Source organism: Bubalus bubalis, chromosome 4 (assembly GCF_019923935.1).
Source record: "Bubalus bubalis isolate 160015118507 breed Murrah chromosome 4, NDDB_SH_1, whole genome shotgun sequence".
NCBI lineage: Eukaryota > Metazoa > Chordata > Mammalia > Artiodactyla > Bovidae > Bubalus > Bubalus bubalis.
Genome location: NC_059160.1, coordinates 145,906,259 through 146,189,889, shown reverse-complemented (window position 1 = coordinate 146,189,889; position 283,631 = coordinate 145,906,259). Strand labels below are relative to the sequence as shown.

Sequence of the window (283,631 nt, the reverse complement as noted above, 5' to 3'; positions counted from 1 at the left end):
ACTACCAGTTTGTCACCATTGAGAATTATGCTGGCTGTACGTTGGTTATAAGTGCCTGCTTATATTATGTTGAGATATGTTCCCTCCGTACCTGCCTTGGGCAGAGTTTTTACGGTGAATGTATGTTGGATTTTATTAAATGCTTTTCTGCATCAATGAAGTGATTTATGTGTTGGTTTTCTTCCTTTTCCGTCTTGGTGTTCTGGGTTGTTGATTTGTTGTTGTTCAGCCATCCTTAAAAGCCTGGGGTGAATCCAACTTTAACTTGGTATTTCATCTTTCTTATGTGTTGTTGCTTTCTTTTTGCTAATATTCTGTTGAGAATTATTCCACAGGGATATTTGCCTTTAATTTCTTTTTGCTAGTGTTTTTGTGTTTTTTATATTGGAGTAATTTTCCCTTCACCAAATGACTTCTCTGTGTTCATCCTCTTGAGTTTTTTAAGAGTTTCAGAAGGATCCATGTAAGTTCTTTGCATGTTTCTTGTAATTTCCCAGTCAAGCCATCTTAGATTGGTTTTTTGTTTGTGGTATATTTTCTAAAAATTATCATTTGTTTGTCCGTTCTTGTGATTGGTCTGTTTTCACTATATATTTCTTTCTGATTGAATTATGGTGGAATGTTCTTTTCTACAAACTTCCTCATTCTTTCTAGGTAGTGCAGTTCTGGGGGATTTGGGATATGTGCAGTTCACAGGATTGTGGGGTTTTTTTAGTATTTTTCCAATATCAGTTGTTATATCTCCTCTTTCATATCTTAATTTTTTAATTTAGGTCTCCTGTTTATTCTTTAGTGTCCTGCCCAGAGGTTTGTTGATTTTGTTTATTACTCTCTGAGAAAAACAGCTCTTGGTTGTTTTGAAATCTTTAATTGTTGTTTCATCTTGTTTTATTTTCTCTCTAATATTTATTGTTTCTTTCATTACCTTTACCTGTTTTTCTTCTAATTATCTTAGGTAGTAGGTTAGGTTGTTTATTTGAGATTTTTCTCATTTTTTAGGAAGACTTGTATTTATTTTATTTTAGGAAGACTTGTATTTTAGGAAAACTGTACTTCCCTCTTAGGACTGCTTTTGCATCATCCAGAGATTTGGCATGGTTGACTTTTTTTTTTTTTTGGCTCTGCCACATCTTCACTGCTGCATGGGCTTTTCTCTAGTTGCAGCGAGTGGGAAGAACTCTGCAAATGCAGTGCACATGCTTCTCACTGCAGTAGCTTCTCTTGTTGCAGAGCATAGACTTTAGGATGTGCAGGCTTCACCAGTTGCTGTGTGTGGGCTTCAGTTCAGTTCAGTCGCTCAGTCGTGTCCGACTCTGCACGACGCCATGAATTGCAGCAGGCCTCCCTGTCCATCACCAACTCCCAGAGTTCACTCAGACTCACGTCCATCGAGTCGGTGATGCCATCCAGCCATCTCATCCTCTGTCGTTCCCGTCTCCTCTTGCCCCCAATCCCTCCCAGCATCAGGGTCTTTTCCAGTGAGTCAACTCTTCACATGAGGTGGCCAAAGTATTGGAGTTTCAGCCTCAGCATCAGTCCTTCCAATGAACACCCAGGACTGGTCTCCTTTAGGATGGACTGGTTGGACCTCCTTGCAGTCCAAGGACTCTCAAGAGTCTTCTCCAACACCACAGTTGAAAAACATCAATTCTCACTGCTCAGCTTTCTTCACAGTTCAACTCTCACATCCATACATGACCACTGGAAAAACCATAGCCTTGATTAGACAGACCTTTGTTGGCAGAGTAATGTCTCTGCTTTTGAATATGCTGTCTAGGTTGGTCATAACTTTCCTTCCAAGGAGTAAGTGTCTTGGCTGCAATCACCATCCACAGTGATTTTGGAGCCCCCAAAAAATAAAGTCTGACACTGTTTCCACTGTTTCCCCATCTATTTCCCATGAAGTGATGGGACCAGATGCCATGATCTTAGTTTTCTGAATGCTGAGCTTTAAGCCAACTTTTTCACTCTCCTCTTTCACTTTCATCAAGAGGCTTTTTAGTTCCTCTTCACTTTCTGCCATAAGGGTGGTGTCATCTGCATATCTGAGGTTATTGATATTTCCCTCGGCAATCTTGATTCCAGCTTGTGCTTCTTCCAGCCCAGCGTTTCTCACGATGTACTCTGCATATAAGTTAAATAAGCAGGGTGACAATATACAGCCTTTACATACTCCTTTTCCTGTTTGGAACCAGTCTGTTGTTCCATGTCCAGTTCTAACTGTTGCTTCCTGACCTGCATATAGGTTTCTCAAGAGGCAGGTCAGGTGGTGTGGTATTCCCATCTCTTTCAGAATTTTCCACAGTTTATTGTGATCCACACAGTCAAAGGCTTTGGCATAGTCAATCAAGCAGAAATAGATGTTTTTCTGGAACTCTCTTGCTTTTTCCATGATCCAGTGGATGTTGGCAATTTGATCTCTGGTTCCTCTGCCTTTTCTAAAACCAGCTTGAACATCTGGAAGTTCACGGTTCACGTATTGCTGAAGCCTGGCTTGGAGAATTTTGAGCATTACTTTACTAGCGTGTGAGACGAGTGCAATTGTGCGGTAGTTTGAACATTTGGCATTGCCTTTCTTTGGGATTAGAATGAAAACTGACCTTTTCCAGTCCTGTGGCCACTGCTAAGTTTTCCAAATTTGCTGGCATATTGAGTGCAGCACTTTCACAGCATCATCTTTCAGGATTTGAAATAGCTCAACTGGAATTCCATCACCTCCACTAGCTTTGTTCGTAGTGATGCTTTCTAAGGCCCACTTGACTTCACATTCCAGATGTCTGGCTCTAGGTCAGTGATCACACCATCGTGATTATCTTGGTCATGACAATCTTTTTTGTACAGTTCTGTGTATTCTTGCCACCTCTTCTTAATATTTTCTGCTTCTGTTAGGTCCATACCATTTCTGTCCTTTATTGAGCCCATCCTTGCATGAAATGTTCCCTTGGTATCTCTAATTTTCTTGAAGAGATCTCTAGTCTTTCCCATTCTGTTGTTTTCCTCTATTTCTTTGCACTGATTGCTGAGGAAGGCTTTCCTATCTCTCCTTGCTATTCTTTGGAACTCTGCATTCAAATGGGAATATCTTTCCTTTTCTCCTTGCTTTTCACTTCTCTTCTTTCCACAGCTATTTGTAAGGCCTCCCCAGACAGCCATTTTGCTTTTTTGCATTTCTTTTCCATGGGGATGGTCTTGATCTCTGTCTCCTCTACCATGTCACAAACCTCTATCCATAGTTCATCAGGCACTCTATCTATCAGATCTAGTCCCTTAAATCTATTTCTCACTTCCACTGTATAATCATAAGGGATTTGATTTAGGTCATACCTGAATGGTCTAGTGGTGTTCCCTACTTTCTTCAATTTCAGTCTGAATTTGGCAATAAGGAGCTCATGATCTGAGCCACAGTCAGCTCCCAGTCTTGTTTTTGCTGACTGTATAAAGCTTCTCCATCTTTGGCTGCAAAGAATATATCAATCTGATTTTGGTGTTGACTATCTGGTGATGTCCATGTGTAGAGTCTTCTCTTGTGTTGCTGGAAGAGGGTGTTTGCTATGACCAGTGCGTTTTCTTGACAAAACTCTATTATCCTTTGCCCTGCTTCATTCTGTACTCCAAGGCCAAATTTGCCTGTTACTCCAGGTGTTTCTTGACTTCCTACTTTTGCATTCCAGTCCCCTATAATGAAAAGGACATCTTTTTTGGGTGTTAGTTCTAAAAGATCTTGTAGGTCTTCATAGAACCATTCAACTTCAGCTTCTTCAGCATTATTGGTTGGGGCATAGGCTTGGATCATTGTGATATTGAATGGTTTGCCTTGGAAATGAACAGAGATCATTCTGTCATTTTTGAGATTGCATCCAAGTACTGCATTTCGGACTCTTTTGTTGACCATGATCGCTTCTCCATTTCTTCTAAGGGATTCCTGCCCACAGTAGTAGATATAATGGTCATCTGAGTTAAATTCACCCTTTCCAGACCATTTTAGTTTGCTGATTCCTAGAATGTCAACGTTCACTCTTGGCATCTCCTGTTTGACCATTTCCAATTTGCCCTGATTCATGGACCTAACATTCCAGGTTCCTATGCAATATTGCTCTTCACAGCATTGGACCTTGCTTCTGTCACCAGTCACATCCACAACTGGGTATTGTTTTTGCTTTGGTTCCATCCCTTTATTCTTTCTGGAATTATTTCTCCACTGATCTCCTGTAGCATGTTGGCCACCTAATGACCTGGGGAGTTCCCCTTTCAGTACCCTATCATTTTGCCTTTTCATACTGTTCATGGGGTTCTCAAGGCAAGAATACTGAAGTGGTTTGCCATTCCCTTCTCCAGTGGACCACATTCTGTCAGACCTCTCCACCATGACCCATCCGTCTTGGGTGGCCCCACACAGTATGGCTTAGTTTCATTGAGTTAGACAAGGCTGTGGTCCGTGTGATCAGATTGGCTAGTTTTCTGTGATTATGGTTTCATTGTGTCTGCCCTCTAATGCCCTCTCGCAACACCTACCGTCTTACTTGGGTTTCTCTTACCTTGGGCGTGGGCTTAGTAGTTGCCATTCCTGGGCTCTGGAGCACAGGCTCAATAGTTGTGGTGCACAGGATGAGTTGCTCTGCAGCCTGTGGGATCTTCCCAGCCGGAGATTAAACCTGTGTCTCCGGCATCCGCAGGTGGATTCTTTACCACTGAGCCACCAGGGAAGCCCATGTTGATTTTTCTTTGTTGTCTGTCTCACAATTTTTAAAAATTTGCTCTTTGAGGTCATCATTCACCCATTGGTTTCTTAGCAGCATGTTGTATAGTCTCCATGTAAGCCTTTTTTCCTCCTCTGTGTCTCTGTAGTTGAGTTCTGGTTTCATGCCACTGTGGTCAGAAAATATTCTTCAAATAATTTCTATCCTTTTTAATTCATTGAGGCTTTTGTGATCTAAGAAGCCCCTATCTTAGACAATGCTCTATGTACAGTTGAATAGAGTATGTATTCAATTTTTTTCCATGTAATATCCTAAAAATATCAATTTAACTGTTCTATTGTGTCATTTATGATCTCTTTTGCCTTACTGATTTTTGGTGTAGAAGACTGTCCATTAATGTCAGTGGGGTGTACAAATCTCTTACTATTACTATATTCTTATCAGTTTCTCCCTTTATGTCTGTTAGTATTTGTTTTACGTAGTTAAGTCCTCTTATAATAGGTGCAATATGTTAATGAATATAGTATCCACTTCTTATATTGATCCCTTTATCATTATATTGTGTGATATAATGATATAATTATCATTATATTTCTTTACGGCCTTGGTTTTTAAGTCTGTGTTGTTTGATATGAGTGTTGATCCCCCCTCCCACCTTATTGTCATTTCCATTTGCAAGAAATATTGTTTTCCATCCCCTCAATTTCAGCCCATGTGTCCTTTGCTCTAGAGTGGGTCTAAGGTAGCCAGCATACTCTTGGCTCTTGTTTTATTATCCAGTCTGCCAGTCTCTGTCTTTTGATAACATTTTAGTCCACTGACATTTAAAGTAATTACTGAAAGACATCTTGTCATTTTAAACCTTATTTTCCCATTGATTTTCATTTCTTCTTTGTTCCTTTTCTTAAAATTAATTTATCTATTTTTGCTTGTGTGGGTCTTTGTTGCTGCATGTGAGCTTTCTCTAGTTGCAGCAAGTGGGGGCTACTCTTCGTTGCGGTGCAGGGGCTTCACACTGTGCTGGCTTCTCTTGTTACAGAGCACAGGCTCTAGGCACATAGGCTTCAGTGGTTGTAGCATGTGGGCTCACTAATTGCAGCTTGCAGACTCTATAGAGCATGTGTTTAGTAGCTGAGGTTCCCAGGCTCTAGAGTGTGGGCTCGATAGTTGTGACACATGAGCTTCACGACCCAGATAATTACGATGGTGTGATCACTGACCTAGAGCCAGACATCCTGGAATGTGAAGTCAAGTGGGCCTTAGAAAGCATCACTAAGAACAAAGCTAGTGGAGGTGATGGAATTCCAGTTGAGCTATTCCAAATCCTGAAAGATGATGCTGTGAAAGTGCTACACTCAATATGCCAGCAAATTTGGAAAAGTCAGCAGTGGCCACAGGACTGGAAAAGGTCAGTTTTCATTCCAATCCCAAAGAAAGGCAATGCCAAAGAATGCTCAAACTACCGCACAGTTGCACTCATCTCACATGGTAGTAAAGTAATACTCAAAATTCTCCAAGCCAGGCTTCAGCAATATGTGAACCGTGAGCTTCCAGATGTTCAAGCTGGTTTTAGAAAAGGCAGAGGAACCAGAGATCAAATTGCCAACATCCACTGGATCATGGAAAAAGCAAGAGAGTTCCAGAAAAACATCTATTTCTGCTTGATTGACTATGCCAAAGCCTTTGACTGTGTGGATCACAATAAACTGTGGAAAATTCTGAAAGAGATGGGAATACCACACCACCTGACCTGCCTCTTGAGAAACCTATATGCAGGTCAGGCAGCAACAGTTAGAACTGGACATGGAACAACAGACTGGTTCCAAATAGAAAAAGGAGTACGTCAAGGCTGTATACTGTCACCCTGTTTGTTTAACTTCTATGCAGAGTACATCATGAGAAACGCTGGACTGGAAGAAACACAAGCTGGAATCAAGATTGCCAGGAGAAATATCAATAACCTCAGATATGCAGATGACACCACCCTTATGGCAGAAAGTGAAGAGAAATTAAAAAGCCTCTTGATGAAAGTGAAAGTGGAGACTGAAAAAGTTGGCTTAAAGCTCAACATTCAGAAAACAAAGATCATAGCATCTGGTCCCATCACTTCATGGGAAATAGATGGGGAAACAGTGGAAACAGTGTCAGACTTTATTTTTCTGGGCTCCAAAATCACTGCAGATGGTGACTGCAGCCATGAAATTAGAAGACGCTTACTCCTTGGAAGGAAAGTTATGGCCAACCTAGACAGCATATTCAAAAGCAGAGACATTACTTTGCCAACAAAGGTTTGTCTAGTCAAGGCTATGGTTTTTCCTGTGGTCATGTATGGATGTGAGAGTTGGACTGTGAAGAAGGCTGAGCACCGAAGAATTGATGCTTTTGAACTGTGGTGTTGGAGAAGACTCTTGAGAGTCCCTTGGACTGCAAGGAGATCCAACCAGTCCATTCTGAAGGAGATCAGCCCTGGGATTTCTTTGGAAGGAATGATGCTGAAGCTGAAACTCCAGTACTTTGGCCACCTCATGCAAAGAGTTGACTCATTGGAAAAGACTCTGATGCTGGGAGGGATTGGGGGCAAGAGGAGAAGGGGACAACAGAGGATGAGGTGGCTGGATGGCATCACCGACTAGATGGATGTCTCAGTGAACTCCAGGAGTTGGTGATGAACAGGGAGGCCTGGCATGCTGCGACTCAGGGGGTCGCAAAGTGTTGGACACGACTGAGCGACTGATCTGATCTAATCTGATCTGAGCTTTAGTTGATCCCTGACCAGGGATCAAACCTGTTGTCCCTGCATTGGCAGATGGATTCTTATCTACTTACCACCAGGGAAGCCCCTTTTTTCTTGTAATTTGATGGTTCTTTTTTGTATTATGCTCTTGTTCTTGTGTGTGTGTGTGTGTGTGTGTGTGTGTGTGTGTGTGTGTACATATTCTGTGTTTTTGTTTGGTGGCTACCCTGTTTTTAAGTATGTTAACTATCATTATATCTACTTGCTTTTAACTGTTAGCCATACAGGCACAAGCCTTTTCTGAAAAATAAGCTACATTGTCTGTCTTCCTCCACATTTTAAGATTTTGATGTCCTCTTTTATCCTTTTCATGTTCATTGTAGTTACCATGACATACAGAAAAACTGTTTTGATTATTTTTTTAATTTCTGTTCTGGTTTATTTAAGTGATTTACTTTCCAATTGTGTTTTCTCTTTCCTATAGATTCTACTTTAGTGAATATCTTTCAATAGTTCTTTTAGTGTAAGTTTTGGTTTTACTGTATTCTTTTATTATTCTTCTCTCAGACATTCTCTCTCCTTCCATTCTAAATGATAATCTTGCTGGTTAGAATATCCCAGGTTTCAGGTTTTTCCTGCCACTCGCCTCTGGTCTGCAGTGTTTCTGTTTTGAACTCAGCTGTAGCCTTATGGCGGATGCCTAGTAATTAACTCTCTCTCTTGCTGACTTTAGAATGGTCTCTTTAACTTTTGCCGTTTAAATTACGTCTTAGTGTAGGTCTCTTCATCTTATTTTGGACCATCCGTTTCCTCTACCTGGATATCTGTTTCTTTAAGATTGGGAAGTTTTCAGCCAGAATTTCTTCAGATACATTTTTAAATTTCCCCTTTGCCTTTACCCTTCTACTGGGATTCCTATTGTGCATAGATTGACATGCTTTATGCTATCCCATAGGTCTCATATATTCTTTAAAAAATTTTTGTGGTTCTGATTGGGTGATTTGTATTATTCTACCTTCCAGATCACTTATTCATTCTTATGGATTATTTAGTTTGCTATTTGTTGCCTTTAGCTTGACTTTCATCTTGGAAAATGAGTTTTATAATTGGCTCCTCTTTATGGTTTCTAGGTCCTTTTACACTGATTTGTATTTTGATCAATAGCCTTTCTTAATTCCTTCAGGCTTTTTTATTACCTCCTTCTTGAACTCAGGGTCTAGTGGACCAGAGAGTTCTGTTTTATTGTTCTTTCAGGGGATTTTCCTGTTATTTTAACACATTATTGACCAGAGATGTATTAATGTCTTTTGGTGCCTGATCATTATCGACTGGAGATGTTTCAGTGTTCACTTACATAACACACACCTGGCCAAAGGTATTTGTTTCTGCAAAAATCCCCCAATCATTATTGGGAGCAGTTCCTCTGCTTTTTCATTTCCCTTAAATTTCTCCGACTCTGATTTGAGGTAGGTGGGAGTAGTGCAGATTCTCCAGAGTCAGTTATGGGCACTGTGGTCGTCACACACCTGGACCCGCCATAGGATGTGTGCAGGACAGAGTGTAGGTCGGTCACAGAAGCCCCACTATTAATGTGCACACCAAGGGAGAGGTGGGGTCCTGCCATAGCAGCCACATTCTGTAAAGTGCTTACAGTGGGCATGGCACACCTCTACGAGTGTGCAGGTGCTGGTGGGTTGCCCACATGCAGAGGCAGGGCTGAAATCTCAGCCTGGAGCTATTAATGCTGGACCCGCATTAACAGTAGGAGCACTAGATACCTGCTCAGGGGTCCCACAGGCAGTGAGGTTACAAAGCCACCTGCAAGCAGCATAAATCTGCTTAAGTCACATAGCTGAGATTTCAGCCCTGCCTCCGCATGTGGGCAACCCACCAGCACCTGCACACTTGTAGAGGTGTGCCATGCCCACTGTTAGCACCTCACAGAAGGTGGCCAGGACCAAGTATGCTGGTCTCTCTCTCTCTTCTGCCTACTGCAAGCCAACTGCTGCACACTCCTCTGAGTTCTGAAGCTCCCTGTCCTGGCTCATCACCCAGCTGATGAAGGGGCTGCCCAGGGTGAGGGAACCTTTCCTCTTTCACAGCTCCCTCCAAAGGGTGAAGGTTCTATTAGGTAGTTAGAATAGGAAACAGGAGTCCAGAATGGCGGTGGCTAAAAGACAAGGGGAAAGCCTGTGAAAATAGGACAAAGGAAGGTCCGAGGACTGGAGTGAGGACCTCAGGTGGGACAAACAGCACTCCTGACTAGCCCAGTTTACACAGGGCAGGCCCGGGGGGAAGGAAAAAACATAAAAAGAGGAGCCAAAGGGCTGGGAGTCTCTCTCCCCTCATCTTTTGGCTCGGCATGCCCTCACGCCTCTAGGATGTATTTTATTTTCTAAATAAAACTGAGGGAGCTATAACAGTGTCCGAGAGCTGTGATGCACGAGGGCTTTAATGTCCGTCGCTTCAAATTGTTGTTGAGACAAGACAGAACCGAGGAGATTACACTCTCCCGACAGTTCCATCCTGGTTCTTATTTTATTTCCTGTTTCATCCTACCCAGTTACATGGTGATCTTTCCTGCAACTTTGTTTGTATGAGATTTTCTACCAGCATTCAGTAGGTAATCTGTGAGAATTATGCCACATGTAGATGTATTTTTGATGTATTTATGGGAGGTGAGCTCCATACATATCATTCTATTTGCCATCTTGATCTTTCTGTTTGATGCCTATTTTTTATTGGAATATAATTTATTTATAATGTTGTGTTAGTTTCTGCTGTATAGCAAAGTGAATCAGCTATATGTATGCATGTAACTCCTCCCTCTTGAGCCTCTCTTCCACCTCCCCAACCCCATCTAACCCATCTGGGTCATCACAGAGCACCAAGCTGAACTCCCTGGCTAATACCACAGGTTCCCACTCTCTGTTTTATACATCAGTTCAGTTCAGTTGCTCAGTGGTGTCCAACTCTTTGTGACCCCATGGACTCCACATGCCAGGTTTCCCTGTCCGTCACCAACTCCCGGAGCTTGCTCAAACTCATGTCCATCAAGTCGGTGATGCCATCCAACCATCTCATCCTCTGTTGTCCCCTTCTCCTCCTGCCTTCAATCTTTCCCACTATCAGGGTCTTTTCAAATGAGTCAGTTCTTCACATCAGGTGGCCAAAGTATTGGAGCTTCAGCATTAGTCCTTCCAATGTATATTCAGGACTGAGTTCCTTTAGGATTGACTGGTTTGATCGCCTTGCACTCCAAGGGACTCTCTCAAGAGTCTTCTCCAACACCACAGTTCAAGCATCAATTCTTCAGTGCTCAGCTTTCTTTATAGTCCAACTCTCACATCTATACACAACTACTGGAAAAACCATAGCTTTGACTAGACAGACCTTTGCCAGCAAAGTATTGTCTCTCTTTTTTTAATATGCTATGTAGATTTGTCATAACTTTCCTTCCAAGGAGCAAGTGTCTTTTAATTTCATGGCTGCAGTCACCATCTGCAGTGATTTTGGAGCCCAAGAAAATAGTCTGTCACTGTTTCTATTGTTTCCCCATCTGTCTGCCTTGAAGTAATGGGACCAGATGCCATGATCTTCGTTTTTTGAATGCTGAGTTTTAAGCCAGCTTTTTCATTCTCCTCTTTCACTTTCATCAAGAGGCTCTTTAGTTCTTCTTTGCTTTCTGCCATAAGGGTGATATCATCTGCATATCTGAGGTTACTGATATTTCTCCCAGCAATCTTGACTCCAGCTTGTGCTTCATCAGCCTGGCACTTCACATAATGTACACTGCATGTAAGTTTTATACATGGTAGTGTATTTATGTCAAACTTAGTCTCCCAATTCATCCCACCCTCTCCCTTTCCTCTCGTGTCTACACATCTTTTCTCTCCATCTGCATCTCTGTCCCTGCCCTGAAACTAGGTTCATCTGTACCATTTTTTTAGATTCCACATACATGCATTAATATATATTTGTTTTTCTCTGACTTTATTCTGTATGACAGACTCTAGGTCCATTCACATCTCTACAAATGATCCAATTTTTTTTTCCTTTTATGGCTGAATAATATTCCATTGTATATATGTACCATATCTTTTTTATCCATTCATGGATATTTAGGTTGCTTCCATGTCCTAGCTGTAGTAGATAGTGATGCAGTGAACACTGGGGTTCAGTTCAGTTCAGTCGCTCAGTCGTGTCCGACTCTTTGCGACCCCATGAATCGCAGCACGCCAGGCCTCCCTGTCCATCACCAACTCCCGGAGTTCACTCAGACTCATGTCCATTGAGTCAGTGATGGCATCTAGCCATCTTATCCTCTGTCGTCCCCTTCTCCTCCTGCCCCCAATCCCTCCCAGCAACAGAGGCTTTTCCAATGAGTCAACTCTTTGCATGAGGTGGCCAAAGTACTGGAGTTTCAGCTCTAGCATCATTCCTTCCAAAGAAATCCCAGGGCTGATCCCCCTTCAGAATGGACTGGTTGGATCTCCTTGCAGTCCAAGGGACTCTCAAGAGTCTTCTCCAACACCACAGTTCAAAGCATCAATTCTTCGGTGCTCAGATTTCTTCACAGTCCAACTCTCACATCCATACATGACCACTGGAAAAACCACAGCCTTGACTAGATGGACCTTTGTTGGCAAAGAACATTGGGGTACATGTGTCTTTTTACATTATGGTTTTCTCACGGTATATACCCTCTAATGGGATTGCTGGATCATACAGTACCTCTATTTTTAATTTTCTAAGGAACCTACATATTAATTCTCCATAGTGGCTGTATCAATTTACATTCCCACCAACAGTGCAAGAGGGTTCCCTTTTCTCCACACCCTTACCAGCATTTACTCCTTGTGTATTTTTTTTTTTTTATCATGGCCATTCTGATTGCCATGATATGGTACCTCATTATAATTTTGATTTGTATTTCTCTTAATTAGTGATGTGTTGAGCATCTTTTCATGTGCCTCTTGGCCATCTGTATGTTTTCTTTGGAGAAATGTCTGTTTAGGTCTTTACCCATTTCTTTTAATTGGGTTGTTTTTCTGATACTGAGCTGCATGAGCTGTTTGTGTATTTTGGAGATTAATCCTTTACTGCTTCACTTGCAAATATGTTCTTCTGTTCTGAAGGCTGTCTTTTTGTCTTGCTGTGCAAAAACTTTGGAGTTTAATTAGGTCCCATTTGTTTTTGTTTTTCTTTACTCTTGGAGGTGGATCCAAAAAGGTGATTTATATCAGAGTATTTTTCCTGTATTTTCCTGTAAGAGCTTTATAGTGTCTGGTCTTACAGTTAGGTCTTCAGTCCATTTTGAGTTTATTTTTGTGTATGGTGTTAGGTAGTGTTCTATTTTCATTGTTTTACATATAGCTGTCCAGTTTTCACAGTACCACTTATGGAAAAGATTGTCTTTTCTCTGTTGTATGTTCTTTGCTCCTTTGTCTTGGATTAGATGACCATGATGCATGGGTTTATCTGTCCTGTACCACTGATCTCTATTTCATATTGATCTGTATGGTATTTGTGCCAATACCATACTGTCTTGATTCCTGTAGCTTTGTAGTAGTCTGAAGTCAGGGAGCCTGATTCCTCCAGCTCTTTTTCTTTCTCAAGATACTTTGGCTATTTGGGATATTTTGTGTTTCCATACAAACTGTAAAATTTTTTGTTCCCATTCTGTGAAAAATGCTGTTGGTAATTTGATAGGGTTGTAGTGTATGTGTACACTGCTTTGGGTAGTATAGGCATTTTCACAATATTGAGTCTTCCCATCCAAGAACACGGTTGTATCTCTCCATCTGTTTGTGTCATCTTTCTTTCATCCGTTTTTTAGTTTTCTGAGCACAGGTTTTTTGCCTCCTTGGATAGGTTTATTCCTAGGTATTTCATTCTTTTTGTTGTGATGGCAGATGGGAGTGTTTCCATAATTTTTTTCTGATCTTGTTTGTTGTTAGTGTATAGGAATGCAGGAGATTTCAGTGCATTAATTTTGTATCCTGCAGCTTTACCAAATTCATTGATGAGCTCTTGTAGTTTTCTGGTGGCATCTTTAGGATTTTGTATATAAATAGTATTATGTCATCTGCAAACAGTGACAGCTTTACTTCTTTTCCAACTTCTCTTTTTCCCCTGATTACCATGGCTAGGACTTCAAAAATTAGGTTGAATAATAGTGGTCACAGCGGACATCTTTGTCTTGTTCCTGACCTTAGAGGAAATGCTTTCAGTTTTTCACCATTGAGAATGATGTTTGCTGTGGGTGTGTCATATATGGCCTTTATTATATTGAGATAGGTTCTCTCTATGCCCTTTTCTGGAGTTTATTTTTTTTAATCATAAATGGGTATTGAATTTTGTCAAAAGCTTTTTTTGTATCTATTGAGGTGACTGTGTGGTTTTTACTCTTATATTTGTTAGTACAGTGTATCACATTGATTTTGTATATATTGAAGAATCCTTTCATCCCTGGGATAAATCCCACTTGATCATGGTGTATGATCATTTTAATGTATTGTTGGATTCTGTTTGCTACTATTTTGAGGAGTTTTGCATCTGTGTTCACCAGTGAAAATGGTCTGTAATTTTCTTTCTTGTGTGTGATACATTTGGTTTTGGTATCTGTGGTGGTGGCCTCATAGTGTGTTTGGGAGTGTTCCCCTCTCTGCAATTTTTTGGAAGAGTTTGAGGAGGATAGGTTTTACCACTTCTCTGAATGTTTGATAGAATTCGCCTGTGAAGCCATCTGTCTGGTCCTGGACTTTTGTTTGCTGGAAGATTTTTCAGCAGATTCAATTTCAATTGCTGCAGATTCAATTTCATTACTTGTGATTGGTTTCTTTATATTTTCTAATTCTTCCTGGTTGAGTCTTGGAAAGTTGTGCCTTTCCAAGAATTTGTCCATTTCTTCCAGGTTGTCCATTTTATTGTCATATAGTTGCTTACAGTAGTAGTCCCTTACGATCCTCTGTACTTCTGTGGTGTTGTAATTTATTTCTAATTTTACTGAGTCCTCTCCCTTTTTAATTTTTTAAAGAAAATTTTAACTGGATAAAAATTGCTTTACAATGTTGTATTGGTTTCTGCCGTACAACAGTGTGTTGCTGCTAAGTCGCCTTAGTTGTGTCCAACTCTGTGCGACCCCACAGACGGCAGCCCACCAGGCTCCCCTGTCCCTGGGATTCTCCAGGCAAGAACACTGGAGTGGGTTGCCATTTCCTTCTCCAATGCATGAAAGTGATAAGTGAAAGTGAAGTCACTCAGTCGTGTCCGACTCTTCTCAACCCCATGGACTGTAGCCTACCAGGCTCCTCCGTCCATGGGATTTTCCAGGCATGAGTACCAGAGTGGGTTGCCATTTCCTGCTCCACAACAATGTGAGTCAGCCATAATATACACATATCCCCTTCCTCTTGAGCCTCTCTCCCCTCATCCCATCCATCTAGGTCATCACAGAGCACCAGGCTGAGCTGTGTTATATAGCAACTTCTCACCAGTTATCTGTTTTACACATGATAGTATATATATGTTGATGCTACTTTCTCAAATTCAGCCTACCCTCTTCTTCCCCACTGTGTCCACATGTCCATTTTCTTCATGTACATCTCCATTCCTTCCTGCAAACAGGTTCAACAAAACCATTTTTGTAGATTCCATATATGTGCATTAATATAAGACATTTTTCTCTTTCTTACTTCACTCTCTATAAACAGGATCTGGGTTCATCCACCTCAATAGAACTGACTCAAATCTGTTCTTTTTTGTGGCTAATATTCCATTGTATGTATGTACCACATCTTCCTTATCCATTCATCTGCAGATGGACGTCTACATTGCTTCCATGTCCTGGCTATTGTAAGTAGTGCTGCAGTGAACATTAGGGTGCATGTGTCTTAGAATTGTGGCTTTCTCAGGATATATGCCCAGCAGTGGAAGTGCTGGGTCATGTGGTAGATTTATTCCTAGTTAAGGAATCTCCATAATGGCTCTATCAGTTTCCATTCCCACCAACAATGTCAGAGGGTTCTCTTTTCTCCATGTCCTCTCCAGCAATTTATGGCTTGTAGATTTTTGGATGATGGCCATTCTGACTGGTGTGAGGTGATACCTCATTGTAGTTTTGATTTCTCTATTAAGTGATGTTGCGCAACTTTTCATGTGTTTATTTGCCATCCCTTTTTTCCTTGATTCTGGCTAAAGGTTTATCAATTTTGTTTACCTTCTCAAAGAACCAACTTTTAGTTTTACTGAGCTTTGCAACTGTTTCCTTTGTATCTACTTCATTTATTTCTGCTCTGATCTTTATGATTCCTTCTAACTCTGTTGTTGCAGTTGTCTGGTTGCTTTAGGTATAAGGTCAGATTGTTTGAGATTTTTCTTGTTTCTTGAGATGAGACTGAATTGTTATAAGCTTCCCTCTTAGAACTGCTTTTGCGGTGTCCCACAGGCTTTGGGTCATCATGTTTTCATTGTCACTTGTTTCTATTTTTTCTTTCCTCTTTCATTTGTTCAGTGACCTCTTGGTTATTCAGCAGAGTGCTCTATCAAACCAATGAAGTGCAGACAGTGGTCCTACATCCGCTTCACTTCTGACTTGAACTCTTCTAAACGTGCTTTTACCTGATGACTACGGATCAGAGCACGCGTCAGTAGTCATGGAGGTATGGTCTGTGTTATGTCACCTTCTTGTCTCTGCTTACTCTCATGCATCAAAGGCTGAAAAACACACCAGCCTGGAGGCACTACAGTTATATGAAGCACTTCTATGTGGTACAAAGACATAAACAACACTTTTTAGAAATAAATATGTTTATTCTAAAATTAATGCAAATAATTAAAATTATAGAAGAGGATGTTAAGGAGAGATTATGAAAAAAAAGCAAGCACAAGATAAAGTAAGGCTATTACAATAGACAACTCACAAGGCTCTCAAACAGCTGATTTTTTACAGGCTGTAGCTGGTGGCTACCGAGTCAGGCCTCTGTCATTACTTCTGTCACTACTGGATCTAGGTAAAAGCAGGTTGTTGCTAATAAGACCCAAAGAGAACGCAAAGGAGCTCACAGCTGTATGGAGCAGGCAGAAGCATCAAACCACCACCTCTTGGGTGTGCCATGCCTCCCTCTAATCATCCTGGGCCTTCTTTCTCTAGAGTTTACCCCTAGCAAGTAGATCCTCAAGGAACCAAGTCATTTGGCAGAAAACTATATAGCAAAGGTGGCATTCCTTGGCTTGATTCTGGCAAAGTACAAGTGGGCTGAGAGCCAGAATGCAAAGCTAGGGTACCCGATGGACAGAACTAATCCAAATAATCCTTGAGAAAGACTTCTCACTTCCTGTTCATAATGGAACAAGAGGCCCAGTGGTTACCTCTGCAGATATCTGAAGGGTTCTGTCAGCTCCCAAACCAAATGCAGGGTTTGAAGTCAGTGTCCTTTCATAAGATGGAACCACACTGCCCAGCTAGCTAGGGACCACCCAAGACAGTCCAGTCCATCATTAAGATGTGTGCAGATACGGATGATGACAACTGAAAACATAAGGCAGGACACTGGCTCTGAGGAACTCGAGATGTGAGTTCCCGACTTCCCTTTAAACAGGTGTGACCACCACTCCTGGTGGAGCTACCAAGGGTAGTGCTTGGAACTGAGCAGAGCTGCCACTCATCTATGGCTGTGACCTGGTTCTAGTATCAGTGGGCACACACAACCACCTCACCACAAAGGAGCACTTTCTCACCAGCAGCCAGGCCAGTTTGCAGCAACCACCACCCCAGCAGGTTATCTCCCCTGTATGCCTAAATAAACAAATGAATGCAGTGATCTGCCACAATGATTAAGATTTGGGACATTTTATTACTTAGTTGCTTCTTAAGAGATTATTGCTACAATTAGGAAGGGAGCCTTGAGATGGAAAGGGAGAGGTTAAAGACAGAAAAGATTTAAAAGAGGCAAGTACCATTTTCCAAGTATAAAACTGGTCATATTAAAAGTGACACGGCAGTATATTCATGCAACTACTTAAACTCTAACCCAGAAACAAGAGTACAGTTTTTGCAGAAGCCAATGAGACATCTGCAAGCAACATGATATCATGAAGACATTCCACCTACCTCTGCAGACTAGATGCTACTTACGCACACAGGTACATAAAAAACAGAAAGCCCACAAGTGTTAAGTCTAACACTCATGATCGTAAAGTGGTGACAGCAGGTCCCTTTGAAAACACCATAGCCCACAGAGGAAGGTCCTGGGGAGACACGGGAAGCAACAGGACACTCTGCAGGTATGTGCTTGTTCGTTTTTAGCAGCTGACAAACCACAGAGGTGCCTGCCTAGTGGTTCTGGGTCCCTGGAATTCCTCCAACACGATGAACGCACTGGAGATCCAGGGATGGTTCACACACAGTGCCCATCAGTTTATCAACCAGGGGGTGAATGTGACTCCCCTACCCAAAGGATCTCTGCTTCTAACACAAACATACCCACATTCCTGGAGCCCACAAGGACAGAATGAAACACAACACACCAGCCCTGCAATGATGCAGCCAGCCAGTCAGTTATTGTGGAGGAAGTACAGTGCTAAAGAACACTTAGATGAATGTGCCAGGGAGTCTGGGGGAAGTCCGGGCCAGCACTCCCAGTGAAGAAGGCTAGAGGACACCAGCCGGAGGCGGCTGGGTATTCAGGAGTCCCTGAGAAGGGTGGTGGAACAGAGGAAAGTGTCTCCTGACTTACCCTACCCAGGTAAAAACCTCAAAGACTGATCCAGTTCCCTCCGGGCCTGGGTCAGGAGTAGCCCATCACTGCTCACTGCTGAGAAAGAAGGCACATCGTGTGTTGGCATGCGGGTAGGACAGGGCCCTGTGCCGGGGGCAGAGGGCAGGAAGTGGGCGCAGGGTTGGGTCCTGTTCCTGCGCCACCCTGAGCAACTGGTCTTAACGAAGGAATCCCAGGCCCTAGGCCTCAAGTGACACTTGATGTCTTCCTATTCCAGAGTCTCTCTCATCCTAGCCAGGGCCGAGGAGCATCCAGTACCTGAGGCTTGACTGCCGTCGTACCTTTGGGAGTTGAATGAAGGGGGAAGAGGCAGAAAGAACACACTAACAGAGATTTTCCTTGCCTTGGGGGCTCTCTCACGCCCTCCCTGGGGAAGTCAAGGCAACTTGTGAAGGTGCTTTGAGCTGTTCCTTCAGGCAAACAAAAAACAAACGTGCATGACGGCTAGAGCAGCAGGGCGGGGAGGACTGCTGCTAACTCTGGGTGCTCGTCCTGCGCTGATACTCAGGGAAGTCTAGAAAAAGGCCTGGTTCCCGTCTTCAGGGGCCCAGCAGAGGGCTCAGGTGTACTCCAAGAGGCAGCACCAGGGCCAGAAGGTCCTAGCTTCTCTGGAACCCACACCATTCTCATCCTAATCCATGCAAAGAGGAACAAACCACTGGGAATGGAAGGTGATGGCAACCAAGTACCACATGGGGACCGCAAGCACAGATGGGGAGCAGCAACCACTCCAGACCCTGCCTTGGTGGACTGAGCAGCTGTGCCTGACCCTGCTGGCCCCGCATAGCAGAATGATGGCTGGCCAACCTGTGTCCTTGAAAGCATAAGCTGTGAAAGAAGGGACTCTGAGAGAGAACACTAGGGCTGGGAAAGCCTCCTGCTTGAGCAGACCTCACCCCCACCTAGGGGAACACCAGATACAGAACAGAATTCCTGTCTGACTAGCCCAGCTGCCTGAGGTAACAAAGTGCACCTTTTCCTAGCGTAAACTGGAGCCCAGCTTCCCTAAGGAGTCAGGACAGGTCAGAGCTGCCACACCGTGATTAATGAAGTTGACAGCAAGAGAGGTTAGAGAGGGAAATGGTTAAAACAATTCCCAGGGGAACATTTAGAACAAGGACAAAATAATTACGTCATGGGATCCTTTGAGGTCTTCACATTAAAAACCACCAAAGGATGAGAATCCTGAGGATCAAGCTGTCTCGTGGTCTGCGTTGTGCTCTATGGAGCAAGACCAGATGTTGAAACCACGTGGCCTGTCCCACACCCCGAGAACCTTCTGAAGGCCAGATGGCCTTCGGGGTTACAGACGGTCTCAGCTCAGCGGGGTTTCGGAGAGCCATTCATCTGGCTGCCCTGAGTTATAGTGTCTGTACTGAAAAGGCTGTCCAAGAAGACAGAGGACAACTCCGCCACCAGGTTCCTGTCGACGGTAGCCTGGGCCATGCCATAGATCGCACCCTGGAAATCCAGTCAAAGAATGTCATTAGTGATGAGGGGTTTGAAGGAAATAGAAAGCTGTGGTCATGCGCTCCTCCTCCCCCCATCTCCCCACTCCCATCCCAGGCGCAGTTCCACCAGAAAGATAGCTGGCATAAGATGTTTGTCATAGGCATTTGCCAGTCGCCCTTCTGCCTAAAGAACTAGCCTGTGGGATCTGGTGTAGAAAATTTCAGAGGAAACTGGCTTAGTGCCTTTCCTGTGTAAAGATTTTCTTTTTAAAGGAACACTACCACTGCCTGCCTTCATGTTAACACTATTATTATATCTATAGATACCTTATTTGAGACCAAAAATCCCTGGGAATGGGTAAGCAGAGACCATCAGTTCTGATTAATAAAGAAGTTTGTGGATAAGGGGCAGAGGCAGGAACAGACTGGAGGTCATCTGATTCTTTCAAACCCACCACCAACACCTAAGCTTCCATAGGAAAAAAAAAAACCCCAAATGTCCCTACCATTCCTGTGGTCTTCGCTTTCGGATTCTTCATGATTTGAGTGACGGATTCCCGGATATCCTTAAGGAACTGTATGGCTACCCGCTTGCGGGTGTGTACCAATGTGATGCAGAAATGAAGGCTACGGAAGAAGAAAGACAAAGTGAGATGAATCTGGGACAAAGAGGGAAAAACATTCTGAAATCAAGGAGCTCCAAATGCAGGAATTTATTGGTTGCTTATTCATGTTATTATTCATGACAAGCATAGTCAAGTTGCTCCCAGTCCTAGGCATCAGGGCTCTCAAATACCCAGACTGTTGACTGTAGGCTGGCATGATGGCATCATGCCCTGAGCGTGATCAAGAACCACCATGGTAAGTCGAATACAGCTGGCTGTTCTGTGCCACCCCTCCCCTCAAACTGTCCACTGCTGTTCCTTCAACTATAGGACACTTTTATCTTAGGTGGTAAACCTCACAGTGATAGGGCCACATGGCTGGGGTCTTGAAGGACTTCAGGGCAAAGAAACTCTGACTCCCTTTGGAGGGAGACTGGGTACAAAAAGATTGTGAAGAGGAGAACAGGGAGTCCGGATGGGACTGGCAGTGGCACCAACACGTGAAAGAATCAGGGCTGCATGGAGGACACCTTAACCCCTACTCTTGGAGCGGAATGCATATTTACAGGCATCATAGAAGACTAGAAATGCATATGCAAGGTGACAGTATCAGGTCCAAATGATTTAGAGGCCCTCTGGAAGGTTCTAAGCTCACTATTCCTCTGATTACCTGAGTAAGAGAGAGAACAGAGCCCAGAGCAAGGGTGCGGGTAACAATCTCACTGTCTCAAGAGGCTGCCACCTCATTTGCCACAGTTTAAAGCTAACAGTCTTATTCTTGAAACTGAGTAACTCCTAACGGCAAGACAGACGATCTACAGATACTACAGCTGCCATGAAAGTGCTGCCAGCAGTCCCTCTCTATCCTTGAGGTCACCTTGCTGCCGAAGTTCTTCAGCAGCCATAGACCAAAGGAAGCGTCTTCAAGCTCACCTGGGTGGGAACTGCAACTGATTCAAGTTCCAGCCCTTGGCACTCATCAGGTTGAAAAGTCGGTAGATATCAAAATCACGAGAGCCCAGAGCGATGACTGACAACTGAGGATTCCCAAAGACAAAGATGCCTTTGATATTTTCTAGTCTTAAACAAAGGGAACAGAAAGGAAATTCAGTCACATTCTTCTGGCCATCATCTCATGTCACCCTTATAACAATCTAAGCTTTGGGGACTTGAGTTTCCTAATCAGGTGGCTAGACTGAGATCAGTATTTCCTAAATATTACAAACACTTAAAGGCCCAAACCCCACTAGATCCAATACTTTTGGCTCCTAACCTGTCTGCCCAACTCCTAAACTATGTATCCCACCCCCCCACCCCAGGAGTATCTGAGGAATAAACAATGCACTTTTTTTTTAATCCTAGAAAAACGATCCCTCCATCTCTCCTTAAAAACTCATCCATGTAATCCCTGAAGCAGGAGATGGTACAGCAGTTCTCAGCAGATGGGTGTATCAGGACAATATACAGGCCTTGGTCAAACGAGCCAGGCCTAGTGGCCGCTTTCGTTCAACCTCGGTAACACACAGAACCAAGCAGGTAACACATGAAGAAGAGACCTTAGACAAAGCATGCAGCATGGTTTTGCCTTAACAACCCAGATTTCAGCACCCCTTCCTCCCCTACCCCTTCCAATTCTTTTCTTCTTCTAGTGATTCCACAAGTGTGATTCTTAGACCTGCAGCATTGGTGTCTACTGGGCATTTCCAGAAATGCAAATCCTCACATTCCTGTTCCAGACCTACTGCGTCAGAATACTAGAAGTGGGGCCTGGTGATCTGCCTTTTAACAAGCCCTCCAGGTGATTAGGATTCAGCCTCAAGTTTGAAAACTACTGTCTTAACCATGAAGCACTTGGTAAGAGCTGCCAGTTAGTAACACATCTTTGGAGACAAGATGGCCTACAGATGAAGCCTGGCTGTGACCCCAAGTCACAACACAGCAAGAGAGCTTATTCTCCTCGGCCAGCACCACACTCCTAAGCTTCAGGGGCCTACAGGTGCTGGAGCTGTGGTGCTTGGCCTGGCAGATGCCTTGAGCCTATGTGCATACAACGCAAGAGACAAGGCAGAATGCCAGTCTTGCACACGTACTCTGACTTGAGGAAGCGAGTGGTTTTGATGATCTGTTTGGTAGCTTCAACGTAGCCGCTCTCACCGAAGTACATCAAAGAGGCCCAGCAGGCTGCACTAATGCCACCAGGCCGTGAGCCCGCAATGGTTGGGGAAGCGTAGATGCCGCCCTGCCAGTCTGTGGCAACGAAGAACTGATAGCGCCTGTACTTCTTGTCAGAGTACAAGACCACGGAAGAGCCCTTGGGGGCGTAGCCGTACTGCAGGGAGAAGCAGACAGGTGAGTGAGTGGTTCGAGTGCAGACCCACCCAAGGACTCCAGGCATTTCCCCTTCACCTGTCAGGGTCTCTTGACAGTTTCATCTCACATTAAGATTTCCAACTCAGAACTTACTAAAGAATAGAGGAAACCAAAGGGGTGGGGTTTTAAATTCTCTATTTTAGGACTGAGGAATCTGAGGCCTAGGAAAAACAATGTCTTATCTAGTTAATGGGTTTGCCTCCTCTCATCCAGCATGTAGTTTTCCTTATTTAAAACAGGACCTCAGGAAGGTATGTCAGGATTGAAACTTCCTGGAAGGTAAATTTCCACTGGAAGCCAGGAAAGCAAGGAATTCAGGTCACTTGGAGCAACTAAAATCATGGTTTGACTCACTTTCCATCTTTTTTGCTTAGTATACTTTCCTCTTCAGAATACCATGGTGCTCAAAATCTAGAAGCTACTTAATCCAGCTTTAAAATAAACTATGTACTTGACTAACGTGCCCTCCTAATTAAGTCTCACTGAAGCTAAGATGGAACTCATTTCACTCCCTGAGCCACACAACAGATGGTAAGAAAAAGGGCATGGGGCTATCTGATGTAGACTTTGCCTTCGGGGATAGCAGGCACGGACATTTCAAACTTCACAAGGCGAACATTCCTGAGCTCATAAGGGTTCATCCCTTTTCCCAGAAGCCTCTTCTGTTGATAAACTCCAGTCACTCAGGTGCAGGAGCCCCAGGAGCATGGGGGCTGAAACATTAACATACCTCCTCTTAGGAATTCTGGTATCAACCTCACCTCTTCCCCAACCCCAAAACTGTTAAGGGTCCAGGATCCTTTGTGTAAGAGCCACCACACTAGTATGTCCTGGCTACATATAGTCACTGGATACAGAAATTCTCTTAGCCATATGACACAACGATAATAGGTTCCTTTCCACTACTGCTCATCACCTCCAGCTCTATATCCTGTCATATCACTTTACCTTGTGACAACCATCAGCTGCCCTGGCAAGAGCAAAGAGCCAGATCTAATTTTACACTTATGGGGGAAACTGAGGCTTTGACTGATTTCTTTTGTTGATAATAGTCAAAATAATCAACTGTCAACTTTGATTAGCATGTGGTCTCTCTCCTCACTCACCTTATGAGTATCAGCTGAAATGCTGGTCACGCCTTTCACCCGGAAATCAAACGGCTGCTCCAGCGGGTATCCCGCTTTCTCCATGAAGACAATGAGGAAGCCCCCCAGACAAGCGTCCACATGAAGAGGTATTTTGTATTTGACAGCCAGCTAGTTCCAAAGACCATAAAGAATATCAGTTATAGCCCTATAACAAAAGCTTTGCGAGACATGGATGGAAAGCTGGGATATAACCACAGAGCATTATGTACTATGTTTTAAAATCCTGGCTATTTTTGACATTCTTAATAAAGCTCATCTTTCAAGTATAGTTAGCCTTTAAAATAATTCACCTGAAATGTGATTTCTATTTTAAATATGCAGGGCCTCCAACTCACTGCAAAATCATACAAGAAATAAGCAGAACTGTGATTTAGGCTTGAAGGTGTGTGGTGTCCTGCTCTAGTAACTGCAGGGTGGGGAAGGAGGGAGGGGTGCTCTGGGGTAGCACAGTGGGTGAAGACCACCCTCTGGTAGGCATGCCCCTAAATGCAGATTATTTCCTGATCTGAATCATAATGTCAGTACTACTGCAGAATGTACAGTTTAAATGTGTGTTATCCCTCCCCCACAGCCCAAGCTTGTCACCTTCAGAGGCTTCCAGAAAGCTGTGCAGCTTACCTCAGGGTAGATGACCGGTATTCACCACCACTGGGCTACAATCTAAACTCAGAATCACTTTCTTCTTTCCTATAAGGCACCATTAGACTCTACTCTAAAATCTCTATCTGCCTGCCTAGTAGTCCTTTCTCCCACATACCTTGGCCACTTCAGGGATAGGGTCTATCACACCATGAGGGAACTGTGGGGCAGAACAGACGAGCATGGCCGTATTCCTAGAGATGGCTCTGCGCATTGCCTGAGGGGATAAAGTTGAAAAGAAAATGAGAAGTCACATCACAGTTACTCTGCTCTCATGCTGCCAAGAGCAGCCTAGGCTACCAACCTAAAGGTTCAGCTCCACCAGCACACCCCCTTCAACTCTCCAGCCCAGAGGAGGACCACTGCCCCACCATGGTGGCCAAATACAAACACCTGGGGAAAACAGTCTGCGAGCTTAATATGAAACAGCAAAATCACTGTGATGGTAAAGAAGAATAGTGGGCTAAGAGGCAAGAGAGCCAAACGTGAGTCCTGGCCCCACGTTTGCAGTGAAAGCTTGAGGAAACTACTTAACTTCAGTCAAGTATGTTTCCTCATCTATGAGATGCAATAACACTAACTGCTTCTATGCTCTCCCCAGGTTATCATGAGGCTCAAATGCGGCTCTGAAACTAGAAAGTTCCTCTACATAAATGCAAGGCACAAAAATAATTACTAAAGGCTTATTATTCTGGCTTAAAAAAGAAAGCCTACCATTTGAGACCATGTAGAATAACTTGGAGGTCACAATGCTAAGTTAAATAAATGAAGTGAAGTCCCTCAGTCATGTCTAACTCTTTGCAACCCCGTGGACTGTAGCCTACCAGGCTTCTCCGTCCATGGGATTTTCCAGGCAAGAATACTGGAGTGGGTTGCCATTTCCTTCTCCACGGGATCTTGCCGACCCAGAGACTGCACGGAGATCTCCCACATTGCGGGCAGACGCTATACCCTCTGAGCCACCAGGGAAGCCCTAAGTTAAATAAGCCAGACATAAAAGGACAAATACTGCATGATTTCAATTATATGGGGAACTGAAAACAGTCAAACTGTTTTCAAAGAATAGAATGGTGGTTGCTAGGAGCTGGAGAATGAGGGAAATGGGGAGATGTTGGTCAAGGGGTGCCAAGTTCCAGTTATTAAGATGAGTAAGTTCTGGAGATCTAATGTAGAGTCATGTGACTACACGAACAACGCTGCACTGTATACCTGAAATCTGCTTAGAGATCTAGAGGGTAGTTTTAAATATGCTTACCGTGAAAAAAGAAAAAACTACGTGAGGTGATGGAGATGTTAAGTAGCTTAATTGTGATGGTTATTTCACAATGTATCCACATAGCAAAACACCAAATTGCATACCTTAAATATACACAATTTTTTTTGTCAATTAACGCCTCAATTAAGGTGCGGGGATAACGCTAGTGGTAATAAATTGGACTGCTGCCAAGTCGCTTCAGTCGTGTCCAACTCTGTGCGACCCCATGGACTGCAGCCCACCAGGCTTCTCCGTCCATGGGATTCTCCAGGCAAGAACACTGGAGTGGGTTGCCATTTCCTTCTCCAATGCATGAAAGTGGAAAGTGAAAGTGAAGTCACTCAGTCGTGTCTGACTCTTAGCGACCCCATGGACTGCAGCCCACCAGGCTCCTCCATCCATGGGATTTTCTGGGCAACAGTACTGGAGTGGGGTGCCATTGCCTTCTCCCATAAATTGGACAGTTTACTTCTAAAAAATACTTACCATTATAAGGGCAATGGGACTAATTCAGGCCAACTGAAAACAACAATGAGTGTCTTGGGGCAAGTTAGTCCAGGCTCATTTTACAAAGAGAAGAGAAAGTGATGGTGCTGAAGCAAAACTCAGGTCTTTAAGGTACCAAGTTAGTCTCAGCTTCCTATTAAGAGTTCACGTACATATGATAGGACTGATGCTGCAATGACTCACCACTGCCAGTGGCAGACTCTGCAAGTCCTAATGCTATAATCAAAGGCACTTTGAGCCTATCCATGTGTGACCCTGAAACAAGCTAGTAGTGATCAGGTGCACTTCCTGCTTCTCCCAGCCCCAGACAACAGCCCTTCAAAGGAACTCACCCGAACATCCACCTCCATCATTTTGTTCAGGGGAACCCGTATAATCTTCATCCCAAAGTAACTGGCGGCTTTATCAAATGCAGCATGGGCACTCTGGGGGGCTATGCTAAAGGAAAACAGTGAAATTCAATCAAACCAGGTTCAAGAGATACCATGGCTAGCAGCTAATGGCAATCACCAGGAATAAACTTCTGGTTATTTTTCCTCAAATTTTTTAAAGTGTTTATGTTGTTTTACTTTTTGTTTTAAACACAAACAAAAAGAGGTCAAATGATTTTCTAGAGAAACCTCCCTGCTATTTAGGAAATCACTTTGGTAGCAGGAAGAAATTGGAAGTAATGCCACAGGGAGGAATCCCAAGCTTACATCAGGGCAGACAGGTAAAAGGGGACAGAGAATTTGGATCAGATCAATGTGAGGGTGTGCTTTCTGGTGGTTGTCTATCCAAAGAAGGGCACCCCAATGAGGAGCAAGCTCAGGCAGAAAACATAAGACTGCTTGGCAGGGACGTTAAAGCAGCAGTCAAGCATCACATCGATGGTCTTCTCATCTCTGGAAGACCACGATCCTGTGAAAAACTAAAATTTCCGTTTGTCCTACACAGTTGGGAACACATTCAGATGGTATTGAAAAAGGAAACCAAGTCATTTGCTTTCAGACTTCCCTCAATTACTCCACTCTTAAAATTAATCTGTTCCCTTTGAAGGAAAAAAATTGCCATCACTGACTAAGTACCAAGTATTGAAGATGTATGTGTGAAGAAAGATGGTAGCCTGACTTCCTCTCTCATGCTTGGCGTGAATTATAGCATGAGATCACTGCAACAAAACCCGCAGTCACTGACACTTGTGGGAAACCGTTAACCCAAAAGCTGTGGTATGCGCTACTGTACAAGGGAGGGGACCAAGAGAAAAAATCAAAGCAACCAAATAAAATTATGGTCATCTCTGGATTTTTAGAATTTTCCTTCCCAGAACACAGCTGGCAGGCTGAAATTTTCTTAGGGAACACCCTGAAGCAGTCTTAAGTAATTTTTATTGAACTACGATGTTAGAGAATTTTCCTTAGGTTCCAGATAAACTTACAGTAAGTATCACAGAACTCAAAGATATAGTCCTAACTGTTACTTTTAGAAAAAGAATCTTGTTCTTGCAGTATATACCATGTATAAGTTTTGGGGTGGGGGTAGGAAAGGGAGTATGAACTAGCAGATGCACTCAGGATTTTGCCGAATGTGAAAGGCAATGGTCATGGGCACAGGATAGGACGGAAGAGGACTGGAATTGCCAGAAGAAGCGGAAAATAGATGGTCAGGCTGTTTCACACAGAGAAACCTAAATGGGGGGAAAAGTCAGCTACACAAAACACAAAATATTAGGGGGGCAAAAGTTCCAAAAAGCAAAACCTGAATTTGCTGCACACCAGTAACTGTTTACATAGCATTTACATGTTAAGTATTGTAAGTAATCCAGAGATAGAGATGATTTAAGACTACAGGGAGGATGTGTGAAGATCATGTGCGAATACTACACCACTTTACATAAGGGGCCTGAGCATGGAGGATTTGGTATCCACTGTGGTCCTGAAACCAATGCTCCATGGATACTAAGGAACAACTGTACCTACATTTCTGGAGTTTTGATCCCATTCTCGAAGGCTAATTCCCGATAAGCTTTGCAGGCCATCAAAATACTTTCTGTCCCCCCAGAGGTCACCTGTAATAAAAAAGAGAGTTGGGGTAGCTATCAGCATGCACTTTCTGCCTTGATCTTGAGGGTTTCTGACGCAGAGACGGATAAGCTCTGGGATGCACACTTTAGAGCACATGCTGCTGTCTTTCAGAAGGAAAATTTGACTTTATTGGCTAAGCCCAATCTTGGCTCAGGAGAAGAATAAAACTACTGAATGATCAGAAGCTCCACACTGTATGTGTGAACACATAAATGCGTATCTGCCCAGACCACCCGTGCACAATACACTTACATTTCTGTTGTTCATCCAATTGCAGACAGGACAGGGCATATTATCCCCTTCCAGAAGCATCAGGGTTACTGACTGATTTAAATTTTTAATGCCCACTAAAGAATGTGAAACTGGGAAGTTATAGCTCTAGTCAAATATGTGATACATTAGAAGACCAAGAAGAGACACTCAGACATTCCAGAGTAAACTTGTGATTTTGACAAGTTTGAAAGACAGAAAAGCAAGGAGCCTCTGCTTACAAGTTTATTAACTTACTTATCTGAAATCAAAACAAAAATCTTAATGTTTTTAAAGAAAAATGTCTTCCTGAAGCTAGGCCTACCTAGCCCCTCTGACACAGGCAAATTTTACCTGAGTTCATACAAAAATACTCGAGGTCATTTCCTTCATCCTGTTTGCCTCACTGGACTACAACCTCATGAAGGTGGCGACCAGTCTGTTCATGACAATATTCCTGATACCCAGCTAGTAAAGCTGACACCCATCAGACCATCAGTTAACATTTCCTAATGCCTGATTTGACTCTCAGTAAACCACAACCAACACAGGTACGTCATACCCATCTGGCTATCCTTTGGTAGCTTCTAAGAATGAAATCATTTCAAAACACACACAACACACACAAGAGCCATAGCACTGAGCTAGGTGAATATTTCCTTAGATTTGTCATCTCCAAAGATTCATACAATCTTAGAAAACTTTTCCATTTTATAGGTAAGAAAACTGAGCCCTGAGAGACTGATTCACCCAAAGTCATCCATCTTTTGATAAAAAGTAAACCTTTCTATATTTTCGTATTTAGTGTAACCTGATGAGATGAAATGAGAGATGATGGCTGAAATTTCCTAAAGTAATATCCACATATAAGACAAAAATACCATAGGCTACAAAATCCAAGTGGTCAGGAGTTACGTGGCAGATTAAAAAGTCACTCATTTTGTAACTGAGGAAGCCGTCAGGAAACACATGACCGCCATCCACAGGCAGGCACTGACGGGCGCAGGACCCTTGCTTGAAGGCTCCCGCATTTCTACTTGCAGCTGAGGTCAGTGCTGCAGATCGCAGTGTGTCCTGGGGTCCAGCATAAAACCTCAAAACACCACATGAGGAACCAAGACAGCTGTGAAGGAAGTCAGGAAAGCACCAAGTTCTCAGTGCACTGTTCTCTCACTAAGGTTCAGCAATGACCTAAGCAGAAATATTTCCAAATCCCTAGTCACTCACTTTACATGTCCTATTTTCAGTCCAGTAACAAATCTAATCAGTATCATTATCTGTTAGGCAAACAATGGTGTACTTTGGACTGTAAAAGCAGGAACACCTAAATTCTGCTTCTGATTTTAATTTCTGACCCCAAATTCTGTGTTCAAATTTTGCTATTTCCTCTATCCCCTGTCCCCTGTCCCACCCCTCCAAAATGGAAATCTAATTCTCAAGTAAGAAGACAGAAGCCTCAGTAACTACTTGACACGTTAGTCAACGTCTTTCAACACTTTCAAAAACTCTCACCCTGTATATGCTATGTCAGAAAACAAGAGTAGAACAGGACCTACTGGGAAATTTTTCTTCTAGATACTCTTTGGACCTGATGGCATTTGTACAAACCAAGACTTTACTGCAGCAACCAAATTTCTTTCAGTATATAAAGTCACCTCTCACTCATTCTAACTGAGGCAAATGAAGCTACAAAAAGGAAAGACAGTGTCAGGTGAAGAATACAGAATGAGAAGAGCTTAAGACCTTAGTTAGGAACAGGCTCCAGACTGCCCAGGCAGTTGGCTTTCTCTTTTGTTTCCTGCCTCTGAACTTTCCTCACCAAAAGGAGATCATCCAGAGAGAGACAGAGACAGACACGCAGAAAGGCAGAGACTTAGGAGAGAACCAGAGAAACTCACATAATCCCAGAGGTAATTAGTTCTCTTATAAAAGTCTAAGTATCTGAACAGGCTGGGGATCTGAGATTCTATCTGTCCTTCTGACCCCTGACACAGCCCTAGAAAAAGGTCCTAATTGGAGAGGCACGGTTTAATTGTAGCAATGCAAGAAAACAAGAGTTGGACTTTGGTATTAAGATGGAAGACTGAAACTACTTCACAATTTTCCCTCCCTTGGTACATGAAAGAATGAAGGAAAAAAGTAGTAAAACCCTGCAATAACAACAACCAAACAAGGAGATAATCTAACACAATAAACTTCAAATACTGGTGATGAGAAAACAAGCTTCTGAATCATGGCAAAGAGTCAAACACAGTTCCTAATCCCTCCTCCAAGATATGGAAATTGTCCAGATAAAACAGCAAAATGCTGAGATTTGTCATTAATATTCCCCAAGTCTTCAGAGAAGCAAGTGGAGGGGGTTTCCTTATTGTCAGATGAGTGGGTAAGAGAGATGGAGGCTAAGGAGAAACAAGCTGCCCAGGGAGAGGGAACACCAGGACTTGCTCTTTAAAGTGAAGACTCCAGGGATATAGGATGAGCTAAAGAAATAATCAAAGCCCAAAGAGTATTATTCTCTTCCAGTTAGGCAGAGTGAACTCTGGTAGGTGACTTTGAATGAAATCGCAGAAGAGGCCGAGATATTCTAACATAGGTAGAACAAAGCTTTACCCAAGCCTTCCCTCTCAGACAAGACCAGACCTGCCATGCATCAGAACAAACAGAATGTCTAGAGACAGTCACCGAAACACAAGCCAAGATGAAAGAAGATGACATGGTAACTATGCAAACACAGAAAAAGAAAAGAAGGTAGCCTGCAAAATAAAGGCCAACTCAGAAGGTAACAACCTAAGGAACAGAAGGAAATTCCTCCTGTTTCTCACTGTAGGACAATATAATAAGAACAGGAATTCAAGAAAACAAGAGCTCAAAGAGTGGACACTGAAATAACAGAATGAGGCTGCAGACCTAAAAAAACACAAAGTATCAAAAAGCATGACTGCAGAATTACTACATACATTAGGAACAGCAAGGAACATATTAAACACTGCTGAGAAGCCTAGAGCCACTATACTGAGGACAGGAAAGGTTTGAGGTCAATTTAGTGAATCCAGAGAAGGCAGAGACTGAAAACTCAGTGCTCTGGAGAAATGTGTCCATGTGCTAGTCATACATAGCCAAAAAGCACTGAGAGGAAGGCTGGGCACAGGTAGAAATCTGTGAGATCATATTCTCTTAGAAAACTGAGTATCCTAGGAAAACCATGGTGAAGAGAGGATTTGGGGGAAAGAGGCTTTCAAGAGGCTTACAAAGGTCTCCCATGTAGAAAAAAATAATCATGGAACTTCTGTGTCCAGCAATATACATTATACATCTTGGGCCACCCTCCTATATGAAACAGCTAAAAGAGCCTGCTAAAACATTAACAAGTATTTTTACATCCATCCATGACTGAGCTAACATAAAGGAACACACTGAATCAAGAATTATATGATCAAGAATCATATAAGCTAAGTGTCAAAGCTGGTTTTAACTCAGAAGGTTACTGCCAACTCCTAGATCAGACTTCAAACTTTCACTTTGACAAATAAACAGGAAACAAGCTTGGGGCCTGTTCAAGGTGAGGCATCTAAGAGGGCAAGGCTGAAAACACTGACTTCACCCACACTCTTGGCAGTGAGAGAAATAAACCCTGCTGGTACAGAAGAGGATAGCAAGAAAAATTGCTATTACCCAGATACTCAGGGCAACGAAAAATAAGGATCTCTCAAGAATGTACACTGAAACTGCTTTTATTTGAGTGTGTGGTCTGAGTTCAGACTACTTCCACAGAACAAAACTATGGGCCGGAAACCGGACTTATGCTGGCTCCGATGTGGCAGTACTTCCCAGCCATTCCCCAGTAACTGGCAGAAGTAAATACAAATCTCTGAAAGAACTTAACTTCAACCATCAAAGTTAAGTTTCCAGGAAAATCCTAACTCATAGGAAAAAAAAAAAAAATCAAAGAGATAAGGATACAAGACAACATAAGTAAAACCAGAACAGAAACAAAACAAAACAAGTAAGGCTCATGGAATTATCAGACATAGAATATAAAATAATTATGTGCTATATATTTAAATAAACAAAACATATGCCAAGGAAAGGGACTACAAAGAACCAAATTAAAAAAAAAAAAAAAAAAACAACCCAGAATTCTCAAGAGTGAAAAACACAGTAAATGAAATTAGAAACCCAATGGAAGAACTAACGAGTAGAATACACCCAGTAAAAGAGGGAATTAGTAACACACCTGCGTGTATCACCCAGCTCCAACGTTTCTTAACTCACAGCCCATCTTTCTTCTACCAGCAACTGCCCCAGCCATTGCTGCTATCGAAAATATCAGTTGTTCTAATAGTTACACCTTTACAGGCTATCTATTTTGGGGGACTGCTTTTAAATATGAACTAGAGGTATGTTAGCCTTTCTCACTCTTTCTTTCATATCTCTTAACTTTCTATTTGTCTCTCTGGGTTTTATTCTGGTTAACTTGTCTTTGTTCCATAAATTTTACTCTTAGGAACCATGAAAATATTTTACATGGTTATAAATGAACTAGGGCTGGTTCTGGATCTGAAGCAGGAAATGTAGAAGATATTTTCACCAAATAAAAATCTTTTGTCCAAAAAAAGGGGGGGGGGGGTGCAGAGAAAGGAAGCTTTCAAAAACTACTTTGAGTCATGCAAAAAGACAGAGGAGTCAAAATTAAGAAGCTCTCACTGGCAAAACTGGAGTAATCTGAGCATCAATCTGAGTGACAGCTATGGCAGATTGAAGCATACACAGTCTCCTGCAATTTATCAACCCCACCACTGACAGATATTTGAATTATTTCCAGTATTTAACTATCATGAACAATGTTGCTATGAATATAACATCTATCCTGATATATACATGTACTAGCTTTCCTAGAATATATCCCAAGAAGTGGAATTTTAGGGTCATAAAATATGGATATTTTCCACCCTACTAGATAAACTGCAAATTGGTTTTGTGGTTGTTTAACCTGTACTCTCTTAAAAGTTCATAAAGAGTCTAATGGCACAGAATACCCAGGTACTGTAAGAATACTGGCATCTGTGTTACCCATTCATCTAAATGCCATAAGGGAACCCACTTATGATTCAGTTTTTAACAGTTTTAGAATTTTTTTTTTTTTAAATGAGTGTCTGGAATACCAGATTGATTTTTCATGGTGCCAACTGAAAAGTAAAACCCAATGCTGCTTACTGGGGGAGAAAAAAGTAACTATAAAATGTTCTTGTCTTGGGACGGGCCCTTCAGTAATTTAATTTGCAGACTTTATGATGATTAGAGAAGTATGACAGGATCAGCACCTAGAGGTTACCATTATAGTACCCTGGGTTAACTCTATCATGCATAAGCTGAAATTTAGTTTTTTCTAGAGAAGGCAATACCAGTCTGTAGTAACAAATCTCAATAGAAGTTCATCAATCACAGTTTAGGAAAACTAACAAACATCTACTAGAAAGAACAGTTGAGAGAAGGAATCCTCATGTGTATCTTTAAATACAATGACTCTTTCTTTAATCCTAAACCAACTAAGATTTGATTTATGGCAAAACAATATCCAGCTCAAGCAAAACAAGTATATCAAAAAAAGGTGAGATGCTTTGACAAAATTATACAGCAAGGAGATCCAACCAATCAATCTTAAAGGAAATCAACCCTGAATATTCACTGGAAGGACTGATGCTGAAGCTCCAATACTTTGGCCACCTGATGCGAAGAGCTGACTCATTGGAAAAGACCCTGATGCTGGGAAAAATTGAGGGCAAGAGGAGAAAGGGACAATAGGGGATGAGATGGTTGGATGGCATCACCGACTCAACGGACATGAGTTTGAGCAAGCTCTGGGAGTTGGTGAAGGACAGGGAAGCCTGGCGTGCTGCAGTCCATGGGGTCACAAAGAGTCAGACACGACTGAGCGTCTGAACAACAACAAAGTGGTTAGATACGTGGGTGAAAGAAAGAAAGGGAGGGAGAGAAAAAGAGAAGAGACAGGAGAACTATCCTGACAATATAAGTTTAAAGATTTTCAAAATAAAAGACTGAAGAGAAAAAAAATCTAGACGATATTTACTAAAATGCTGATAAGACACTAATTACAAAATTGCAAGTAATCTTTAAAAATTTCTGTTCAACTGGATCTTCCAGCAATAATCATGTATTACTTGTGTAATAATGTTTTTAATAACCTTCTACTTTATGCTAAAAAAAAACACAAGTCATATTATAGAATGTCATTTGCGTATACTTACACATCCACAGGAATCTGGTCCCCCATTGAATAGGGAACAAGCCATCCTCACAATCTCTGCCTCTATCTTCCGGAGTCCGGGGAAGATATCTGGATGCAGTGGATTACTCCATGCGAAATCTCCATAAGCCTACGGAGAAACGCAAGCACATGTGGAGACTCTTACGTCATACAGGAGAAAGAATCAGGCAAACCACGTTAGATACAACAGGAACTGGGAAAACGGTAGGATACATCCTCCGGTCTAAAGAAGATCGAAGTGTTGTAGTGGGGGAGACAGGCATAAAAATTATAGGAAGTATAAATGTGGTTAAAAGCACTGACTAAAATACCCAACAGACCGAGTTTGAAATCTTAGCTTTATCTGTCACTTCTAGCTGTGTAATCTTAGGTAAATAACCTCACTGAGGCTGTTTCCCCATATGTTAAAGAGGATAATCCCAGTACACAGCTGATGGAGTTCTAGCCGTAAGTAAGATAAGACACACGTGAAGCAAACACACGCGAAGCACTTAGTAGAATGTGTGGCACAACTATTTTCGGTGTGATAGCAGATCTGTGTATGTACATGAAGGTAAGGGGCCTCAAAGAGGGAGTAGCGAACATTCTGAGTGGTCTGGTGGTGTCTGTTGAGTGGAACCTTGAGCCGTGAATAGGAATTCATCATTAAGAACAGGTAGCAAGAACGAGGGAAAGGAAAACAACAAAGGAGCAAGGTACTCAGTAAACAGAAAAGGCAGGGGTTAGTGTTCATGTGGGAAAATCTGGTTCACGAAGGGACTGGCATTTTTGGTTGCATAAGCAGCTTAGGATTTGTCCTGTAGACAATGGGACTCACTGAAAGATTGTTAAGCACAGAAGTAAGGTCAGGGTATTATGTCAAAATACAGCTGAGCAAAACATGTAGTGTGTAGTAAGCTGTGCACAGTTTCATAGTTCTAATAATCAAACACAAAGACCTTAGAAAGCAACAGTCCAATGCCAATTTTGTATGACAAAGTGAGATTTAAAAAATAAATCTGATTAGAAATGGAAGAAGCTAAAGCAATTCTAAAGTCAACCAAAAAATATGAGAATTATGAATTATAACTGAGACCACTGCTCATTCTCAGATTCTGTGATTTGAGACTCAGGAAATCATGACCAAGTTTCCATCCCTTATCTCTTCTGATCCAACAAAATATACCTTATCATTAATAATCGCAAATGATGGACTACCTTCCCTAGCAATCTGCTTTCTACACAAGGTGTCTATTAAGCCTGGAGACATAAATAACATCTTACTTTTTTACAGACTGAAAATGTCTTGGACAATGTTATGCATTTTTGTCTGTTGGGTAAGAGACACTGAACCTCTTTAGTTTTAACAACACACTTTCCTTAAGTATTTTTTTTTTTAAATTACAAGAATAAAGAGAAAAAGATGTGACCATCTAAACCAGCAGAGCCGCACACTCCTTTCAAGGACTGGGCACTTGCTCACCTTCACGAGGAGGTCGGTGAGTTCCTTCTCCCCACTATACACTGCTCCAGAGGCTTTCCCCTCTTGCCACAGGACATCTGCAGAGAAAGGGCAGACCACTGGGTCAGTAAGCAGGAGCCTCTGGGGAGACAGATTCTAAAGAAGAAACAGGGAGAAACTCCTCTGCGTACAAGAGTTGGAGCAGAACCTCCAAGGCGTCCTTACATTAAATCAAGAAAAAGAGCTTCAGTAAAGAGTGTCACAGCAAAATAAAGATGAAAGGCCAACCACTACCATCAACAACAGTGTGAAAAAGGCAGCAACAGCACCCAGGTGCAATAGAGCGTCCACCAGTGACGTCGTCATCCCCAGCTGGCCTCTAACAGCAGAACCACTTCTTCTATCTACACTCATTTTCAGTTCTCTGTATGGCTCCACTTGACCTTTTTCTGCAGTGGCTTCCACCTTCTCTCCCTTTCTAGCCAGTCAAAGGAAGTGTGGAAACTGCTATGGGCACAGTTAGCAGAAAGAGTAAGGCAAAGTGCAAAATTTCAGCACAGTATCCCCAGAGCTGGAGTCAGAGAACTGAATCTCTGACTGGACAAACCATGGTGAGATGTGAGCCATCAGCATCGTCCTCAGACAAGCCTGGAAACCCATACAGAGTTAGCCACCTGCTTCCAGCAACATGTGCCGCAGCACTCAGCGTCAGCAGCACAGCCAACACCAGGAGAAGGACCAGAGGAAAGGTTCCTGACCGGGATGTGAGGTCCGACCTTCCACTTTTCTCTGAGGTGCTCCCCCAGAGACACTCCACAATACCAACAAAGGCGTTCACGTGGGGGTCTCGGGTCCTTTAAGACAACATGCCTGTGCCCTACTGAAAGTGAGTAGTGAGAATTATAGAAGCACTCAAACTGAAAACTGCTGCCATGGTTCTGACAAAGCCGAGGTCTGCAGCTCCAGTGAGAGCAGAGACTGAGCAGTGACTATCCAGACAAACCCTCGTTCTCACGTGACCGGCAGCTCTGGCTTGTGGTCAAGCTGACTTTGTCCTCAGAGGGACTGGGTAGTGACAGGCACGTCTTCAGACCAGAGGTCACCTGCATTTCAAAAGTAGGGTGTGTGCTTTCATTTCCTGTTCTTTTACTGGAGCTGCAGAGTAATGGCAATGGACAGCAACTTAGAAATGGAAGGGAGGGAGACAGGAGGCAGCCAACCCAGCACTCATAATTGTAGACATCTTTAATCTACAGGTCTCAGAATGCTAATCCCTGTTTTATATCCTGTATAATTCCTGGACTGTATCTAGTTTTGTATCATCTGATCAAAAATATCATCAAAAATTCAACACATGTCAATTAAAACTTTTAAAATACAATATGGTACCCTGTATCCTAGAACAGGAGAAAGGACATTATAGAAACCCTGGTGAAACAGGAATTGAATCTGTGGCTTAGGTAACAGCACTGTACCAATGTTAATTTTTTTTTTAGTTTTGACAAATGTACCAAGCTTATTTTAGATGTTAACATCAGGAGAAGCTGAGTGAGAGGTTTGTGGGAAATCTCTGTATTAGCTTTGCAGACTTTCTATAAATCTAAAATTATGCCAAATGAAAATGCCTATGTTTAATTTATTTGTAATATAATCCTAAGTTTGTAACAAACATGTTTGCATTAATAATAGTTAACATTTATCGAAATTTATTGAGTACCTATTATAAGCCAGGTATTACATGCTTATATGTATGATTGCATGTAATCTCTACAATTATCCTTTCAGATAAGTACTACAATTACTATCCTCATTGTAGAGAGACAGATACAGAGGCATGGAGAAGTGAAGTAACTCACCTGAGGCCATCTTGTTAAGTGGCCAAACCAGATGTGAGTCAAGCCTGAGTCCATGGGCTGTACTCTTAACACTAGGCTGCTAAGTGCATTTATCCTTCCTACATGCATACATGTACATGTGTGGGCTTATTACACAAAACACCATTAACATTTTGAGAGAGAGAGAGAGAGAGAGAGAGAGATATCATCTGTGTTTGTCTTTTGAGGATGAAATTATACTGACTTCTTATTTCTTCTGTGCCTCTATACAGATTCCATAATTTCTAAAATGAATCTCTATTTCAGTCTTATCACATATTTTGTCTTTCCAAAAAACAAATCTATTTTATTCAGGCTTAGAAAAGAAAATGGAACTAAGTTCCATCTTCTCTGAGATCTGCTTGCTTTATAGGTGAAGAATGAATCTAAATACAATTTTTAAAAGATGAAATTCAGCCTTTGAGACAGGAGGTGGGCCCTCCTGAACACAGAAGCACCAGGGATGAACTCTACTTAACCTCTATAAACATCCAATGATGAGTGAGTGACCAGCCACAGTAAGGAAGTAGGGAGCATGCATCTGCTGAGAAGCGTACCCTTAGAGCTGTATTCTTTGAGCTTCTCTAGAACTGCAGCCGGGCTCAGACCTTGAGAGGGCAGGGCTTTCACGTAATCTTGGTCCACTTTCAGGAATGACATGTTCTTGCTAATATCTTCCTTGGTCTTGTTCAACTTATCTTGGATCTCCAAAGGTAAGGAAGATAAAGTTAACAGGGAGACAGGAGAATACAGTACTGAAAGTGAAGAATCAGTTACATCACCAACCAACCACTTGATGCTGGGCACTGCACAAGTGCTCAAGAACAAGGACGGTACTTTTTCTTAAAGAGGTACGTTGACATTTTGACCCCTTCATTGTTATCTCACCTGGGCAACAGTCTCTTAAAGTCTGAAAAATCAACTTTCTCTCTAAAGGTCAAAGGTAACCTCGGTTCCCCACCCCACCCCGTCCCTTTCCTTTGTCACGTTGCTATCACCAATGCTTTGCTTGGTTTGCTATTTGCTGAAGTCAGCACTTCTCTGTGGGCAAGAGTCAGACCTTGTTCGTGCCTTGACAGCAGCTACAATATGTGCACCGAAGAAACCAAGGAAGAACCATGAACAGTAGCCAGAGAGCAGGCCAAGCAGCAGTAAAACAGATTCCGATGCTCAAGCAAGTGATGGGCTCCTTCACCAGGCACGCCCAGAACCACCAGAAACTGGAGGCCTGACAAGAATCCCCACACAGAAGAGTAAGACAGACGTGCCGGGAAGAGCCAGGGAGGCTGCCACCCGTCTCCTCAGGTTGGCAGCTCGCACTGCCCCACTCTCCAGTGCCAGGAGAGTGGTCCTTCTGCCACATAATTTATCAACTATGGTTATTTCGTTTCCATCCTCATCAGACATGTTCTTTCATTCCTTCACTTGGTAAACATTTGTTGAACTACACAGCAGTGATATACAGTGAACAAAACAAACTCAGGCAGTACACAGCTTAGGTGGGGCAGGGCTAAGTCCTGTCCTGAAGCTTATCTGTAAGCATCACAGTCAGAAAATCAAGGTAATGAAGAGTGCTAGGGTAAGAGGGGAGGGGAGGAACAGAGCAGATAGGAAGAACACAGCAGAGGCTGCCAGTGGTAATGAGAGACTCTTGGTTTGCAGATTTAGGGAAGAGTGGCTACACATATTACGACTTGTGTGTGTTACAGTGACATGGTTTCAGCCCTATGTCTGCTAAAGTTTGATGTCTCATCCCAAGCATTTAGGTTGTCTCATCTCTAGCAGTGGATGATTAGAATCCAAGACGGTCTTAGATGTGGCCCTCAATAAAACCACAGGGAAAGCCCCTCCTTTAGAACATGTCTGTAACAGTCTATCAGGCAGGCACTGGCAGGAAGACCAGGGCACACTCCTGGACAATGCCAGGGCAGCATGTGATGGACATGAAGATATTTTTTAGATTTAAATAAAGAACTGTGCTGCATAAATGTAACCAGAACTATGAAAGCTGGGCTTCCATACACAGATGATGCTACTGTAATAAAACAGACAAAAATGACCATGAGAGGCGTATGAGAAAGCACAGCAAGCACTTCCTCAAATCACCTCATCAATTCTTGCCTCAGAAGCTCCACTGCATTTTAATTTCTTCACAGCATTTATCTTAAAGGGAAATTCGTATGTATTTGCTTCCTTATTCATTTTCTGTCTTTCCTTAGTACTGAAATGTAGATTCCATGTGGGAAGGGCATGGCCTCCCAAGTGGTCCTACACTATGTCCCCAGCACCCAGAATGGTACCTACACTGAGCAGATGCTCAATGAATGAGGAGGGACACACACACTCGCTCAAAACAAGTAACTTTTGTCTCTGCACCTCAAAATCTGCATCTGAAAGTTGAAAGGTGATTATACATTTTCTAAGTACCTTCCAATGCTGTTGTATTTACTGAGTAACACAATTAAATAGTATCTTCCAATGCTGTTATCATATAAATTTAATGGGTTCTGAAACCCCAGCATTCATTTGTATCAAAATTAGAAATGGAAGGAGCAAAGTGTAAGGAATAAGGGCAGGGGAAAAATACAGGAAATGATAAGGGGAAACACTCTTCTCCCTTGTAATCAGCCTGTCCTCTGTATCCTTCTTCTCCCCTGCTCTTTGTTCTCTAAGGACTATAGCAGATTGATTTTAGGGCTTAATATGATTAAGGGTCAAATAAAAGCCCTCATTTCTCTCCTTCTCCAGCCGTTATTACTTCCACTTCCCCACAGGAAATGAACCTAAAAATACAAAGTTCTGGGAGAGTTCACACAGTGGTCTGAATGAACATCAGTCAAAGGCTGGAAGTAACTGCCGTCTTTTCTGATTTGGCCAGGAAAGGGGGAAAGGAACTGAAAGCCAAAAAAGAAAGAAAGCTTGCAGGAAAGCTGAGGGGGAAGGTGGGAGGCAGGGGAGATGAAGCCATCGAGGGTCGTGTGCCTTCGTTAGAGCTCGCAGAGGGGCCTGCCCTGTTTGTCTTCATCTGTGATAAAGAACCCGTGGGAAGGCAGAGGCGACTGTCTCATCCTGAGCATGGGTGAGGTCAGAGAGGAGCCAGTGAAGGGAATAGACTAGACTACAGATATGAACAAACAGCAAGAGAACAGCTCTGCTCTCTAAGTTTCTGAACCTGGGATCAGCAAACTACAGGCCTAATCAAACTACAGGCCGAGTGTGGACTGTGGCTATGAAGAGATTCTTGCTGCAACACAGGCCCACTCCTCCACCCATTGTTCTACTGCTGCTTTCCCTCCACAGGGACAGAGCTGAAAAGCTGACAGATGTGGCGTGGCCTGCCACGCCTAAAACGCTTCATATCCAGCCTGTTACAGAGAAAGCCTGCCAACCCTGAACCATGTAAGCACTCAATCCCTGCTAAGTATCTAAATTCAGCTCAGCCAAATATTGCTCCGCTTCCCTCGTAGCTTAGTTGGTAAAGAATCTGCCTGCAATGCAAGAGACCGGGGTTGGATTCCTGGGTCGGGAAGATCCCCTGGAGAAGGAACTGGCAACCCACTCCGGCATTCTTGCCTAGAGAATCCCCATGGACAGAGGAGCCTGGCAGGCTACAGTCCATGGGGTCGCAAGAGCTGGACACGACTCAGCGCCTAAACCACCACCACCAAATATTGTTCCAAAGCTTCCTGTCACTTCTGTCAGGTTGTCTAATTTCAAAGTTTTCCTGAACAGACATCTCCTTTCTCCTCTGGTCAAATATGGTGGAGAAAGAGTGTCGTCACGCTTCTCACTTGCGGCACTTTTGGCGTTGTGAGTCTGATGGGTCTCCGCTGCGTGGCCTGCCCTGCGCACTGGAGGATGTTTAGCAGCATCCCTCGCCCCCATCTGCTCAATGCCCAGAGCACCCACATCCTCTTCTGATATCCAAAAATGTCTCCAGATGTGGTCAAATGTTTCTTGGAGATGGGGGACAAAACGCACCCAATTCCCCTTGAACTCCTAGTTTTAGTAAATAGAAAGAGGTGTGATGATCATGGGGGAGGGAAGCAGTAGGGAAAAGTGAAATGACTGTGCTTACCTGACGACCAATGATAGGCATCTTCCGGATAAGCTTAAAACATCTCTTCTTAAACCTTGACCATAAACCTAAAAGAAACAAATGGTTCTATTGAAATTCCCATGGATTATGACCTGATAGTCATAATGTATGAACTATTGAATATTCAGCATGTCCTCTGTAATCACACTTGCCTTCAGATTACAAAGGTAAGTTTCTTAAAACAAAAAAACTTTTAATTTTTGAACAAGTAATATAACATGGTTCAAAAAAATACACACACTCTCATCTATCCCCCAGACCTTCATCCTACCCCCAGGTTAGTATGACTACTACTAGTTTCTAGATACCCTTCCAGAGTTTCTGTATGCATATACAAGCAAGAGTGAAGACTTGTTCTTGTCTTGTCTCTTTTACACAAAGGGTAGCATACTCCAGTGCTGCACGAGACCTGTTCTACTCAGCAGCAGTCTTTTAAAGACCAGTGCTCCCTGATGCAATCTTACAACTGTAGAGTATTCCATTAGATGGACGTACCTTAGTTTATTTAACCTGCCCTTTCCTGATGGAAACTTAGGTTGTTTCTGATGTCTGCTGTTACAAACCACGCTGAAATGGCTTAGCCTTGTAACACATGCTGTACTGCATGAGAGCATATCTGCAGGATAAGTTCCCAGAAACACAACTGCTGGGCCAAGCATACCGCAGAGTTCCTTACTTTCCCAAGTTGCCAGGCACCCAACACTTCTCTCCCCTGCCTCAAAATAAATGACCAACCCATGCATCTTCTCAGAATCTGTGCTCTAGTCTCTCATTCAACACATATCCCAACAACATTTTCTGGACCTAGAAAGGCTTTCAGATATCATGGATACCAATCAGACTTCATTCTGTTGGGCATAGGACAAATCTGAAATCCTGATCCTGTAAATTACAATTATTATAAATACATGGCATCTAAACACACAGTCATGCCTTTTAATGAATTCACGTTCAGTGTATCTCAACTGACTCCAACAGCAAGATTTTGAGGCTGGCATAGAAGGCACTGCCTACTGTCCAAGGGCAGCTGAGGATCAAAGCATTAATAACTTGCTCAAGGCCGAGGATCATATCAGTGATGGGGCAAGGATTTAAATGAAGTCTCTGTGTTTCTAGTCCTAGACTCCTAGGACTCTATACTGCTTCACATGCACAACAGAATTTTCAGTTATCTCAAATGAGTTTCAAAGGAATCTAGACCTATGCTTTCTGCAAGGATACAAGGCATGAACTGAATGAACTTTGCTGCTTTCCTAGGAGATCTGGGCATTCCAATTTCCTTGCCCAAAAGTAGCTTTCAACAACCAAAAAAGGTGTCTGCACCACCTACGGGTATTTATTAAATGATGCTATGCATCTTTACTAGCAGTGTTTGCCTAGGGTGCATCCCTAAGTGCCTAGCACTGAGGTTGACACTCTATAAATGTCTGGGTCAAAAGCAGATATCTAAGACACAGGCTGACTAAGACAAAGGGCTGAAACCAGTTACTTTTTGCTTAAATTTTAGAGTATTTCGTTTCAGTCCTGAAATCTTACGGTACACAGAATATTGTATTCTCTTCTCATTTACAGCATTTCTACATTATTAAAAATTCTTCCAAAGTGTATTTTTAAATGTCACCACAACAATCCATCAAACGAGCAGCATTTAGTGTTAGATGGTTCAGCTGCTTGTTATTTGATTATTTCTAACAGTGTTAAAGCTGTAAAGATTCAGAACTACCCCCTATTTTAATGGATGAAGCAATTAATTAATGAGGTAGAAAGAAGTCTAAAAATCAGCAAGCTGAATCAGGTGTCTGAAAGTACATTCATGTGACTGGGAGGAGGAGAACACATAATTTTGTGAAATCTGTGAGATAACATGGTACAGAGTAAAAAGAACAGAATACAGATCAGACACAGAGAAATTAAGAATGAAAAGACCATGTGGTCAAGACCTAAAAAGAGTATCTCCAAAGTAAAAGCCAAGAATTGGGAGAGTGGGACTAACAGAAGGTACACCACTGTGCACAGAATAGGTAACTAGTGAGACCGACTGTGCAGCTCAGGGAGCTCCAGCACGGTGCTCTGTGTGACCCAAATGGAGAGGAAATCAGACAGACATGCATACGGACAGCTGATTCACTCTGCTGCACAGCAGCAAGTAACACAACAGTGCAAAGCAACTACACTGCAATAAGAGTTAATTCTTTAGAACAGTAAAAACCCCCAGAGGTCCAGAAAGAAAAGTAGCGAGCATGTTTTAAGGTAATAAAACAGGAAATGCCAGTGTAAGAACAACGCTTGGCTCCTTTCACACCAGTGATGCCACTCAAGCCTCACAACAGCACTCTCTGACTGGGTAAAGCAGTATGAGTATGCCCATTTCACTGCGAGGAAACAGGCTAATAGGCTTAAGGGCACTGCCCAAGGTGCCATGGCTAGAAACCTCCTCCAACCACAGAACTCTGATGTCTATTGATAAACTACAGACAATCCCACAGGTAAAACCAACATCAATGAGGAAGGATGTGAGCTGATAACCACAGAGAAGTAAAAAGGAGATCACGCCTTAGAAGACTGCCAACCCTGCCCTACCCTCCTGCCGCGTCTAGTTCTTATCTACCTGTGTCCATGCTGTGTTCCACAATTACCCTCTCTCCCTCAGAAGGGTACCCAGAATTTGAAGATCAGCAAAATTTATCACTAGTCAGACTTTAGACTCCTCTAGGGCAATACACCAAAAGGAACTTGATGCTCACTAATACACAGAACACGTCTACGTGAGCAAGGTGCTAAAAAAATTAGCAATTCTATCAAAATTTCCTGATCTCTGGAGGGAAGACATTTCTATCCGTGTCTAAAGTTCAAGTTGGAAGTTATAAAATAAAAAGTGTGTTGTGTATTCAAGCAATATGAAATTGCCAATATTCAGCCATTTTCAACCTACAAAATTAATTTTGTATAATTCAGATACAGAAAGAGATGGGTGCATGCATGATCAGTTGCTCAGTCATGTCCAACTATTTGCAACCCCATGGACTGTAGCCTGCAGGCTTTTCTGTCTGTGGAATTTTCTAGGCAAGAATACTGGAGTAGGTTGCCATTTCCTACTCCAGAAGATCTTCCCAACCCAGGGATGGAACCTGCATCTCCTGTGTCTTCTGTATTGGCAGGCAGATTCTTTACCACTGAGCCACCTGGGAAGCCATAGACAGACATACAGATACATAAACAGTGGCTATCTCTAGGTAACAAGATGTCAATTTTATTCTTATGGTATATCATATTGCCTGATTTTATACAATGAAAATGTACTGCTTTTATAGTAAGAAAAAATGTTACTAAAAACCATGCAATGGCTTGGAGTTCACGAAGATTTAGATGGCACACACCATTAACACACTGCTAGTATTAGTTTTCTCATGGCGTGCTCAGAGCTGACACATTCGTTTCTGAACACTAAAGGCAGGTAGGTAAGTACCAGGACCTCAGAGCTGCTACTATGGGTTAAACAAACTGGACACGGGCACTGTGGGCTGCACAATGGAAAATACAAGTAAATACCTAAAGCTAATACCCAGCATATTGAAGAAATATAAACCTCAAGGTCTCTGACCTTGACTCCGGTCTGACCAAGGTCTCTGACCAAGACCAAGTAAATAGATAGTTTCTCTAACAGGAAGACATGCTTATGATAGTGAGTAAGTAAATCTGTAGTTCAGATTTACAAATGCACCACTTTAAAAGGAAAAGCACACAGAACGGTGAATGCCAGGAGCTGAGGAGAGAAAGTAGTGGAAGTTCAAGTTTCAAGGGCACAGAGCCTAAAATTATGAGAAAGGTGGTGGTGATGGCTCCCTAACAATGTAAGTGTTCTTAGTGTCACAACTTTCCACTTAAAAATGGGTAAAATGATACATTTTATGTTCTATATATTTCATCACAATAAAAAAAGCAAGAACTGCTACTCCTTAGAACTCTCTGGAATCAGACAGAATGGTGGGCGGCACTGAATCAAATGCTTCCCAGGAAAGGAATAAGCCTGAGCAGAAGGACAAGGGTTGCGTCTGTTTCCAAACCATGGAGCAGATGAAGCAAATCCGTCATGAATTTATGAGAAAGTCTTGCAAGCACTAGGAGCAGAGACTGAGGACATTTCACCTCTACTTTAATTAAGTGCAATGCTAACTCTGCTATAACTTGGCAGTGTGGCACAGTGTTACGGGATGGCTGGCTAGTCATCATGGTAAAGGGATAAAACAGAATCTGGCCTCTAAGCTGACTTTCCTAGGGGAAGAAGAAAAAAAGCAGAAAAAAATATCAGTTGAAGAGCCTCTTCAAATAGATGTTATCAGGGAAGCAAACAGTTAATGGAAATTTTAAACAGATGGGAAATGATAAGGAAGTCTCATCAATGTTTCTAACTCAGATACCCTACTGTGGGTGAGGAAGGGGTGCAGGGGCGAGTACAGAACGCCCATCACCTCTCCTACCGCTGACTTACCCAACCCAGCCCACAGGGGAAGAATTCGTAAGGAGCTAACACACAACCAGGTGGTAGGGGGTGGGGTGGGGGTGCAGGGAACATGAGCGGGGTCTTAGGAAGATGAAGATGGACAAACTGATCACTACAAACTTCTCAGTTTCCACACTCCCTGAGGAGTGGCCTTCTCTTCCCATCAGTCTGGCTGCCGGAGTCCCTGCACAGGAAGCTCAAAGGGTACTGTCTCCTGACAGCAGAGGTTCAATTCCAAGAGGACAGGGACCCTGTATTACTTGTACTGTAGAGATAGCTCTCGGAGAAGGCAATGGCACCCCACTCCAGTACTCTTGCCTGGAAAATCCCATGGATGGAGGAGCCTGGTAGGCTGCAGTCCATGGGGTCGCTAGAGTCAGACACGACTGAGCGACTTCCCTTTCACTTTTCACTTTCATGCATTGGAGAAGGAAATGGCAACCCACGCCAGTGTTCTTGCCTGGAGAATCCCAGGGACGGGGGAGCCTGGTGGGCTGTCGCCTATGGGCTCACACAGAGTCGGACACGACTGAAGTGACTTAGCAGCAGCAGAGGTATCTCTAGAGCATGGCAGTGCCTGACACACAGCAGACATTCCCATGGTCGCTGCATGGGTGCTGTTCTAATTTCACATAATCTTTATTGAAAAAAAAGCCTACAATGAAAGCAATAAATCCATGCTTGGAGAACTCTGGGTGACACAATTATGTTCTAGGCAAGAAAGTAAAAGTGAAGAGGGTTTGAGCCACACTCTGGATCCTTATGATGACTAATGTCTCAGGGGTTTTAATGTAAATTGCAAATCCAGAAAAATCAACATGAACAGTTACAGTCACACAAGAGTCCTATTAAAACGTTACCAGTCAGAAGGCAATGCCCTTTCTATCTAAATAGATTTAAAAAATCAGAACCAAACCAACCAGGCAACAGGTTAGCCCAATCCATTAGCCCCGAGTTCCAAAGCTGGTGTTCACTCCACTGTACCTTTACAGAGGGAGGCAGTATACTTACTCTCTGGCTGGAAGACAAACTCATACACCCAGACTATCAGCAGAGTCCACACGACACTCCACACAATCAGCTGCCAGGGCTCGTACTTGGTACAGTGCCCATTCACGTAGTTCTTGGCCTTTGTGGAATATACTTCCAAAATCTCAAAGTAGGGCTCAAAGGCCTTCTAGAAATACAAAAGAAAAAAAAAATTACTTTCAGAGAGAGAAAGGAAGTCTGTTCTTAGTTTGTTTTTCAACCTTATGTTTTCAAGGGCAAGGCCATTCATGATGTCGCCCTACCCCAGCAGTAATCTTATCGTCCTCTAAAGTCCACAAAGCTTCTGCTCCAGGAACTGCAGCGGACACTGCCCCTTAACAGACACGTGGACTTTGACAAAGTTTTTGATCCTCTGTCTGTAAAATAAAAGGTTAAGCTGGGTCATCATTTCAGTCTAAAACTTCTAGAAGACTGCAGGATTTACTGTCCTACTGTCTTCTTTGTTGGCTGCACTGGGTCGCTGCAGGGGCACAGGCTTTCTCCAGTTGTGGCACGTGGTCTTAACTGCCCCACGGCACGTGGTATCTTAGTTCCCTGACCAGGGATCAAACCCATATTCCCTGCATAGGAAGTGGATTCTTAACCACTGGACCACCAGGGAAGTACCTATCCCATTATCTTAACTCAAACTAATCCTCTCAATATGTCTTTCTCTTCTTCTCTTCTTTATTTGAATCTTTCCCATTCTTTAACCCAAAAGGCAAACAGACAATTCACTGGAAAAATCCCCAATGCTGGGAAAGATTGAGGGCAGAAGAAGAGGACATCAGAGGATGAGATGGCCGGATGGCTTCACCAATGAACATGAACCTGGGCAAACTCCAGGAGATGGTGAAGGACAGGACGGCCTGACATGCTGCAGTCCATAGGGTCGCAAGGAGTCAGACACGACTGGGCAACTGAGCAACAACAACACAACCCAAAAGGCAGGAGACTGTTTCTGTAAAAGGCCACAGGCTAAATATTTTAGGTACTACAGGCCAAACAGTCTGTGTCACAACTACTCAGCTCTGCGGCCACAGCAAACGCAGCCACAAAACAGAGGGTGAAGACTTGAAGGGAGCCGTGTTCCAACAAAATTTAATTCCAGATGCTAAAACTTGAATTTCATGTAATTTCACAATCACAAAATACTTTTTTTATAAAAACAGTTGCAAAATTAAAGTATCATTCTTAGCTCACAGGCTATACAAAAACAGGCAGCAGGCAAGGTTTGGCCCATAGGCCATAGTCCACCCATCTCTGCTCTAAGGCCCCATTTGACAAAAACTCTTAAGGCAAGGAACTGTATCTTATGACATGAATCATTCACAACAGCTAGCACTAGCAAGAAAAAAAAAAAAAAAAACCCTCTCCTCTGAAAAGTCACCAGAATACCCAACTCATGAGAGTAAATTCACTCGTGCCTCAACACAGAGCTTATGACAATGTGCCGTGCAGTCGACTCATGATCTTCATCTCCCTGCACGGTTGGGGACCTGAAGACTGACCAGATCCCAGCCATATTCACAAGCCCCCCGAGTGCCCCAGACAAAATAAGTTCATCTTTAGTTTGCCATTCATTCCCTTCCTCAACATTTATGAAGCTTCTCCAGTGTTTAAGACATTAAGCTGGGGGAACATCAAGGTCAACAGTGCAGGTTCTTGCCCTTACTAAGCTTAGAATCTAATGAGAGAGGCCCATACATACACACGCAGACACACATGGGCACACGCATAAATAAATGAGTAATCAGAACTATTCAGGATAAACACTATAAAAAGGATGCTAAGAGAGAGATCACTAAGGAAGCCCTACCTCTCTCTACCTGTGGGAAGATGGGGAAGACAAGACAAGAGGATAAAATCTATAGAATGACCAAATAAAAGTCTCTAGGCAGAAAAAACAAATACTCATACCCAGAAGAGAGAATAATAGCGGCAAGTGCATCAGGGAGCCTGGGAATGGCAAAAAGCCCTGTGCAGTAAGAGCACACACAAGATGAGGGCAGAGACTGGACTCTGTCTTCTCCAGAATTCATCCTCAGCACCCAGCATGGCGCCTGGCAGACAGGCTGTACCGAACAAAGGCTGGGACAGTGGCTGACAGAGACCAGGTAAATGAGGGAACACATCAAGTTACAAGCGAACTGAGGCTAGGAAGAGAACACTAGGTCCGGATTTAAAATGATCTTTTAAAAAAAAAAAAAAAACACAGATTGGAAGCATAAATTGACAGGTACTTTTGTAAGTGATTTGTCAGTATCTATTAACATTTTACGGAGAATGCAATGGCAACCCACTCCAGTACTCTTGCCTGGAAAATCCCATGGGAGGAGCCTGATAGGCAACAGTCCATGGGGTCGCTTAGAGTCGGACACGACTGAGCAGCTTCACTTTCACTTTTCACTTTCATGCATTGGAGAAGGAAATGGCAACCCACTCCAGTGTTCTTGCCTGGAGAATCCCAGGGACGGGGGATCCTGGTGGGCTGCCATCCTTGGGGTTGCACAGAGTCGGACACGACTGAAGTGACTTAGCAGCAGCAGCAGCAGCAGCATTAACATTTTAAATGTACATTCATTTTGACTCAGTAATTCCAATTTTTGGTATCTACCTGTTTGTATCTATGTGCATGTTCAAGGACATACACTTTGTGACAGCAAAAGAAAAAAAATATAAACAAACATAAACATCTACTGATAGAGAAACAGTTAAATAAACTATAACATATACATTTTATATACCCATACTTAGCAGCATTAAAAAGACAGATTTAAATCAGCCACAATGAAAATTTTCCAGAACACGGTGTAGAGTTTAAGAAAAAAGCAAACTGAAGAACAATTAAAAACAAAACAAAATGCATGGGTTATTAATCAAGAGAGCAATTTTTTTCTAAGATAACTTCATGGGAAAGGAATAGAAACAGGACAGAGATTATAGAGACAAAAAATTTTAGTTAAGAGGATTGTTGAAATAGTCCAAAACAGAAATAAACTGGGTTTGACAAGAGCTATATATCAGGGCCAAAAAACAGCACAATTTGAAAAACAATTTTAGAAGTAGAACAAACAGGGTTTAGTAACTTATCAGACATAGGAAGTATGGAGTGGGACGCATACAGATAATTCCAGATTCTCAAATTCTCGTTTGAGAGACTGGGTAAGCAGTGACAGCATTAACTGCGGTAGACAAGAAGAGGGGAGGGAGGGAACTGAAGAAGGTGGAGGAGATTGTGAAAAAAAGACCATGCTGCTGCTTTTCATTCCTGCTGGCAATCTACATGCCATGTTCTAGCAGTAGCGTGAAAGCTTAGGAGGAGGATGGATGGCTCAACTAATGTTTGCTGAAAACATTTGTGCCCTTACCAATTAGGCTGTGGCATACAGTAATTAGCACTGGGCAAGTCCTGGGTCCCCAGAGGGCTATCCATAGAAACACAGCTTATTTGCAACCCCCTCCCCACAGTTCTTGGTGGCCATTCCCTAGAGCCCACTGTTGCTATCAACAATCAATGCTGCACAGCAGGGGCAGTGCTGGCTGAGACCTGAGAAAGAGCAGAGGAGTCTACCATCATCGAAGGTATGTCATAATTTCAATTATTACAGAGCATCTTCTAGTGTTAAAGCTGTGATAAAACCAAATGGTTACAAGTGTGCATGAACGGGACAATGGGAGAACCATCATTCCAGCTTTGCAGATCAGTTTTCCCTCTGGTGATTCTAATTCCTAGTTCACCCATAAAATAAGAGGTTACCAAATGTCAGAAGATAACTGGATGTTATCATAGCACTGACTGAACAAAAAAAGTAACATACTAGTATTAAGCAAAGGGCAAAGGATCAGCAAATGCTGACTATTAATAATTCCATCGTTAAAAGCCTATTAAAATACAAAGGCATTCCTTGCTAACGTTTACAAAATTATATTCAGCAGAAGTATACTTTCTTTGTAATTGCTCTGAGAAGATAATGGGAATCCGTGAATTTGAAGTCTTTGACTACATCTCCTTAAGCACAAAGAAACACTTTTTAAGGAGATGTATTTCTATATTCTCTTATTCCAATGATAGAATGCTACTGTACTTGGACGGGTCCTAGCAAGTTTTCTGAATAGGTAACTAGTTGGTCACAGAAATTACACGTCCTGGCCTCACTCCAGGGTCCTTTTAGGTCACCACAAACAGCCTAGGCTCAGTCCTCAAGGAAGGAGCACCTCACAACACTGGCAGCTCTCGGCATGACAGGGCTGTGGGGTAATGTTTGCTTTCTCCCTGGATAGCAAACGGGAGGCCGCAATTCCTCAGGGCCTTGCAAACACCACCAACCCTAGGCTGGATTCTGACGCAATAAACCAGCCCTGGGGAAGCATGCAATCTAAATGCTGAAGAGAGCTTTAGAGACCAAACCCACGTTTTCATTTTATAGAGGCCCTGATGTGGAACAGGGTGCCTAAGCTCATCCGGATGGGCTTGCGTTAAAGCAGAGACTAGGAACCCAAGCCTCCCGACAGTACCCAGTACTCTTTCCAGCCCTCATTCTCAGTGGCACAGGCAGAGGAGTACTAAACACATTACAATCCAGCGCCATTCCCAGAATTTTCTTTCTATACTCTATGCTCTGGGTAGAATATACCTTGGATATATGGTAACACACAACTACAGAGGCTTCTATTTATTCCAACTTAATCTCTACACTGTGTCTCTGGAAATAGAAGAGCTATGGTCATCTATGAAGGCCACTAGCTTATTGTACAACTCCAGGCAAATTACTTCACCTGTCTGTGCCTCTATTTCTGTATCTAGAAGGGACACAGAATATTCACTAAATAGTGTCTGTGTGTATGTGTCTGTGGGGTGGGTGTGGGTGTGATCTATTAAGCAAGAATCTTCTTGGTATTGGTGAAACTTCCACCAAAAAAGCATTCTCTTCTTCATACTTTGTTAGAAAACTGAAAATGTACTCTTGTAGAGGAAAAAAACAAAACACTTTGCCCAATGAATGTATATAAAATAGTAAAGAATACCATAAATCTTTTAAAAGTATAATATTAAAGGAAAAAAGATCAACTTTAGTGTGAAGATTCAAACATTAAGCACTTTAAGAAGCTATCAAATAATGATAAAAGTAACCAGACTTCCTCTTTCTCTTTATCCCATTTCCAATCTAAAGGTTTATTCAATAATCCTAAGCATTATTAAACAAAAGGCAACTGCTGGAGTGTCTGGGAGCTTGGTAGCATTCTAATACTGAGCTTTTTCACCCCCCGTGTCATTTCAAGGGTGCAAGACACTTTCGTGACCACGACAATAGCAGTCTGCAAAGATAGTAAATTTAGGGCCTGTTGCTTTTTAGACTGAGTTTCAAACTTTCCCAATGCAGTTCCACAGAAATGTATTTTACAACACAAACTCGCATATATAGCAACAGAAGATATAAAAACAAAACAAAAATTTCCAAAATACTTTATACTTTATTACTAGTGACAGACTTACATTTCTTTTCTATTTCTTCCTTCTTTTTAAAGGTTTGGCCCACTGAATTGATTCTACATCCCTCTAAATGGATCATGACCTTCAGGTTTAAAACCAGTGTCTTAGAGTGATTTCCCTCCTGGCTTCCTTAAATTCAGAACGTGATTGTGTAACAGCACAGGAATTAACACGAAGGTTCCACTCAACACAATCTCAGTGCTTTTTATACTTAGGGTTTATTTTCTTAACATTTTCACGAGGCCAGGACTATGATGTGACAGAGTCCATCTCAGTCCAGGAAACTCAGAATTCTTGCATCACAAATTACTTTCCTATCAGCACGGACCTACAGATCTCCCCAGTGATATTAACCATTTTCAGTCCCTGAATCCCTTCAAGAGAACATGACTCTGTAAGCAAACTTTGCATAATGGCACCGTCCACATCTTCTTTCCCCCTGTCCCCTCCAAAAAACTTCTTTGAGAAACAGTACTGCACCTAATCAACTTCCTAATTATGCAGTGATATTTTTTCCCCATTAAATTTCTTAATTAACAACTTACACCAGAAGAAGCATTCTAAAAATTACTATCACTCAAAGAAGGTATTTCCAGACCCACAAGGGATGGTGCTTCTTTCCTTAATAATAACCATCCTTTCCATTACAGGGAAAGGATGGTTATTATTACTTCTAACCAGTAGAAGGCACCAAAATCACCCAAGGAGCTTTTCTCAGAACAATCCACCCTGCAGGACTGTACGGACAGAGTGGAGCCCAGAAATACATATTTTGGAAAATGTCCCCCAGTGACAGTGACATCCTCACTTGGTTAGGAACCCTTTCTCTATACCATAACATGGCCCCTTCTCTCCTCATCCCCTACTTTGATAAAAGAAATACTCAGCAATTGAGTTAATATATTACTGTGCTTAGTCGCTCAGTTGTGTCCGACTATTGGCAACCCCATGGACTGTAGCCCAAAATCCTCTAGTAAAAGCGCACAACTCAACACTAAATAGTCTTTCCACAAGAGCCCGAAGTCAGAGCTTTAAAGCAGGAATGGGCTGTTGAGGAAAAGAAAAACCTGTTTTACCCAGTCCACCCACTGTCTTAATGTCTTAAAAGCAAATCATACTCTAATGACTGAGACTGCAATAAGGGCGTGAAATTAAAATAGAGAAGAAAGCCAAAGAGTTAAGAGCTTATTCTTACTTTACTTCTACTCTAAAAATAGGAGGAAAAAAATTAACTGAATCTGATTCTCCTTCAGATTACATTCTGCAAAACTTCAAAGTATAAAGTAAACAGGTAAGAAAACACTATTGTCTTTAGAGCCTCAAAAGGCATTAAAGTTTATCAGCAAAAATAGATCACAAGCCCAAAGGGAAAACTCCCTTGAGTCATTAAAGAAATTGAGCAATAAACCAAACAGCTATTCCAACCAACCAAGGGTAACTGTGTGATACAGAAACGTTTGAAGGGAATGAGTCATCATTTCTTAGGAGGTAAAAAGCAAACCATATACTTCCCCCAAAATTCCGCTATGTAAGTCAAACGATCCAGTATCTGAGAAGTTCGTCTCAAAACGCTTAACTGTCCACACTTTCCCTTCCAGTCAGGCCTCAACAGTCAGATATACATTCTCAGTACTAGTTCACAGGCCTGACAAGACTGACTGCTCTACACTTAACACTAGATTATTTGGGCAAAGCACCTCAACCATCACTGGAACACAATCTTGGCCTCTGAGAGGAGACAGCCATGCAATGTAACACAGCTGTTAAGAGTGCATTCACAGAAAATTCAAGTTCCTAAAAGCTGGCAGCCCCAAAGACTACCAAATGGTCGTTGAAAACTTTTTATTAATTTAGGTCAGGAGCAGGCATCCAGTGAAGACAGATGCTGATTCTGTCAACTGTTAACTCTGAGCACCGCTCTTCTAAAATACATCAAAAAAGACATTATGGGGAGCTTCAACCTAGCAGAGAATACTGAAATACACAAAACTAAGTTCAACAAGCAAAAGGTACAGACTGAGGGATACACTGCGTGCTCAGTCCCTCAGTCGTGTCCAACTCTTTTCAATCCCACGGACTGTAGTCCTTCACTCTCCTCTGTCCATGGGATTTTCCAGGCAAGAACACTGGAGCAGGTTGCCATTTCCTTCTCCAGAGGATCTTCCTGACCCAGGGATCGAATTGGCATCTCCCATGTCTTTTGTATTGGCAAGCAGATTCTTTACCACTGAGCCAGCGTTTTCTTGGTAAATATGACCTCAGGCTGAGGGAAGTAGGGCAGATGTCGAGGGAAAGCACTCCGCAAATTTGAGCACATAATCTTGCCAAATCTGCAATGAACTCCCAGAGTCTCTTACAGTCAGTAGCTAAATGACTTACTCTGCACATGTACACAAAGTTACCTGTCAAAATGCAAAAGAAGCTCATCATCCTCTTAAGACCAGAAAGGACCCCTCGGATAATAAGCAAGGTCTAGTAGGAACAGGAGAAGGGGACGACAGAGGATGAGATGGCTGGATGGCATCACCGACTCAATGGACATGGGTTTTGGTGGACTCCGGGAGTTGGTGATGGACAGGGAGGCCTGGCGTGCTGCAGTTCATGGGGTCGCAAAGAGTCGGACACGACTGAGCGACTGAACTGAACTGAGTGGGAATAATCCCACATTCTTCACACAAAAAGGAGAATTCTTGACTTCCCTGAGCAGCTGGGGAAGAAGTCAGTCATCTAGGTTTCTCCCTTCCCGTACTTCTTTTACTAATAGGATTATCTACCTACCTTTGTCAAGAGTTAAGACAGCTATACTTTCCAAATTATAACTAGTTACAGAAATCCCCTCCCTTCAATAACAGTCACGCAGCTATTAGAGATGAGAAATACTGAACACATGCCCAAAAGTGTGACCTAAGTAAACCGCAAGGGCTAGTTCTCTGGAACTTTCTAACAAGTAACACTGTTCAAAAAAATTACTAGAGATTTATCCCTGGGTCTCTGACTGATCCTCAACTGATACAAACACTTTTAGAATGTCTGCTTTCAAAATCTAGTCATGAAGGAGCTACTTTTTAAAACTGAAGACTTTAAATTTAAAATGAATACTTGGAAGACTTTCAGACTTTCTGGATAATCTGTTCAAAGTGTAGGAGAAAATGTGTGCTTCCAATGAAAAAGTATATACTGTCAAGGACACCCTCTGAATTATTGGGTTCTGATTATATGTAAGTTGTTTTACAGGTTTGGGCTTTGCAGGTGGCTCACTGGTAAAGAGACACAGGTTTGATCCCTGGGTCGGGAAGATCCCTTGGAGGAGGGCATGGCAACCCACTCCAGTATCCTTGCCTGGAGAATCCCAAGGACAGAGGAGCCTGGTGGGCTACAGTCCATACAGTTACAAAGAGTCAGACGTGTACAAGCTGTAGATAAGACAGTAATGCAGACTCCTCTATATCTGCATATATACATGACCAGCAAAGGTTCAATGACCTCCCTTCTCCACTATGGAAGAAACTGTTTTGACTCTATTTGCATATTCATTTTAATACTCCTGAACTACAATTGTATTGGTTCGTTGGACTTCTCTTTTGAACACTGTAAGTAAGATAAAAGTGTGTATTCATTTCATACCTGTATGAGTGTCGCAACTTTACCTTCTGGGGGAAATTATCTTTTAACAAAAGCTAAATGTTCTCAGTCTCCTATGCTCCCCCATCAAAAATGCTTAGGAATATAAAATCTCACAAATAATTACAAAGGATTCAGGGCATCCTAAAGGCCAATCCCTGGGGTCATATTCCTCAGGTTAATAACTCCTCTAATAACGACAAACTATCCTATTGTATAAAGCAAACCCAAGATGCCTATGTTTCCTACAGGTGAGAACAAAAGAGAAACACTGAATATATCCATTACTTAAAATTCTTCAGGAAAAGCCTCACACCTATAAATAAAAAGGAATGACATTCTGATCCAAGCTACAACATGGATGAATCTTGAAAACATCATGCTAAGTGAAAAAAGCCAATTATAAAACACCACATAGTATATAATTCTATTTATAAGAAACATTCTGAACAAGAAAATTTATCAACAAAAAGTAGTCTGGTATTTGTTCAAAACTAGGAGACTAGGCGGAAGTTACTACTAAAGAGTAAGGGGTTTCTTTTGAAAATGTTCGAAAATTGTGGTGATGGTTTCACAAACTCTGTGAATACACTAAAAACCACTGGATTGTATACTTTAAAAAAAAAAAAAAACATTATGACTCAGCAATTCCATTTACGTTCACCAAATGTTCTCTCAGCTAAGACCAACCACCTAAATTGTTTGTATTCACAGACTTAAAAAAAAAAGTCTTTCTGAAAAAAAGTTTCCATATGACCAAAGATAGCAGAAGCTTTGCAATTCCAAAAACAGAGATTAAAGCTTTGGGCTCCAAATGAAAGGATCCGTTAAGTGTCTAAAAACAATGAAGAAATCTGTAGAGTAATTATGTATAAACTAGACAAAAAGGGTCACTACTGTTTAAAGGCATCATTTTGAGAGTTCATAAACAGAAATACTAACTGCTAAAATGATGAAACTTTAAAAACATCTTTTGTGTTTTTTTATGAACACATACTCCAGCCACTATCCAGGATATCTGAAAAGGACACCCACCTCTGAGTACTGTCCTGAACTTAAACCTCATCACGACTCCTGTGGACTCTGAGAGTTGTGTTAATAGTGTTTCATAGGCCACTGTTGTATCCTAGAAAGTCTGGATAGTGTTCAAAGGCTTCTACTCTAATTTTAGCTCTAACTTAGAAGCTGTGTGACTTTTGGTAGTTACTGAACCTCTATGCAACTGGATTTTCCTCATCTGCAAAAACAGATGCCATTGTTATAATTCAACAAAAAAATTCACAAGAAAAATAATAATTCAAGGGTTGCTGTGAATCTTAAATGCTGTAAGGTAATGAGCAAACAGCTTCAGATAATACACACTTAACTAAGTATCTGATGAGTGAATTCTCTGGTGATAAACATTTTCCTTTCCTTTTCATAAGCAGCAGGGAAAAGTGACCTTTGCAAGGTTCCAAGCAAAGCCATAGAGGCAGAGCTTTAAGAGGCTTTACATAGTTTGATTCCCATGCCTATGCTGTATTTTCTTACAGATGATGTTAAATGCAGGTAAATAGTAAGCTGCTCCTTGGTTTTGTAAGACAGATGTTAAGTCATCTTATTGCCTTCATCAATTGAATTCAATCAGAAGGTTGCCAAGTGTCCCCTTCGATTCCAAGAAAACCAGATTAAACCAGTTACCTATTAATAATTATGTGTGCAGATCATAAACCTGATTTCAGTCCTCCAGATAGACTGCTGTTGACTGCTGCAGTCATGATTTGTGGGACAACGTCTGAAACCTTATCAAAAAAAAAGGGCTGGGTAATGTAATCCTTGGCTTTCTTTCATCGTGGCTGTGATACAACTCAACCATGAACAGGGCCACAGAGGCATTCTCATATTTGTCCTCAATTCCGTCCCATTAAAATTTGAAACAAATATCGATTTGCCTCAGCTTTCTCAAAGACTCAGCACCATTAAGACGAGAACTTAAGATAGGATCAATGCATTCCTTTTTAGACTCATCAGCCAAAATGCAATTCAAAGGACTGAATTCAAATGCCTCTCGGTAAAAGTCTCCAAAGAGACAGGTCTTCTCACTACCGAGCATGAAGTATAAATATTCCACAACTCCTACTTAGGTTTCAAAGAGTTCCAAAGGACTGTGATTTCAGCCTTGGAATTAACTGCTACAAATGGTGTTTTACAAATCTAAACTTTTAATATTCAAAAAAGACCAAGTTTGCTTGTTTTTCCCATCAAATGTTTATTAATATTTATAGACTAGATAAGACTGCAGAGAAAAGAAAGGGTGTAATTACATTTTCAAAGTACCTGCATAACTTCAGGAAAGTTCTCAAAGCTCTCTCCACTGTCTAGTATGCAGGTAACAAAAAGTGAAGACTTTTTGCCCAAAGCTAAATCCAATAGTTACATATTAAGAAAACATAGGAGTAGCAACTGGTACCACCACTTTAGAAACCTGTTTGGCAGTATACCTCATGACCCAACAACTGTATTTATGGTTACTAAAGGATACGTTCAAAAATGCTGCAATGTCACTGATAACAGCCAAAAAATGGAGACATAAATGTTCGTCAATTATAGGATGAATAAATTATAGTATTTCATACACTGTAAAACTGAACAGCAATAATTTTTAAAAATCTTCCTACATAGGACCATGGATGAAATTCACAGATACAATCAACATTGGAGGGAAAAAGACATTCATGAAAGATAATGTATGTTTCCATTTACACAAAGTTGAAAAATCTTCAAAACCACTTATCGTGAGAAGAGTGACCACCTTTGGCAGGCATCAAGTGGGAGGGAAACAAGGAGCTTGCTGGGAGGCTGGACACTTCTCACATCTTGATCTGGGCAGTGAGGACATGTATCCATATGCCCATAAAATTAAGACTGGAGCCCTTTACTGTATACAAGTTGTACCTCTCAAAAAGAAAACTCTATTGCCTTTTTAAGTGCTTTGTTCACTTCATAGGATAACAGGACACATAAATAACTGTGCCAGGAGAACAGACTTGGCGGAGTGCTCTGAAGTTTCTGCCTCTACAAGGTAAGTCATTCATTCACCAAAAATTTATAGTTTGCCTACTTCGTAACAAAAAGCTCATGTAGCTATGTTATATTAAGTCAAAAAGCATTGTTAGATAAAAATCGTAGCTTACTAGGTAAGATGTAACAATTTTAAATCTATATGTACCTAGTAAGAAAACATCAAATTATGTACAACAAAATCTAACAGAACTACAAGAGGAAACAGATAAATAACAAGGTATAAGATTCAAAGAGGTATCCACAAAACAGGAAATCCAAATAGTCAATAAACATTTAAAGGACACAACATCATTAGTAATCAGGGAAATGCGCAAGGAAAGCAATTAGATTTCAACCCTACTGGACTGGTAAATAAATTTAAAACTTTTAAATATCAAGTTTGTCAAGCTCTGTAGAAACAAGAACTTGCATATAATGTTGCTAGGAGTTATAAACTGTATCAACCTCTTTGGAAAAGTTTGGCATTATCTAGGGAAGTTAAGGCTATATACTCTAGAATCCACCAATTCCACTACTAGGAATAAATCCCAGAAAAACTCTTTTAACACTTGTGATCATCTGTCAGATACAAGAATGTGTGTAACAGTAATTTTCAAAAAGGAAATTCCAAATATCTATCTTCAGTGGTATGGCAAATAAATTGTGATAATCATGCACTGAATTATGCCATAATGAAATGCTATACAACAATGAAAACGAATGAACTAAACTATGAACTACATGCAACAACATGGATGAATCTCACAAGTACTAATATAGGAAAACCATCAAAAACACATATAAATTGTTCAATGCAATCCCTTATCAAATTATCAGTGGTATTTTTCACAGAACTAGGACAAAAAAATTTTAGCTTGTGTGGAAACATAAAAGACCCCCAACAGCCAAAACATTCTTGAGAAAGAAGAACTGGGAGAATCACACTCCCTGACTTCAGACTATACTACAAAGCCACAGTAATCAAAACAGTACGGTGCTGGCACAAAGAGAGAAATATAGATCAATGGAACACAATAAAAAGCCCAGAGATAAACCCACACACTTATGGCCAATTAATCTACGACAAAGGAGACAAGAATACACAAGGAAGAAAAGACAGTCTCTTCAATAAGTGGTGGTGGGAAAACAGGACAGCAACATGTAAAAGAATGAAATTAGAAAACTCCCTAACACCATACATGAAAATAAACACTAAATGGATTAAAAACCTAAATGTAAGACCAGATACTATAAAACTCTTAGAGGAAAACATAGGCAGAACACTTTTTGACATAAATTGCAGCATTATTTTTCTGGACCTGTCCCCTAGATAAACAGATAGAAAAACAAACAAATGGGACCTAATTAAACTTAAAAGCTTTTGCACAGCAAAAGAAACCATAAAACAAAAAGATAACCTATGGACTGGAAGAAAATATTTGTAAATGACGCTACTCAATGAGGGATTAGTTTCCAAAATACACAAACAGCTCATGCAGCTTAAATATAAAAAAAAAACCAAACCACTCAATCAAAAAATGGGCAGAAGATCTAAATAGACATTTTTCCAAAAAACACATATATAAGAATGTTCGTAACAGTAATCTTCAAAAAAGTCCCAGATTGGAAACAGTCCAAATATCTATCTTCAGTGGTATGATAAATAAATTGTGGTAATCATATATTGATTATGCTATAATGAAATACTATACAACAATAAAAATGAATCAACCATAAACAGATGGCCAACAGGCACACAAAAAGATGTTCAATATGTCTAATTATTAGAAAAACGCAAATCAAAATTACAATGAGGTATATAACAGTCAGAATGGTTAACATTAAAAAGTCTACAAATAATAAATGCTGGAGAGAGCGTAGAGAAAAGGGAACCCTCGTACACTGTTGGTGGGAATGTAAATTGGTGCATCCACTATGGAGAATACTAGGGAGGTGTCTTAGAAAACTAAAAATATAGTTATGTGATCCTGCAATCACACTCCTGGACATATATCTGGAGAAAATTCTAATTCAAAAAGATACATTCACCTCCGTGTTCATCACAGCGCTATTTACAACAGCCAAAGCATGGAAGCAACCTAAACATCCACGAACAGATGACTAAAGAAAACGTGGTGCATACGCATAATGGAACACTGCTCAGCCGTAAGAAAGAACGCAGCACTGCCAGGGGCAGCACCATGGAGGGGCCTAGAGATCTCTGTATCAAATGAAGTAAGGCCAAGACAAATACCGTACAATATCACTTATAAGTGGAGTCTAAAAAATGATTCAAATGAGCTTATCTACAGGACAGAAATAAGACGCACAGACATAGAAAACAAACTAATGGGTACCAAAGGGGATAGTGGGGACAGGAAGGATAAATGAGAAGTTTGGGATTAACATATACACACTACTGTATATAAATAAACAACCAAGACCTACTGTGTAGCACAAGGAAATATATTCAGTATCTTGTAATAGCCGATAATTGACAAGAATCTGAAATATAAATGGATATGCATATCTCTCTCTATATATGCTGCTGCTGCTAAGTCGCTTCAGTCGTGCCTGACTCTGTGCGACCCCATAGATGGCAGCCCACCAGGCTCCCCCGTCCCTGGGATTCTCCAGGCAAGAACGCTGGAGTGGGTTGCCATTTCCTTCTCCAATCTCTCTATATATAAAAATGTATATATATGTAACTGAATCACTTTGCTGTACACCAGAAACAAACACAACACTGTACATTAACAAAACTTCCATTTTTTTAATGGTTAAAAAAATACATATAAATCCATTTGTAGCAAGTTGAAAAATAAAACTAAAATTAGGGATGCACAAATAGGTGGTAACACAATTTTTTTTCTTAAACAGCAAGGGAATAACTATTGTGCAAAATCAGGATAGTAGAGTAGCATCCCTAGAGGAAAGGGAAGGAGATGTTACCAGGGTGGGGAACATGGGGTTGAGGGTAGATATTCTATTTCCTAACCCAGGTGGTAGATACATGATTGTTTCCTTTATTATTATTCTTTAAAATGAGGATAAATGCTTTATTGGGGCTTCCCTGGTGGCTCAGACGGTAAAGAATCTGCCTGCAATGCAGGAGGATCCAGGTTTGATTCCTAGATCAGGAAGATTCCCCTGGAGGTAGAGATGGCAACCCACACCAGTGTTCTTGCCAGGAGAATCCCATGGAAAGAGGAGCCTAGAGAGCCACAGTCCACGGGGTCACAAAGAGTCGAACACGACTGAGCGACTAATACTTTCACATGCTTTATACAGGTTTGCTTGTATAATAAATTAAGAATGCAGGCAAGCTCTTCTCCTTCCCCTTCCTCTTTCTGCCAAATGAAACGCAACCCTGACAGCTCAAGCTCCAAGCAGCTGTCTGACCCCGAAGGGATGCACTCTGAGCAGTGGAACTTCCTCCAAGAATTAGGAATGATGGTTATCAGTCATCAACTGTCTACTCTGGATTTCTCTTACTTTAGAAAAATTTACTTCTATCTTAAAAATCTCTGATACTTTAGATTTTTCTCTTATATTCAGCCAAACCTAATCCTGATACATTCTGTGATTTGGACAAATAAAAAGCTTTCTAACAATTAAAGCTGTCCGACAATGGAAAGGACTTCCCAAGAAGGTCTTCTGCACCCACTCCTGGCCAGGCATCCTAGGAGGGCTTCCCACACAGCAAGGTAAGTGGCAGTGAAGGACTTCTAAAGGCCCTCTGGCAATTAAGATTCTAAGGCTACTATGGAAACAAACTAGCTCTGAAGTTGTGGCAACTATGCTTCTGAATCTATGCTTCTGTTATAAATGAGAACATTTCTTTTGTATAATGTTCCCTGACCTGCGTTCTTCAAGACTCTGCTCAAACACTGTCTTCTCACCATATCTTTCAAAACTAACCTGAGGGTTTCCCTGGCGGCTCAGTGATAAAGAATCCACTTGCCAATGCAGGAGACACGGGTTTGATCCCAGATCTGGGAGGACCCCACATGCCAAGAGCAACTAAGCCTGCACACCACATGCCCTAGAGTCCCTGTTCCATGACAAGAGAAGCCACTGCAATGAGAAGCTCGAGCATCACAACCAGAGAGTTAGCCCCTGGTTGCCGCATCTAGAGCAACGAAGACCCCGCACAGCCAAAAATAAATTAAGGGAAAAAAACCCCAAACTAACTTGACCTTGATTTCAGCATACTGGGTATCCTGATCCTCTACCCAACCTTCCCCAACTCCATTACGTGCCTCATGGGGCTGTCCTCTCAATTCAATCACCCAGGTCCCCATGTCCTCTGGCTACCAGTTGGGTTTGACAATGAAAACCTCCAGCAGAACATCTGAGGTGTTTATTTCCCTGGATCCCCTCCTGCTAGGCCACTGTTCGGAAGTGGCTCCATTCCCACAGCTTACCCTCTCTTTCAAGTCCCTCTCTTGCCCTTTCAGGCCTAAGAGAGCTAATCGCTCTTAACACCAACCCTGCTGGTGTTCCCTAACTCTGGGCACTCAAACTGTTGGAGTGCGCCAGGAGATAACTGACAGACCCAACAAATTATTTTCAGCCTGCACTGTTCCATCTTCCCCGGTGAATGGCTCCTTTCTCTCCCCTTACCCCTTAACATGGCTTTTCTCTCAGTAATTGCATTCTGTGTGTTTCCACATGTGGACCAATTCACTGCAGATCAGTTCCCTATGGAAAAGTCTCAATACCAAGCTGATTCCCATTTCTGCCACCAATGTGAACAAACTGCATGTAATACTGGATTGTGCAAAACCTAATTAGGAAGGTATCTGTTACTAAAAATTCCTTACACACAGACTGCAGAGTCAAGCCAAAGACTAGGATTTGGGGATTATCTATTTATAACTTCCCTTTCCTTCACACCAAAAACTGGAGAAATTATTATACTTGTTAATATATTTTGCTTTATTTACAGAATTAGAACAACGTCAAAACCAGTGCTCATCCTACAACGGCCACTCAAACTGTCAACAAAATTTCAAATGTCCTGCCTGTCCTCCCTCTCTTCTAGACAAGCCTACAAATAAGACATCAGATTCAAATAACAGAAATGAGCTTTTAGTCCATCTTTCAGTTTATTGCTTAACTCCATTAGAGAGTCATTAAGAAAGCATCCCTGAAAAGGAGGCAAGGGTCAAAGATAAAGCTCTAAGATCTGGAAAGATTTGATTTTTGAACCTGAAAAACAAAACTGAGACAGGTTTACTGCTTCCAAATCAAGAAAACTGTGCTGCAGAAATGTAGTAAAAGACAGCATTTCTTAGGAATTTTACCATGCTTCAAAAAATTATGCTTTCCAATGTATATTCCAAAGTAGTAGAGCTTGATCCACAGGCAAAATAACCCAACTATCACTGTGCTTATGCTCACTCACCTTAGTCGTGTCCGACTCTTTGCAACCCTATGGACTGTAGCCCTCCAGGCCCCTCTGCCCATGGGATTCTCTAGGCAAGAATACTGAACAGGTTGCCATTTCCTACTCCAGGACATATTCCTGACCCAAGGATCAAACCTGCAACTCCTGCATTGCAGGTGGATTCTTAACCACTGAGCCACCAGGGAAGCCCTTAAAAATGTCTCTGCTGCTGCTGCTGCTGCGTCACTTCAGTCCTGTCCGACTCTGTGCGACCCCATAGACAGCAGCCCACCAGGCTCCCCCGTCCTTGGGATTCTCCAGGCAAGAACACTGGAGTGGGTTGCCATTTCCTTCTCCAATGCATGAAGGTGAAAAGTGAAAGTGAAGTCACTCAGTCATGTCCGACTCTCAGCAACCCCATGCACCGCAGCCCACCAGGCTCCTCCGTCCATGGGACTCTCCAGGCAAGAGTACTGGAGTGGGGTGCCATTGCCTTCTCCGAAAAAAAATGTCTCTAGACATTGCCAAATGTCCTGGGGCTGTGGCAGGGAGGGGAGCAAAAATTGCTCCTGGTTGAGAACCTCAACCCTAGATAAACAACTATCACTCAAACCCCACCCAGCGCTACCACAGTCCATACAGTAACACTGCACCCTCCCTTTAGACAAGTCTAAAACCTAGACTTAGCGTTACAAAGTATCTTTTCCTTAAAATCTAGGAGTATTTTGCAACTCTCAAAGTGATCTAGCCCCTGAGCACTAGGAAGGAGGAGAATATGGATAAAAAGAATGGTTGCTAAAGTGGAGAAAGATTGCTAAAAGATTTCCAGACTTGAATTCCCTCTGAAAGCATTGCAATTCTCAGATGAATGAATCCACTCACTCATTTTATTCTCTCTGAGACATAAGTGGAAAGTATTACAGTCCATGGCATAAATGAGCAAATGGAAAAAAGGCAGGCATACCACCTTAATCAAATGTGGACAAAATCAAGGGCAGGAAAGCACTGAGGGCTGACAGCCCAGGAGTCCTCCTTGGGAACCCTAGGCTTGTTACACATGGACTCCAGTTCACCTTCGAGTTTTTCTGCCCTCCACACAGTGGTATTCAACCCTATCAGACCCAATGCCCTTTTCTATAACTAATACTTCATAATGCCCTTCATTATGAAATGAAATTCAAAGAATATAACATTAAACCTATAGACGTAACTTTTAAAAATTTCAATATAATGCCCCAACTGCAACGGAAGAGAAAACAAACATGAAGATCTGTATAATAAAACATGTATGTTCAGACAAGGCTAGATCAGAAGCCAAAAGCACCCTCCCCCACTCTTCCAAAGTGCCCCCTTGGAGGGCAGAACTATTTCACTCCTGCTCCACACAAACCTGCTCTCAACAGCCACAAAGTTCAGTAACTTCTTTACCTTTCGTGAAGACAACTTAGAGGTGGCTTCACAAAGTAGACAAGAAAGAGGGTTTTAAAGACAGACTAACTGTGGTTAAAATAAAGCTCCACCACCTCATTGCTATGATATGCTAAGTCTGGTTTTTCATCTATAAAAAAAGAATGCCAGCATATTTTTCAAGGAATTTTAGGAAAATTAAATGAGTATGTAGAGTATCTATTTCTGCACCTAATGCATAATATGTGCTTAATAAATGTTAGCTATCAGACTTACATTATTACTCCTGAATCCATCTCTTATTGTATCTTAGCTAATGCCTATCTGATTCCCCCAGGAGAAAAGATGGATGACTTGATATTCATTTAGCAGAGATACTCTAAAAAGGATGCATGTACAATAAAAGTAAGAAATTGCATCATATAACTTGAAAGATTGTTTCTAATTCTGTAATTCTACCATATGCTGCCCTATGCTGAGGTTATCTTCTATTAACTAGAGTCCCTTCTTTCCAGTTAGAGGGCCAAGAACATGTGTAATGCATCACACGATACAAAGCAAGTACAGAGAAACACTCTTGAACTCAAATCTTGACCAAATGTTTATAGCATCCTCATTAAAAACCCAGCCCTGGTCACTGGTTCTTTACCATTTAGCACAGTACAGTCAAAGAAAGAAGGACAATTTTTCCCTCAAGGGCACCTCAAGCAACATGTACAGTGTCTTCAGAGAGGGATGATTCTCACAGGCCAGCTGTTATTTATATGATTTAATTCTTTACACCAATGAGCAAAGCAACACCCATAAAGAGCTAGATTTTCAAATAAGGAAGTGAAAAGCAGTAGCGATAGCTAGAGAAATACTTCAAAACAAAACTGATTCCAAAGTTAATATTGTAAATGAAAGCACTCACTGCTCAGACTGCTAAAGGGAGCCCACAGGCCCAGGAAGTAATACACACATCTCTGGGTATGGAGTTATATCTTACTAACATATAGGAATTTAATTTACATATACATACTGATTTATAAAAGAGAAAGAAATTGCCAATTATTGCAGATCATTCTGCAAGCTGCTAATAGTGGCTATTTCTGAATAGCAGAATTATTGGGGGCTGCTTCCTTTTATTAATAGCTTCCAATTCTTCTAACATAACTGCTCTTGTAATAAGAATTTAATATTACAGAACACAATTTATTATCTACTGCTGCTGCTGCTAAGTCGCTTCAGTCGTGTCTGACTCTGTGCAACCCCATAGACGGCAGCCCACCAGGCTCCTCTGTCACTGGGATTCTCCAGGCAAGAATACTGGAGTGGGTTGCCATTTCCTTCTCCATATTATCTACTGACAATGTATGAAATTTGAGGCAAAAAAAAAAATACTAATTTAGGTGAACCCTTCATCTGAATCTTGGATAAATCAAGTACCTGTCTACGTCTCCAAAGTCATCCTTGCTCCCCACCGCAAACCAGAACTAGTCACAACTTGGTTGATCTCTCAACTTCTCCTGCAGACCTTAGAGATTCTGACACTACAGGACATCAGCCGTGGATATTAAAAAAAAAACAAAAAAAAACTCACTACTAGTTTTTGCCAACTTCCCAGTGACAGCTATCAACTCTCTGGGATAGTGACATCGAGAGAAGGAAAGGAAATGTTTTCAAATCAATGTCTCTTTGTACAAAGAGACATCAGATTCAAAGACGTAACTTATTAAAAACTAAACACATTGCTATTTGAAAATCATGGGTTCCTCACAATTCTCTCACTAAGACCCTTTATGAAAAAAATAAAAATCAATAAAGAACTTCTATGGAACCTACAAATGTCGCAAGAATAAAACGTCATTTTGTTAAACGCTCATTTGGCAATTCTATTTTCCCTGCTCACTGGAAAAAAAAAAAAAAACAGCACAGAAAGATCTCAAGAGAAGAGGGGGGAAAAAAAGCCTCTACCAAAACAGGCCAACTCCTCACCACAACAGAAGAAAGTAAATTCAAACTAGCTCAACTCAGCAATTAGCAACTTATTATATACAGAGCACCATGACAGGTGTTTATCACCTCTAAACAAATAAGACAAGATATCTGCCTTCCAGGGAATAACTCTAGTCTGGGAAACTAACACTTATAAACTAATATATGGCAGATCCAGACAAAATTTCATTGACGTTTTAAAACGGTTCTGGTAGTATACGAAAGGAGAGAAAATCAACTGCAGGAATTTTGCAAAAATTCTTCATAATCATTAAATAAATATATATATTCATACACTTATTTCAGTCACTACCCATCTAATCATTAAATCCAAAATAAAAGGAGGCAGAAACTCTCAGCTATCAAAGGCAAGCATCAGAGATGAAATCTACACACTCATTCTTTGGACTAAAAATAAAACATACTGGACAAGTGCCTTACAACAAGAAAGATACTTGGAAAAGGACTCACCAACGACATTAGGTCTGCACTGAGCATTTTCCTCTCCCAGACGTCCTTTCAGTGTCTCCCCTCTGCAAAAGGGAACCAGGTTTGTTTACTTCTAACGCTACAAACTGTCCCGTTGGCCCGCCTATATTCGCCAGAGCTGTACAGAAATGGTTCTGTTCCCTCCTTGGAGAGCTCAGCTTTCACTCTTCGCTTTCACACTAAAGCCCAGCACCCCGACCCAGCGAATTAAGAATCCTGCTGGCACTCTGCTTCCCTCCCACCGCTGACCAAACGCCACCAGAGCCATACCCCCTACAAAAGCAATTCCCTTCCAGGTAGATACTAGGGAAACGCCCAGCCGGCAGCCGACCGAGGCCTCGAGGCCCGGAGCCCCGCCCACTTCAAACTAACCCGGCGGACCAGCGGCCGCTCCAGGCAGCCCAGCCCCAGGGTCCAGCCTCCACTGGCAGCTCTTCAGAAACAAGCTGGCCTCGTTCTAGACTTCATCCCTCCCTCCACACAACCCTTTCCTCGCCGGGGAAGGATCGGCAAACCTGCCCACCGCGAGATCACTCCTACCGCGCCCGCGAGTGGAGTTTCATATCCCGCTCCGTCTCGGCCCTGGCGCGAACCTGGCATTCAACTCAAGACCTCGGGTGGCCTGCGCCCCTACCCTCAGCCCGAACCCGAGCCCGCCCCGAGGTGCTGGCCCCTCGGTCCGGCCCGGCCCTTCCAGCAGTCCTCACCCTCTCCGCATCAGGACCCCCCGCCGTCCCGACACTCCTCCTCCGCCCCGGCCAGGACCCGCCTCCCATTCAGTCCCGACTCTCCAAACTCAAACCAAAGCCCTCCTCCCCAGCGCGGACCCGTCTTCTTCTTCAGGGTCTGCGGCGGCCCAGTAAACCTTCTCAGCCGGGAGCCAGCTCCCGCGCTCCTTCCCTCCCAACACTCTGTAGCCAGCCTTGCCTCTCTTCACAGCGAAACCGAGTCACCGGCTGCCGCCGAGATTAAAGATCCGGCCGCCGGCGGCCCCGCCCCTCCCCGCCCCGCCCGGAAATGGCCCTCACGTTGCCCCCCGCCCCGTTCCTCAGCTCTGGCGTGCGCGGCCCCGCCGCCGATCACGCGCACGCGGGGACTCGGGCGCCGGGCCCGCGTCCCCTCCAAGCCCCAGGGGGCGCGCGCGCCTCCTACTGGCCTGGCGGGGGCGGCACCAAAGCCCTCCTGGGAAGGTGGAACCAGCCCTCCCCATAAGGTCCCCAGGTTCGTCAGTCTCCTTTTTAAAACCAACTTACTGGTAACTTTTGGTGACTTGAAGCCCCTGAGAGAGTCAGCCTGCAGAGCACTGTACAAACTGATCCAGAACGTCGATTCAAGATGTGTCTCTAGAGAGGCTTCTGGGATTTCAGTGAGTGACTCAGAGAGATGCTCCTTGTCTCTTTCCTAAGACTTCTATTGAGGTCAACGATGCGTGAAGAAAAGCGACAGGAAAAGGCTCCCTTATTGGAAATGTCATCCCCATCCTTCCCTCTGCCCACAAAAAGGGAGAACAGGGACTGTAAGTGCAAAAATTCTACCAGTACTACTTTATTTTCATGAGCAATGTTGGTGAAAGTACTCACCGAGATAGCCGAGGTCACCCGTCATTTCTAAAAGCACTAACTCTGAAGTCAGTTTCATGACTTGTCTGTGTTGTCACGACACTAATTCGGCAGAAGCAGAAGACAGGGTAGTCACTTGTAACTGATCAGTGATCTGCATACAGTATTTTTTCAACAAATTATTTAAATGACACTTACCTGGAATCTTGACATCTTAATAAAAAATGACACTTAAGGAGGATACCGAATTCCATCCTCTTGCAAAATGCTGGCATCACTACTGTCATTTCCCTCATCTAGTGTTTTTAGGATGGAATTCCTTGTTATCACGCCTGCCCTTCTCTGCACAGCCCCTTTTGCACTTCCCAGTTTCCCCGCTAGAATGGTCAAAATTCTGAAAGAGTCAAATAAGTTCTCTCTGGGCTTCCCCGGCTTCGCCTCCACCCATCAGAAGTCCCGGACACCTCTGCTTCTCAGAGCTCTTGAATCAGACACTAATAATGCCATACCCTTAGCCCCTTAACTGCTGTTCCCCAGTAGACATTCACTCTCTACTGTGTTGAAGGGTCAGAACATGTTCTGGGACTTCCTGCCAATGCCTATTCATCAAGAGTAATTTGGGGGACTGGTGGTCCAGTGGCTGGGAATCCACCTGCCAATACAAGGGATACGGGTTCAGTCCCTGGTCCCGGGAGACCTCACATGGCATGGAGCAACTAAGCCTACACACCAGAACTACTGAGGCCCACGCACACCTAGAGCTCGTGTCCCACCACAAGAGACGCCATCGCGATGAGAAGCCTGTGCACAGCAACTGGAGAGTAGACTCTGCTTGCCACAACTAGAGAAAGCCGTGCGACAATGAAGACCCAGAGCAGCCAAAAATAAACAAATAAAATACCTTTAAAAACAGAGTAACTTTAGGGCTTCCCTGATAGCTCAGTTGGTAAAGTATGTGCCTGCAATGCAGGAGACCCTAGTTCGATTCCTGGGTCAGGAAGATCTCCTGGAGAAGGGATGAGCTACCCACTCCAGTATTCTTGGGCTTCCCTGGTAGCTCAGCTAGTAAAGAATCTGCCTGCAATGCGGGAGACCTGAGTTCAATCCCTGGGTTGGGAAGATCCCCTGGAGAAGGGAAAGGATACCCACTCCAGTATTCTGGCCTGGAGAATTAAGTTATGACCAACCTAGACAGCATATTAAAAAGCAGAGACATTACTTTGTCAGCAAAGGTCCATCTAGTCAAGGCTATGGTTTTACCAGTAGTCATGTATGGATGTGAGAGTTGGACTATAAAGAAAGCTGAGCGCAGAAGAATTGATGCTTTTGAACTGTGGTGTTGGAGAAGACTCTTGAGAGTCTCTTGGACTGCAAGGAGATCCAACCAGTCCATCCTAAAGGAGATCAGTCCTAGGTGTTCATTGGAAGGACTGATGTTGAAGCAGAAACTCCAATACTTTGGCCACCTGATGTGAAGAGCTGACTTATTTGAGAAGACCCTGATGCTGGGAAATATTGACGACAGGGGGAGAAGGGGACGACAGAGGATGAGATGGTTGGATGGCATCACCGACTCAATGGACATGGGTTTGGGTAGACTCCAGCAGTTGGTGATGGACAGGGAGGCCTGGCGTACTGCAGTTCATGGGGTCGCAAAGAGTCAGACATGACTGAGCAACTAAACTGAACTGAACTGATACAGTCCATGGGGTCACAAAGAGTCGGACACGACTGAGCAACTTTCATTTTAACTTTGGGGATTCCAGGTTATGTCTTCCCTAGCCCTCAGCCCCCACCTTTCTGCTTTATTTCTTCTTCAGATCCTAGGATCTGCTTTCCCTAGCCTGCTTCTTAGCTGTCACCTCTCATCCTTTAATCTAGAATGTCTGTGCCAGCTGACTGATGAGCAAGGTCCATGTCTGATTCCTCCCTACACCAGTGTGGTACAGCTTCACTGGTCACACGCACAGCAGGCAGCCTGTTCGTTCTTCCCAAGTGAATCAGTTCAACTATATTGTCTAGTCTTTATTGTTATGGACTAAAAGATCTCCCCCGAAATTCATATGTTAACCTCTAATGGCAGGGCCTCTGGGAAACAGCTTTAGGTGAGGTAGTGAGGATGGAGCCCCAAAATAGGATTCAAGTCTTTACAAGAAGACAACAACAAGACCAGACAGAGCACACACCCCCTGTCCGTCTCCCTTTCTCTCTCTCCCTATCTCTCTGCACAAAGTAGTCATGCAAGCACATGGTGAAATGGTAGGCATTTGCAAGCCAGGAAGAGGATCTTGCCAAAAACTGAATTTGCCTGCCCCTTGACCTTGGACTTCCCAGCCTGTAAAACTGTGATAAATCAATGTCTCTTGTTTAAGTCGTTCAGTCTGTGGTACTCTGCTATAGCAGCCTAAGCTGACTGAGATAGAACTGTACTAGGCACCTTTACATCCAAAGCTCTATGTATGTCCTAACGTGCCCAGACAAGCCGACGCTCATCTCTCAAGGATGTATATAAATAAGGACATGCGTGTGTGCTTAGCTGCTTCGGTTGTATCAGACTCTTTTCAACCCTATGGACTGTAGCCTGCCAGGTTTTTCTGTCCATGGAATTCTCCAGGCAAGAATACTAGAGTCAGTTGCCATGCCCTCCTCCAGGAGATCGTCCAGACCCAGGGATCAAACCCGTGTCTACTGTATCTCCTGCACTGCAGGCAGATTCTTTACCCACTGAGCCACCTGGGAAGCCTATAAACAAGGACACTAAAGCCCAAAGAAGGTAAGTGATCATCCCAAAGACACACAGGAGAATGGAGTAGAGTTCAGATGGGAAGGAAAGACTTCAGATTTTGTAGGAAGGACCTAAAAAATGTTAATGAATTTGAATCAAAGAATGTGAGAGCTAGAGGGGCCTTCAACTATTTGCAGTTCAACCCCATAATACATGCATGAAGAAACCAAGGCCAAGAAAGGACTATGCCTCCTGGCAGAGCCCAGGGGCCCTGTTGTGGGGGACAGACAGGGGGTGAGGTTTCAGGTCCCACTGCTCCTGTTTCCCACACTCCCTCTGATGCAGCATATCATCAGGGATTACAAGAGAAGTATCAAATAGAAAATGACCAGAGATAAAAGATGTGTAAGAATTAAGAAAGAAAACTTCAGCCTTTACAGGAGAATCACAATGAACCAAAACAGAACAACGTCCCCACTGACTATCAGATTCACATGTCCTAGCTATATTGGTGGGCCCTGGGGAGAAAGGAAGAGAGCAGAGAGCAAAGGGGACATAAATAAAGGAGAGAATTACAGTTCAGAGAGAGGAAGGATTTGCAAAAGTAAGAGTGATGGTTAAGGAAGGGACCACATGCCCTCTCCTCCCTCCCCCACCGCCTAGACACTCCCATGCTAGAGACTTCAGAAGTTCTACAAATAAGGGGCTCATCTGGCTGGTGGAGGGGCAGAGGTGGGGTGCTGGGGCTCCCATACTGGCAATGAGGTCTCCCAGCGAACAGCCCTGGCATCCCAAGGGAGCTGATTAGAAATGCAGGTTCCTGGAACCCAGCTCCAGACCTACCAAATTGCAATCTACATTTTATCAAGATCCCCAGACATAATATGCACAGTAAAACTTGAGAAGCACTTCCCTCAACACCTTGCTTGCAGAGAAAGCTTGGTGTTTTTCAGTTAAGATTGTGCATTTGTTTGGGATGGTTTAAATACTCATCTCACATGCTAGTAAAGTAATGCTCAAAATTCTCCAAGCCAGGCTTCAGCAATACGTGAACTGTGAACTTCCTGATGTTCAAGCTGGTTTTAGAAAAGGCAGAGGAACCAGAGATCAAATTGCCAACATCTGCTGGCTCATGGAAAAAGCAAGAGAATTCCAGAAAAACATCCATTGCTGCTTTATTGACTATGCCAAAGCCTTTGACTGTGTGGATCACAATAAACTGTGGAAAATTCTGAAAGAGATGGGAATACCAGACCACCTGACCTGCCTCTTGAGAAATCTGTGTGCAGGTCAGGAAGCAACAGTTAGAACTGGACATGGAACAACAGACTGGTTCCAAATAGGAAAAGGAGTACGTCAAGGCTGTATATTGTCACCCTGCTTATTTAACTTATATGCAGAGTACATCCTGAGAAACGCTGGACTGGAAGAAACACAAGCTGGAATCAAGATTGCTGGGAGAAATATCAATAACCTCAGATAGGCAGATGACACCACCCTTATGGCAGAAAGTGAAGAGGAACTAAAAAGCCTTTTGATGAAAGTGAAAGAGGAGAGTGAAAAAGTTGGCTTAAAGCTCAACATTCAGAAAATTAAGATCATGGCATCCGGTCCCATCACGTCTTGGAAAATAGATGGGGAAACAGTGGAAACAGTGTCAGACTTTATTTTGGGGGGCTCCAAAATCACTGCCAATGGTGACTGCAGCCATGAAATTAAGAGACGCTTACTCCTTGGAAAGAAAGTTATGAACAACCTAGATAGCATATTCAAAAGCAGAGACATTACTTTGCCAACAAAGGTTCGTCTAGTCAAGGCTATGGTTTTTCCTGTGGTCATGTATGGATGTGAGAGTTGGACTGTGAAGAAAGCTGGGCGCCAAAGAATTTGGGTGCCGAAGAATTGATGGTTTTGAACTGTGGTGTTGGAGAAGACTCTTGAGATTCCCCTGGACTGCAAGGAGATCCAGCCAGTCCATTCTGAAGGAGATCAGCCCTGGGATTTCTTTGGAAGGAATGATGCTAGAGCTGAAACTCCAGTACTTTGGCCACCTCATGCAAAGAGTTGACTCATTGGAAAAGACTGATGCTGGGAGGGATTGGGGGCAAGAGGAGAAGGGGACGACAGAGGATGAGATGGCTGGATGGCATCACTGACTCGATGGACATGAGTCTGAGGAACTCCGGGAGTTGGTGATGGACAGGGAGGCCTGGCGTGCTGTGATTCATGGGGTCACAAAGAGTCGGACATGACTGAACAACTGAACTGAACTGAACTGAAGGAGACTGATCAAAAAAAAAAAAAAAAAAAAAAGGATGGGGGTAAAGAGGAGAACTAATGCTCCCCAAGTTGGCCTTTGGTGCCATTGTGGAGCTTTTCAGGATAACAGAAGACTGGGAGGGATTAGAAAGGCCAGGAGTGGTAGGGGGAGAGGGAGGGGGAAGGGGGAGAGGCTGGGTGGCTGGGGGTGGGGGGCAATCAGGGAGGGACTGAAATAACTGCTGATGACAGAGGGCTGGGGATGGCAGGGAGGAGAGTGTGGAGGAAGATGGTCTGGGATTTCCACCACCCCACGTGGATTCTTTTAAAATAATTCATACCAGCAAATCTGTTTCTGCTTAAAATGGCAGCTGGCCATGGCCAAGTTGGTGACACCCCTCCCTTCGCATATGAGCACACACGCTCCACTCTGAAAAGCAGGAACACGCTATCATGCCTCCACTCCTGTCCCTGACACCCCTCCCCCAGCCCCAGCCATCCCAACCGGGGACTTTCTGTGGGAGCTCTGGTTAGGACAGAACTGCCTGCAAATCTCAAGGAGGTTGCAGCTTCTGAACTCTTGGGAAGGAACAGCCCACAGGAAAGCCTCCCACCGCAGGACATCCGCTCATGGAGTCTAAAACGCCCTGCCCAAGGAGGGGCTGTAGACCACTCAATGGCATCAGGCTGTGAAACAACCATGACCGGACCTGCCACTGGGAAAAAGGGTGCTGAGAGCCAACCCGACATGGGAGCACCTGGGCAGGAAGAATGTGTCCAGAGGTTGCCAAATGGGATGAAGACTAAGGAGCAGTGGATCACTAAGCTACATGTCCCAGGCGCCAATTCAGCCAAAAGTCAGAGTGGCCAAGTCTGATCTTGAGAGACAAGCGATTTCCCAAGAAAGCCCACCTTTCCTGAGGAAGCCCCCTGTTGCTATCCAGGCTGCACAATCACTCCTAGCAAAGCATCAAAACCAGAGAGCGACTGCTTATCAAAAACCAAATAAATACCAACTTCCTTGGGCAAAAGGAAACCACCTGGGCCTGCAATGACGGAACAGCTTTGAAGGCAGGCTAGCCTCTACCCAGAGATCACTGTGTGGCCTCAGGAAAGTGGGTTTAACTGAGCCTGGGCTTCCTCAGTTGAAAAACAAAGGTTGATAGCATCTATCCTGGGACTGTGGTGGCAGGTGGATATGTGTACCCAGTGTAGGGCCAAACCCACAGAAGGCATTCAAGAGCTATTAGTCTAACCTCCCCCACATGCATGATAGAGTTCAGATAACCTGCAAGTCTGGGCTCTGGCACTGGCTAAACCAAACCTTGCCCTCTCACCTCATTGCTCTTGGTCTGGCTCGGTCCCCATCAGGACCTGATCCTGACAGTTGATTAGTCTTTCCAACCACTGTGCCACTTGCCCCATTAAGTGCACCCTAGACCATTTGCCTAGGCCTTTTCCAGGCTTTCCCAAGAGCTACAGTATTCCTGCGGGTTTTGTTGTCTGTTGTCTCTAAATCAGTAAGTCCCAAACCAACAAGCCCCAACACCCTATTTATGGGGGTTAAAAAATATATGTCATATACAGGGATGTGTACCCACCTATATAGCAATATAGTGTCCTAACTTTAAAAGTGAAAGACATCATTTAAAAAATTGTCCTTGAAGTTAGCAGATGCGTGAACTTACAATGAATAAGTACTGATTGAAGAGAAGGCGATATTTAATTGAATATTGTTGTCACTTTTTCCTTTACATTTGCTGTTTTGAAATAAGGGCTAAATGAGGTTCTTTATATTAGCACATACAGCTTTTGAGAACAGGAAAGCTACAAATGCAGGACAGAGGTCTTGTCTTTGGGACTCTATTACCCTGTGAACAGCAATGCCATGGGTGATGTGATTTTCCAAAATGACAGATTAAAAGTTGATAAAGTTCCAAGCAAAATGAAGGATAACCTACATGCAACATTCCACATGGTAGATGTGTACCAGGAAGAGTGTATAATAAAACCATGTTTTTAAAGAAATCCACTTTGTTTTTTTGTATGAAAGTGAAATTGAGCTCTTGGTTCATGTGACTGTGAACCACAGCTTTTCCCCTATATGCTTGTTCTGGCTGTGTGTTATGTTAAAAAAACAAAATGTGTAGGGGTCAGGACACCTCTTCGTTGTGAGGGGCTACCTTTGCAATGTCCACATTTCAAGACACCTAACATTCATCACCGTCACCGAATGCCAGAGAAACTGCCCCAATCATTGTGACAACCAGAAATTTTTAAAATTTTGGGATGCCTTCTAGGGAGCCAAATTGTCCCACTGAGGACTGATGACAGGAATGAATGCTAAGACAAGCCTCATCTTCATATCTACAGCTGAATGTCTGTCAAGTTAAAGGGACTCAAGGATCATCCAGTCCAATCTTGCCATCTAGCATTACACATCAGAACCGCCAAGGAACTTTTCCGAATCCCTATGTTAGGACTTCCCTATATTCCCTGGTGAATGAGGGATAGGGTCCAAATATCTGTATTTTGAACACCCTTCCCTGGTGGCTCAGTAGATAAAGAATCTACCTCCAATGCAGGAGACTTGGGTATGATCCCTGGGTCAGGAAGACCCCCTGGAGAAGGAAAAGGCAACACACTCCAGTATTCTTGCCTGGAAAATCCTGTGGGCAAAGGAGCCTGGTGGGCTACAGTCCATGGGGTTGCGAGAGTCAGACACAATTTAGCAACTAAACCAGCACCAGATAAAAGTTGCTAGATTCTATTCATTCTCATCAGTGTCTACACCTTGGTCCCATAGCTAGTGGAAACCGAACCTAGAATTCCTGACCTTCCAGCTCCAGGAGCCCACGCCCACAAAATGTAATGAAACTTACAGGTTCTCATGATGCCTTTGAGACTCACACACAGTGTGGCTTTGGATGCACCGTTTACCCTCTCTGGGTCTCAATGTCCTGACCTCAAATTTGTATAGATAGGGGACACTGCTCTCCAACTCTGTCAGTCTAGAATTCTCTCTGCCCCACTTGGGTTACACTTTCCAGATGCCACTCCACCTCTCTGTGCTCCAGTTCCCAGGAGGGACCCTTGATTACATAGTTATTTGGAGGCAGAGGGTATCTGCCCTGGTCCTGTGCTGCGGATGCATGGTGTGGCCTGGATGCAGCAACCCTCCCCCTCTCCTCCCTCTCAGTATTGACACAGATGGGATATGATGAAGAGTAATGCAAGTCCTGTGCAAACACAGGACTAGGTGGGTAATTAGTGACCCATGGTTACTCCTTGCCTGGCCCTGTAGAACCGGTTTCCAGGGCTGACTCACTCAGAGGAGCCGGCTTGGGACAGCTGGGCAATACCTGCATCCAGGGCTCAGGGTCTTACAAGGTCAAAGAAATTTCCCCATGTTGCTATTAGTTTGCTTGTTTTTAAACTAAGGGCAGTTGTTCTCCATGTTCTGTGCCTGGGGGAATGGACGCAGGCAGAGGGATCAAGGATAGCATGAGCTGAGAGGGCAGAATGAGCAGGAGTTAACCAGGCAGAGTGATGCAAGAAGAGTGTTCTGGCTGAGGGAACTGTGCGTTCCAAGGCCCAGTGGCCAGTGTAGGAGGGCCAGCGAGTGTGGCCAGAGTAAGGGGGAGGGGAGGGAGAGGCTGTACAGGTCAGTAGGGGCAGATGTGTAGGGCAGGGGTACAAATACACATGCCTTCAGGGTCCCAAGCATGTAAATGGGAGAGTGACTACTTTGGGGAGCAGACCTCAGGCTCATTCATTCATCCATTCAACTATTTAAATGTTATGTTGCAATATCCCGAGTCGGGGATGAATCACTGAACAAAACAAAGATCTGTGCCAACATGCAGCTTGCATTCTTGTGGAAGGAGACAAAGAGAATAACTGACTCTATGGCGAGTTAGAAGGTGCCAAGGGCTATGGAAAAAAGAAGTAAAGCCAAGTATGGGAAACAGAAAGTGTAGGGGATGAGCAGGTGGTCATGGATGCCGCCGTTTTAAGTAGAATATGAGGTGAATGCAACTTGCGAAGACTCTTTTGCCTTAGTTAGGAATAGAAAACAGCAAGCCAGCATAATTTCTCAAGAGAAAGCACAAAAATATTGTAGGAGCACATTGTGTTCCTGTTGTCATTTGCAAAATCTATCTTGTGACCATGATGTCACTTGCTGAATCACCCGTCTTTGTTAATTCCATCTTTCTCTCCCAAGATACAGAAGAGAAATTTGTAGTTGCAGAGTGATCATCAAGTCTTCACTTGGCTGGAAGAAGAATCGAATGGCAGACTAGGCACCAGGCTTTTGCATTTATCTCAGTAAAGAGTAAAGACAGTTGGTTCTAGAATTTGAACAAGGGCACGAGGCTAGGACTCTTGTAAAGTGAGATAAACAGACTAAAAAGAGCTCCCCAGAACTACAGTCCACGCTGTGCCCTGACCAGCATCCTGCCATGTGTGACCTCAGGCCAACAGCCCCAGGGGACAAGTCATGTTCATAGCTCAAGACAAACTAACCCATGTCTAGAGGGCTATACCTTTAACCTGTCAGACCAGGATGGGTACCTCCCCCTTAACCACAGGATTCTTTCTGATCTGATCATTTCCCACAAAACAGAGTGGGTTTCAGCAGTAACCAATAGAGTAGCTACATTCATGCTGCAGCTGTTTCTATCTACCCTCGTGTGGTATGCTGAATTCTGCCCCCCAATAATTCATACGTTGAAGTCCTCACTGTCAGCACCACAGAATGGAACATTCTTTGGAAAAGGGGTCACCGCACATGTAGTTAGTTAAGATGAGGTCAAACTAGAGGAGGATGAGACCTTCATCCAATGTAACTGGTGGACTAATAAAAAGGGGAAGTGTGGACACAGACATGCAAACAGAGAGAACACCACACAGAGACAAAGGTAGAGATGGGGACAATGCTTTTACAAGTTAAAGAACACGAAGGACTGCCAGAAAACTGCCCGCCTAGGGCAGAGGCTTGGGGCCCATTCTTTGTTACTACTGCCCTCGGAAGAAACCAGTCCTGCCAACACCTGGAGCTCAGGTTTCTAGTCTTCAGAACAGTAAGACAACAAATGTCTGCTGTTCAGGCTACCCTGTTTATAGTCCTTTGTTACAGCAGTCCTAGCAAATTCATACACCTAGATTCCCATGCTTCAGTAGGTTGGAAAAGGACACATGGGAAGGGCAGGATGACACAGCCATTCCTACTTGCCTTACGTCCCCTCTGAGCGTCCCAGTGTCAGAGCAGTGACTAGGGTTCCGAAGTCTCCAGAAACCCTGGGGTCCACTGCTGACTCGCCTCCTGGTGGGCAAAGCAGCCTGAAGCTAGTCCTTGTGGATCTGCTTGAGGGGACTGAGACACTCAGTTTTGAGGGGCAAACCATCATCTGCCACCTAGGGACAGATGTTGCAAGGGTCACTGCAAAGGAAACCACTCACTCAGACATATCTCAAATACCTACTCTGACTATCCGCTTCTCACGTAAGTCAAGCATTCCAAATGTATAAACCATTCCACTGACTGCCCAAACAGCTAATGAAACAATCCCTCATTATTGCATCATCTTAGACCCGATTAAAAACTCGTTTCCTTCAAATATTCTTATAAGTCCCTATCATATACAAATCATTTCAGTCCTTTAAAGCAAGTTGTTTATAGCTATAGGCCTGCTTCTGACACTCGCTACATCCCTCCAGGGAAGTCTTACAAAGTCTCTAGTTGAGAGCAAAAAGTCCAGAGGGGATTGCCCAGTGCCGTCTCTGGACACAACCTCACAACCACAACAAGTCAAAACCAAGGCTAAGTGTCAGAGAATCCATTACAGAAAATACATCAGCAAGGGTCAGCAGAGATTGCCTGGGCCACCCCCCGAGACTATTTGGAAAGTGCTTACCTGATAAGTCGCCCATAAGTGGTAATCCATAGGGGGCTTCCCTGGTGGGTCAGTGGTTAAGACTTTGCCTTCCAATGCAGTTTCGATCCCTGGTTGGGGAACTACAATCCCACATGCCACGTGGCCAAAAAACCAAGAAACATAAAACAGAAGCAATTTTATAACAAATTCAATAAAGACTTTAAAAGCAGTCCACATCAAAAAAATTCATGAAAAACATGGTAATCCACAGCAATAAACATCTATCAGTAGATGTACTGATCTGTCTGTGAATCAAATTATATACCTGGAGAGGATGACCTCTGAGGGAAGGTACCATACAAGGCCCAGTTAACTGAATGTTCTTCTTGAACTTGGCCCACAAGGCCCCTGGGGATCAGCCCCTGCCCTCTCTCTACCTTCAGCTCCCACATCTCTACCTCACTCTCAGACTTTATACCCCTGGCATAGTTAGAGTAATCATGTAATTAATCATCCAATCTGGGACACTTCTGAGGCTGAGGACATATTAGTAAGTTTTCTGAGAGAGCAGAAAAAAATTGGACTGTCTTGTGCCATCTGGGATTTCTGGTTTCCCTAGCCATGTGGAATTATTTAGAGTTCCTATAACACGCCATGGGCTCCTATATCTCCAGACTTTGGCATATACTCTCACTTCTTGGAACATCTGCTTCTCCCATGTCTACTGAGACCACCTTCTATAGCCCACTCCTCTGTGGAGCCTTCCCCAAAACTCACAGATGAACTCGGAGTCTCCACTGTCCTTATTACATTTGATCTTCATTTTTATTGATGCCCCACAAGACCAGTAACCTCTTGAAGGTACTTATTATTTCTTTCCATCTTTGTGTTCTCTAGTGTATTCCATGGAGAAGGCACTGGCAACACACTCCAGTACTCCTGCCTGGAAACTCCCATGGATGGAGGAGCCTGGTGGGCTGCAGTCCATGGGGTCGCTGAGAGTCAGACACGACTGAGCGACTTCACTTTGAGTTTTCACTTTCATGCATTGGAGAAGGAAATGGCAACCCACTCCAGTGTTCTTGCCTGGAGAATCCCGGGGACGGGGGAGCCTGGTGGGCTGCCGTCTGTGGGGTCGTAAAGAGTCGAACACGACTGAAGTGACTTAGCAGCAGCAGTGTATTCCCTGTTGCAGGTACTCAACAAATATGTGTCTAATCAGTGATTTTGTGACTAGCCTGGAGAAGAAGAGGTGGGTATGAGAACTAATGTCAAATGTGTACAGGGTTGTCATCACACAGAGGACCTAGACTTGATTTATTCTTAAGAATAAATCAAGACTATTGACTGGAAGCTTCAAGAAGATATATTTAAGTGCAATATTGAGAAGAGCTTTCTAGCCAACAGGATCACACAGAAAACGAACAGGCAACTTTGGGCAGCAGAGAGCCCCCTGTCACTAGAGCTGTCTTGTTGACAAATATGAGCATAGAGTGGGTAGGAATTCTGAGGTGAGGATTCAGATATGGAACGGGTGACTGGCCAGAATAACTACCTTAGACTCTGATTCATCTATTCATGAATTCAGTGAATATTTACTGGGCATGAGGCATTGTACCAGGCATTTGATGAATTAGTACAACACAAGCAGACCCACATAACTAACCATCATGCAGAGCAAGGCAATATGCTTGATGATGAACAAGATAGAGGTATCCTCTAACCTTTTGGAACTGACAGGCTTAGAGTAAAGAGATGTGAAATTATAAGAATTCTTGGGTATTCAAAGAGAGTTTGAGGGGAGAACTTGGGGTAGAAGCAGAGAATGACATTTAAGTTGAAAAGAGATAGGAAACTTGTTGGATTCCATGAACTTAGATCTTTCTGGAGAGCTCAGACTTATTCTCTCTTCTCTGATGTCTGCTCTTCTAAGTCAAACTTCCTGAATGCTGACTTAGACCAGTCTGTAGCTGCCAGCTCCAGAGCCGTGAGTCCTGCTCAGATGACAGGTTACCAGGCAACTGACAATCATAGGGGAGACAGGTGGGGTGGCTGAGCCATGTGGGGTCATTAGTCATGCCTCTTTCTTTCCTCCTTTCTTCTCTAAAATATCATCAAACAGCTAGTCACATGGACTTTGGGACAATAGAAGCACAGGTAATGCCATGGTAGGTAAACCCAAGAGCCTGGTAGAGACTCAATTTTCAGAGCAGTTAAGTCTCATCAAAGCACCCAGTGATACTGGCCACAGTCCGGAATCCCATGTATGAAGCAGAAAAGACACAACAGGTGAGATAAAGGGCACGTCATCACAGGATTTTCTCCTGTACACTGATGGGAAATAGCACTGGGATAATACAGTAGCCATTCGCAAAATGTTTGCTTGATTTTGCAAATAGTAAGAAAAAAAATACCATGCATTAAGCCTTCATGATGGGCAAGGCACTGTGCTGGGTGATTATATGCATTATCTCATTTATGCATCAAACAGCCCTATAAGGTTGGCAGAATTATTATCTTTATTTTACAGATGAGGAAATTGAGGCCTAGAGGTGTCAAAACTTATCTAAGACCGCACAGCTAGAGAATGGCAGGTCTGAGTATCTCCAGAGCCTCTGTTCTGAGGACTTTTCATGGGGAGGAATGAAAGCCCAACAAAGCGGAGGGGATTTCTGAATTCCAAAAGCAGGTGAGTAAGCCCTCAGCAGAATACCAATTTAGGAGGAGAGGAATCTAAATTCACAGCATAGACAGAGTCAACAGAAGATCAATGAACTAGGGAAAAAGTTTTTTAATTACTCATATTAAAAATAAATAATCTAACATATATCCATGTAAGGACTAAAAAACCAACAGAAAACTGGACAAAGGATGTGAACTGAGATCCCAGGAAATGTATACAAATAGCACTCAAGCATATGAAAGGACACTCAACTCCGTTGATTAAAGAACTGCAAATTAAAACTAAACTTTTTGGCTCAGATGGTAAGGAATCTGCCTGCAATGTAGAAGACCCAGGTTCGATCCCTGGGTCATGAAGATCCCCTGGAGAAGGGAATGGCTACCCACTCCAGGATTCTTGCCTGGGAAATTCCATGGACAGAGGAGTCAGGCAGGCCCCAGGGCATTGGGTCACAAAGAGTCGGACACAACAGAGCAACTAACACTTTCACTTTGCAAGGTAATGTCATCTCCTGTAAACCTGAAAATTTTGTGGAATGCAGCTATTGTGACCTTAAATGTACAATATATTTGAAAAGAAGGAAATTGAAAGCAAATGACTTAAGCATCCTTGTTAAGAGATTACAAAAATACAAACTAAACTCAAAGAAAATGGAAGAAAGAAAATAAGAGAACCCCAAAACCTAAAATTTTTGGTAGGGGGTGGGGAGACTTCTAAACATAATAACCCTGGCAGGACTGATCAAGGAATGAGAGAGAGAAAATGAGCAATTTCAGTGCAATATCCAAAATGAAAAAGATATCACTATATCACTGTAGTTCCTAGAGACAATACAAAGACACGTGAAAGTTAAAAAAGTAAAAGCGTTAGTCACTTCTGACTTTTTGCAACCCCATGGACTTGTAGCCCACCAGGCTTCTCTGTTCGTGGAATTCTCCAGGCAAGAATACTGGAGTGGTAGCCATTCCCTTCTACAGGGGACCCTCCTGATCCAGGGATCAAACCTGGGTTTCCTGCATTGCAGGCAAATTCTTTATTGTCTGAGTAACCAAGGAAGCACTGAGAAGTTCCTAGAGGTAATACAAAGATACAGCCAATGCTATAAACTTGAAAAGGTAGATCCTTTGGAAAAATTCCTTGAGAAATGCAATAGATGCCAACAGCAAAATTACAAAGGTATTAGAGTTAGAATTATTTGACGTATAAATATGAAGATTTTATAGCAGATGGGCTTTTTAAAATGTTTCAATGAGCAATAAAGAATACACTTGAAATAAGTGGGGGAAAAAATAGAAAGCCTTAGCAAAGAAATAGGAGACATAAAGAACTAAAAGAAAATTGTAGAACTGAAAAATACAATAATTGAACTAAAATCTCAGTGGATGGGCTCAAAATCATAATAGAAGTGAAAGAAGAAAGAATCAGTGAACTGGAAGATAGAGCAATAGAAATTACCCAGTCTGGAAAACAAAAACTAGACCCCCCCCCAAAAAAGTGAAAGTGAACAGAGCTGTTGGGACCCGTGGGACTATAACAAAAGCTCTAATATTTGTTCTATCAAAGTCCCAGAACAAGAGAAAGAAAGAGTTCAGAGCTGAAAAAGAACTCAAAAGAAACAATGGCTGAAAACATTCAAAACTGGGCAAGGGGCAAACCTAGAGATTCAGGAAGCTGAACAAGTCAAATAGAATAAAGCCAAAGAAATCCACATGCAGACACATTATTATTAACCTTCTGAAAACTAAAGACAAAAAAAAAAAAAAAAAGGCAGCCAGAGGAAAACAACACCTCATCTATAAAAGAAAAGAAATAAATAGAATGACAACAGATTTCTCCTCACAAATCATGAAGATCAGGGTGTAGCGGTACAGTATTTTTCAGATGATATAAAAAAGAAATGAAAACCCAGAATCCTATATCTAAGCAAAAATATCCTATAGGAATGAAGGGGGAAATCAAGACATTCTCCAGATGAGGAAAACTAAGATGATTTGCACCAGCAGTCATGCCCTAAAAGAATAAAGAAAGTTCTCAAAACAGAAAGGAAACAATAAGAGAAGAAACCTTGGAACATCAGGAAGGAAGGAAGAAAACAGTAAGTTAAAAATATGTGTAAATAGGCTTCCTTTCTCGTGAGTTTTCTAAATAAATGTTTGACAGTTGAAGCAAAAATTATATATATATAATTTTTATAATTTTATAATTATATATATTACTGCTTGATATGATTCTAAATGTACATAGAGGAAATTATTTAAGACAGTGGTATTATAAAAGAGGAGAGTAAATTACATAAAAGGAAGTAAGATGTCTATACTTAAAACCTTCACTTGAACTGGTAAAACAATGATACCAGCAGACTGTGGTAAGTTTTATATGTATAATGCAATACCTAGAGCAACCACTGAAAAGTTATACAAAGAGATATACTGAAAAACACCACAGGTAAATCAAAATGGAATTCTTTGCAGGCCAATTCTTTACCATCTGAGCCACTTAGGAAGCCCCGGCTGAAACCTCCATAAAAACCCAAAAGGATGAAGAGCTTCTGGGGGTTTGAAGAGCTTCTGGGTTGAGATGTCCACATGTTGGGAGTGGCATCCGCAGTTCCACACGGACAGATGCTCCTGCACACAGAACCTTGTCCTATGTACCTCTTCATATGGCTATTCACCTGTATCCTTTATGATACCCTTTACTATGACTTCCCTGGTGGCTCAGATGGTAAAGCGTCTGCCTACAATGTGGGAGACCCGGGTTCAATCCCATTTCCTTCTCCAGGGAAGATCTCCTGGAGAAGGAAATGGCAACCCACTCCAGTATTCTTGCCTGGAAAATCCCACGGACGGAGGAGCCTGGTGGTCCAAGGGGTTGCAAAGAGTCGGACACGACTGAGTGACTTCACTTTCATTTACTATACACTGGTAAACATGGGTAAATATTTACCTGAGCTTTGCCAGCCATTCCAGCAACCTTTCAAACCCAAGGAGGGGATCATGGGAACCCCAACTTAACTCTGGCCAGGCAGAAATACAGATAACAACCTGGACCTGTGCCTGATGTTGTTACGAGCAAGGACTCATGTGTCTGAGGTCACAGAAAGCCAAATTCTGACAGTGGGTGTTTGCAGCAAAGTAAGGGTTTATGGCCACACACCCAGCAAGGAAATGGGAGACAAGTCTCAAGTTCTCTCCATTTGGTGTCTGAGTGAGGGGTGTTTTGAAGGGAAGAACAAAGAGGCTGGGATTAATCTGTCATCACAGATGACACAGAAGGTGTCATCTGTGATGACTCAGAAGTGTCAGTTTTGGGATTCAGGAGGTCTCTAGTTTAGGATTCTTTGTCCAGGTTGTCCATGGCTCGAGGCCTGTTAGCTCACTTTGCCCTGGAGAAACAGCGTGACTTAGACCTTAATGATGATATCTATGGTAGCAACCTTAGGACATCAGTGTTATCAACAACAGCAATTTTAATCATCTGACTCTGGTTGGTGAGTGTTCAGTTAGCACAGGACTGAGGTCAGAGGGGACAAGAAAGGGAATTCAGTTTTGGATAGAGAGATTAATCATCAACTTGGTAAGGGAACTGGGTTTTAGTGGGACTCAGTTTCAGGGTCTGAAGAGGCGGCAGCCTTGAAGCACTGAGCTCTTAACTTGTGGGGTCCAATGCTATCCCCAGGCAGATAGTGTCAGAATTAAGTTAAACCTGTAGGACACCCAGTTGGTGCCTGCTGAAATGGAGAAATGTATGGTGTGGAAAAACCCCTATACATCCAGTTTCAGAAATACTGAGAGTGGAGGAGAAAAATAGAGTTTTCCTTGATGGAGTTTTATTAAGAGAGTGTCCCTGGTGGCTCAGATGGTAAAGAATCCACCTGCAATGCAGGAGACCTGGGTTCGATCCCTGGATTGGGAAGATCCGCTGCAGGAGGGCATGGCAACCCACTCCAGTATTCTTTCCTGGAGAATCCCCATGGACAGAGAAGTCTGGCAGGCCACAGTCCATGGGGTTGCAAAGAGTCAGACACGACTGAGCAACTAAATACACAGTATTGGTGGAATGGTAGACTTAGGGCATTTGAAAGGAAGAATCCAGATATAGACCCACACATATTTGGACAATAGAATTTTGACAAAGATGATACCATAGAGAAGCAAGTCAAGGATAGTGTTTTTTAAACCAGTGCTGATCAGGGACTTCCCCTGGGTGTCCAGTGGTTAGGGCACCATGCTTCTTTGCTGGTCAAGGAACTAAGATCCTGCAAGCTTCAGTGTGGCCAAATAATAGGGGGGGAAATGGTGCTGGTCAAAGAGATGTTTGTAGGGGAAACAATATGGCTCTTGACCTCTAACTTACACCATACACAAAAACCAATTCCAGATTGAACATAGATCTAAATGTGAATGGTACAATAGGAAACTTTCCAAAAATAATATGGAAAAAAAATACCTTCATAACTTTGGAGAGGCAAAGATCTCTTAAACAGGATGAAAACACCATTCATCACTAAGGACAAAATTAGCCAATCTGGCTAAATTAAATATAGGAACGTCTTTCCATCAAAAGACTGTATTTGGAGACAGAAGAGTAAGCCATGAGGGGAGAATATACTTTTCTTATATGTAAGAAAGGATTTCTCTGACCATCAGCTTCCTCATCTGTAGAGTTAGATAGTATGCTTACAAGGATTAGCTCAATGCCTGTCACATAAGAGGTATTCCATTAAATTTTATATTGCTTCTCTTATAACTGAGGCATCTCAGCAGGATGATTGCACTTCAAACCATTTCCAGGCAGACAAGGATCTCCCTCCTCTTTTTAATGCTCAATAAAGAGGTGGCTCCGTAGTAAAGAATCCACCTGCCAATGCAGGAGACACAGGCTCGATCCCTGGATCAGGAAGATCCCCTGGAGAAGGAAATGGCAACCCACTCCAGTATTCTTGCCTGGAAAATCCCATGGACAGATGATCCTGGTGAGCTACAATCCATGGGGTCGCAAAGAGTCAGGGCATGACTGAGTGACTAAAGCAGCCAAAAGGATTTACCCTGAATTCCCTCATAAATCTTACAAAAGAGTGTTGAGGGCATCTATAAGATACCCCCTTCAGTCCCAAAGCTGCAATCTGCTCGGAGACCCGGTGTCCAGTTGTAACAACACAGCGGTAGGGCTAAGAAGTGCAACGGGAGGAAGAGTGGGTTTTATTCTTGACTGAGTCAGGCCACGTTGTGGGAAATCCCCCAGGTGAGCTGAAAGCAGTGTGGAGGGGCCAGCAGGAGGGAAGAAGCCCTCTCTTCTTTCAAATACAGTCTCATTTATCATTGTAGCCACCAGGATTCCCAGAAGCATGCAAGAGGGGGCTTTCAGAATGGTTTCAAAGGGATCACCTCATTCCTACAGGGACAAGCCCAGGAGAAGCCAGAGTCTAAAAGCACTAGAGGCAAGGTGAAGTTCAGAAGCCACCCCAAAATGGGTCACTGCAGTGGCTTGAGTCACCACCCCCCAGAGGGGACGGGCAGAACTTTTGAAGGACTTGTGTTTGCCTCTGGCTATCCTCCTTCCTGCTCTTCTCCCCAGCAGAGGACACAGAGTTGAGAAGCCTCAGGCCACTGATAAGAAGCCAGGGAGGCTGAGAAGAAAGATCCTCCAATAGGCCCACACCCATCTGTCTTGAGGGCCAGCAGCCTCACTCCTTGGACAGGACCAAGCGCCGTCTGCAGACTCTTCCGTTTACAGAGCCTGTTTACACCCCTGGCAGCCTCTGATCTCACCTCAGTCCTGTGGACAAAGGATTATCCTGAGCCCCTTTTTCAGCTGAGTCTCAAAGAAACAAAGTAAACTGCCCACAGTGGTTCTCAGGCTCAGGACCCATCCCATCCCCCTCCATCAAGAGACAAGTGACAGATTAACCACAATTGAAAAAAAAAAGATACCAATAACAGTACTGATTAGTATTATTACCATTTGTGAGCATCTCTTGTGCACCAGGCATCTGACAGGTGCTTCGCTTCTATCGGCTCATTTGTCCTTCAGAACAACCTGAGAATTAGGTGAGGACACCCCCTTTTACAGGCTCCGAGAGGGTAATAATGTAGAAGACATATCTGGCACCAGGGACTATTCTAAAAACTTCCATGTGCATTACATTCAGTTCAGTTCAGTTGCTCAGTTGTGTCCCAATCTGCGACCCCATTGACTGCAGCACGCCAGGCTTCCCTGTCCCTCACCAACTCCCAGAGCTTACTCAAACTCCATATCCATTGAGTGGGTGATACCATTCAACCATCTCATTCTCTGTCGTCTCCTTCTCCTCCCGCCTTCAATCTTTCCCAGCATCAAGGTCTTTTCAAATGGGTTGGTTCTTTGCATCAGGTGACCAAAGTATTGGAGTTTCATCTTCAGCATCAGTCCTTCCAATGAATATTCAGGACTGATTTCCCTTAGGTTGGACTGGTTGGATCTCCTTGCTGTCCAAGGGACTCTCAAGAGTCTTCTCCAACACCACAGTTCAAAAGCATCAATTCTTTGGTGCTCAGCTTTCTTTATAGTCCAACTCTCACATCCATACATGACTACTGGAAAAATCATAGCTTGGACTAGATGGACCTTTGTTGGCAAAGTAATGTCTCTACTTTTTAATATGCTGTCTAGGTTGGTCATAGCTTTTCTTCCAAGGAGCAAGTGTCTTTTAATTTCATGGCTGCAGTCACCATCTGCAGTGATTTTGGAGCCCAAAGAAATAAAGTCTGTCCTGTTTCCATTGTTTCCCCATCTATTTGACATGAAGTGATGGGACCGGATGCCATGATCTTCGTTTTGTGAATGCTGAGTTTTAAGCCAGCTTTTTCACTCTCCTCTTTCATGTTCATCAAGAGGCTCTTTAGTTATTCTTTGCTTTCTGCCATAAGGGTGGTGTCATCTGCATATCTGAGGCTATTGATATTTCTTCTGGCAATCTGGATTCCAGCTTGTGCTTCATCCAGTCCAGCATTTCTCATGATGTACTTGGCATATAAGTTAAATAAGCAGGGTGACAATATACAGCCTTGACGTACTCCTTTCCCAATTTGGGACCAGTCTGTTGTTCCATGTCCAGTTCTAACTGTTGCTTCTTGACCTTCACACAGATTTCTCACAAGGCAGGTCAGGTGGTCCGGTATTTCCATCTCTTTAAGAATTTTCCAGTTTGTTGGGATCCACACAAAGGCTTTACATTAGGCAATCTCAAAAACCCCATGAGAGTGAGCGCGAGGATCATCTCCCATTTCAGAGACATGAGAACTGAGGCTCAGAGACATCAGGAAAATTGTCTGAGGCTGCACAGCTAGGAAGTAGAGCTGGAATTGGAACCAAGTATTCTTGCCACTGTCCCACATCTCTGGCAGCACAGATGACACCCCTAGGGCAGCACACCTAGGGCAGGTCAGAATCCCATTGAGACCCCTGCCACCGACAGCCCAGGGCCCTTCCACCCAGCTCTCCTGCCTGGAGTAGGGCCGCAGGAAGGCTTTGGATCCTGTTGGCGGCTGCCTCCTCTCCATCCAAGAGACAGCTCTCTGAGAATCAACCCCCAGAAATAGGGCGCACGGGGACAGACTCCTCCACAGTGGCAGACAGCCCAGTCATGCCAACAGAGCTGGCACCCAGCCCAACCAAACCTTTTTGCCAGTTTTTCTCTCTCTGCCTGCTGCACGCTGGCTGAAACCAGCCCCTGATTCTCATTTTCTCCCTTGAGCCCCATTGAAAGTGCTGAATGGGAGAGAGAGGAAGAGCCTGGAGGGCAGGCAAGCAGGGGGTGCTTGGTGAGCCCTTCTGCCCCTCCAGGAAGGGTAAAACGAGCTGGCTAGGGGTGAGGAGACGGGTGCTGGGGAGTGGTTCTGGAGTTGTAGGGCAGGGGTAACCTAGCAACCACTGGCTGATGCAGTCACAAAGCGACAGGCTTACCCACAGAACTGACATCCTTCGGCTCCTTCCTGCCCGGGCAGCAAGGGCTACTCACCCACATACTATAGTGGCCACTTTCCTTGGTGAGTGTAGGGGTGAGCCGGGGGGAGGGCACAGAGGGGGAAAGGGAAGTTCTGTTTCTGCATTGGTATCAGCCTTCAGGGCTCTTGTGCCTGGCCAACTGGGAACCCAGGGGGAGAGGGAAGGAAGGTCAAGGGCAGATGCAGTGGGGCCCAGCCTGGCCCGCTCTGGCAAAGGCAGGCAAGGCCTGCTAGAGGCCCTGTTGACCTCTTCCCAGCAGCTGTGTGATAATGACCCACAGTGGCTTATAAAATCAATGAAATAGTTTGATAAGGACAAAATGAAGACAAAAAGTAGGATGAAACTATCAGTATGTGTCATATACAACAAGGACAAGAACTGCTTCAGTTTCACGTACACACACAAGTAAATGCACACGTGTGTGTGTGAATTGGGTTACGATATAAAAATGAGTTTCTTACGATGGTCACAGTCAAAAGTATTTTTAAAAGTCTCTATTGTGTTGATTTCTTTTACTGTAGGCAGGTGGGTATGGGCTTGTAAATGCCCTGTTCTCAGCCCTGCAGCATCGAAGTGCTCCAGAGCAAGGGTCCTCCATCTCTGGGATCTCATTCCTGACGATGTGAGGTGGAGCTGATGTAATAAAACAGAAATAAAGTGCACAATAAATGTGATGCGCTTGACACATCCTGAACCCATTCCCCCTGACTCCCTGATCTGTGGAAAAATTGTGTTCCACGAAACCAGTCCCTGCTAACAAAAAGGTTGGGAACCACTGCTCCAGAGCCTAGCCTCTTCATCAAGGATGTCCAGACTCCCTTCAAAGGATGCCCTACCAGCTAGTTCTGTCTTTAGGGAAAGATTAGGAGACTGAGTCAGGATGCCTGGCTCCTTGATCTCAAAGTCCCTTCCCTTCCCCAATCTCAGGCAGTGCTGTCTGCTCCCCTCCACCCTAACCTGATGGAAGCCTGGCCCTGGGGGAACCTCTGGGGTCCCCTGCAGAGTCTATGACTCAGAGGGTTAATTCTCAGAATGTACTGATTGCTCAACCCATCCTCGGCACCTGCAACCCCAGCGCTACACTTACAGATTCATAATCACCTTGAAGTGTCAATTTGGCTTTGACATTTATCTTTCATTCATGTCATCTAGCTTATTTAGTAATATGATGAATGCCAATAAAAGCACCTCTCAAACCAAGAACTAGAATACCACCACCAAGACATCCCATGTGCTGCTCTCCTCCCCCCGCTCTTTATCTGCCCTCAGAAATAGCCACTACATGAATTTTGCAGCATTTCATTGCTTTTGTTTTATTACCTTTATGATAATTCGGCTTGCTTTTGAATTTTATTTTTAAAAAGGATCTCACGCTATATGGTCTTCTGCAATTTGCTTTCCCTGACTATTCATTACATTTGTAATATTCACCTATGTTGCTGCATGTAGCTGTGGTTCATTCATTTTCACTGCAATATAATGTTCAATTGTCTGAATGGGCCACAGCATATTTATCCACTCTTCTGCCATTGGACATGTGAACTATCACCAGGTTTTTGCTGATTTGAACAATGTTGGTTTGAATATTCTTACACATCTGCAAGAGTTCCTCTGGGGTATATTTCTGGGATAGTAATTGTTGGGTTATGCTGGGCTATGGCATGCAAACATTCAAGTTTAGGGCTTCCCAGGTGGCACTAGTGGTAAAGAACCTGTCTCCCAATGCAGGAGACATGAGAGATGTGAGTTCAATCCCTGGGTTGGGCAGATCCCCTGGAAGAGGGCATGGCAACCCACTCCACTATTCTTGCCTGGAGAATGCCATGGACAGTAGAGCCTGGCAGCCTACAGTCCATGGGTCACAAAGAGTCAGACACAAATGAAGTGACTTAGCAAGCACACACATGTAATTGCTGGGTTACACTGGGATATGGCATGCAAATGTTCAATTTTATAAGATATTGCCAATTTTCCCCCTAAAGTGTCTGTTCCTGTTATGCATCGTCAACACTCGTATTAAGAGCACCAGTCTTTACTCTGTTAGAGGCACCCCAATGGCTACAGAAGTGAGGGCCCAATTGGCAGAGCATTCACTGCCGAGGTAAGGTCCCCAGTGCCTTCCCTGCTGACTGAGGAGGTGGAGGGAGCTGGGGAGGGTAGAATACAAAGGAACTCAACAGATTGAGGGTCCAAGTGGAGGTCACCTTCCCTCTGGTATCAGTCAGGCGCCCAGTGGGTTCTCAGGCCTGAGTTAACACAGGTCACAGGCAGGGCCCCTCCTGGGTTGGGAGAGGGTGTGGTGGCTCGGGGCAGGAGCATAAACATTCCAGGGGTTTCAGGGGGTGACTTCTACCATTAGTTGGGGGCAGGGGAGGTCAGCTAACAGTGATGTTCAGGGAAGGTTTACTTTATTTCTTTAAGTCCCAGATCCCCTAGAAGCGAATCGAGGATGGAACAGGAAACTCAGGGATCTGGTCATCGAAAGCATCAGAGGGCCCCGGGGCAAAATGCCTTGCTTAGCATATCCAGAGTCCATCTACACACCTCCAGAGGGCCTCCCTTCAGCCAGGGCCACAAGAAGGGGAAGCAGACAGCGAGCAGGCAGGTGGTCCCACCAGGCCCCTGGAGGAGAGCAGCCCACCCCTGGATCCTTGCTGGACCAACTCCACCTATTCCTCTGGGGGAAGGCACAGCATCCTCAGGAGAGGGAAGGGGTGCGGGTGGAGGACAGAGAACCTGAGACGCTTTTCTCCAGTGAAGTGAAGCGAAGCGAAGCAAGAGCTTGAAGCTTCCCCACAGCGACGCAGCCCAGATAGCCAGACCAACAGTTCTGCAGCTCCCAGGGGGGCCCTCACGGGAAGAGGACTGGCTGGCCTAGTCTAGCTTTGGCATCAGCTCCTGGATGCTGAGTCTGGGCCAAAACTGCTCCTGAGGGCAAGGGGGGGTTGGGTGACAGCCTAAAAAGCTGGCTTCTCCTGGACCGCCAACTGTTTGGCTTGGGGAGAGGCCCATGCTAGGGTCAGCCCCCTGGCCCTGGAGGCGCACATAATGTGCCTTTGCTCCAACACAGGTGTCTGGGCGAGGAGGTAGGTCTATGGCTTTTCCTTCTGGCTTCGGAAATGGTCTCTGAGAGAAAACCGGGGTCCTAAGAGATTCCATCTGAGTTCTCTCAGATGGATCCTGGCTCCCTACTCAGGCATCGTAGAAAGACCGAAGGTTCCCCAGGGCCGGATGGCATGGCTGAGAAAGGACCTTGGGAGAGGCCTGGCTCTAGTGCCATGGGGGTGGTGGTGGAATCTGTTAAGCAGCTTTCAGAGTATCTCAGGAATGGACTCCCATAAGCTCAGGTGGGCACTGCTGCCCAAGACTCCGTTTGCTTTTCCCTGGCCCTCTCCTTTAGTCCAAAAGGTGAACCGAATCTGGAAAAGAAGTCGGGGTGCCAGCCAAGGAGGCATGGGGACAGCGGGCCACAGAAAGAACCGATGATCCCAGGGATCGTGGATTTCAAGCTGATCCAAGAGGCAGTGAGGACATCCAAGCCCCAAACCCCCAGTGCCTACCGCTTTGGTCGCCTCAGCCACCACTCCTTCTTCTCCAGGCACCACCCCCAGCCCCAGCACGTGACCCACATCCAAGGTAGGGCTGGGTAGGCCAGGGCCTGACGGTGGGGGTTGGGGGGCCGCTGCAAAGGGAGGACCCAGCCACTCTTGGCCAAGCCAAGACCTACCTGGAGCAGGGTGGGGATTCCAAGGGCAGACTGCAGAGCCCTACAGGATTTACGTCCCTGCCGATTCTCCCACCTTACAAATCAGAGAAAGGGATGAATATTCTGCTCCAGAGCTCTGCTCTCATCTCTGACTCAGGCCATTTCATCCATTCAGCTGTTTGTTCATCAAACATCTAACGAGTGTGAACTATGAGTGGGGCACATTTTCAGGTCCTGGCGTTATGACCAAGCCAGACAGATGGTCCCTGGTCTCACAGAGCTGACTTTTAGTGGGGAAGAATAGGAAACAGATAAGGTGTCAGAAGGTTGGAAGTGCCAAGGCTATATACAGAGCCAAGGCCTGACCAACAGCATGATATTCAAGCAAAGACTAAAGGAAGACAGGACATGACCATGTGGATCTCAGGGGGAAGGTGTCCCAAGCAGACGGAAGAGCGGGGACAAAGGCCCCCAGGCAAGAGCCTCCTGTTGGAGAATAGTAAGGACGTGGGTGTGGCTGAAACAGAATAAGGAGGAGGAGAAGTGAGACACAGAGGCAGTGGGGCCCATGTCCTGTGGGCCTTGGAGCTCACCGTGGTCATCCTTAAGCCATCTCACTGAGTCAGATGGCAGCCATCAGAGGGTTGAGAGCAAAGAAGTAACAGAGGGCTCTGCTGGCTTCTGAATGGACAGTGGCTTGGACCAGAGAGATAGCAGTGGAGGAGTTAGTGGCCCTGCTCTAGAGAGATAGAGAAGGCGAGGCCAACGGACTTGGCTGATGGATTAAAAATGGAGTATGAGATGGAGAGAAGAGTCAGGCTGACTCCCAGGTGTTTGGTCTGAGAAACTGGAAAATTGGGTTTGGGCTAAGATAGAGGAGCCTGTAGACGGGGCCAGTGGAAGATGGGAAGGGTCGGGGTTTGGTCTGAGATGCTGGGAGATGCAGCATGTGAGATGCCTCTTAGAAGTCCCAGGGGGGTGGGTGGGGAAGCCCGAGGGAAGGCGCCAAGTAGGCAGTCGCGTCAGTTTCAGGCAGAGATGCAAATGTGAGAGCCACTCAAATGGGAGTGGTGTTTGAAGAGGTGTGCTGGATGGGGATCATCACAGGACCCTGTAGAGGCTAGGGAGGAGAACCTGGCATGAATCTGGGGACCCCAAGGTTACGGGGTCGAGGAGATGAAGGGGAAGTGGCAGAGCAGTGACTGGTGAGCTAGGAGGACCCGGGAGTGAGAGGGGTCCTGGCGCCAGAGGAAAGTGTTCCGGGAGGAGACAGTGAGAAACTGCGGTTAAGTCCTAACCACGCTGCTCCCCAAAGCTTAACCATCTAACGATGCCATTGCATACATGCTAAGTCACTTCAGTCACTTTGCGACCCCATGGACTGTAGCCGACCAGGCTCCTCTGTCCAGGGGATTCTCCGGGCAAGAATACTGGAGTGCCATGCTCTCCTCCAGGGGATCTCCCTGACCTAGGGATCAAACCCACGTCTCTTTCGTGTCCTGCATCGGCAGGCGGATTCTTTACTATTAACGCCACCTGGGAAGCCAATGATGCTATAATCCTACACAGACCTTAGCCTGGAGGTTCCTCACGTGTAAGCTGCCTCTCACCACCCCCAGGGTGCCATGCACTCTGACCTGCAAGGCTGACAGATGGCATGAAGTTTTATCCAGAGGGTCTCGCACCCTGTGGTTTGAGTCCAGGCCCTTCTCGCCACAAACTGTGGCTTAACGCCCTGCTCCCACTCCTCTTCTTGAAGCTGCCTGCCTCTGTGTGCTCCACACACTCTGTGCGCTCACACCTGCACTTCCTTACCCCGTCACAGAAAACCAAAGGGACCCCCAGCTGAGGGTCCCAGGCAGCCCGGGTTCTCCTCTCCCCTCGGCCAGTCTCACTATGCGACCCTGAGCCCATCCTTTCGCTGCCATGCTAAGTGTCCCCTGGAGTAAGGTCAGAGCGGTTGAGAGGCCCTCCCAGCCCTAGCCATCTCTGGGGTTGTGTTTACTGGAAGAAGCGGGGCTGAGTGCTTCCCTGCCCACCAGCCTCCTCCCATTTTCCTGGAGTTCTTGGGGTCCACTCAGGTCCCCTTTCCCACTGCCTCCAACCCTTAACAGATCTCACCGGGAAGCCTGTCTGCGTCGTCAGGGATGAGCTCTCTCTGGCCACCTCTCCTCAAGCCACACTCTTATCCCGCTACCTGATCAGGATGCCCACCATCTCGGTGCCTGTTGGAGACCCGCAGTCCAATCGGGACCCCCGGCTTTATTCTGGTGGGTACTAGGGCCCTATACCTTGGGGCTATACCTGGCCCCAAGGGCTGCCTGGCTTGGACAGGTGACTGAGAAGGAAAAGGCCATGGCTCTTAGGTGGGTAGGGATCCGAGGTCCTCAGAAATGCACCCCTGCTTGGCTCTGAGGTATCTGAAGAGTCAGAAAAAGCAGAGGAAAAACAGATCTGGGCAACAGACATGTGACTTCTAGCTCCAGCCAGGAACAGTACTGGAAATACTGAATTTTGTAACCTGTGTGCTCAGGCACCGGCCAGTCAGAACAGTTAGCCATAGGGAGTGCTGGGGCAGCATTTCAGAGGCCTCCACTTGGGCCAAGCCTCTCTCTTTCCCCAAAGAGCAGGGAGGATCCTGGAGAAGGGGCGGAGGGGCCCAGAAGGCTTCCTGCAGGGCTCTTTACCAACCTGGCCAGGAGTCGCTCAGTCTTGTAGCAACTGGCACAGCCTATCAACCGAATCTCCGCCCTGGCTTCATTTTCCTGAAAGAGGCAAAGCGAGTCTAAATCACAAACATCTCGGTACACGTAGCCAAACATTCTCCAGCATTTCCCAACTAAGATACAGGCTGGGACACAAATGTCAGCAGCAAGCACTCCCACCCACCAACCAATAGTGTGATTCCAGCTCCTTCCCTCGAGGGCACCACCTGCCCCCTGAAAACACCCTTCCCTTTAAGATGCTGGGTGGGAGGGCAGGGAGGAGAGGAGGCTCTTCCACCTATCCCCCTTCCACACTCGGCCCAAAGGGAGGGTGCACAGGGAGACCCCAGGGTTCAGTTGGCCAGATCTTGCCCCCTCCTCCCAGAGGCCTGGAAGAAGGAGCTGAAGGACCTGGCTTCCCGGGTGGCCATCTTCACCAAGGAGAGTGAGCTGAAGAGCAAGGAGGTGGGTGTAGAACAAAGCAGCTGTCCAAGAAGAAATGAAATGGACCCACTCCTTTGTAACTAAACCGCTCCCACGTGGTTCCAACCACACCAGCACAGAGTAAACCTTCTCAGGAAGGCGGGAGGCACAGCTGTTGGCAGAGGGGAGGGGTCCCTGAATACAACCCAAGGGACAGGGTCACAGTGAGGGTTCAGAGAACACAGTGTACCTGGTGGAGAAATCCAGGAAGGGTTCATAGTTTAGAAGAGGACGGAGGGAGGTGTTCCTAGTGGAGGCACATGGCACAGATGATCATTTGCAAGCTAGAAAATACAGGACAGCGTTTTAGAAAACGGAGGGTTTAAAAGCACAAGAGATAAGCGGGCAGCAGTGAGAGAGGAGTCGGAGGGGGGCCGACTTTGGATGTGGGCAAGATCAGCTTGCTTCTCTTTTCTGAACTTAGTTTCATGTTTCACCTGACAAAGGGGTGGAGAATCACTGAAGGATTTCAGAGAGATTGGCAGTAGCCTGAGTGCTATTTGCTGATAAACCAGTAAAGACAAGTAGGGGGCAGCTTGAAGGCAGTTGGAACTGGTCCTAGGACAGGCCTGGCCCCTGTTGGCTGAGATTGGTCCTACCCTTGTCTTGGGCAGCAGAGTTCTCGTTCTCATTCCACAGCTAACTTGCTGTAACACTCAGGGTAACTCAGCTAAGCTCTCTGGGCCTCAGTTTTCTTATCTTTAAAATGGGTGGTCCCGTGGTTAAAAATTCACCTGCCAATGCAGGGGACACAGGTTCGATCCCTGGTCCAGGAAGATCCCAGTTAAAGAGTTCACAAGCCACAACTAAAAGATCGCCCATGCCAGAACTGAGACTGAGCCCAGCCAAATAAATAAATATTAAAAATAAATAAAATGGGGAGAAGGATACTACCAGTCTTAACTGGAGTTCCAGGGGCAGGAGGTCCCAGGCCTCGTGCCCACCTGGCCCGGGAAGGTTTTCCAGGGCAAAGAAAGGATGCTAAGCTGTGGGGGACAGGTTTAGGGGCAGCGGAGCTAAGAATTAAGGAAGGCAGTGGGGGTCTTGGTACAGGATACTATTTTCAAATCTCTGATGGGCTGAGGGGAGGGACCTGAAGGACGGCCTACCCAGGCAAGACCGAGGACCATGGGGGTGGGGGCAGCCGACCTTCAGTAAAATTCCAGGAGGAAGAGCAATGGCTATAAAGGAATGGCTGCCCCCACTGGTGAGTGGGGTCTAAGACAGGTTGAGGCTGGCCTGGTTGACATCCTGGGTCCCTGGCCTCCTCCTCTTCTTTTCACCTTTCCCCTGTGCTTTCTCTTCTTTCTCTCTGCTTGGAGTCTCTGGCCACATTTTTCCCCAGCAGAAGGAGGAGCCTCAGCGGGAACAGGGGGCAAAGTACTCAGCAGAGACTGGCAGGCTCATCCCTGCTTCTACCCAAGCCATGGCCCGCCGCCACTCCCACCAGGGCCGAAACCAGCCTGCAAGCAGAGATGGAGGAGACCAGACCTTTGTCCTACAGGATCAGGAGCTGCTGGTGAGGTGCTGGGAAGGCTGGGGGCTGTGGACCCTATGGAGGCCCTCATCTGAGGGCAGAGAACTTGGTGGAACCTGCTCCCAGGCTCATGAGGATCCAACTAGGACCCTTGCATAGTGCTTTCAAGTATGGCTTCTTCCAGGGAGAAGGTCTTGTCCCTGAGACCCTAAGACTCAAAAACCTCAGCTCTGGGAGTCAGGAGCCTGGATTCCAATCCCCAGCTGCCTCTAGGTTTCTGTGTGAGCCTTTCCATCTTTAAGTCCTTTCCCTTTTAGGGACCTTAGTTCTATCATTTAGTCAAACTGGAAGAACAGATGTTTTATCACAAGGTCTGGCCCCGCGGTGGTACTTGATAAGTTAAGGAAGGGAGCCGCAGTAGTGGAATGAGAAGCATGGAGGTGGAGGTCTGTCTGGAGGTAGAGGCCTTGCCTGGCGCATCCTCACCACACCCAGTTGCCCCCGCAGCCTGCAAGGCTGGTCCCAGCCAGGTCCCCACACTCTGGAGGGGTCTGGTCTGTGCTGGAACAAAGCATAAAGACCCCTCCTCTGTGTTTGAGTTTCCCATTAGGGCCTGGGAGACACGCAGGACTCATGCCAGTGGGCAAGGCAGTGCAAGTCCCTGTTCAGAGGTGCATGTGCTCTCCAGGAGAGGCCAGACTGTGGCGGCATCTTGACACCTGCCCCGTGACCAGTGCTTTAAAGCACGAGGTCCCCTTGCAGCCTTACGACAGCTCAGGGAACAGACACAGCGGATAGGGCAGGGATCCCCACTCCACAGATGAGGAGGCTGAGGCCCTGCCGGGTGATGGCCTGTGGCCCAGGTCCCCAGAGAAGGAGCGGCCTAGCAGGGGCTCAAACACAGTGCTTTCTCCACCATAGGGCGGCCTCACCCTGCCTGGAAGTAGGTTCTCAGGTCCTGTGGGGAGGGGGCACAGGGCAGGTAAGTTGGATGCGGAGAATGGAGGAGGGTCCCAGGCCGATGAGGGGTGGGGGTCACCTCAGCAAGCGGGTTCCCTGGGGGAGAGGGTGGGCAGCCTAGCAAGCGGAGGCCTGGGGCGAGGCCTGGGGGCGAGAACTGGCCCAATTTCCACTCTGCCAGGGACGTGGCAGACCTGGGGAGACTGGCCACCAAACACTAAAGGGACCCCACTTTCCTAGGACTCCAGGAGCTCCACCACCCACTGCAGGCCCCGGCTCTACACGGCCGCCACCGCCATCAGCAGCCCCGCCTAGGGAGCCCCCGTAGCCCTCCTCAGACAGGCCTGGATCTCCTGCCGCTGACGCTTTACTGGAGGACGCAGTGGGGAAAGGGTCCTGAAGTAGCAAAGATGTGGGAGGTTGAGTGGGCTGAGAAGGACCCTGGGAGCAAAGACAGCCCAGCCCTGAGCGGGAAGGGGCTGCCAACTAAGTGGTGCACAGAACCAGCTGGCTCCAACCCTCAAGCTGTCCACAGGGATCAGCCCACCTCTTTGCTAACATCACCAGACTCTGAGCTTAGGCACTTCAGGGAGGGGAGGCCCACGAGGTCCCTGAAATTCCCACACCAAGGAGCCAGGCATTCGGGACTCGGTGCGTCTCTAAGGAGCTGATGGCCAGCTCTGACCTCGCCTCCCCAGTGAGGGACCTTGGGGTACAACCACACAGGGCTCAGGGATGGGGGGGGGGTCCAAGAAACTGACTCAGAGGCTTCGTTCTGCCACAGCATCTCTGCCAGGTGTCCTCCTCAGATCCCTCATCTGTCCAGAAAGGGGGTGAAAAACCTTCCTCCAGGGCTGTTGGCAGAGAAAGCTTTCTATAAAGTGTAAAGTCCATGCAGAGGGTAGGCAGAGACCATCATGGGGGCCAGTCTAGCCAGGGATGTGGGGAGAGAACACTTTATGGGGAGGGGCTGTGCTGCCAGCTAGAACGTGCTGTCCAGCCACGCTGACCCAGGCCTGTCCTCCCGCCCACAGATCCTGGAACTGCTTTCGCAAATTCTGCAGACAGACTCCTTGAATGCTATCCAGTTCTGGCTACTCTACGCGCCCGCCAAGGGTGAGGACATCGTCCTGGGCCCAGGTTCTCATCTGAGTGGAGGCTGCTGAGGGCTGTGTCCTCTGGTTCTCCAAGACTCAGATTCACTCGGCTCCCATCCCATGGCCTTACATGGGGGCTGCTCCTCCTTTTTGGAGTCACAAACTAACCTTTTCCAGCTAGACAACATCACTGCCTTCTCCTCCGCATTCCTCCGCAGGGTTTCCATGACACTGCTTCTTAGAGCAAACCCTCCTGCATGCTGACCCCTGGGATTTGGCCCCTGGGAAGGAGACAGACAGTCCTTAATCCACCTCTGTGGGAAACGCACATGCACAAAGATGCAAATACACACACGTAAGAGCACACACGTATGTGTACACATGAATGGACATATACATTCATGCTAATATATGTACGTAAGAGCATACACATATGTGTACACATAAATGGATATACACATTCAGGCAAACACACACATAGGAGCACACACATACGTACACGTGAACAGACGTACACATACACACTGGGATGGTGAGTGGAGAGTGTATCTAAGTAGAGGGGTGAGGAACAATCAGAGAACTGATTGGACCAGAGAGTGGAGGAGGAAGGGGAGGAGGACGGGGAGGAAGGTGGGTCCCCAGCAGGCTTCCCAGAGGGCCAGGGGGTGTGATGGCAGGTAAACCAAGAATAAGATACACACGAGCAGGTGTGTAAAGGTGTGGAAGGCTGAGGCATGCTTAGGGGCCAGAGAGATGCACAGCCCTCCCCGTGGACTCCTGTGGGGCAGAAGGGCTGGAGGCCCTGCTCCTGCCCGTCCCATCCAGCAGCAGGACGGGGGCCGAGGTCTTGCCCCTGAGCATCCTCCCCCCAACCTCGGCTGTGCTTACAGAGAAAGACATGGCACTAGGGCTCCTGCAGACCGCGGTGGCTCAGCTCCTTCCCCAGCCCCTAGTGCCCATCCCAGCCGAAAAACTCCTGAACCAGCTCCTGGAAGTTCAAGACTCACTTCAAGAGAGGCACCAGCTACCCTACAGGTGGGGGTCACACTCCTCACCTGCCCCTCTGTTCCCGGAACTGCTCCCTCATATTCAGCCACCTGCCCGCCCAGGTGTGGCCCGAGGAGGCCCGGGGAAGGAGGCCAGAGCCTGGGCTGCCTGTGCCTGCGCTGGATGAAGAGGCCCCACTCTCCCCAGGACCCCTGGTGCCACCTGACGGCTCAGAGGCTTTCTCTGCCAGACCAGACTCCAGAGGCCTGCTGTGGAGGATATGGCGGGGAGGAGCAGGGGAGGCGGTGACCTGCATCACTTGTAGCAAAACAGAGCTGGATAAGCCACACACATCAAGCTCTCCAGGAGCTCCTGGGCCTTGGGAAGACACAAGCAGAGAAGGAAGGGTAACATAAGGCAGGCAGAAGTAACTTCGTGCTGGTACTAAGTCCTCCAGATGGCTGAAAGAAGGATTAATGACAAGCTGGGGAAGGGGAAGATGAGGGAAGGCTGCACACAGCAGCGCAGCAGGGCCTGAGTGTCAGCCATGGGACCAGCAATCCTGAGTGTCCACTGTGTGTACCTGACACGGCTGGGTGTTGAACACATTTCTAGTCCATGCAGCCACCCATGGAGGCAGTATGGCTTCCCATTTTACAGATGAAAAGACTGAGGCTCAGGACAGTTGAATGACAGCCCAAAGTCACCCGGGTGGGCAGCAGAAAAGCTGGGACTCATATTCAGGCTTGGGCTTCTCAGGTGGTGCTAGTGGTAAAGAACCCACCAGCCAATGCAGGAGACATAAGAGACAAGGATTCGATCCCTGGGTTGGGAAGATCCCCTGGAGAAGGAAATGGCAACCCATTCCAGTATTCTTGCCTGGAGAATCCCATGGACAGAGGAGCATGTCAGGCCATAGTCCATGGGATCACAAAGAGTCAGGCAAGACTGACACGTCTTAGCATGCATGCAGACTCAGGCTTATCCAACTTCCCAGCCCAGCAGTACTCAGAGTCACCGAGGAGCTGGTTGGAAAGGCAGATGCCCAGGGATTGCCACATAGTTGAGTTGGGGTGAACATGGAGATGTGTATCTTGAACAAGCAAATGCAAGAGTGGGGCAAGTCAGGAGTGAGGAGGGCTGGGAAAGCCAGGAATTCGAAGCGATAGGGAATGTAAAATTTGGGAGTGGCTGGATACTGGGCAGACTGAGAAGAAGGAGGCGGGATGCAGTGCTGGCTTGCATGTGTTAAAGGTATAGGTGCCTGCTCTGGCCCCAAACTTGGTTTTCTTGTTTAGCTTGAGACCAGTGGAGACACGGTGGTAAGGCAACTTCATAGTGATCTTGGGCAAGCCACCTTTCAAAAGCTCCCTCTCCTAAAGTCATAGAGAAGAGACATTACATCGGGTGCATCAAAAGGCTTGCTGAAGTGCAGAGCCTATACAAGACAGGAGCGTTATCCATGCTTGTCAGTAATTCACTAGGGCTCACTAGGGTTCCCATCTGCAGGAAAGCAGCAGGCCAAGGGAGGGCCAGGGCAGTGGCCTCTCTTACAGCCCCCTAGAGAAGGGCCTTGGTTCCTTGTGGCCACAGTGAGCGATAGTGCGCAGTTGTTGGGGTCCTACTCAGGGTGGGGCCATCCCTGGATAGATACCTGCTGGCTCTTCTGCCTTTCCCAGGGGCACCTTCCCTACCTCCCTGCCCGCCCTGTCACTCAGCTGGCTGTCTGGCTCCAGCCTGACCTTCCTAGCTGTCCTTGTGTTGGTTTTAGCCAATCCCCGAAGAAGATGAAGACACCACCTCTACCAAAAAGCGAAAAACCAGGTAAGAGTCCCCACAGCAGGGCACTGGGGGGCTCACTGAAGCCCACCAAGGCTAGATCCCTTGGGGGATTCAAGGACTCCTCTAGAGATGGGCCCCTGCCCAAAGAAGCTGCTCATTTTATCCATCCATCCATCCACTCAGAAGATTCTTAGTTAGTACCCAGGTGCTAGCCTCTGGGGATCACTGGGGGAGAATTCAGAGATGGGTTCTGCTGCCTCGGAGCTTACATCCTAGCGAGAGACATGCAGACCACAAAGACACCTGAGAGAGACGGTGCCATATGGGAAATAACAGGGCAATAGGAGAGTCAGAAGGATTGAGTGGGGGATGGCAGGGGCATGGAGAAGGGTCCCTTGAGCCGAGAGGCAGAAAGGATCCAACCCTCTGTGGGTCAAGGGAAAGCCTGCAACAAGGCTTCCATGGCCAGGTGTGTGGGTGAAAGAGCAGGCAGGCAAGCCAGGGTGGCTGGACACTTGTGGGTTGGGAACAGTGGTAAGAAGTGAGACAGGTGGGCAGAGCCAGCCCACAGGCTGTGACCTTTCCCACAGGGAAGGTCAGGTGTGTGGTCTCATGCAGGCTGTATGGGGTTCACTGGAGGGTTATCATGGCATGGGGGGACCCTTGGGTGGCCGTGTAGAGAATGGACTATGGAGGTCCAGAGGGGATGAGGGAGACAAGGGAGAAAAAGGGGTGCCTTATACCAGGGCAGGAGGGTAAAGGGAGGAAGGTTTCAGGGAGAGAAGACAGGTATTCTTGACGTACACCGCTCTCCCCCACAGATCATAAGGGGTCCTGTGTGCCAGGGCGAGTGTCTGACACAGAGTAGGTACTGTGCAGACATCTGTGATCTGGATATAGCAATGACACCCAGATGTAGTAGAGGCTGGAGGTGAGGCTGGGGGAAGGGAGTCAGTCCCTCCCAAGTGACCGGGGAGCCTGAGCAGAAGCCTGGGCTGACCTGGGCACCGGGGCCTGGAGTGGGGAGCAGGGGTCTCCCCATATCTCCTGGGCAGCTCCCTCACACTCTCCTGCCTGCTGTGTTCCCCCTCCCCATCCCAGAGAACATTGGAAAAGCTCAAGTTCTTCGAGTGCACTCCAGCCAGAACCCAGAAGAGAAGGCGGCAAAGGCAGAGGGCTGAGGAGTCTGCGCCTCGCACAGGAAAAGCCCCTGAGTTCGAAGACTCTGTCCCTAAGTCCTCAGCAGCAGTACTGGTTTTCCTATCATGTGGAGCCCATTAAACTACTGTCTTCCCCTTAAGAGGACAGCGCCACTCTCCCATCAGCAGGAGGTCTCTGTGCTTATGGAGTTTGCTCCGGGAAGGGGGATGAGCTGAACCAAACCATCCCGACTCCCTTGGAGAAAGCCTCCCTGTGTGGGGCTTCCCTGCTTCTGTTTGCTTCCAGAGAATCAAAGGGCAAGGGGTAGACAGGTCTGTGCTCATCCCTGAGCCAGGACTCACAGGGCTCTGGGTAGATTAGCGCAGAGGTGGGGAACTCAAAGGCCGCTTTAGAAGACTCACCCATAGCAACGATTGAATTCCTACCAGACATTGGGGCAGGACTAAGGTACTAGCTACTGATGAACACTCTGAATTGTTGTATGTACTTTATATGTGGTACCGTATCTGATGCTCACCCAAAACCATAGGAGGTAGAGAATCACTGTCATTTTCTAGACGAATAAACTGAGTGACTGTCAGGTGAATCAGCTTGCCCAAGGCCACATAATAAAGTGAGAACCCAGGATCCAAACACAACACGTCTGCTTCTAGAATCCCTGCTTCTATCTGCTGGACTCTGCTGCCTTGTAAACAGTTTAGTTCAGTCACTCAGTCGTGTCCGACTCTTTGCAACCCCACGAACTGCAGCACGCCAGGCCTCCCTGTCCATCACCAACTCCCGGAGTTCACTCAGACTCACGTCCATCGAGTCGGTGATGCCATCCAGCCATCTCATCCTCTGTGAACAGTAACCCTCACCAAAAGTTGGGCTTACATTCAGGACGAGCATAGAGTTAGCACAATGGTGGTTGACAACATCGAAAAGGAAAGGGATATTACATAAATATGACCCAGATGCAGCTGAGGTATCTCTAGCCTTTAAGATATAGAGAAGATGGCCCTGACTCTCTGGGAATCCAATGTCTTCCTTGAGATTTCTGCAGATTTCTTGGTTGGGGCTGGGGGGTTGGCATCGAGCATTTACAATGTCGCAGTCACTATGGCTCTGAGCGCCTACTTCCACTGACTTGGCTCCGTCCACAGGCTGTGGCTCCATTCTACACTCCCAGCACGGCTGCCATTCTCCCCGTGCCAATTCAGGGAGCCCCTTTCACACAAAACTTGTGCTCAGCAGGCTTCAATCAAGAAGAGGAACTGGGTGGGGATTTGCTGTGAATCCAGCAAAAAAACTTCATGGTCGGTGTAAAACTGTCCTGTTTTTAAAAGGTCCTTGGCCACTAGGGATGTTTCCCTGGTGGCAGCATCATATGAAACAACTAATTCCCTGGGACTTCCCTGGCAATCCAGTGGTTAGAACTCCACGTTTCCACTGCAGAGGGCACAGGTTCGATCCCTGGTCGGGGAACTAAGATCCCATATGCCAAGTGGCACAGCCAAAAACAAAACATCCAGACGAAACCAGAAGCTATGCCGTCTCGCTGGCCTTCTCCTGCTCTGTCCTCAACCCTGCCACCAGTTCGCCCCCAGAAAGCCCACAAAAATGTTCCAATTTTTTTTCTTATAAAATAGACATAACAAAAAATGAACCATTTAAACCACTTCGAAGTGTACAGTTCAGTGTGTTTAACTATATTCACACCACGTGCAACTCTCACCATCAGCCATCGCCAGAGCTGTTCACATCTTGCAAAGCTGAAACTCTGAAACCCGTTAACAACTCCCCATTTCCCCCTTTTCCCAAGACCCGGCACTCTGCTTTCCGCCTCTGAGTCTGACTACTCTAGATACACCGTATTAGTATTAGTAGAATCATAATCTGCCCCTGCAGAGTATCATAATTTTCTTATTCTCTGGAGGGTACCTCCCCTTTTAAGTTTCTTAGGGGATTACCCAGGTGGGTCCAGTAGCTAAGACTCCTCACTCCCAATGTGGGGGTCCTGGGTCCAATCCCTGGTCAGGGAACTGGATCCCGCAGGCTGCAGCTAAGCGTTCACATGCCACAAGAAAGATCAAAGACCCCTCGTGCCACAGCTAAGACCTGGTGCAGCCAAATTAAAACATATATATAACTGAAAATACATATGTCATTTTTAAATATACAACTCTATAATGGAGACACTTGCTACTTAAAAAAATAAGGTATAGCCTCTAAAGAAAAAATTAAGTTTCTTAGCCCATCCTTCAAATCTATTTACTTTGCTTTCTCCATCTTGTGTTTGCTTTCACAACTCCCTGCAGAATGCTTGTGTCACTGCCTGGCTTTGCACCCACTGCCACTGTACTTAAAGAGAAGACATTCTGGGTCTGGCTTCTTACCTGGGTATTTTGAGGGTAGACTATGAACAGACAAGATCTTTCTCAGCAGCTCTGCAATCTGTTAGGAGAAAGATAAGGGAACCGAACTGAACCAAGTGCGCATAGAAACACTGTGGAAATAAACACACGACATGCAAATGGGAAACGGCTCTGTTGCAAAAACACAGATGGCTAACCTCGGGTTGGCTGGGATGATCTGATCTCATTCAGGGCTCACAGCCACCCGTAGGTAGGTTTCACAGGTAGAAAAATCCAAGGCTCAGAGCAACGGTAACATCAAAATTCACACAGCCAATAAGTAGTGGATTCAAACCCAGGGCTGTGGGCTTCTCAGTCAGTGCCCCTTACTTCCTGCCAGCTGCCACCTCTCAGGCTCACCCCAAGGCCCACTGGTCTCCAAAGAGAGAAGTGGACCCTTCCCTCACTTCCAGTCACTTCACCCCCTCTTCCTCCTGGCCCCTCTTCCTCCATCTCTGGAATATGGAGCTCAGAAGGGTTTGCTGACTCCCTGGCCCTCTTTAAAGTCCTCCAACAAGCTTGCCTACTTTCTCCGTGTTTTAGGGAGTCGCTGCTGACTGCCCAAGGGGCAGCCAGCTGGGGGAATTGGAAGGCTCCAGACATCTCACAAAGCACAGTTGCCACTGGCCTTCCTGGAAACACAAGCGGCATCAGGCCTGCCTGCACTGGCCCTTGCACAGAGCGCCCTCTTGACCTAAGGTCCTGGGCAGGCTGGGGGCCGGGCTGGTTACTGGGCTGTGGTGTGTAAGCGCGACTCGGCTTTGCAGAGCTTCCGTGCTCTGCTTAGCAGTGCTCTCTGTCTGAGCCCCTGTTTGGCCATCAAGGGGACTTCTGCTGGGTGTCAGTACCCCATGGCCACTTATGAGTCACTTCTAAATTTTCCTTGGCTCACGCCGCCCTGCAATTTCTCCTCTCCCTACCCTCTGCTACTCTGACTGAAGCAAGAACACAGATTTTCCCTTCCAATCTTCTCTGCTATTAGGTCCTCCTTGGGATCCAGTCTCCTTACCCACTGTGGAAGCCCCTGTTGGGGTGCCCAGATGTCCCCTGCCCTCCTTCCAGGTGGGCCTGAAACTTAGCTCCATCCAACCGGAGTATCGCATCCCTGGGCACAGGGACTGGTTCAAGGATTGGATGAGCATATGACCCAAACTGGAATAAACACCGTCTGCTCTTGGGATTTTTTTGTTGAGTGGGAAGGAATGTTGGCTTTTCAGATGACACCATCATTGGTCATCATTGTTCCAAGAGACAAAGCCATGGATTCAGTCACACTTGATGATTCTGATCCTCCCCCATTCTTCCCCATTACTTGAGAATAAAATTACTTCTTAATAGAATTGATTGTTAAGTACTTTTAATATAAACTTACCATTTTAACCATTTATAAGATACAGTTCAGTAAGATCACTCATGCTCAGTGACTCAGTGTCCGACTCTTTGCAACCCTGTGGACTGCAGCCCACCAGGCTTCTCTGTCCACGGGATTTTCCAGGCAAGAGTACTGAAGCGAGCTCCCGTTTCCTTCTCCAGGGATCAAACTTGCAACTCCTGTGTCTCCTGCATTGGCAGGTTTCTTTACCACTGAGCCATCTGGGAAGTGATATTAAAGACATGCATATTGTTGGGTCACCATCAGCACCAACCATCCACAGAACCCTTTTCATCTTGCAAGACTGAAACTCTATACCCATTAAACCATAAGTCCCCATTCCCTCCTCCCCGAGCCCCTGGCAACCTCCCTTCTCCTTTTGGTCTCTATGTATCTGACTGTTCTTGGTACCTCATATAAGTAGAATCATGCAGTATTTGTCATCTTGTGACTAGCTTACTTCACTTATCATGGTGTCCTCAAGATTCATCCATGTTGTAGCAAGTCCCAGAATTTCCTTCCCTTTTTAGGTTGAATAATATTTCATTGTATGTAATACTCCATTGTGTTTATCGATCCATCCAATGATGAACATTTGGGTCCTTTTGCCTTTTGGCTGTTGTGGACAATGCTGCTAAGAACATGAGTGTGCAGTGGGTACAGTGTTCCTGGGAGGTATGTCAGCTTCAGCGGCACAGCCAGGACTCAGGTCCCAAGTACGACCTACGGCAGGCTCTTATTCACTAAGACCATCACACTCACTCACTGATTCATTCATACATACATACATTTATTCAAAACACACTGTCTTAGTTCTCCCCTACACCAGGTACTTCCTGTGGCCATCTGTTCTCAAGGGCTTCTCTGCTCTTCCCCCCTGACCAGGTGGATACACTCTATGCAGACAAAGCTGGCAGCCCCCAGACTCTGGATCCGGCCAGCCTCCGTCAGATGCAGCTCTAGTCTGAGACAGCACTGGACAAGGGGCAGGAGTGGTCAGCGACCCACATGGCCCCCTGCCTGCCTGCCGCCCAGGAGATGCTCTGCCGCCCTTGGCAGAGCTGGGAGCCACAGAAGAAGGTAACCTCACACAAGACTCTGCCCTCTCACGAGAGTCCTCAGATATAAATGAAGGAGCTGGGCCAGGTGATTTTGAAGTCCTCTGAGAGCTCCTGTTCTCAAAAGTTCTAGGCTCTACTGAGCTAAAAGTTCTAGGCTGCTTCACCTCTCTGGGAAGGTTGGTTTCTTTTTCCTAAGATTCTACAAGTGCCAGACTTTTATATTTTGGCAACTGATTTAAAAATCTTATGCTTCAATATTTTTGTATATCAGGGGGAAAAAGGACTGCCCCTAACAAGAGGACATCATTAGCCTCCACTCAAGTTATAAGAGTGCACTGCCTCTGGTGATGAGAGGCAGAGTGCTATCTTTACATGTTGTTATTTTTCATTTTAAAAATAACCCACTCTCATTGCAAATATTTGGAAAACAGAGAAAACTGGGAAAAGTAAAAATAGAGTCAAAACACTAAAGAAAACTACTAGTATATTTTTAATGTCTTTTTTCATTCTCCAAGTCATAATGGTAAATAAAAGAGCATCGTGCATTAAAACATGTTTAAAAATCTTACACTCCAGTTATTTCCAGAATCCCAATACCAAGTATTTCTGGGATTCTATGATTCAAACCCCCTAAGATTTCACGATCTTAAGATTCCCTGGCTTCGGGGAGACCAGAGTCCTCTTTTCATTGCTTTGTGAGCTTCCACTTGGGCAGAAGGGGTAGAGAAAGGGTCATCCCATCCTCACAGCTCCCAGGGACTTGGTCAGGTTGTCTAAGCATCTCATCCATGCCCACACCATCCCTCTGAGGGCCCCCGCCTCCTCTGCACCCTTCCCCGCAACTCACTGAGGGTGGGGCTCTGGCGTTTGCCTCTCATAAAGTGCTGGGGGTGCTGGCTGCTCTGGTGCCTCGGCCACCATGGCCTTGGCAGAGCCTGACCCGTGAAGTGCTGGCTCAGGAGGACCACACTGCTTCCTTCACTCACCCGTGGGAGCTAGACACCTCCAGGTGGGTGCTGCACACCAGAACCAAAGGTCTAGATTAGGCTGGTGAGGCAGGGGCTCTGGGCAGACCGAGAGGACTCACCCAGGAGCTCAGCAATTGGGCTTTCCCGAGGTGGGGGTCAGAGGACTGGTGGTGGAGGAGGGGCCTCTGCAGGCTGTGACCCACCTCCCCATGAAAGAATGTGATCCTCTGCTAACAGTTAGGGTGGTAGAGCTGGGGCTGGGGACTATGGGTGCCTTCTCTCTGCCGTTCTCCGTCCAGGCAACACCCGGAGCTTGTCTCCTTATAAGTGGCCAGCTCAGTAAGGCACCTCCAGGCAGAGCATGCAGGAAGCCCTGGCAGCGACTGGGCAGCTCTCCCCTACCGCCACCACCAGCCAGGCACGAAAGGCCCAGCCACCTTCCCACCCCTGGTGCATCTCTCCTGTCCCTGCCACTCCAGCCTCTTCCTCACTCTGGGTTAGGAGCCACCCAGCTCTGCCACTGGACGACAACTGAGAATGTACATACTTCCTCCCTGGGCCCATCACCCCATCTGCAAAGTTGACGGTCCAGACAATTTTCAGGCTCCCTCCAAGTACACAAATGCTTGCCCTGGCTCCATGGGACAGGAGTGGGGTCTGCCTGCAGGGAGGCCCTACTCCAACTATCCCAGCACAAATACTTGCCTTGTCAACAAAGCTGCTAAAGCAGAGGTGACTTCTCTACTGCAACTCAGATGTCAGTGTGTGGTTCCCGCTCCTTGAGCTCCTCACCTCCTAGAATCTCTGCGCAGTTTGGTGCACTCCTCAGAATTTCTGTGACTTCCTGGAGTATGTGCCGGGTGGGGGGCAGCCTCCTCAGCACCTCATTCTCTGCCCTGCCCTACTCCTGCTTTCTAGGGCTATGCTCACTATTTTATCTTCAACTGTGCATCGTTTCATTTTTTTCGATTTCTACCAAAATAAACACAAATCCTGACTCCTGCAAAGTCCTTAATGTGTGGGGTGGACACTCCCCAAGGATTGAGGGGACAATGCCAAAAAATAAACTATTAGACCCATTAAGCAAACTGTATCCCCCAAAGTCCCCACCCAGCCACTCCTCTCTGTCCCCACTGCCATCTCGGTCTTGTGATTCCCCTACCCCTTCTCTACAACTGTTTTTTCTCCCCATTAAGGGTGCTCCCCATGGTTACAAAGGGCCCCTTCTCCAACCTCACTTTCCCCAGTGCCCCCAGCAGCACAGACCTGCTTACTCTGTGATATAAATTCTGCTGCTCCCTTAGAAGGCAAAAGTGGTTGCAGTCATTTGCTTTCAGTGACATTGTTCTCTTCTTTTGGTCAGTGGTGATCGCTTTATCAAAGCCTCTCAAGATTTCCTTAGTGAGCTCCCCAGCTACATTTAGAACAGCATGAGATTTTCATACATTTGGATTCCGAAGAGTGTTTTCTTTCTTGCAGCACCACACTGAGATAAAGTGCAATCCTGCAATTCGGGCCTCAGGGAAGAGTGAGATTTATTAACCTGCAACCTGATGGAAGCCTCATGCCAGCCTGGCAGTGCCCAGCATGGGTGGGAAGGTCGAGTGGCCACAGGACGAATAATCTACCCCAGGACAGTGAGTTGAGACCAGTGCACCCTGAAGCCCCAGCCCTCCCAAACTTGGGTGTGAGGCTGCCTCCAGCAGCCCTCTTCTCCCTGCCCCAGTTCCAGCATGCCCCCTCCCACCCCAGCAGAGGCTGCCAGGTGGCTCCTCTGTTCAGGAGCCTGCGGAACTGGAGGGGCCCCCTCTCCTCACTTGCTTACTCAGCATATGCCCCTCACCTGTCTCGGCCTGACCCAGGAGACTTGGCCACGTCCCTTCACTCACTGGCCTCCTGGGGGTAGGGTCCAGATGCTCCAGGGCAGAATCCCCCCCTGGGCTCACATTCCAGCTCTGGATGCCTTCCTTGGGCAGGTCTCTTGACTCAGTGCATCTGTGTCTACGTCTGTAAAGCAGAAGCAAAGAAAGAGGTTACTTAGAGAAAGCATCTTATAAACTGGCCCTCTGCCAGTGTCCAGACTCAAGCACAGTATCAGCAAAGGATATCATCCCAGCTCCTGGTTCAGGTCTCCAGCTCAGTATTTAGTCCCCTGGGACTCTGGGACCCTCTCTTCCCCTGCCCATGGCTTCTAGGTGAGAAATCCTTGAACTGTCCCTGTTCCCATTGTCTAAAGATTTCTGGGGCTCCTGGAGACATAGAGACTTGGGGGGCTTGCTGCCGCTGACCTCAGCTCTGCCGCTCATATCAACCCAGAGGCAGAATTTGGCTCCTGCACAAATCACCAGGAGGAATCCAGTCATAATGAGCATTGGGGATTTCTGGAGATTTTGCAGTTTTGTGGGTCCTAGGGAAGAGCTCTGCTGTTAGCCCCTGGCATTCTACCACTAGGCGCCCCCCTCATCTCTCTTCTCCCATTGCCAGAAGCCCCCAGATAATACCCTCGCTTACAAACCATCATTCCCAGCCTTCGGCAGTCTTCCTGCTAGGGGACCCTTGTCTTGAATCAGCATCCTCCCGATGGATGTTACCAAGGGCTCTCCCTGAAAGGCACCTCCCTCCACCTAACTGCCCAGAAATAGACGAACCACTCCCCCAGTTCCCTATGCCCAGGAGGGGACCCCAACCAGCATCCGTGTGTGGCTGAAAGCCTCTTTCACCTGTGCCCTCCTTCCACCTTCTCAGCCCCCACAGTGTGGCCTGGCCCGTGCACACCCCCACCCCTTCTTAAGCTACCTCTGCTCAGAGTCACCCTGGCCACACAGGAAGTTCCTGGATGTCAGCAGCCCGCAGCAGGACAGCCTGCTGGAGATGGAGGTTCCTGTGCCCCTGGCCATACCCAGCCCCCCTGAATCTGCTGCATGGGACCCTCACCACCACTCTCCCCTCAGGAGGCTGGGGCAGGGGGGAGTGAGGCTGGAAATGGTAGCTAAGACTCACACAGCACTTAGCATGTGCAAACGCTGTCCTAAGGGCTTTGCATGGACCACAACTATGTATGCAACGCAGGCAAAAATAAGCCATTCAATCCTCACTCTAACCCTGTGAAACATGTATTATTATCCCCACTTTATAGATAAGAAACTGAGGCTCAGAAAGCTTAAATAACTCGCCAAAGGTCACACAATGAGTGGCGGAGTCAGAACTAGAACCCAGGGACCTTTCCGGTGGTCCAGTGGTTAAGACTCATGCTTCCAATGCAGGAGGTGTGGGGTTCATCCTTGGTCTGGAAACTAAGATCCCACATGACTCACAGCCAAAAAAAACAAAACATAAACAACAGGACAATATTGTAACAAATTCAATAAAGACTTTAAAAATGGCCCACATTAAAAAAAAAATTTTTTTTAAGAGATAATCACAGTGATGTCTCTTTAAAAAAAAAAAAAAAAAAAGAACTAGACCCTAGTAATCTGGTCTCTGCTCTTTTCCACAGGAGACTCCTGAGGCCATACTCGTATTACCTCCCCAGGCCTACGCTCCACCTCAGATAGCACTTAGACCTTTGATGGGACAAAGGGTGGGAAACCACCAGCCTAAGAGACTTGAGATCTGTCAGGAACATACTGCTTGACCATAGGCAAAACTTGACTCTTGGCCTGGTCCCTGCCACCACTGGCATGGTTTGGGAATAGCCATTTGCTCTCTCTGGGCCTCAGTTTACCCATTTGCACAGGTGGATCAGACATTTGTACACTGTCTCCTGCTGCTAATCCTATATGCATGGAAGGCCTAAGCTTCCTCTCACTGATCCAGCCAGTGACAATCTCCTCCAAGGAGACATAACCTCCAGCTGCAAGACCCGGTGGGCTCCCCACCCTCACCCCTGGCTTCCAGCTGCCTCTTGGTTTCCAGGGCCTGGCTCCTAGGGAGAAGCTCGGGAGCCCTGTGGGGCCCTGCAGGGAGGCAGAGAACCCACCACCTCTGTGCATCCCTGTTTACTCATGCTGCAAATGCTGCATTTATTAAAAGCAAGTCCCAGGGGGAGGACAGGCCTTATTCAGTCACCACGGAGATCAACCCCTAAGTGCACCAAGTTTTCTAAAGCAGAGGTGGAGAAACATCCCCTGAGGAAGACCACCAGGGCCTCAGCAGCCAGAGGAAGGACTTTGGTCTCCTCCCTAAGGGCGACGAGAGCCACCAAATGGCTTTAGGGAGGGCCTCTGTGAGGCAGAGCTGAACCAGGCCCCAGCCCAACTCCTGGCTCCCTGCAGGTCTCTCTTATTTTGCTATCCATCACCAGAATTTTAGGAGCAACCATAATCCCTCACTTGCTAAACACTTTCATAGACACTGTCTCCTTTGCTCTAAACTAACCTGTGAGTCATTTCATATTCCCTTTTTGCAAATAAGGGAGCTGAGGCTGGAAGGTGGGTGGTGAATGGGCAGCCTGCACATGAAGCCAAGTGCTGGTGTGGAGCCTGAGCTTGTCCTGGGCCTCTGAGCTTAGGCGGGTGCCCTCTTGTTCCCACTTCTATGGGATGAGGCGCTGCCAGCCCTGGGTGGTCACCTGCTCCCAGAGAGTCCTAGCAGCAGGAACAGGTCCTTTGCCTAGGAGCCAAGGGCTTGGCCTGGGTGCCTCTGGCTGTCCTTACAAATTTCTTGCAGCATCATGCAGCCAGGAGTCCCAGAGGCCTCTATTGAGGCCTGTTGGGAGTCAGGGGGTGAAAAGAGAAGAACACAAATAAGAAAAGAATCGTTCCTCTCCTCCAGCAGCCTACCTCCTAGGTAAGCAGAGATCCAGCACTCAGCACCTCAAAGAGTGATGAGCAATTCTGATAGAAAGAAGTATGCCCATTTTACAGATGAGAGTCTAAGGCTCAGAAACATAAAACAACTCTCCCAATTCCACCCAGGTGGTAAATGGTGATGCTGGGAATAAAATGGGAGAAGGGAGCAGATGTTTTCTCCAGGAAAACAGTCTAGTGTATTTGCAGAGATCTTGGGTGAGACGTCTCCCATTACCTTCATTATGTGATTTTTTTTCATTATGTGATTTAATATTTTCTGATACATAATTTGCATATAGGAGAGTTCACTTTAAAATGAGTGGGACCACCGCAATCCAGGCACCTCTGCATGTCTAGTCCTCCACAAAGTCCTCCCATGCCCACTCACAATCCTCTCTCCCACTCCCAGCGCTGGCAACCAGTGGTCTGTTTTATCTTTTCCAAAATCTCCTACGAAGGGACTCATCTGGTGTGTAGTCTTTGGGGCCTGTCGTCTTCTCTCAGCAGAACACTCTGCAGATCTATGCATGTTGATGTGTGCACGTCCATATGAGCAGTTCACACCTTTTTGTTCTTGAGTAGTATTCCCTTGTATGGATACGTCACAGTTTATCTATCCATCCACTATTTGGTAAATATTTGGGTTGTTTCCAGTCAAGGTCTATTTTGAATTAAGTTGCTAAGGGACATTTGCATACAAATTGTTTTGTGGACAAATGTGTTCATTTCCCTCGTGTGAATACATAGGGCAGTCATCACTGAGTTGGAGGTAAATGAATGTTCAACTTTATAAGAAGCATCTGAATGTTCTCCTAAGTGGATGCACCCTTTGCATTCCTACCTAAAAGAATGAGAGTTCCAGATGCCCAACATCCTCCCAACACTTGATGTGGCCAATCTTGTTAATTTTAGCTGTTCTGTGCTGTGCTTACTCGCTCAGTTGTGTCCGACTCTTTGCGACCCCATGGACCATAGCCTGCCAGGTTCCTTTGTCCATGGGGATTCTCCAGGCAAGAATACTGGCGTGGGTAGCCATGCCTGCCTCCAGGGATCTTCCCAACCCAAGGATCGAACCCAGGTCTCCCACATTGCAGGCAGATTCTTTACCATCTGAGCCACCAGGGAAGCGCTTAGCTGTTCTAATGGTTATGAAATAAACACTCTTTGCCATTTAAATTCCCCTTTCCCTAACAATCAGTGATGTTGCGTATCTTTTCCTGTACCTATTTGTCATTGTACATTTTCAGTCAAGTGTCCAAATCTTTTGCCCATTTTTGAGGGGGGGCATTGTTTAAGAACTCTTTATACCTTCTGGATGCAAGTCCAGTATCAGATATATTATGTGAAAATACCTTCTCCCAGCTTGTGCTGTTGGTTGGTTTTCTCCCATTGTTGTTTTTGGGTTTTTTGTTGTTGTTGTTTGCTTTTTGTTTCTTGCTTTTTTTTTTTTTTTTTTTTTTTGCCTCTTCATTTTCTTACCACTGTCTTTCAAAAAGTAGAAGTTTTAGTTTCAATCAAGTTCAATTTGTCAACCTTTTATTTTATGGTCTGTGCATTTAGTGCCATCTTGGTCTAACCCAAGGTCACAAAGATTGTTTACAAATGTTTTTCCTCTGTAAAGTTTTTGGTTTTAGCTCTTACCTTTAAGTTGATCACCCATTTTGACTGAGTCAATTTTCACATATGATATGAGGTGAAAGTTGAGGTTTCTTTCTTTCTATGCAGAGCTTCCATTTTTCTAACATCATTTACTGGAAAGACTATCATATCTTGACTTTGGCATCTTGTTAAGAACTTATGGTTGTGTGGGTCTATTTCTGAATTTTCTATTCTGTTCCATTGTTTTGCAAATCTATTACACCAATGCCAAACCATCTTAGTTAATGTAGCTTCACAGTCAGTCTAGAAATCAGGTAGTATAAATTCTCCCACTTTGTTCTTTTTCAGAATTGTTTTGGATATCCTAGGTCCTCTTTATTTCCATAAAAATTTTATGATCAGTTTGCAATTTCCAAAGAACACCCAGCCTGCTGGAATTCTGAGTGGAATAGCATTACATTTATAGGTCTTTTTGAGAACTTGACCATACTGAGACTTCCTCTAGCTATTCTTACACTTCTCTGAGTGAAGCTTTCTAATTTTCCGTGTATAGGTAGCCTGCATCCTGATGCACTGTGAATCGGAATTGCTTTCTTAATCTGTACTCTCAGACTTGGTCAGAGCCCCAGAGGGTGCTCTCGAGGCTCACCTGTCCTGCCCCAGATCTTCCTTGTGTGCATCCAGCTGAGGACCATCGACAAGACTGGATGAGTAGGTGCAGGCTCCCCTTGTGAATGGAGCTCCCAACGATTCCAAACTGTCACCCTAACCTTTAAAAGTGTGTTAACATTTCAGTTGCATTTTCTTACCTGCTTCTCTGTTGACCACTTCCTTCCATGCTCTGCCAGAGGTAGATGAGCACGTGGAGCTTCTCTCTCCCCCGAGGGACTTGTCACCCTCTGAAATGTAACCCACCTGCTTACCTTGAAAACTCAGCCCCGTAACAGGCTAAAAGAGGCATGACACTGCAGCTTATTGGCTTCTTATTGTAAGGGTAGAACTGATGTCCTCCTGTAGCTTTCTACATTCTAAGCAGGGTGTGGGTAACTTTTGGTCAGGGCCGTGGCCTGGGTTTCAAACAGCAAGAGTCCCCACAGGGATGAAAGGGCTTCAGGGAGACTAGGAAAGCGTCAGGATTCCACAGGTGGAGGCTGGGGACTTCGAGGAGCCCAAGCCCTGACTGGTCTACTCCTGTGGCACGGCAACAGCTCATCCATCCTCCACGCTGACTGGATCCCTCAAGCCCCATTCCAGGAATAACCCAGGGGCCAACGTCACCCCCAGGAGACCCTTCATCCACCATCTCTTGCATTTTCTGGTCACATTGTTTTCACAGGTGGGCAAGGCAAATGCTTTCACTGACATTTTTTCAGATGAGCAGAAGGGCTGAGGGTCCCACAGAACCTTAGAGCCCACAGGCTCCCTAGAGCTGTCTCATCCACACACAGGACTCTGTGGGGTCCTCGAGGTCAGAGGAGGGTCCTTGGGGCTGGTTTCTTGGTCCCTCTTCCTCCGCTTGGGCCACTGCAGTCCTGCTTTGAGATGCTGAGCCCGAACAAAGGTTCCCAATGGTGTAAAAGTGTAAATTCACTGACCCAGTCTAACATCACTGTTTCTTGTCCTGGCCGTGGAAACTGATCGGAGGTCAGTATCTGGAGCACTATGTGAAGGCCTCCAGGAGGAGTCTGGGCTCAGTGGGGAAGACTGCAGTGATGGATTGGCAATATCTGCCATGGGCACAAGACAGGCAGCATTGGCATGTTTCCATGTGCTATCCCTGCCCCATGAAATGTGCCAGTACTGCTGTTAGAGCTGGGGTGTTGGAGATCTTAGAGGGCCCCACTCCACCCATACTACCCACCATGGCAAGGTGGCTTGCACCAAGGTCAGGCACCCTCCCCCAAGGTCCATGAGTCCCCTCCTGCAGGCTCCACTCGGAGCACACTGGCCTCCAGTATTCCTTACCCTAACAGTCCTGAGTGCAGTTCTAGGGCCTGTGGTAGCATCTTCCAAGGTAGCCCCTTACGTGTGACTGGGTCACCACGTATATGCACCCCTAGTTCCAAGTGACAGACGTGTTTAGAAGGGCTAGTTTCCAAGGGGAAGCTGTTTGCACAGGGATATAAATGGAGCTTGGACTTGAAAGCTAGACACACGTGGGTATGTGAAATCCTTGGAGGGGGCCTCTGTGCCCTTGCCCTGGGCCTCACAGCTGTCAGGGAGGGGCCTGTGGAACACTCATTGAAAGGGTGTGGTAATGGATTAGTGATGTCTGTCATGGGCAAGGAGTAAGGCGTGGAACCATAGTTTTAAATTATACAGCAACCTCCACATCAGCCCTCCCCGCCCAATAAGACCCATCATGTTCCTTCCATCTCCTGTCCGACATCCATATCCTGCGTGGACTTTTCCAGGGAAAGAGTGCTCACCACCTTGGAAAGAAGCCATCCCCTGTGTGTTTGAACAGCTCTGCTCATGAGAACATCCTCCATATGCAGACCACCAAAGTCCTCCCAGGTGCTTCCACCCTTTGGACCAAATTCTGAACAGTGACTTGCATGAGACCACACAGCTACTTGGTGGAACAGCCTAAGTGGGACCCCCAGGCCCCCAGCCCTGCTCTTGCCTCTCCACCAAGGTGATGTTCAGAGGAACCCCAGAACAAGGATGACCAAGGTGATGAGGCTGGGGGCCAAGTCTTCCTGTGGCTCTGACCCCTCCCTGTCCACCCGCAACCCCAATCATCTTACCCGCCCAGGACAGTAGAGCTCTGGCTTTGCTGTCCCTTTTTTGCTAAAATGGAGAGAAAAAGAAAAACACACCACAACTTTCTCGGGTCCAAAACAAACACCAAGGACAATGTTAATAAATACATAAAAATTTAAAGATCTCGATCTCAAAGGCACTTGATACAGGTGAGCTGGGTCGCACAGGAATGTTTTGGTGTGTGTCCCAGCTGCCCTGGGAGAGGATAGGCAGCAGGTGGAGAGGGCCTCTGGGGAACCCCTCTAGGGCTTCCATTCTCCACGGGGTTTCAGGCCAGGGCCCACTGTCCCTATTCCTCTAGCCTGGCTCAGAATGGCCCCTTTGCCCTGGGAACAGAAGAACTGGCCAGCACCTTACGGCCTGCTGAGGGGTCTGGGAGACCCTCTGCATGCCTCAGAGTAAGGACCCCTGGGAGAGGTCCTGGGAACTGGGTGGCTTCCAGACAGCCGGAGGGTCCAGGGAAGTTACCTGCCATTGGAGGTAACGTGGCGGGGAGCAGCTGAGGCCCTACAGCACGGTGGGCCAGTGTCTCCATGGGGCAGAGGCTCACGTCCTGCCCTGGGGCACTTGGCCCTTGTCAACCCCAGGGTCTGGCTATGGGTGGACTCTGGTCCTCAGCCTTGGAGTCTGGCCACCGTCCTACCCCTACCCAGCACGACAAATACACCTCTGGCCCAGCTTAAGCCAGGTGAGAGAAGACCCCTGACTCTAGCAGGAGTGGTCTTTGATAGAGGGCAACAGCGGATGGGGCTCAGCCTGAGAACTCACGTCTCCGCATGCTCCACCAAGTCACCTTCCAGGCTGTGCTCCCTTCATGCACCAAAGCGATGACCACAGTTGCCATTCCTGGTCCAGCCAGGGGTCTAGCACCAGTTGGGAATCCCCTGGATGGTGAGGACACATACTCCAGGCTGTCCAGAGCTCTCTTCTCAGGGGGTTGGGGCTGGGGTGAGGTTAGGAGGCCCATCTGTAACCTGGAGGCACTGGAAGTCACAGGACGTGCCATCTGCAGGTGCAGAGATGGCCACCGACACTGCCTTCCTGCCAGCACACTCAAGCTGGACTCTGCTCCTTGGCCTTGGCCGGAGGAGCTGTCTGCAGCTCTTGTTACAAAGAGCTGAGTCTGAGATGAACTTGCCTCCCACCCACCCTAGGCGTGTAGCTGAATTCCCCCAGCCCGCTTCCTCTCAGACCACCTGCGAGTGTTCCCTCCACCTTCCCTGTCCTGCTTTGCCTCTCTGGGCAGAGGGGCCCAGTAGACAGGGCCCCCACCGGGGTCCTCCCAAGTCCTGGCAAATGAATCCAGTGTGGGGCCCAGTGGCGGGGGGTGAGGGAGGGGTGGTAGCAGGCCCTCAGTCCCCGCAGGAGAGACAGACAGGAGCCCCTGAGAGGTTCGGTTCGGTCACCTGGGCTGCTTGCTGAGGTATCTCCGGTTAGGACTTTCCCTGATCTTTTTCTTCCTCACACACCCATTTCACGGGGTGAAAAGTGTCACGGCCCCAGACTAGAACGACAAGAAGGCAAATAATTTAAAAGGCAGTCCGTGCAGGTCCCCACCCCACTGTGTGTCCTATAAGCCGGGGGTCTCGGGGCAGCACAGATTGTAAACTTGACTGGCGGGAAGGGCGAGGTGGGGTTCATGTCACTGGGGCCGTGGAGGGAAGGCTGGTGCCTGGGTGCTTCGGGTCTTCCCTGAGCAGCCCTTTGTTTTCAGAGGCTGGGGTAGGGGCCCCGGTCCAGCCCCAGGGGGCACTCAGGGAAGTGCCCCGGAATGCTGTAGGGGTTGGTTTCTGGGGAGCAAAGTAGCTTTGGGTCACGGGGGCACTCGTGCCCAGAGGTCCTGGGAGCAGTGTGGGTTGGTCTCGCTGACGGTGGTCTGATCCTGTTGGCCCCACAGAGGGCTCCACAGCATCTGGAGGGGCCACGGGTGCTGAGAAGGGGCTCCCAGGAGTGGAGAAGGGTGGTTGTGAGGCCAGGCCAGGGTCTAGGCTCAAGGCCTTCTTGGTGCAGGACTCGCAGCACAGCCGGTGGAAGCCAGGGATGGAGCAGTAGCGATCGAGCTCTTCCGTCTGGCAGAAGATGGACCTGTCCTGCACGCAGAGCTCCGCTGCACACACAACACAAAGACTGATGCTGGAGGTGCCCATCCACCAGGTCCCAGCACCTACTCAGTCCTTCATCTCCCACCCTCACCATCTCCCAGTCAACCCTGAGGAATCTGGTCCACTCCAGCCAGGACCAGGCAGCTTGTAACACAGTGTGACAAGCAGCCTAAACGTCCTGCCACCAGTCAGCACGCATGTGAAACACTAAGCCCCCTTACCACTAACTGTGGAATCAAGCAAATCTAGGTTCCATTCAAGGCTCTACCACTTAAAAGCTGCAAGGCCTTAAACTCTTCAACCCTCAGTTTCTTCTGTAAAAACAGAGATAATGCTGACATTTATCAAATAATAATAATATTATGGAAAATAGCATTTAAAAAGTTTCTGGCATAGAGGGGTGCTCACTATATTAGTTTTGTTTGCTTTGGCTTAAATGTCATCAAAAAATGGTTTTTGCATTTTTGTGATAACTTCAGGTAGGTCTTTCCAAACAATGTGAGGTCAGGAGCTTAGCTTTCTACTAATTTTTGCCAGGGAAAGAGAAAAGGAGGAGAAGGAAGGGGAGGGGGGGGGGAAGGAAGAAGGGGGAGGGGGAAGGAGAAAAAGCGAGGAGAGAAAAGGTAGGGTGCAGGCTAAGGGGAACAAAGATTAGGGAAAATGGAAAACAAGTGGCCTCTAGATGGCGCCAGAATTCTAGGACCAGAGTAAGAGCTCCCCTTCGCTCCCAAGAGTGAAAGGAAAGGAAACCAGACGCTTGGACCGCTTGCACTGTTTGAGCCTCAGCATAGGAGCAGAGCAGCCCCAAGACTAGAGCCAGGAGATAACCTGAAGACATTTAATCAGACCCCTTTGTTTTATAGATCAGGTTGCTGCGCTCAGAGAGGTTCACAGATGTGCACGAGGTCACACAGCCAACCAACTGGTCCTCTCACTAGGAGTCAGGGTCTGGGATCTTTCTGCTATTCATCTTGACAGACCCTGATCCTTGGGACAGTGAGAAAGGGAAATAGAGAAGAAGCCTAGGAAGGAGCACAGAACATAAAGCCTGGTAGGTTCTTGGTTAATGTTTATTAATAGATGGATAGGCAGATGGATGGATGGATGGGCAGATAGATGGAAAGATGAGACGGTGAACTGTCGGACTCAGGATCATGAAGCAGAGAGAAATGACTGCTACCATTTTTGTTGTTGTTAGCTGGCAGCTAGGCAGGAGTGCATACGTTATCATTTAATTCTCTCAAAAGCCGTATAAAGACAGCTCAGAACTACCACTGCCATCTCCAAACCTTGGAACCAGATATGATTCACAATTCAGAACTTTGGAAGTTAGAAAAGTAATCTTCACCGTATTCATATTATATAACATCCCCGGTGGGCCTGAGGGGTCACCTTGTAACCAAATATGTCAATGTTTCTGTAACAAAAGAATAACTAATTTCTTGTCCGTTCAGTTCCGATTTTGCTGCCCAATGAGTCTGCACCAGATTCAGGGAGACATTTGCAGCTTTCAATTCCTCTGGAGCAGCAGATAAGGAACCAGGGACCATTACAAGCATCACCCCCCGCTCACAGCTGAGGAATCCAAGGCTGTGAGGTGGTGATAGTCACCTCAGGAGGCCAAGGTCACGCGAACAGACTGGAAGCTGGGTCTGCTCCACTGCACGGCCCGTGCTCGTGATGCCAGACACTGGGAGGCTGGGAAAGGGATAGGGTCCAGAGATATACTTACTGGATGATATCTTGTTGATGGGATCCAGAGGCCCAGACTGTGGCACCCACTGCCCCTCTGGGGTCACAAGTTCCCGGACGTCAGCCTTCACTGTGGAGTTCTGGAGATTTCCTGGGAGGGGCGGGGAAGAAGCTCTAGTACTGGGGGTACTGGTGGGCTGGGAAGCCAGTCAGCTGGGCCTCAGGTCTAGGCCAGAGAAGCTGGCCAACCCCCATCCTACCCAGCTCACCTCCGCAGGCGGGCAGGCTGCAGGCCTGGACCGTGTCCGGCTTGGCCCCCTCACACTGCCCCAGACTGTTGGCGTTGGTCCGGCACACCACCTGCCGCTGCTGGATGCCCTCTCCGCAGGTGACAGAACACTGTCGTGGAGGGTGGGGGGAGGGGGGGCAAGGTGGGGGCGGGCCAGGCCGGGGTGGGCAGAGAGACAGAGGAAGGAGGCGGTGAGCTCCGAAGCCCAGCCAATGTGCAGGACAGAAAGGGTACAGAGGAGGGTGCCAAGCCTCTGCTTGACTTGATCCTTGACCAGGACGCACAAGGACTGCACTCAACAGCCTCTCCAAGTCAATGCAGCAGCTTCAAATACTCCGCTGCTGCTGCTTAGCCACTCAGTCGTGTCTGACTCTTTGTGACCCTGTGGACTGTAGCCCGCCAGGCTCCTCTGTCCATGGAATTCTCCAGGCAAGAATACTGGAGTGGGTTGCCATGCCCTCCTTCAGGGGATCTTCCTGACCCAGGGATTGAATCTGGGTCTCCCACATTGCAGGCAGACTCTTTACCATCTGAGCCACCAGGGAAGCCCAAATATTCCTCAACTAGGTGGGAAAGAGCACTGTCTTGATCTCAGAACCCCCGAACCTCCCCACCTCCTGGAGGGGGCCTGCGGGACCCCCTTCCAGCACTACCGCTTATGTCCACTGTGTCTAGTTTGTACCTGGGTCCTCAAATAATTTGTGTATCACCCTGGCACACTCCCTGTTGCCATCCACCAGTCCAAGGGACCTGGGGCATGTCTATGCACTTGATGATACCTTGTCAAGGGGATGCAGGAACCCAGACTCTAACACCAGCTAAGCCAAGAGAGCTAGGTGTCGGGGTCCCCACAGACCCGTCTAGCTCTGACATCCAATGACTTTGCTTTCCAAAACTCAGCATGCGGAGACATGATCAAAAGTGTCCTGGCATGGGTGCCAGGAGCAAAAGGCCTTTGGTGAGGACCGCCACACACACCATCTCCTGGACCCCCCATGCTCTAATAGATGGGTAGGGTCACTTCAAGAAAAGCAAGGGAGGGTGCCCATGCGACCAGGTCACTGGGATTGTTTGTTTTGGGCTTTCTTTTGGCCACTCCACACGGCATGCAGAATTCCCCCAACCAGGGATCAAACCCATGCCTCCTGAGGTCTTTGCGAGCACTGACCACAGCCTCTCCTAGTGGGATGGGAAGGACTTGCAAAGGTTCACTTCACATACGGGGGCAGGTGACGACCCAGGGAGACACAGGGGTCACACACCACACAGAACCATGGGACAAAGACAGCTCATCTTCCCAGGATGAAGAGTTACAAGCAACAATAGCTCTGGAATGTTTCTGCCAGTCTTACAGGGCCAATGATCTTCCACCAGCTGTCACCTGTTTTCTGTAAGGGGTCCCTTATGGACCAGCAATCTGTCTGTTTTACATTCAAACAAATAAAGCTATATGTTATGGAGAAGAATATAAAATCTGCATGGGTTGTGTGGGGATTTTTAGTTATTTAAGACACTCTGTTTTGGACTTCTCTGGTGGTGCAGTAGATAAGAATCCACCTGCCAATGCAAGGGACATGGGTTTGATCCCTAGTCCGGGAAGATCTCACACGCCTCAGAGCAACTAAGCCCGTGGGCCACAACTATTGAGAATGAGCTCTAGAGCCTGAGAGCTGCAACCACTGAGCCCTCGTGCCCTGGAGCCTGTGCTCTGCAACAAGAGAAGCCATCGCAATGAGAAGCTCGTGCACAACAACTAGAGAGCAGCCCCCGCTCTCTGCAACTGGAAAAAGCCTGCATGCAGCAACGAAGACCCAGCGCAACCCCCCAAATTAATAATAATAAAAATCAAATACTCGGTATCGTGCGCTACCTCAAGCCTACAGAAAAGTATGAGGAAGCTGGTCATGAACGCCTGTTCAAACAGCCCACTAGCAAAGTCAATAAATCAGCATTCTGGCATATTTTCAAATATTGTGCTGTGTCTTTTTAAACTACATAAATGGTAGCCCCATTGGAAGTGTTTTTGTCCTTCATACGTCAGTGCTTTTTCTCACCTATTTTTCTGAGGTTTATCTATGTTGATAAGTACAGTTCAAGTTTATTTATTTTTCTTGCTGTATAGTATTTTATTACGTGAACAGACCATGGGGTTTTTTTCGGTATAATTTCCTATGGACAGATAGATATATATATAATATTTCCTGATATTTTTATATTATAATAGGCATTATTGTGCTTATCTCTGTGATCAGTTGAGGTTTCAAAAATTATAGTCAAATATACAGACCATACAATTTACACTCTGACCATTTTTAAGTGCATCGTTCAGGGGCATTGAGTGTATTTACACTATTGTGAAACCCTCACCACCCAGCTCCAGAACTGATTCTTCTTCCCAAGCTGAAACTCTGTGCCCATTAAACATTAACTTCCCACCCCCTCTCCCCCAGCCCCCTGGCAATCACCCTTCTACTTTCTGTCTCTATGGATTTCACTGTTACGGGTACCTCACGTTAAGTAATCACACAATATTCGTCATTTTGTGTCTGGCTCATTTCACTCTACGTCATGTCTTCAAAGCTCAAACCCAATGAATTTTCAAGAGAACACAAGACCCTGTGGTCCCTGGACCATTCCACAGCCTTCTTATCATCTCCCTTTTCTTTCGCTGACCTCCCAACAATGAACTTGCTACAGAGCTGCCAGAGTGATCTTTAAACCTGAAACCAGAGCTTGTGATACACGTTAAAACCGTTCAAGGTTCCCACTGCTCTGAGAATAACTAACTCCTCATAAAGCCCTGCAGCATCTGACCCCTGCCCACCTCTCCAAAGCCATCCTGCAACCCCTGCCCCTCCCATTCAGCTCCAGTCCCTTTCTGTTTCTGGAATGTAACAAGGTCGTTCCTGCCTTGGGGTCTTCCTGTGGCTCATGCCTCAGGTCACAGCTCTTATGTCACCACCTCAAAGAGGCCCTCCCTGATATGTTATCCTGTTTACTTCTGCTCAGATCCAGCTGCAGCTGGTGCATGCTTCTGTCTCTAGTACTGTCTCACATCTCCCTCACTGGACTGTAAGCACCACATGGACAAGAATCAGGTCTGTTGGAAATGGGTTCTAGGCATCCAGCACAGTGTGCCTGGAATGTAGTTGGCGCTCAGTAAATACTTCCTGAATGCAGGAATGTGCTTCAGGGACTTCCCTAGTGGTCCTGTGGCTAAGGTTCTGTTCTCCCAATGCAGGGGGCCCAGCTTCCATCCCTGGTTGGGGAACTAGATCCTTCATGCCACAGTGAAGATAGAGGATCCTGGTGAGACCCAGCACAGCCAAATAAAAATAAATACTAAAAAGAATGTGCTTCAGTTCGCATCCTAGCTCTAAGTGAAGGTCAAAGCAGATACTGAATAATATAAAGGCCAAGAACAAACCCATGTTCCAGCATACATGGGAGCTGATGGACTCAGTTTTGAGAAAAATCAAATCAGATGCAGGGAGAGAAATTCAACCAGAAACTCTGCCTGCATGGACAACCAGAACTCTCGGCAGCTCCCCCTCCCAGACCCCCCTCTTTCTGGACTTCCAGGGTAAGTGCCTATTAGCCCAGCCCCTTGCACCCTCTGAGAACAGCTCACCTGGGACCAGGCTCCTGTCCGCCACTGGAGTGGACAGGGGACGCGCAGGCAGGGCCGACGGGCCTCAGGCCGCTCCCCTGGGCAGGCCTTGGCCGGCATGGCCTTGTGAGTACCGTTGGTGAGGGGCAGCAGGCACTGCACCCCCCGAGTCTGCACCCCGAGCTTCCCACAGCTCCGGCTGCAGGTGCCCCACTCCTCCGTCACCCACCTGGAGACAGACAGGGAGAAAGGTAGAGGGAAGGCAGGACTGTGGCATACTTTCTCCCAGAGCTGCTCTCACCCTCCGAACCACAGGAGGCAGGAGCCAGAGAGAAGGGCTGGGCTTCAGAATGCTTGGGGGCCAAGCCATCCACCTGACTCTGCAGCCACCGGGTGTGCGGCCTTAGGGAGGTCACTTATTCCCTCCTCAGTTTCCTCGTATAAAAAAACGGGTATAACGCCTATTTAAATCCTGCCACCCTGCGGGTCCTTGCACCCTGCAAGCTCTTGACTGCTCTAAGCCACAGGTAGCCCACCTTTACATCACGATTCTTTCAACACTCTGAATTTTCCTGGTAGCCCAGTGGTTAAGACTTTGCCTTCCAATGCAGGGGACATGGGTTCAATCTTTAGTTGGGGGACTAAGATCCCACATGCTGCAGGGTGACTAAGCCCGTGTGCTGCAAACCACAGAGCTCATGAGCTCTGGAGCCCACACTGAACTAGAGAGTCCATGTGCCACAACAGAAGCAGAAGTACCCCAGCCTCCAGGGGGCTCTCGGGACAGTTAAAGGACATGTATACGTAAAGCGTGTGGTGGAGTGCTTGGCACACAGCAGGTGTGTCATAAACGTAGGCTCTGTCACCATCACCGCCAGTGCCTGCAGAGCTTTGGCTCATCAGCCAAGCTGGTGGTCTCCAAGCATCTTTTAGCTTTAGCCGCAGAGCAACTTCCCAGTGGCATCTTAAGCAGATGCCCTCTGGAAGAGTTAGACCAAAGCAAAACTGCTCTTGTCTAGAAAGAGAAAATGCAAGATCCCTGTGGCAGAATGGAGGGAGGGCAGCCCCCAAATGGCACTCCTCTGTTTCCTGAGGCATCATTTAGTAAACCAGGGATTTCAGCCAACCCTTCCTTTAGAAAACAAAACAAAAAGCCCTCAAACTTCACTTGGCATTTAACACATGAAGAAACAAGCCATGTTTCTGGCGGGTGACCTGCTGAGGGTCATGAAGGCATTAGCCCCACATACTCTGTGACCACCAGTGTCTGTGTGGAAAGTGGCCGGAATAAAAAGTAACGCGTCAAAGAAAAGCATGGAGGGCTAGGGGGCTGGGGACCATGGCCTGGGGCTGGACACAGGGAGGCCATGGCAGGCTCAAGCACGGCCACCAGCTCCCACCCTGGCCCCAGGCCCCTCCACCCTACAGAGCAGAGCTGCTATGGGTCAGCAAGGATGAATTGGAATCCCCTCCCTAACCCTGAGAGGACTCCAGGGATGCAGGTGGGCGGACTTGGTTCTCTGTGGTTTCCTGCCGGCCCACTACCCTCGGCCCTGCCTGAGGGCCACTAGAGAAGCCTGCTAGGGGCTGAGGGGGTGCTGGGCAACAGGCTCAGAGGCCAGATCTCGATCCTACACCAATCACGGCTCTTTTCTCCCCTAAGCCCCAAGAGAAGAGAAAAAAAGCCTCTCTTTTCTTCAAATACCCCCAAGAACATGACCCTGTGCTCAAAAGAGCCAGGGAATCCCAATCAGGGGCTAGACCATGGCTGGGAGCTGGCAGGCCAGGCCACGTCCCTGGGCCCCAGATGACTGGCCAGAGGAACTGGTGGACATGCCCCAGCCTAGGCCCTGGAAGCACTGAGCTCTTCTTCACCTCCATGGACCCCCTGGATCATGGAGAGAAAGCTGGGTCCACAGATCAGGCCTCAGCCTCCCCACCTGCAAAAGGATGCTGGGAGGGACAGAACAAAGGCGGCATCTTCCTCTTTCTGGGAGTGAAAGCTAATCTAGAAACCTCAGAGGGGATGGATAAGCAAGGAGGGCAGTGCTGGCCCTGGGCAGAGTCTGGTGTGTGGGTGCTCTCTGCTCAGAGTCCCGGCTGCAGGGTCTGTGCGCCCCCACGCTCCAGTGCTGCAGGAGCGCCCCTCATCCTGAGGTCAGGGCTGCGGGACGTTTGTGTTCAGCCACCTCGTCCCTCCCCCAGAAGCACTCACCCTGGCTGGGCACACGGGTGCTGGTTGCAGCGCCGGCGGATCGGCTTGGGCCTCTTCCTGTGGTCGCACAGGTGCCGCTGGACCATGTGGTGATCTCGTCGGCGCCGGCAGCCGTATTTGGTGAACTGGATCCCTGGAAGGAGGGCAGCCTGCTGTGGGGGCTCAGTTCTGCCAGGCCCCCCACCATCCTGGCCCAGAGCCTCAGGGACTGTGAGCTCTGAGTCCCACCTCCCTCTGGGCCTTTGCAACATCTCCTCCCAAAGTCACTTTCTAAGGAAGCCACCAGCCCATCTCAGGTGTCCCTGCCACCGTGCAGGTGGGGATGTGGCTCTGCACCACAGCCTCTCCGCACAGAGGGGGAGCCCTTGCAGGGCAGAGACCCTGCCACAGGCTTGTCTCTAGCACCCCCAGCCCAGCCCCAAGGCCCTGCCCAGGCAGGCTGTCACACCCCAGAGACCTTGATGGAGAAACTGAGGCATGAGCTGGGGCCACGATAAGTGGAGACAATTTCAGCCCCCTGACCCCTCCTGCTCCTCTCCCGAGAGGCCCTGGGCTGCCCCACAAGGGGGCTGCAGTCAGGCAGGCTGGTACCTCCTCCGCAGGCCTTGGTGCAGGGCGCCCAGCTCTTGAGTGCCCACTCGTAGGTGTCTGTCTCCTCCAGGAGCACGTTGTTGCTCCCGATAAGGGGCAGCAGGTCCTCGTGGATGATGTACTTGTAGGCCAGACTGCTGCGGGGGCCACTTTCAGCTGGGGGGAGTACCTGAGGGGAGAAGGAGGAGGTGGCACAGGACTGGAGGGCGGGGAGCAAGGCCAGCATAGGGAGACCAGAGAGGAGGAGGCACCAGGTTGTGGGGTTAGAAGCAGAACCAGTGGAAGCCAAGAGGGGGCAGCACTGAGTATGGCCTGGGGAGGACTTGCAGACCCATAGCCACAGGGAAACTCAGGCCAAGCACCTACTGTGTGCCTGGCCTGAACAGCCTGTGTGCCCATCGGTGTTTCTCCCTCCCACACACCTAATTTCCAACAAGGGCAGGAACCACGTCTGCTGGTCTGTCCTGCTCACAAGAGCACTCACACTGCCTGTCTCTAGAAGATGGTCTACGATAGAGACTCTTATCAGATAAATGATTGCAAATACTTTCCCCCATTCTGTTCAGGTTATCTTCTCACTTTCCTGAAAATGTCTTTTCATGTACAAAAGCTTTCAATTTCCATGAAGACAAATTTATCTTTTTTTTTTTTCTTTCATTGCTCATGCTTTTGGTATCGTATCTAGGAATCCAAGGTCATGATTTATCCCTCTATTTTCTCCAAGAGTTCCATGGCCTTAGCTCTTGTTCTTGGGGCTTTGATCTATCGTGAGCTGATTTTGGTATACAGTGTGAGGCAGGGGTTCAACTTCATTCTTCTGCCTGTGGCTGTCCCGTTGTGCCAGCATCGTTGGTTGCAGAGATCCTTCTTTCCCCATTGAACGTTCTTGGTATTCTTGTTGGAAATCAACTGGCCATAGGTGTACGAGTGGGCAGTAAATATAGCGTGAACAGGAAGCACATGTTGGATTGAATTAATATACCGAAACCAACTGGCTTCAGACCCTGTCCTCTAGGACCTCCCTGACCAGCGAGAGTATCACCAGAAACAAAGCATGTCCAGGGCCTCCCAGTCACCAGTCAGTGACAACAGAGACTCTCCTGACCTGGTCTCCTAAGTTAACAATCCCTGATCCACAAGCTCTGGCTTATGGTCTAGGAAGAGGAGGTGTGGGCAGAGGTGGGCCCCAGCTGGGACAGTAGCTGGCAGTGTCAGACGGCACCCATGAGCCACAGGCCATTGGACGCACTTCCTGGCAAAGTCACAATGCAAGTGGACACCAGGAGATGGCAGAATAACAGGGGAAACCAACCCAGGTCCTCCAGCTCCTCCTGGGCCCTATCTCTGAGCTTGCATTATGGAGGACAGGCTCCCAAAGGGGCATCTCTGATCAGACAGTGAGACAGCAGTTTCTTTTTCCCTTCTCACTTCCCATCCCACCAGCTTGGAAGTATGGAGGGCACCTTGGCCTTGCCCAGGCTCCCAAAGACACCTGAACAGGAACAGGAGTGTTGGCTCAGCAGCAGAGACGGGGGGTTAGGGGACTGGGCTGGGGCAGCAAGGCGAGTGGACAGGGGCCACCACACGGGCGAGGGCTCACCAGGACAGTGACGGCTTCGGGCAGGGGCCCGCTGGTCTTGAGGCTCTCCTTGGCATCCTCCACCACGTACTCCCACTCCAGGCCCATTGCGGTGAAGGTCCGGCTCGTGGCTTCCTTGCCCTTGGGGTTGAGGATGAAGCTGCCTGTGACCTGGTTCTTCACCGCTGGCCATGGGGAGAGGGTCACACAGATTTCTATTCCCCTCCACAGGAGCACAAGCCACACCTTGGGGCTTCAAGGCCGTCCCCGTGGGCCCCTCGGGGCTCCCTGCCTACCTGTCACTCTGTGCCCACCTGAGCCTTTCCCCCGTCAGATGGGTTGTCCCACTGCCCCTGGCAGCACCCCTGCCTCTGGACCCTGGAGGACACCATTCTGCTCAACTGGGCTCCGCTCCTTCCTGCCTGACAGGTCTCCACCACATTTACGGTTCAGCACAGTAACAACCTCTATGCTGCTGCTGCCACTAAGTCTCTTCAGTCGTGTCCGACTCTGTGCAACCCCATAGACGGCAGCCCCCCAGGCTCCCCCGTCCCTGGGATTCTCCAGGCAAGAACACTGGAGTGGGTTGCCATTTCCTTCTCCAATGCACGCATGCATGCGAAGTCGCTTCAGTCCTGTCCGACTCTGTGCGACCCTATGGACAGCAGCCCACCAGGCTCCTCTGACCATCGGATTCTCTAGGCAAGAATACTGGAGTGGGTTGCCATTTCCTTCTCCAAACAACCTCTGTAGCAGAGCATAAAGGCTAAGAGTATAGGCTCTGGAGTCAGACTGATCTGGGAAAGTTACTTAGAGTCCCTGTGCTGCCTCAGTTTCACCATGTATAAATTGCGAACGCCCTTTGAGGATAATCACAGTATCCCATGCTCACCTACCCTGCCAAGGGGCTCTTGGGACAATTAAAGTTCATATATGTAAAGAGTGAGGCAGAGTGCACGGCATGCAGTTGGCACATAATAAATGTTAGGCACTACGACAGTCATCAAAGTGGCGTCTGAGTTATAGTTGCAATTACAGACATCCCGTCTCCCCCACAGCCTGTCAGGATATCTCCTCTACCTCGGTGTCCCTGGCCCAGAACAGGGCTGAGCACAGAGTGGGTGGATAAAAAAAAAATCTAAGGGTAAATGTCTACCCCTTACAGTCCCAGCCAGTGAGTAACTCACAGCCTACAACTGGAACTGGCTGGGAGGCAGGAGGTGTGTAGGCTGCAGACACCCCAGCAAAGGCCCCAGTTCACAGCCTTATTCACCCTGGAAGCACCAGGGGTCAGAGAAGGGCTGCACCCTGGGACCTAAGCCCCCAGCCAGGTGGGGAGGCCAAAGGCTCTGGAGCCCTGGGGTGTCCCCACCTGGGGTAATTATAACATAAGAGCCAGGGATACAGGGCACCAACCACAGGCTGGTCACTCTGCTCACTGCCAAAGTGCGATCCTCACATGCATTCTGAGGTTGGTGCTGTTATTAATCCAGATGGGGAATCAGAGGCTCCCAGATGGGCAGGGGTGCGTCCTAGACACGCAGAGGCTGCTGGTCCAGCTCTCAGGAGGGCCAGCCTCTTTGGTGAGCGGGAGGAGAGATGCCCCTACCCCCGACAACCTCATCTCACCCAGCTCCAGAATGGCCAGACCCTCCGGGATAGCGCCAAGCATCACCTTAGGCAGGGCCCTTGTCTGTCCCCATAGCTCACGACTGCTGCTGTCCCCCAGCCCCTGGCTGTACACCCCACCTTCCAGGGGGTGGTGGGCTGGACTCTCCACCATCCAAGTCCTACCAGCTCTGAGCCCAGGCCCTACGACTGACCTGCTCCATATTTCCAGCAATTCTCTTAACCTCTCAGGGCCTCAGTTTCCTCAACTGCAAAATGGGGTAACAAGAAGGTTGTCATGAGGCTCCAGCAAATGAAGAGTGCCAGCTTCCGGCCCCTCATACAGTGGGTGCTACCAACACAGCTTCTCTCCCTTCACTTCCTTTCAGAGTCCATGCCCCTAAATTCCAGGAGTGCCAGACGTGCTTGGACAGGGCCTTGGCCTTCACTGCCAAGGCGGCCACCTGTCCCAGGCTTCTCCAGAGAGCACACACCCTGTCAGCACACACGTGCACACACGGGCACATGAGCACACACTCACACATGTATATTCTGCACACTTTTGCCAGGGTTGCTGTGGATCTCACACACATAATAGTCACACAATCTGTGCCAATGACAGGTTTCAGTTCTGCTTCCTTCCCACCCAAGCTCCTGGAGAGCTCTAACCCTCAGGGACTCACCCCACAAACACATACTGAACCTGTCCTGGATGCCAGGAGCCTCTACCCCAACCTCCACAGAAGCCCGTCTGCTACCTACAAGCCCATCGAGCTGGCTCCCTGGGAAGCCTAGACATCTGCACAGGGTAGGGATGGATGGAAGGAGCTGGGCAGGCAGCCCAAGGGGCTGCTGACAGTATGGAATCATCCATAGGGCTGCAGTAAGAGAAGTATTTGTAACCACCTTCTTTCAAGGGCAAATGACCTTCTCTTCCTGCCCCTGTCCCTCCCCAGCCCCTGTGCTGGCACAATTCCCCAGAGCCAGACAGGCAGGTGTGCAGGGAGATGGCCCAGCCAAAGCCCTCCCATCTCACAGCCAGAGGTGTGGCTGGCAGGGGCACGCGGCTGGGAGATCGGACACCAGGGTCCAGACTGGCTCATCCTGCAGGTGAATGAGGGTGCACAGATCGCCCATAACCCACTTAGGGCCTCAGTTTCCCCTTCCGCCTACTTCAACTCCACTCAGGTGCCCTCCAGAGCAGGTGAGGAATTTCTACAGCTGGGCTAATGTAGATGAACAGGGAGTGCAAGTTCTCCAGGAGACTTTTTAAATGTTTTCTATTATTTTAATAATAACCTAAAAACACGACTGTTGGCATTTTTGTAATATATGAACTTTCCCAGAGGTGTTACATTTTGTGTTTGTGTTCATGATGAGCTGGTAACAAGCAGTGCGACTTGGTGGCTGTGGTAGGTAAGAGGGGGCTCTGGACAGGCCATGGCCCAGGGCCATCACAACCACGCACCCTCTGTAAGGAGTCTGAACATAGGCAAGTGTGGGGAACCCAGCACTGCCCAGCGTGTGGGCAGCAGCCTTCTGCCCACCTGCTTGCCAGGAGCCTGCTCCAAACCATACGAATGTGCTTTCAATCGAGATAAAATTCACATTGAATACAACTCTGCCTTTTAAAGGGTGCGATTCTGTGACTGTGTAATCGCCACCACTATCTAATTCCAGAACATTTCATCACCCCCGAAAGAAATCTGAGACCCATTTGTAGTCACTCACCATTTTCCCCCTCTCTCCAGCCCCTGACAACCATCAACCTACTTCCTGTCTCTATGGATTTGCCTATTCTGCACATGCTCATTTTTTGATGCCAATTTTAGTTTCAGCAGAAACAGAATGAAGTAAAGAAACACACAAAAAATCTCCCCTTCTTACACTTATGGGCTTAATTTTAACTCTACTGATTGATTTGGGGGGCTGTCATTTTTGATGTCTTGGTTTTATAGCTATACAACTGCTGCATGTATAAAGGGTAGGCATCCAGCTTAGAGATTATGTGTTAAAGCATCATTATAAGAATTATTGAAGGGTCCCTCTGGTAGACTGCAAAAACAGCCACAGATTCCTCCTATTCCTGCTGGTTCACCTCTTTGCACTGTGATGTACCACATCTCCCATTAGGAGATACTCTGCTTCTACCCGTTGAGTCTGGGTTTGGCCATGGGGCTTGTTTAGACCACTCGGACATGAAAAGCAGGACGCAAGCAGAGACCTGAAACGGGCTTGCACACCAGGGTTTGCCTGCTCTTGCCACTCCTGAGGACCATGCAACAGATCCCACGTGCATAATCCCAGGCTAGCCAGCTGGGGACATGACCCTGTCACCCCTGTAACCCCAGCTGACAGCCAGTACCAACCAGGTCCCTACAGACCCACCAGCTGACTGCACTTGGGTGAGTGAGTTTCCAGGAGGATGAGTTAGAAGAAGCACCCAGCTGAGCCCAGCCCAAACAGGGGATCCACAGAACTGATGCTAATAAACACTTGCTGCATGAAGCTGCTAAGTTCGGGGATGATGTATTATACAGCAAACATTAACTAATACATTCTATGAAAATGGGTTACCTTTAAAAGGTACCTATGTGCACAAGAAATGAATAGCGGTTGCCCCTGGGGAAGGAAAGTGCTCCTGGGGTAGAGGGTGGAAGGAATCTCCCCTGGATCCCCTTTCATACCTTCTGAAATCTGAAGCATGGAGCCTTTTTCCAATTCAACACAAATGAAAAATCAATCAACAAAAAAGCATTCTCTCACATTTTTCAAATTTAAGAAATGCCCCCTACATTAGAATCTTCTCTTCCATTCTCCCAGCTCCCCCACACCTGAGGGCAGGTCCCAGGGGCTGGCTGCCCATCATCTAGCACCCAGTACTCACCAATGTGGTGGGGGACCTTCTCCAGCTCCTCAATCTGGATGTGCCTGGCACCTGCTGGGATCTGCACCAGCTTGAGAGCCCCTGCCACAGAAGAGGTTCCAGAAAAATCATGAGCATCCTGAGCTGGGAGCACCACGCCCAGCATCTCCCATAACCCCCACTCCTCATAGGCACCCCAGAAACTTAGTCTCCTTATCTGTAAATAGGAATGGGCCCTTCTTTACAAAGTGCTGAGAGGATCACAGTTTACATAGCTTAAAATGCTCTATAAAATCTATGGATTCAGTGTGTATGTCACTTGCTACTATTTCCCACTGTCTTGACCCTCCTCTTCTCTCCTGAGGTTCCCCTCTCCCCTTTCTTCTCATGCTTAAAGCCACTGTAGGGATTTAGATGAAACAAGCCATGAAGATCCAGCATTAGGGGGTCTCCATGATCCTCCCAATCCAACACCTGAAAACTAACCTTTCTCAGAACCATCAACTTTACCCCAACAAGGAGAGACAAGGCAAAGCTGAAATACTCCCAAAGGGGAAATGAATCTAATTCAAATTAAAGTGTAAAGGACTAATATCTGGCCCTTTTCAATAGAGGTATGGAGAGAAGTCAAGGAACTTAAAGAACCAGGAGTTCAAAGCAGGAAGGACTTCAGTTAAAAAAACAACAAACGAAAAAACAAGGTAAAAGATGAGGATGAAAAGGAAAATTGCTAGTCCAGCCTGGGCCTCATCTTTAGACCTATCTTACCCTCATTCCCAGCAACAGGCCCAGGCCAAGCTGAGTTCCTATGACCCACAGTGCTGAGCAGGAAATGCTTCCAAGCTCCTGAGCCCAAGCGCAGGCACAGCACGCCTGGATGGTGAGGGACCACAGTCAGGGCAGAGGCTCCAGGGCCTCCTCTCCCAACCTGAACTGTGGCCTGGCTCAGCAGGGAAGGGCTCAACTAGGGATGGCTCATTCTCTAGGGCCCTGGTTGGACCAGAACCCCACTGCTCCTGGTCATCCGCCACCCCCAGCTGCTCACCTGCCTGCTTGGAGGCCTTGCCCAGCGTCCCCTTCACAGTCCTGCAGTGGGAGTTGTCCCCGCCACAGACCCCACACTTGTCATCTGCCTTCATGGACCCCACTTCCTTGTCACAGCCGACGGGCTAAAGTCAGAGACGGGGTCAGCAAAAGAAGGCTTCCACACCCGCACTGCCACATGCGGTTGGCAGCCCCTGGCCCCCTCTCCAGTCCCCAGACATGAAAGGACCGTAGACTGAGAGGCATTCCTGGACGGGACTCTGCCACAAACATGCTATGTGACACAGTCCAGCTCTGAAACCTAGCCATGCCTCTCTCCTTGAATGCGGCTGGGCAGTGACCCTTTTCCAGCATCCCAGAGTTATGCTGAGGACAAGAGGTGTCACAGGTGGGGAAGGTGAGGTGATGCCTGTCTTCCCAGGGAACAGAAGGAGGGGGAGGTGCTGCAGCCCTCCAGTCTCCTGGGGCAGGCAGAGGGCGGGCGGTCCAGAGGCGGCCACCTACCACACACTCGCCGCGGGCACAGACACTGTACAGGTCGCGGTAGCTGCAGCGAGTCCCATCATGGACCACCTGGTTCATGAAGACCACGTCCCCTGTGTCCTCTGACTGGCAGATCAGTTCACACTTCTGGGCGTCTGTGGGGAAACGGAACACACTGAGCCGGCTGGGCTCGCAGAAAGTGGGCTGGCCTAGGCCGCCACTAGCACGTGGCCGGAACAGGAAGTCCCAGGGGCCAGCTCTGGGCAATGCAGGGAGAACCAGGTGTGGAGCTGGGCATAAAATCCCTGCTATGGCACTTAGGAGCCATGAGACTTTGGGTAACTTATCTGACCTCTGAACCTCAGTTCCTTATTTATTACCCCCATCAGTAAAATGCCACGTCACGCTGTTAAGAAACAGCAAGTGATAAAACAATAACAACAATTAGCCAACACTTAATGAAAGCTTACTATGTGCCAGACTTCAAAAACCTTTATACATTCTTGATGTACAACTTTAAATGCTTTTTGTGAATTAGCTAATTTAAACCTCTCAATACTCCCCAGGAAGTAGGTTCTAGCATTACAGAGGAGGAAACCAATGACCAAAGAGGTTAAGGAATTTGCTCACAGCCACTCAGCCACCCAGGAAGTGGCAGAGCCAGGATTCTAACCCAGGCTGTCTGGTTTGGGCCAGAGTCTGCTTTGATCTCTATATACACATCACCAGTCACACATATGATAGTGAATCTCAACATGTCTGTGAACAGTGGTCTGGGTTTGGGCTTACAAAATGGAGCAGCAGTGACGGAAGGAAGGAGGTCCTTTCTGGAGGTCCTTTCTAGTTTTAACAATCAAATGTTCTCTGTCTAGGCTATTAATGTCCTATAAAAGAAGGTTCCGGAGAACATATAAACATTTGCTGTGTTTCTTAGAAAAGGGGAAATTGGGGTTTAGCTAACTTCCTGGAATTTGTGTAAAAGTCCTGGGAAAACCCTAAGTCCCAACTGTCCCATTGACCTTGCAGCCCTTCTCCACCCCGTGTTACAGCAGCCTGTGTGGGTTCTGGATGGATCTGCAAAGCTTCCAAAGCAAAATTTGTCAGGAACCATCTGGCTCCTGGCTCCTCAACCCTAAGGTCCCTGTTGCCCAGTGACATCATGTCCCAGAACTCAGGACTTGAGTCTAGAGTCCAACATCCAGTGTCATTTTGGATCTCACACACAGGAGCAGCCATACTTCCAGTGGGACCTGGGCCAGGGGCCGAGGGGTAGGGAGCTTTCACCCTCCCAAAGGCAAGACCCTGACCAGTACACCTCAAGCAAATGGGTTTCCAGGCAGCCCTGAAAGCCAGCCAACAGTGGCATGGAGGTGGTGAGCTCCCCAGACTAGGGGGAGTCTAAGCAGGGAAGAGACACTCCCTGCAAGCATGTCCCGGAGAGGTCTGTGCTCTGGCGGGCAACACACAGGCCCTCTGAGGTCCCTTCCAACTTGAAGACTCTCAGTTCTAAATGAGAGCTGAAGAACGGAGGGTCTTGCAATGGTGATTTGAAACCAGGGCTATGAGAAGGAAGCCCTGGGCTAGGGAAAGCAAAGGCCATTCTGATCAGCACTGCCTGAGGCTGAGGGCTGGGTAGTAGGGGGTGAGCATCAGGTTGTGGAAGGACCATGGAGAGGCTGGCCAAGCAAGGGAGATTCAGAGGACAGCTGAAGGTCCTTCCAGCCTGAAGACACTAAGCTGGCGTGAGTCCCAGCCCTTCACTGGCTTCTCTCTGCTGCCAAGAGTTATTGTTGTTCAATCACTAAGTCATGTCTGATTCTTTGAGACTCCATGGACTGCAGCACACCAGGCTTCCCTGTCCTTCACTCTTTCTCAGTTTGCTCAAATTCACGCCCGTTGAGTCAGTGATGCTATCTAACCATCTCATCCTCTGCCACTACGAGAGACACCACTAAAAAAGCTCCAAAACAGACAGGCACTGGCTTAGCCCCAAAATTCTGACCCTCTGCATGAGTCCCACGGCCTGTGTCCAGGGGCAGTTTGGAGGGGCTCAGTGGGAGGATCCCATAGGTCCCATTGACCTGACTTTCCAATCATTTTCATTAACGCCTGAAACAGTAGTACAATCAGTACAAACCTAAAAACATGGTCGGTAATAGCACTGAGCTTCTCTGGACTCTGGTGATGCAAAGCGAGGAATGCCTGCACCCGGGCCTTCCGCACACGGCAGGACATGTTTGAAAGCACCCGCCCCACCACCAGCACTGCCGCCAGCCTCAGTGGTACTTCTGGGCCAAGTGACCCCTGCTCAAGACATTGCCCTCGCATCAGCCAGGAAACAGCATAAGAATTCAAATCCAGGATGATTTTCGTGATGATGGTGGGCCCCCAATGTATACAGTGCAAAGGTCTGCACAAAGGCATAGGGCAAACCTGCCAACTGCAATGCCCTTTGGGTGCCGCCACTGTCCCTCCACCTTCACTGGTGGGCCAGGAAAGGAAGGCCCTGTCTGGGAAGATAAGGACCCAGCAGAGGCCCAAGGCCATGGGGCGGGAGGTGGAGGGAACAGGGCCCCACTCACCATCGTCCGGCTCATAGGGGATCCAGCTGTGCTTGGCGTTCTGGTGGACGTAGTAGGAGCTGCGCTTGGCACACTGCTGGGCCCGGAAGTCCTCGTAGGGCCCTGGACACTCCTCGCTGTTGCAGATCTGGTACTGGAACATGGGCCCTGAGCACATGCGGCCTCCGTAAGCTGGGCTGGGACAGGCATAAAGAGACTGTGCTGGCTGGAAAGGCTGGACGGGTGGCAGGCTTTCCCATAGCCACCTGGGTGGCTCAGCCCTTTAGAGGAGCATAAAAAGGGGCCACACTAACTTGGAAGTTAGGGGGGAACCCCACTGTGAGGGCTGCTGAGCTCAGAGTCTTTTGGTCCCTTCAGGCATATGCCACCTATTTGAGTGTTTCTGTGATCGGAAGAAGAGAGAATGAAAGAAAGAAACGGGGCAAGAGACGGGGTGGAGAGGAGGAAGACAAGAGGGAAAGACTAACCGCTCCAGCTGGGCTGGAAGAGAAATCAATCTTACTCATCTTTGCGTATTCTTTCACCCGCTACACAGGCCTGACACACAGTAGGTCCCCAACACAGGACTCAGCTGCTCTCATTTGCATCCACTTCCATTTAATATCACCATAAACTAAGGAGAGGTAAAAGAGACTTGGGTTTGGAGTCAAAAGATCTAGCTGAATCTACACTCAAGTCCCGCTATGCCTTAATTTCCCCTTTCAAGGAGGGACCTCTGTATTCTTACGTACCTCTTATTTTATCTACCTCCTTGTGTGTCTGTGAAGAATAAATTTTAAAAAGGTATCCTTAAGCAATCTGTACTCTCGTCCCCATTAAATTAAAAGGATTCGGTAAGATTACGGGTACAAAGTATTCAAGTGAATGGGGCTCCTGGAACTCTATACAGAGGTGCTGGGGGGTTATATGGGCTTATGCACAGGAGTGCTGAGCACCCCACCTGGCGCAGAGAAAGCAGTCCGTACCCCGGAGTAATTAGAACAGAGGCCGTCCTTCATTAGCGCTTAAACTGTGCTGGGGAGAGTACACATAATATTTCATTTAAGCCTCATAAAATAAAAATGGTTATTTCAGAACAGTTCAATAAACAGGAGCTTCGATCAAGGGAATAACTATGTGCCATGACCGGGAGGTGGTTTATCCAAAGTGGGTACCGCTGGCCCTTTCTCTAACCCAGCTTTCATACCCCCAACAGGCTGAAGTTACAAGGCTGTTCTCTTTGGCTCCTACTTGTAAAGGGTCAGTACAGCCATCTGACATGGGAACAGGCTGCTCTGGGAGGCACTGAGAGTCCCATCCCTGGAGGTATACACACAGCAGAGTAGGAAGGACTACTCCTGAAGATGCTGGAGAGAAGATGACCACCACTGAGCCTCTGTGATCCTAGGACCCTGCCGTTCTGAGGTCCCCATCACATCTCTCATTGCTGTGAGGGCTAGGCTGGCCCTGCCCCACAGAGGTTCTGCATCCCTGGTTCCAGGGACCAGCAGACCCACAGGGCCAGACTGGGCCAGCCCTCAGCTCCCATGAAGCTGTTCTAAGCAGGCTGCATCAGCTTGGGAGATAGAGGCCATAAAGAGCTGGTGCTCTGAGGTACCAAACCAAGGGAGGGGAACCTCATGGAGAGGATAAAAGGGAGAAATAGATTGCGCCCCCAGAATGCTGAAAAAATGGTGGGGGCGGGGAGGTAAGGAGAGGATTTGACATTAGAAAGAGATAAGAAAAAGTGAAGGAAGTTTTGCTTCATGTAGTAGGAAACAGACTTGGGGAATTTATTCTCCTAAAACATGGCTAGTGAACAGTGTTTTTTCAAAGTTTAGCTGGAAGATCAGGGTCACAGAAGGGCTTGTTAAACTGACCAAGCCTTGGGCCCACCCAGACTCTCTACACATGAGATATTAAGAATCACCGGCTCAGACCCGTTCTCAGATGTCAGACCCAACGGGAGATGTCTGACCGAGGTGGAAGTGATTTGGTGCCCGCAACAATTTTGGGTCCTCATCCACTGGAATATGTAGCCACCTGCAGGGGACCTTCTTTCTTGGGCCCTGCCCCCCAGTGCCGCCCCCTCCAAGCCCCTCAGGCCCCTGCCCTGCCCACCTCAGCCAAGTGCACTCACGGGGGATTGTCACAGGTCCGGCTACGGGATCGAACCCCGCCCCCACAGGACCGTGAACACGACCCGAACTTGGTCCAGGAGCTCCAGCCTCCGTCCTGGCCATAAGTCTGCTCCGGCGACTTCCAGATGCAGTGACCTTTGAAGCACCACTGGGATGGAGCAGAGGGTGTGAGGTCACCCTGGAGCCACCGCCACAGAAAGTACCCAACTGGGTACTGTGGGTGAGCCCAGAGAAAGGAATGCTAAGAGCACCAGCCTCGGGGTCACACGGAATCCAGTGCCTACTGTGAGCTGAATGACCCTCAGCAAAGAATATCCCTTCCAGAGCCCACTCCACAGCTGGACAACGGGGATAACAGCACTCGCCCACAGGGCTGTCGTGAGCACTCACACACAGCCCTCCAATAACAGCAGGTGATAGAATATTGATGACAGGAGCTGCAATTATTTGGTTTACCACCCCCAGAGGCACAAAGAGCTGATAAGAGAGAGAAGACATAATCTTCCCACACAACCTAGAGTTGATCTTGGCTCTGGACCTCGAAATCACCATCTGGGATTCCAAGCAGGTATGTTCATAGGAGGGAAGCCAGCTACCCGGGAGGTCCAGCCACACAGTGGAGGGTGTATGCCTCAAGTCCAAGAAACCCGGGTTTGAATCCTGGCTTGGCCATTACTAGCTGCGTGTGGCTTTGGCAGAGCTTAACCTTGCTGAACCTCAGTGTACTTGCCTGGTAAATGGGACTGTTCTCAGAACTGAAGGCAACCACACTCACAAAGGCCTCAGCACAAGGCCAGGCGCAAAGGAGAGGTCAGCCCAGGTTAACTCCCTTCCTTCCTCCTGTAGGGCCATAGGTAAGAAATACAGTAAAGCCGTCCAGGCCATTTGCAAGAGAGAACTCAGTGTTTCTCAGCCTCAGAGTCACTACGGGAACTTTTAAAACTCCGGATGTCTCAGCTTCACCCCCAGACTGAGTCAGACTCTGTAGGGATAGAGATTTTTAAAAGAAGCTCCACCCATCTGTGAAGGGACAGACCATTTACAGATGTGAGTCTGCTGAGGGCCAAGGGTGAAGGGCAGAGGACAGGCTGGTGGGGGCAGCACCCTGCTTCTTCCCAGAGCCCTCATTTGCTTTGACAGGACTCCTAACTTCACAAGAAGCCGAGGAGAGGGACGTGCTTGGTCAGAGGATGGCCCAAGGTCACCACAGAGAGCTGCAGGGAGAGGCAGGGCCAGCGATAGAGCAGAGGAGGGGTTTCAGAACTCAGCTCAAGACTCTCAGACCCGGGGACCCCTGAACAAGCCCCCCCCCCCGCCCCCCGCTAATCACCCTCTGTTTGACCTCCACAAGTTCCCTAACCAGCCTCAGCTTCAGTCTCCTCATCTGTAAAATGGGAGTAAATGTGCCCGCTGATGCACTATGAGACAAGGCCAAACCTGCTCTCTGTAGAAGCCAAAGACTGTGGTCCCAGGGAGGAGAGGGGCAGTGGAGAGGAGGACTCCACACCCATCTGCCTGCACGCAAGGCTCACTCTTGTCCCACACTCCCACCCTGCCCTGGCCACCATGCACTCACATCCACACTGGGCAGAGGGCAGGTCCCCCTGGGGGCTGGCACCCAGGAAGGCGCTCCGCCTGCAGCCCCAGCCCACAGTTACCTTGCCTGGCGCGCACTCAGTCCCATCCAGCGGGGGCCCCTTCTTGGTCTTGCAGAAGTACGGGTTGTCGGGGTGGCTGCACCACAGCTGCCTGCAGGCCTCGAAGGTCCTGAACTGTGCGGCAAGGGGGACGGGGTCACCGGGCTGGACTGGGCCTCCAGCTCTGGCAAGTTGTCCAGGGGAACCGACAGTGACAGAGAGGGGGCAGGATGTGGGTGGGTGCTGGGCCAAACACTGCCAGGGAGGCAGGAGGGGCCCATCCAACCAGAGCCCCACACGTCCACCAGCTCAACTCCACCCCAAGTGCCAGTGGCCTCCAGCAACCCCACCGAGAAGAAGGTGCCAGCCACAGCCCACACGCCTCTGCTCTCCCCTCCAAGGCCTCCATTCTTGTCTTGCAGAGGCCACTCTGTCGCTGAGCAGGGACCAGGGTTTGAGGCTGTGATGAGGCTGGGTCTGCTGATGCCCCCTAAGCTCTGTGCCTGTCGGGGGCTTGGAGGGAGCTGCCAGTCTAGCCCAGACTCTGCAGCACCCAGAAAAGGTCAGGACTCCCATCTCCCTCTTATATAAGGTTGGGGTGGTGGTTTAGTCGCTAAGTCATGTCCAATTCTTGCAATCCCATGGACTATATAGCCTGCCAGACTCCTTTGTCCATGGGATTTCCCAGGCAGGAATACTGGAGGGGGTTGCCATTTCCTCATATAAGGCTGGTAACCTTATATTTCACATTGTCTAGGGAAGCCTCAATCTCCTTTTCTCTATCATCCCCTGCCAGCCAAACTCATGTCCTACACACACACAGCCTCTGGGCATTGAAATCCCATTTCCCAGCTGCTTCTCCATCCTCAAAGCAGAGACCAGGTGTTCCAGTGTTGCCTGGGCCATGCACAAGATTGCCACACACAGGGCCTTCAGGTCCTGCAGAGATGAGGAGGGGGCTACGTTCTTGGATGTGGGAGGTATGACGTACTCTAGGCACCAAGGCCTCACCCCTTTGGACATCCCCCTTGTCCTGGGATGTCCCCTTCTCTGAGCCTCTGCCTGGGCCTTGCTCAGTGGCTGTTTGATTCTCCCCTGGGGGGCTCAGCTGATTGCCAGGCTCCAGGCTCTCCCTGCCTTGTCCTGCAGGGGAGGACAGGCTTCTGCTCCCTTGTATCTATCATCTCAGGCACAGGGCAGAGGATGGAGGGAGCATGCAACTGACCCCCTGGAAAGAGATTACGTGGGACACAGGAGAACTTCACCAGGGTGGGAAGTCTAAGCCAAACATCCTGCCAAACATCCAGACAGCAGAGGGTAGAAACTATTTCTCTACCAGCCCAGAGCTAGTACCTGATCTGACACATGGGCCACCTGGCAGATAAACCCCCAGTGACCAGCCTGGCCCGTCAGGACCCCATTGGTGCCCCACCCTCTGTGTTCCACTCTGTCCCCATCCTTCCAGGCATTTTCCAGCCCGCACACACACTGTCTCCCCACCCCTCCATGGGACTGGGTGCAGTGGGGACATAGCAGAAGGTGGCAGGGCCTAGACCCTGGTCATCCTGTAGTCCCCTATGGTGGCTCCATGAATGACCAGCCTGGGATCCAGGAGGCTGGCCTGGCATCCCAGCTGGCAGAGGCCATGGGAACTCACCGCCGAGCAGGTGTGGTACCCGGTGCCAAAGTCGAAGCGACACTGCTCATCCATTGAGTAGTCAATGCCAGGCAGCTCGGGGGGCTGGGGCCAGGCAGGCGCAAAGGGGTCGTCAAGGAGACAGTCATAGGAGCTGCCGGCAGAGGCAGGGAGTGAGCCGGGCGGGGCAGGAAGGCCCCATCCCTCCCTTCCCAGAGGAGGGGGCGGGAACCAAGCTAGGAAGGCCTGCAGGGACGCGCCTGCTGCTCTGTGTTGGTTGCTTCGGAAAATGGACCACCCCACAGGTGCCCCTGCTTCCACTCATGACCATGTCTGGGCTCCAAGGCAAGGCCACCAGGACCAGCCTTAGGCACGCAGCTCGTGGCTTGCTTATAGGGCCCATTCACCCACATTACAGAGTTCACGCCATGGCCCAGAATAAGGGCTGGCTCCCAGACAGTTTGAGGGCTCACTGCCCTGAGAGAGGAAGACAAATCAGCCCACCGTGCAGGATGTACGCTGGGCCCCGGCCGATTGCTGCAGAGGTTAGTGACAGTATGTCTGCCGGCACCTACCCCACCCAAATCCACTCTGCATCCATCCTTGGCCTTGAGCTCTAGAATCCAACACTCGTCCTGGGCCTCCACACTCCTGGAGGCCCAGGAACTGACCGGCAAAGCCAGACTGGAGCGTGTGTCCCGAGTGGGATGGTGCTCTGAGGGGAGATGATGGGGGAGGCAGAGGGCGGAGGGCGGAGGTGACCTACGGGAGGTAGCGGCTGAGCTCCAGCTTGCTGCAGCGAGACCAGTGGAAGCGGTGGAAGGCGGCCTGCACCAGGGGCGCCATGACACTGCCCAGGCTGGTCTCATCCGCACAGCCGTTCGCCTGACCATCATGCTCCATGCCGAGCCTGGAGGTGGGGGAGCAGAGAGGGCAGTCCTGAGTCACACCCAGGGAGCCCACCCCTGGGAAGACGAGCAGGTGGGCTGGAGACTCTGCCCTCACCAGGCTTCAGACTGTGCCTTTTGGCCTCAGTTTCCCCACTGTGCAGTGGGGAGAGCCACCCCACTGGATGGAAGCTGAGGCCCCACATTGCCCCTCAATCAGGCTGAGCTCATTCTGCCCTCCAGCCCCCTCCTCAAACCCTCCCTAACATCCTCAAGGTGTCTGAAACCAGCTTAAGCCCCACTCTGGCCCCAGGACACTCTTCCTGGCCCCCCTGCCCAGGGTCTGTCTGCCCACAGCAGGGCCACCTGCACTATGGTTAACAACTTGCACACCATGCACTGTCTTCCCTCCAAACCTGAGGCCTCGTGCGCAAGGACCAGTTTCATTCTGTTCAGTATGACTTGGCTTACAGCGCCCTCCCTGTGTACCAGCCTCCTTAGCTTCTTCTAGACCTGGCCTTACAGAGCTATGTGTGTGATACCCACCTGCCATAATGGTAGTTTAAATGTAAAAGTTTGCTCTTTATAGTTAGTGTGCATGCTAAGTCGCATCAGTCATGTCTGATTCTATACAACTCCATGGACTGAAGCCCGCCAGGCTCTTCTGCCCATAGGATGCTCCAGGCAAGAATACTGGAGTGGGTTGCTGTGCCTTCCTCCAGGGGATCTTCCCAACCCAGGAATCAAACCTGCTTCGCTTACATCTCCTGCATTGGCAGGCATGTTCTTTACCACTAGCACCATCTGGGAAGCCCTTTATAGTTACTATGTAACACCGAAGCCCAAAGGTTCTAAATTCTTACACATTCCCAGACATCTGCATCTGGCCTTGACCACTAGACAGACATGTGGGCCTCTAAGCTTGACCTTGTCTCTCTGTAGGCAGCGGCTCTGTGAGTGAAGAGTGCCCCCCACATACAGGAAGACAAACTCCGGGCTCTAGAATATGTGGAAGTATTGGTCGCCAGGGCAGGAAGGGCCCTCGGAGATTTCCCCCGTGTCAGCCTCTGTGTTGCAGCTGAGGAAACGCAGGCCCCAGAGAGGAGGTGCCACCCGCTCAGCGAAGGGCAGGGCTGGGGTGAAACCGTGGGGGCAGGCAGATGTGGAGGGGGCACAGCTGACCGTGGGTGGCAGGCTTGCCCTCGCAGCTGGCCCACTCCTTCCCATGTCCTTCCAGCTGCAAAAAATGGCCCTCACTCTACGCCTTGGCTGGGGACAGGCAAGCTGGGGGCGTGTCCCTTAGCTCTGCCTTGTGGACACGCAAGGCCAGGAGGCACAACTGTGCCAGTGTGCCTCACCGCTGGACACTGGATGGTGGATTATTTGTTTTCTCCCAGCACATAGCGTCTTGCATGCTTTTGTGTCCCGTTCTCCACGGAAGCCCTATTTGTAGAACAGGGCCTGGCACACGACAGGTGTTCAAGAAATAGTGGTTGACTGAATGAATGAATACACTCTAAACCAAACCCAGGTCTGAGGATCACGTAAGCCAGCCACCAGCCTGGCCCGAGTCCTGGATCTCCATGCACCTGTTTAAGATGGACTCTGGCCAGCACTCCACATGCGAGCAGCAGGGAGGGCCTCGAGGGGTGACTGGACAGAGGCCACCCAGAGAGCACAGTGCTGCCTCTGAGGGGACACTGTCACTGAGCTGCCAAAGGCAGGGCCACGTCTGGTCTCCCACAGCCCTGGGATTTGGGAGCTGGGCCCAAGGCAGACCCAGAATTGCTCTCTGGGTCCCGGGGCTCCCTCCCACTCGGGGCAGCTTCTCTGGCATCTCCCGGGAGCCTGGGATAGGACTCAGAACTGGGACAAAACCTCCCATACCCACAGACCTCCTTGGGGCTTAAGGCACAGCCCACCCCCTCGGGGCCACTTACACATGGCCAGTCTCGTGGGCCACCACAAAGGCCGAGGAGAAGCCGTCTTCATGGTTGAGGGCACAGCTTCTCAGGGGGTGGCACATGCCAGTGACAGGAGCATACCCTGCCGGGGATGGGGAGAGAGGGCAGAGAGAGGTCACAGGCAGATGAGGCAGGACGCAACGAGGTCTGTGCTAAGCCAGCTACCACAGGCACGTCTGGATCGGGTCACTGCCAGAGGGTCCCGGGAGGAAAAAGGATTCTTGCAATGTCCCGCCCTGTATGTATGCAGCTGCAGTGTGGCACCTAGGCCAAGCTGCCCGCACATCCTTCCCTCCTGGCCTGTGGCTCCCTGCGGCTTCAGCCCCTCCTCTAAACAAGGCAGCGTGCCCAAGCCTGCACACACCCAGCTTCCAAGCTGCAGCCTTCCAGCCAGCCAGTCGGTCAGTTGACAAGCTCCACACATCTGTGCAGTGTGACCGCTGGCAGCGTTAGACACTATGGGGAGAATAGAGGAATCAGGTGCCAGTCCGCACCCCCATCCTATAGCACATCCACACCCGTGAGGGGCAGACAGTTTCGCAGGCAGACCAGGGTCAGGAGGTTACTTAGGGGTGGGCCTGGAGGGCTGGAGTTCCAGGAGCTCAGAGGGATGTGTGGGCATGATTGGGTGGCATCCAGGGAATGGGTCTAATGGAAGGGGTTGAGGGGACCAGGGCATGACTTACGAGGGGCCTAGAGCTGGGGCTGGGGGAGAGGTGAGAGACTCTGGGGAGGTGGGGGTGGACACGTGGAGGGGAGGACATGGGCAGAGTGAAGACATGACTGTGTAGGCCTCAGGAGACACGGGCAGTGCAGGGGGTCAGCACACGGTAGCCACAGTGAGGCCAGCACTGGCTGAGTGGCTTTGTGTGAGAGGCCTATGATCTAGCGGGCTGCATCCCCACCTCCCCAGGGCCTGTAATTGACTGGGAGGGCAGCCTGGGCTGGGGAAGACCTCTGAAGAGGGGGCGATGGCAGAGAACACTCCCTACCCAGGGCTTTCCGCCAGCCACGACCAGACAGCTATTCTCTGTCTTCAGAACTGCCAAAACCCTTTCCTGAGATGGTCCTGGGGGTATAGAGGTTTCTGGGGTCCTGCCTGTCCTGGAGGTCTGGATGTGTTCAACAGCACATGCGAGCACACATATGTGTGGGTGTCTGTGTGCACATGTGTCTGGGCAGAAGTACTCATTTGTCTGTACATGTGTGTGTCAACCTGTGTGTGTACAAGCTCGCCTTGGGGATTTCAGGGATTCAGACAAGCAGATCTTTTGGGTACAGGCTGACCCTCCTCTAGCACCAGACCAGAAAACACTAAGAAGCCTTCAACTTGGTACCTGGAGATCCAGTCTGAGTTTCAGCTCTGTCTCCTCTCTGCAGTGGGGCCTGGGCAAACCTTGTTGCCACTCTGGGCCTTGGTTTCCCCTTACGAAAAGCTAGGGGCAGGGGGAGGTGATCCAAGCTTCCTGAGTTTGCACAGGGCACTCAACCAGCCTCTATCACAGACACTGCATGCATCCCTCAGGCCTTTTAGCAGCCTGGGAACAGAGGATGCAAATATACTACTATTTCCTCCCCTCCACAGTGGGGAGAGTTCTGGGGATGAGTGAGCTCAGCTCACTGGGCTGCAGAGTCATGGATCAGCAGAGAGGGCAGGGCCTTCCTTCCAGAAGTCCACACTGGCCCTGTTGCAGGTTCCCCATGGCCAGCTTCTGAAGACAGAAGGATACAGTGTGGGCAGGAGCACCTTGAAGGTCACTGAGACCCTCGAGCAGCCAGGTCCCAGGACAGTGAGCACAGGGCCAGAGCCTGATGCCCAGCCAACTGCAGTTTCAACCAAAGCAGCAGAGACCAGAGCAAGACCCTTCACTCTCCCTGGTCCCTAAGATACCACTGCAAAGCTTGCCCACCTGTCCAGCCAGGTTCTGCTCCAAAGTCCCAAGGATCTTTTTGTTGAAAAAAATTTCTCCAGTCCTCCTAGGGTGGCCCCAGAGAGCCTCAGCCCCTGCCCTGCAGCTGCACACACCTGGCCATGGCAAATACAGTACCTTGCATACCTGAGGGTCCGAAGTCCTGCCGAGTGAGGAAGACAACGTGATCATGGTGCTCTGCATGGCCAGGGTCCTGGCGCTGCTGAGAGTGGGCCCAGCGACACACCTGCTCCAGGCTGCGAGAGGGGTTCCCATGCTCAATCAGGCTCAGTGACTGTGGGCCCAGAGAGCAGGGTGGTTGGTCAGATCCCACAGACCACAACGAGTCTCCCATCAGCAGGGGACACCAAGGCCCAAGCAAGAGCAGTGCCTTCCCCAGGGTCACTGATTCTGGCTGCCCACCCTGCTTCAGGAACGTTCCTATGCCAAGCCCCATGTCAGGACCCCTATCTGCTGAGAACTGATGATCTCTAACCCCTCGACAGTCAGGTGCTGTTCTGAGCCTTTCCTCTCTACATTCATTGTCACTTAATTTTCACAGTATCCTCTAGAGGAAAACTCTGTTTTCACTCCCACATAGGGGAGAACAAGCAACAGAGCCTGGGGCCCAACCCTCACAGGACTTATCTTGGTCACTGTTGCCTCTCTAAGCCCCAATTTCCCCATTGATTCAAGGAGTGGGACCTCCAGGTATAGGGACCAAGGATTGTCCATTTATCTGACTGGAGGAAAATTGTAAGTCCCATTTATCAACCCCAGATGCCTCTGCCACTGAGATCTCATGGTCTCTGGGCTCCGATTCTGGAAATAAAATGTTTCCTAGACACTGCTCCCCCTTCCCAACACCCTAGCTTGTCTGATGCTATTGCCTCACACCCCATCTCCCTCCCAATCCTGCCTGCTGACAAAGAGGTTTACCTGTCGGTAGCCAACCATGATCAAGCGGACAAGGGCGATGTTTATGTGGACCCCCAGGGACTCATCGTGGTAAATCTCATCCACCTGCAAGAAGAGACGAGTGTATGGTGTTGGGAAAAGCCAGTGTTCATTAAAGACCCACTGAATACCAGGTACCTGACATGTTATCCTACTTCATCCTGATCATGGCCTTATCCAGCAGGCATTTCCATCCTCAGATGAAGAAACTGAAGCAGAGGGAGGCAAGAGAAGCTGCCTGAAGACACACATCTAATGAGCTGCAGAGCTGAGATTCAAATCCTGGCTGGCTGTACTCCAACACTGAGCTCTCTCCATAAAGCCAAAGTGGGAAGTGACCTGTTCTCAAACTTAGCAACTCAGACTCTCATCTTTTTATATCTCTGAAGAGGCCTTTCAGAAATGCCACTCAGCTCAGGTCACTCATCCTCACAGCCCTGTTTACCTTTCCCGTGACCCCTGGCATCATTTGTTTGCTCTGTAATACCTGGGCACTCCTCTAGAGCAAATCCAGGGGGAAAGTGCTCCAGGGCCTTGGACAAGAAGCTTTAGCAGCACTTGGAGCTCATTAAAAATGCAGTCTTGGGCCCACCTCCTGAATCAGAGTCAGAGTTGGAATGAGCGCCCCAGTGATTCTCAGGGGAATCACTGATTCTCAGGCATTTTCAAGTGTGAGGACAGGAGCAGTGCATTGGATTACTGCCTTATCCCACAGGCTCAGGGACCTGTGGGGCAGGCCTGGCACAGTTCACCAAAGAACACAGCCCCCGTCCACTTGCCTGTTCAGGAAGTCCTGGAACCATGTCATTGACAGATGGACATCATCTCTGCTTGTCCATCTCCAAGGACAGGCAGCTCACCTGCTCCTAAAGTTGTCCATCTCCTGAGTGTTCCCACTAGACCACTCCAGCTTTTTTGTTTTAAATAACTTTTATTCCTGGATATAAAATATTTCACTCTAAAAACTTTGAAAAGCAACTACCCCCCCCCAAAAAAAAAAAGAAAAGCAAAAAGTCAGAGGTGATCAGAGATAGAATAGTAACATGAAGCTCACCTCCTCCCGTGTACATCAAAAATACATCTACATGTGGAATGATTCTCATAGAATATCTACCAAATGTTGGCAGAAGACTCTCAGCCTCTGAAAGAGCAAGACAGTCTCATGGAACTGGGAAGGACAAAAAAAAAAAAACTGAGGAAGGAAGTAGAACTGGACCTGTGCCCCTCGGAGGAAGCTATTAAAGGGGGAAGTTTCCTGCACCTGGGAAGTCCCCTCACCAGCAGGGAAGTCAGCTGGGACAGAGGGGAAGCTTTGGAGCCTCGGAGGAGAACACAGCAACTGGTTTGAAGCAGGTAGAATGGAAAGAAACCTGTACATACGGTCAGTACCATCACTCTGTACTCCCCAGTCTGAGACACATGGTCACCAGTGTGGATAGGGGCTGAGCGCAGAAGCTTGGACTTTGGAGATCGGACCTGGGGAGGGGACTGGAGTGGGCTATGAGCAAAGGGGCTAGAGTTTGGTGTGACCCCATCTGAGGGTTTATGCAGAGGAGGCCTGGGCTTCCTTAGAGACCAGGTGCCACTGTATGGGCAGTGTACAGGAGCAAGGGCAAAACTCACCATTATAGCCTTTTTCCCTACATGAGCTCTCAGGTGGCAGGACATTACCTACAGGAGCTCCAGGGGTGTGTGTGAGCTGCCATTATTGCTCCCCTCCACCCCTAGACTTCAGGCGCAGTCACATGCCTCTACTATCCTCCCCAACACCTTGCCCCAGGCTTTAGGAGCTGTCTCAAGCCACTGCTTTCACCTCTCAGGCTCAGAAGTGGTCGCAGGCTCCCTCTGCTCCCATGGCGTGCTCCAGGGGCATGTATGAGCCACACTGCCACAGAGAACCCCATGACCAGCCACCAAATGCTACATCTGCACATCCCCATCAAGGAGATAACAGCCAGCACACACTGAGGAAAGAGGCAACAGGCATCCCTACTAAAAACAACCCTTGCACCAAAAATATTAAACCCACACAAGCTACACAGGGATGTTCCCACATATAAATGGCCCTCTAAGACCACAGTAGATAATTGTTTCTCCTAAACTCACAAAGAGAAATATAAGCAAAATGAAGAAGCAGAAGAAACATTTCCAGTTAAGACCAAGATAATTCACCTGAAAGAACAAACAATGAAACAGACCTCTTGAGTCTAATAGACATTGGCTTCAAAAAGGAGATACTGAATGAATTAAGAAAGGCTACTGACAGAAATTCAGTTCAGTTCAGTTCAGTTGCTCAGTCGTGTCTGACTCCTTGCGACCCCATGAATCACAGCTCGCCAGGCCTCCCTGTCCATCACCAACTCCCGGAGTTCAGTCAGACTCATGCCATCAAGTCAGTGATGCCATCCAGCCATCTCATCCTCTGTTGTCCCCTTCTCCTCCTGCCCCCAATCCCTCCCAGCATCAGGGTCTTTTCCAATGAGTCAACTCTTCATATGAGGTGGCCAAAGTATTGGAGTTTCAGCTTCAGCATCAGTCCTTCCAATGAACACCCAGGACTGATCTCCTTTAGGATGGACTAGTTGGATCTCCTTGCAGTCCAAGGGACTCTCAAGAGTCTTCTCCAACACCACAGTTCAAAAGCATGAATGACAGAAATTCAGAGTACTGTAAATAGGAACTAGAAACTATAAAGATAAACCAAAAAAAAATAAAGCTCATTTGCTGAGATGAAAGTGAATTAAAGGCAATGAATAGCAGAATAAACAGTGCAGAATAAGAAATAAATGAGCTAGAAGACAGAATGATGGAAATCACCCAATAAGGATAGTAGACATAAAGCAAAATTAAAAAAAAATGAAAGCAATATAAAGCAACTATGAGATAAAATAAGACATGCCAACTGATACATAATTGGGATTCTAGAAGGGGAAGAAAGAAAAAAAGGGATTAAAAATGTACTTGAAGAAATTATGGCTAAAAACTTGCAAACCAAAAGACAGAAACATATCCAGGTATAGGAAGCACAGAGGGTCCCAAACAAGGTAAACCCAAACATACTTATACAAAGATATAATAAAAATGGAAAAAGTTAAAGAGAGGATTCTAAAGGCAGTAAGAGAAAAGCATAGAATTAATTACGAGGGAATCCCCATAAAGCTATCACTTGATTTTTCTACAGAAATATTGCAGACCAGAAGGGAGAGGCAAGATGCATGCAAAGTCCTGAAGGGAAAAAAAATCTGCAATCTACCCAACATATTATCATTTAGAATAGAAGAAGAAAGAAAAAATTTCTCAGATAAGCAAAAACTAAAAGAATATAGCAACACTAAACTTACTCCAAAGGAAATATTAATAAGTCTCCTCTAAATAGAAAAGAAGTAAGAATATACAGGAAAGATGGGACTTCCCTGGTGGTCCAGTTGCTAAGACTCCATGCTCCCAAAGCAGGGAACCTGGGTTCAATCCCTGGCCAGGGAACTAGATCCCATATGCTGCAACTAAGTCCCAGTGCAGCCAAATAAATAAGTAAATAAATATTTTTTTAAAAAAAGAATATACAGGAAAGAGAAAATCACAATTGGAAAGCAAATCACCTAAATAAGACAGTACACCGATTTAAAAAAGAAAAAAATTTCTGTGGAAGCAATGATAACCACAATTAACAGCAAAAGGATAACCATGAAGATGTAAAAAAGGTCATCAAAATCATAAAATGTGGGGGAGGAGAGTTAGAAATGTTGATTTTTTTCATTTCTTAGAATGTGTTTAAGCCTGTAAGACTATCAGTCTAAGGCAAGTAAACACAGGATAGAGTTAATATACTTGAAAAAAAGGGTAACCACAAATCAAAAGCATGCAATAGAGTCACAAAAACTAAAAGGAAGAGAACGTAAGTGTAATACAAAAGAAAATCAACAATCCACAAAAGGAAAAACAAACAAACAAAGGGATAGGCAAGAAATATAAAATCAACAGGAAAACAAGATTTAAATGGCAATAAATACATATCTATTAATTCAAATGTCAATGGACTAAATGCTCCAGTCAAAAAATACAGACTGACAGACTGGATAAAAAAACAAGCGCTACAATTTGCTGCCTACAAGAGACCCACTTCAGGGCAAAGGACACACAGAGATTGAAAGTGAGGGGGTACAAAAAGGTATTTTTTGAAAACAGAAATTAAAAGAAAGTGGGGGTCACAATACTTGTATCAGACAAAATAGACTCTAAAGCACAGACTATAAAGAAGGGCAGTATATAATGATAAAAGGATCAATACAAGGAGAGGAGCTTACACTTGTCAACATATATGCACTTAATATCTGAGCTCCTAAATGTGTAAAACAAATAGTAACAGACATAAGTGGAAAAAAAGACAAGAATACAAAAATGGTAGAAGATTTTAACACCCCATTCACGTCAATGGACAGATCTTCTAGACAAAAAGTCAATAAGACAGCACATATCCTAAATGATACAATAAAACATACTTAATGGATATATCAGGATATTACATCCAAAAAAAGCACAGAATACACATTCTTTTCAAGTGCATATGGAACATTCTCTAGGACTGACCACATAAAAGGACACAAAACAAGCCTCAACAAATTTAAGGATATAGAAGTTATCTCAGGCATCTCTTCTGACCACAATGGCAGGAAACCAGAAATCAGTCACAGGAAAAAAAGAGAGGAAAAAACAATTACATGGAGACTAAACAATATGCTACTAAAAAAACAATGGGTCAACGATGAAGTCAAGGAGGACATTTTAAAATATCTTGAGACAAAAAACAATGAAAACACAACCATACAAAATCTGTGGGATGCAGCAAAAGCAGTTCTAGATGGAAGTTCATAGTGATATAAGCTTTCCTCAAAAAAATGAGAAAAATCTCAAATAAACAAACTAATCTACCACTTATAAGAATTAGAAAAAGAAGAACAAACAAAACCTAAAGTCAGAAGAAAGGAGGAGTAATAAAGATCAGAGAGGAAATAAAACAGAGAGAAAGGAAAACAATAAAACCAAGAGGCAGTTCTGTGAAAGGGTAAACAAGATTGACAAACCTCTGACCAGCCTCGTCAAGAAGAAAAGAGAGAACTCAAATAAGCAAAAAAGAAATGAAAAAGGAAACTAACAACCACTATTGCAGAAAAACAAAACAAAAAAACATATGAGAATACTATGAACAATTATATGCCAACAAATTCAATAACCCAGAAGAAATGGACAAGTATCTAGAAACATACAGCCCACCAAAATTGAATCAAGAAGAAATATACAATTTAAAAAGACCAATCACTAGAGGTGAAATAGAATTTTAAAACTCTCTACAAACAAAAGCCCAGGACCAGATGGCTTCAAGGCAAATTATACCAAACATTCAAAGAAGAATCTATACTGATCCCTCTCAAACTCTTCCCAAAAAGTTGAGGAGGAGGGAAAACTCCCAAAGACATTCTATGAAGCAACCACCACTATGATACCAAAACCACAAAAGACACCACCAAAAAATAAAATTATGGGCCGGTGTCATTGATGAATATAAATGCAAAAATTCTCAACAAAATATTAATGGGCTGAATCCAGCAACATATAAAAAATCATATACTACAACCAAATGGGATTCATCACCCCAAGTTCACAAGGATGGTTCCATATATACATATTAATCAATGTGATACACCACTTAAACAATAGACAAAAACCACATGATCATCTCAATACAGAAAAAGCATTAGACAAACCACTCATGATAAACATCCTTACCAAAGTGGGTACAGAGGGAATCTCTCTCTACATAGAAAAAACTATTTATGATGAACCCACAGTGAAAAGCTGATAGCCTTGCTTCTAAAATTTGGAACAAGATAAGGATGCCCACTCTCACCTCTTCCACTCAACATAGTATTGAAAGTCCTATCCACAGTTATAAGACAAGAAAAATAAATAAAAGATATCCAAATTGGAAGGCAAAACTGTCATTATATGCAGATGACATGATTCTATAGACTTTAGGACTCCACACAAAAGCCATTAAAACTGATAAATGAATTTAGTAAGGTAGCAAGATACAAGATTAACATACAGAAACTGGGTGCATTTCTTTACATTAATAATTAAATATCAGAAAGGGAATGTTAAAAAAAAACCCAATAACTTTCAAAATCACACCCCCAAAAATAAAATACTTAGGAATAAATCTGACCAAGGAGGTGAAATAATTATATGCTGAGAACTCTAAATCATTAACAAAGGAAACTGAAGATGATTCAAAGAAATGGAAAGATACAAAATGCTCTTGGATTGGAATAATTAATATTGTTAAAATGGCCACACTACCCAATGCAAAGTACAGATTCCATGCCATCCTTATTAAACTACCTATGATGTTTTTCACAGAACTAGAACAAATAATCCAAATTAAACTTACATGGAACCATAAAAGACCCGGAATTGCCAAAGTAATCCTAAAGATAAAGAGCAAAACAGGAGACAAAACTCTCCCAGACATCAGACAATATTATAGATCTACAGTAATCATAACAGCATGGTATTGGCACAAAAAAGACACACAGATCAGTGAAACAGAATCGAGATCCCAGAAACAAACCCACTTACTTACTGTCAATTAATCTTGAACAAAGGAGGGTCCTAATCAAGCTTACAAGCTTTTGCACAGCAAAGTATATTATTAAAAAAAAAGAAAAGACAACCTACAGAATAGGAGAAAATATTTGTAAACAATGAGATTGACAAAGGCTTAATTTTCAAAGTATACAAACAACTCATACAACTCAACAACAAAAAAAAACTATCAAAAAAAATGGGCAGAAGACCTAAACAGACATTTCTCCAAAGAAGAAATACAAATAATACATACATGAAAAGATGCTCAACACTGCTAATTATTAGAGAAATGCAAATCAAAACTACAACGAGGTACCACCTCACAATAGTCAGAATGCCTATCAATGAAAAGTCTACAAATAACAAATGGTGGAGAGGATGTGGTGAAAAGGGAGCCCTCCTACACTGTTGGTTGGAATGTAAGTTGGTACAGCCACTATGAAAACACTATGGAGGGTCTTCAGAAAACTAAAAATAGAATGACCACATGATATAGTGATCATTTCACTCCTGGGCATATATCTGGACAAAACTATAATCCCAAAAGATACATGCACAGCACTATGTTCATAGCAACACTAATCGCAATAGCCAAGACATGGAAACAATCTAAATGTCCATCAACAGATGAATGGATAAAGAAGATATGGTGTACACACACACACACACACACTGGAATACTACTCATTCATTGAAAATGAAATAATGCCACGTGCAGCAACATCAATGGATCTGGAGATTATCACTTTAAATTAAGTCAGACAAAGACAAATACAATATGATATCACTTACATGTGGTGTCTAAAATATAACACAAATGAACTTATCTATGAAACAGGAAAAGACTCAGAGACTTAGAGAACAGATTTGTGGTTGCCAAGGGGGAGGGGGTTGGGGGAGGGATGGAGTAGGAGGTTGGTGTTAGTAGATATAAGCTATTATATATGGAATGATGGACAAGATCCTACTGTACAGCACAGAGAACTATATTCAATATCCTATGATAAATCATAATAGAAGAGAATATTTTAAAAAAGAATGTATATATATATATATGTGTGTGTGTGTGTGTGTGTGTATAACTGAACCACTTTGCCATACAGCAGAAATGCTAATATGCTAAGTCACTTCAGTCGTGTCCGACTCTGTGCAACCCCATAGACAGCAGCCCAACAGGCTCCCCCGTCCCTGGAATTCTCCAGGCAAGAACACTGGAGTGGGTTGCCATTTCCTTCTCCAAAGCATGAAAGTGAAAAGTGAAAGTGAAGTCACTCAGTCGTGTCGGACCCTCAGCGACCCCATGGACTGCAGCCCTCCAGGCTCCTCTATCCATGGGATTTTCCAGGCAAGAGTACTGGAGTGGGGTGCCACAGCAGAAATACAACACTGTAAATCAACTATACTTCAATTAAAAGAAGAAGCTCCCAAGTTATAAAAAATAAGAAAAAAATACTTAAGTCTCCTATTAGTATCAACAGATATATAATAAGTACCATTAACACAGCTTCCTGCCACACATGTGTATGCATGTGTGTCATTTTACAAAATCAGAATAATACTGAATATACTCCTTGCAATTTTCTTATTTCATGAAACATCATTCTGCGGATTTAAAAGCATCACCTCTAATGCCTACCTGTGATGAGCCATCGCTTATGTAACTACTCCCCTAGGAGAAGTGGCTTATCCAGGAGGAGAAATGATGTGTTCACTGAGTCAGTGTCAGCACCCAGCAGTGCAGCTACCGGGAGTCAGAGTCCTGGGTGTCACCCCCAGCACTGCCCCTTAGCAGCTGGGTGGCTTGGAGCATGTCAGGTGACTCCTTCAGTTCAGTTCAGTCACTCAGTCATGTCCAACTCTTTGTGACCCCATGAATCGCAGCACGCCAGGCCTCCCTGTCCATCACCAACTCCCGGAGTTCACTCAGACTCATCCATCGAGTCAGTGATGCCATCCAACCATCTCATCCTCTGTCGTCCCCTTCTCCTCCTGCCCCCAGTCCCTCCCAGCATCAGGGTCTTTTCCAATGAGTCAACTCTTCGCATGAGGTGGCCAAAGTACTGCCATTTCAGCTTTAACATCAGTGCTTCCAATGAACACCCAGGACTGATCTACTTTAGGATGGACTGGTTGGACCTCCTTACAGTCCAAGGGACTCTCAAGAGTCTTCTCCAACACCACAGTTCAAAAGCATCAATTCTTTGGCGTTCAGCTTTCTTCACAGTCCAACTCTCATATCCATACATGACCACTGGAAAAACCATAGCCTTGACTAGACGGACCTTTGTTGGCAAAGTAAGAATCTCTGTTCCTGTAGAATGGGGACCATAATGGCTGTCATGGGGCTGGCATGTGGATGCTCATGCCAACTCAATATCTGGGGATGATGAGTGAGCACCACAGGCAGAGAGGCCCATGGGTATGGTCAGTGATGGAGCAGAAGTGGAACCCAGCCTCTGAGTCTTGCCAGCACAGCTTCCTGGGAGTGAGGATGGAGATTTGTGCATGACCCTGTTCTCACCACTTTACCCTGCCATGCCCTTCAGCTCATGAGCAAAGGAACCAGCCTACAATCCACAAAGGGATTGCTGTCCAGCAGATGGAGGAGGAACGGCATGGCCAATCCTACACATGAGAGTTCCTTGGGGATGGGAAGGTGGGGACGGGGACCAGAGATCTGTTCCTGTGCTGATGCACCCTCCTTGTCCTCCTCACAAGGACAGAGCCTGTGAGCACAGAGCTGCAGCAGCAGAAGCCCGGGCACCATGGAGCCCCAGCCCACTCTCCCAACCATAAGAGGTGCCAGCATCAGGCTTCCCCCCCTGCCTGGCACCCATGTCTGGACCCAGTTAGGACCAGAGACCAGTGCCTGCTGCGGGACAGCAGGCCCCCCAACCCCCAGCACACATAACAGTGGACAGTGCGATGGGCGGGGGGACCTCCCTCCACCCTCCTCCCCTCTCCGGCAGGAGCAGAGACATCATGGGAGCCAAGTGCTCAAATGCATAAACGGATGACATCCTTCTCCACTGCCTGCCCATGACTCATCCTAGGAGACCATGAACATGTATTCTACCTCATAGGATTCCAACCTGAGGACTCTGACGACTCACTGAAATGATATTCAAGGAGCAGTAGGATGACACAAAGAACCCCAACATCTCAGCCCCTGCAACACCCCACAGGGCCTTCCCACCACACAAGGGCATGGCTGCTGTCTCAGACCCCACTGATGTGTGCTGTAAGAGTGCAACCAAGGATGGGGTGATAAGCAATGCATGCTCCACACAGCCACATCTGGGCACCTCGTATGCACATGTAAATCCACCAGTGACCCCAGGGCAGGGAGAGCGCAACTAAGATCCCACAAGCTTCATGGCATCATGGCCAAAGGAAAAAAAAACTAGAGTACCCAGGCCACTGCCTTCCTGCCCTCCTCTCTCTCCAAAGTGGACCAGGCAGAGTGCTGCCAGAATCCTGCCACGTGACTCATTTGTGTCCCTCACTCAACAGGCCAAGCTCGCTGATCAAAGGCTGCAGTGAGCCCTGCTCTAACACTGCATCTACAGGCTGGCACACTGGGAGAGAGGGGGCTGCTGTTCTCTGTGCAGGATGGAGAATCAAAGCCAAGTGTTTGATACAGGTGGGAGGTTGAATGGCATTTCCTGACACAAACTCCCAGTCCCAGGTTACTGTCCTAAATGCAAATACAGAGCAAGTAGGAAGGGACATGCCATCTGGAGAGACCCCTCGGTGCTCTGGAATAATCTGAACACTAAAGGGACAGACAGGTGTACCAAGCCCTTGCTGCAGACCCCTCATGCCCCACCCCAGGGGTCAGGAGAGAGGAAGACAGTGAGTGTGGGAAGGAGAGGTCAGACAGGTCTTACTGTAGAAGCCAGAATGATCCTTGACTGAGAAGGTCATCAACTCTTCACAGGAGATGGGCAGAGGCTTGATGTAGGGGCAGGAAAGTCAGGAACTACATGAAGTCACCATGACAGCCCTGAAGTTATTGGCAATCAAGGTAACTGAGGCCACCTCCACATGACGGGGAGCTTCTTCCTAGCCCGTCAAGGCACTCTTGGCCCTTAGAAAGTTCCCCGTGCCATGAGACCCATTCAGTCTTCCTGTGCACCTCCCCCACTGGCCTCAAGTCTCCCTCTTGAGCGCATCGGCTCCACTCCTGGGGACAGACAGTGACCACAGTCTCTCAGGAGTTTCCCTCCAAGCTCACATCAGTCAAAGAGAATGTCTTACAGGCAGCAAGAGAGAAAGAAGACAAGTCACTCATCAAGGAAGGACCACTGTGTTGGGAGTAGGTTTTCAACAGTAACAAGGGAGACCCTGAAGTAACACCATCAAAGCACCAAGAAACCATCAACCTAGGATCCTGAACACAGCAAATCATCTTCTAAGAACAATGATGAAATGAAGACATTAGCAAGTAGAAGAAAACAGACAGGCACATGGGCCCCACTAAAGGATCCATAGGAAAGGAAGATGGAAAGTGAACCCCATCTCCAAAGACAGCCTAAGTACAAGACTGGATGAAGAGTTTTGAGGCTGTGATAGGAGCATGGTTCAGCAATGAGAGACAGTCTGATCTTTTCTTAGATTAAATAAGGATAATGAAAAGAAAGTAGATAAATTTTCTTTCTTATTCCCCCCTCTGAAAGTAGGGTTGGCCTTGCCATTTCAGGTCCCCCAGTCCGACTGTCTCTGGGGCTCTGGCTCATCTATACCTCTCTTGGCCCTTGAGTGTGGGACCTCAATGGCTTTGATTCAGCTGGAGCTAAGCTGACACTCTGCACAGGACAAGGAGGTGGCTGGACATGACTGCCATGCTCAGCAGAACTGCAGAGGCTGCCAGGCACATGGGTTCCACCCACAGCCCTGAGCTGGTGCTGGAGCCCCAGAGAGAGAGTGAGGCTGCGTGAGTGGCCCAGGACCCCAGCCTTCTGGCACACACACAGGGCTGCTCCCCAACAGGCTCTGGCCTGGCTGTGCACTCAAGGCCTGGCTCTGTCAGCCTCTGCCCTTCATGACTACTTCTCAAATGCCAGAGGTGAGGCCAACGAGCCAGCTCAAGGGAGATCAGGAATTGCTTCCCATGGTTGTACACACAAGCATGATTGCTCCAAGACACACCCATGGAGCAGAAAAGAACACTGTGTCTGGTCTCCCTGCTCCCCACACCTCGGCCAAATTCAAGGTCATCTGCCAAGACCACCTCAGGTTAGAGTTCCACATAACATATTGGTCTGGGATGGCTATTGGTTGTGTACCAGAAAAACAAGGAAAGGTCAAGACTCTTTCTGATCAAGGGGAGACAAAACCACAGAAAGGAGACAATGGCTAGAGAGCACTAGGGTTGGAGGGCAACTCTGGTCACTCAACACATACAAGGCATCAGGCACCATGCTGAGGGCACTCTTCCGGAGGCAGGAATTAGTCTTGTTTCACATGTGAGAAATCCAAGGCTCTGAGAGGTTAAGTAAGTAACTTGCCCAAGGTCACCCAGCTAGAAAGTGGGAGACCCAGGATAAAATCTTTGTGGCTCTTAGCCACTATCAGATCAGATCAGATCAGTCGCTCAGTCGTGTATGACTCTTTGCGACCCCATGAATCGCAGCACACCAGGCCTCCCTGTCCATCACCAACTCCCGGAGTTCACTCAGACTCATGTCCATCGAGTCAGTGATGCCATCCAGCCATCTCATCCTCTGTCGTCCCCTTCTCCTCCTGCCCCCAATCCCTCCCAGCAGCAGTCTTTTCCAATGAGTCAACTCTTCGCATGAGGTGGCCAAAGTACTGGAGTTTCAGCTTTAGCATCATTCCTTCCAAAGAAATCCCAGGGCTGATCTCCTTTAAAATGGACTGGTTGGCTCTCCTTGCAGTCCAAGGGACTCTCAAGAGTCTTCTCCAACACCACAGTTCAAAAGCATCAATTCTTCGGCGCTCAGCCTTCTTCACAGTCCAACTCTCACATCCATACATGACCACAGGAAAAACCATAGCCTTGACTAGACAAACCTTTGTTGGCAAAGTCATGTCTCTGCTTTTGAATATGCTATCTAGGTTGGTCATAACTTTCCTTCCAAGGAGTAAGCGTCTTTTAATTTCATGGCTGCAGTCACCACCTGCAGTGATTTTGGAGCCCCCAAAAATAAAGTCTGACACTGTTTCCACTGTTTCCCCATCTATTTCCCATGAAGTGATGGGACCGGATGCCATGATCTTCGTTTTCTGAATGTTGAGCTTTAAGCCAACTTTTTCACTTTCCACTTTCACTTTCATCAAGAGGCTTTTTAGTTCCTCTTCACTTTCTGCCATAAGGGTGGTGTCATCTGCATATCTGAGGTTATTGATATTTCTCCCGGCAATCTTGATTCCAGCTCGTGTTTCTTTCAGTCCAGCATTTCTCATGATATACTCTGCATATAAGTTAAATAAACAGGGTGACAATATACAGCCTTGATGTACTCCTTTTCCTATTTGGAACCAGTCTGTTGTTGGCTATCTAGAACCAGTTTCGGTGGCAGGCTGGGTGGGGTGGTGGTGAAGATGAAGGGAGGGGGTTTCTATGTCCAGTGAACAGTCACACAATCCAGTGAACAGTCAGGGATTGTTGTAAAAACCCTTTCTCTGCTCTCCTGTAACCCTGCATGGCCAGGCCTCCCAAGGGCCTTGTGGTCAAGCCCAGGGAGTAGGAAGAAGGGAAGGAGGATCTACTGGGTGGGAGCTCTGCCCGAAGGCAGGGTCAGACTCAGGGTGCCTGCGGCAGAAATGCCCATGTTTCAGCCCACAGTTGGATGGGGAGAGCTAAGCCCTGGGGAGCCCATGTGAGTGGGCCTTCCCTTCTGAACCAAGCTAAGATGGGCTTCTCCTTCTTGCTTCCAGCAGAGACAGTTCCTGGCCAACCCCAAGGGGGCCAACCTCACTCCTAGGGACCATTTCTTCTGAGGGGCTACAGAGCACAGTGTCCACCTACTGCTTGGCATCTAGGTCCAGCAGGGCTCCACAGGGAGGGGCAACGTGGAAAAAGCCAGTCCCTGGGGTCTCAGGCCCACCCCGTGCTCAAACAGAAGAGGGCACACACTGCCACCCAAGGGCTGACACAGCCCACACTTCCCAGCATCATCTCCACAAACCCTCCCAGCAACCTGCCTGGAAAGAAGTCATAATCTTTCTTTCCTTTTAAATCAATATACTTCAAATTTTAGAATAGCTTCAGATTTTCAGAAAAGCAGCACGGAGAGTGCAGAGCTCCCTGTGATTAATATCTGCCATGACTATGATACACTTGTCACCATGCACGAACCAATACTGACACACTCTGTGTGTGTGCAATAGTCGTTCAGTCGTGTCCAACTCTTTGTGACCCCATGGACTGTAGCCCACCAGGCTCCTCTGTCCATCAGATTTTCCAGGCAAGAATACTGGAGTGGGTTGCCATTCCCTTCTCCAGTGGATCTTCCTAACCCAGGGATCGAACCCAGGTCTCCTACATTGCAGGCAGATTCTTTACCGCCTGAGCTACCAGGGAATTACTAACATCCGTATTTTTTCCAATTTTCCTAATATATGGGTGTTGTCCCTTTTTTGGGCTCCAGGATCCCATCCAGGTCAGCACATTGCATTTAGTCATTTTATCTCCTTCTCAGACAGCAAGGAGATCAAACAAGTCAATCCTAAAGGAAACCAACCCTGAATATTCCTTGGAAGGACTGATGCTGAAGCTGAAGCTGAAGCTCCAATACTCTGGCCACCATATGGGAAGAGTCAACTCATTGGAAAAGACCCTGATGCTGAGAAAGATTGAAGGCAGGAGAAGGGGATGACAGAGGACAAGATGGTTGGATGGCATCACCAACTCAACAGACATGAGTTTGAGCAAACTCTGGGAGACGGTGATGGACAGGGAAACCTGGTGTGCTGCAGTCCATGGGAGGCAGAGTTGGACACAATTTGGCCACTGAACGACGACAATTAACATCTCCTTTGGCTGCTCCAGGCTGTTTCTCCTTTCTGATGTCCCTCAGACTTTCCTGGTTTTTGATGGCCTAAATGGTTTCTAGGAATATTGGTTAACTATTTTGCAGCCGCTCCTTCAATTTGGGTATGTCTGATGTTCTCTTCATGGTTAGACTGAGGATATGGATTCAGGGAAGAAGACCACAGAGGTGAGAACCCTCATCACATTATGTCACAAGTACGTGCTATGGGACTTGCCTGGTGGTCCAGGGGTTAAGACTCTGTGCTTCCACTGCGGGGGGCACGGGTTCGGTCTTGGTGGGGGAACTAAGATACCACGTGTCACGTGGCATGGCAAAAAAAGAATGCGTACTACAAACATGACATCACTGTTGATGTGGACCTTGACCATCTGCAGAGAAGCTGCTTGCCAGCTTTGCAGAGTCACTACCTCCCCTGCCACTCAGTCCGGCTTCCATACTCTGCTCTTCAGAAGGAAGTCACTATGCACCATCCACACTTGAGGAGCAGGGAGTTAAAATCCAACTCCTCGAGGGCAGAGGATCTACGTCAGTTATTTGAAATTCCTCTGCAGATATTTGTTTCTTCTTCTCCATTTATTTATGTATTCAATCATTCATTTATCAGTATGGACTTGTGGATATTTATTTTATACTCTGGGTTATAATTCAACACCTCATTGCTTATTTTATTGCTGGAACTGTCCCAGCTTCAGCCATCAGGAGCTCTTTCACTTGGCTCCTGTCCTTTTAACACATGCCCATCATTTTTGGCTTGGGGGTCTTGAGGGGTACTTCCTTACTTTCTGGCATTACAAGATGCCCATCTTGGGTATTCTCTGCCCTAATTCTAGAGTCAGCCATTCCTCCAAGGAGCTCCAGGGAAAAAGGTATGCTATCCATGTTCTCATGGCCAGAAAAGCAAGCCCAAAGTGATGGAGGCACTTATCTATGGGTAGCAACCACAGATGAAATTCAAGGCCAGCCCCCACTCATGTGCCTACCCAGGCCCCTCAGTGCCTCTGAACCTGAAGAGATGCAAGAAGCATTGCTCAAAGGCAGAGGAATAGCGACAGTAACACTTCTGGCCCTTTCTCAATCCTGGGCCCTGGGGCCAGCTCTACTGTCCCTCAAGCTCTAACCTTTCTAGCAAAAGGGCATGTGGTAACTGCAGATTCAATGCATGCTGCATCTCATGAGACTAGGATGCTTGTCCGCCCTGTTTATGGCTGTAGAAGGCCAAATGGCAATTCTGGTGTATTGCTACTGCCTGTTCTAGCAAGAGTCTCTTGTTATTCCTGGTGGCTTCATAGGATACTGCAATCTATCAACATTTCAGATAATGAACTGTTCAAGGACTATCTGAGGAAGGTATGTGAACCATAGTTGTCTGAAAACTTGCATTGCCACCTTCCAGTAGGATCAAGAAAATACCATGTGGATTCATCTCTGGGCTTTCTATTTTGTTCCATTGATCTGTATTTCTGTCTTTGTGCCAGTACCATACTGTCTTGATGACTGTGGCTTTGTAGTTGAGCCTGAAGTCAGGCAGGTTGATTCTTCCAGTTCCATTCTTCTTTCTCAAGATTGCTTTGGCTTTTCAAGGTTTTTTGTATATCCATACAAATTGTGAGATTATTTGTTCTAGTTCTATGAAAAATACTGTTGGTAGCTTGATAGGGATTGCATTGAATCTATAGATTGCTTTGGGTAATATACTCATTTTCACTATATTGAATCTTCCAATCCATGAGCATGGTATATTTCTCCATCTATTTGTGTCATCTCTGATTTCTTTTATCAGTATTTTATAGTTTTCTATATACAGGTCTTTTGTTTCTTTCAGTTCAGTTCAGTTGCTCAGTCATGTCCGACTCTTTGTGACCCCATGAATCGCAGCACGCCAGGCCTCCCTGTCCATCACCAACTCCCAGAGTTCACTCAAACTCATGTCCATCGAGTCAGCGATGCCATCCAGCCATCTCATCCTCTGTCGTCCCCTTCTCCTCCTGCCCCCAATCCCTCCCAGCATCAGAGTCTTTCCCAATGAGTCAACTCTTCGCATGAGGTGGCCAAAGTACTGGAGCTTCAGCTTTAGCATCAGTCCTTCCAAAGAACACCCAGGACTGATCTCCTTTAGAATGGACTGGTTGGATCTCCTTGCAGTCCAAGGGACTTCCAAGAGTTTTCTCCAACACCAATTCTTCGGTGCTCAGCTTTCTTCACAGTCCAATTCTCGCATCCATACATGATCACTGGAAAAACCATAGCCTTGACTAAACGGACCTTTGTTGGCAAAGTAATGTCTCTGCTTTTCAATATGCTATCTAGGTTGGTCATAACTTTTCTTCCAAGGAGTAAGCGTCTTTTATGCAATCACCATCTGCAGTGATTTTGGAGCCCAAAAAGGTAAAGTCTGACACTTTCCACTGTTTCCCCATCTATTTATTCCTAAGTATTTTATTCTTTTCATTGCAATGGTGAATGGAATCGTTTCCTTAATTTCTCTGTTTTGTCATTGTTAGTGTATAGGAATGCAAGGGATTTCTGTGTGTTAATTTTATATCCTGCGACTTTACTATATTCATTGATCAGCTCTAGTAATTTTCTGGTGGTGTCTAGGGTTTTCTATGTAGAGGATCATGTCATCTGCAAACAGTGAGAGTTTTACTTCTTTTCAATCTGGATTCCTTTTATTTCTTTTTCTTCTCTAATTGCTGTGCCTAAACCTTCCAAAACTATGCTGAATAGTAGTGGTGAGAGTAGGCACCCTTGTCTTGTTCCTGACTTTAGGGGAAATGCTTTCAATTTTTCACCACTGAGGATAATGTTTGCTGTGGGTTTATCATATATGGCTTTTATTATGTTGAGGTATGTTCCTTCTATGCCTGCTTTCTGGAGGGTTTTTATCATAAATGGATGTTGAATTTTGTCAAAGGCTTTCTCTGCATCTATTGAGATAATCATATGGTTTTTATCTTTCAATTTGTTAATGTGGTGTATCACATTGATTGATTTGCACATATTGAAGAATCCTTGCATCCCTGAGACAAAGCCCACTTGGTCATGATGTATGATCTTTTTAACGTGTTGTTGGATTCTGTTTTCTAGAATTTTGTTGAGGATTTTTACATCTATGTTCATCAGTGATATTGCCCTATAGTTTTCTCTTCTGTAGCATCTTTGTCTGGTTTTGGTATTAGGGTGATGGTGGCCTCACAGAATGAGTTTGGCAGTTTACCTTCCTCTGCAATTTTCTGGAAGTTTGAGTAGGATAAGTGTTAGCTCTTCTCTAAGTTTTTGGTAGAATTCACCTGTGAAGCCAGATAAATCCATGCACCTATAGACACCTTATCTTTGACAAAGGAGGCAAGAAAATACAATGGAGAAAAAACAATCTCTTTAACAAGTGGTGCTGGGAAAACTGGTCAACCACTTGTAAAAGAATGAAACTAGAACACTTTCTAACACCATACACAAAAATTAACTCAAAATGGATTAAAGATCTAAATGTAAAACCAGAAACTATAAAACTCCTAGAAGAAAACATAGGTAAAACACTCTCTGATATAAATCTCTGCAGGATCCTCTATGACTCACCTCCCAGAGTAATGGAAATAAAAGCAAAAACAAACAAATGGGAACTAACTAAACTTAAAAGCTTTTACACAATGAAGGAAACTATAGGCAAGGTGAAAAGACAGCCTTCAGAATGGGAGAAAATAATAGCAAATGAAGTAACTGGCAAAGAATTAATCTCAAAAATATACAAGCAGCTCATGCAGCTCAATACCAGAAAAATAAACGACCCAATCAAAAAAATGGGCCAAAGAACTAAACAGAGATTTCTCCAAAGAAGACATACAGATGGCTAACAAACACATGGAAATATGCTCAACATCACTCATTATCACAGAAAATCAAATCAAAGCCACAGTGAGGTACTATCTCACACCAGTCAGAATGGCTGCTATCCAAGTCTACAAGCAATAAATGCTGGAGAGGGTGTGGAGAAAAGGGAACCCTCTTACACTGTTGGTGGGAATGCAAACTAATACAGCCACTATGGAGAACAGTGAGGATATTCCTTAAAAAACTGGAAATAGAACTGCCTTATGACCCAGAAATCCCACTGCTGGGCATACACACCGAGGAAACCAGAATTGAAAGAGACACATGTACCCCAATGTTCATCGCAGCACTGTTTATAATAGCCAGGACATGGAAGCAACCTAGATGTCCATCATCAGAAAAATGGATAAGAAAGCTTTGGTACATATACACAATGGAATAATACTCAGCTATGAGGCAGATGAAACTGGAGCCTATTATACAGAGTGAAGTAAGTCAAAAAGAAAAACACCAATACAGTATATTAACACATATACATGGAATTTAGAAAGATGGTAATGATGACCTTATATGCGAGACAGCCAAAGAGATACAGAGATAAAGAACAGACTTTTGGACTCTGTGGGAGAAGGTGAGGGTGGGATGATTTGAGAGAATAGCATTGAAACATGTATATTACCATATGTGAAACAGATTGCTAGTCCAGGTTCGATGCATAAGACAGGGCACTCATGGCTGGTGCACTGAGTCGACCCTGAGGGATGGGATGGGTTTGGAGAGGGAGGGGGAAGGAGGGTTCAGGATGTGGGACACATGTACACCCATGGCTGATTCGTGTCGATGTATGGCAAAAACCACTACAATATTGTAAAGTAATTAGCTTCCAATTAAAATAAATAATTTAAATTAAAAAGAAAACACCATGTGGAAGCTTGAAGAACGGGTGTTGGTGCCTTGGATGACATTGCAGAGGAAGAGTGGAGTGCTTCTCCCTCATCAGTCGTGCTCCTGATGGCACAGGGGATGATACTGTGCTGAAAAGCACAGATTTTGATGACCCTACACTGAAAGTGACTTGGACAAGTAATACTCTAAATGTGAGGAAGTTATGGGAATACTGTACTTCCCCATACTGTCACATCTATGTACGTACAAGAGTAATGTATGATCAAGGGGACTTCCCTGGTGGTCCAGTGGCTAAGACTCCATGATCCCAATACAGGGGGTCAGGTTCAATCTCTGGTCAGGGAAGAAGATCCCACATGCTGCAACTAAGAGCTCCCACACCGTGTGCCACAAGATCCCACGTGCCCTATGAAGATAGATGATCTCAGTGCCACAGTGAGGACACAGTACAGCCAGATACATACTCAGATTATTAAAAAATGAGTAATATATGATCAAAATCTAAGCCTAAATAAGGCTAAAGAGCTCTTCCAATAAGTACAAATACAAATGCTGATAAGAAAGTATTGTGTCTGCATGTTGTGTGTTAGTTGCTCAGTCGTGTCCGGCTTTGCAACCCCGTGGGCTGTAGCCCCCAAGGCTCTTCTGTCCATGGAAATCTCCAGACAATAATATTGGAGTAGGTTTCCATGCCCTTCTCCAGGGGATCTTCCCAAGCCAGGGATCGAACCCAAGTCTTCCGCATTGCAGGCAGATTCTTTACCATCTGAGCCACCCAGGAAACCCAAGAAAGCATTATATCAGAATTTAATTAGTAGTATTTTTCCTCTTCCTCAAGTTCATAAAATAACAGAGGATCTGACAATTCATGGGGTCTTTGATTTCATCAAATATGGTAATAGGCATGTGTTTACACAGATGTCTAAACTCATCTGTGTGTGCATGTGTGCATGCATCCATGTCACACACATAGACGTGGGCACATGTATATGCACGTGTGTAAACACTTGTACTATACACGTGCCTGCATGCATACACGTGTATGTGTGCCAGTGATACAGTGCTGCCTGCAGCCTGAGGTCCCTGTTCTCCCCCAGCCCTCAGACGCTGACTCACTCAGGCAGGAGCCAGAGCTGGGCCCTGCTGTGCCCTGGGCTAGGACTGAGACCTCACAAGGGAGTCACAATGACTCATATGCCATGCTGGCAGGCCCTGCCTTCGGGATCACCCGTGAGATCTCAGAGGTGGGAGGTGGGAGGAGGGTGCTCAATCTCCTGTTCCTTTCTCAGCTGCTCTATCCCCACCCCACAAGTTCATGATCACGGGCTGGTGTGGACTACAAGCCTGCACTTTAAGCTACCTTCTAACCAGCACACCTCTTCAGGTGCAGCTGTTCCCGGGGTTCCCAGTGCCTCGTGGACCCAGCCATTCAGGCCGCTTCGTGCCTAAGCTGTTTGTGCAGACTGATTCCAGAGTGCCTAGAGCCTGGCCTCCCAGCCCAACAGAGTCCCTGTTATGAGTCTACAATACTCAGCATTTCTCTCCCATGACTTATCTCCAAAATGCAGGGGCCATTACGGCCCTGGTTGGCCTGCCTGTGAGTGAAGCTGGGCTGTGAGGGGTCCTGGAAAGACCCACACTCTGGGTGTGTGGAGGCCTGAGGACGGAAGGTGAGGCAGAAGTCAAGTGTTTGGAACAGCGCCTGGTACACAGCATGGGCTCAACCAACAGCATCTGCTATTTAGTTTAAAATGGCTACCTCCCACTTTGGGGGCTGAGAAGCGGCCTAGGAGATGACCCCAGAATCAGGATTTCAGAAGTCTGGCCTCCAGAGTGTCCCATACCTGCAAAGGAGAAGCTGGACATGAGAGCCTTGGTGAGCTGTCAGGCTCTCTTCACACGGGAGCAGTCCCCTTCATTACCATGTCTCTCCTGCCAGGAATGCCTGCTGGAAGTTACAGCACTGGGCCTCTGGCAGGCGCTGTTCTCTACCCAGTAGACTTGTGTGGGGCAACTGGAGATCATAATCCGCGCCCCCCCCCCATTTTTTTGCCTGCACCACGTGGCTTATGGGATCTTAGCTCCCTGACCAGAGGTCAAACCCAGGTCCTCGGCAGTGAAAGCATAAGTCCTAACCACTGGACCAGCAGGGAACTCTGTATTTATACTGTAAGGCTGGGGGTTGGGGGGTGGCGGTCACACGTGGTCACTAAGGTCACTCTGATGCTGACGATTCTCTCTTGTGGGGCATCCTGTGCACTGGAGGGTGTTTGGCAGCATCCCCAAGCCCCTCCCATCAGATGCCAGGAATACCCCCACCTGCTCCAGCTGTGGCACCCAAAACATTTCTCCAAACCCTCCCAAGCGTCCCCTGGGATGCAAAATTGCCTCCAGTCAAGAACCACTATCTTAAAGTGAATGAATTTTTGTTTTGCAGGGGAAGTGGTCTCTGAGTGCTGTCCAAGCACTGGGAAGCTCCTTGGGGAGAGTCAAAAGAAGAGGAAGGACACAAAGCGAGGGAGGATGGGGATTTGCATCCTCCCAGTGAGCAGGGAGGTTGAGCTGCTCACATACCCCTGAAGGGAAGAGGTCTGGCAGAGCAACGCTCTGTCAGCAGGAAAGAGGTCTTTGTGCTGTTCTGAACCAGCTGGTATGATGAATATCTAACACAGTTAGTGACAACAGAAAGCCATGCTCCTGGGTGAGGCACCTAGATCTAGGTCTGAGAGCCAAACCTCCAAGATCTAGAAGGGGTGCCAAGCTTCTCCAAGCAGGGCATCTGAGAGGCCTTGGTGCTCTGCATCTTTGTAGTAAGAGCCGAGTGGGGCAGGTTAGGATCGAGGTGGGCAGGGGGCCTATCACCCAGACAGGGGGGATGCCAAGATGGGTCTGGCCACAGACTGGCTTGGGGAGGACTGATGAAAGGGCCTCTCTGCCTTCTCACCTCCCTCTGCTCTGGCTCCGGGCCTGAGGAGTATCTCTGAAACTCATATTCACATGATTCTTCATCCCAGAAAGCATTTGGTGCATCACCCCAGGCAATGAGAGGGTACCTGACTGCACCAGCCAGTCCGGCCACAGCCAGGAGTCAAGATCAAGAATGTCTCACGGTGACGCTCATGATCCTGACTCTGCCAGGGAGACCCATCTCAGGAAGCGGCTCCTTCTGCAAAGGGGCAGCGTGCTTCCCACCTCCAGAGCTGGGAGCCCAGCAACCCTCCCGCCTCAAGTCCTGCCTCAGCAGCAGTGGGACAAAAGAGCTAACTTTGGAATCAGACAGCGAAGAGTCTGAATCCCGGTTTTGCCATTTGTCACTTGGCTTCTGAGACTTGCAGACTGTCACTTGCGCAAGGCAGCGGTGAGGATGCGAGGAGCCTGCCCGTCAAGTCCTCAGCCCTGCGTCTGACGTGCGGTAGGAACCGGAATGACACTGTGAGATTTGAGATACTCACGATAGCTTGGAGTCCTGGAGTCCTGGTTCTTTCTGCTGCCCCATCACAGCCTCAGCTGGCCTCTGGCATCCATCTGCCCCTGTCATATATCCACCTGTATGCCACCATCAGGCACTATACTTCATGCATTCTCTCCGCCTGAGGGTCCGTGCTACTGCCTGATGGACCATCCTGCCATAGCTACCCTCCAGAGAGTTCTCTGCAGGCATTGCCACCTCCCCTTCACGCTGCTGCCACCATTCTTGGCCTGTACACTCTTCATCTTACCAGACCTCTCCCTGCCAAGGCTGGCTCAGTGCCACATGCCTCCAGAAAGCCTTCCTGTTTCCAGAAGTCCACAGGGACGCCATCTCCTTCTGTACTGCCCTCAAAGGTCCCCTAGAACAGGAGTCCATATGAAATAGTATGTACACACCAGACACTCCCTAAATGCTGAAAACTGCCCCTTACATTTCAAGTGGTTCCCTTGGTCAAACACATCCTAAGAAAGAAAAACAGAGCTGGAAGAAATCAGGCTCCTTGACTTCAGACTATACTACAAAGCTACAGTAATCAAAACAGTATGGTACTGGCACAGAAAGAGAAATATAGATCAATGGAATAGGCTAGAAAACCCACACATTTGTGGTCAATTAAGGAGGCAAGAGTACACAATGGAGAAAAGATAGTCTATCTAATAAGCAGTGCTAGGAAAACCAGACAGCTACTTGTAAAAGAATAAAATCAGAACATTCCCTGACACCATACATATAAATTCAAAATGGATCAAAGACCTAAATGTAAGGCCAGACACTATAAACCTCTTAAGGGGAAAACACTCTTTGACATAAATCACATCAATATCTTTTTTGATCCACCTTCTACAGAAGTGAAAGTAAAAATAAACAAATGGGACCTAATTAAATTTAAAAGCTTTTGCACAACAAAGGAAAACATAAACAAAGTGAAAAGACAACGCCCAGAATGGGAGAAAATGTTTGCAAACACAGCAACTGACAAGAGATTAATCTCCAAGATACACAAACAGCACATGCGGCTCTATGCGGGCAGCTCTAATGGGCAGAAGGTCTAAATAGACATCTCCCAGGAAAAGCAGAGACACCGCTTTGTTGACAAAGATCCACATAGTCAAAGCTATGGTTTTTCCAGGAGTCATGTACGGATGTGAGAGTTGGACCATAGGAAGGCTGAGCACCAAAGAATAGATGCTTCTGAATGGTGGTGCTGGAGAAGACTCTTGAGAGTTCCTTGGATTCCAAGGACATCAAACCAGTCAATCCTAAAGGAAATCAACCCTGAATACTCATTGGAAGGACTGATGCTGAAGCTGAAGCTCCAATACTTGGGCCACCTGATGTGAAGAGCTGATTGGGAAAGATCCTGATGCTGGGAAAGACTGAAGACAGGAGGAGAAAGGGACAACAGAGGACAAGATGGTTGAATGGCATCACCGACTCAATAGACATGAGCCTGAGCAAACTCTGGGAGATGGTAGGATAGGGAACCTGGCGTGCTGCAGTCCATGGGGTCGCAAAGAGTCAGACATGACCAAGTGACTAAACAACAGCAAGAAAGGAATTCCCTGGTGGTTCAGTAGTTAGGACTACATGCTTTCACTTAGGACATGGGTTCCCTCCCTGGTTGGAGGGAAGGCACTAAGATCCCACAAGCCCCGTGATGTGGCCAAAATATATAAATAGATATTTCTCCAAAGAAGACATAAAGATCGCCAAAAAAGCACATGAAAAGATATCACACCATCACTAATTATCAGAGAAATACAAATCAAAACTACAAGGTGTTATCACCTCACACAGGTCAGAATGGCCATCATCAACAAGTCTATAAACAATAAATGCTGGAGAGGGTAGGAATGTCATTTTATATAACCACTATGGAGAACAGTATGGAGGTTCCATAAAAAACCAAAAACAGAACTATCACATGACCCAGCCATCCCACTCTTGGGTGTATATCCAGAGAAAACCATAATTCAAAAAGATACATGCACCTCAATGCTCATCACAGTTCTATCTACAAGAGCCAGGACATGGAAGCAACCTAGATGTCCATCAACAGAGGAATGGATAAAGATGTGGTAAATATAGACAATGGAATATTACTTGGTCACAAAAAAGAATGAAATAATGGTATTTGCAGCAACATGGATGGACCTAGGGATTATCATACTAGGTCAGACAGAAAAAGAAAATATAGAGAAAATATCGTATGATATCACTCATATGTCAAATTGAATTAAAAGTGATATACATGAACTTATTTGCATAATAGGAACCGACTCACAGATTTTGAAAACAAGTTTATGGTTACCAAAGGGAAAACATCGGGTGCTAGGGTCGGATAAATTAGGCACTTGGAATTAAACAAACATACTTTACTATATAATAAAATAGATAACCAACAAGGACCTACTGTATAGCACATGGAACTCTACTCGATATTCTGTAATAATCTATATAGGAAAAGAACCTGGAAAAGTGTGAATATATTGGGAGCCTCCCAAGTGGTTCAGTGGTAAAGAATCCACCTGCCAATACAGGAGACAAGGATTTGATCCTTGGGTCAGGAAGAACCCCCGGAGAAGGAAATGGCAACCCACTCCAGTACTCTTGCCTGAGAAATCCCATGGACCGAGGAGCCTGGTAGACTACAATCCATGGGATCACAAAAGAGTTGGACACATGATCCCTTGCCCTGAGATTTAAGAAGCCTTAAGGAAACATCCTCTACACAGATGGGTAAACCGAGGCACAGAGAAAGCCAAGTCCATCCAGGGCACAGCAGTATGTGAGGGAAGGCCGAGGAGTCGTTGCCCAACATCTGAAGCTCTATGAATATTTATGGTACATCCCCAGGTTAACGCAAAAGAAAAGCGAGAGGCAAGAAGCCTGAGAGCCACAGTGACTGGGACCTGATCAGATCATTCTGAGTTCCACAAAGGGCTCTGCCCCTCCCATCCACCCTGGGAACCATATCTCTTCTCTCTGATCCCGCCAGGCCACCCCTGGCCCCGGAAACCAGGATCAGAAATGGTCACAGGCAGGCAGGTGCCGTGAGGGAAGAGCAAAGGGACACCCTTTTTGCTGGCTTCATGCAATCCTGAAAGGAAGCGGGGCTTCAAGCATCCCAGCCAAATACAGGTTTCCACACAATGGATAGGATGAGCTGCTGGTCTCCTGGGAGGGAGAGGTTGTCTGGGCCCCTCCACTCATAGTCACAGGTGGGATTCTGGCTGGCTGGCTGCTGTCCCCCAGGAAAGTCAGAACCCTAAACCTCGCTTTCCCCCTGTGGAAGCTGGAGGTCTGCAAGACAGCAGCTCCTTAAGCGAGGTCCATCTCAGTGCCCTAAGCCTTTCCCCCAAGAGGAAGGAGCCCTTGTGGGAAGCTGCACCCCTCTGTTCCCACACCCACAAGGGCAAGGCAGCAGTGAGCAAGGAACCAGCCTCCAAGAGCACTCCAGAACCTCTGAGAAGACACAGAACCGAGACCATGGAAACAGGCTTCACAGCAGGCCCCCCCCTGCAGGGTCTTCAGTGCCCGTGTGTCTGGTGGGGGCCTTCCTAAGGGCACACAGTGGTGCAAAACCTATAACATGTGAGTTTCCACCCCAAGCAGGGATCTCACGAACTGGCCATGGTCCCTCCAGGACACACACACATCCAATCACTCATTTCCTGGGGTCATTCCCAGGGTCCCACTCCTGGCCTGGGTGGGGACCCACTCAGAACTCAGAGTTGGCATAAGTATTATTTTAAGCTGAAGACACTTGAGATTCAACAGATGCAGAAATAAAGCATCTCAGAAATTCCTGGGAGGGAGATGGGAGGGAGTTTCAAAAGGGAGGGATATATGTATACCTATGGCTAATTCATGATGAGGTTTGACAGAAAACAACAAAATTCTGTAAAGCAATTATCCTTCAATAAAAAAAAATAAATTTTATATATATATATATTAAAAAAAGAAATTCCTTCCTTTGACAAAGCAGCAATTCCCGAGAAAATGAGCTACTATAAATCCTCTCCCCAGGGGAATTTCATGGCCATTAAAAAAAAAGACAGACAGACCACTTGCACCTGAATAAACATGTATCATCACAAACTTTCTTATTTCCTACTTGTTCTCCTAAAGTCCACTTGTCTTTCCTAAAGAAACCTATCTGCCCTTCCCATGGAGCCTCTTCTCCCCTCTCTTTCCTTTAATAAGTTAAGCATCAGTTCGGTTCAGTCGCTTAGTCGTGTCTGACTCTTTGCAACCTCATGGACTGCAACACATCAGGATTCCCTGTCCAACACCAACTCTCGGAGCTTGCTCAAACTCATGTCCATTGAGTCAGTGATGCCATCCAACCATATCATCCTCTGTTGTCCCCTTCTCCTCCCGCCTTGAATCTTTCCCAGCATTAGGGTCTTTTCAAATGAGTCAGTTCTTTGCCAAAGTCTCGGTGGCCAAAGTATTGGAGTTTCAGCTTCAGCATCGGTCCTTCCAATGAATATTCAGGACTGATTTCCTTTAGGATTGACTGGTTGGATCTCCTTCCAAATTGGGAAGGAGTACCTCAAGGCTGTATATTGTCACCCTGCTTATTTAACTTATATACAGAGTACACCATGTGAAATGCCAGGCTAGATGAAGCACAAGCTGGAATCGAGATTGCCAGGAGAAATAATAACCTCAGATATGCAGGTGACACCACCTTATGGCAGAAAGTGAAGAACTAAAGAGCCTCTTGATGAAAGTGAAGGAGAGTGAAAAAGTTAGCTTAAAACTCAACATTCAGAAAATGAAGATCGTGGCACCCAGTCCCATCACTTCATGGCAAATAGATGGGGAAATAATGGAAATAGTGACAGACTTTATTTTTTTGGGCTCCAAAATCACTGCAGATGGTGACTGCAGCCCTGAAATTAAAAGATGTTTGCTCCTTGGAAGAAAAGCTATGACAAGCCTAGACAGCATATTAAAAAGCAGAGACATTACCTTGCCGACAAAAGTCCATCTAGTCAAAGCTATGGTTTTTCCAGTAGTCATGTATGGATGTGAGAGTTGGACTGCAAAGAAAGCTGAGTGCCGAAGAATTGATGCTTTTGAACTGTGGTGTTGGGGAAGGCTCTTGAGAGTCCCTTGGACTGCAAGGAGATCCAACCAGTCTATCCTAAAGGAAATCAGTGCTGAATATTCATTGGAAGGACCGATGCTGAAGCTGAAACTCCAATACTTTGGCCACCAACACTTTGGCAAAGAACTGACTCATTTGAAAAGATCCTGATGCTGGGAATGATTGAAGGTGGGAAGAGAAGGGTATGACAGAGGATGAGATGGTTGGATGGCATCACTGACTCAATGGGTATGGGTTTGAGCAAGCTCTGGGGGTTGGAGATGGACAGGGAAGCCTGGTGTGCTACAGTCCATGGGGTCGCAAAGAGTCAGACAAGACTGAGTGACTGAACTGAACTGAAAATCTTTCACACGACATCTGTTTTTATTTTTGTATGAAAGTCATGATTTTGTTTTTTTTCTGAAAATTATCTTAAAGCAAACTCTGGGGCTGTGAATAGAGCCTATTCATACTCCTGGGGTCTTCACGATCCAGGACCGAGGGTCCTAACACTCAGGGCTTCCTAAGGGCTCCCCTGGCCCTTTCCTCACTCCCTCCCCCTCACTCCTGTTCTCCACCTGCTGGCTCCAGGGACCAACTTGGCTCTCTGACTAATGGGATTAGTATTCAGCTGTGTGGTCTTAGGTCGGACTAGCAATTTATAGAGTCTGGATGGGTGGTCAAGTGCTCCAGTGAAGTGGGTGTGTTCATATATATAGTTACCCTCCCTCTCTTTCTCAAATGGCAGCAAGTGGTAGCCTTTGCTCTCTGAGTTGCAAACCACAGGCTGTGTGTGTGTGTGTGTGTTATTCGCTCAGTCATGTCCGACTTTTTGCGGCCCTATGAACTGTAGCTGCCAGGCTCCTCAGTCTACAGGATTCTCCAGGTAAGAATACTGGAGGGGGTAGCCATTTCCTTCTCCAGGGAATCCAGGGATTAAATCCCAGTCCCCAGGAATAACAGAATTAGTATTCAAACAAAGAAGTGGCAAGGGGCAGGCTTCCTGGCACTCCTCCCCTCCCTGGGGCTCCTGTAATTGGAGCTGATCTCTACCCTTGCCCTTTCTTAACAGTGGCATTGCAGACAGAAGTACACTGTTTCCCCCTTTTCCCATGCTGGCTCCCTGCTTCTCCCATAGACACCATTCCCTTCTACATTTACTGACTACCTATCAGGTGTTGGACTAAATACCCATGCTGTGTACTCTTGGGGGTTCAAAAAAAGCCTAAGTCAAAGTTCCCATCCTCAAGGACTCCACCTGCAGAGACTTAGACAAAGAACCACACAAACACACAAAGACAATACAGCTATAAGAATGCAGAACACACTGCCTGAGTACTCCCTAAGTGCCAGGTGTGTGCTAAAGACTTCGTACACATTCAACCCAAGAGCAGACAATATTATGAAAAATGGAGGCTTTCAGGGATTAAATATTATTATAACAGACACAGATTGGGGTGCCTGGTGAGCTCAGAACAATTTCTCCAGGGCCCATGCCTGTGTCCAGTCCCTCTTGTCCTTTGGGAAACTCTGTCCTTCTCCAACATATAGTGATTGGTCCAAAGGTTGGTCGTGTAACTCAAATTTTAGAGTCCTGCTCCAGGAACTTTTGCCTGGAAACTCAAGGAGAAACTTCTTTTGTCTCTGGTCAGGGAACTATAGCAGTAAGAATCAGCTTCACTGAAAAGATCCTCAACATTGCTAATTATTAGAGAAAAGCAAATCAAAACTACAATGAGGTACCACCTCACCGCAGTCAGAATGGCGAACATTAAAAAGTCAGCAAATGACAAATGCTGGGAAGGGTGTGGAGAAAAGGAAAGCCTCCTACACCGCTGGTGGGAATGTAAGTTGGTGCAGCCACTGTGGAGAACAGTAGGGAGGTTCCTCAGAAAACTAAAAACAGAATTACCATATGATCCAGCAATCCCACTCCTGGGCATATATCCAGACAATACTATCAATATAATTAAAAAAGATACATATGCCTCTATGTTCATAGCAGCACTATTCCCAAGAGCCAAGACATGGAGACAACCTCAATATTCATCAACAGATGAAGGGATAAAGATGATGTGGTAAATATATACAATGGAATATTACTCAGACATAGAAAAGAAAGAAAGAATGCCTTTGCAGCAACATGCAACTAAGAGATTACCATACTGTCAGAAAGAGAAAGACAGATGTCATGATATCACTTATATATAGAATGTAAAATATGATACCGATTCATATGTAGAATGTAAAATATGACACAAACAAAGCTATCTCTGAAACAGAAAGAGAATCACAGACATAGAGAACAGACGAGGGGTTGCCAAAGGGTGGAGAGGTGAGGGCGAGATGGAGTGGGAGGCTGGGGTTAGCAGATTCAAGCGTTCATCTACAGAATGGACAAACAACGAGGCCTGCAGTATAGCACAGAGAACTATGTTCAATATCATATGATAAACCATAATGGAAAAGAATATTTAAAAAATAATGTGTGTGTATATATATATGTATAATGGAATCACTTTGCCATACAATAGAAATTAACACAACATTGCAAATTAACCACAATTTTTAAAAATTGGAGAGGGAAAAAAGTCAGCTTCATAATGCTCATAGCCAGAATCCATCTTTTTGAGAAGTTGGTCAAGAGAATTAGAATGTGAAGAGGACCTGAAGAGTCCACGTAAGCCTCTAGTACCAATTACACTTAAAACAATTCCATCTTGTTCTCCCACAACCTGGCCCATATTTTTAGCCCTGTTTTCCTTAATCTAGTTCGAGTTTGTTTTCCATCATTTGCAAGTTACAGAGTCGAAAGAGTACAGGTCCCTTGCCTGAGGTCACACAGCTAGCAAGGGGCTGGCCGCATGCCCTCCCAGCAGCCACCTCGCCTCCCGTGTGGCTGGGTTATGGACACCAGACAGCACAGGCGGCACCATGCTATTTTATTTTGCTATAAATGTTGCCAGGGGGATTGGCATGACGGTGGGGTTGGCACTTTTGCTCATCAACTGTTCCATTCCCAGAAACGTGCTACCACTCCCCTCAGGAAAGCCACATTATCATCAACGTCCACGGTTGCCCCACTTGCACCTAGACTGGTCCCCCTCCTCCCAGAGCCACAGACACAGGCACTTCCGACAAAGGCCTCTTGTCGGAAGAGAACCAGTGCAGAGCCCACCTCTGATGGTTTTCATCTCCCTTCCTTTCTGGTCTCCCTCATCTCTGCGCCTTTAGGTCAGAGCTGCCCATCTGTATACCGGAGGCCAAATGTGACATGTAGATAGGTTTTATTCAGCATTCACAGCTTTTTTATTTTAGCATTTTAAAAATTAGGAGTTTCACTTAGATATCACAATTTAAATTTTCCATATAAAAAGTTAAAAAAAAAAACTATCTGCATTTCTGACTTAAAAAAAAAACAAACTGGCCTATCCATGATAGTACTGCTAAGTCACTTCAGTCGTGTCCAACTCTGTGTGACCCCATAGACGGCAGCCCACCAGGCTCCCCCGTCCCTGGGATTCTCAAGGGAAGAACACTGGAGTGGGCTGCCATTTCCTTCTCCAATGCGTGAAAGTGAAAAGTGAAAGTGAAGTCGCTCAGTCGTGTCCAAACCTCAGCGACCCCATGGACTGCAGCCCACCAGGCTCCTCTGCCCATGGGATTTTCCAGGCAAGAGTACTGGAGTGGGGTGCCATTGCCTTCTCCGTATCCATGACAAGAGCCCTGCATCTCTGCATGAGCACCGCTGGCAACAACTGACCAGTAACCACTCACTGTGGACAGTGCATGGCCTCTCTGCTTCACCTGTCTCAAAATTTACCCAGAACCCTCATTTTCCCTGCTTGACTGATCTCGGTGAACACCCAGGGCCACACACTGGGGGGCTGGGATCTCTGCTAACATGACAGCCGAGTGGCCAGTCTCTCCAGCCTAGGATTGGGCATATTCCACAGATGATGAATCTCAGGGAAACCCCTTCAACTCTAAGACAAGTGGGACCCCTGGCCTCACCTGACCCAGGCTCTGAATATGTCCAAGCGCAGAAACCACTGACCACAAGCTCCAGTTTACCTGTAGGTACCTCAGCACAGTCACACGCTGCTGACACAGGCCAAGGCCCAGGATGGATGCCAGGCCAGCTCAGGCCCATCTCAACCGTTCAGCTGGACGTGGGAGCAGGCAGTGACCTCCCTGAGCCCACCCGGAAAACCAGCGCCACCAAACCATCAGACGAGCGCCAGGGGCCCCCACCCCAGCCCCGGCAGCCAGCCCCAGGCCTCGGGCACACTCACGATATTCATGAGGGTGAGGACGTAGTTCTGCACATGCTCCCTGCCGTGGAAGCGCACCACTGAGTCGTCCACCGCCAGCAGCACCTCGATGCTGTAGCTGCCCGGCGTGGCGTGTCGCCGCTTCCGCTCTGCTTCTCCTAGCCGGTCCCCCACCAGGCCCAGCAGGTTGGGAAGGTCACCCAGGCCAAAAGCTGGAACCGAGACGGGAAGAGACGGAGGTTCAAATCCACGTAAGGAACTGTCACCATGATGCCACCTGCTGATCGAGCCATGCCCCCACCATGTGCACCCCTTCCCCTGCCTCTGACAGCATGAGGGTTTGTGCCAGGCCAGGTGATGGGTGGGCGTGAGCCCTCTCCCTGACGTGAGGATGCGGCAAATCTCTGAGGCAGTGAGGAGTGGAGAGGTGAGAACTGGCCCAGGCTCCAGTTCCCGCTCAGTTCTATCTCCCTGTTACGTCCCAGCCCAAGCCCCTCCACCTCTCTGGGCTCCCCTCCCCTCCTGTGACATGAGAAGGAATAATCCTTGATATCCTGCCAGACATGCTTGCTGTAAAAATCAAAGATGGCAGTGGGTAGAAACATCATCATACAGGAAAAAATGTTTTGTGGTATTACCAATGGCCTATGGAGGGCATTTTAGGGACCCTTGAAGGATGCCCCATGCCCCTCAAATCCCTCTCAATCATTGCCAGCAACTCCAAATTTCCCCATCATGGCTTTGACCTTTTAGCTAAGGTTATTTATTTAACCAGCATTTATTAACTTGTATGACGTAATCTAGAACCTTTTCTGTAAAGGATCAGATAGTAAACATTTTAGGGTTTGTGGTTCATCTGGTCCATCTCAGCTCTTCAATTTAACTACTGAGATATAAAAGCAGCTACAGACAATATATAAACAAATGAGTGTCTCTGGGTTTCAATAAAACTTTATTTACAAAAACAAGCGGTAGGCCTCATTTAGCTCATGGACCTTAGTTGGCTAACTCCTAATCGAATCCAATCCAATTCTTAAAGACAACTCTGTCAGATTATTGACTCTATTATACAAGTAAACAAGCTAAGGTTCAAAGTAGCATGTCCAGGTCTGTCTGAATCAAAAGGTCATGCTTTGAAACATATGGCTATTTAGAAAGGTAACATCTCAAGCAGTTATCAGTCATTTACACCATAGCCCGAAGAAAGACTGGAGCAACACTTGTTGGGGCAGTGGAGTGAGGAGTACATGAGGACACCATAGGAAGCAGGATGGGAGGCAAGGGTCTCTCAAGAAAGCTTCAAATGTCTTAATGACTCTCCTGCCATCCCACCCTGAAGCTCTGATTCTTGTGCACGGATTTCTAAGACTATTCATTTATCCACAGTTATTTCAAAACCCCTCTGCCTGCAAGATGGGGCTGAGGCTCTAAAGATGCCACCACCACAGTCCCAGCACACATCCAGAGGTGTGGCTGCAGAAGGGCCCCACACTTCTAGCACGGAGGACGGTGGTGGGTGATGAAGGCAGGACCCTGTCCTTGAGCTCCCCCACCTAGTGCAGGTGACAGATAAGAAACTGGGTAGTAAATAGAGTACCATCAAGGACCAGACAGTACCACTGACTAGGGCAGGCTTCCACACCGAGACCCAAACCGGGACGGCGGAGCTGGGAGAGGCTTCTGGAGGAGGGCACACCTGAGCCGGCCGGAGAGGGAGTGGGAGACCTGCTGGAGCATGGGGACCACAGGACCCATTGTGACTGAGGGTAAGGAGTTACCGACCACAGTGTGGTAACCCTCAGGGAAGACTCGATGGGCATCCAAGTTCTGCCTCTAAGCCTCCATGCACATGGGTACTCCAGGGATTGAAGGCTGAGTGCGGAGCAAGGAAATCACGGTGCTCCATGCTGTTTCTATTTTCCCTTTGGTTAGTGGCACTGCCGTGCAAAGGAATCTACCATGCCCTAGATTTAAGAGTTGGGGAATGCATGGCCACTGTGCCTAGAGGAGAGACCAGAAATGGGCAGCTGGCCCTCTGAGCAATGCACAGACTGGCGAGCAGGGCTTGGGCCGGTGTCCGCCCTCACTGCCCCCGAGGCCAGTGCCTCTCTCTTTGCAGGTGAGACTTCACCAGAGCTCCTGGAGGCCCTGCTATCTGAGCCCAACAGTGAGCACAGCAGCCCAGAGACAAATTCCTGGGTGAGAGGGGAAGAGACCCCCAGCAGGGGAGGAAGAAGGTCAAAGACTCTCTCCATGCAGTGAATTGAATCATAATAGCCACTCCCAACACATGAGCAGTGTCTGGAGGTTTCAGCCCTGCAAGGGAAAAGGGGAACTCGACTCTTCACAGCTCTCTTTGCCATGTCTGTCAGAGGTAGGCTCAGAGAGGTCACCTGACTCATCTCAGGTCACACAGCAAGTTCATGGCAAACATCCAGAATGTAAACCCAGGCCTCCCACTCCCCATTATCACACCCTAACAGGGCCCACCCAGATTTCTCTCTCAAAAAACAATGAGAGGCATTGCGGAGGGCCTGCTGACATCAGCCACAGACCCTGGAGACGATCCATTCACACCCTCTTCTATGCGGCTCTCATCCTTCAGGCCACAAATAGGGAATTCTCAAAGCGGGAAGGGTGGGGGCAGCAGGTCACCAGAAACTTTCAGTGAGCCCACCCAAGGAGCCCCGAGAAAATGTAAAATGGTGCAGCTGCTTTGGAGAACAGTTTGGCAGCTCCCCCAAAAGTTACACACAGCATTACCATAGAACCTACATCTTTATAGCATCTTACGTACATACTGAAAACAATGGAAAACATATGTTTACATGAAAACTTGTGCATGAATGTTCACAGCGGCATTATCATAATAGCCACCAAATGGAAACAACCCAAATGTCCACCAACAGATGAACAGATAGGTAAAATGTAGTTTCTCCATGGTGTGGAATATTACTCTGCCATGAAAAGGAGTGAAGTACTAAGACACACACCAGCAGAGATTGACCTTGCACACTAAGTGACAGAAAGCCAGTCCCAAAAGGCCAGAGACTGTATGATTCCATCTATAGGGGATGCCCAAAAGAGACAAAGCTCTAGAGAGGGAAGGTCGATGAGTGGTTGCCAGGGAGCTGAGAAGGGGAAAATCGGAGTGACAGCTGATTCATGGGTATGCGATATTTTTATGGGAGTGATGGAAATGTTCTAGGATTAGATAATGGTGATGGTGATCCCATTAATGTGGGATGTAATTGCGATGGTGATCACAATAATGGTGATCCCACAAAATTGTGAATATATTAAAAAAAAAAACTGAATCGTATACATTTAAATGGATTTTCTCTCAATTAAAAAAAGGCAGCAACAGCAGCCGTAAGCCCCAGGCTGGCTGGCTGCCCTTGAGGGGATGAACGGCCCTGGTGTTTGGTAGCCCCAAACCCCAGCCAAGGGGCCAGAATTCTGGCTACGGGCACACAAGCATCCAGGTTCCAGTGACCTAGATGGTCGGAAGAGGGCTACAGAGGACTGTGGGTTGAGGGGGGACAGGACAACATTGGGAGCATGGGAACGAGCAGGGCACAGCCTTCAAGGTCAAACTTTTCATCTTAACCAAGAATGTTAAGTGGAGACAGGCACACCCAAAAGAACTTCACATACCAGGCTCAGACCCACTGCTCGCCTTAAAATAACAGAGTGAGTCACAGGTTTTCAAGAAAGTCCCCTATCATCCTTGTCTTTCTAAGGAAGAACCGAGATGGGCCCAGGGCACAATACCGCCCACAGGAGGTACAGCCAGGCAACCCGACGAGGGGGAGACAGGGCAGCGTTCAAGGCGTGACCCCACCCGGAGCTCAGTGGTCTCGGCCTCCCAGTCGTTGACCGTGGTGGCCAACTGCGGGGCTAGTTCCAGGCTCGCAGCCCTGGAGTAGGACTTCCCCAAGGTCTCTCTCAAAAGGGAGGATTTGTGGTCTTCTGATTCAGAGCTGGCCTCCGATAAAACAGAGCCCAAGGGAGACTCGTCATTCCCTCCAGGAGTGGTGGAGGTAACACTTCGGGTACCACTGAGCTCCTGAAACCCTGCCCAGCCACCCGAGGCTCCGTCCAACCCCTGCATTACATAACTGCAGAGCCCTCCACCATCATAACATAAGTGTGGCGTCACTTAAGAGCAACATGGGGAGAGCAGCTGAGGCTTCAAAGGACGCATTGTACGTGGGGACTACTGGTTTCCAGGCATTCCTTCACGCTGGGCCCAACTCCGCCAGGGCCCAGGCAGGAGGGTGTGTCACTCATGGCCAGATTCCACCCAGGAATGAGGGTGGAATCCACGCATGTCCTCATGGCCAAAGGGGCTTTGAGACAAACCTCAGTTGGACTATGAAGTTGGCACAGGCCTAGGACCACCACTTCACTGGCTCAACCATGGGTCCTGCGTACTGCTGGTGGGCAGGCTCCAGTGCTGCTCACTGGCTACACAGAGGCCCCTCTCAGAGACTCTCACCCCAACATGGCAGCAGTTACCTTAGTAACAAAGCCTTAACAAGAGCAACCATTCATCAAACATCTACCAGGGGCCAAGCTCCACGCTGGGAGTTCTATACACATTACAACATTTATAACATTGTAACACATAAAACCTCAGAGTTAGAAATGATCATCCCACTTTACAGATTAGAAAAACAGGTTCAGAGATGTTAAGTAACTTGCTTAAGGTCACATAGTAAACAATATTGGAAGTAGGATTTTTTTTTTTCCCACATTTAAGCTTTTTTTAAAAAATTGTTTATTCATTTATTTCTGGCTGCACTGGGTCTTTGTTGCTGCTCATGGTCTTTCCTCTAGTTGCAGCAAGTGGGGGCTACTCTCTAGCTGTGGTGTACGAGCTTCTCATCACAGTGGCTTCTCTTGTTGGAGAGCACAGCCTCTAGGGCGTGCAGGCTTTAGTAGTTGGGGCACATGGATTTAGTTGCCCCCTGGCATGTGGAATCTTCCCAGACCAACAATTGAATCTGTGACCCCTGCATTGGAGGCAGATTCTCAACTGCTGGACCACAGGGAAGTCCCTGGAGGTAGGATTTTTAAATGGTCCTTTGGACACAGAGCTGACTCTGGTGGCCTGACCCCTGGCAGTCTCCCTACGAGTGCCCTAAGAACCTCCTTCCTGTGGTTCCCAGGGGTGGAGATGATTTCCAGTGGGGAGAAGCTAACTGCAGTCATTCCACCTTCTGTCCTGGCAGAGGAATAGCCTTGCAAAGCAACGCTGAGCCGCTCCGAGACTCAAGGACCTGTGTTCAGGGGACTCAGGTAGCTCCTCTGGCCCCCACTCCAGCCTGCTATCATAGCCCCTAAAACAGAGGGCAGTTTCCCTGCTGGTGCAGTAGATCTATATGGCCCAGAGCCATTACACCAGTGAGAAGACTGAGGCCAGGAGTTGAAAAGCCCAGGCCAGAAGTTACCTGAAAACATCCCTGCGGTGTGGAGGGAGGTAGACCTGGCACCCCCGACCACAGCCTACCTTCATTGTGAAGGTCCCCGAGGGGCTCTGTCCATGGCTGCCTGATGACTTCCCGCCGGTATACCACGTGCTTCCTCCCGCCGGCCTCCATCTCCTGCTGCCCTCGCTCGACGGGCTCGATGAAGTAGTCGGTGCTGTCCGTGCGGATGAGGCCAGCCTGAACCAGGGATGCGGCGAGCGGGCGGAAGGGGGAGAGAGCAGAGATGTGAACACACAGCAGAACAGGTGTGCGTGTGTGTGCAAATGAGTGTGGCCACACGAGAGCAGGCTCTTCCTCTAGGGGCTTGGGGGCCCTCAGATGCCAGCAGGGAAGTGGGAAGAGGGTGTTAGGTGGCCAAGCAAGGGCCCGCATGCCCATCACAAGCAGAGCAGAGCCACTTTTCTTTTTCTTTATTTCTAATTGAAGGATAATTGCCTTATAATATTGTGCTTGTTTCTGCCATACCTCAACATGAATCAGCCATATGTATACAATGTCCCCTCCCTCTTGAACCTCCCGCCCACCTCCCTCCCCATCTCACCCCTCTAGGTTGTCACAGAGCCCTGGCTTGAGTCCCCTGAGTCATACAGCAGATTTCCACTGGCTATCTATTTTACATATGGTAGTGTAGATATTTCCAGGCTACTCTCTCCATTCGTCCCACTCTCTCCTTCCCGCCCTCCCTCCCATCGTGTCCATAACAGATCCACTTTCACTGTGCTGTGCGCTCATGGGGTTCACGTAACATTTCCTCTAAACAAAGGCGCATGCATGCTAAGTCGCTTCAGTCACGTCCAACTCTGCAACCCCAAGGACTGTAGCCCACCAGGCTCCTCTGCCCATGGGATTCTCCAGGCAAGAATACTGGAGTGGGTTGCCATGCCCTGCTCCAGGGGACCTTCCCAACCCAGGGACTGAACCTGCATCTCTTATGTCTCCTGTATTGGCAGGCGGGTTCTTTACCATCAATGCCACCTGGGAAGCCCCCCTAAGGTGGGCACTGGACCCCAATTCCAGCAAAAAGTGCTGTTATTTCAGATTTAAAGCATGTGTGTGTGCAGCTTGTGTTTGCTGACAATAAACGAGCAAGGACAGTGCCCCAGGAGTGTGTGCTCAATGTCTTAATCTGATTTTTCACCTGCATCAAGATAGTTCCTTAAAAACATCAACTGCTGGCTTTGGAAATAAAAAAAAATAAAAATATAACCTTGGTCGAGCCTCGCCAACATGTTATTAGGTCCCAAATGAAGGCAATATTCACAGGGGTAAGTGAAACATATACTGAAATGTGCGTGAATACATGTGTGGCTGTACAGTCTCCCGCCCCTGCACACACGTCAGCTCTATAAAGCAGTGAGGGACACCCACCACGGTGCCTGGAAAATAGGAGGCAATCCTTAATAAATACTTACTTGTTGAATTCCTTCACTCATTCAACAAACACCTATGGAGTGCCTACTACATACCAGCCCTGTGCCAGACACTGGGAATGCAGCTGTGAACACAAAACAGGGAATGAAGGAAACCATTTTTATAAATCTATTGGGCCTTCCTGTTTGAATAGGAGCTGCCTCTTTTTAAAGCAGTCATTACTTTACGCAACTAAATTCCACCAGTTTTCCCACCTCAGCCTGTTTTGAGCTTGCTTCTTAGGGAACTCCCGTCAAGGCTTCCTGCACACACAACATCAAACCTCCCAGAGCAGCCCATCTTCCTCCTGTCCTTCCCAGCTATGTCTCTTCATTAAACTGCCAACACCATCTTGGATCAAAACCAAGATAGCTGCCTTCTGCACCAATCAGGAGGCCAAAAAAATGTTCTAGGGAAATTAGCAGCATTACCAGAGCAAGTCTGGAGCTCCTCAAGGTAACCATTTTATCAGGGGACGCTCAACTGTCCACAAAAGCTCCAGTCTGCTTATTAAAATGTCAACGTCAAACTCTATATTAAGCAGGCGTCCTTTCTTTTAAAGTGCTTTCTCTTTTTAACTTCTGCACCTGCCACGTGCCCAGGGCAGTGAAAAACAGATAATGATGCCCAGACTTCGACTGTGAGTTGTTCATCATCTGAACAGAGGAGACCACAGAGAAGAAGATGGCCAAGCTGTTGGGCTTGGTGCTCTGGCAGGTATACCTGATGGACAAGGATCCATCAGGGTCATGGTTGCAAGGGGCAGAAATTCAGCTTGCACCCTCTTGGACCAAAGGGGAGCATATAGGTCCCTGGACAAACCATGGCAGGGGCAGGCGCTGGAAATGAGGGGCCCAGTGCCTTGGCTCTCTCCGCACCCTCCTCACGGCCCCTCTGCATCAGCTTCACTCTCCCAGACAAGGTATGTTCTCACAGGTACATCTCTGCTCTGACACCAGAGACAAGAAGGCTTTTCTTGCATAGTCCCACCTAGTACAGCCCAGGAGACCTGTGGTCAGTCCGGCCTGACTCACATGGTCACCCGGGGATTGGTAGTTCTTGCTCGATCCCCATGGCCAGAGGGAGGGTAATTACTATGGTGAAAGAAGGGAGAAACTGACAGGGTGGCAAAAGAAACCCACAGGAGCTGGAAAGGACACAGCAGGTAAGGGACCTGGATGCAGATGTAGGAGCAGGAAGGTCCATGTGGGGTTGGGGAGGTATTCAGGCTCATGGGCAGAGGCTATGCCAAACCTGCACAGAAAGTGTGTTAGTCAATCAGTCGTGTCTGACTCTATGTGACCCCATGGACAGTAGCCTGCCAGGCTCCTCTGTCCATGGAATTCTCCAGGCAAGAATACTGGACTGGGTAGCCATTCCTTTTCCAAGGGATCTTCCCGACCCAGGGATCAAACCCGGGTCTCCTGCATTGCAGGAGGACTCTTTACCGTCTGAGCCACCAGGGAAGCCCTGTATAAATGATGGCCAAGTCGAAGAGCCTCTGCCACTGAAGATATGCACAGCCCCTGAAGGAAGCCAGTCTTCTGGGTACACAGGGCGGCAGGGCCCAGGGCTTTCCACCCAAAGCTCAGCTGCCAAGAGAGACTCTCCACCAAGGCCCCCACCCATCCATCCCATCCCACCTTCTGTACTCCTGTCTAATCCCCAAGGTCAGTGCTCACACCCCACTGAAGCCCCCCTGGACCAAGCAAAGCAAGAGACCCTTACAGCAGAAGTCAGATGACCTGTGCTTCATCCAGGCCAGACTCACACAAACCCAGGCTCACCAAGGGTTGCAGCTGTTCTCTCTCTGCCCATCACACCTCTCCTCTAGCAGAGATGAGTTCTCTAGACCAAGGGGCAGAAGACTCCATTCAGCAACCGCCCTCCCCCACCACACACACACTTCACCGTAGCCTCCCCTATTCTGGAACTTGGTTAACCCACTGCCCCAGAAGATTCTTCAGAATCTGGCATTCCCTGTGCCCCACCACCCACTGAGTCACCACGGCCACCAGACCTCAGGGCCTCCCATGAGGGTTGCAGGGTACAGAAAGATGCGCACAGAATGGGCTGGGCTACAAGGCACTCCCTTGCAGCTCACGTCCCCCTTTCAAGATCACCATGTCTGCCCCAGTCTCAGGCTTCAATACCTAGTCAGGGGACCTCTGATATTTGCTTGGATGCCTCTAGTGACAGAGAGCTCCCCCTCTCAAGATGTAACCTGGTCTCTGCAGGGACACTGTTATTGTCTTATTGAGCTGAACACACTTCCCTGCATTCTGCCCTTTGTGAAGTCTTATTACCATTGCTAGTAATAAGTTAGATAGCATCATTGACTCAACGGACACGAATCTGAGCAAACTCCAGGAGACAGTGAAGGACGGAGGAGCCTGGTGTGCTACAGTCCATGGGGTCGCAAAGAGTCGGACACGACTTATCGACTGAATAACAACACTAAGAGTATCTGCCACTCACATTTACACATCTTAATTCATCTTTACAACAACCCTATGAGGTAGGCACTGATATTAGACCCATCTCATGGATGAGGAAACAGAGGTACGGAATGGTTAAATAACTTGCCCAGAGTCGCTCATCAAGTCAGGGACAGCACTAGAGCAGAGCTCCGCTCTGTGTGGCTCTTCATCACTAGGCTCCATTACCTCACCCATCCCGGGCCCACTCCTGACCTGGGGGCCCATCTGGAGCAAGGAGACATTCCTCTCATAGTCGCATCTGCAGGTCCCTGCGCTTCTGGTTCCCACCTTGCAGAGCAAGCAGGTTGTTCACTTCCCACCTCTGGGCAAAAACACTCGATGAAAACCAGTCCACCTTCTACCATTGAGGATTTACCTTCTACCTCCACCTTCTACCTCATGAGGATGAGCAAACACTTCAGCACTCAGCCCTAAAGGGAGCCAACCGCACCCACTGCCCAGGTGGTTGCTCCCCTGAAAGGACTCCCACCTCACAGCAGCTCTGCTCCACCAGACAAGGAAGCCCCGGGATTCCTGGGACTAGCCTAGCCCCCCCACACGTCCTCGGGCCTCCCCCCAGGGAACAGCTAGAAGAACCCCTATTTTCCCACCCCAGTGAACTGTTTAGGGAGAAGACCCAAGGCCCTGACATGCAACCTGGAAAATAAGCTTCAAACCTCTTTGTAACTGAGGATCTCACCAGCCCTCCCTGGCACTGAAGGCAGGACCTCCCTAGTGATCATCTTCATGTATTTTGGGCATCATGCCCAGGTCTTGACAGGCAGTTCCAATCCAGGTCTGGGCTCTCTCATAGTGTCTAAGACCCTCCTCCTGGAGAAGGGATGGGAAGGCAGGCCCAGCCACCAGATCAGGAGGCAGCCTGGGCTGGTCCCTTCCAAAGGTCCTCGGTTTCCCTGTTTGCACCAGGAGAGGTTTGGCCCACGCTCCCCTTCAGCACTGCCCTGGCCAGGAAACCAGGCACCACTCAGGGCAGACAGACTGGCAACAGGAACTTTCTGGCTCTCCTCCTCCTCTCCAAATTACTCCTGTCTCTCAATTTATGAGATGTTTATATTTCTGAAAAGTGGTAGCTAATTTTAAGACACTAAAATCAAATCAAATTTCTGTATAAGAAATCAAGAAACAGGGAGAAAATAAATCCTGGTAGAATGGAAAATAAATGTCAGTCATATCTGTTTTCACCCATAACTTATTCTTCTGGAAACAGTAAGCAGGAAATATATACTGGAAAGGCTCTTCATGCAATAAAAACAACAACAACAAATAGCTGATTCTATCCAATTGGGCCACACATTGCACAGGCCCTCAGGCAATTTCTCCAAATAGAAACCCACCAGCGGGCAGGCCTGGCCCCCTCTGCCCTGGTCTGGACCCTTTAACACAGCTGCTTCTGAGGGCCCCTTCCCGGAAGGTGCATGGCTGATGGAGGGGCCGGTTTGAATTCTCTAATATGGCTGGGACATTGTTTTTGGTTGCAAAGGTGACACGTGCTGCTGCAATCTTCATCCAGAGGCCTTCAGGTCACGCTGACCGTGGTTTCCAGTCCGGTTTCCCCTCAGGAAAAAACCCAAGTCCAAAGCGCAATTCCAGGTCGCCTGAAGGAGACAGGTGATGACTGGCTAGGTGACTGCTGTGGGTCATCAATGAGCCCACTTGGTTACCAGCAGCTATCTGTCATCAGGCTGAGGTCCCCAATATTTTAGCAGATAACTGAAGTCACATTATTTTGAAATTAATATGTACATGTTATAATAACCTGTTTATTCTAAAACTGCATGTACTTGCATGTAAACTGGGAAGGGAGGGTCCAATGAGCCAACAGACAGATCTCCAGGGAGGCCACAGAAAGAGATCCCAAGGGATTCCCTGGACAAGGGCAAGGGTCTGTCTGTGCTGAGTCAGGCGCAGAGACAGTGAGCAAGGGTCAGCTTGGGTCCAGGTAGAGCCAGTGACTTGGCTCTGAGAGGACAGCTGCAGGTCCTCTGGGAAAAGGGAATCCTGAGGTCCCTTGCTGCACCCTCAGATTGGCTAACGTGTGTCAAATGCCCAGAAGGAGGGCCCATTTCAAGATGGAGTAGTGGGCCAGTCTCCCCTTCCTTCTCCTTCCAAAGCCAGTCTCTGTGGAGCCTCCCCAGAAGGGAATCAAGCAGTGCAGGCCACCCCCAACCCAAGCATCCTGCCACCTCCCAAGGACAGTGTGTTCTCAGGCTTGAACTTGTTCTGGAAATTCCATCACGAGGCTTTTACTGCCAGCTGTGCTGTCTTAGGTTCTAGGCTCCCAGCAAATTTAACCTGAAACTATGCCAATGGAGGAGACAAAAGATAACCCAGCAAGTGGAGGCTGGGGCGATGCACACAATTAGGAGTGGCATGCGAATCAGAAGTGGCTTCCACCAGCTTCTCCCCCAATATAGCCACCTGCTCCTATCCCCAGGCACTGCCAGCCAGGCTCCCCCCAAGACCACATCACCTGCTACAACCTCAGGAACTCTGACTGTGGGTATCTCCTTCTCTCCCTCATAACTCCAACATGCTGGCTCCAGCTACCATTAAACTTCACTAAGACTTCCAACACATGACCTCACCATTCCACCACTGTCAATCTCCCCTCCAAGTCCTTACTTCCCTTCTCATCACCTTCGACTTCTCCATCATGATACATAATAGTTCTGCAAACACTCACAACTCTCTCCCACTCTTCCCTCCATCCTGCTCTCCCAGAGAAGCCTCTGTCCTGGTTCAACCCAAGTCTCCACCCACTCCATGTCTGCACACTGACAGAGGAAAAGCTCATGGTGCCCACGGGTCTCCTTGAAATCAGGGGCCAGAGCTCTCAGGTGAACCTGACGCTGATCCTGCAATTAGCATCCCTCTTTTCAGCATCACCAGGCCCTCCCTCCCTCCTGGATCATTTCGCTGACACACGAATGCACTTGATCTCTGTGAAATTCCCTCCCAGCCCTGCCAGCTATGGCCAGGGCCTCTTTTTCCCTCCACAGCACAGCTGTCCACACTTCTCACCGCCTCCACTCCTGTGCCTTGTACCTCTCCTCCATCCACCCCAGTCGGGCTTCTAAAACTAGTACTTTCTGGAAACTGCCCTAGTCATAGTCACCTGAGACCTCATGTGTTCAGACCCAGACATCGTTTCTTTGTCCTGGTCTCTCTCAGCTCCTCCAGCCACACACACATGCTGCCTGGGGACTTCCCCTGATCCCATAGCTTTACATATCATGTATTTGCAGATACCTCCCAAATTACATCCTCAGCCCTGACCCCTCCCAGAATTCCACGGAGGAATGTCCAACAGCCTCCTTGATAGAGACCCTGGGCTTCCGCTGGGCACCTCAACCTTTAAAGCAGACCTATTCCTCCCCTTGCCTTCCCCATCTCAGCAAATACACTCTTTTGCCTAGTTGCTCAAGTCAAAAATCAAGGGGACGGGTGGACCCAGGGATTAGGTTTTTGCAAGTCTTCCAACCTCCCTCATGGTTTTGTTAAGTCTGTTGGATGAAAGATGCATTCAACAGAGCCTGCAGGGACCAGCCCCTCTGAAGATCATCCTGGGCCACTATCTCTGATTCATGACAAGTGTTGGGGGGCAGCCCTACCCACAAACCCCTATACCCTGAGGCCATCCTTTCCTCCCTCAATAGGCCCTCATGTTTTCATGAAGCATCTACTGCATGCTGGGCTTGATGGTGGGGTATAAAAACATAAGAAACCAGCCTCAGCTCTCCTTATGAGTGACATATCTAACATATATAAAGAACACTTACTGCTCAATAATAAAAAGACAGCCCAATTTAAAATTGGGGATAGAGGGACTTTTCTGGTGGTCCAGTGACTAAGACGCCATGCTCCCAATACAGGGGGCCCAGGTTCAATCCCACAAACCGCAACTGAGATCCTGCTTGCTGCAACTAAGACCCGGCACAGTCAAATAAATAAATTAATAAGTAAATTTTCAAAACAAAAATAAAGCAAAGAAAAAAAAGAAATAAAAATGGGGAAAGAATCTGAGCATTTCTTTAAGGAAGACATACAAATGGCCGTTAAGCACATGAAAAGATGCTCAGCATCATCAGTCATTATGGAAATGCACATCATAACCACCGTGAGATACTACACACCCACAAGGATGGCTAGAATCAAAAAGTCAGACGCTAACAAGTGTTGACAGGGACGTGGAGAAACTGTAACCCCCATACATTGTTGGTGAGAACGTAAAATGATGCAGCCGCTTTGGAAAACAGTCTGGCAGTTCACAAAACATTAAACAGAGCTTCCACATGAGCCAGCAATTCTACTCAGTATAAACTCAAGAGAAATGAAAACGTAAGTCTACAAAAACCTTTACACAAACGTCCACTGTAGCCAAGATGTGAAACAACCCAAGTGCCCACCAGCAGATGAATGGAAAAGCAAAATGTGATGTATCTGTACAATGGAATGTTACTCAGCCGTAAAAAAGAAAGACATGCTGAAAAATTCTACAATATGGATGAATCTTGAAAACATTATGCTAAGTGAAAGAAGTCAGTCACAAACAGTCACATATTATAAAATTCCATTCATGTAAAAGTCTAAAACAGGGAAATCTATAGAGACAGAAAATAGATTAGTGGCTGCCAGGGGCTGAGGTAATGAATTTGGGGTGACGGGTGCTGATAAAAGACACAGAGCTTCTTTTTGAGACAGTGAAAATGTTCTAAAATTGAACATGGTAATAATTACATGGGCTTCCCAGGTGGTGCAGTGGTAAAGAATCTGTTTGCCAATGCAGGAGATTCAGGAGACGCAGGTTTCAATCCCTGGGTCAGAAAGATCCCCTGGAGGAGGAAATGGCAACCCACCCCAGTATTTTTGCCTGGAAAATCCCAGGGAGAGAGGAGCCTGGTGGGCTACAGTCCATGGGGTCGCAAAGAGTCAGACAAGACTGAGCACAGATACACAATAATTACATGGCTCTGTGCGTTTAATAAAAATCCACTGAACTGTACACATTAAATGGGTGATTTGCATGGTATGCAGATTGTATCTCAATAAAGCCGTTAATAAGGCTGGTATGCACAGAGAGATACAAGACAGGCAGAGAAACAACATATACACACAGAAACAAAGGACACGCAGCACCCAGAGCACAGAAAGGGACAATACACACAGAGACACAACACACGAGCAGGCGAACAACACACATGCCCTCAGCCGACTCACACGCAGGAGGCATACAGGCTGCCTGCTACCACGGAAGCGTGACTCAGCACAGCCAGGATGAAAGCCTGCGGACGCTGAGATTCCACATAATTCAAACCTGATGTGAAGCCCCAAGCCACAGGAGCTCTGCTGGACGCTGGGCTGCCAAGGCCTGGGCCCAAGCCAAGGAGAGTCTGAACGCTGATTCACGCTGAGCTGCAGCCCTGGGGACAGGCCGAAGGAAGGCACCCTCGGAGGATGGAGCCAGGAGCCGGCAGGCTTGGCCCCAAAGAGCAACACACACCCTACACGGGCGGCATCGGAGCCCCAGAACCGCCGGAGGCTCGGAAGAGACACAGGAAGCAGAGAGCCTCCACCAGCTGGAGGCAGTTATCTGGGATGAACGCTTGCCGGCTTGGCCCACTCCCAGGGTCACGACCCCTGCAGGCCCCATACCATGGGAGCTGCCGGGTGAAAGGCTAGGGAAGCTGTGGTGGGCCCACGCCATTGGCAGCAAAGATCCTTCTCAAGAAGAAGCAATGTGGTGACTCAATGCAGAGACCCTAGAGCCAGGATCCCTGGGGCCTGCCATGGCTCAAACCATGGAGTCCTGGACAAGTTGCTAAACATCCCTGCGCTTCACAACTATAAGGGTACTGATCTTATGAGTTGCTTGGAGAAACACACATGGAGAATCTAGAACAGTCCGAGCCAGCAGCACAGCTGTCTAAGTGTTAGAGTTTGCTGCCATGATTAGCATGACTATGATTCAAAGTGGGCCTGGGAGTACCAGTGGCTCATGAAGGGAGCAACATTCTGGAACTACGGATGGTTCACCCCTAAGTCCTGGCTCCACTTGCAACCTGGCTTTGACCTGCTCAGATCCCCTGTCTGTACACAGGAAGAAATCCCTGAGAAAAAAATACCAATGGTTAGGCATCCTTAAGGAAAAAGTCCTTACTAAGAAGAGGCTGGTTCACAGGAATTGTAAATGTGAGAAAGAACTTGGGCAGACAAATAGAGTCACAGATGTAGAGAACAAACTTACGGTTACCAAGGTGGGGAGTACAGGGTGGGATGGACTGGGAGATTGGGAACGTATAAAATAGATAAATAATGAGGACCTACTATACAGCACAGGGGACTCAGTGCTCTGTGGTGATCCAAATGGGAAGGAAATCTAAAAAAGAGTGGATATATGTATAGTGTAACAGATTCACTCTGCTGCACAGCAGAAACTAACAACATTGTAAAGCAGCTATACTCCAACACAAATTTTTTAAAAGGAACACAGGCTGACAAACGGAGAAGGCAATGGCACCCCACTCCAGTACTCTTGTCTGGAAAATCCCATGGATGAAGGAGCCTGTTAGGCTGCAGTCCATGGGGTCGCTAAGAGTCGGACACGACTGAGCGACTTCACTTTCACTTTTCACTTTCATGCATTGGAGAAGGAAATGGCAACCCACTCCAGTGTTCTTGCCTGGAGAATCCCAGGGACGGGGGAGCCTGGTGGGCTGCCGTCTATGGGGTCGCACAGAGTCGGACACGACTGAAGCGACTTAGCAGCAGCAGCAGCAGGCTGACAAAAGGTTAGTGGAAATGCACCACCCAAGTGTGAAGCTGTAGGCAATTTCCTTCTCTATAAACGTTTAGGTGTCTTCTAACTTTTCTGATTTCCCTATCTAAACAGGAAAGCTGATTCTCCACAGAATGCTTGCCTACTGTAATGAGCAACTAAAAATTACACAACAATGATTTTAAAACAAAGTTTAAAAGGAAATAAACCCAGTGTCGCCCCTGTCTGCTATCACCCAACCCCCTTGTAAAGGATGTAGCAGCTACACCGTGAGTGAAACACCTGTGGCTGGGACCCAGCCAGCACCCTTCCCAGCTGGGCTGTTGCTGTTCAGTCGCTAAGTCGGGTCTGACTCTCTGAGACCCCATGGACTGCAGCACACCAGGCTTCCCTGTCCTTAACTATCTTCCAGAGTTTGCTCCAACTCAAGCTGCTGGGTGATGCTTTCCAAGCCTCAGTTTCCACTCCTGAAACTAAGGGGCATGACATAATGAGGGGAAAATGTCCCCTCCTGAGGCCCAGCAGCAAGCAAGGCAGCCTTTCCCTTCCCTTCTTTATTTAGCCTGGTTCTCCTGATTCCCCATCTTTTCCATCAAACACAAAGCAGACTTTTCCAGAACGCTATTGCAGTGGGTCTGACCCCTTGATGCCCATTGGTATCACCTGTGGAATCTGCAGAACGCCTGATGCCCAGGCCACAAACCAGAAAAATTAATTACATCTGTGGTGGGGTTGGGGGAGCAAACATCAGTAGTGTCTCAAACCTGCACAGGTGATTCTAATGTGCAGCCAGGGCTCGGAACCCCTCGCCTCAATTCTGGAAGCTTCCAAATGGTGTAATGATATTTAAGTGATCACCCACGTTTCACAAAGAGAGCAGTAGCAGCAGGGAGTGTTTGACCAGAATTAGTTTGCCATTATACAGGAAATGGGCAAGAAAGACAGAGAGGGGACAAAGGACGATGAGTACATGCCCTGACCGAATGGGATGCAGGGAAGGGAAGTCCAGACAGGCTGGGTGACTGCACACCTGTTACACCATGAGCATCTCCCTGGGCTGAGCATGGCCAAGCATCACCTGGACCAAATGTGATCTATGCCTTAGGTGCTGTCTCAGAACCTCACCACCCTCTCCCCTCAAGGTGCCACTCCACTGTGAGTGAAGAGTGAGTTGCTAAAACTGCCCTGAGCTGAGTGTGTCTGGGAAGCAGGGAGGGAATCTGTGGTGGTGTGGCCAGTGGCCAGTCAATGATGTCACAACCCCCCAGCTAGGAGCCCATGGTGCAGATTGAGGACAATTAGTAACAATATCTTTTCTATGATGCTGCTGCTGCTGAAAGCAGTGAGTGATTCTGTCCTCTGGCCCCATGGAGGACAGAGTTGCTTAGATCTTCTTGCAACTTCTTCCAGCTTGGCAAATGTGCTTAAAGGGAGGGCACTCGCTTTTTATGATGCCCCTCCTCCCAGCAGCAGGGGTCCTGGCCCAGCGGCAGGGCAGGGCCTCACCTGCAGATGCTCAGAGAGTCCCTTTGTGTGGCAAACCCCCACCCTGGAGCCCAGCCAGGGTCCAGGGCCGACCTTGCCAGGCTGGAAGCCGCCACCAGTTTCCATTCCCCATGCCCAGGAGCCACGTGGCTCTGAGGCTTACCCTTCTATCACCACCATGGATGGCCCACCAAGCGTGGGTTGGGAGCTCTGCCTGGCCCCCTGGTTGGCCCAAAGTCCTGGCAGCAGTGGGGGCTTCAAGACGAGGAGACAGGAACCAGCCCTCAAATGCCAGGAGGCAGTGTGGCTGCCAGGCCCTGAGCTGGGGAATGGTTCCCCACATCAAGGCCTGAACTCTACAACTCAGATACAAGCCAGAGGATGGCGGGGTAGCGCCAGGAAAAGGTGCGGCTACAGCTGAGGGCTGGGCCTCAGCAGGTCACTTGTTCTGGCCAGGGCTCCCCTCTGATCCACCCTGACATCAGCCTACTCCAGAGGCTATAGAAGGCACGTGAGCACAGGAGAATGGAAAGATGAGTGGACCTAGATGCCTGAACTCCTGACAGGCCCCTGACAACATTTAGGCATCACTGCCTTCCTCTACCCGAGAGAGAAGGCAATGGCACCCCACTCCAGTACTCTTGCCTGGAAAATCCCATGGACGGAGGAGCCTGGTAGGCTGCAGTCCATGGGGTTGCATAGAGTCGGACACGACTGAGCGACTTCACTTTCACTTCTCACTTTCATGCATTGGAGAAGGAAATGGCAACCCACTCCAGTGTTCTTGCCTGGAGAATCCGATGGACGGGGGAGCCTGGCGGGCTGCTGTCTATGGGGTCTCACAGAGTTGGACACGACTGAAACGACTTAGCAGCAGCAGCCTTCCTCTACAGGGGGACAAGTGGACAAAACCACATTAGCTAGAAAGCACCATCAAATGAGGCCCATTGTTATCTTTAACCCGGCCCAGGGCCTGGCACCATTAGCATGTTTTCCAAATTTTTTAGAACTCTGACACTTCCCCAGAGCTTGTTTGTGTTAACCCCTATTACTAGCAGTTCAAATGCCCACGTCCCAGTCATGCATGCCACTCACCAGGTTCCCCACTCACTCTACTAGTTCACTTACATCTCTGTAGTTTACTTCTCCTAAACCTTTGTCTGTCATACCACTCATTCATTCCTCAGATGATTGCTGAGCAGACCCCATTCCAGGTGTGCAGGGGACACAGCCAAAAATCCCTCCTCACCTGGGGCCGACCTTCACCAGAGGTGAGACAGGCGATCCATAAGAACATGGTACACCCATGGGGAAACAGGAAGCAGAGGAGAGAACTGGAGGTTGAAATTTTAAATAAGGGGGTCAGGGAAGATGTCACTAAGAGGGGACCCTGGAGGACAAGCAAGGGGTGAGATGAGGGGTGGGTACACACAGCATCTGGGGAAGGAGGAGAGTGGAAGGGCCATGGAGGGATGCCAGGGGTGTCACAGGCAGCCTGGAAGGAGGGAGGCTGCCCAGGGCCTGCTTGGCTTCTCCGGGAGGAGTATCATGGGGAGGACTTGGCTCCAACAAGACTGCTCTGGCTGCTGATGGTAAAGAGATGGCCAGGGGCACGGATGGAAGCGGGGAGGGCCGTTAGGGAGGACACTGCCATCGCCCTTGGACCACCCCACACTTGTTATTCTTGTCAAGCCCTGTTTGTTTCCCTTTGGGGATTATTAGCGACAAAAATCCCCCCTGCTGAAGCCAAACGGGGCCTGTTTTGTACCGGGACCCATGCTTGTCCACGCTGGTCTCGTGCCTGTGCCCTGTGGACAGCTCTGTGGATCCCTTCTGGCCCAGCTCAAATGTACCCATCGGTGCCCCCTCCAGTGGTTCCTGGCAGATGCTCTATCCCTCCCAGATAAGTCTGTCTATCCCTCTTCTAGACGTGAGCTTCTCCATAGGGGGACAAATAATGATCCACAACACAGGACCAACTTTGGAACAAAATCACCTTCAGCAGACATCCTCGAATCCAAGTTTCCAAAATGAACCCTCTTGGGCCCTTAATGAGAGAGACCTCTCTCACAAAATGCGGCTGTGGCTCAGCAGACAGCCTCGGGACTGTGAATTATGAGGTGACGAAACATCAAGGGCTCAACGAGGTTTCTCTGGGCTGGAGGAGCTAATTCAGAGTGTGGGTTCCTGCCAACCTCAAGGGATGGAAATGAACTTCTCCTGCGGGGCGGGGCAGCCTGGGGGTACAAGTGTCTTCTGGACAGATCAAAGGTACAAATATTTGGCTGGCTTAAAAGCGAAAACTGACAAAGGGCTTTAAGTAACCCGTTGGGAATAAGGTTTGCATTCAGAATGACCGTGCCCTAGCAAACACTCCTACCTTCAGACATTTCTCTAAAAGGGCCTGTTCTACTGACCTCTCTGCCATGTTATGGAAAGCAGAAGAAAAGGAGACCGAAAGGGTTTTCATGTTCCATGACAAGCAATGTGTGCAGAACAGCAGCCCACTGCCCTCCAAAATTATGAAAACGGATACAACAGTGGGAATGGCCACGTGGAGCTGACAAGCACCAGGAGGTTTCATCTTTGCTTCAAATCCTGCTAACAGGGAGGCTGGCTTTTTATTTTTCCTCTCTCTTAAGGGGCTTCCCAGTCTTCAGGACAACAACTTGAAGAAGTTGAGCCACTCACATTTACAGTGGGAGCCTTACAAATACCCCCACTCAGAACCCAGGCACAAGGACTCCCAGGACCAACCCCCATGGGGCAATTGATGGACCAGTCCCTTAAGCATCTGTGTTCTGAAGTCGTTGTCATGGCCACCGAGTCCTGGCCTTACAGGGTTTATGACCTTGAGGACCAATTCCTGTTTACTGACTCAGGAGAGGCTACACGGGATCGTGGCGGGGTGGGTGGGGAGCACTGGACTGGGACTCAAGGACCTGAACCCCATTGGCTCTGATGGTAACCCACTGTGGTTACCATCCACCCTGGGGGAGTCTCCCTTCCCTGAGCCTCAGTTTCCTTGTCTGTAAAGTGAGGAGGGGAGGCCCCCAAAGTCTCTTCCAGTTACAGCTGCCCACACTCAGGCCAAAGTTAGGGTGAACTCTGGCAATGAAGCTGAGCTGGAGGTGTTCATAACATGAGGGTTATTTGTGCTGATAGGGAGCTCCTTGGAGCTGCCTGAGATGAGGCAGTCCACAAATATTACCACTGTTCTTCCTCTTGCTGTTGTTCTTGTTGTTTCTAAGGCTTTAAAGGCAGGGGAAGGCCTGCATGCTGAAGATAGAAGGCCAGGCCTGGCAGAAGGCTTGGGAACTTTCCACTGCAGGGTCCAGGGAATGCGGAAATTCCCCGAGTCCTCACCAAAAGCCCACCTCTGGGCCTGGACCACACTGAGGCTGGAAGGCAGATGGGAAGCAAGTGCAGCCCCCACCACACTCACCAGCCCACAGAGCAGCCCAGAAGCCACCCTCCCTCCAGCCAACCTGAAGATGCCAGGGAAGAAAAATAAAACCAGCCCCCAGACCAGCCCTCCCTGGAATGGGAGACCGGCTCTGCTCGGAAGGAGTGGCAGTGAGTTGATGTCTGGCTTCCACTCCATATCCTACGCACATTATTAACCCAGGGCAGACAGCAAGGCACAGCCATGGGGTGACTAGAATGGTGAGACTACAAGATCAGATGCCTTGAGGAGTGGAAAACCACCCAGGACCCAGGCCCTGGGCCACTCAGATGGAGGCCACACTGGCCTTCTGGGAAGCAAGAGCACTAGAATGAGCATCCAGGAGTCTGGAAGCAAACCCACTGTGGAACCTGCCACAGTTTCTGTATTTATCCCAAGAGATCCACAATAATAGTAGCAAATGCTACCACTTACTGTTCTGGGCACTGAGGCACCACTTTTACGTGCCTGATTTCTAATCAGCAAAACTACAAGGTAGGGATAGCCACTTTACAGATATAGAAACTGAGGCTCAGAGAGATCAACCCACCTGCCTGGGGTCTGTCTGGGAGAACGACTGCAAAGGTGGCTATACGATTCCTCCTGTCCCTGAGCCCAGGCACGCTGCTCCTCCCTCTCTGGCGGGAGTGAGAAGATGCTAACATGAGCTTCATGCTGCTTCTGAAAGCAAGATGCCCATGTTCCCTCTCCCCATCCGTTGGCTCACGCAGCATCCACTGGAGGTCTACCCTGTGGCAGGTGCTGGGGTTGTACACACATGGGTCACTAGGCTCAGACCCTGGCCTTCAGGAGACTGATGGGAATGTTCCAGGGGAAGAACGCAAACTGGGGCAAGGAGCAAGCTGCAGCCTGAGAAAAAATGAACAGTCCTGGGTAAGGCTGGGAGCAACGGGCTCTGCCCTCCCAGCTGAAGGCCCAGAGACCCCTCTGGGGGTGTTACACAGAAAACTGGGGTGCTCTAGACTTCCTCTCCTCTTCTGTCCCACACCCAATCCCTGAGACTGGCAGACTCAACCAATAAATCTACATCATTCAATAGCAAGGGCTGAAACCTATCAGGTACTAGGCTAAAAGAGCCCTTTGCACACATGACAACTCTTATAGGGTGACTAATGTCACCCTCACTTTACAGATGAGGAAACGGAGGCATAGAGAGGCTCAGCAATCGCCCGAGGCCACACAGCAGGAAAAAGGTAAGGCTGGGATTGCAACCAAGGCAGTCTGGTTGCAGGGGTCGTGGTCTCATCCCCTGCATGTACAGCTCACTAGCCAAAAAAAAAAATGCCATATTGCTATACTGGGCCCACACCCTGTCTTAAAATATAGAATACTTTGCTTAAAGATCTCTATTTCTGATTTCCCCTTAAAATACTCAAATGTGATACCAGACTGCCACTCCTTTCAAACAGGAGTTTGCCGCAGCCCCACCTCTCCCCTAGCACTTGGCCCTCTTCTCTTTCTTGTGTTACGCCCTGCTCCTGAAGTCATGACCTCCCTTGTATCATGAGCCCAGCCCCGTGCTCAGCATGCAGAGAAATCAGACAGTTCTTGAGTTCTGGGAAGCGGGTGGCCAAGATGGCAGATGCCTCAGCAGAGGGAAGGGGAGGGCCCTGTGGGAGGTGTGAACAGAATGAGCAGAGGCAGGGTCTGCAAAAAGAGGTGGCAACACACCAGCCCAGCTAGGAAGGGCTGGAAGGGCTGGGGGTCTGCAGAGCGGGCACCACCACCAAAGCTGGAGGGGCACATGGCACAAGACGACAATCTCTGCATCAGTGCAGGGCAAGATATCCTCTGCCCCTCCCATGGCTGCTGGCACAGACGTGTAGAGATAGGCAGCCCGCAGGTCAAGATGTATGGGGACAGGCATGCTGGATGGTTGGATGAGGGCATCTCTGAAACTCCAAGCCTCATACTCCACATCCCAGGACAGGCACAGACAGCACGGCAGGGCCAGCGGCTTCCCAAGGAGCTGTCAGGAAAGCTCACTTACCGCTTAACCAGCAAGGAGCAAACCCAGGGCAAGGATGGATAATGGCACAAAGACACCGGTGAGTCTCAGGCAAACCTTCTACAATGGCATCGTGCTGGGATGCAGCTGGGAAGATTAGCATCGTCCCCAGATACGAATGTGACTTCTGCTTACAAACCTCCCATGGCTCCCTATGGCCACAGGGGCAAAGCTAAGCTCCACAGTGAGGCACAGCTTCTCTAAACTACATTTTCATCACTCCCCTCTTCCATGGAGAGCTGTGAAGACTTACCATTTCCTGAATCCTATGAAGACACAGGATTTCCCTCCCTATGAATGCCTACAGTTCCTACCTCTTAGCTTTAAAAGCTCTTATTGATGCTTTTATGCCTTTATACTCAGCCCAAAAGTACTCTCCACTGAGAAGACTTCCCTGAGTTGAGTTAGTCACTTAGTTGTGCCCGACTTTGCGACCCTATGGACTGCAGCTCACAAGACTCCTCTGTCCATGGGATTTCCCTGACAAGAATACTAGAGTGGTTTGCCATTTCCTGCTCCAGGGGATCTTCCTGACCCAGGGGTCGAACCCAGGTCTCAGCTCAGTTGGTAAAGAAGACTTCCCTGAGCACCATTCTTTAGTACTCACCTGCAGGACACCTACCAAGTACCTTATGCAGAACTTGTTTTATGCCGTCTACTGTGCATTATTTGTCTTCTCTTTAAATTGTGGGTTCTGGAGTATAGAGAGAAAGGGGTGTGTTTCAACCCTGCATCACCAGAGCCTGGTCAAGGACCTGGCTGGGGCAAGGGGCCCACAGATTGTTAACAGAATGCTCCACTTGGCACCTCCCAGTATCCACCTGCCCTGGAAAGTATCTCTCCAGGGGCTATTACAGACCAGTCATTACATACTCCCATGCACTGAACAAGCACCAATTGACTCATTCTGCAGTGAAAGTTGCTGTAGCAGAGGGGAGGCAGGACTTGGCCAACCTGGGAACCAGAGGTAGCCTAGGGCTCACATCAGAGAGCATTGATAATCCACATACCATTGCAGTACAAGGGACTTTAACAATATTTACAGTTATTTCTCGGAGAAGGCAATGGCACCCCACTCCACTACTCTTGCCTGGAAAATCCCATGGATGGAGGAGCCTGGTAGGCTGCAGTCCATGGGGTCGCTAAGAGTCGGACACGACTGAGCTACTTCACTTTCAATTTTCACTTTCACACATTGGAGAAGGAAATGGCAACCCACTCCAGTGTTCTTGCCTGGAGAATCCGATGGACGGGGGAGCCTGGTGGGCTGCCGTCTATGGGGTCGCATAGAGTCAGACACGTCTGAAGCGACTTAGCAGCAGCAGCAGCAGCACAGTTATTTCTCACCATTAATGACAACCGTAATTACTGTAGCAATTACTATAAAAACAATAAGTGTTACTATTAACAATCCCCATGTTTTAAGGCTGCACCATATATCAGACACTTCACTTTTTTACTTATCTTATTTAATCCTCTGAACAACCCTATAGATGACTGTTCTCCTTGCCTCCTTAAAGATGAGGAATACCAAGCACAGAGAGATTTAGAAATTTATTTAAGGTCACACAGCTAATCTGCACTAGAGTAGAGCGACCCCACAATTTCTGCCACCCTAATGACTAAAAATCATGTTTTCCTCCTTATGACTAAAAATGGCTGTTACAGGGCTTTCCATAGGCCAAGTACTACTGGTAACAGCTTTATTGAACCATAATTCATGTACATACAATTCACCCATTTCAAGTGCAGATGTGATGGTTTTTAGTATCTGCATAAAGTTGTGCAACCACCACCACAAGTTTAGGACATCTCATCACCTCACTGAGAAACCCTGGACCATTTAAACCGTCAATCCCCAATACACACTCCCTCCACCAGGCACTGTGATTCCATTTTAAAGACAAAAGGACCTAGGCTCAGAATGCTGCTGGGTCTTGCACATTAGGCAGGGGCAGGAAGCAGAGCCGACATCAGCCTCCCCTGCCCTCTCCCCACACTGCCTGCCAGGGGTCTGTCTCCTCTGTAACCCGTTAAAAATGCACGTTCTACAGAGGGTGGAAAACAGAACCAGATGGTAACAAATCTTCCACGTGCGGCTGCTTCCGCGCCAGGCCCGTGACTCACAGGGGCACTGAGGGCAAAGGGAGGACGTGAGGCAGTCTGGCCCCCATCACCCCAGTACAGAGGTGGTGAGGCTCAACCCCAGGAGGCAGAGACAGCAGTGGGGTAAGTGGCCTGCAGGAGGCTGGCAGCCTGGGTTCCAGATGGTTCACAGGGGCCCCACTCTGCTGACCCCATTCCTGCAACCCACAATCCCTCCAGGACTCAGAAAGAGGCCCCCACCCCAGGCTTTCATGTGCTTCCCAGGACTTCAGAGCCACAGTTGCCGGCAGAGGGTCTATTCTGCATCTGCCCCCAGCCAGGGGCCCTGAGATGACCCAGGCCCTCCCTGCCCAGAGACCCTGAGGTTTAGGGTCACAGGAGCATTGAGGGGACTGCCGCTTTGATTGCTTCTCTTGCTCCCCAAGAGAAGCTCTGCAGAGTGGTCCAGCAGGTTGCTGCCATTGCCTGGGCACACTCCCAGTCTGGGACCCCAGTGTCTGACAGCTGCCCCCAACCCCAGAGGAAGCCCTCTACAGGTACGACTGGGCCTCGCCACATCCCTTATTCCCCTCCCCTACACATCCTTAAGAACGCCCTGTATCAGCAGTTCTCTCTTGCTGACCAAGGGCTTGACACTTTCTTTTGTGTTTATAATGTCTGAACAGTCTTGAGCCAATGCCACCTCCTCTAGGAGTCTTTCTTGATGACCTAATCAAAACAAATGGGTCTTCCCCCTGCTGCCTCACAAGACTGCAGTCTGTCTGCTTTTATGTCTGAGTCCCATCACCCTCCAGACTCATCCAGGGCAGGGATCCTAGCTTCCTCGTTCTTGGGTTCCTCCTCTGACCCCCTCCCGACTCTGACACACTGGGTCTTCCAGCAGAGCCAGTAGGAAGTAAGCCAAAGTGCCTGCTCCTCAGTTTCAGGTATGAATTTAACCGCAGTGCACAAAAGCTGCCTATGTCTGTCCCGGTGCCCATGGTGAGTGACTCTGGGATGACAGGAGAAGTGGAAGAGGTCATGTCACTGCCTCCCACTGCAGATTCCAGCTGGAAATGAGGATCAAGTCACCCATTTAGACACAGCACTTTTACCAGAACAGCTCAAGTCCAAACGGCTGCAAGTCTGTCCACACAAAGGAGGGTTTGTTCAGACCATTTACAACTGGAAGGTCTGCCCAGCCATAAGGGCCAAGCTCAGAACTAATGTCCTTCATCTCTGCACCTGCTGCCCTGCCCAGACCTGGTAAGGAACAGGTCCCAGGCCCCTCCAGGAAGGGGCAGTCAACTATAGACTTACAGTAGCCTTGCTTCAAGCTTCTCCAGCAACGCCTGCCCTGTGTCACAAAGTACCAATGCCAGAGGTGGAAGGGCTCTGAGCTTATCCAGTCCAGGCTCCAGGATACACCCAGGAGGCAAGGGAGGCCCAGAGCACGGTAGCTTGCCTGGGATCACACAGTCACGTCTCCCAACACGTGGCCCAGACTCTTCTCAGATGACAGGTGGCCACATTGCTGCCCTGGGCCCCCTCTCCCTTCCTGTGCTTCCTTCAAGGCCAGAGCAGGGCCCACCTGCCCAGTGTGTCTTCTAGGATCCCCTTTCTGGCTCCACCAGCATGCTGGCAAGCTCTTTCCTCTGCCCAGAATGCCCTCCTCACCCACTGGCCCTAACAAACTTCTATTCATCCTTCAAGGCCCAATTCAAATATCATCTTTGCTAAGACAACAATAATAATCACTCCTACTTGCCAAGTACCCATCCCCACTTGGTTACGGAAAACCAAAAAGTTAATGTTGATGCTATTTGTGGGGTGCTCCAAGTTCCCTAAGGGCAGGGACCTAACTCTGCAAGGCAGGGCAACAACGCTATATGCACACACAACTCGTACAGCTGAAAGTTTTACTAACTATGAAATCCTGTGCCAACAGAAGCTATCTGTGTTATCTCCGCATCTCCTCCCCATGACTCAGTTTCCCCACCTATGTAACTGATGAGCTTAAGGGTGCACATGACGTATGTGTGCTGCGCCTGGGCTGTGGCTGTGGCTTGTGACCGTCACTGTTCTTATTTGTGTCTCTTGCGCTTTCTTCAGTCTCCCTGTGGACCTTGCCTGTGGTCAGCTCTCATTACATATTTTTCCGGAATGAATGACTGTATTTAGTATTTAAGATATGGAGGAAGATGGGGTTAAAATCCAGAGGGCACATAAAGATTCAGAGTTAAATCTGATCATCAGAAGGGCTGCACTGTGGACTCTGAACCCCAAGGTGACTCAGCTGGGTGAGCGTGAAGAGCATCTGATCTCACGGGACACAGGGCAGTTTTCTGGAGGGGACTGGAAGTGAGGAAATTCCTGCCTGGGCAGTGGGCCTCTGTGCTGGACCGTGATCCCTGTCAGGGAACTGGTCAGGGAGATTCCCGAGAGCTGGACTTGGGACTGGTCTCTGGGGACAGCTGAGGGCACAAGCAGGGGCCCAGCCCATGACATCCACTTCTTCCTCCCACCAAAGGCAAGGGGACCAGGCAAGCCACTCCTGGAGCCTCAGTTCTACTGTGGAACAGGCTTCCAGAAGCCTATCTGTGGATAGCCTCCGACACCGGATCCAACTTCTGCAAATGTCACACAGAATAGATTTCCATCTGCCCGCAAGCAGCAAGGGCAGCCCCTCCTTGGACAAATGAGAGGAATAAGCCCAGAGAGGGGGAGTGGCCTGCCCAGGTCACATGGCCAATGAGAACATTTACTCAGAGGCCACCACAGGTCATCAGCGTCAGCTAAGCATCCAGTGCCCACTTGTCAACGCCTGCTGAGCTGCTTCAATGACAGGGTTTCCAGAGTGCAAAGAGGGTGGGTAGCTATCTATTACTGGCAACGATCACCACTCACGCCTTTGTTTAGATCCCCATAGACATTAATGGAGGTGGTCAAGGAGACCATCTCTGTCACCAAACAGTCCATGTGGCTGATGACTTCAGGTAACCTTGTCCTTCAGCCCAAGCCACCGACATGCCCTGGTGTGTTCTATCTATAAAGACACTGCGTCTCTGGGTGACTTCCCATGTCACTCTGGATTTTCAACCAAAACCGGTGGCCACAGCACAGTGCTAGCCAAGGCCGACTGAGGGCTCGTGCTGAGGAGAGTCCCTGGACCGCTGAGCCAGGGCGGGCTGGCAGCCAAGGCTCACCCTGGCGGCAGGACAAGGTCTCAGCCTCCTCACAGCTGGCCTTCCCGTCTGGGTTCCTCCAAGTCTGCTCCACAGAACCCTCACATTCCAGGTGATTCTGGTATACACTCCACTCTAAGAAACAACCACTGCCTAGACCCTGCCTTTCAGTGGGGCTCTGGTGTCTCCAATGGGCAAAAATTGATTCTTTGGGAAGCAAAAAAATTCACTCATTTTATACATAAAACATAGATATACAGAGAGTTTAAAGACATATTCAATATAGTTATGGTATTAGGGTTTCATTGGGGAGCAATTAGAGGAAACGTATCTAAAAGGCTCCTCCGGGGGATGATAATGAAAAAAATTATTGAGAAACACTGATCTAGACAAAGGAGCCATGACATTGAGCAGGAAGACACTTCTTAAGAATGGGAAAATGGTAAGAAGTGCTCCCGGCCCTGCCAGTGAGGAAAGAACCCCCCTTACAACTGCACCATCTGATTCATCCCTCTCTTAAAGCCGAAAGGCAGAGGGGCGGGCAGGTCCTTTCCTGGACATATCAGTCTGTGCCTGGTAAAGCAGAGACCATGAAAACAGCACCCATCCAGGCCCTGGGGCTGCCATGGAGGCTCACGAGGGCCTGACACAGCAGACGGAGCAGCGAGGGGAATGGGATCCGGCGGGAGTTGAGTGTGAGGAGGACAGAAGCCACCTGTGGCTTTCTGGTTTGCAACATGGAACCAACTAGCAGGAGGTTCCCTGTGCCTGGGAGCACGGAGTCCTAAGAAAGGGAACTCAGAGCAGAGAGCCACGGAAGAGCAGGCTGGCTTCGGGGCAGAGACAGTGGGGCATGAGAAAGGACACAGTAGGAAAGGGAGTAACAGCAGCTGATACCGGCAGCCTTGACCATGTGCCAAGCAGGTGCCAACCACTGGCCATGCTGCCTGGTGAGGTCGGCCATATTGTCATCACCAGCACATCAGGTCCGGGAGGGCAGGGGCCATGTCTGTCTTAGGCGGTGCCATATCCGCCAGGCTGGGCAGGAGCACGTACAGTAAATACGTGCAGATTAAACACTGCTCCACACGTAAGGGAAAGGACCACCAGAGGGCAAGTGACATATCCAAAGCACTGTGGCTCAGGAGCGGCGCAGCCAGGACCCAGCCCCAGCAAAGCCCACCTGCCTCACACCTGCAGGCATGCATACTCAGATCCCTGACAGGTGAGCTGTGGTCCCAGTGTGTCAGTAGATGGTGGAGGATCAAGAGGATAAGGTACCATCCTATCTTGGCCACTTTAAAGCCGACAGTGTGAACCTTGTGGCCAGTGGGGCATGTGGGGTTCTCTCTGGAAAGCAGCGCAGCCCCCGACTTGGCCCAGACTTCAGGCCGTGCCCACAGGAATCCCAAACACATGGGAGCCAAGGAGAAAACCACATTGGTCTGGCTCACGGGTGGAGCGGGGGACGGTGGGAAGTGAGGGAGAGGATGGGGGAGTGGAGCTTGATGAGAGGCTTGTCCCTTACCAATCCATCGCAGTTGCTGATGGCGACAGCTGCCCCTGGCATGCCCGTGACACCCCCGGTGTAGACACACTCTCTCCGCAAGGGCTGCCTGAACAGCTCCTGAAAATCCTCCTGCCACTCCACCGAGGCTCCCGGCACAACCAGCCGCCGGTTGGGCCACAGGTGTAAGTGCAGTTCCTCCCCGAACACAGTGACGTTGAAGTACAGGGAGGCGCGCCCCATCCTGCCAGGCTGCAGGGTCACGCCTTCAGGGCGCAGTGGGCTTCGAGCCACCCGCAGGCGACCGGAGTGTGACAGTGGTGAGGGCGGCCCGTCCCCCTTCACACTCCCTGCGGAGGCTGCCGCTGGTCCGGACACCACATGCGAGAGGAAGCGTCCCTGAGAATCTGTGCTGCAGGGCACTGTCACGCCATAGTCACTGAGTTTTCTTGAGAAGCGCAGCTCTGTTGGAAATAAAGAAAGAGTTACCCGATGGCTCGGCAGGTAAAGAATCAGCCTGCCATGCAGAAGACACGGGAGATGCAGGTTCAGTCCCTCGCTCAGGAAGATCCCCTGGAGAGGGGAATGGCTACCTACTCCAGTATTCTTGCCTGAAAAATCCCATGGACAGAGGAGCCTGGCAGGCACAGTCCATAGGGTTGCAAAGCTGGAAACCCCACGGGACAGGAAAGGATCTGCAACCTTGACTGTCACTTTGGAGGGACCCCCTTAGTCTACATTCATCCATTTCTCTCCCAGGGCTCCTTCAGCTCTTGCATCTCTGCACTCCGATGATTGGTGTTCAAGTTCATAAACTGCTAGACACAAATCGCTCGCAATAATCCCAGGTCTTTGTTACACTTAGCAGAGGAAAATAAATGATGCCAAACAGAATCCTGTCACTGTAGCAACAAACCTTCCAACTTTGGGCACTACAAAGGAAATTCCCCGAAAGCCCCTGGGCAAAGAGAGGGGTGGCCGGGTGTGCCCAAACTCCCCAGGGAACTGAAGTCACCAGCCCAGCCTGGGGTAGGGCCCTCCTCGCTGAGCTCCTGGAACACAGTTGGCAAAACAAACACACCTAGAAACTCAGGGCATCCTGGGCACGCGTCAAGGAGAAAAGAGGAGCTGGAGAGGGAAGGGAAGGAATACAAGTTCTACGTTTTTCCAAGTTTAGAAAGGGAAACTTTTTTAAGCAGCACAGTGGCTGCCGAAATTTCGACATGGCCCAGCCCCAAGCTGGGTAAATATAGATCTTCAAAAATAAAAGGAGACGCACGGGTGACCTGCCCACTCGGACTGAATTAAGTGTGAGGTCATGGCCCCATGCTCCAGGCTACATGCCAGCGGCCCGTCCTTACACAGCTCTCGCTAAGCCCAGCCAGGCCGGGCAGGAATGACAGCTCCCTGGCTTCCAGGCCGAGTGATTCATGGATAGGAGCTTGGGAGGAATTTTCATTTCCACACGGCTCTATCTCTTGCCTCCCAGCCCCCTTCACGGCACTGATAAAAACCTAGAAAATGATATGTCCTGAAAATCCCTCGTGCCCAAGGCAGTTAAGAGGAGGGGGGACAACAAACTCTCTCCTCTGGTTCTATCCAGCCCAGCAGAAGACCCTCAAGACTTCAGCCAGAGGGATCCTGTTTCGTACATGAACAGAGCTCAGACAAGCAGGCACTCTGCCGTGGAATGGCCAGAGCCCCCTCCCCATGCTCAGAGACACCAGAAGGGCACCCCATACTGCACGGGTGACGGTGGAGTGTGTCTGGTGTCTATGAGAGGGTGTCTGCAAGGCACAGGGTGACAATACTGGGGGAGAGAGATATATGTGTGTTTGTGCAGGAGTGTGAGTGCCTGGTGCTCACTTGACACACACCTACACGCACTTATCTGTACACACATGCATACAAGCTGGAGACAGAGAAGGCAGTGAAAGAGGAGAGAGAGGAGAGTGAGAAACACTGAGACAAAGAGACACACAGCCCCTCAGAAAAGGCTTCTATCCCTCAGTCCTCTCCTGGGGACTCTTCGGAGTCTCGCACTAGAAAAGGAGAGAGATCCCCGACAGCTTCGGCGGCACTGGAGAGAAGAAAAGAGAGCACAGCCAGAGTGTGCGCACAGCCTCCCCCCACTTCAACGCTGCGGGGCACCTCGGGCACCTCGGGCCATCCCGACCCTCGTGCATACCGAACCAGTGCGCCCCCGCGCACCCAACCCGCACGCACCTTCAGTCCCGCTGCCCGCGGCGGCGCAGAGCGCACAGTGCAAGAGCAACAGGCAGGACAGCCGTGCACAGAGAGGAGCCATGTGGCTGTGGGCCGGACGGGCGCCGAGCCCCAAGCTCTGGGCTGCAAGCGAGGCTGGGGCGCGATCCGGGCTCCGGCCGGCCTCCGCCTCCTCCGCCGCCGCCGACTCCCGCCCCGCAGCCTCCTGCCGCCCGATCCCGGCCCCCTGCGCGGCGCCGCCGCCTGGACCGCTGGCTCCGGGCGCCCGAGGCTGCCGGCGGGAGAGCGGAGCGACCGACGCGCCAGCGTCCCCAGTGCCAACTGCCGGCGGGTCGGTCCGCCAGCGCCTCGACGCTCCGGGACGCTCCGGGAGCCAGGCGAGGGGAGTATGGGGCGGGCCGGGGGTGGGCACACTAGCGGGGCGGGGCCGGGCGCGGGTCGGAGCAGGGGGCGCAGAGCGCCCGTGGGCGGGGCACAGGGCGCGGATCGGAAGTGCCACGCGGAGCCAGAGCTGGGGCTCCGGGCGCCCTGGGAGACTGTCCCCTCAGCCTCTTTGGCTCCCCCGGAGTGACGGCCCTTACTTTCCTAGGCTCCTCCGCCCCGCTTTACTTGCCGGTCCCCCTTACTTTACTTGTTTCCAGAGCGACTGGGCCGATGGGATGCCCACTGCCTTTGGATGGGAGATAGTGAACACCCCACCCCCACCCCCACCCCTCCCCGAGAGGGTCTCCTTTCTCTCCTAATGGTCTTGATGCCCCCAGTATTCTTCCACCCTTTGAATCTATCCATTTTGGAGTCTAGTCACCTGCCCCCAAGTACAGTGACTGATCTGTGTCCTAGTCCAGAGCAGGGCTGAGCCAGGTGGGCAGAGAGCCCTGCCTTTACAGTCAAACAGCCCTGATTGAAATCCTAGCTCTGCACCTCAGCTTCCTCATCTGTGAAATGGGTGTTAATTATAGCACATAGTTAGGTTTCAGTAAATGATAACCATCCTCTGCTTCCAAACTTACCACCCATGTACCCGCCAAACAGCCTTCCGTGGGAAAAAAATGAGTCTAAGAGATGAGAATGGGTGCTGGTTTTGCAATGTTGCTGAGACCAGTTCAGTAGTCAGGCAAAAAGCCCAACTCCTGCTTTCTTTCCTGCTCTACTCTATAAATGTGCTCCTAACAATTTGTAAATGCACTGTAAACCCAGAGATGGGAATTAGAGAAAGCAGTTTTGGGGTTTTTTTTGTTTTGTTTTTAAGAATTGCCAAATAAAAAAAATCTTTCTGTAAAGTATATAAAGACCCCTAATCTTTCTGCTTCTGAGCTCAGACATTTTGTTATAGGGCTTTCTTAAAGGGAGGCCAATGTGTGGATGGAAATTCTCTGACCTGACTTCTCTTGGGAATTTCTGGGTCCCCTGAAAGAGGACTTGGGTTCCTGCTGTTTTCTCCCCATATGCGGTTTCCTAATCTATACCCTCCCTGGGCTCTGAATATGTTCCTGCTTTGTGGGCAGAGAACTAGAAAACCCATCCTTACAGCTCCAGGACCTGACTCAGGGCCTCCTGAGAGGCAGCAGTCATGGAATGAATGAAATGACATCAGGATTTTGGAGGGCCAGTACATTTATGAAGCGGGTTCAGAGAGCTGAAATGACATGTCTCAGGTCACACAGCTCATTTGCAGCTGAGCTGGCATTAGAACCCAGAATCTAGTGCTGAGTGGGAGAGAGAGACAAGGGTAGGGGTCAGAAGACTGTTCTGGGCTAGACTCTGCCCAACACAAAGTGACCAAGGGCAAGTCATTTTTCTCTGTATTGCACTACCTCATCTGTCAAAGGTGAGGTCAAAGAGTGAAGATACTGGGAGCCACAGACGTAAACTCTGAAGTCCCGTGGAAATGCAAAATGTGTTCTATTCCACGCAACATCAGAGCATCTAGTTATTTGAAATGGCATTACCAAACTGATCTATATTAAGTCTGGGAAGAATAGAGTTCTCTTTCTCTTCTTTCTAGTTTTTTAAGATCTGTGAAGTCAAGGGCCAGAGTGTGGTTTTGTGTGTGAGGGCTGATGAAGCAAGAGTCTGAGGGGGACCCGTATGTTAATGGGAACTTGCCTGGAAAATCCCATGGACAGAGGAGCCTGGTAGGCTGCAGTCCATGGGGTCTCGAAGAGTCAGACATGACTGAGTGACTTCACTTTCACTTTTCACTTTCATGCATTGGAGAAGGAAATGGCAACCCACTCCAGTGTTCTTGCCTGGAGAATCCCAGGGACGGGGGAACCTGGTGGGCTGCCGTCTATGGGGTCGCACAGAGTTGGACATGACTGAAGCGACTTAGCAGCAGCAGCAGCAGGAGAGGCAGCGAAATGTCTCCATTCTGGCCCTCCACGAACTCAGCAGGGGAGCTCAGGATAAAATGGCCTGCCTCCCTTCTCGGGGGCTCAGTTTTCCTGGCTGCAGAGTGGGGGGCCCTGTGGTGACAGAAGGGAAAATTCATAGTATGGACAGATTGATAATTTTCTCCTTCTTTGAGGCCATCCCAGAGAAGCTTGCCTAGAAACCTCAGGGGCCCAGGTCTCCTCCCTGGATTCCACCCCCTACTTCCTGCCTTAGACTTGGTTAAGTCAAGAGGGAGAGACTACAGCTGGGACCCCAGCAGCCTGACTCATGAACTGTGGGCTGGGGCCTTCCCTGGAGCCAGTCTTGGCAAGCAGAGAGCAAAACCTCACCCTGGCTCTCTACCCCAACCCCCTTCCCTGGGGCTACAGTGGTTGCTTGTGTTGGCAAACAATGTATGTCCAAGCTATTTTCTAGTGAGGAAGCCTTTGTTGGGAAGAGGGGACATGGGAGCAGAGTGCAGAGTCTGGGCCAGAAGGTGGGGGAAATGGCTGGGTGGCCGGCCCTGTTTCTGGAGAAGATCAGAGCCAGAGCAAAGCAATCTACAGGCATCTGCTGGCACCCGCCAAGGAAGGCAAGTTCTGGGTCCCCAGCCTCTCACCTGAGATCCTACACGGGTGGGGAAATGACTTGGATGTTTCTCGTGCTCAGGGCCCTCCGACACTTGCTCAACACTCTTCCCGTCCAAGGCCCTTGTAGGGAAAGAGGAGATGCAAACAGCTTGCACTGCACAGTCAGCGACCCCCTGGAAGACGTGACAGGTGTGTGAGAAAGCCTGACAACCAGGGGAGACGGGGATGGCGAAGCGGCCTGTGGATGAAGGAGCAGGGCCACCTGTGAGCACCCCCTGGGGAGGAAGGCAGCCTGTTCTCCGAGCACAGACGAAACCCCAGAGCCTTGAGCTGGAGATGCCCAGAGACGGTCTCCAAGCCAGTGCCCCACCCTCTATTTCACAGGTGCCCTCTAGAGAGGCGGAGGGACCTGCCTCTACTCACCCAGCGAGAGCAAGAATGGACCCCTGGCTTCAGAACCCAGGTACCTGCTCACTCACGAGCAGAAGCACACCTCTCTCCTCCAGGCACCGGTTCTTTCCCTCCCCTGCTCCACCTTCCAAAGGGAAGAGAAAGTAGTCTGCAGTTGAGACAAAAAAAATCTCCACTCACAGGGGGAGTCACAGACGCCCCCTAAAACAGTAGGAGTCTCAGCCTGAGACAGGTCTCCGCAGCAAGAAGCCAGGAAGCCCCTGGGAGGGGGGCGGGGGGAGGGGGGACATGAGCAAGACACAGCGGTGGTGCAGTGTTGTCCCAGTTCAGGGGCACAGCAGGTGGCTGTCGACTGTTGAGTGCCAGCTGCTGTGCTTTAGATGTTACCCTGAAACACACACAGAGCATCCCTTTCTTATAACTCCTGGTGTGACCAGTGACCCGCTGGGCTCTGACACACTCAGGCGAGGAGAGAGGGAATCCTGCCCTAGTTCAGTGAGAGCCGCCACCATCCACCCAGTTAGGAAGCCCAACAGCCAGGCCACCCTAGTCACCAACTCGACTCCAAGCCCTATGGAATCTACTCCCAAGGACCCCCAAATACAGCAACTTCCATCTCAAATGTGCCCCCAAGCCCAGTAGGTCACTAGCAGCCCTACAGTGGCCACTGCTGTAAGTTCGTCCTAACAGATCCTTCTCCCCCCAGCTCTGCCCCCTGAAACCTCTACTCCAACTGCATCTGAGGACATATTTAAAACACACCATAGGTCATGTAACTGCCTCTGCTATAAACCTCCAGAGGTTCTCTTACTCTGGGGATGAAGACTAGACACCCTAACACAGCCTCCGAGGCGCTCTCTGCACAGGGTGGTCCAGCTGACCCTCCTGCCTCTATGTCCCCCCTAAGTTCAGATAGATATGATGGTTGCACAATTCCGTGCATATAATAAAAACGCTGAACTGTACACTTTGGAAGAATTAATTTTATGGCATGTGAATTATATCTCAAAATCTGTTTTAAAAAAGAAAGAAAGGAAATTTGGAGAGTTTAGTATTTCTCAGAATAATCATTCCAGGGGGAAACCCGAGACATATACGTTCACAGCCCTCCAGCCTGGCTCCAGGTATGCACCATGCTGGTCTTGCCTCAAGGCCTTTGCACAGGCTGTCTCCTCTGTCCTGGATGCTCTGTCCTGCCTCTGCCCAGACAATCCTTGCCATCACTGTCTGAAGCCTGTCCTGCCCTCCCAACTAGGTCACATCCCCTTGTGATGTGACCTTCACAGCACTTCTCATTGTTAAGTTTTACCTATTTTGTGTGATTCACAGATAACATCTGCTTCCTCCCTAGTTTATGAGTTCCACAGGGAGCAGGGAGCTCGCCTGGATTTTTTTCCATCTTGCATCCTCAGTGCCTGTCCTGTGTTTGGCACCTAATGGACCCTCAATAAATATTAAATAATCAAATGAAGGGGAGCTGGAGAAGGAACAGTTCATAGAAAATTTGGGGAGATATATATAAAAACTGGCTAGAACAGATAAATCTGTGTAGAGATACTACGTAGGTTATCTGCTGCCAGGGGTTGGGGAGGAAAACAATAGAGAGTGACTGCTAATGGCTATTTGGGACTTCCATCTAAATTCAGATAGAAATGATGGTCGCACAATTCCGTGAATATAATAAAAACACCGAATTGTACACTTTGGAAGAATGAATTTTATGGTGTGTGAATTATATCTCAATAAAGCTGTTTTAAAAAAGAAAGAAAGAAAATTTGGAGAGTTTAGTATTTCCCAGAATAATCATTCCGGGGGAAACCTGAGACATATACTCGCAAGTTCTGATTCTACCATCAACATGAAGGTCACTAGGCTCCAGGAAGGGATGGGAGAGAAGAGTTGCCTTTGTGTCTCCCCCAAGCCTTGAAAATATATTAAAAATAACAAAGTAGTCATCAAAGCTGCCACTTACTGACCAGACACTTTGCATACTAGCCTCCATTATCACAGCTGCCCTGGAGTCTATATCCTCAACCCCCTTGAAAACTATAACACATACAGGAAATTGCCATCTTCTCATTTTATAAAGCACTAAACTGAGGCCCAGGGAGCAAACATGATCTTTTCAAGTCACACAGCGAGATGACTCAGAAGCCAAATAACACCCCCAAGATTCCTGGTTCCTGGTCAGATGATTTTAGAGCATCACCACTCTAGGCTCCTCCCACCCTGGATGAGCCTTCTCTGGCCATTTATTATTGGTTCCCACCTCAGCCCAAAGGGAGGACAAACAAAAGTTTGAGTGTCTTCTTCCTGACACCTGAGATCCACTGTCCTGCCAAGAAGTTCTAGGCCAGTGATTCTCAAATCAGGGTTCCCCAGAGCAGCAGAAAAGGCATCACTTCAGAGTCCATCATCAGTGCAGATTCTCAGGCCCTGGACCTGTTCAATCAGAAGCTCAGAAGGTGGGCCCAGATGATCTGTGTTTTAACAAGTCCTTCAGGGGATTCTGAGGATCCTAGTGAAGAATCACTGTTGAGGGGATTCCCTGATGCTTCAGTAGCTAAGATGCCACACTCCCAATGCAGGGAACCCTGGTTCAACCCCAGGTCAGGGAACTAGATCCCACATGCCACAACTAAGACTTCAAATGCTACAGCTAAAAGATCTTGTGTGCTGCAACTAAGACTCGGCACTGCCCAATACATACATATATATACATACTATATATATATATATATATATATATATATACACACACACATGAGAAGACTCTTGAGAGTCCCCTAGACAGCAAGGAGATGCAACCAGTCAATCCAAAAGGAAATCAGTCCTGAATATTCATTGGAAGGACTGATGCTGAAGCTGAAGCTCCAGTACTTTAGCCACCCGATGCAAACAGCCATCTCATTGGAAAAGACCCTGATGATGGAAAAGATTGAAGGCAGGAGAAGAGGGCGACAGGGGATGAGATGGTTGGATGGCATCACCGATTCAATGGACATGAACTTGGACATTGAACTTGGACAAACCTGGGGAGATGGTGACGGACAGGGAAGCCTGGCATGCTGCAGCCCATGGTATCTCAAAGGATTGCTACAGTCCGTGGAATCACAGAGTTGGACACAACTGAGTGACTGAACAAGATATATGTGTGTGTGTCTGTGTGCATGCACGCACGCATGTGCGCACACGTGTGCTTAGTTGCTCGGTCATGTCTGACTCTTTGCAACCTCATAGACTGTAGCCCTCCAGGTTCCTCTGTCCATGGGGATTCTCCAGGCAAGAATATTGGAGTGAGTAACCTATCCCTTCTCCAGGGGATCTTTCCAACCCAGGGATCAAACCGGTGTCTCCTGCATTGCAGGCAGATTCTTTACCAGCTGAGCTACCAAGGAAGCCTATAGTCACGGTTGTAAGCAAAGCCTTGAAAATCAGGGCCAAATTGAGACTGAAAACAGACTCACTGAGGATTTGGGACCTGTTCCTTATAGAAGGCTGCCCCCCTTACCTCCCATCCCATCTCCAAAACCTGGGCTTGAGTTTATGTGACCTCTGAGTCCTGGGCAGAGCTCCAGGGCATCCAGAGGAACCAGACACCATGCCTTTTGCCCTTCCCCACATCACCTTCTCCTTTTATCCCCCAGCATTCCCTCTGCACATTTTTTGGCATATGTCTAATGACCATATCTAGGAGACCCGGATGGGTTAAGTTAAACACACTGATTTGTCATACATTACAGAGCAGCTGATACCCTTGAGACCAGCTGAACCATGAGATCAGTTAGAAACAATGCTGTTTGTGCCCTATATGTGGACGTTGTGTGGTTGTGGTTACTGTGTGCTGAGGGTTCACAGAGAAGAGCTCTCTCTGTCCTTGTAGGGAAGGATGCCAGAAAGGCCAGCTGTCCTTCAGTAACTCTGCTTCTGCCATTTCCGCTCCCAAAACTGGCAGTCTATGATTGAAATATTAGCATCCCATCCTTCTAGCCAAAGCCCAGTGCAGCCTGACATTGGCCCTTTGGGGTTCAAGAGAGGTAGGTCATAAGCAGGGACTGCTTCCATTTCCTGGAGCCACTTGTATCTGCTAGAAGGATTCAGAGTCTTGGCAAGGACCCACTTCTCACAAACCTTTCTTACAACCCAGGTGTCCCCTGAGATGCCATGGTGGCACCCTGCAGCAGAGAGGAGCCAAGCCTCCATTCTGTTCCCCTTTCTAGATCAGTGGAGTTACATGTAACAACAACAAAATTAAATATAGTTTAATTTATTACCCCACATAATATGGAATACTGAAGCAGGCACATTCTGGGCTGGTTAATCCGGCAACCCAACAGAACCATCCAATACCCAGTTCCTTCCTTTTTTTACTTTGCCAAGCCTGGCATTAATCTCATCCTCCGGCTTGTCCCCTCTTAGTCACAAGATAGCTGCTTTAGCGCCAGGAACATATGTTCACCAGATGCGATGATCACCAGAGGCAATGGAAGACAGAGTTCTTTCTTGTCCCAACTTTTTAAAAATTTAACTATGCAAATTTTCAAACATAGGCAGAAGAAGATAAAATAGTATGAAGATTCCCACCCTATTACCTATAACCCAGCTTCAATCATTATCAGCACATAGATGGTCTTGTTTTCTTTACTCCCTCCCTTCCACCCCCTAGAAGGTGGTTGGATCTCAGGCATAATCTCCCATTTAGTATCAGTAGTTAATATGATAAAGACTCTCTCTTCTTTTCTTCCAAGGAGCAAGCATCTTTTAATTTCATGGCTGCAGTCACCATCTGCAGTGATTTTGGAGCCCAAGAAAATAAAATCTATTACTGTTTCCACTTTTCCCCCATCTTGGAAGAAAAGCTATGACAAACCTAGACAGCATATTAAAAAGCAGAGACATCACTTTGCCAACAAAAGTCCATATAGTCAAAGCTATGATCTTCCCAGTAGTCACATATGGATGTGAGAGTTGGACCATAAAGAAGGCTGAGTGCCAAAGAATTGATGCTTTCAAATCGTGGTTCTGGAGAAGACTCTTGGGAGTCCCTTGGACAGCAAGGAGATCAAACCAGTCAATCCTAAAGGAAATCAATCCTCAATATTCATTGGAAGGACTGCTGCTAAAGCTCCAATTCTTTGTTCACCTTATACAAAGAGCCGCCGACTCACTGGAAAAGACCCTGGTGCTGGGAAAGGTTGAGGGCAAGAAGAGAAAGGGGTGACAGAGGATGAGATAGTTGGATGGCATCACTGACTCAATAGACATAAGTTTTGAGCAAGCCCCAGGAGACAGTAAAGGACGGGGAAGCCTGGCGTGCTGCAGTTCATGGGGTCCCAAAGAGTTGGACACGACTTAGTGACTGAACAACTCTCTTCTTTAAAAACAAAAACAAAACATCGAAAACAAAAACCATCATGTCTCTGTCACACCTAACAAAATTAACCACAATTCCTTAAAATCATCCTGTGTCCAATCATTGTGCAAATTTCCCCAACTGTCACAGAATTATTTGATTTGTTTAGTTTTGTTCAGATCAGGGTCCAGACAAGGCACTTGGCTGATGCGTCACAGACGAGTCTTTTCATCTAAACCAGGGGCAGGCAAACTATACCTGTGGCCAAATCCCCACCACCACCTGTTTTGTAAACACTCCCAGCCACCTCCTCTTGTTTACATGTTCTTGGGATCATTTCAAGCTACACAAGTGGAGGGCACTGGTTTCTCCAGAGCCAGCATGGCCCACAAAGACCGAAATATTTATTACTTGGTCTTTCCAGAGAAGTTTTGCAGATCCCTTATCTAAACAATTTCCTTCTCCTTTTTTCCTCTCCATTTTTTCAACTGAAGAAACCAGCACATTTGTCCTGCAGAATTCTGCATTTTCTTGTGTCCTTTTGAAGAACAAGGTAATGGCTTCCAGAGGCCCCCTTGGCCCTCAGGGTCCACAATTTCCCTAAGCCTGTTCTTCAGCCAGTCCCCAATAAGGTCTAAGGCCCTCCTTGGAACACACAGCTGCTCTGAGGAAGATGGACAAATCAGGTTTCTATGAGAAGGAGGGAGGGGAGTGAATGGTTACTAAGGGGGGAACTCAGGATGATTCCAACCTTCCAAAACGGGCCAGCTGAGCAAAGTGCCACAGCTGGTCCCATCTCTCTCTGTGGCTCAGGGCAACCTCCCTCACTCCCAGGACATGGATTCTCGCTGCTCCAGCTTCCAACTCGTGGCCAACATCTAACCTCCCCCTGGCATGCCCACATCCCAGCTCTGTGCTGGGCACCGGGGTTCCAGAAGTGACCGTGGCAACCAGTCTGGGGGTTCTGTGCTCACCATCGAGTGAGGGTCAGACAGACAAGGGGTGACCCCAGGGTGACCTGGGCAGTCCAGGTGGGGGGGGGGGGTGACCTGCTTGGAGGGGCGTGGACACAAATGCTTGAGGGCACGCAGTGGGGACTCCAAACCCACAGGTGAGCCTTTAGAAGACGCCTCCTAGAGGAAGTGCCCTGTGGCTGGTGGAGATAGGTGAGTGGATCTGACCTCGAGGGGCCTGAAAGGTTGTGTCCAGGTATCTGGCCCATCCGGAGGGCTCTCAGTAGCCACTAGAAAGCTTCTATGAGTGGACAGGGGCAGTGTTAGGATTTAGAAAGCCAGTGAGACTTAAAAACTGCTCTCAAATTCCTCACTCACACTGTGGCACTGAGTACTTGAGGGTTTAGAGCCCAAAGGGATGAAAATGTTAAGATATAGGAAGGGGGTGCTTATCACAGTATCCCCTTTCTGAAATATAGCAGATATACATATATTAAGGTGTAGATCTTTATGTTATAGTTTATATTTTAATATATAATTTATATAATATATACTATAAAATGGGAGATGGTGAAGGACAGGGAAGCCTGGTGTGCTGCAGTCCATGGGATCACAAAGAATCGGATACAACTGAGTGACTGAACAACAACAATAAATATTATATATCTTATATAAATATAAATTTATGATATTATATCATAAGCTATGATATTAAATGCATCTTATATTTAATGTATAATATAATTTAATAACTATGTTATATAATTATATATCAATATAAACTATAACATAAAGATGTACACTTTGGTTCGTATGTTTGATACAATTCAGAAAGAGACTATGACTCAGTTTTTATATGTTATCAAAACAGTGGAATAGCAGTCTGATGGTAAAATTGAGTCTCTGAAACACAATTTAGGCAGTGGTGATTTCTCTCTCTTTACCCAAGGCCAACTTTGCTCCAATAGATTACCCTGGGCTGTAGCACTTTTGAATTTCAGTTTTCTAAACCTGGACAATGAGACTACAAATGTCTATCTCCCATAAGAGTGGACACACACACCAGTCATGTCTGAAAGCTCTTTAAGAACAAGGACAGCGAAAGCATAATATTATTGGCACTTCTACTTCCTTCTTAGGCCCTAAAACTGAAAGCCCTGAGTGACTGAGAAGGCCTCACTCCCTGCACCACTCAAAGGGCAGAGCAGCCGGAGGTGCATCTATGTTCTTTCATTTCCAGGATGACCTGCCCCCTTTCAAACTGAGAGCAATTCAGGTGCTCGTGCTTAGCCTGTGAAATTCTTGCCTTCGAGTGCACAGAGCTTTCCCAAGCCCTAGCTTCAAGCCATCATGAGTTGAAAACTGTCATCGTGCACCCTCCAAAAGAGGGAGAGGCTGTCACCCACCATCTAGCCAAGGAGAAACCCGCAGACATTTACTGAGCACCAACTCTGCACCGAAAAATTAAGGGCAAGAGGAGAACGGGGCAACAGAGGATGAGAAGGTTGGATAGCATCATCGACTCAATGAACGTGAGTTTGAACAAACTCCGGGAGATGGTGGACAGGGAAGCCTGGTGTGCTGCAGTTTATGGGGTCGCAAAAAGTCGGACGTGACTGAGTGACTGAACAACACCTCTGCACAAGGTACCGTGGAAAGCACTGCACAGACCCCAGTAGACGTCAGCCCCTCCAGTTCTGCTCTACAAACTCTGAACTAAATTCAGATGACCTGAGTGTATACCCACCCATGATTCAAGTCGGGAAGATGATGTTTTGTACAAAGCCTAGTGTTTGCTCAGCAAGAGGAAACACTTGGCAGGAAAGTTAGGAGCCCAGATTCAGAATACAGCTGCTGATTGGCTGGGTGGCTCTGAGCAGTCCCTGAATCCTCTGCACCAGGAGTGGGGGGATGACGTCGTCTTTGTGGTGCCTCTGAGCCCCAACTGTCCATGATTCAGCCCCTAGGCCTTTGCATAGGCCGTCCCTCAGCCGGGGGCGGGACCTTTGGCCCATGCTTCCATCCCGCAGGCCAAGACTCTTCCTTCAAATCCTGTATCAGCGGTCACCTCCTCCATGAAACACTCCCAGACACATAACTACTCCCACTCTCCCAGCTAGCAAAACATCCAATCACTCCCTCTTCTGCTCCACATCTTTATCTTGGAAAGTCCCTATGCTGAAAGCACTTATCAGTTTAATAACTATGAACTAAAGGTCTCATCCCACCTTTACTTACTTCCTAGCACATAGTCTGAAACATGGTAAATGCTTTGTAAACGTCTGACGAATCAATGAATGAATGCATCAATTAGTCATTGGTGCTTTCTGAAGTCTGCTGTGGTGTTAGGAGATTCCTGTCATGGTCTGGAAAAAGACGCTTATTTCTTATTGAATCATTTCTTATCAACTTCTTAAGGATGGAGCCATTCTTGGCTCAGGTTTTGTCTCACCAGGGCTTGTCACCCAGTAGATGCTCAATGGATGTGTGTTTCTGGACCAGCATCAAGGTCCCTTCCCCTCGGCCCTCCACACTGGGTGAGCTGCACTCTCCATGGGGCTCAGAGATTTCTCTGAGTATGAACTCATTGCCATGAAGGGCATGTGGATTCATATTAGATTAGGATAGAAAAGATCTACCCTGGCACCAGTGTGGGGAGCTGCAGGCCAAGCTCCCGTTGGCAGAGTAGATAACTGCAGAGGAAAACGTACCAGCTTCTACAGCGTGCCCAAAAGGACCATGACCACCATGGTTTATGGACCTGGGCTTAAGTAAAAAGTCCCCAGTGAGAGAGCCTCTCCTATCTCCTGTTACTAAATAATAATGATAATGATATGTTGGTGGCCCAAATTGTGGGTACCACAGGCTGCTGTTAAGGGCAGGGCTAGGTCAGCTTGGTCTTCAGGAAGGAGGATGTTGGGGGTGGGGGTGGGGTGGTGGCCGCATATTCTAAGTGTGACCCAGCTAGGGATAACATCTCCTTCCCATAGGACCCAATGTCAGGTTAAAATTTATTTTACTATCCTGATTCATGTAATCCCCATTGGGCAGAGACTGTCCCACTTCCAGAGGAGACTTAAGTTGAGGTCCAGAGAAGTTAATAACCAGCCGAAGTAAGCAACAGTGTTGGGACCTGGAGTCAGCTCTTCAGACTTCGAAATCCACCCTCTCCAAGCTCCTGGGGGGTCTGCAAGCACACCATTTCTCACCAAATCACTAGGGTCACAAGGGTTCCTCCTTGTTCATGGCTTCCTACGGGGCCTAGAGCAGGGCTGGACCTGCAGCCAGCTCTCAGTGGCTGCGGCTCTGCAGGTCACTGATTAAGTTCTACGCCTGGTTGAGTTCTGTGTGTTGATTAAGCTCTCAGTGGCTTGCTGCTGCTAAGTCACTTCAGTCGTGTCCGACTCTGTGCGACCCCATAGACAGCAGCCTACCAGGCTCCCCCGTCCCTAGGATTCTCCAGGCAAGAACACTGGAGTGGGTTGCCATTTCCTTCTCCAGTGCATGAAAGTGAAAAGTAAAAGTGAAGTCGCTCAGTCGTGTCCGACTCTTAGCGACCCCATGGACTGCAGCCTACCAGGCTCCTCCGTCCATGGGATTTTCCAGGCAAGAGTACTGGAGTGGGGTGCCATTGCCTTCTCCACTCAGTGGCTTAAGCAACCCCATATAGAAGTTGAGAAAGGCTATCAGCCTCCAGGGACACTCAGGCCTTGGGAACTGAGTGAGGCGGAAAACACATCATCTCACAGCTGACGGTCACACCCCCAGTGGTCACCATTAGTCACCCCAACGCCACTGGCACTTCTGTTATTTTTATAACTCCTAGCAGCTGAGGCCAGCGAGCCCCACAGCCAGCCATGCACATTTACACTCTGCAAGCCTCCAGGATATGTTTTTTGGCAAGGCCTCCAGATCAATTAGCCAAGTCAGCCTGGGAAACTGAGAGGCTAGTAGGGGTGGGAACCGGGTCAGAAATCCCTCCCAGGGCCCCTGACTCAGTCACTACTTGGTTACTTAGGGGCAGTGGAGCTGTGCCTGGGGCGGAGGGGTAGAGACACAGAGACAAGGTCGTGGAGAGAGCAAAGCACAGGGAGAACTGAGGTACCAGGGGAAAACCCAGATCCAGAATAGGCTAAAAGTGGACTCTAGATTGTACAGGCCAAACTGCAAAACCAGGGCTCCCAAGCCGTGTGCTTCCCTGAGTCTTCTCCAGCTGGCCCAGAGGAGGCTTCTCCCACTCGGAAGTGACTGACCTCCACCGAGTGGTCAGAATATGTCCACACATCCTTGTAGCCCCGTGGTCCAGACAGCAGCTGGGAAATGAGCCCTCTCTGGAGGCAGCCACACCCTAAATGCCTCACGGAGGGGAGAGCCCTCCCTCTGTCCCAAGGGAGCGGCTTTTGGAAGGTGTACTGCGGTCATAGGGCAAATGGCCCAGGAAGCAGGTGGATTGAGCCATCATCAGAAGAGATGCCCACAGCTGCGGTCCATCCCACACTCTGGGTTTGCAGCAGCGCTGCAGCAGCCTGGGCTCAGATAGGATCCAGCCAGCGCTGTCTGCCAGCCTCTGGGACTCCTGGCCCCTCTTCCTCCTGGCTGCAGGAGTATGAACAACAGCCAAATTGACAGGCAGAGAGCACACTTCCCTCCTCCCTCGAGCCCTACGGCCTCATTAACAGGGAGGACAGTGGAGGACCTTCACTCCCCAACCAGCTGCCAACACTTGGAGAGCCTCTGCTACCACACGCATGGGGTACATCCCCATCTCTGCCTCTATCAGGCGCTTAGCGTTTCCTCTTCGAGAAAGACATATCTCCATCTTTACTCATCCTCATCACCAAACCTGTGAAGGGGTATGAAGGGTCTGAGATGTCACCCTTCTTGGAGGCTAATCCCCAGTTTCTTGGCATGCTAAGTCACTTCAGTCATGTCCAACTCTTTGTGACCCCATGGACCATAACCCACCAGGCTCCTCTGTCCATGGATTCTCCAGGCAAGAATACTGGAGTGTGTTCCACGCCCTCCTCCAGGGGATCTCCCAGACCAAGGGATCAAACCCGCCTCTCTTATGTCTCCTGCATTGGCAGGTGGGTTCTTTACCACTAGCACCACCTGGGAAGCCTCTAAACTCCTGGATTGAAGACCAAGAACCTGGTTGCTCATGGCATTCTTAGGAGCATGAGCTTCATATCTCCTTGTCCCCAAGCTCCACCAGGTTGGAGGCAGGCCTAGGTGGATACTGTGCCCACAGAGGGTTGTTCACAAATGAGGGACCCTGAGTTTAGGAAATTCCAATCTTACAATACAGGGCTACTAGCAAGTCTGCCTCATCATTGCTGTGGGGGCACAGTGGACAAATATGCCCTCTGCCCTGGGGAGAGATAAGATCTTCATCTTGTTATACAAAAATCCTCAAAAAGACAGTCATATACAGATACTCAGGGCTTCCCAGGTGGCGCGAGTGGTTAAGAATGCACTTGCCAATGCAGGAGACTTGAGAGACATGGGTGTGATCCCTGGGTTGGGAAGATCCCCTGGAAGAGGACATGGAACCCACTCCAGTATCCTTGCCTGGAGAGTCCCAGGAACAGAGGAGCCTGGAGGGCTACAGTCCATAGAGTCACAGAGAGTCGGACACGACCGAAGCGACTTTGCACACACACACACATACAGAGACCCACAGACATCTCCCTAAAGATACTGTAGGGGCTACATAAGACTATAAGCTAAGCGAGAGAGCCAACCTGCCTCATAAGTACAAGGGCAAGCCATGAGCCACATCCTTTTCTTCCCTTGGCTGAGCTCTACCTTGGACGAGAGCATCTGGAAGCAGAATCCAAGACAGTCCAGGTGACAGTCGGTGGTAGAGCCAGGTGACTGCAGTCCAGGAGAGGGAAGGAGCCTAGGGACGGAGTGGACACTTCTTGGACCACATCAAGCTGATAAATGAGCCCCCCTGGAGTGCAGCCCCTGACTTAGATATGACTGCCAACAGGGGACTCCTACACTGGGGCTTCTTTCCTACTTGGTTCGCATACTTCCCTGACCCTAGCAAGAGAGAAAGCCCCAAAGGAGCCCAGATCTCATCCAGCTGGTGGGAACCTGAGGCCTCCACACATTTAGCCCAGAGGTTAAAAGCTTTGGGCTCTAGAACCAAACAGGCCTAGGTTTAAGCCCAGTACACCACTAACCAATTGCCCAAGTGACTTGACACAGGTCACTTCACCGCTGAAGTGTCTCACTTCCCCTATCTGTAAAGTGAAAAGTAAAAAGGTATTTACTCATAAGGGATCGTATAAAGATTAATCCGATAACCCACAGGAAATGCCAAGCTGTCACAAAGTAGTGCTGCAAATGATGACTACTAGAATGCCAACGCTTTCTCTGGTGGGAAAACCGAAGGCAGAACGTGGAGGCGAATGGACCAAAGTCATACCTCAGGAGAACACAAGTCTAATATTCCAACCTGGGCTCCCCCCACATCCTGCCCAGGGCGCCTGCACTAACTGGAAGTGCCTTATCAACCACCTCCACCTCCTCCTTTCCATCTTCTCTCCAACCTCAGCAGCCTGGTACTCCCAACTCAGGGAGTAGATGCTGCGGCAGGGGGATTCTATGCACTATTACTGGTCTGTCCCTGTCAGATGCAGGATCCAGAAGGGCTTAAGGAAAATAAGCAATGCTGCTCGCCACTTACCAGCTCTGTGACTTGGGGAATATTTCCTGAACAACCACCCCAGCATGTCTCAGTTTTCTCATCTGTAAAGTGGGAAAATCACAGAGCTGGTTTGTTGGGCCGTCACTGTACGCAAATTACGTAGCAGAGTGCCTGGCACATCATAAGGACTTGATAAATGTCCGCTGTTATTCTGACTGCATTTAGTATTCTTGCTCTAAATGAGGATGACAAAATACTCAGATATGTGGGTTTGGGGGCTTTGGTATAGTCTGTGCTCTGTAAATGAAAAATTGAGAAATTACCGAATAAAATCGAGCATGGATGTGAAAGCCCCTTTAAATTGTACTACGCTGTACAGGTGAGAGAGGCAATGATTAAATGGCTCACAAACGTGCTTCCATAAGAAAGGCCTGGAAGCACAGCAAGTAAACAGCTGCAGCAGGGTACGGACATGGTGACCACAGGCTGGGCTGAGTTTTCTAAGCTCTCCCCGCCAAAATGAGAACAGGGGTGAAGATAACCAGAATGCCAGCAGCCACTCATCAGAGGCCCCCACAAGGTCCTTCCACATCCACAATGATCCAGTGTGATGTGCTGGGCAAGTGTTTATCCGTGCTCCTGTTTACAGACATGAAAAGAGAGGCTCTGGCCCACGGTCACAGAGCCAGAACTGGAACCCATTCAGCACAGCATTCAAGGTCTCAAAGATGTAGTGACCACAGTGGGGCCAGAGCCACGTGGGTCTACAGGGCCTCTGCCCTATTTCTCACAGATCAAATGTTGGCTGAGTGGGTGACAAGGGTGAGCAACTCCTCCTGGTTTGCCCAGGACTTTTCCAGTCACAGAATCAAAGACCCTGTTGGGCAAACTGGGATGGTTGGTCATGAAATTGAGCAGGACCAGTGGTGCCTTCCCAGGACAAACCTCCCCTGTCCCCTGCATCTTGCTTATAGAAAGGAATTCCCCAGGTTCCAGAGAACAAATGTAATGAGTTAATAATTAGAGGAGCACAAAGAAAAGCAGTCAAACAAAGCAAAATAATAGCTTAGCCATAAAACAAAGTCAAGGACACTTCGTTCCTCCTCAAGGGCTATAGATAACATCCTAACACATATCTTTGAGCTGTTTTGCAGAAACTAAGACTCACCCCCAGCCCCTTGCCAGGTAGAGGAAGTTAACTGCATGATGACCACCAGAACACAGACCCAAGACTGGTTGGAACTAGAAAATTGATGATTGCGATTCCTGAAATAATACCATGTCACCTCTCCACCAATCAGTCAGAAGAACGTCCACGAGCTGATCAACATACCCAGCGACCCTCACCCTTAGTGTGCCTGTGGAAACCCTGGCCTGAAAGCCATCAGGCAGTTTGACTGTTTTGTGTGTGAGCTGCCGCTTCTCCTTGCTTGGCACCCTGCAACTCACGCTGTATTTTCCTTCACCACAACCTGATGTCAGTCGATTGGCTTCACTGCTTGTCGGACAAGCAGACCCAAGTTCAGTTCAGCAACAGTGACCAAGACCCACTGGCTTCAGAATGGGGCCTATTTCCTTTCAGAGGGCCCCTGAGAACACTCAGCAGAGGCACACTCAGCTCCTGCTTTGCACCCGACATTTGCTCTGCTGTTGCCAAGGAGACCTACCCGTGCTGGAGGTGGAGGTGCTAGAAAGAGGGCAGGTGTGACTGAGTCAGTGGTGCGTGGAGAGGCTGAGGAGGGAGGGAGGTGAGAAGCTGAAGAGACCTGCTCTTATATTTCCTTCTTGGGCTCAGCTTCCGTGAGCCAGTGCCCCTGACTCCACAGCTCTTTCAGGCACCCACCTCCTGCTGTGACCCTTGGGCCCAGCTTATGGCTGGTGGGGGAACACATGGATGTGACCAGCCTCTGACACTTGGGCTCCTTCCTGGAGGACACGTAGCACTTCTTGTGGCCCAGTTTTCACTCTCTGGTCTGATGCCCTGCAGCAGGCTACCCTGCAACACCTGCGTTAGGCCCTCACCCACTGGCCCACCTAGGGCTCCAGCTCCCAGCATTACCTGGCCAGGGCCAAAACCAGCTCTCCCACTCTCCCAAGAAAGTGACCCAGGGTTTGTCTGATGTTCCAGGACCAATACAGCGTCTGCACACACTCGGTGGAGTGCCGCTTCTTGCAGAGGTGAGGCCTGCTGGGCGGGGGAAAGGGCAAGGAGAATGTAATGCTGGGAAGGAAGGAGTAGCCATGTTCCGTCTGCAATGAGACGCATAGAGACAGAGAGGGGGATGAGCAGAGGCCGCTTGGGAGGTCTCAAAGGAGCCTTCCTGGGATAGGATTGACCCCGCAGTGCTGGCTTACTAAGACGGGAGTCAGTGATGTGGTTGGAGATAGAGATGGAGAATTCTGCTGAGAGAGCATTTACTATGTTGTTTGAATAATTTTTCTATACTTTCTAAACTTTTAACATGAGTAAGTATTGCTTTTATAGTCAGAGGGAAACATTAAACAAAATCAAAGCTATGAGCTCGTCCATACCCAGTGCCTCTTGCACAAAGTTTTTTCTGGCTCCTAGAGGGACAGTGGAAGAACCCCAGTGACCTCTGCCAGTGTGTGTGCCATGGCTTGGTGGCCACCAACCAGGACGGCTGTCCCCAGCAGAGGGGCCCGGACTGGTTGGAGATCATGAACTTCCTGACGACAGGTCTGCAGGGAGACCGGTTCAGTGCCACGGATGCCCATCTGAAGGTCTTCTTCAGTGGCCAGGAGCAGAGAACCATCACAGTGTGAAACGATAACAACCCCAGGTGGACAACACGGCTAGACTTTGGGGACGTGCTACTGGCCACAGGGTGGAGGGAACCTGAGGGTGCAGGACTCTGGCTGGGACAATGACTGCCTTGGCTCTTGTGACCCCAAACTTACTGCCCAGAAGTCAGAGGTCAAAGACTCCTGTTCCCTCAGTGAAGGGTCTCTGGAGTTTGTACGTGAGGTTCCTGGTACCCTACACTCGAGAGTAGTGGGTGCCTGCACTCCAGCCCTCAGGAAGTCTAGGGGGAGCTCCCAGGAACCATGGTGGGGTTTATGGGGAGGGTTCATCCCACGCAACCCTAAGGCTGGGCCTGCTGCCTTCCCCAAGAGCAACCAGGGATGCCTGGTTCCCAGGAAGCTCCACTGAGGTCCTCTGCCCAGGAAAGAGAGGGCTAGGAGGAGGCTGACGGGGCAGATCAAGAGCTGCTGGGAGGGGGTGGGATGGGGGTGTGACCTCCCTTGCTTTTTATTCCCAGGTGCTCTGTGAAGGTGCCCTGGCTGTGCAATGAATTCATGTATCATTATACAACCCTTAGCTGGCCCCTCCAATGCTCTACCAGGCGCTGAGATCCATGCCGCTGAGCTCTGAGAATGAGGACAGCCTGCTGTTAAGTACATGGACCCTGTAATGTGGGCTCTGGATGGCTCTCGGGCTCTACCTGTCCTGCTCAGAGCCCCTTGCTGCACAGGGAGTGAAGGGGCTACAATGAACTTGACTTTGCTCTAGTCCCAAATCTCCTCAGACCACTTAGGGGCCTTGTTTCCATCCTCCTCATCCTGGAATGGGAACCAAACAGGGCTATCCTAGCCGCCTCCTCACCCCACTCATCCTAATCACCTGCCCCAGTTGGTCAGTTCATGGAAAAGTTTCAGAGATCTCTGAAATCAGTAGAAGCTGCTCTGAGATTCCAAGAAACAACAAACACGCCTGTCATGAGTGTATTTCTTTTGATGGAAATTCTTTTCGAGGAGAAGAAAGAGATGTACCAGTCACTGGGCTGCTAACGCTCAACAAAACCATTTTATAATTCTCCAGAGGGCCTTATGCTGCAGCAAAGACCACTTGCAAACCGACCCTGGGTCTGAAGCCTCTGGATTCTGCTGGCCACCTCTATGGGGGAGCCTAGCTTCCTGTCCCTCAGATGTCCTCTGCTTGCTGCCATGTCGTGTGTTGCCCACCCTGGGCGGGACTGGAGACAACCGCACTTCCCACCCCACCCCCAGGGGCCAGGCTCTGAAGCCTCCTGTGGGTCTCAGTCAGAGGGAAGACGACTCCGTCCCTCACTGCATACCTCAGACCTGTAGGCCTGATCCCAAGGCCCCCTCAGAATCTGATCCATTCTCTTCCTCTTTTCCAAAGGCTCATTTTAAAGGGGATTCTCTTTTTAACCAAAGCTCCATCTTTAAGCCAAAGATAAATTCAATCTTTTAGTGCTTTCCCAAACCAAATGAAGAACAAAAACAGTAAAAGGTCTCGCAGTCAGAATGGCCATCGTCAAGAAGTCTAGAAATAACAAGTACTGGAGAGGGTGTGGAGAAAAGGGAACCCTCCTACGCTGTTGGTGGGAATGTAAATTGGTGCAGTCACTATGGAAAACAGCATGGAGGTTCCCTTAAAAACTAAAACTAGAGTTAGCATACGATCCTGCAATCCCACTCCTGGGCATATATCTGGAAAATATGGAAACTCTAATTCAAAAAGATACAAGCACCCCAGGGTTCATTGCAGCACTATTTTATAATAGCCAAGATATGGAAGCAGCCTAAATGTCCATCAACAGAGGAGTGGATAAAGAAATGTGGTAAATGTTAATATATACAATGGAATATTACTCACCCATAAAAAAGAATCTAATAATGCCCTTTACAGCAACATGGATGGACCTACGGATGATCCAACTAAGAGAAAGAGAAATATGATACCACTTATATGTGGAATCTAAAAAAGAATGATACAAGGGAACTTATTTACAAAACAGAAAAGAATTCACAGACACAGAAAACAAACTTATAGTTACCAGAGGGGAGAGGGGCAGTGGGGAGATAAATTAGGAGTTTGGGATTAACATATACACACTTGCTTGCTTGCTAAGTCACTTCAGTCGTGTCCGACTCTGTGTGACCCCATAGACGGCAGCCCACCAGGCTCCCCCGTCCCTGGGATTCTCCAGGCAAGAACACTGGAGTAGGTTGCCATTTCCTTCTCCAATGCATGAAAGTGAAAAGTGAAAGGGAAGTCGCTCAGTCGTGTCCGACTCTTTGAGACCCCATGGACTGCAGCCTACCAGGCTCCTCCGTCCGTGGGATTTTCCAGGCAAGAGTACTGGAGTGGGGTGCCATTGCCTTCTCCACACTACTATTTATAAAATAGATAAACGACAAGGACCTCCTCTATTGCACAGGGAACTAAGTTCAATATCTTATAATGTAAAGGAATCTGAAATATATATACACATAAGTATGTATAACTAAATAACTTTGCTGTGTACCTGAAACATTGTAAATCAACTATTCCTCAGTTAAAAGAATCTGCTGGTAAACCTAAAATAGCATTTTCCTCACTTCTTGACAATAAGCTTTCAAACACAGCAGGGTCTACCCCTAAAACTCTCTTTGCGTTGAGAAGCACAGCCTCTCAGAAAGCTAGAATCTCCATATGAACTGGTCTTGGAACTGAGATGACTCATGTCTTGTCTCCCCCAGGGCACACTCTCCATCAGCTGCTTGCCTCTCCCCAGGGGTGGGAGCTCACTACTGCTGAAGGATGCTCATTTCATAACAGGATGATTCTGACTTGTTAACACGGTCGTTTCTCACCTTAACCTCAAGAGTGCCCTGCTCCCTAATGGTCTCATCTTTTCTCCAGACACCCCCTTCCCTCAGCATCACTGGACCGCAGTAAGGACCTCTGACATTTGCTCACTGGCCTGTGTTCATGCATAGTGTGCTGCTCCCTGGAGCACTAGACCAGCTCTAGCTCCTTGGACCTCACAATAGCCCTGGCAGTAGGCAGGGCTGGCTTGATATGAAGAGGTGACACTTTCCCATCACCTCCAGGTTATGCATACATGAGTGCACCAGCCTGGAAGCTGGGCCTCCCCATTCCTCAATCAGGGCTACCTGTATCACATTGGATCCCCTCCCAGGAAGCTCTGAGGTCAGATGTTCTGTGTCAGTCCAGCTCTGCTTTCTGCTGGCTGAGGGACCTCAGAGTCTTATTTTCCTCATCTGCAAAATGAAAAGCAGGACAAGAAAGCATGGGGTAAGAGGATGAGCGACTATTTGGGCAAGGATTACTCTCCTCCCTGGTATTTCACCCCAACTGGTGGTGCATACTGTGGATAGTGAAGGATTAAAGATCGAGTTAAAAAATATTGTTTTGAGCATCTATTGGGGCAGACACTGTGTTAAGCCCTGCGGTGCAGGACTGGCTGCCCACAGCCCTGCACAGAAGCCATCTGGTGGTCAAGTGCAGTTCAGGACTGAGCCCACCCAGTCTGGGTTCAGACCCAGCTCTCCTGCTTCCTATGTGACCTTATGTAAAGATTAAATGAGATAATGCACATTAAGAGCTTAATACAATGTCTGCCCCAATAGATGCTCAAACAATATTTTTAAACTTGATCTTTAATCCTCCACTATCCACAGTATATACCCTCCCTCACTGCCAGCTCCTCTGCCTCCATGATTCCATCCGATTTGCCTCCAGATGCCTAGCTCCTATTTGGGGCCCCTCCCAAGTTGGATGTTTATCCTTTAGGCAGTAGGGGGCATGGAAGGTGGTTGGATACGGGAGCAATCTATTCACCAGGAGTGGATCTGAGCACATGAGGGGCTGTGCAATAAGCCACAGGCAAGATTCGGAGGCCTGATTCTATTGTCTTTAGGTCTAGGAAAGGGGACGCAAACCTGAGACGTAGATGAGTGACTATATATTGTTGTTGACGGATTGGAGGGGCGAAAGGAGGAGCAAATAAAGATGATCCCATTGGTTCTTGCCTTGGGGATTGGAAGCGGGTGGCAGTCATCCCCTGAAATGAGGAAGACAAGTTCAGAAGGGAAAGGGAAGAGTTGGTTGGGACAAAGGTTTGAGGTTTCTGGAACTCAGTCAAGGGAACCCATCCCAGCTTCCTGGGCTGCGGAGAAACGTGAGGCTCATCAGCCTCTGAAGGCAACAGAAGCCACAGGAGAGGGTAAGCTGGCTCCACTGCCAGTGCACACAGTCAGAAGAGAAGCTTGGTGATAGAATTAAAGCACTCCTAGCAACTGGAGGTCTTGCTCTTTGAGAATGCCCTTCATAAGGTTCTTTAGGTGTAGCACAAGGATAGACATACATCAATGAAATAAAATTGAGGACCCAAAAATAAAGGCATGCTTTTTTTTTTTTTTTTGGGCCATCCTGTGTGACTTGTGGGATCTTAGTTCCCCAACCAGGGATCAAACCTGCACCCTTGGCAGTGAAAGTGCAGAGTCTTAACCAATAGACCACCAGGGAAATCTCTAAATACATGCTTTCATAGTCAACTGATTTTCAACAAGTGTGCCAAGATCAACCAATGGGGGAAAATTAGTCTTTTCAACAAATGGTCTGGAACAACTAGCTCTGTGTGTGTGTGTGTGTGTGTGTGTGCGCGCGTGCGTGTGTGTGAAGTCATGTCCGATTCTTTGCGACCTTATGGACTGTTGCCTACCAGGCTCCACTGTCCATGGGAACTCTCCAGGTGAGAATACTGGAATTAGGTTGCCATTTGTCCTCCAGGGGATCTACCCTACCCAGGGATCGAATCCAGCTCCTACCTTGCAGGTGGATTCTTTACCATTGAGCCAACAAGGAAGCCTCAACTAGCTATACATATTGGGGGGGAAATGAAGTTGAACCTTTATCTTACATCATTTATAAAGTTAACTCAAAATGGATCAAAGGATGTTAACTTAATCATTTGTTTGAAATGTGGTAATCATTTCACAACATAGGCAAGTCAAGTCATTATGCTGTACGTACACCTTAAATTTACACAGTATCTCAATAAAATTGAAAGGGAAAAATAATAGTAAGCAGGAACTCTCTTTATTCCACCATTACATCATTCAGAGTGTATGCTTTAGGATTAGATTTTTCATATCCATACTGTCTTTTTCATGGTAATGTTTATCATTGATAGCAATCATGTTTTCTAATAGTGGAGATTTTCTTAGGATATTTAGCAAGATCAATTTATCACCTGAAAAAAAGTGGATCAAAGACCTAAAGGCAAAATCTGATATCACAAAATTTGTAGAATAAAATACAACTGTAAGTCCTCATGGATTAGGCAATCCTGCCTTGTACTGGGCAACTGTTTCTTAAACTTGACACCAAAAACATAAGCAACAAAAGAAAAAAATAAATTGAACTTTATCAAAGTTAAAAATGTTTGTGCTTCAAAGAATACTATCAAGAAAGTGAAAAGGACAACCCACAGAGTGGGAGTAAAGTTTTGTAAACCATACATCTGAAGAGAGTCTAGTATCCAGAATATATCAAAGAAATTTACAACTAAATGGTAAGACAAATAACTCAACGCCAGTTCACACACTAGGATGGCTATAATCACAACAACAGATAACAAGTGTTGAGTAGGTTGTAGAGAAACTGGAACCCTCATACACTGTTGGTGGGGATGTAAAATGGTGCAGCTGCTTTGGAAAAATAGTTTGGTGATTTCTCGAAAAGTTAAACCTAGAGTTACAATATGACCCAGCAGATCCACTCCTAGGTATATGTCCCAAAGAAATGAAAAAGTATGTCCACACAAAAATTTGTACATGAATGCTCATAGCCCCATTGTTCATGATAGTCAAAAAGTGGAAACAGTCTATCATGTGATAATTAGACAATCAAAATGTGGTACCTGTAACTATACAATGGAATATTATTCAGACATTAAAAATATAGAACACTGGTAAATGTTACAACATGGATAAAATTTGAAGGCTCATGCTAAGTGAAAGCATCCAGCCACAAGACCACATATATACATCATATGATTACATTTATAAGGAATTTCTAGAATAGGCAAATCCACAGAGAGAGAAAGTAGATTAGTTGTTGCCAGGGGCTGGCACTGGGAGGGGAGGAGAAATTGGAGAGTGACTGCTAATGGACACGGGTTTCTTTTCAAGGGTAATGAAAGTGTTCTGGAACTGATCACAGTAATGGCTGCACCACACTGCGCATGTACTTAATGGCACTAAATTTTATACTTTAAAAGGGTAACTTTTGTGGAACACACATCTTAATTATAAAAAGGAAAAACATTTATTTTCTAGGTATGAGCTTATTCCAGTTTTTTATTTCTCTCCATGTTAGCTTCAGTAAGCTACAGTTTTAAGAAAAGTATTAATTATCTACATTGTCAAATTTATGGGCATGAAATTGTCCCTAGTATCATCTTATGATCTTTTTTATGTTCACAGGCCCTGTAATGATATCACCTTTTTCATTCCTGATCTTGTCAATTTGTGCCTTCTCTTTCTCTCTTTTTCTATATCTCTTACTAAAGGTTAATGATTTTTATTTGTCATTTTAAAAAAACACAACTATACTTATTGATTTTTCTTTATAGTATATTTGCTTTCTAGTTCATTAATTTCCTCTCTTTATTATTTCCTTTCTACACTGGATTTAATCTTCTACCCTTTTATACATCTTGGAATAGATACCTTAATTATTGATAATAAACCTTCCTCCTTATCTGATACACGCATTTATGACTGCAAATTTCCCTCTAAGCATGCCTTTCATCATATTCCACATACTTTAGCATGTTTAAAGTATTGTCTAATTTATTCTTTGTCTTAGGGTCTATTTGCTGATTTCCAAACATCTTGGGATTTTCTTTTGTTGTTGTTGTTCTTATTATTGATTCCTAGCTAAAACCATTAGATAACAATAATCCCTGTAAAATTTCAATCCATTGAAATTGATTCCATTTCTGAGATTTATTTTATGGCCCAACAGATAGATGATTTAGAGCAACGTTCAGTGTACACTTAAAGAAGATGTATTTCTTCGGTACATGAATGCACTATTCTATGTATATTAACTGGATCAAGCTTACCAATTGTGCTTTTCAAATCTTTTCTATCTTTACTGATTTTATTGTTGCCTATTTGTTTAATTAGTTACAGAGAGAAGTAAATTAAAGTCTTTCTCTGAGATTGTGTATTAACTCTGTCCCTTTTTCTATTTCTTTGCTTGAATTTTCCTCAGGTTCTCTTTTATACACAGGTTGGATCTTTTCTTCCATATCTATCATTTTCTCTCATATCCTTTTTTTCCCCCATTTTCCAGTTTATTTTCATTTCCTTTTAATTTTCCTCCTTTTTATCTTCTATTTCCCTTATTATATTATTTGTGCTATTTACTCCCTCCTGTATTCACATGCTTTCATTTCTGAGATGGTTTTTCTTTTTAAAGGAGAAAAACACTTTTTCCTTACTGAATTCTACATGAACTCTAAGTCTTTCTTTGTCCCATCATCTCATCTATGAATTTTTATTATCCTGTGTTATGCTTTCATTTCATACCTTTAGTCATTAAAAAAAATTTTAACTTATTTTGAAATATTAAATTAAAATTTTCATTTGCTTTATAGGCACACTTTTCTAGAGAACTTCATTGTCTGCTGGCCTGTTATTATGCCCATCAGTTCCTTTTCTTATAAGAACCCTGAGTTTCTCCCTTTAGCTCTTTGCTGTTGCCCATGTTTAAGTGGGGTAGATTTCCCTGTACTCCTGAATGGGAAGAATGGGCAGATTTCTTGGCCAAGATTCATGATTCTAGGGCTCCCCCTTCTGTTGTACTGGAAAATATCTTTAAAACATGACAGGAATTTAAGAACTGCTTCCTGTTGTTCAGTTGCTCAGTCGTGTCTGCCACCCCATGGATTGCAGCACACCAGGCTTCCCTGTCCTTCACTATCTACTGGAGCTTGCTCAAACTCATGTCCATCGAGTCAACAATGTCATCCAACCATCTCATCCGCTATCACCTGCTTCTGCCTTCAATCTTTTCCAGCATCAGGGTCTTTTCCAATGTTGGCTCTTCGCATCAGGTGGCCAAAGTACTTGACTCTTCACTGTCCCATTTGGTTCAGATTCCACTCCTAACCATTTCTCTTCAGTGTAAGGCTTTGTCCTAAAAGAGGTATTTGGCTGGCAGGTTTCAGCATTTGATGGGGATATTTCATGTGGTATTGGGAAGATTAATTTACATCATAATTTTAAAGCACTTCTCAAGGTGCCTGGCAGATAGTGAGTATTAAATGTGTGATATTTATAATATTTATAATCACTAATACATACCTATCTTTCCCCTACACACTAGGCCTCTTCATAAACACAAGCTATTTCCTTGATGTGAGTCTCTTTTCTGCCATTGCTCCTGCTATTCCACTCCCTGAAAACCTCTGCACAATGTCTGCCACCTGCCAACCCTTCAAGAGCACCCTAGTCTGGTGACATCAGTGGGATAACGGAATCTAAAGCCACCGCTCTGGACTATTCTAGCTCCTCATTTCTAAGCCATACATCCAAAACCCTCTTTAAGATTTTATGCCAACAACCCACCTTTTGTTTAGATCTTTTACTCTGTGCCAAGCCCTTTACATACGTTACCTTTTATTTTTTATTTTTTTAAATTTAAATTTATATGGAATTTAGAAAGATGGTAACGATAACCCTGTATGCGAGACAGCAAAAGAGACACAGCTGCATACGTTACCTTTTAATCTTCACAGCAATACTCTGAGTTACAGGCACAGCGGAGTAGGAACAATCATTGGCCTTATTTTACATATGAGGACGCTGAGGCTAAAAGAGATTACTTATCCAAGGCTGATTGTCAATTGGGATCGAGCAGTGGTTTTGACCAGGCAGTTCAGAAGACTATGAAGTCAAGGAGGGTGCTAAAACTTCTCTGGACTGTAGTCTCCATTAAAGACAGAGTCTTATCTTGTATGGATCTATTACTGCCAGCACCTAGTTTATAGTAGGTGTTCAGTAAAGACTTCATCGTTGAGTTACAATAGATGATTGTGCACAGTACAGAGTTTTAAGATGAAATTTTTCTAGCTGAAAGGCACATGGAAAAGTCTCAGACACTGCTCAATTTCTTCCATAGAGCCATTAGTCAGACTCTTACTCAGAAATTCTTTTTTTTTTTTCCATTCAGGTTTAAGCTCAGTGAGACGTGTATATTTTCACAAGCCCTTGGCCACTAGTAATCCACTGCAAAACTCCCGATACGGCCAAGCATAGCCCTCAAGACATTCACGAAACCCACACTGGTTTTCTAAACTCTATAATCTGAGGCCACCATTCTCACAAAGAAATCCCAGACCTTCTGTTCTTTAATAGAAATCTCAGAAAATTGGGAGCTCACTGATGAGTTAGAAATTCATTTTTTCCAGACATTGGAATTTGATTTGGATGTGGACTTACCAGGCAGCTGTATGTGAGCTGGCCTCCTAAGAAAGACTCGGTCTTGAGCCAGAAAACCTGGGTTTGGTCCCTGCTCTGCCAACTGTTGGCTGCGTAATGGTGGGCAAGTACTACTTGTTGGGTTTCAGTTTTTCACTTAATAAAATAATTAGGAAGAACAAGATTCTGCTTATGTCACAACACTGTTAGATATAGATTCCATAATGTATGTGACAGTCTTCGTAAATGTAAAATCCATGCTATACGATCAAAAGGGTGAGCCCTGGAGCCAACTGGGAAGGCTGGGCTGCCATGTTTGCTGGCTGACCCACCAGGGCTGCCAGGTTTAAACAGCCATGATGGAACCACCGAAGCAGCTGAGTGAGCCAAACAGGCACCTAATGAAAATTAAGAGTGGAGCAGAGAAACAAGAGGAGATGAAAGAGGTGCAGAGTCTGAAAGAGAAATACAGAAGGAACAGGAGAGAGGAAGAGCCTGACGTCTTCGTAGTTTCAACACTCTGAGCGACTGCCACAGTAACATATCCTTAGAGCAACCTTCATTATCTCCAGTGATTTTTTTTAAGGGACTTCCCTAGCAGTCCAGTGTTAAAGACTGCACTTCCAATGCAGGGGGTGGGGATTCAATCTCTGGTTAGGGAATTAAGATCCCACATGCCACATGGTAGAGCCAAAAAATAAAACAATAAATTTAAAAAAATTTTTTAAAGGAGATTCTACTTTTTACTACTCATTTGTGTGATATACACATTAGCATTCTAGATTCCTAGAATGTTTTATTAACATTGTTTTATTAATACAGATTTATCAGTAGAGATTAGTGTGGTGGGGTGAACCTCAAACAAGAGCGTTACAAACGCCCTCTTAGTGCTATCCAAGTTGGGTTGACTTCACATGAAAATGTCAGCATCCACCATGCTTAGATCTCTTTGTTAAAATAGGAAAGAATTTCCCATGGATTTAATAATGCGTGAATTAGCTGGTGGTTGCTATACCAATAAGCACAATCTTTTTAATCTTTTGGAATAAAATAGAATAGCCTAGCACATGGTAGGTGCTATTTTATTTGAATAATATGAACATTTGAATAAATACTTATTAAATGAGTATTTGTGAGATCAAATATTATAGAATAATTATCCTTAAAATTTCCCTTGCTGCAAAACACCACAAAGGCCAGAGTAAATATAGTAACATGTATCAGAAAACACAGATGAAATTGAAAATAAGTAAGAAAAATCCCAAGATGCCAAAAACCAAAGAAGTAATAATTAGGGAGAAAACTCCAGTGTTCTTGCCTGGAGAATCCCAGGGACAGTGGAGCCTGGTGGGCTGCCGTCTATGGGGTCGCACAGAGTCGGACACGACTGAAGCGACTTAGCAGCAGCAGCAGGCAGACCAGCAACGGATGCCCTGAGGGTATGTGTCTGTCCAGGAAAACCAGAGCTTAAGTTACAATGACCAGAGCTGTAAAAGGCATCCATGTCTTGGGGAGGGGTGTGGAGGTAGAGAAGCTGAAATCATCTCACATAAGACCTAAATAAATGCTCAAAGGGCTAATAATGTAAATCAAAGGGTAGACTAGAAAAAGAAATATATTTACTGGGAAAGGGAGCTAAGAAAGACACTTGTTTGTTTCACTCTCAAATCTGAGTGGAAAAACACAATCTCTCCTAAAACATCATAACCACAGACCTACTCTCTCTTCATTTGAGGTTCACATTTATGCCACATGTATGGATCAGAATATGCCAAGCCAAAAAATAAATACAAATAGTTGGGTTGGTCAAACTGGGAAGTGCCTCACAGAACCAAATGCAAAGCTAATCTGGAGGAATTTTTCAACCCAGGTGAAGATAGTCACGCATAAGCCCACAATCTCAATTTACAAACAAAACGCTCAAAGATACAAGCCACTAAGAGGGGAGATTGAACTGACATAACAACATAAAGCAGTTGATGCACCAAGGGTGACAGGTATTGGCATGACTTGACATAAAATTCTAAATGAGTATGTGTGAATGTTTTTAAAATTTTTTAAAGGAATGGAAAACATTATCACAAAAGCTGGAAGAGAATGAAACAGAGTTTATAAGTAAAAAATAAATCACTGAAAGTGAAAAATGAGGGACCTGGCAGTCCAGTTGTTAAGACTCCATACTTCTACTGCAGGGGAAACAGGTTCAATCCTTGGTCATGGAACTAAGATCCCACATGCCATGTGACATGGCCAAAAAATAAAAAAGAAAGTAAAAATGAACTGAACAAAAATTGGGAAGTTTGACCACATATTCTACAGATAAGACTAAGGAAAACAGGCTTACACATACATTGCTGTAAGAACAAAAATTGATGTCAAACCTATGGAGGGTATATATAAATATATATATATATATGTATGTGTATATATTGTTGTTCAGTCATTCAGTCTTTAAGACCCCATGGACGGCAGCCATGTGTGTGTGTGTATATATATATACTCTATATGTATATGCTTAATATATATATGTATATGTATACACGTGTGTGCATGTAAACATAAATTGAACATATATAAGGTTCTGATCTAACAATTCAACCTTTGGAAATTTATACACAGATATACCTACAAATATGCAAAATGAGATATGTACAAGATTATTCACTCCAGCATTGTTTGTAAGAGCAAAAGACTATAAACAACTCAAATGTCCATCAACAGGAGGCTGGCCAAATTATGGTTCATCTACATAATAAAATACTATGCAAGTGTTTAAAAAATAAAAGAATGAGGAAACTCTCTATATGCTGATATGTAAATATCTTCAAAGAATATTATTTAATAACAAAATCAAACTGCAAAGCAATATGTATAACATGTTTTCTTTTGTGTGAGGAGAGAAAATAAAAAATTTTACGAGTATTTGCTTATATTAGTGTGGAAAAAAAAATCTGAGAAGATACCAAAAAAACTCAAAAAAGAAAAAAGAAAAGAAAAAAGTGGCACCTGTGAACATAAATTAGAGGGTTAGGCAGGTGGGGAAAGGATCAGGAAGTTTATTCACTGTATATCTTTTTATTGCTTTGATTTTTGCATCATGGTGAATGTATTACCTAGGCTAAAATCTCAGTTCTAGATTTCCCCACAGGCAGTGGGGACATTTCAGGGATTTTAGATAGTAGCTGATATTTTGTATGTTATACCTGGTATTATGTTATGTGTTTTTCATGTGTTATTTGGTCCCTAAAATAACTCTGTGAGCTACGTACTACTGTTACCCCATTTTTAAGATGAGGAAACTAAAATTGACTTTACTCCAATAATATTTTTTTTAATTTTTGAAATAAATAAATTTCACTTTTAAAATGTTAAATTAAGCAAGTCATAATAATAGGAAAAAGTAAAATGTTTACTGAAGAAAAAATGTATATTCATATCTAAATTTTGCTCTTGTAGGTTTTTTCCTTTTCTTTTTTTTTCAGATCTCCACATCTCTCCAAACTAGAATTCTTCCTCACCTGCCACAGTCTCTAGCAGTTTTGTTGATGTGACTGTAACAGGCTTCTAATCCTTAAACATATCTCATAACCCAGTAGTCTTTTTACTCAAAAGTATAGATTATACCCTAAGATGTTGGTATTTAATGATGAAATATCATTAATACATCAAGTTTATCTTTTAAAAAAATGAGGAAACTAAAAAGTTTGAAGAAATTAATTCACTTGCTAAAGATGAATCACAGAGCTGGGATCTGAGCTCCAAACCAACTCTAAACCCCATACGTTTTATCAGTTCAGTATACCTGTGGTCTTTTAAGAAAATGTGAGACTTGTCCAAATTGCCTTCTGAAAAATAAAAAGAGAAAAACCCAATAAAAATAAATAAATTTAGCCATACCTCAAAACAAAACCTTGATGGATGAATTAAATAGCAAATTAGACAAAGCTAAAGTAAGAATCAGCGAACTGAAACAAAGAACTGGAGAAAAATAATGAGAACACAGTACAGAGAGACGAACAGTAGACAATAAGAAAGAATATAACAGATCAGGAAGAGAGAAGGAAAAGGCCTATTCTGTTGCTAATTGGCATTCCAAAAGTCAAAAATAGAGACAATGAGGGAGATGGGATACATGGGATAACAGCCAAGATGATTTTTAGAATGATGAAAGATGTGAATCCTCAGGTACAGGAAGAATAAATCCCAAACAAGATCAATTAAAACCAATTCATGTCTGGATACATACTTTGCTGTACAATTTCAGAAAATCAAAAATGAAAAGCTCTTAAAAACAGTCCCTCCTCTGCACACAAAAAAGAAAATTCTCTATAAAAGGAAGACAATTAAACTACAGCCACAATGGAAGCCAGAAACAGTGAAAAAAAAAAAAAAAACTTCCAAGAGCTGAGACATGCCAACCAGCAATAACTTCAAAGCATCAGTCAGCTGAAATCATGATGCAAAGACAAGGGTGAAACAAAGACGTTTTGGGTAAACAGAAACCGAGAGTGTGTACCACCAGAGACACCCATTGAAAACCTTCTAACGGGCACACTTTAAGAAAAAGCAGAATTATCCTCAAAGGAAGCACAGAGAATAATGAGCAAGAAACTGGTAAATGTGTAGGGAAGTATAAACAAACTTTGAGTGTATTAATAGTGATTAATTTAGTAGAGAAAAAGTAAGCTAGAACTAAAATACTGGAAAAAAAAATAACCCTCAGAATGAGAAAGGGTGATTTTAGGTAATAGTATACTGCTGCTGCTGCTGCTAAGTTGCTTCAGTCGTGTCTGACTCTGTGTGACCCCATAGACGGCAGCCCACCAGGCTCCCCTGTCCCTGGGATTCTCCAGGCATGGGAGTGGGTTGCCATTTCCTTCTCCAATGCATGAAAGTGAAAAGTGAAAAGGAAGTCGCTCAGTCGTGTCCGACTCTAGCAACCCCATGGACTGCAGCCTACCAGGCTCCTCTGTCCATGGGATTTTTCAGGCAAGAGTTCTGGAGTGGGGTGCCATTGCCTTCTCCAATAGTATACTAAGTATCCCTAGAAAGATACTTACAAAGAATGGATGTTATTAGCATTTTTATGGGTAACCACAAAAAATCAAAAAGATTTTAAGAGCTAAACCATTAGAGAAAAAAAAGAATGTACTTTTTCTTTCAAAATTTAGTCAGTCTAAAAGAATTGGTTGGCAGGAAAGGAGTGGGGAAAGGGAAGCACAGAAAAAGCAGTACAAGGAAAAAAAAATATAACCCACAATGGTAGAAATCAACTCTTAACAATAATCACAATAAATGTAAATGGACTTAATGCAGCTATGTAGTTACTCAAATTGGATGACAAAACAAAATCTAATTATGTTTAGCAGAGACCCACTTAAAACATAGGAACACAGGGAGCTTGAAAGTTAAGATAGAGGATCTCAGCGTGTGAGTGCGTGATCATTTTAGTTGTGTCCCACTCTTTGTGACCCCATGAATGTAGCCTGCCAGGTTTCTCTGTCCACAGGATTCACCAGGCGAGAATACTAGAGTGGGTTGACATTCCCTCCTCCGGGAGATCTTCCCAACCCAGGGATCGCACCCACGTCTTCTATATCTCCTGCATTGCAGGTGGATTATTTATCGCTGAGCCACCAGGGAAACCCAATCTCCATAGTGAATACTAATCAAAAGAAAGTTGATACAGTTAAAAATGATTAAGAGGGTAAATTTTATGTTACATATGATCTAGCACAGCTTAAAAATATAGTTTTTTAAAAGTTAGGATAGTTTTATTAATATGAGACAAAATGGATACTGTGGCAAAAACATTATTTGGAATTAAAAGGGCCATTAAACAAATAATTAAATTCACTGAGATGAAACGACACTAAACTTGTTTCATAAAACAGCCTCAAAACATAAAGCTAAAATTGGCAGAACTCTAGATGCAGAGAGGAAGTTACAGATCTTGAACACTGTCTTCACAACGGCAGATTTTAACATGATTCTCTCAGTAATTAGTGTATCAACAAAACCAAAGATTTGAATATAGAACCCTACATCCAAAAATTAGCAAACAGATATTCTTCTCAAGTACACAGGAACATTTACCAAAACTGCACATTTAGTAGACCACAGAGAAGATTTCAACAACCATCAAAGAATGGTTGTCATAGAGATAACATGTTTCCGACTACAATGCAACTATGTTAGAAACCCATAAGCAAAAGAAAGCATTTAAAACTCCATTTTCCTGAAAATGCAAAAAGCACACTTAAAAAAAAAAAACTCATAGGTCAAAGAAAAATCATAAGGAAATTTAGAAAATATGAAAAAACTAGGCAATAATGAAAATATTTCAAAACTTTAGAGATGCAGTTAGAAAGATTCATAGAAGCTTACGTGCTTACATTAAAAAAGAAGAAAGTCTAATCCAGTAATTCCACTTCTGGGTATTTGTCCAAAGAAAACAAAAATACCAACCTGAGAAGTCATCTGCATGCCCATGCTCACTGCAGTATTCTTTACAATAGCCAAGATACAGAAACAACATTAAGTGTCCACCAATGGATGAGTGGATATATATATATAATTTTATCAGTTCAGTTCAGTCGCTCAGTCGTGTCCGACTCTTTGCGACCCCATGAATCACAGCATGCCAGGCCTCCTTGTCCATCACCAACTCCCGGAGCTTACTCAAACTCACGTCCATCAAGTCGGTGGTGCCACCCAGCCATCTCATCCTCTGTCATCACCTTCTCTTCCTGCCCCCAATCCCTCCCAGCATCTTATAATTTTATATACACACATAATTATTCTTTAGCCATAAAGAAGACGGAAATTTTGCCATTTGCAACAGCATGGATGGATCTTAAGGACATTATGATAAGTGAAATAAGTCAGAGAAAGTCAAATACCATATGATCATATTTATATATGGACTCCTTTTTTTTAAAAAAAAAGCCAAATTCATATATTCAGAGAATAAATTGGTAGGGGTTGCAGGGTCAATGAGATGAGTGAAGGTAAAAAGGTACAAACTTCCAGTTATAAAATAAGTAAGTCATGGGGATATAATCTACAGCATGGTGGCTATAGTTAATTGTACTATACTGTGTTATTTGAAAGTTAAAAAAACTAGATCTTTAAAGTTCTCATCACAAGTAAAAAAAGATTTTGTAACTAAGCAGGGTGACGGATGTTAACTAGACTTAATGTAGTAACGATTTCACAATATATACACATCAAATTGTTATGTTGTACCCCTGAAACTAATGTTTACATGTCAATTATACATCAGCTAAAACAAAGACTGAAAATTAATGAACTAAGGATTCAACTCAAGAAGTTAGAAAAAGAACAACAAAAGTCCGAAGAATACAGGAAGAAGGAAGCAAATAAAAAGATAAGAATAAAATGAACAAAATGGAAAATAATGATACAATAAAGAAGATGAATAAAGCCAAGGGCAGATTCTTTGAGAAAAGTAATGAAAATCTTTAACAAAACTGATCTAGAAAAAAGAGAAAAACCATAATAAAAATTACCATCTTTTAAAGGGGTATTGCTACTGATTCAAAAAAAAAGTTTTAAGAGAAAGAGACAATTGTAAACAACTTAATGTCTACAAGTGTGAAGTTTTACAGACAAGGTTTCCTAAAAAAATGTAACTTGCCAAAACCAGTATCAGATTAAAAAAAAAAAAAAAAAGGCCAGAAAATCAGATAGAGCTATTGAAGACATGGACCCTACAATTACAAATCTACAAATCTACCCAATTACAAAGACTGAGCCTTCCACAAACTCTGCCACAGCATGGAGAAAGTGGGAAAAACTCCAATTTATTTAATGAAACTAAAGGTGGGGACTCGAGCATAACTATGGATAACTCATTTGAGGAAGAATCCCAAAGTTCCACAAATCTGTAAAGAAAAGGGAATGAAGAATGACGACAGGATGAAGGGAACAATGTCTGGGACTACATTTTGGATCTCTAAAATAAGCACAGTAAGTACAGTCTAACCACTGGATTTGTTAAAGGATCTCTCTTTGATTATGGTTCATGTCTACTGTAGGTATAGTTTATGCAGGTAGATACCATTGGGATCAATATCTTTCTCATGCGTTCTACTAGAGTATCCATAAAGTTTCTCTGTCAAGAGTAAACATTTTGTAACCTTTATATATCTATGTAGATAGATAGATAAATATAAATATATATAAATAAATATATAACTCCATGCGAGAGATGAGATGATAGTCACCAAGTCATGTCCAACTCTTGCAACCCCATGGACTATAGCCCGCCAGGCTCTTCAGTCCATGGGATTCTCCAGGCAAGAATACTGGAGTGGGTTGCCATTTCCTTCTCAAGGGGATCTTTGCCACCCAGGAATCAAACGTGGGTCTCCTGCATTGCAGGCAGATTCTTTACCAACTGAGCCACGAGGGAAGCCCATATAAATTCATATCCACATGCAAAAGAATGTAGTTGGACAATACTCGAAGTAGATCATGGGCCTAAATGTTAGAGTTAACTATAAGAGTCTTAGAGGAAAACATGATTAAATCTTCATGACCTTGGTTAAGCAAAGATTTTTAGATACAACATTAAAAGTATAAACAACAAAAGAAAAAATAGGTAAGTCGGACGTCATCAAAATTAAAAACATTCATGCTTCGAAAGACACTATCAAGTGAGTGAAAAACCAACTCATAGAATAGGAGAATATATTTGTAAATCACATTCCTGAAAAGGGTCTAGACTCTGAAGTAGATAAAGAACTATCATAAATCAATCATAAAAAGACAAATAACCCAATTCAAAAATGGGCAAACGACTCAAATAGACATTTCTCCAAAGAAGACACACTGCTGCTACTAAGTCGCTTCAGTCGTGTCCGACTCTGTGCGACCCCATAGACAGCAGCCCACCAGGCTCCCCCATCCCTGGGATTCTCCAGGCAAGAACGCTGGAGTGGGTTGCCATTTCCTCCTCCAATGCATGAAAGTGAAAAGTGAAAGTGAAGTCGCTCAGTCGTGTCCAACTTGTAGCGACCCCATGGACTGCAGCCTACCAGGCTCCTCCATCCGTGGGATTCTCCAGGCAAGAGTACTGGAGTGGGGAAGAAGACACACGAGTGACCAATAAACAAATGAAAAGATGCTCAACATCATTAGCCGTTGGAGAAATGCAAATTGAAACCACAATGAGACAACACTTCATACACACAAGAGTGGCTACAGTCAGAAAGTCAGACAATAACAAGGATGTGGAGAAACTGGAACCTCGCACGCTGCTAGTGGGAAGGTAAAATGGTGCACATAGGAAACTGGTTCCTAAAGAGTTACTATAGACCCATCAATTCCACTCCTACATGTAGATCCAAGACATATGAAAACATATGCTCACACACAAAAAATTTGTATGCAAATGCTCATAGCAGCATTATTCACAACAGCCAGAAAGTGAAAACAACCAAAACATCCATCAAATGATAAATGGATAAACAAATGTGGTATGTCCACACAACAGATATATTATTCAGCCATAGAAGGCAGGCAGTTTTGATGCATTCTACAACTTGGACGAACCTTGGAAATATGTGGAATGATACTACAGATACAAAAAGTCATACCCTGTATGATTCCGTTAAAAGGAAAATCCACAGAGCCAGAAAGTAGGTTGGTATCCGGGGAAATGAGCAGTGACGGCTAATGGGTGTATGGTTTTTCTGAGGAAGTGATGAAAAGGTTCTAAAATTGATGGTAATGGTGGCTGCACAACTTTAGTGAATGCGCTAAAACCCACTGAATTATATACTTTAAAGGGGTGCATTGTATAGTATGTGAATTATATTTCCACAAAGTTGTTAACAATAAACCATACAGATGGTTTCTGAAAATTGCAACTTAACGTCCCTCGGGAAAACCTGTGATTAAAACGCATTTCAAGTGAGAAGTTTCAGTTGGGGAGGACAGCTGTCATCAGAAGTTGCGAACATCCATGTCATCACTGCTCTTTCACGGACTGCCCCTCACCAGCATGTCTTGGACATTAGCTACTTTACACACCAGACGAAAACTGCTAAATGCACATTTCATCATTAGGAGCCTAAGGATCCCTAGAAATCTCAAAGTCCTCTCTTTGATTTTATAGATGAGGAAACGAACCTAGAAAGGTGTGTAAACTCTACTGCCAAGAGTCACACAGCAAGCCTACACTGAAGTTGGGATTGGAACCAGTATCCCCTTTCACCCCTTTGTCTTCCTACAGATTTTCTACGGGGTTCCACGCTCTTTAAGCTGGTCTTCTGAACACAAGTAAAACTAAACTCCACAGCCTGGATATCTGGCCTTGGCTGTGGGCAGGAGCTAGAAGGGGGTCAGGAGGCTGCAAATTCTAAGAGAGAAAGGGGAACATTGTGGGGAGGAGATAGGGCTGGGTTTCAAGAAGAGGGCTTATGCCCCAGTTCCTGTAAGAGCAGGGGACACAGCAGGGGGCATAAACTCAGAAGAATGAGCCATCCCATGGTGTCACACGTGGTCTGGGGCCTGTGGCTATTTTTTCCTGTTACTGATGCGGTTGGGGGGTGAACTCACAAGAACGGTGCCCCACTTAACGAGCTATCTCTACCTCAGACCACTATGATGTTGCCCCCACTCCCAGAAGTTGGTCTGTGAGTCACTCAACCCATGGAAACCTCAGGTAAAGACAGAAGTTGGAGAAGACCCTGGGTCCCTGGTCCCACCCACATCTCTCTCCCCAGTGGGGTCACACAGCTGTCCACCCATCCACGCTATGGGTACTATTCCAGACCAGAGCATGGAGGCTGGAGACCAGCGAGGCCACTGGTTCTCACAGACTGAGGAGCAGGAGACGCTGTCCTGGAACATGTGTTTGGAGTCCAGAACCTGGCTCTGGGGCTGGGCTGCAGGTGTGGGCAGGAAGTGGGCAAAGAGGTCTGAACAAGAATTTATTTTCTCCCCACTGCCCCGGGAGGAAGGAATGGTCACATGCTTTAATACTCACGGAGGGCCAGGCGCTGGTCTGAGCGCTTCACATATAGTAACCCTTCAAATCTTCATAACCCATGGGGTCTACACTAAGAGTAGCCCCATTTTGAGATGAGGAAACTGAGGCACAGAGAGGCTAAAGACCTGACCAGGCCACACAGCTACTGGGCAACCGAGCTGGCCCAAGCGCAGGCAGCCTGGTTCCCAAGCTCCTACTCTATACTGCCTCTTACAGCTCACACATGCGATGCTGCGGGGAGAAGCAGGGAAACTGTTCCTGCTGGCCTGTCATCAACTCCAGAGTTGAATCTCAAAGCTCTCAGACCCCTGTGTTCTTGCTCCACCCGCGAAACCTCACCTGTTTGCCCCGGGTTCCCATGCCCCAGGCAGCGCTGCGTGGCAGATGAGCCTCTGGCCCTCACCGCTTGTTTCCTGAGGGCTGTGAGCAAGCCGGATGGGGAGGTGAGGACAGGGTGGGTGCCGGTGGGCGGTGGCGGCGGGGGGTGGGGGGCAGAGCACAGGGGACCCGTGACTAGAGCTGGTGGGGGCGGGGCAGGAAGCAGACGTGATGTGAGCTGTGGCCTGGGTGATGAGCTGTGTGGTGAGCCTGCGTGGGGGGCTGCGCCACCATTTCAGGAGCTGTCCGTGGGGAGAGAAGGTGTCTGCATAGGAGCATCTCAGCACGGACTCCAGGTAGGGAGGAAGCAGGGGGCCAGGGAGGCTGGGAGCCCCTGGGTGGGGACAGAGGGGCACAAGAGCCTGTCTGGGGAAGAGCCTGATGGAGCAGGAAGTGCTGTGTCCCATAAGACAAGAGGCCGGCGTCTAGACTGTGCCCTACCACTGACTCTCTGGGCTGCTTCTCCCAGGGCTTCAGTTGTCTGTTATACAAAATGAAGAGGTTAGAGTACATCGTCTTTAAGGCCCCTTCAAATTAAAACTAAAAAAAGTCCAGAAACAGGCTCCCTAGGAGATAATATGATGGGGGTCAGGGTGGAAATGAGTAATAATTTTTTGGCCACATCATGCAACATGTGGGATTTTAGCTCCCCAACCAGGGATCGAACTTGCACCCCCTGCAGTGGAAGCACAGAGGTTTATCTGCCAAACCACCGGGAAGGTTCCCAGACTCAGTTTTTTAAAGTTATGAACCATGCTAGCTCCCTAAGTGAGATGATCTGAGGGCATTCCAAAGACTCCCCTTCTCCTGTTTACCTCCCTGGGGCCTGCTGTGTTGCCTGGAATTTTGCCACTCCTTTGGGGAAGGCATGGGAGGCTCCAAGCTAGAATGCAGGGTAGGTTCCTGCCCTCCATGATCCCCTGGGCCTCCAACAAGCTGCTGTCCCTGGTAGGTGCGAGAGGGGAGCAGTCTCTGAGGAGCTCAGTTTGGACAGGGATAGAGTGGAGATTCCAGTTCATAAGCATCCCCATTGAGGCTCCTGAGCCACCTCCAATTGAGGAAGAACCTTTTAGCTAAGCGTTTAGTGACAGGCAGCTCACAGATATGAGCAGAATTCCGCAGAGCCGGGCAGGAAAGGCCAAAGAGGAGACGAGCATCAGGAGGAGAGCAAGCCGAATGGCTCCTCCCCACACTGGATCTAGGGACACAGGTGCTCGGGCAGCTTTTATCCTAGAATTCAGGCTGATGTTCTTCCATGAGCTCAGAGAGAGGCCCCTAAGGCACAATGGGGAGGAAGATGGTGATGCGCAACCTCATTTCTTCCCCAATACCGCCAAGAGCTTAATGGGGGAGGGGGTGGAGTGAGAGAGGTGGAGTGGGTAAAGAAAGCATGGCTTGTTCTTGAATCCAAAATGATCCCTCTCCAGAATCCAGGCTACCCAAATTCCTCCTCAAATCTGCTCCACCTACTCTCTGCCCCCTCCTCTGCATGCAGAACCCCTCTCCACCAACAGTAGCTGCGGTCCTGGGGACAAAACCATCCATCTGGATTCCTATTCGAAATCCTAGTAAGGTCTCCGCCTGGCTGTGTGACCTTAGGCAAGTCCCTTCCCCTCTCTGGGTCCAGTCGTACAATGAAGGGGGTGGACCAGATTTGTAAAGGCCATACCAGCTCTGACATCCAGTGACTTGAGAGATGTATCTCCATCCCTCTCCACCGCATATGTCCTGATAACCTACAGCTGGAGGAAGGGTTGGCCACCCTCCACACCCCTGCCCACAGCTTCTGAGAGACCAAATGCCCCCTGTCTCCACAGCTCCATGGCTGCCCGAGGGCTCCTCCTTGGCATCCTCCTGCTTCTGCCCACACCTGCCCCTGCCCCCTGCTACACAGCCGCGCGCTCTGAGTGCCAGCGCGCCCTCAAGTTTGTGCCGGGCTCCTGGCTGGCAGGGGAGGGCGTGGATGTGACCAGCCTCCAGCGCTCAGGCTCATTCCCAGTGGACACACAGCGTTTCCTGCGGCCCGACGGCACTTGCACCCTCTGCCGCAATGCCCTGCAGAAGGATGTCCTCCAGCGCCTGCCCCTGGCAATCACTGACTGGCGTGCCCACGGAGCGGGCTGCAAGCGCAGGGTGGTCAAGTTAGAGGGCCGCTCCACAGAGGATGTGGCTGGGGAGGCGGCCAACAGGATCCGCAACGACTGGCAGGTGGGGCTGGACGTGACTCCCAAGCCAAACGCTAATATCCGTGTGACAGTGGCGGGCTCCCACTCCCAGGATGCCAACTTCGCCGCCCAGAAGACTCACCAGGACAACTACCGCTTCAGCATAGACTTAGTGGAGTGTCGCTTTTACAGGTGAGCACTGGGGGTGGAGGGGACTTGAGAAAAGAAACGGGAAACTCAGGGTGATCTGGGAGTCCTGGAAGGGTAAGGTGGGGACTGGAGGCTGCTTCCACCAGGAGGAGATGCCCATCCCCCTCTTTCTTGGGCATTGCCAGCTTCCAGTGGGCAGGAGACCCAGCTCAGTCCCTCTTCCCTGGGCCTGTTTCATCCACTCAAGCACTCTTCACTTCTGCCTTCTCAGGCTCTGTGCTGGGAATTATGACTACAGGTTGAACAAAAGTAGACACACCCCAAGTCCTCAGGGACCTCGTCACCCTGAGAAATGCATGTCTCCATGGGACCTAGAGTCACCGACCGATTTCTCTCATGGAAGGCCATGTTTCCCACACAATGAGACAGGGCACCTCCTGACTGCATGGCCAGAGCTGCAGGAGCCTGGGCACACAGGGCCCAGTCCAAGAGACAGACAAAGTCCACAGGACTAGGTTCCAAAGCCAGAAGTTTACCCACAGTAAGGTATCATTGCTTTTAAAATCAGAAAATAGAAAACACAAACTTTTTTGAGTAAGAAAAACAGAAATACCTATACAAACTATCTAGGTTACCAAGGGGCAATGGGCAGAGTGGGTTTCCCTGCTGGATGGGTGATTCAGAGCTTGGGCTTTGCAGCCAGGTCACCTGGGTTCAAGTCCTAGCTCTGACACTTGATACGACCTTGGGCAATCTCAAGGGGGTTACTGAAAGGGGTTCGCCACTGGGCTCACCTGCTTTCTTCTCACCTCTCAGTTTTCACCTGGTGCACACTCCCCCAGTACACCCTGAGTTCAAGAGGGCCCTCAAGACGCTGCCCCCCCACTTCAACACCTCCACCAAGTCCGACTACCACAGGCTCATCTCCAGCTACGGAACCCACTTCATCCGGTCCATGGAGCTGGGCGGCCGCATCTCGGCCCTCACTGCCCTGCGCACCTGCGAGCTGGCCCTGGAGGGGCTCACAGCCAGCGAGGTTGAGGACTGCCTGGCTGTCGAGGCTGAGGTCAGCATAAGCGACCGCGCCAGTGCCTCGCCGTCGTTCAAGGCGTGTGAGGAGAAGAAGAAGAACCACAAGGTGGGGACCTCCTTCCACCAGACCTACCGGGAGCGCCATTCCGATGTCGATGGTGGCCACCACTCAACCATGCATGACCTGCTCTTCGGGAGCCAGGCTGGGCCCGAGCAGTTCTCAGCCTGGGTGGCCTCACTGCAGGACAGCCCTGGCCTGGTGGACTACACGCTGGAGCCTCTGCACATGCTTGTGGAGAGCCAGGACCCGCGGCGGGAGGCCCTCAGGCAGGCCGTGAGCAAGTACGTGACTGACAGGGCACGCTGGAGGGACTGCAACCGCCCGTGCCCCCCGGGGCAACACAAGAACCCGAAGAACCCATGCCAGTGCATGTGTCCTGGTTCAGCAGCCACCACCCAGGACTGCTGTCCCCGGCAGAGGGGACTGGCCCACCTGGAGGTCATGAACTTCAAGGCATCAGGTCTGTGGGGAGACTGGATCACTGCCACAGACGCCTATCTGAAAGTCTTCTTCGCCGGCCAGGAGCAGAGGACCGCCACAGTATGGAACGATAACAACCCCAGGTGGATGACGCGGCTGGACTTCGGGGATGTGCTCCTGGCCACCGGGGGCCCCCTGAGGGTGCAGGTCTGGGACGCAGACTCTGGCTGGGACGATGACCTTCTTGGCACTTGTGACCGCACCCCAAAGTCTGGCTCACATGAGGTGTCATGCCCTATGGACCACGGTCTCCTGAAATTCTCCTACCAGGTCAAATGCTTGCCTCACCTGATGGGGGAGAGGTGCCTGCAGTATGCCCCCCAAGGGCTTCTGGGGGATCCTCCAGGAAACCGGAGTGGGCCAGTGTGGTGAGAGAAGTGGGTCCTGAGAGGACCAGTGTGCCAAACTGGAAAGGTCCCATGCAGGAACCCAGAGGGCCTATATCTCCATATCTCCATTAGACAGACAGAAAACTGAGACTTCTTTTTTTCTTCCAATGAGGTGGCTGGATTTACAGGCCAGCCCTCAGCCCTGTCCAAACTGCCTTAGCTCTTCAATAATCTCGAGCCCAGGAACGGAGGTGGAGCTGGGTTAGGCCCTACAGCCAGTGCTTCACTGCCCTACAGGTCAGGAACAGGGCGGAAAGCCCGGAGGCCGTGCCCGCCAGGCTGCCTGGTGTCACTTACACCATTCCTTTGCAGCCTCTCTTCTAGAGTGGTGAATTCTTCATCATATTAGACCTAACCTCTTTGGCCCCAGCTGCTCCGGTTACTCTGTTTCCTTGGCCCACCAAGCTTTGCCTCTCAGCCAAAATCCAGGACTGTCTTGACTTGTCTCATTGTGTACACAGTCTGATCAATAAATGTGATGTGATGGTGACCATGATGGTGGTGGTGGTGGTGGCAGAGGAGACGACAAAGCCCAGCCATAGCCTCGGAGATGGACTCCGACCTTAGCAACCCGACCCAACAGAACAGGTGGTTGACCCCAGGGGCAGGCAAGTAATATAAATTTACTGTTTTCCCAATTCTGTTGAAAATGGGGAGGACTCAAAATATCTCAGTCTCCTCATAACTCTCTGATTCAAGAAAGAGCAGCGTAAACAGGAATAAACATGAGTGGATGTTCAGCTCTGAGCAGGGAGATAAGAGGGAATAGTGAAGTCTGGGATGAGCTGAAGGGCATTCTTATCCAGGGGAGGGGCAGGGGAGGGGCATCTCTGCAACAACCAAAGGTTCCCAGGCAGGAACATGAGCCTGGAGCTTTTACTAATTTCTTAAAGTAACCAGAAATCCCAGCTTGACTCCTGCTGCTGCTGCTGCTAAGTTGCTTCAGTCGTGTCCAACTCTGTGCAACCCCATAGACGGCAGCCCATCAGGCTCCACAGTCCCTGGGATTCTCCAGGCAAGAACACTGGAGTGGGTTGCCATTTCCTTCTCCAATGCATGAAAGTGAAAAGTGAAAGTGAATTCGCTCAATTGTGTCCAACTCTTCGCGACCCCATGGACTGCAGCCCACCAGGCTCCTCCATCCATGGGATTTTCCAGGCAAGAGTACTGGAGTGGGGTGCCATTGCCTTCTCTGAGCTTGACTCCTAACTGTTGGCAATTCACTGCACTTTGTAAAAATAAACCAACATAGGCAAGCGCAGTACAAGCCAGAGGACATGTACGCAGGTCATGATTGTTCCAGAACAATCATTTGAAAATTCTAATTTCAGAACCTGGCTGACTTAACAGCTCTCTGCGTCCTACAATTCTAGGGGAGAGGCAGTGGTTTCAAGGGCTCCTGGCCTTGGCATGAAGGACCCTTCAGAGCCTCAGGCTGTGAAGTAACGTGACCTGGTCTTAGCTTCATGTGCCGGGAACACAGGCCCCAGAACACAGGCCCGTGCGGTGGGCAGCCTCCTAGACCTGGTAGGATTTGGCTGTGCAGGGCCGCTGTTGGTGGGGCTCAGAGTTGCTGGCACAGGCCTCCTGGATCTCTTTGAAACTCCCTACAAATTAAGCCCTTTGAGGTCTGTGGACCCAAAGGCTCAAAAGCCCAGCAGTGACATTACAGTGACCCTGAGTCCCCAAGTGGGGCAGGGGGATTGGCAAGCTCTAGAAGCCTGGTTAAAACTGCTGTTCTTACACCTTTCCCTTCACAACCACACACACACACACACACACAAGAGCACAAGAGAAATCATGCAGCTTCACTCTGGCTGCTGTAGTTGTTGAAAATAACATGGCCATGGGCCATACCCTTGAGGAGAGTGGGGCCAGGGCAGGCCTGGCTCCGGAAACAGCTCTGATCAGGGATTGGCAGTCTTGGTCTAGGCCCCACATGGTCAGAGACCTCCAGAAAGTCCCCCTGAGCCTTGGTTTCCCCAAAAGGACGATCTGTGTTTTACTCCCTTCCCAGGACTGTTTGGAAGGGGGTCATGAGCCTTCCCAGAAGGCCAGTGCTAGAGAAGCAATCCTGGGAGGTCATCTGATTAAGCCTCCTGGTTTTGCATTTAAGGAAACAGGCTCAGAAGAAGCGACTGGGCCAGGGCTGCAGAGGTCAGGGGCTGAGCCGGGGCTCTGTGAGTCGTGGGCACTCCACTTGGAGAACAGCTCTGGAGAGACCAGCAGGACTCGGACAGGAGGGCCCACAGGGAAAGGGGCGGTGTTACCAAGGAAAAAGAATGGCTGATGCTGTTGAGGGGCAGCCAAGGAGCCCTCGGCTCCAGTGCAACACTGTCACTGACATCCCACTGACACTTTGTCACACTCGGGGCCCCTCGCTTGTTCAGGAAATTCCTTGCTGTGCCTGATGTCTTCCATCCGCCCTCCACTTCTCATCTTCACCCTGCTCCATCCTGCTCTGGCCCGGAGGCTGGCCGATCTGAGCCTGTCAGTGGGCAGGAGATGGGAGGGCGGGAGGGAGATCTCAGAGACAAATGAGGCGGCCTTGGGCTCACTGTCCCTGCATCACTGCTCCTCTCCAATGTCTCTGCATGTCCATTTCTGTCCCAGACCCTGCTCCCTCCCTTCATCCCTTCAGACCCAGGGACGGCGACTGCTCCACCACTACCAATCCTGAGTTACCCCACTGTCCCTTCCGCTTCTCGACAGCCCCTACACCTTTGTCAAGAGGCCGTTTATAAATACAAATGCACATGCTTAGTTGCTCAGTCGTGTCCAACTCTGTGACCCCATGGACTGTAGCCCACCAGGCTCCTCTGTCCACGAGATTCTCCAGGCAAGAATACTGGAGTGGGTTGCCATGCCCTCCTCCAGGGGATCTTTCCGACCCAGGGATAGAACCCTTGTCTCACATGCTCCTGCATTGGCAGGCGGGTTCTTTTACCACTAGGGATACCTGGGAAGCCCCCTTTATAAACCCTCCTCAAGTTATAATTTGAATATGCCCAGGCTATGGTCTAAATGTTTATGTCTCCCCACGAATCATGTATTGAAATAGCAATCGTCAGGGTGATGGTATTAGAAGGTGGGGCCTTTGGAGACAATTAGTCATGAGGGTGGAGCCCTCTTAATGTAGGTTGCTGCTGCTGCTAAGTCGCTTAGTCATGTCCGACTCTGTGCGACCCCATAGAGAGCAGCCCACCAGGCTCCCCCGTCCTTAGGATTCTCCAGGCAAGAACACTGGAGTGGGTTGCCATTTCCTCCTCCAATGCATGAAAGTGAAAAGTGAAAGTGAAGTTGCTCAGTCATGTCCGACTCTAGCAACCCCATGGACTGCAGCCTACCAGGCTCTTCCATCCATGGGATTTTCTAGGCAAGAGTACTGGAGTGGGGTGCCATTGCCTTCTCCCTTAATGTAGGTTAGTGCTCTTATAAAAGAGGCCCCAGAAAGATCCCTGGCCGCTTCCCCTATGTGAGGACACAGTGAGAAAATACCTTCTATGAACCAGAAAGCAAGCCCACTGAATCTGCTAGCACCTTGGACTTCCAGAACTGTGAAAAATAAATTTCTGTTGTTTATAAGCCACCTGCTTGTGGTATTTCGTTATAGCAGCCAGAACAGACTAGGACAGCTTCCTATAGGGGTGCTGATAACATACCAGTGAGTCTGGTAGGAAGAAGGACCACTTTGCCCCGGAAGCTGAAAATGCCCTATTCTTTCTTGTCCGACCTCCCCTGCAACTAGGAGAAGATGTGTGACTGGTGTACCAGTTGGATGCAACTGGCTCTGGTATGGGATTCCTACAGAAGCTGATGCTGAGACCAGGCAATTATGTGGGCGGTGACCCCAGGGAGCTCAGTAGGGGAGAGGGGTAGGCCAGGGGAGGGAGGGTGGCCATAAAAGAGGCATGATCCAGCAAGTTACCATGTGGGCAACCAGAGCCAACGAAGAGTTATCCCAGCTGGGAGGGAGGGAGATGGGCTTCCATACATCACCTCCCACCCATCATTGGTTAGGGCTGAATTATTTCCCTACTTATTTCATCCAGACTTGGCTTCTATTTCTGGCAACTAAAAACCCTGGTGATGACACCATTCCATCTTCTCCCTTGCTGCTTCAACACACCACCCCCTTTCCCAACCCTCCTCCCACTCCACCCTGGTAGGCCCTTGTCCTTAGAGCCACACTCAATTGCTCCCAGCACTCCCCTCCCCAGGGCATGGAGCAGGGACTATTCACAGATTCCAGCATTCACCCATGGTTACCGAGCACTTTCTGTCAACCAGGTCCTGGGGCCAGTGAACAAGCCATGTGGAGCATCTGCCTTCTCGTGGCCTGTGTCTGATGGGGAGATGATGTGAGAGTGGAAGAGATTCATGGAGCAGGGTGGCACTGCCCCTGCCACCTGGGCCCAAGTGATCTCTTCCACGACTCGGGGCTTGGGTTGACAACAGCCAAGGTTTTGTTTTCTAAGCAGTTACCACAGCACCCTCATCTCCCTGCAGACACGCTTCATGGTCTCTGAGGTGTGGCCCCAGCTGGTGCGGCGACCGTGTCAGTGTCTCTGACATGTGTGAGCAGGGGATGATCTCCTGGAGACCAGACATGTGGGGGTGGAGAGAGCCCGAGGGGAGGCACAGGGGCCCCTTGCAGCTTTGAGAAGCTGTGAATCCTCTCTACAGTGATCCTTCCCCCACATCTGTCACCAGAGTCGGCCAACTCAGCCTCCTAACAAGCACCCCCTTCTGCTCACAATCACAGCCTCTCCAGCCCAGGCCATCCACATCTCTTGCTTGGACAAGTCTTCCTGTGGCCTTCTCACTGATCTCCAGGCTCCTGTCCACCCCTCACTGTCCCTCCACTCCACAGCCACAGTGGTGCCCACACCCTGCCAGATCCCCTGGGCCCTACTGCAGGCTGGCCCTGCCTCTCTGCCTGAGGGCTCCAGGGGGAGGCCAGAAGTGCTGGGGAATCATGCCATGCCCCACTCAGCCCAGAACAGCCCTCAACCAACACCTGATGGGAGGTGGTATATAAATACCCCAGCTCCCTCCATCTCAGGGCTGGAGCAGAGGTGGGGATAACTCCAAGGGACATACTCAAATTCAGTGACTCCCCGAGTTTCCCAACAGGGTTAAGCTCCAGTATCCACAATGGTGACCTGCTTGACCACACATGCTCTCTTGGCTGTCTCCCTTCTCTGGCTCAATTCTCCACTCCCCTATGGGGTATTTTCTGGGATCACTTCCTACACAAACAACTCATTGGCAAATCCCTGTCTCAAGGTTTGTCTCTGGGGAAACCCAGCTAAGCAAACCATACCACTGCCTCACTTAAAATTCTTCATTGGTTCCTTGTGGCTCTTGGGATAAAGTTCAAAGCCCCTAGTGTGACCCACATTCTGCCCTGATCAACTCTGCCCCTACCCCATCCCCCACCAAGCCCTTCCTCACTGAGCAAGCTGATTCTTCTGGCTACACTGTCTCTAGCCCTTCCCGTGTGCTGCCTCCTCTTTCTGGAATTTTTATCCTACACCCAGATTAAGTCCTCCTCGGCCTTGGGCTTCAGCTTTCAAAGGTGGCTTCCTCCAGGAAGCCTTCTTGCAGGAAGCCTGGCTTGCAGGTCTGGGTCATGGCCCCCCATACCCTGCTCCCATAGACCTCATTATCTCCCCATCATAGCACTGTGAGGCCAAGGGCCATTTCTATCTTATTCACAGTTGAATCAATTGGCCCAGCATCTGACATCAGTTTGATGCTTGAAAAACACTGGATGATCAGATGAATGAATGAATTCTACAAAGAATCTTCTAGCCTCACTTGAATTCTCCCAGAGATAGAATTACCTCCAGAAGTTGTTCTACATATGGAAAGTTCTAACCATGAACCATCATATGACATAGAAACCTGCCCCTTTACAACGTCCAGCCATGGTCATGGATCAGGGATGCTGTGTCTTAATATACAGTCCCATCTCTCACTTGGTTGGGCAGAAGGACCACTAAGCTGACTCCAGTCCAGGCAATGGCTGTCCCTCACCCCTCTTTGTGTGAAGGGGCCACAGAAGGGCCACCCACTGTCCAGGTCAAGGTGGACAGGGGACTGGGTCAGTCAGTCATCCTCCTGTCTGATACCGACAGTGAAAACAAGAACCTTTCATGGGAGGTGAGGGATGGCTCTCAATTATTATCTACCCAGACCTTTTATTTCTCAATGGGCTCAGTCGCCAACTGAGAAAGTCCCAGTTGGGACAACACTTTCTCTGGGCATAGCTGGTACCCACTTGGTCTAGGCAAGCTGTGACCCCAGAAGGGCCAGGCCCACCACCTTAACCTGCTCACGGAGTTCTCCTTCCCCCATCCGCCCCTGCCTAAAGAGGTCTTTTCCAGCCAAGACTTCCACAGCCCAGGCAGCCACACACACAGACAGGGGCAGACTGAGCATCTGCCTGGCTTCTCACTGTTAGGGAGAGGGTGATAGGGTGGCGGGTGGGTGTGGTCCAGATGAGACCAGGGTCACAGGTGAGATTCTCACGGGGTGATGAGGGGTAGTGTTGCACAGAAAGAGGCCAACCTCCATCACAGACAGGATCCTCAAGAGCAGCCAAGGACTGATGGCCAATCCAGGCTGCAGTGAAAAGACTCCAGCCACAGGTTCACCCCAAACTGGCCATAGAAACTCAACCATATGAACCTTGACTTTGATCCAACACTGAGCCCCAACCCCAACCAGTTCTCTTTTGTACCTCATAATCACAGCAAACTCTTTTCAGGCCCCCAGGTCCCAGCTGTAGAACAAGGAGCTAGAACAATGATTTCTGCACGGTTTTCCAGCTAGGAGGGACTTAACCCTAAATCCTCAAGTCGGCTGGTCCCTGACAGTGGGTGTGGCTGAAGAACCCGACAGCCCTGTTACCCCAAATCTGCTGGGTGGGCAAACCCCACAATCACCGCCCCCCACCCCCTTTCTCAGAAGTACTGCTCCACAGGCACTTTTCACGAAGCCAGATTTGCAAGCCTGGCCGGCCAAACCAGAACAGCTGCTATTGTTTTGCAGACTATAACGGCAATCTGTTTACTGCCGGGCTTGACTGCACATCTGGAGCTCGCAGTTAATCTCCACAACAGCCGGTTCCCTGTTTCTTCTTAAGAGGCCCATGACGTCAGCTTACTGGCAGGACACTGACTTTTCCCCTGGGAGACCCAAACTCCCCATGAGATCCACCACCATGAAAGAAGGCTGGCCCCCCAGGAAAACATATTTGTCTCCCTCTCCTCTCTATTCACAGGAATCATCACCTGGGGGACGGGGGACCTTCCCCCAAGGCCCCGCCTCCGTGGAGGCTGTCACTAAGGACGTCACTCCCACCTCTGCAGATCCTTCTCCCGCGGGAATGTGGGGCTTCATGAGACTTCATTTTGTGAGGCATTTTTCCAAGGTGCAGTAATTGAGAGACCCCCTACTGCCTCTCCTTGCCTCTAGACTGCCCTTATTTTTCTCTTACTAACGCTACAAGTAAAATACTAATAAGTGCTTGAGTGCTTATGGTAGAATTTTGATGGCTATACATGCATTAGCGCATTTAATCTTCCCAGCAGCCCTATGAAATGGATGTATTCATCCCTGTTTTAGAAATGAGGTCTCCCAGAAAGCTGAGGAGCACGCGTCTCTGGCTGTCCCACTGTATGACTCCTGAGTTGTCCAGAGCGTATTCTGCACCATCTCCCGTAATGTCTTGTCCTCATTGTCTTCCCAACCATTATTACCACACAAAGCCCTTATGTGAAGAAGACTCACTTTAGGGGGATGCTCTCAGGAACAGCAATTCCCTGATGCCACCGGCCACTCACTTTTTTTTAAACTTAATATGATAAGATAACATACAGAGCATAGTAGGGCTTCCCTGGTAGCTCAGATGGTAAAGAAGCCACCAGCAATATAGGAGACCTAGATTCTATCCCTGGGTTGGGAAGATCTCCTGGAGAAGGAAGTGGCAACCCACTGCATTATTCTTGCCTGGAGAATCCCATGGACAGAGAAGCCTGGTGGGCTATAGCCCATGGGGTCCCAAAGAGTCAGACACGACTGAGCAACTAAGCACACACGTACAGAGCATATTTATCATTTTAACCATTTGAAAGCATACAGTTCAGTAGCATTAATTACATTCAAAATGTCATGTAAGCATCACCTCTATTTTTTGTGGTTCAATTGCTAAGTCAAGTCCAACTCTTTGCAACCCCATGGACTGCAGCACTCCAGGTTTCCCTGTTCTTCACTATCTCCCAGAGCTTGCTCAAATTCATGTCCATTGAGTCAGTGATGCTATCTCACCACCTCATCCTCTGCTGCCCCCTTCTCCTTTTGCCTTCCATCTTTCCCAGCATCAGGGTCCTTCCCAATGAGTCTATCTATACCTGAAAGAAAGAAAAGTGAAAATGAAGTCGCTCAGTCATGTCCAACTCTTTGTGACCCCATGGACTGTAGCCTACCAGGCTTCTCCGTCCACGGGATTCTCCAGGCAAGAGTACTGGAGTGGTTTGCTATTTCCTTCTTCAGGGCATCTTCCTGACCCAGGGATCAAACCCGGGTCTCCCACACTGCAGGCAGACGCTTTAACCTCTGAGTTACCAGGGAAGCCCATCTATACCTGAAACTTGTTCATTATCTCCAACAAAAACGCTGTTCCCATTAACAATAACTCCCCCTCCCTCAGCCTCTAGTAACCTCTATTCTATTTTCTGTCTCTATGAGTTTGCCTACTCGAGGTACCTCATATGATCAGGATCATACAGTATTTGTCTATCATTTCTGGCTTCTTTCATCCCACATAATGTTTTCAAGGTCCATTCATATTGTCAGCTGTGTCAGGCCTTTATTCTCTTATGGCTGAGTAATATTCCACTGTATGGATATTTCACTTTGTTTATCCACTCTTCCATGGATGGACATTTGGGTTGTTTCTACCTTTTGGCTACTGTGAATAATGCTATGACGAACACTGGGGTACAAGTTTCTGTTTGAGTCCCTGCTTGCACTTCTTTTATATAAACAACAAGGAGTGGAATTGCCGGGTCAAATGGTATTTCTGTGTTTAACCTCTTGAGAAACCACCGCTCTGTTTCCGGCAGCCTGCCACTGGCTTCTCAGCTGGCCTCTGCCTTGACCTTCCTGTGTCTATCTTCCCACCTGTCAGGCCAGGACCTAAAACAAGATCCAACTCAGCTCTCCATCATTAGGGAGACCAACCTCACGCTCATGGTAGGCTCATGAGACTCCAAGCCTTCCAAGCACCAAGGACCTAGCACCACTCACTGCTCCACCATCCCTCCCAGAACACCCTGTTAGAGCAATGCTCCGCCCCAGGGTGGGGGTGGGGGGCAGTGAAGAAAGCCAAATGGGTGGGGCTGTCACTAGGCCTTGAGACTCTTTTGCATGGTACTGTCTTGATCATCACTGCCTCCATGTCCCTAATAGGACCTGGCACCTAGCAAGTACTCAATAGACACTGTTGAATGAATGAATGTTGGCATATATTACCCCCTGCTTCATGTAACTGTGAGCTTGTGGGGTGAGGGGGAGACAAAGAGACCGGGGAGGGTGGGAGAACGAGCACTGGAGCCTTGCTCCTAGAAAAGAAGAGTCGAGGGTGGGCTGGAGAGAAAGCTTCTGTTCCTCCCTTCCCACTGCCCCCCATGGCCCCGACCCCCCCCCAAAAGGCCAACTCCACCTCTACTCTTCCTCCTTTTACCTTGAAACAATTTGAGACCCCCAGTGTGGGGAGCCAATATTTGGGAGGAAGGGACTTCCGACCAGAGCCAACCCCACTCTCACGCACAAGCTCATGACAAATACCAAGGTGAGGATGAGACTTCAAGGTTTCTAGTTTGGTTTTACCTTTATCGACCACTTCTTAAAAGTGCCTACTGTGAGACATGTGCTGTGTAAATATGCACGATTTCATTTATTTTTTCTAAGAGCCCTACTTTGTAAGTGAGGAAACTGAGGCTAACCAAGATTTGAGAACTTGTCCAAAGTCTCCCAGTTGCTTATGCTGGGAATGGAGAGATTTGAACCAGGGCTTCTGCTGCCGATGGCGCTGGGTATGTCCTGCTTCTGCTCCCATTTCCCCACCTCCCCATCTGTCCTCCCCGGGCATCCACCCCTCGCTACTGCAGGCCTGTAGCAGTGCCCAGGTGCCCCCAGTCACTCCTCCTGTCCTGGCCAGGGCATAGGGCTCTCACCAGGACCCCTCCCCTCTGGCTCCTCGCTCCTCCACTCTGGTCCACATTACACTGGAGGCTCCTAGCCCACCCTGGTGCCCCCATTGTCTTCCTTGGCACTTGGAAATGGCACCTGCAGGTTTGTACATCGCTTCTCCAGGGGCTAGAACGAGGGGTGCACTTGGTTCCCCTCCCTGGGGCACTCAATGAACCAGACCCCCAGCTCCCATGCCCACCCTCTGGATCAGAAGAGGGTGGGGAAGGCTGGCTGGGGATTCCAGGGAGCCTGGAGGGAAAGCAGGGGGCACGAATTTCCTGGGCATCCCTGTGTCAGGCACCATGCTACTCCGTCACTCTAACCCCCTTGGCTGCCAGGCAAAGACCCCACAGGCAGGGCAGGAGTGGGACTTGCTCCAGGCCACATACACTGACCCAGAAGGCCTCACTCCTCATCAGCCGCTCCCTTCAGTTCCCATGACCCTCTCCTCTCCCAGGAGGCCAACTGCTAAGGGAGCAGCCAGTTGCTGAAGGCAGTTTACAGGAGGGGCCCAGGGACAGGACTCCGACTCAGCTAGAAGCCCCCTCCCTGCCCCTTAAAAGCAAGCTGGGCAAAGAAGAAACAGAAAGCCTGTGTTTAAGCTGGAGCCAGCAGTCTAAACATAAGCATCTGTTTATGATTTCAAAAACAAAACAAAAATACAGTTTGCCGAATCAGTCTGCAGGGCAAATGACATGGCGGGGGAGGGGGGATTCTTTAACTTCGTTAAGAGCACAAACTGCTTTCAAGTCTTTTGGAAACCATTTAAAACCATGTAAGCGTGCTTATTAAGCAAACTGTGCAAATCAGCTTACAAACCACGAGTAATCCCGCATGGTTCTTATCTGGTGTTTAAGCAGGTGCTGCAGGGCCCTAGCTGGGTCCAGACGGTAGTTTATTCTTGGTTCTCATCTGTAGTGTATTTGAAAATAACACTAGGGCTTTCCTTGAAAAAGTTCAATGATTTAGATGTTCTGGTCCATTCTTCCCTAATTATGTCCCCCAACTGCTTCCAAAAAGCATTTGTTTACTGTTTTGTTGCATCAACAAACTGGGCAGAAGGGCCTTTATTGGTACCACCTGGAGTGAAGAGCATTTTCACAGCCCTCCCAGACCAGATGTGTGTGGCAGGCTACGCCCTTGCTTGCTACGTGACCTTGAGCAAGCAGGTTCCCCTCTGGGTCTGCTGTTCCTCACGTTGCCCGGACACACTGACAGCTCAGGCAGGGTCTAAGATCACACGTGGGCTCCTGTGGGGGAGAGGACCGGATGCAGAAGCACCTTACAAACACGTCGGGTGCAGCAGCAGCATCGGGAAGGGGCCCGACTTACAGGTGGATGCCTGTCCTGCCCCAGATCCCACAGGCAGCTAGGGAATCCTGCTGGCGCAGCAAGTCAGGGTGTGGAGGAGAGCACTGTCAGCTCCTTTTAGAGACGCAGAAACGGGGCTGCGGTAAATCACCGCATGAGATGCTCAATAGCACCTGTCACTCAAGAAACACTCACACAGATGCTACCGTGAGTGGTACCACAGGAACCACAAAGACACCACCAACTGCAGCAGCCTGTGCTGCTCTGCTCTCACCTCTGCCCCGAGACGCTCCTGCTCATGGCCAAGTCCCTCGTCAGTATACCTTCCCTGGAAAACCTCTTCATGAAGCCACAAGCCTGCCCGTCCGGCCAACGAGAGAGTGCACCTTGCCAGAGAGAACGCCACCCAATGCCCTGATGGGGGAATCTGAGGCAGGAGGGACAAAGGCCTAGCTCCTGCATCAGCAGAAGATGGACACAGGGACCCAAGTAACCCTAAGGGAGTGGGGTCGTCTCACATGGCCACAGCCCCCCGCCCCCACCCAGTACTTCCTTTCCCAGGGAATCGGGGACAGGAGATTGCTTTTGTCACTTAGAGCATGCATTCTCCAGAATTTCAGCCAAAACTCTTGTGAGAAAACTTAAGCCAATAGACAATGATATAACCTCTGCATGTGACCAGAGTTCATGCCAACTGGCAGTCAAACTAGTGGAAATGCCACCCAGGGATCCAACAGAACCCACGCCCAGCCACCTGTAGGGGGTGCCTTTCAGGAGAATTCTACACAGCCACCAGTACACAAGCTCTAAGCAGCTGCTTCTCAGTGGAGGGCAAGATTCCCAAAGGCTGGCCCACACTGACTTCTTTCAGTCAAGAGTGACATGAGCAAAATAAGGACCATGTAGGGTGTTACAGCTATTGCATCTAATTGGAAGGCCCATGATTTTTATCCCCCAGAGAATTTGTCCTTGTCTGGAGAGGTTAAAAATACCCTTTTATGATATGATAGTGTTATAAGAGGGGTTCATTCCTTTTTAGTGGGGCAACTTTGCAAAAATTTACAACCTAATATTCTTTGAAAAATTCTATTTGTCTCTGCAATCAAGAAGTTGGGGAACCACTGGAGAAACACATAAAGGAGCCCCCACCCACTTCTGGGGAGTCACAATTTTTGTATTTGTTTTGAAAGCCTGATGCTAACACTGGATCCTCTCCTGAGCTAAGTATATAAACACAATTTCACACACAACTTCAAGCATCTGAAGCCCATGGGGATCTTCAGTGAAGAAGAAGAAAGACAGGCACTATGAGCTAGGGCCTGGGAAGATACCCACACAGCCTTAGGAAAGGTGGCTTCTGTGGGTCTCCAGGCCCTGGGTTAGCGAGTGGTACCAGTCCAGATGCTCAGATAGATCTGGAGAGAAAGGGAAAAGAAAGCGCACTGCAGGGAGTCAGCACACTGGTCCCTGCATGACTTTGGCTGTCATTGCCCTTCCAGCCTCAGACCCCTCCTTTGCTGAGTGAAGAGGTCCACAAGCTCCCTTTAGGTGTCATATTCCCATGGTGAATGAATTTCCAGCAGCGAGTGACATATTCCAGTAGTATGAAAATACTCAGCAAAGGTTCATTCACTCATTCTTTCCAAAAACATTGAGTGTGCCTGCTAGTTGCCAGGTCTTGGGACATTCAGAAAAGCACAAACACAGTCCCCAACCCCAAGTAGCCTCTAGGCTACAGAGAGGGCACGGAGTCACCAGCATGGGTTTGAGGGAATCTTGGTGTCCGGAATCCCAGATCCCTTAGGGATATGACGTGAGCCTTGAGTAAACTACAGAACCTCTCTTGGTCTCATAAAACAGAGATCGTAATCCCAGCCTCGTCTGATTTGGGACGCTCTGGTGAAATAATGAATTCAGTGCCCCAACATGATGTATGCAAACCACCCATATGCATTCAATAAATGAAACTTTCCTTCCCTTTTCCTGAAAAACACCAAATGCCTTGTGAATTATCAACTCATCAAATATTTACTGACCACATTCCGTGTACCAAGCCATCACAGACCCTGAGATACAGAGTCCCCAACCTCCGGGATCTAATGCCTGATGAGCTGAGGTAGAGCTGATGTAATAATAATAGAAATAAAGTGTACGGTAAGGGAAATGTGCTCGAGTCATCCTGAAACCATTCCCCCCACAGCCAGTCCATGAAAACACTGTCTTCTGTGAAACCAGTCCCTGGTGCCCAAAAGGTTGGGGATCGCAGCTTTAAGGAACTGACAAGTTAGAGGAGGTTTAGAGAAGCTGATGACAACAGGTGTGAAAGTGTTTTTGAGAAATGGGCACAGAGGTACAGACTGTTCTCCATATAATACTTCCAACCTGCCTGTACTTTTGAAATTTTCGTAATGAAACACTGGAGGTAATGTAGGCACAGCATCTTGAGAAGTCAGAATCCTTTCTCTAGGCATCTTAAGGGCACTTAGATGGCAGGGGTGAGCAGACCTGAATCAAACTGAGCTTGAACCATTCAGAGCAGTGGGCTAGAGAAAGGAGGAAAAGCAACAGGAAGCTCAGAAGGAAAATCTGGAGGTATCACTGGATCAAGGTGTCTGAGCTTCCTCTTTCGTAAAATAAGGAACATGCCTACCTCCTTGGGCTGTTGTAGAACTACTGGGGGTGATGACATGCATGAAGCACTTGGAAGAGGCTGCACTGGTTCTCCTGTATGCCCTTTCTCCAGAGGCTGACCCACCCTGTGGACCATGTCACTGGTGCCCCCTGCAATTAAAGGAAGGTACTGATGGGAGCTCAGAGGACAGGAGAGGAGACCAAGGCAAAGCATCTGCCCCTCTTCCATCAGTCCCACGTTCAGTGATGCTGCTCTGGCCGTGGTTACCCCCTCCTCAACGCAGTTTCTGTTGGATGGTCCCGAGTCCCCTGTGGCAGGGGCAGGTAACACAGTGCTGCCCCTTTGCCCCCTTGGGTCTAGGCACAGCTACAGCTTCCCCCTGTAACTAGTTCCTGAGCACCTCACCACTGGTTCCCTTAGCCCTGCCCACACCTCTGCAAATGGTCCTTTCATTAAACTCCCTTTACAATCGGATCTCAAGGTTGCTGCCAGAATCCTAATTGTTACAGGGCAATAGCTACATAGTGTGAGTTATTTTTATACATAAATTATGATTGAGCATATGTTCTCATTTCCCCCTCCCAACCCACAGTCCTCAAAATATCATTTAAAGTATTGATTTGTTAAATTCTATGCCAGTGCTCGAGTAAGAAGGGGTCAGAAATGGTGAGGATTCCCTGAAAGACAGAGGTTGATGGAACTGGATGGGCAGGGGAGATGATAGCCCACAAGTCATGCAGGTGAAAGCCTCTGAGAGAGGAGGAACCAGCTTTGAGGAAGATTTCAGCTCACAGATGCCAAGCCAGGAGGCAGGAGGAAGCCTGAACACCCATCAGGACATAGGTTGGAGCATTCCAGCAGAGGTGGCTGGAGAATTTGGCTCTCCTTGTGCCCCCTGAGGAGCCCAGGTCAGGTCAGGGTAGTGTATCGTCAGGTAGTAGCCGTGAGGGGGCACTTGGGGCAGCAGCCCAGGGCTGATATACACCCTTGTCCAGAAGGACGGCCACCAGCACACACTGTCACCAGCACAACTCATCCCTGCCCCGTAGTCAGTCATCTGGAACATGCTAAAGAGCCACAGGTCTCACAAACAGAATAACCTCAAATCTCAAGACAAAGATGAGCGCACAACCAAACTCAGCAACCACTAAGGAAAACCAGCAACACAAAAAACAAACACCAAACTCAACAAAGAGAAGAACTAACATCCAATAAAACAGAGCTAATGGAATAAGCCTTCACATACGAATAACTAATGTCTTCAAGGGGATTCCCAGGTGGTGCAGTGATCAAGAATCTGCCTGCCAATGCAGGAGATGTGGGTTCAATCCTTGTGTTGGGAAGATCCCCTGGAGTAAAAAGTGGCAACCCACTCTAGTATTCTTGTCTGGAAAAAAAAAATGCCATGGTCAGAGGAGCCTGATGGGCTACAGTCCATGGGGTCACAGCGTCAGACACAACTGAGCACGTACACCACACCATGCTAATGTCTTCGAAGAGATGAGGCTTAGCACGCTTTTAGGCTTCCCCTAAGAAATGAACTGAAAATCTTAAAAATTAAAAATGTGACCTGGGAGGGTGGTAGTAGGAAGTGAAGTGAAGTGAAGTGAAACTTGCTCAGTCGTGTCCGACTCTTTGCAACCCCATGGTCTATACAGTCCATGGAATTCTCCAGGCCAGAATACTGGAGTGGGTAGCCTTTCCCTTCTCCAGGGGATCTTCCCAACCCAGGGATCAAACCCAGGTCTCCCGCATGGCAGGCAGATTCTTTACCTGCTGAGCCACAAGGTGGTAGGAAACATACCCATTACACACCAATTAGAATGACTAAAGTGAAAAAGATTGACAATTCCAAGGTCAGCAAGGGCGTGGAGGCACTGGAACGCCCATGTGCTGCTGGTGGGGATGAAACCATCTGGAAAATAGTTTGGCAGTTTCTTAAAAAGTTAAACATACATATGCCACATCATTTATTCTCTCCCTAAGTATTTATCCAAGAGAAATGAAGACATATGTCCATACAAAGACCTCCACGTGTTTCATAATAGCTTTACTTGTACTAGCTAAAACTTGGAAACGACCCAAATACCCAGCAACAATTTGGATTAACCAACTGAAGGTATAGCTATATGATGGAATACTATGCAGCTGTAAAAAGAATAACCAACTGACATATATTAAACATAGATTATTTCAAAATAATCATGCTGAGTGAAAGAAGCCAGATAATAAAGAGTACAAGTTGATGATTCCATTTATATAAAACCCTGAAAAAAGCAAACAAATCTATGATTTCAAAAAGGAGATCAAAGTATGCCTGGTCAGAGGGATGGGGAAGGGGGAAAGGAGGAATGACAAATGGGCCTGAGCAAACTTTTGGAGATGATGGATATTGTTCATTAACTTGACTTCATTAACTTGAGGGTCATTTCACAGATGTATATATATGTCAACTTAAAAAATTAGATACTTTGTGGTTTAGTGTATGTCAATTATACCTCCGAAAAGTTGTTTTTAAAAACTTTATGGAAGTGTGAAAAAAGAAAGATTCGAGTATTTGTAAAAGAGTTTTAAAATGAACAATATTCTTCTCACCTCTTTTGTGTATGCTAATTTATATAGGGGGTAGGGTACCTCAGGGTGAGAGATATAATTAGTAGTCACTTGACAAATCTTAATAAACTTTTCAAAGCATATTTTCCAGAAAAGAGAGAGTTAATGACTCTAATATCTAGGTAATAGATCCTTTTGCAATTCAGGTGTTTTCCAATTATCTGCTTATAAAAAAAAAATTACAGGAAGGCTTCCCTGGTGTCTCAGTGGTACAGGATCCACCTGTCAATGCAGGAGGCAGGGGTTCGATCGCTGATCCAAGAAGATCCCACCTGCCATGGCACAACAAAGCCTGTGCGCCACAACTATTGAGCCCGTGCTCTAGAGCCCAGGAGCTGCAACTTCTGAGCCCCCATGCATCAACTACTGAAGCCAAGAGCTCTATGGCCTCTGCTTTGCAACGAGAGGCCACTGCAATGAGAAGCCCACACGGCGCAACTAGAGTAGCCCCTGCTCGCCGCAACTAGAGAAAAGCCCATGCAACAGTGAAGATCCAGCATAGCCAAAAGTAAATGAACAAAATTATTTTAAAAAAAATTATAGGTGTACTCCCTTGATAGACAGCTAATGAAAATATTTTTAATGTTTTAAAGAGATATCATGATGTGATTTTTGGCATATTACTCAGAAGAGGTTCACAGAATCAAGCAGCTTTACTATAGCAAAAATTCACCTCTATTACTTTATGTGATCACAAATTCTCAGTGTTCACATTTATAAGAATGAAAATAGCTTATTTGAAAGCAACAATTGAATAGAAAAACCTGCAAATGTAACCAAGAAAATTATGTAAGATATTCATAAATACTAAAATTGAGAAAGAAGATAGTCGCAGATGAGACTCTTTGTGACCCCATGGACTGCAGCCCACCAGGCTCATCCATCCATGGAAATCTCCAGGCAAGAATGCTAGAGTGGGTTGCCATTTCCTTCTCCAGGGTATTTTCCCAGCTCAGAGACTGAACCCAGGTCTCCTGCATTGCAGGCAGATTCTTTACCATCTGAGCCACTGGAGAAGCCCCACAGGAGGCTTTTAAATATTTAAGAGAATATTACATATGATTTTACATTAAGAAATTCAAAATTCTTGACAGATGTCCATATGTTATTCTGGGGAAATGTTGGCATTTTATCAAAATTGACCCAAGAAAAAGTAAAAGGCCAGAAAAGAGTAATAAAGATTTAAAAAATTAAAAATCCAGTCAAGATTTTTTTTAAATTAGAATGGAAAGTCAGAAATGGTGGCCGGATGATGAATGAATGCTACAGGCAAGGGCAACCACACGTCTATCGTATGGACCCATCAAATGACGAGGCCTGCAGTTCAAGGAGTAGAGAATCTTGGCTACTCAATAAATTAACGTGGGCCGACTGGATACCCATTTCAAAAAAAATAAATTATATTCTGTACCTCATGTCACTCACAAACATTTATTCCAGGTCAATTAAAGAATGAAACATAAAGGACAATACTGTACAAGTGATCAAAGAAAATCAGAAAATAGATCAATAATCCTGGGTAGAGAAGGTCTGCTGACACAAGACACAAAATACAAAAATTTGACAAAAGACACTCCAAAAGAATTACGAGACCAGATAAACTAGGAGAAAGAACTGGCTATAGATCTACCTACATACAAATGAAGCAGATTATGTTAATATCTTACGCCTATTAATTTTTAAAAAAACCCAGTAGAAAAATAAGCAAACATATAAAAGAGCAAATCCAAATGGCCAACAAAGGAATAAAAAGATGTTCCATCTCATTCGTAATTGGGAAAATCATATTAAGATAAAAATAAAACAGTTTTCTCCTTTATCAGATGGGCAAAAATTAAGAAGACTGGTGACCTCAAATGCTAGGGTGGGAATGGAGAAATGGGTGTTTTCATAAATTATTGGTGTCTAATTCAGCCCATAAGATGGTCTCATTTAGTTCAAAGAAAGAACGAAAATTACTTTCGGATAGCATGGCCACTCTGTCATGTATAGCATGTCAATGGGTGAGGTGGGCAGATGGTAGGGAAAAAAATACGCTAAGGGGAGGCACAAAATGAAACTCAAAAGCCCCTGTCACAGATAATCTATCAGAGTGACTCATAGGAAACAAGCCCTTCTTGTGGGTGTTGAGGGGAACCTCTTGAAAGGACACAGGGTTTGAAAAGCATCGAGTCTGAGAACCACAAGACCTCATGGGAGGGTTTTCAAAGAAATCATTCTTTCCCTTCATCCCCCTCCCAACCCGCCCCAGCAAAGGCACGCTTCCAGAAGGACTGACGTTTCTCTCCTATCACTGAAAATGTCAGAGAGGATTCCCGTACCCAGAGCTGGCACCAATATCTATCTCTAAAATGAGTGCAGGCTTGGAGTCAGATACTCTCTGGGCACACAGATGAGTGGAACAGAACAGAGAACCTAGAAATAAACTCATGCACTTATGATCAATTAGTCTTCAACAAAGGAGGCAAAACTATCCAATGGAGAAAAGACAGTTTCTTTGATAACAGTATGGAGGGTCCTCAAAAAACTAAAAATAGAACTACCATATGATCCAGCAATTTCACCCCTGAATATATGTCCAGAAAAAGAACAAAAACACTAATTCAAACAAATGTACCCCAACGTTCATTGCAGCACTGTTTACAACAGCCAATGCTGCTGCTGCTGCTAAATCGCTTCAGTCGTGTCCGACTCTGTGCAACCCAATAGACGTCAGCCCACCAGGCTCCCCCGTCCCTGGGATTCTCCAGGCAAGAACACTGGAGTGGGTTGCCATTTCCTTCTCCAATGCATGAAAGTGAAAAGTGAAAGTGAAGTCACTCAGTCATGTCCGACTCCTAGCAACCCCATGGACTACAGCCTACCAGGCTCCTCCATCCATGGGATTCTCCAGGCAAGAGTACTGGAGTGGGGTGCCACTGCCTTCTCCAACAACAGCCAATACGTGGAGGCAATCCAAGTGCTCATCAACAGACAACCAGATAGAGAAGATGCGGTCCGTGTGTGTGTGTGTGTGTGTGTGTGTGTGTGTGTGTGTATAAACACACACACAATGAAATATTACTCAACCATAAAACGAATGAAATTCTGCCATTTGCAGAAACACAGGTGGGCCTAGAGAATATTATGCTTTGTGAAATAAATCAGATAAAGAAAGAAAAATAGAGTATGATACCATTTATATGTAGACTCTAAAAAATTACAACAAACCGGTGAATATAACCAAAAAAACAAAAGCTGACTCATGGACATAGAGAACAAACAAGTGTTGCCAGTGGGGAGAGGGAAGTGAGGAGGGGGAATACAAGGGTAGGAGAGTAAGAGGTACAATCTATTAGGTATAGAAAAAGCTACAAACATACATTGTACAACACAGAGAATATAGCCAATATTTTACAAGAACTCTAAGTGAAGTATAAGCTTTAAAAATTATGAAAACTAATATAACATTGTAAAGCAACTATACTTCAGTAAAAATTTATTTTAAAAATTATGAATCACTATCTGTCTTAAGTGTATACTACTGTACAGCAACGATACTTCAATTTTAAAAATAAGTAAATATACAAAATATAAAATTAAACACGTATGAAATTCTATTTTGAGCCACAAAACTATCAAGAACGTTTTTAAAAAATGTAATAGACCTGGATGGGAGGGGAGCTTGGGGGAGAATGAAAACACGCGTATTCATGTATGGCTGAGCCCCTTTTATGTCCACCTGAAACTATCAGAACACTGTTAACTGGCTATACTCCAAAAGAAAATAAAGTTAAAAAAAAAAAAAAAAGTAATAGCAGTGTTGGCCAGGCTGGAGAAACGCTAAGCTCATTAAGTGCTATTTGAGACCATCAAATAGGACATTTCTGGAGGACAAATGAGGTACATCTTGAAAACCCCTTATAGTGGGCATTCCCTTTATTTAGAAAATAATCAGAGGTTGGCACTGCCACATGCAGATTTGGGGGGTATCCACCCAGATCACACTGAGCGCCTCAGTCCTGCCTTCCCCACCCCACCCTCATCTATACAGAAGATGAGCAATCATTTCCTGCCCTTCCGGCCACAGTCCACAGGCCCAGTGGCCCCACACTCAAGATGGAAGGGCAGAGCGATGCAAAGAGAGAGAAAGACAACTGATTCTGGCTGGAACTATAACATATGAAGTTGTAAACCGGGCTGGTGGCTTCCCTAAGCAGTGCCAGAGAAGGCTGCCTTCACCAGAAAGGACAATGCAGCTGCACAGAGAGACAAAGATGAGGGTGAGGGTGTGTCACTGAGATCCTAGAGCGGCAGACACTAGGGTGGGATTAGACTTGCAAGAGGTTTATTTGTGGAAACCCCTGTGAAGGATGAAAGAGGAAGCAGAAGAAGGCAGGAAGAGCCGACAGAACCACGATGCAGGTCTGACACCCATGAATAGAGAGGGGCAAGGAAGAGCCCCACATAGCAGGGTGGGTCTGAGGAACGCCCAGCCAGACCAGTGGGGAGGCTGCAGGCAAAGCTGCCACAGACAGAAACAGTGTAGCTAGTGGCTCAGAGTCTTGCTGGGCTCGGTCATCGTCCAGGAGAGCCCAAGTGGGGAGAGTGCTGTACAGGATCGAAGCTGCAAGGGCTGGAGGTTATGCCAACCGCTCTTGCAGCTGGTCCTCCTGAGGGGGGACCAGAGCAGTGTAGCAGTGTACCCCGTGGATGCTGCAGAGGGCTTCTGGGGCTCCTTGGGCAGTTTTCCAGTTCCCAATCCAGGTTGTCCCAAGAGCCCGCCGCATCTCTATCAAGGATCCCAGATTTTTGTACTAATCATATTTTTATAATCCCTTC

The 283,631-nt window shown here is 47.4% G+C and overlaps 4 protein-coding genes across 22 annotated transcripts; 2 read left to right on the top strand and 2 right to left on the bottom strand.

The window, feature by feature from the left end:
- Positions 1 to 17,268: 17,268 nt before the first annotated feature.
- Positions 17,269 to 81,686, bottom strand: SGPL1 (sphingosine-1-phosphate lyase 1). Of its 8 annotated transcripts, XM_025284686.3 has the most exons (17): positions 81,613 to 81,686; positions 70,732 to 70,812; positions 70,405 to 70,639; positions 69,134 to 69,195; positions 47,712 to 47,877; positions 42,179 to 42,246; positions 38,658 to 38,805; positions 36,248 to 36,324; positions 34,766 to 34,894; positions 28,146 to 28,234; positions 26,520 to 26,625; positions 24,544 to 24,642; positions 23,745 to 23,894; positions 22,359 to 22,597; positions 21,202 to 21,348; positions 20,170 to 20,290; positions 17,269 to 19,673 (listed from the first exon to the last, which is right to left on the bottom strand). In XM_025284686.3, the coding sequence occupies exons 4-17, from the start codon at positions 69,158 to 69,160 to the stop codon at positions 19,533 to 19,535; spliced, it is 1,707 nt and encodes a 568-aa protein (XP_025140471.3). In that variant the 5' UTR covers positions 69,161 to 69,195; positions 70,405 to 70,639; positions 70,732 to 70,812; positions 81,613 to 81,686; the 3' UTR covers positions 17,269 to 19,532. The 8 variants fall into 8 exon arrangements, with proteins under 8 accessions (XP_025140471.3, XP_045021483.1, XP_025140475.1 ...); XM_045165548.1 differs by lacking the exon at positions 81,613 to 81,686 and having other exon boundaries at positions 70,732 to 70,817; XM_025284690.3 differs by lacking the exons at positions 70,405 to 70,639; positions 70,732 to 70,812; positions 81,613 to 81,686 and adding exons at positions 47,993 to 48,106; positions 69,979 to 70,117.
- Positions 81,687 to 92,189: 10,503 nt separating this feature from the next.
- On the top strand, positions 92,190 to 107,238 carry TBATA (thymus, brain and testes associated). Of its 5 annotated transcripts, none has more exons than XM_006051147.3 (10): positions 92,190 to 92,283; positions 94,225 to 94,343; positions 95,643 to 95,878; positions 98,063 to 98,218; positions 99,039 to 99,118; positions 100,485 to 100,655; positions 102,608 to 102,689; positions 103,561 to 103,705; positions 105,429 to 105,481; positions 106,541 to 107,238. In XM_006051147.3, the coding sequence occupies exons 2-10, from the start codon at positions 94,297 to 94,299 to the stop codon at positions 106,618 to 106,620; spliced, it is 1,050 nt and encodes a 349-aa protein (XP_006051209.1). In that variant the 5' UTR covers positions 92,190 to 92,283; positions 94,225 to 94,296; the 3' UTR covers positions 106,621 to 107,238. The 5 variants fall into 5 exon arrangements, with proteins under 5 accessions (XP_006051209.1, XP_006051208.1, XP_025140479.1 ...); XM_006051146.3 differs by having other exon boundaries at positions 100,482 to 100,655; XM_025284694.3 differs by having other exon boundaries at positions 100,482 to 100,655; positions 105,337 to 105,481; positions 106,541 to 106,763.
- ADAMTS14 (ADAM metallopeptidase with thrombospondin type 1 motif 14) lies at positions 92,576 to 218,073 on the bottom strand. Of its 8 annotated transcripts, none has more exons than XR_006550828.2 (29): positions 217,712 to 218,071; positions 215,507 to 215,949; positions 191,084 to 191,240; positions 185,590 to 185,780; positions 153,307 to 153,390; positions 152,506 to 152,662; positions 150,434 to 150,539; positions 148,373 to 148,516; positions 147,628 to 147,760; positions 145,992 to 146,105; positions 144,333 to 144,481; positions 142,214 to 142,389; positions 139,653 to 139,786; positions 139,150 to 139,273; positions 138,126 to 138,206; positions 133,652 to 133,815; positions 132,052 to 132,220; positions 131,461 to 131,593; positions 129,267 to 129,474; positions 125,616 to 125,745; positions 125,387 to 125,497; positions 121,537 to 123,659; positions 114,241 to 114,404; positions 110,369 to 110,589; positions 108,979 to 109,036; positions 102,839 to 102,951; positions 99,327 to 99,420; positions 98,640 to 98,713; positions 92,576 to 92,875 (listed from the first exon to the last, which is right to left on the bottom strand). XR_006550828.2 is itself a non-coding variant. In XM_044942211.2 (22 exons), the coding sequence occupies exons 1-22, from the start codon at positions 217,791 to 217,793 to the stop codon at positions 123,190 to 123,192; spliced, it is 3,651 nt and encodes a 1,216-aa protein (XP_044798146.2). In that variant the 5' UTR covers positions 217,794 to 218,070; the 3' UTR covers positions 121,649 to 123,189. The 8 variants fall into 8 exon arrangements, 5 of the variants coding, with proteins under 5 accessions (XP_044798146.2, XP_044798150.2, XP_044798148.2 ...); XR_006641016.1 differs by having other exon boundaries at positions 113,664 to 114,404; positions 122,959 to 123,659; XM_044942211.2 differs by lacking the exons at positions 92,576 to 92,875; positions 98,640 to 98,713; positions 99,327 to 99,420; ... (2 more) ...; positions 110,369 to 110,589; positions 114,241 to 114,404 and having other exon boundaries at positions 121,649 to 123,659; positions 152,515 to 152,662; positions 217,712 to 218,070.
- A 39,794-nt stretch (positions 218,074 to 257,867) lies between these two features.
- On the top strand, positions 257,868 to 262,487 carry PRF1 (perforin 1). Its single transcript, XM_006051158.4, has 3 exons — positions 257,868 to 258,010; positions 259,532 to 260,071; positions 260,846 to 262,487. The coding sequence occupies exons 2-3, from the start codon at positions 259,536 to 259,538 to the stop codon at positions 261,972 to 261,974; spliced, it is 1,665 nt and encodes a 554-aa protein (XP_006051220.2). The 5' UTR covers positions 257,868 to 258,010; positions 259,532 to 259,535; the 3' UTR covers positions 261,975 to 262,487.
- Positions 262,488 to 283,631: the final 21,144 nt, after the last annotated feature.

What these genes read in the sequence shown, in the direction of transcription:
- PRF1 (XM_006051158.4), top strand. Translation starts at nt 259,536, where the DNA reads ATGGCTGCCCGAGGGCTCCTCCTTGGCATCCTCCTGCTTCTGCCCACA. An exon ending in GTGGAGTGTCGCTTTTACAG is followed by an intron (nt 260,072 to 260,845) that starts GTGAGCACTGGG and finishes CTCACCTCTCAG; the next exon opens with TTTTCACCTGGTGCACACTC.
- SGPL1 (XM_025284686.3), bottom strand. Translation starts at nt 69,160, where the DNA reads ATGCTCAGTGCAGACCTAATGTCGTTG. An exon ending in TGATGGAGGTGGATGTTCGG is followed by an intron (nt 24,643 to 26,519) that starts GTGAGTTCCTTT and finishes TTATCCCCTCAG; the next exon opens with GCAATGCGCAGAGCCATCTC. An exon ending in AAGCGAAGACCACAGGAATG is followed by an intron (nt 19,674 to 20,169) that starts GTAGGGACATTT and finishes CTGGATTTCCAG; the next exon opens with GGTGCGATCTATGGCATGGC.
- TBATA (XM_025284691.2), top strand. Translation starts at nt 94,297, where the DNA reads ATGGCTACAGAAGTGAGGGCCCAATTGGCAGAGCATTCACTGCCGAG. An exon ending in GGACCCCCGGCTTTATTCTG is followed by an intron (nt 98,219 to 100,484) that starts GTGGGTACTAGG and finishes TTTCCCCAGCAG; the next exon opens with AAGGAGGAGCCTCAGCGGGA. An exon ending in ACCAAAAAGCGAAAAACCAG is followed by an intron (nt 105,482 to 106,540) that starts GTAAGAGTCCCC and finishes TCCCCATCCCAG; the next exon opens with AGAACATTGGAAAAGCTCAA.
- ADAMTS14 (XM_044942211.2), bottom strand. Translation starts at nt 217,793, where the DNA reads ATGGCTCCTCTCTGTGCACGGCTGTCCTGCCTGTTGCTCTTGCACTGT. An exon ending in GAGCTCAGCCGCTACCTCCC is followed by an intron (nt 147,761 to 148,372) that starts GTAGGTCACCTC and finishes CTCTGCCGGCAG; the next exon opens with CTCCTATGACTGTCTCCTTG. An exon ending in GAAGGTCCCCCACCACATTG is followed by an intron (nt 133,816 to 138,125) that starts GTGAGTACTGGG and finishes CCCCATGGCCAG; the next exon opens with CGGTGAAGAACCAGGTCACA.